At 56.8% G+C, this 235,265-nt stretch overlaps 8 protein-coding genes and 2 long non-coding RNA genes across 50 annotated transcripts; 7 read left to right on the top strand and 3 right to left on the bottom strand.

The window, feature by feature from the left end:
* The first annotated feature begins 2,434 nt into the window (after positions 1-2,434).
* DPH7 (diphthamide biosynthesis 7) lies at positions 2,435-22,005 on the top strand. 2 transcript variants are annotated; one of them, XM_027557012.1, is made up of 9 exons: positions 2,435-2,762; positions 3,306-3,439; positions 3,841-3,928; positions 5,211-5,305; positions 5,677-5,849; positions 10,061-10,130; positions 10,322-10,387; positions 10,586-10,758; positions 21,392-22,005. In XM_027557012.1, the coding sequence occupies exons 2-9, from the start codon at positions 3,432-3,434 to the stop codon at positions 21,820-21,822; spliced, it is 1,104 nt and encodes a 367-aa protein (XP_027412813.1). In that variant the 5' UTR covers positions 2,435-2,762; positions 3,306-3,431; the 3' UTR covers positions 21,823-22,005. The 2 variants fall into 2 exon arrangements, with proteins under 2 accessions (XP_027412813.1, XP_027412814.1); XM_027557013.1 differs by having other exon boundaries at positions 2,439-2,762; positions 5,214-5,305.
* A 1,072-nt stretch (positions 22,006-23,077) lies between these two features.
* MRPL41 (mitochondrial ribosomal protein L41) lies at positions 23,078-23,725 on the bottom strand. Its single transcript, XM_027557014.1, has one exon. The coding sequence runs from the start codon at positions 23,616-23,618 to the stop codon at positions 23,211-23,213; it is 408 nt and encodes a 135-aa protein (XP_027412815.1). The 5' UTR covers positions 23,619-23,725; the 3' UTR covers positions 23,078-23,210.
* A 206-nt stretch (positions 23,726-23,931) lies between these two features.
* PNPLA7 (patatin like phospholipase domain containing 7) lies at positions 23,932-101,155 on the top strand. Of its 5 annotated transcripts, XM_027557002.1 has the most exons (37): positions 23,933-24,038; positions 24,403-24,485; positions 25,310-25,341; positions 26,834-26,905; positions 27,061-27,148; positions 27,518-27,597; positions 28,880-28,971; positions 29,309-29,449; positions 30,947-31,106; positions 35,833-35,919; positions 48,804-48,932; positions 49,412-49,492; positions 50,368-50,485; positions 50,982-51,122; positions 55,283-55,383; positions 55,504-55,650; positions 69,333-69,410; positions 71,058-71,263; positions 72,254-72,385; positions 73,168-73,291; positions 73,872-73,985; positions 75,096-75,165; positions 78,072-78,221; positions 85,701-85,764; positions 85,868-86,036; positions 89,052-89,234; positions 89,755-89,873; positions 95,604-95,760; positions 97,615-97,731; positions 97,875-97,944; positions 98,511-98,627; positions 99,098-99,246; positions 99,585-99,737; positions 99,815-99,925; positions 100,249-100,333; positions 100,544-100,647; positions 100,783-101,155. In XM_027557002.1, exons 3-37 carry the CDS (start codon positions 25,312-25,314, stop codon positions 100,813-100,815), a joined length of 3,972 nt encoding a protein of 1,323 aa, XP_027412803.1. In that variant the 5' UTR covers positions 23,933-24,038; positions 24,403-24,485; positions 25,310-25,311; the 3' UTR covers positions 100,816-101,155. The 5 variants fall into 5 exon arrangements, 4 of the variants coding, with proteins under 4 accessions (XP_027412803.1, XP_027412805.1, XP_027412806.1 ...); XR_003513597.1 differs by lacking the exon at positions 99,098-99,246 and having other exon boundaries at positions 23,932-24,038; XM_027557004.1 differs by lacking the exon at positions 35,833-35,919.
* Positions 101,156-101,248: 93 nt separating this feature from the next.
* NSMF (NMDA receptor synaptonuclear signaling and neuronal migration factor) lies at positions 101,249-110,813 on the top strand. 6 transcript variants are annotated; one of them, XM_027557006.1, is made up of 16 exons: positions 101,249-102,017; positions 102,423-102,484; positions 103,081-103,581; positions 104,726-104,801; positions 105,592-105,597; positions 105,906-105,974; positions 106,820-106,872; positions 107,209-107,298; positions 107,828-107,952; positions 108,043-108,126; positions 108,658-108,691; positions 108,802-108,872; positions 109,024-109,103; positions 109,222-109,324; positions 109,487-109,562; positions 109,679-110,813. In XM_027557006.1, exons 1-16 carry the CDS (start codon positions 101,947-101,949, stop codon positions 109,774-109,776), a joined length of 1,599 nt encoding a protein of 532 aa, XP_027412807.1. In that variant the 5' UTR covers positions 101,249-101,946; the 3' UTR covers positions 109,777-110,813. The 6 variants fall into 6 exon arrangements, with proteins under 6 accessions (XP_027412807.1, XP_027412808.1, XP_027412809.1 ...); XM_027557007.1 differs by lacking the exon at positions 105,592-105,597; XM_027557008.1 differs by lacking the exon at positions 105,906-105,974.
* A 3,598-nt stretch (positions 110,814-114,411) lies between these two features.
* On the bottom strand, positions 114,412-127,405 carry LOC113901925. Of its 6 annotated transcripts, XR_003513592.1 has the most exons (8): positions 127,318-127,402; positions 123,830-123,985; positions 122,586-122,698; positions 121,974-122,071; positions 120,413-120,452; positions 118,958-119,010; positions 117,404-117,533; positions 114,412-114,768 (listed from the first exon to the last, which is right to left on the bottom strand). It is a non-coding gene; the product is annotated as an uncharacterized LOC113901925 (long non-coding RNA). The 6 variants fall into 6 exon arrangements; XR_003513595.1 differs by lacking the exon at positions 122,586-122,698 and having other exon boundaries at positions 118,958-119,035; XR_003513591.1 differs by lacking the exon at positions 122,586-122,698.
* On the top strand, positions 125,483-130,502 carry ENTPD8 (ectonucleoside triphosphate diphosphohydrolase 8). 8 transcript variants are annotated; one of them, XM_027556977.1, is made up of 11 exons: positions 125,941-126,051; positions 126,451-126,599; positions 127,177-127,432; positions 127,514-127,631; positions 128,130-128,280; positions 128,385-128,544; positions 128,637-128,867; positions 128,940-129,200; positions 129,378-129,488; positions 129,599-129,736; positions 129,834-130,502. In XM_027556977.1, the coding sequence occupies exons 3-11, from the start codon at positions 127,307-127,309 to the stop codon at positions 130,023-130,025; spliced, it is 1,488 nt and encodes a 495-aa protein (XP_027412778.1). In that variant the 5' UTR covers positions 125,941-126,051; positions 126,451-126,599; positions 127,177-127,306; the 3' UTR covers positions 130,026-130,502. The 8 variants fall into 8 exon arrangements, with proteins under 8 accessions (XP_027412776.1, XP_027412778.1, XP_027412779.1 ...); XM_027556975.1 differs by lacking the exon at positions 126,451-126,599 and having other exon boundaries at positions 125,483-126,051; XM_027556978.1 differs by lacking the exon at positions 126,451-126,599 and having other exon boundaries at positions 127,206-127,432; positions 129,834-130,363.
* On the bottom strand, positions 130,455-139,435 carry NOXA1 (NADPH oxidase activator 1). Of its 17 annotated transcripts, none has more exons than XM_027556992.1 (14): positions 138,994-139,074; positions 137,057-137,530; positions 136,121-136,229; positions 134,959-135,093; positions 134,592-134,699; positions 133,753-133,809; positions 133,490-133,533; positions 132,925-133,129; positions 131,790-131,829; positions 131,499-131,557; positions 131,154-131,308; positions 130,879-130,990; positions 130,687-130,801; positions 130,458-130,607 (listed from the first exon to the last, which is right to left on the bottom strand). In XM_027556992.1, the coding sequence occupies exons 2-14, from the start codon at positions 137,182-137,184 to the stop codon at positions 130,519-130,521; spliced, it is 1,356 nt and encodes a 451-aa protein (XP_027412793.1). In that variant the 5' UTR covers positions 137,185-137,530; positions 138,994-139,074; the 3' UTR covers positions 130,458-130,518. The 17 variants fall into 17 exon arrangements, with proteins under 17 accessions (XP_027412787.1, XP_027412793.1, XP_027412798.1 ...); XM_027556997.1 differs by lacking the exon at positions 138,994-139,074 and having other exon boundaries at positions 137,057-137,139; positions 137,253-138,987; XM_027556982.1 differs by having other exon boundaries at positions 130,459-130,607; positions 134,592-134,696; positions 137,057-137,139; positions 138,994-139,427.
* A 138-nt stretch (positions 139,436-139,573) lies between these two features.
* EXD3 (exonuclease 3'-5' domain containing 3) lies at positions 139,574-217,059 on the top strand. Of its 3 annotated transcripts, none has more exons than XM_027556970.1 (23): positions 139,574-139,663; positions 143,447-143,733; positions 156,824-156,895; positions 161,336-161,400; positions 165,943-166,116; positions 166,437-166,604; positions 171,538-171,591; positions 172,893-173,032; positions 178,905-179,002; positions 182,689-182,762; positions 182,864-182,902; positions 186,016-186,182; positions 186,584-186,707; positions 186,876-187,086; positions 187,189-187,298; positions 187,766-187,928; positions 188,004-188,167; positions 188,652-188,807; positions 198,913-198,966; positions 199,097-199,228; positions 211,248-211,341; positions 212,777-212,815; positions 213,082-217,059. In XM_027556970.1, the coding sequence occupies exons 3-23, from the start codon at positions 156,844-156,846 to the stop codon at positions 213,366-213,368; spliced, it is 2,565 nt and encodes an 854-aa protein (XP_027412771.1). In that variant the 5' UTR covers positions 139,574-139,663; positions 143,447-143,733; positions 156,824-156,843; the 3' UTR covers positions 213,369-217,059. The 3 variants fall into 3 exon arrangements, with proteins under 3 accessions (XP_027412771.1, XP_027412772.1, XP_027412773.1); XM_027556971.1 differs by having other exon boundaries at positions 156,821-156,895; XM_027556972.1 differs by lacking the exons at positions 139,574-139,663; positions 143,447-143,733; positions 161,336-161,400.
* An 808-nt stretch (positions 217,060-217,867) lies between these two features.
* NRARP (NOTCH regulated ankyrin repeat protein) lies at positions 217,868-220,319 on the top strand. Its single transcript, XM_027557000.1, has one exon. The coding sequence runs from the start codon at positions 218,197-218,199 to the stop codon at positions 218,539-218,541; it is 345 nt and encodes a 114-aa protein (XP_027412801.1). The 5' UTR covers positions 217,868-218,196; the 3' UTR covers positions 218,542-220,319.
* Positions 220,320-221,867: 1,548 nt separating this feature from the next.
* On the top strand, positions 221,868-225,655 carry LOC113901919. Its single transcript, XR_003513589.1, has 2 exons — positions 221,868-222,087; positions 224,056-225,655. It is a non-coding gene; the product is annotated as an uncharacterized LOC113901919 (long non-coding RNA).
* The last annotated feature ends 9,610 nt before the right edge of the window (positions 225,656-235,265 follow it).

Raw genomic sequence — 235,265 nt, 5'->3', positions numbered from 1 at the left:
GAAGCAGGCGGGCACCTCATTCCCAACACCGAGGGAGGGCTTTCCTTCAGGGGAAGGGACCCCAAGTGCCCACGGGTTTTTGCTGAGAAGACCTGGCTGCCGTGGAGGTTGGCCGTGGTGCCTCTTCCAAGTTCAAGTCTTTGCTGCAAGGGGGTCTGCTCCAGGTGCCCCCAGACTGCAAGGGGGCTTAGCAAACGGTCGGGGAAGAGGATATATGTGATTCTGAGAGGCAGTCCTGCAGACCACAGCTGGCCTGAGGTCAGCTCTGGCCAGGGCGCAGGGTTGGGGAGTGCTGTGCAGCCAGCGTCCTGGGGTCTGGGGCCGCTTGTGCTTGATTCACCTTCAGAAACAGGCTCCTGGGATGAGCGCCAGCCTACAGGCTGTGTGTCCCGCCTGTGTGCTTGGGGGAGTGGCCAGGTTGGCCCTCCAGCCCGTCTCTGTTCCCCGACCAGCACTTAACTCCCCTGTGGTTAGCTGTTGCTGCTGCTAAGTTGCTTCAGTCATATCCGACTCTGTGCGACCCCATAGACAGCAGCCCACCAGGCTCCCCCGTCCCTGGGATTCTCCAGGCAAGAACATTGGAGTGGGTTGCCATTTCCTTCTCCAGTGCGTGAAAGTGAAGCCGCTCAGTCGTGTCTGACCCTCAGCGACCCAATGGACTGCAGTCTTCCAGGCTCCTCAGTCCATGGGATTTTCCAGGCAAGAGTACTGGAGTGGGGTGCCATTGGCTTCTCCGTGTGGTTAGCTAGTCCTCAGAAAATTCCATTGGAATGGAAGTGCCAGAGTCTCCACTGACCTGGAGGACGTCACGCTGGGTGCTGACCTTGGGTGCTCCTTGCTGTGACTCCTGGCTCACCTGGAACAGCCGTGCCCTGGGACTCACTGTCAACTGTGGCTGCGGGGGAGGGGGGTTGGGTGGGCATAGCTAGTGGCTGTGGCCTCCTGGTGGTGCTGCTTGTCAGACTCTGAGTCTGGGCTGGTGCAGGGCCCTGGGTGGAGCTGAAAGGGTGGCTGAGGGCTTGCTCTCACTGCCAAGGCCCCTGGAGTGGCCACCCAAGGGCCCACAGCCTGGCTGTATCCCCTTGCTTCCCCTGTCTTTTATTGGATATCTGGCCGCTGGCTCTGCTCTTCCGACCTCTTGACTTCTGTAGCCACACATCCGAGAGCGACTGAAAGTTCAACATTCATGGCTGTTACCTGTTAGGAGTGAGGCAGGGGGCTGCTTGCCCTGAGTGCCTTTTGCACCAGACTAGATCAAGGTGTGTGGCTCAGCCACTTCAGGGTACCCTCCAGTTTCCTGACCAACCTTTCTACTCTGCTTCAGCTGCCATCTGAACAGCTGACTTTTTCTAGCCATAGAAACCACCTCAGAAACCACAGGCTAACCACCCAGGTCTCCATGTGGATTTTGGTCTTGTCCCATTTCCTGCAGCTGCTGTAACAAAGGAACACAAGCTGGGTGGCTTAAAACGTAGGGTCTGGGTCCTGCACACCAGTCTCTCAGGTCAAGGTATGGGCAGGGCTGTGCTCCCTCTGAAGGCTCCAGGCTCTTCCAGTGGCTTCAGGCAGTCCTTGCCTTGTAGAGGCTTCATACCTCCCAGGCTTCTCCTGTGGGTGTCTGTAATAGACCACATCTCCTCTTAAGGATGCCAGTGATCCTGGATTAGGGGTACACTAATGACCTTAACTGGATGGCGTCTGTGAAGACCCTGTTTCTGAAGGTCACATTCTGTGATGTTGCAGATAAGACTTCAGCATATCTTTGGGGGAGGACACAATTCTGTCTGGGAGATAGTGAGGGACAGGGAAGCCTGGCGGGCTGCAGTCTGTGGGGTCGCAGAGACACAATTTTGCCACTGAGCAATAATAACAGCAGTTCATAACAATATCTAACACTTGGCTTCCCCAAACTTGTTCTGTAGAGTTCACTGGCTTTGTTGAATGGTGCCAGCACATAACTCAGTTTTCCAAGTCAGAGAGAGAGTGTGCTGGGTCCCTTCCCCTATATCCTATATCTAATGGGCACAGACCCCACCTGCCCCTGGAGCTCAGACACTGTCTTTTCTCCATGTCCTCTGTTCACCTTCCTGCTCATCGTTGGGCCCTGGGGCCCACCCTGTCTCCATTCTCTGCTGTCCTGGCAGGATTCTGCGTCCACAGATGCGCTGCACTTACTGCGCACAGGCAGCTAGCTCCCTGCGGTGGACGTGACCAGGGAGAGGGAGGAGAGCCTGTGCCCAGGCTCTTTGGGTCAGACCCTGGACTCTGCTCCCCTTTCAGAGTCCAGCCCTCAGGTGACTCCGTGCCGGACGCTCAGGTGCCCAGTCCCAGGCCGGCCTCGCCGCCGCACGGGGAACGTGGGGCGGGTTGAGATCTGCCGGCCAGCAGGGGTCGCGGCCTCGCGGGGATGTCAGTGGGGCAGGAAGTCCCTCCCCGGAAGAGGCCTGGCGTAGACGGCGGAAGTGGAAGCAGTGCCGTCCACCCGGCTGGGCGGCTCCTGTCGCAAAGCGCCCGCGCTCCGCGCTGTCAACGTGGGTACCTTACTCCGCCTCTGCCGCGCGCTACCCGCCACCACGGCCGCCGCCGCGTCCTCCGGGTGTGCGGGGGCCGACGGCCGAGTCCAGCTGTTGCAGGCTGTGGACACGGAGCACACCGTGGACTCGGTAGAGTGGTGCCCGCTGGCCGGCTGCAGGCACTTGCTGGCGTGCGGCACCTACCAGCTGTGGAAGCCGGAGGACTGGCCCGCCGACGGGGAGTGCCAGGTGCGCGGGCCTCCTGGCCTCGGGCCTCGGGCGGTCTGCGGCCCCAGGTGGCCGTTCCCAAGCGGCTAGAGTCCCCGACACGACCTCCTCTGGAGAAGGGCAAGTGAGAGGCAGAGCCGACCGCAAGCATCGAGACCCCTCTGGTCTGCAGCGGTGAGGCTGGCCAGGTTATGGGTGAAGTCTAGAGCAAAGAGAAAAGGGGATGTCATAGGAGCTCTACCTAAAGCCTTGAAGGCATCCACTTATGCGGATCCAAACCTAAACATTTTTAAGAGTGAAAGCTGGCACTGGGACCGTCCTAGGCAGGCAAACTGTGTCCCAGGGGAATCCGAACCACAGCTCCTTCCTGTTGGCCCCTTTAGAAGAAACATTGTATCCTAATCCAACTACTCGTTAATCACCTACAAGAGAAAAGACTCCAGCTCAGAAAATCAGAGTTCCCGGGTCTTGGCAAACCTGTTCTTTCTCTGTCCCTTTTCCCATCCTTTGGGTTCCTCAGTGTGTGTTAAGGTATTCAGAGAACATATCTGCATTTTTTTGTAGAGTGAACTGGATGTTGACGAGCCTCCAATTCGTTTGGGTCGTCTCTACCTGTATAGTTGGAATGAGGACAGGTCTCCTTGCCCCCTGGTTGAGGTCCAAAGAAGAGATACTTCTGCGATCCTGGACATGAAATGGTACACGTTTGGTAACAGTTCCCCTTGGTTGGAATTTGTCATGAAAACCTGATTGTTTAGTCAGAGGAGCCTGATGCCTGGCGGCCTTAAACAAGACAGGGAGGCATCTGCATTAAGTTGGGGTTCATTTCTCTCCTGTCCTGTCTTTCCTGCCTGTGGAGGCTGCTGTAACTTGGGGCTCATTTCCTCTTTCAGTTTCCAAGCTGTACAGGTACTGTTGGTCTGTCTGGGAAGCAGTGCTGATTTTCTGCTTCATAAACTGGAGGATCTTGTAGGAACAGAACTGTAGGCTCCAAACTGGCTTTGGAGCTGAAATCTATAGCAGTGAGTCACGGGGGTGCCTGTCGTTCTGTACCCCAGGCACATCCTGTGTTCTGAGCGGCACGTGCATTCTCTCCTAGGTGTCACGTTCCAGTGGCTGGTCATCCCCTCTTGGGTGTGGCAGATGCTTCTGGGTCCATAGAGCTCCTCCGCTTGTTGCCATCTGAGGTCAGTGACTGGGCCAGGCTTCATGAGGGGTGCAAGGAACATGGAGGGAGGCTGTGCTGAGATGATCTGTTCAGTGGTGACCTTTATCGTGAAATGTTCTAAAGTAGCACACAGTCTCTTAAGTTCATGGGTTCTACATCTAACTCCAGGAGGAAGACACTTTGTGTGTCACCAGCAGAGAAGCTGAAGCAACAGGCAGGTCCTTTAACCTGACAAGGGACGTGAACACCCTGTTAGGAAAGCCTGGGCCAGCATTCTTGGGCTGACGGTGCTGGGGCAGGAAGAGCAGTGTTTCCTGGGTCAAAGTGGTGTTTATCATCTGTAATTAAGAGAGCATAGGATTTCTCTGGGCTTCCCCAAACACGGCTCAGTGGGTAAGGAATCCGCCTGCAGTTCAGGAGATGTGGGTTTGATTCCTGGGTCAGGAAGATCCCCTGGAGGAGGGCATGGCAACCCACTTCAATTTTCTTGCCTGGACGAGCCCATGGACAGGACCCTGGCAGACGACTCCGTGGAGTCACAAAGAGGCGGACACGGCTGAGCAGCTTAGTGATGTGTTGTCCCCCAGGCATCTGACAGCAATCCCACATCACACATTTGTAAAATGCCCACATGTTGGGGGACGGGAACAGGTGAAAGGAAGACCCCTGACCATGTCTTGACTCAGGGGGCGAGGGGAGTGGAGGGGGAGGCGCTGATGCAGGCGCTGCGAGTGGGCCTTGGAGCAGGTCCAGCTGTCCACGGTGCTGAGCGCTGGTGAGGGCGGCCTTGCTTCAGACCTGCTGAGAGCGGTGGCCCTGTCTCAGGAAAGATGGCAGGAATGCCTAAGGAGGACTGGGCTCAGAACCAGAGCTGGAGGCAAGAATAGGAAAACCCAGGAGACAGCACAGCTTCTGGGACCCTGCAGATAGAGTCAAGCCCAGGGAAATGGCATTTCCATGGCTGGCTGTGTCCGGGCGAAGCGAGTCCGGGGAAAGTTCCCTTTGTCTTGTCCCTGGAGGCCCTGGGCGATGGGAACCCACAGCAGCAGTGCTTCCAAGAGGCTGCGTGGGTGCTGCGCTAGTCTCCAGGAGGGCTTGGGCAGCAGAGAGACCCGCTTCCCCTGAGGTCTTGTGTGTGGGCAGGCCCTCCTTCAGCGATGAGGACTCCTGGAGCTGGTTGGGCAGTGTTCTCAGGCTCTGCTCCGCAGGGTGCCTGAAGACACACGTCCCCTGGAGTAGACAGTGGCCTCCTCCGTGTGCCGGGGCCGCTCGTTCCCCTGTGATGGCTTCCTTCTCTCTAGCAGGACACTTGGACACTACAGCCCTGCTCCCGCTTGGCCCTGGAAAAGCAGTGTCTGGCCTTGTCCTTGGACTGGTCCACTGGGAAAGCTGGAAGGTGAGGGCCAGTGGTGGTGGGCCGGAGTCTTGGCTATTTCGTGTGAGAGACCGAAGGAAAGCCACCTTGCTGGCTGTGACTGTGGCTCTCACGCCTGGGAGTGTCACTGCCAGTCCTTATCTTGAAAGAAAAAGGGAGCATGTTTTCACCAGGGGAAGCTGACCCTAGTTTATTTTGACAAGCTCATGGCAGCTTTGGTTTCTGCCCAGGCAAGCCTCTTAGGAAGCTTGTTCACATACCAGGGCCTGGAGAGCCTCTCTCTGCTGTGTCTTGGAGGCATAAAGTGTCCCTGCTTGGGAACCACAAGAGGTGAGGAGTTTAGGGCAGTGAATCGATTTCAGCCAGATTCTCCATTGGTTCCCTGTGTCCAGGGCCAGTGACCAGCCCTTGAAAATCATTAGCAGCGACTCCAAAGGGCAGCTCCACCTCCTGAAGATCCTCGAGGCGGGGCCCGGATTGCAGGCCGTGGTCACCTGGCGGGCCCATCAGTTCGAGGCCTGGGTTGCTGCTTTCAATTACTGGCAGACGGAAGTCGTGTACTCAGGTATCCTCCGCTGAGCGCCCCCCTGAAGACTTGCTGAGGGTGAGGGACGGGAGGGAGCAGAGGCGATGCAGGTCACGGGGCAGAGGCTGAGCTGGTGCTCACGGAGCTGTCCTTGGAGAGCGAAGCGCAGTTTGCCCAGGTACCGCGGGCTCTCGGGTGGCGCTGCTCCCCTGTGGGAGCTCCCCCGACGCTCATTCCCTGGGAGGGGTCCTCGCTCTCCTTCAGAAGTCCTGTTGGAGAACCTTGCTGCCCGGTCGTCTGGGTCAGTGCTGAGCTGTCATGTTGGGTCTTAGGCTTGCCTGTCCCCTTTTGGAACGGCTTCCCTCCCAGGTCAGGCCGGCGGCAGGGAAGACGGGCTTCCTGGTGCTGTGCGTGGTGCGTGTGGACGGGGTGGTGACGTGGGCACCGGGAGCCCCTTCCACCCTGATGACCGCGGAGGGCACAGGGCTCTGAGGGAAGACGGCTGAGGGCTGCGGAACCCGCAGAGGCCGGAGAGCAGCCGAGGCCTTGTCTCCTGTCTGGGTGCCGGTGGCATGCCACGCTCACCATGAGCGGTGCGGCCCCGGAGCCTCGTGTGGAGGAACAGCGCGCTGCCAAGCCCAGGGAGCAGGTCCACGGGCCTGCCTGGTCGTACCCCGCATCCCTCCCGGGCGTCGAGGCTGCGCAGTCCAGGCGCCGCTTCTCCCTGCAGCCACGCACCCTCCGCCCCGTGGGCTCGGCCCGCGCCAGCATGCCCTCCGCCCCGCGGGCTCATCCTGCGCCAGCCCCGCCTTGGCTCCGTGCTTGTCCCGCGCCAGCCTGCCCTCTGCTCCGCGGGCTCGTCCCGCGCCAGTGCGCCCTCTGCTCCGCGGGCTCGTCCCCGCGCCAGCACGCCCTCCGCCCTGCGGGCTCGTCCTGCGCCAGCCCCGCCTTGGCTCCGTGCTTGTCCCGCGCCAGCCTGCCCTCTGCTCCGCGGGCTCGTCCCGCGCCAGCGCGCTCGTGGTCCCGCCTGCGTCCTCTTCTCGCTCTGCGTTGTGGCTCTCCTGACTCCGTTACCGTGTCTCCACAGACACTACGCTTCCCTGGTGGGAGCAGACCTTTCTTCTGAGCTCTGGCTGCGTTGTCTTGCCAGCTCCCCGCGCTCATGCTGGGGTGCTCGCCCGCGCTTCCCTCCGCGGGCTCCGGCCATGCCTGTGCTCCCGTGTGGCCCTGCCACGCCCTGCGCCCCGGGACAGGGTCTGGGCGCCCAAATCAGATGTCTCTGTCCACTCACCCCTTCTGAGAGTCTCTGTCTTGGTTTTGTCTTCTGAGCATTTCTCAGAATTTGCTGTATCTCTCTTACTCTCTTTCTGCTTGTCAGGACTACGGTCCCATGCTGTGGTCACGGCAGAGCACCGAGCAGTGGCCTGTGTTCATGCTCAACCTCTCCTGCCCAGCCTCCCATTCAAGGATAGAGCAGGTGGTTGAACACATGAGTTTCTTGCTCGCGCGGTCCTGAGCCTTCTGCAGCTTCCACCCAGGGTACCCAGCAGGGCCCCGGGTCTTATGTGACTGGGTTTCTGCCTACCTGGCTGGCCCTGTTTTGAGTGATTCTTCCTTGCTCTTAGTTTTCTTTTCCTCAACTCTTCTATGTTTTCTCTAATCTTAGTTTAATTTTTCACAGGTTAATTCTACTTTTCTGGCAGGGCCCAGCTTAAAATCTTGTCTTTAGAAACACTGTATGTTCAGTCCCTCGCCATTGGTCTCATGGCACCCTGTCCTCATCCTATTTATTAATTTTTTGTCACATCACAAGGCACATGGGATCTTAATTCCCTGACAGTGATCGAACCTGCATCCCCTGCATTGCAAGGCAGATTCTTAACCACTGGACAGTCAGGGATGTCCTCAGACCACTTATGATTTTGTGTTTAATGCTTATTTTCCCCTGAAAGGAGATCTTTTCTGGAGTTTTTGCTGTTGCACCCTTGAACAGACTCAGGGAGAACAGTAAAGACTTGATTTTTTGAGCTCTTGTTCATGGATTAATTCTTCTGCCTTGAGGCTTAGTTAATTCAAGCCACAGTGGAGTGAGACAATGTTTTAACAATTCGGGATCAATTCATTCATCCAACAAGTGTCTGTTGAGCACCTGCCACATGCCGAGCACTGTCCCAGGGGCTTGGGACTGTGATTTCTGTGAGGAAAACCAAGTCCCTGCTTTCACTGAGCTTCCAGTGCTTGGTGGAGACAGACAGGGAATGCTGAGTATAACGTGCTTGGTGGTGAATACACTTTGGAAGGAGGAAGGTGGGACAGGCACGGGTATCAGGTGCCGCGGGTGGCACAGACTGTCCTGCTGTGGAGCCTGTGAGTCTCACGTAGTTAGTATGGAACAGGAGGCAAGGGGTCACGGAGACAGGGCGCTGGCTGAGGCCCCGGGAGCACGCCGGCATTTGCTCAGAGTGGAAGGGAGCCATTGTGGGGTGTCGGACAGAGGAATGTTTCCTGACGTAACATTTTAAAATTTAAGAGGATCCTTATCATTCTAATGAAGGAAAATGAAGAGGAACTAAAGAGGCTGTTGATGAAGGTGAAAGAGAAGAGTGAAAAAGCTGGCATAAAACTCAGCATTCAAAAAGCAAAGATCATGGCCTCTGGGCCCATCACTTCCTGGCAAATAGATGGGGGACAAAAGGGGAAGCAGTGACAGACTTTCTTTTCTTGGGCTTCAGAATTGTTGCAGACAGTGGCTGCGGCCACGGAACTAAGACACCTGCTCCTTGGAAGGACAGCGTACTGAAAAGCAGGGGTGTCACTTTGCCAGCGGAGGTCGTATAGTCGAAGCTGTGGTTTTTCCAGTGGTCAAGTGTGCATGTGGACGTGAAAGTCGGACCATGAAGGCTGAGCACCAACAATCTGGTGCTTTTGAACTGTGGTGTTGGAGAAGACTCTTGAGAGTCCCTTGGACAGTAAGGAGATCCAACCAGTCCATCGTAAAGGAAATCAGTCCTGAATATTCATTGGAAGGACTGATGTTGAAGTTGAAACTCCAATACTTTGGCCACCTGATGCGAAGAGCTGACTCACTGGAAAACACCTTGATGCTGGGAAAGACTGAAGGCAGAAGGAGGAGGTGGCGGCAGAGGATGAGATGGTTGCACAGCATCACTGACTCTGGGCATAAATCTGAGCAAACTCCAGGGGATAGTGGAGGACAGAGGAGCCTGGCATGCTGCAGTCCATGGGGTCACAGAGAGTCGGACACGACTTAGTGATTGGACAACAGCCTTAGCTACTGTGTTGAGTGTAGACTGCAGGGGGGTGAGGGTGTGGGTTAGAGACCTACTGTATGCAGGGGAGGGATGAGGTGGGGGCAGTGGAGAGGAGGAAGGGTGGGAAACTGCTGCGTGAAGGTCGATCAGTAGGAGCTCCTGGTGGAGCACGTGGAGTGTGAGAGAAGGGAGCCCAGAGTGTAAAGAAACCAGAGCCAGTTCTCTTTACGGATCTGCCATGGAATGGCAGCTTGTATTTGAGGCTCACCCACAGCTCAGTGCCGGGATGGTGGCTTCTGCTGGTCCAAGGACACAGGTCACGTTCACCGCCGTCCCCATCTGTGGTGCGCCCAGAAAGTGCTGGTGGACGGGTGGTGGGCGGTGGGTGGAAGACGGTGGAGGAGCGCTGCGTTCAGCGCGGTTGGCTATGTGGTTGGTTTGCACCTTTCCATCCTCTCTGCCCGTCTTCCTTCAGGACGCTGTGCCCTTCTCTCTCGGTGTTGCTTTTCTTCAAAGACTGGCTGTGCGTCAGGGCACCGACTCCCCTCTTGTTTCTGTCGCTTCAGTTTCCTCAAAAGAAGCCCTTTTCCTGCGAGGTTACCAGGGACCTTTCTCTTTAAAACACACGGAGATGTGTCGCCAGTTGCAGGCATCTGCGGAGCCTCCTGCAGACACGTCTGTTCCGAGCGCTCGGATGTGGCCACGCTGGCTCCAGGCGGCAGGAGCCGGAAGGGTTGAGTCCGTGTGGCTGGTCGCTCTGCCCCTGTGCCTTTGTGTGCCCTTCTGCGGGTGTGGCCCCCGTCTTCCCCTTCTTCCCCACAGCGTGTGAAGGCATGGTGGTGGCACAGCTGGCTGCCTCTGGGGCTCGCGTGCCTGTGTGGGAACACCCTCACAGACGTGATTGCGCCCTGAGAAGCGGCCGGTGCCCGTCCTCAGCGTGCCTCCTGGCCAGCGGGGGCGGTTTCCATTTCCCTGCAGGTGGGGACGATGGCCTCCTGAAGGGCTGGGACACCAGGATGCCCGACACTGCTGCCTTCAGCAGCCGCAGGCAAGTCCTCGTGGGGCCAGCCCCCCCTGCCCCGCCCAGCCCCGCCCCGCTTCTGCCTGCTCAGCCCCCCACCCCGGGCTTCTGTTGGGGAGCTGCGGGGCACTTGCTCAGCCCCTACCCCGCCGCGCCCACCCCGGGCTTCTGTTGGGGAGCTGCAGGGCACCTGCTCACCACCCCCCCACCCCCTGCAGACACTCCATGGGCGTGTGCAGCATCCAGAGCAGCCCCCACCGTGAGAACGTCTTGGCCACAGGAAGGTGAGTCCCGGCTGTGGCACCGATTCCCCCTGTGGCTGCTGTGGTGTCTGACCAGCCCGCTCTTTGAACCAGAGTGTGGGCATCGGGGGCTCAGGGAGGGACTGTGTCCTGGAGGGGTGGGGCCGGGTCTCCTTCGAGGCGTGTCCTGCCCGCGGATCCCCGCTTCGCCGCACGCTGGTTGAGATCTGTGGGTTTCAGCTACGACGAGCATGTTCTCCTCTGGGACACGCGGAGCCTGCGGCAGCCACTGGCGGATGTGCCCGTGCAGGGAGGGGTGTGGAGGCTCAAGTGGCACCCGTTCCAGCGCGACCTGCTCCTGGCGGCCTGCATGCACGGCGGCTTTACGATCATCAACTACCAGATGGCAGCAGGTGAGCGGTTCCATGCCCCTGCCCACCAGGCTCCTCCTCTGTCCTGACACGTTCCCCGGCCTTGCCATGAGGGTGACTCCAGAGCCTCAGCTTTGGCCACTGCTCTCTAACTGCGGTCCTCGCCTGACCGGCTCCGTTACCTGGGTGCCTCTGCACCCAGCGACGCCCAGCCCCAGCGGGGCCTACGGGGTGGTCACCACTGCTGACAGTTCGGGCTCTGCGGCCTGCGTTCCAGACCGCTTCAGCTGCTGCCCGGTTCCTTCTCCTGCTCCAGGCAGAACCCAGCAGGGCCCCGACCGGCAGGCGGACTGGCCTTCCTCTCACCAGGGGTCCCTCACGTTTTCTTCTCTCGAAACCCCACCCCGCTCTTGCCCCGCATCCCCGCCGGGGTCGTGTCCCCTCCTCCGTAGGAGCCCGCGCCCCTGCACGTTCCCGACCATGTCTGCCGGCGGTGGCCTCCAGGCTTTCTCGTCTGAGCCCTCGGCTCTGCTCCTGCGTGTTGCTGCCCTTTGTCCCGTGGATGCTGTGGCAGTTCTCTGCCCTCTCTTTCTCTCAGTGTAGGAGTTACAGTGATGGATTGCCTTCTAAACACTGCTTTCACTGTGTCCCATGAGTTTGGTATGTTGTATTTTTATTTTCGTTCATCTCAAAAAGTATTTTCCAACTTTGCGATTTCTTCTTTGACTCAATGGTTACCTTGTAGTGTGCTGTTAAATTTGCACGTTTTTGAGAGCATCCTGAATCTCTGTCACTGATTGGAGTTTTAGGGTCCCTGGGACTCACTGTGGCCTGTCTGTGGTCCGTCCGGGGAGGGCCGTGTGCTCTGTCCCGGCGGGGGAGGGCCCACTGTCTGCTCTTGTTGCTGTGTCCGGTCGTTCATTTCTCAAAGTGGGCAGTCAGTGTCTGCAGTCCTGCTCCTCTGGTAACTGGACCACAGTTGCTTGAGCGGTCGTTGCTGATTTAAGTCTGTTCCTCCCTCGTTTCTGTCAGTTTTTGTTTCAGAGACTTGGGGGCTTGTTAGCTGTGTATATGTATGGTCGTGCTTGTGTGTTTTCCTGACTTGTTGACTCTTCTCATTACAGGATGTCCCTGTTTATCTCTAATAACATTTGTTTTAAAGCCTCCGTCGTCTGACCCTGGGAGAGGTGCTCACGCTTCCTCAGGGGTGCCGTTTGCTGTCAGCCTGCCCACGGCTGTGTGTCCGCAGCGTGTGCACTGCGGGTTATGCGCTGGTGTTGGGGCTCCCGGAAGAGGCGCTCTGCCCTCCGAGTGAGGGGTCAGCAGCCACGAGATGCCACTGTGTCCTTTTATTGCTGATGTTTCTTTTGGGCATGTGGTTGAGTGGCGCCGGGCTGGTCACTCTGGGCTCATTTTGGGCTCTCCCTCTCCACACCCTGGACAAGCTGCTTTTCCAGGAAGTCCTGGATCCTCTTAATAGCGAGTGTGTGTACACATATGTGTATGTGCGTCTGCATGCCTGCACAGACACGTGCATGTACACGTTTGTATATACACGTGTGCTCATGCTTCTGTAGCTGTGTGTGTGGATTTATGTGTGTACACGCGTGTGTGTCAGAACCTGAGTTCATGCTGACACCTCTCACTCATTGCAGCAGCACGGCTTTCTCTCTGCTGCCCTGTTCTGCACCTCCCTGGCTCCCAGCAAGTCTGGACTCGTGTGCCCGACCTTGTGGAGCGCTGTTGGTGCCACACCTCAAGCAAACCTGCACATTCAGTGGGTCCGACGCTCCTGCCATTCTGTGTGTTCCATTAGTTTGATTTAGTCACTGTGCTGTGTTCACAGTTTACTTGGATTAGAGTTGTTTTGTCCTTCTGTATGGCAGTTATATTGCAGTACAGTTAGGTTCGTTTCTTTTTTAAAGAATGTTTTTATTCCTTCTCATTGATTTAATTTTGGTTTTGAATGTGTAAAGACATTCACAGTGTTCTGAAAAGAAAATTACACTAGGAACTTCCCGGGTGGTCCGCTGCTTAAGACCCCATGCTTCCACTGCAGGAGGCGTAGGTTCAATCCCTGACTGGGAAGCAAAGATCCTGCATGCCAAGGTGCAGCCAAAAAAAGAAAAACAAATGTGTTAAAAGGCATGCTCAGATTCCGGGAGGTAGTGAAGGGCAGTGAGGCCTGGGGCACTGCAGTCCGTGGGGTCAGAGTCAGACACGACTGAGCAGCTGAACAGCTACACGCAGGCCAGACCTCTTCTCACACAGCTGCCATCACCTCTGGCAGGCAGCCTGTCCGTCAGCCTAGGGTTACAAATCTGTGTCTTTTTGCAAAAATTAGTGTGTATGTTTATATATCCATACTTCTCCTTTGGTACGGAAAAGATATTCTGTATAAATTCATGTTTTGTTTACTTCACTTTTAAAGCACATCCTGGAAATCACTCCTTATTGGTTCATAGAGTTTGTTTGTTTTTTTTAAGTTATATAGCACTCCATTTAGTGGGTATACTCTAGTTTTTTCTTCCAGTTTTCTATATGATTATTTGGGTTATTTCTAATGTATTATAATTACAAGGAATGCTTCAATATGTTGTTTTTTGTATGTGTTTCTGCTTGTTGGAGGTGTATCTTTAGGGTTACTGCCTAGATGTGGGATTGCAGGGTTCATAGACTGCTATCTGCCTGACTTCACCATCTCACCAGCCGCGGATGAGAAGCCTGCTTCCCCGCAGCCTTGCCAGCATAATGTGTCGTCAGTTTTGGAATTCTGCATCTGACGGGTGTGAAATAACATCGCACAGTAGTTGAAATTTGCATGTCCCTAATTAGGAGTGAAACTGAATATATTTTCGCTTGCCTGAAGGGCTGGTTTTGTATTCCTGTTTTTCTTAATTGTGTTTTGCTTGTCTTTCTCTCTGACTTCTGGTCTTTTCTCCCTTGGTTTAAAGAGCTCCTGTGTATCAGCCCGCTGTATTAGTGGCATCAGCCCTTAGTCTTTGGTTTACGTTGGAAATAATTTTTCTGTTTCTTACCTTGATTTTGCGTATAGTGCTTTTCTCCCATACAAAAGTTGGGTTTTTTTTTAAGTGTAATTAAATTTATAGGTTTTTTCATTGAGTCTAGATTTTTGAATCTTAGTTAAAAAGACAGCCAGGTTCTAAAGGAACTCATCAGTGTTTTCTCATACATGTCGGATGTCATCTTTCTACAATTAGGATTTTGATCCAAGTCCTCCTGTGTGGTGTTTGGGACTGTCCCGACACTGTTGCCGGAACCCCGTCCTCCCCCCGCCCCTACCCCCACTGACTCGAGACACCAGCTCTCGTGTGCAGGCACTTCCCGAATGGACCCTGCACTTCTTGTCTTCTCTTCTGCCCCCCGGCCGTCTCAGTGTGTTCACACCTGCTCTTCAACCATGGAAACATTCAGTGCATTTGTTAGAGTGGGCTGCCTGCCTCCTCTAGGTCTTTCTCAAGGGCTTCCTGACTATTCTTACATTTGAACTTAGTATCAACTTAGCTTGTCCCAGAAAAAAATGTTTATTGGTTTTTTTATAGGGATTGCGTTAAATACAAATTAACTTCCCAACTGACTTATTTGTCATCTAGGATCTTATTCAAGAAAAGGGCTACCTTTCCATTTGTTCAGATCTGTTCTTGTATCTTTTTGTAGTTGTTCATTCGCTAAGTCATGTCTGATTCTCTGTAATCCCATGGACTGCAGCACGCCAGGCTCCTCTGTCCTTCACTATCTCCCGGAGTTTGCTCAAACTTGTTCATTGAGTTGGTGATGCCATCCAACCATCTCATCCTCTGTCATCCCCTTCCCCTCCTGCCCTCAATCTTTCCCAGCATCAGGGTCTTTTCCAGTGAGTCAGCTCTTGGCATCAGGTGGCCAAAGTATGGGAGCTTCAGCTTCAGCAGCAGTCCTTCCAATGAACATTTAGGGTTGATTTCCTTTAGGATTGACTGGTTTGATCTCCTTGCAGTCCAAAGGACTCTCAAGAGTCTTTTCCAGCACCACAATTCAAAAGCATCAATTTTTGATGCTCAGCCTTCTTCATGATCCAGTGTGACTACTGGAAAAACAATAGCTTTGACTATATGGACCTTTGTTGGCAAAGTGATGTCTCATCCTTTTAATACACTGTTTAGGTTTGTCATAGCTTTTCTTCCAAGGAGCAAGTGTCTTTTAATTTCATGGCTACAGTCACCATCAGCAGTGATTTTGGAGTCCAAGAAAATAAAATCTCTCACTGTTTCCATTGTTTCCCCATCTATTTGCCATGAAGTGATGGTACCAGATGTCATGATGTTAGTTTTTCGAATGTTGAGTTTTAAGCCAGCTTTTTCACTCAACTCTTTCACCTTCATCTAGAGGCTCTTGAGTTTCTCTTCACTTTCTGCCTTCACGGTGGTGTCATGTGCATCCCTGGGGTTGTTGATATTTCTCCTGGCATTCTTGATTCCAGCTTGTGATTCATGCAATCCAGCATTTCACATGATGTACTCTGCATATAAGTTAAATAAGCAGGGTGACAATATATAGCCTGTTGTATTCCTTTTCCAGTTTTGAACCAGTCCACAAGAACTGACTTTTCTTCTGTGTGCATTCATTGCACATTTCTTGTTAACTCTATTTCTCAGTGATCTAACGTTTTTGTTGCTCTTGTAGGTGGGCATTCTTTTCATTGTATCTTCTAACTAAATTATTGTCTATTTGAACGTTGTTGGTCTTTTTGTTGGTAGTTTCATATTCTGCCAATATAAACGTGTGTTTCCATTAGTTTTGCTATTGATTCCTTGGGTTTTGCAAGTAAACATTGTGTCATCTGCAAAAAGTAAGAGTTTTATTCTTTATTTTCCAAATTGAATGCCTTTAGTTATTTTCTCATTTAACTTCATTTACTGGTGTCTCCAGTACAATTTTAAAGAAGAGTGGAGGACATCTTGCCTTATTCCTGACCTTGAAGAGGGGCCCTGCTAGTTCCCATGATGGCACCCCACTCCAGTACTCTTGCCTGGAGAATCCCATGGACGGAGGAGCCTGGGAGGCTGCAGTCCATGGGGTCGCTAAGAGTCGGACACGACTGAGCGACCTCACTCTCACTTTTCACTTTCCTGCATTGGAGAAGGAAATGGCAACCCACTCCAGTGTTCTTGCCTGGAGAATCCCAGGGACGAGGGAGCCTGGTGGGCTGCCATCTATGGGGTCGCACAGAGTCGGACACGACTGAAGCGACTCAGCAGCAAAGTGTGTCCTTGAAAGAAAAGTGAAAGTGTTAGTCATTCAGTCATGTCTGAATCTTTGCAGCCCCCTGGGCTGCAGTCTGCCAGGCTCCTCTGTCCATGGGGTTCTCCAGGCAAGAGCACTGGAGTGGGGAGCCATTCCCATCCCCAGGGCATCTATCCAACACAGCGATCGGACCTGGGTCTCTTAATCGCATGCAGACTCTTCACGTCTGAGCCGCCTGTCCTTAGTATTCATCAATTTCTGTTTTCTTGAGTATTTTTAAAATCAGGAATTGTTGATTTTTTTTTTTGTCAAATGCTTTTATACTATCTGTTGAACTGTATTATTTTTCTCCTTGAATATATTTATATAGTAAATTTGGTTTATGGATTTTCTAATATGGAATATATATTCCTGGAATAAATCACACTTGGTTATGGTTTTGTTTTGTTTCAGTTGTCAAAGTAGTTTTTTTTTTTTTTAATTAAAAAAATTTTCTTTTATTGAGGTATGGTTAACTTACAATATTATGTTTCAGATATATAATATAGTGATTTACAATTTTTAAAGAGTGATACTCTGTTTATAGTTACTATAAAATTTTGGCTGTACTCTCTGTGCTGCACAGTTCACTTCAGTCGCTCAGTCGTGTCTGACTCTCTGCGACCCCATGGACTGCAGCACGCCAGGCCTCTCTGTCCATCACCAACTCATGCTCAAACTCATGTCCATCGAGTCGGTGATGCTGTCCAACCATGTCATCCTCTGTCTTCCTCTTTTCCTGCCCTCAATCTTTCCTAGCATCAGGGTCTTTTCCAGTGAGTCAGTTCTTTGCATCAGGTGGCCAAAATATTGGAATTTCAGCTTCAGCATCAGTCCTTCCAATGAATACTCAGGACTGATTGCTTTTAGGATGGACTGGTTTGATCTCCTTGCAGTCCAAGGGACTCTGAAGAGTCTTCTCCAACACCAGAGTTCAAAAGCATCAGTTCTTGGCTCTTAGCTTTCTTTATGGTCCAACTCTCACATCCATACATGACTACTGGAAAAACCATAGCTTTTACTATACGGACTTTTGTCAGCAAAATAATGTCTCTGGTTTTTAATATGCTGTTTAGGTCTGTCATAACTTTTCTTCCAAGGAGCAAGCATCTTGTAATTTCATGGCTGCATTTGCCAACTGCAGTGATTTTGGAGCCCAAGAAAGTAAAGTCTGTCACTGTTTCCACTGTTTCCCCATCTATTTGCCATGAAGTGATGGGACCAGATGCCATGATCTTAGTTTTTTGAGTGTTGAGTTTTAAGCCAGCTTTTTCACTCTCCTCTTTCCCTTTCATCAAGAGGCTCTTTAGTTCCTCTTTGCTCTCTGCCATAAGGGTGGTGTCATCTGCATATCTGAGGTTATTGATATGTCTCTTGGCAATCTAGATTCCAGCTTGTGCTTCATCCAGCCCAGTATTTCACATGTATATACTGAATATATCTATTTCAAATATATATATTTTGATAATCCTTTTTTGGGGTGGGTTTGTTGCACGTCATGCAGGAACTCAGTTCCCCTACTAGGGATCGGACCTGCACGCCGTGCAGTGGAAGCACAGCGTCCTAACCACTGGACCACCGGGGAAGTCCCTGTGCAATATATCCTTGTGGCATATTTATTTTATATATGATAGTTTAGTTTGTAACTTGGCTTACCAGATCTCATAGCGGTAAAGAATCTGCCTGCCAGTGCAAAAGACAAAAGAGACGTGGGTTCAGTCCCTGGGTCAGGAAGATCCCCTGAAACAGGAAATGGCAACCCACTCTGGTATGCTTGCCTGTAAAATTCCCCTGCACAGAGGAGCCTGGTGGGCTACAGTCCAGGGGTCACGGAAAGTTGGACACAGTGAGCGACTGAGCACATACACATCGTTTGTATCTTCAACCCCCTGTCTCTATGTTGCCCTCCTGCCTCCCCTCTCCTCACTGGTAACCGCTAGCTCTCTGTGCTGTGCTTGGCGGCTTAGTCATGTCTGACTTTGCGACTGTGAATAATGCTGCTGTGAACATTAGAGGGCTTCCTTGGTGGCCCAGATGGTAAAGAATCTGCCTGGAATGCGGGATATCCAGGTTCAGTCCCTGGGTCAGGAAGATTCCCCTGAAGAAAGGAATGGCAACCCACTCCAGTATTCTTGCCTGGAAAATTCTATGGACAGAGGAGCCTGGCAGGCTACAGTTTGTGGGGTTGCAAAGAGTTGGACACGACTGAATGAATCTCTGCCTTCTGTCTGTATGAACATTAGAGGGGTTCCCAGGTGGTGCGGTGGTAAAGAATCTACCCACCAATGCAGGAGACGCAAGTGGTGTGGGTTCCATACCTGGTTCGGGAAGATCCCGTGGAGGAGGAAATGGTCACCCACTCCAGTATGCTTGCCTGGAAAACTCCATGGACAGAGCAGCCTGGTGGGCTACAGTCCGTAGGGCCTCAGAGTCGGGCATACGCACATATGAACACTGGGGTGCCTGTCCTTGAATTTTTTCACTTTCTTTGGACATGTATGTAGGAACAGAATTGCTAGATCGTGTGGTTGGTAGGCCTATGCCCAGTTCCTTGAGGAACCTCCATGCCATTCTTCAGTGTCTGTGCCAGTTACGTTTCCACTGACGGTGTGGGAGAGTCCTCTCTCCTCCGCAGTCCCCCTAACGTGGTGTTTGTGGTCTTTTGGATGATGGCCATTTTGACAGGTGTCAAGTTATATCTCATTGTGATTTTTACTGCATTTCTCTGATGATTTTCAGGTGCCTTTTGACCACGTGTGTGTCTCCTTTGGAAGACAGGTTGTCTTCTTCAGTGTAGTGCTGCATCCTGGTGCATACTTTATTTGGGGTTTTCAATAATGTTCAAAGATGACGTGAAATTTTTTTATGCTATTTATCAGCATTATGTTTCGTTCATGTGAAAATCAAAACAAAAAATGTGAAAAAATTTTTATCATTTTATCATGTCTTGAATAATGTATATGTCATTTGGGTTATCTTTATATTCAAGATGCAGTGAAAATTCTCCTATCTGGGCCTGATTAATTTTTGAATGATGATTCTGTGTGAACTTTATATTTTTCTGTTAAAGTTGCTTTGTTTATGCTTTATGTCTCTACTGGGGTCAAAGTTTCCTGATAGTTACTCCCTTTATTATGTTTTACTTTGTATAGTTATACAAATACACAAACATGTGTGTCTCTCTCCTTAATTCGATTAGGTAGTAGTGTGTACACTTTAAGAAGGAGGCTTTGACTTCTCGTTATCACCGCGTTGTTGCTCCTCTCCACCTCGTCGACGTCTTTTACCTTTGTCGTTTCTCTCCTTCTCCCTCCTTAGTTCTTTTGAGTTGGGACTACGATTCACTTATGTTTGTTACTTTGCTTTGTATTAAGTGTTTTTATGTCTGAATTATTCTCTGATTTAAGCACAGTTTTAGGTTCTGATATGTGGTGATTCTGCTTTCATTTTTATGAAGAAATTCTGTGATTCAAGTTTGTGTTTCCCCTTTTATCCAAGTGTGGTTTAGTAGAAGGTTTTAAACTTCCCAGGTGGAAACACTGTTTTTGTCTTTTGACCACGATTGATTTTGTTTCGTGAGCTGTGGTCAGTGTTGCCTGTACTCCTTCTCCTTCATGGAGCCTTTTGACCGCCTGCTGCGCAGCGTGCTTGCTTAGCTCTTGCTGTGGTGGGCCTGAGCAGCAGGCATGCCGCGTTACCGTGCGGTGCTGCCCTGCAGCAGGAGGGTTCTGTGTCTGCCTGGAGCACGCGTGGGCGCTGCCTGTGGTTGTGGCACGTGAAAGTGTCGTGGGCCTTGGCTGTGCCAGCGACCCTGCCTCCCAGGCCCTCAGATGTTCACAGCGAGGGGCAGGGCGGCCTCCTGGGAGCTCCCTTCTGTGCTGCTGTCAGGCGCCTCTCTGCTCTCCGGGAGAGCTCGGCACCGGGCTTCTCTCTGGAGCCCCCTGTGCTCAGGCAAAGCCCTGGCTTGGGGAGGGCCTCTGGTGAGTTGGTTGTATCCTTGGTCTGTTTCCTGATGCCAGCTTCGGCCTCTCCTCTTCACTGCTCACTCTGGTCATGGTTCAGAGTCTGATCACAATTCTGAGTGTTGTGGCCTTGATCCCTACACCGGGGACGCGGCTGGTGACAATTTTCACATCCCCAGCTCACTGGCCACAAGTTTTCTGCAGCTGCTTTTACCAGCCTCAGCCTTGACCTGGACCCTTGACCAGCTCACGTTTGGAGACACCGCATCATGTTTATTTTTCAAATTTCTATTTGTTTATTTTTGGCTAGGTCTTCATTACAGTGCAGGCTTTTCTCTGGTTGCAGAGAGCAGGGCCCCTCTCTAGCTCTGTGTGGCGCTTCTGACTGTGGGGCTTCTCTTTCTGCGGGGCACCGGCTCTAGGGCACGCGGGCTCAGTGGTTGCGACGCACAGGCTTAGCTGCTCCACGGCACTTGGGGTCCCCCAGACCCGGGGCTGAACCAGTTTACCCCGAACTGGCAGGCAGGTTCTTTACCACAGACCACCAGGGGGCCCTCATCATGTCTTCCCTGGTCACGTGTCACTTCTCATCCTTTCTCGGCAATGTTCTGTCCAGAACGAGGTCTAACATTTTCCAGTCTTGCCCTTCATCTTCAGAGTTGCCATAGCAACTCACCACAAGGACAACTGCTCAGGCAGTGAATGACTCCTTTCCCAGTTCAAATCCAGACTCTCTAAGGGAGCTCTGTGTGCCGGGACACTTCTGACATGTTGCCAGTTCCAGATGACAACTCACCACATCCACACCTGTGTGGTTTCTCACACACACCAAGCTTTCCTTGTGGTGTGCTTCACGTGTGCTTGTTCCCTTCATTTCTGATACACCCCATTCCCTCTGTCTGGCTCAGAGTCCTCAGGCGCCCTGGATGGGAGCTCCGTGGTGCAGGATGCCTCCTCTCTCAGGCACACAGAGCGCATTCACTGCAGGATGAAGGCCTGCCCTTCTCTCCTTGTCTGTCTGTGTCTCAGCAGTGCTCTGCGTGACACACGGTGGTTGCTCTTGGAAGTTTCTCTTTGAGGGTGGGCAGGGTCTGTTGCGGAGAAGGCAATGGCACCCCACTCCAGTACTCTTGCCTGGAAAATCCCATGGGCTGAGGAGCCTGGTAGGCTGCAGTCCATGGGGTCGATAAGAGTCGGACACGACTGAGCGACTTCACTTTCACTTTCATGCACTGGAGAAGGAAATGGCACCCCACTCCAGTGTTCTTGCCTGGAGAATCCCAGGGATGGCGGGGCCTGGTGGGCTGCCGTCTATGGGGTCGCACAGAGTCGGACACGACTGAAGTGACTTAGTAGCAGCAGCAGGGTCTCTTGGGGGTGGGTGATGAGATTAACTCTGGCTAAGTTTCCTGTGTCCTCCCATCTCGCTCCAGAGGGAGAACAGGAAGCCATCTCTCTGTCCTGCCCCTTGCCCAACTCGCTGGTATATGGAATCGACTGGTCCTGGCTCTACTTCTGCCGTCTGCCACAGACCCAGCCGTCCTTCCCTGGCAGTGACCCAGAAGCCAGAACAGCAGACCAGGACCCTACCCTGAAGGTTGCAGACCCGTCACCAGCACCCTCTTCAGAGTGTTTAGCTGACAGTGATGGAGTGGGTGGCACCACACCCCAGAATGGAAGCAAGCTAGAGGCTCCTCTGCAGCCATCTGCAGAGGACAAGAAGGATGGCCGGCTGCCTACTACAGGGATCAAGATCTGTGACTGCGACCAGGATCTGGAGGCAGCAGACTTTGACATCAACCTTCTGGCCACTTGCTCTTTTTATAATCGTGTTCTTCACCTCTGGAAGTGCGAGAACATCTGAGCTGGGGAAGACCTTGCTTGGTTTGACATGGTAAAGACAATTTCCACAAATAAAACTTGAGTACATCTTTATCTTCTTTAAGAATGAAGTGACCCCAGACTGTCTCACTGATATTTTGGTTACATGTTTTCTGTATGGGGCTCAGTGCATCTGTGGAATTTTCTCAGTAAATAGAAAAGCTGTTGGCCTCTCAGATAAACCTTATCTACTGGGCCCTTCAAAATTGCAGCTCTGTGGCAGCAGGGGGTAGGGTGGAGGAGGGGTTTGGTTCCCAGCTAGCAAACTTGTCAGTTTCCTGTGTTTTGACTTTCAGTTCTTAGGACTTATATAAGCAACTATTTACGTTAACTAAAATTTTTAAAGCTACTTTATAATACCAAAGTAGTTTTATATGAACATTAAAAAAGATCATGGCACCAGAAGTGCTTGTATAGCTTCCTGTGCAAATAACCAAAAAGAAGGGTGTATTGCTTTAGCATACCATAAACTTGAAATATGTTAAGTCCTATGGTGGATTAGTCACGCTTCCTCACTGTGGCTTCAGTTAAACCTGGACACAGCTTAACTCCATAGTACTGGGCTTGTGACTGGTCTGACTCCAGTAGGTGAGTCCCTCCTCCTCTGGAGGAGCAGATGTACAACTGCAGGTGTAGATGTAGATGCCACTGTGGCATCTGTCAGCCCCTCAGCATCCACTAATAGGACAGGCAAGTGTTCTGAGTCAGAAAACACAAGCTTCTATTCTTTATTTCCTGATACAACTGCCAGCACAGGTTAGAAGGTATTAATGTTGAACCCTCTTCCAGGGTTTAGTTTAGGGTATTTCGCTTAAGGATCAATTAAACAGAATTAGGATCTGAGGAATTATGCACTGAAACAGAACATAAAGAGGAAAGAGACCATAAATTATTAGGGACATAGCAGTTTGGCAGCAACTTCCCATGTGGCCTTATCTTTAGGTTTGCCCCAAGGCCGGGAGTTTCACCAAAATAAACTGCTTTGGGACCCATAAATGTGCTCATTGGTTGTTCCCTGGGGTGAGCTCGGGATGAATTACCCAGTGCTGTCACGTGGCTGGATCTGCCTTCTGAACTATCTCCCTCCTGCAAGCTGAGCCACATGTTCTTGCCTACTTCCCTCTCGGTAGGGGTTCTGGTTTGGCTGCAACCTGAGAACGTCGCCTAGGTCTCTACGCCTTAACCTAACACGTGGCGTGCTTCCTTTACACAGTGGCCAGATGCCCAAAACAACACCGTACGGTAGCCAAGGTCTTTAATAGAAACGAAAACGAGGGAACCGCCTCTCCACCCGCCACCCCGGAACTAGGCTGGGCGAGGAGGGTCCAAGTCCTCGGTCGCAGGCACATCCGGCGCGGCCGCCGACCACTCCTAGCGCGGGAAGTTCTTGGGATACAGCTGGAAGAGCTTGCCTTCCTGCGTGGGCTCAAACCCGTACCGTTCCAGGTGCTCGGGGTCGAAAGTCCCGGCCTTAAAGTCCTTCTCGATAGCCGGCGCCGCCGTCTCCAGAAAGAGCTGCTTGGCCGTCAGGGGAACGTCTGTGCCCTCCGGGGCGCGGTAGTTCACGTAGGGCTTGAGCTTGAAGCCGGCCAGGTCGGGCACCACCAGCTCCGGGACCCTTTCCTTGACCAGCACGAACTTGCCGCCGCGACCGTGGAAGCCGACGCCCTTGGCACCGCGGCTCTTGTGGAAGGTGCGCGGGCCCCGCTTGCTGGTCCACTTGCTCATACGGTCGGCGCCCCGCACCAGGGCGCGAGCCGCCCCGCTCAGGAGGCCCATGGCGAGGCCTGCGCACAGCCACCACGCCAATGCCCGCTCCAGCCGCCTCCGATTCCGGCCCCGCCGCGCTGCGCTTCCGGCGCCTTCGGTAGCTTCCGGCCCCACCGGCCCCCGCGCCGCAGGAAGAGCGGCTCCGATTGGCTGCGCCGTGTCGAATGTGCAGCCTCGGCCCCGGGAGGGGGCGGGACCGGAGGTAGCCTGGCCAATCCGCGGGGAGAGCCCTCGTCCCGGGGGGACGCCAGGAGCGCCGCCGTCGGGGGCGGGGCTTCGAGGCGGCGCCGGACGACGGGAGGTGGATATCGGGAGCGCGGACGTTGGGGGCGGGGCTTCGGGGAGGCGGGACGGGAGCGCGCAGTGCCGGTGAGTCGCCGTCTAGCGCCGCGAAGTGGCCAGCTTAGAGGTCTGAGTCTGTGAGGAGAGGTAGCCATCATCTCCCCCAGCCCGCGCACACTGCCCCCCAGGGCCGCCGGCGCCCCCAGCCAGACTGCTTCCAACCCGACGTCCGTCATCTCGACCCCCGCTTAACTCGACGCCTCCCAACCTCGACGCTCCCCCGCAACCCCGACACCCCTCAGCTCGACGCCCCTAAACCCGATGCCCACAACCCGGGTGCTCCTCAACCCGACACCCCTAAACCGAGTGCCCCCTACACCAGACGCCCCCCCAACCTGAGAGCCTTCAACCGGACGGCCCCTTAACCCCTACCCTCCAACCCTACGCCCTCCCTTAACCACGCCCTCCCTAAGCTCCAAGCCTTCAGCCCTTCTGCCCCCGGCTCCTCCAGGTCTCCTGGACTTGACCACCTTTCCTCTGGCCCCACGCTGTGGAGCAAGCGGAGCAGCTGACGGCGCTTCCGTCGTGTGGCAGGTGCTGGGGGCTTGAGCTTTTGTCCCTCTTGAGCCTAGTGGGCATCGGGAGATGGGACTGGGCAGGGCTGGGCGGTAGAGCTGGGGTCAAGGAACTGCTGGTCCTTGAAAAGACGTCTGAGAAGGAAGTTTCCCACAGGGCACAGACCAGAGAGCAAATGCAGGTGACTCTGCACCTGCGTTCTGCTCCCTGACTTGTCTGGGTGGGATTTTGGAAGAGATAAACCCTTCCTTACTGTGGCCCTTCTAAGAGACGTGGGAGCCACAGGGTAAAGGCCCTAGACATGGCTCCTCCTCCTGGCAGAGAGGTCAGGTGCGCGGGGCTGCTCCTCAAGTTCACCACAGCCGGGACCAGCACACCCACCTCCAGGGCTCCACCACACTGGTGGAAAATCCTGTGCCCAGCCCACTAGGCAGGGTCTGGCGCACAGCCTGCGGTGGCCACACACCCCTACCCCTACCCAGCTTCAGCCTCCTTGCCATGGTCCTGGAACTCCCAGCTGCACTAGGCCTTTGCCCAGATGCCCACACTTGTCTTTGACTGACTGGGAGAGGAGCCCGGGGCTTGGCTGCAGTTCCCGGTTCCTTGGGCAGCCACACAAGGGCTGTTTACAGAGAGGCAAGTGGCTCCCTTTGCTTGCTCCCTTTGTTTTCTCCATGGAGAGCACAGTGTTTCATCAGAGTTTTCCTGTCAATAGACATGTAACTTAACGTGGACAGGAATTTAGGGAAGGGCTGGGAGGCACTGCTTTGCACGTGAGCCTGAGGTGGTACAACCTGTGCCCTCCTCAGAACATGTCTTTCTTCTTTTGTTTCACTTTTTAGCCATGGAGCAAGAGGAGGACACTGGCCCAGAGGTACAGAACCTGAGGAGTCCAGTGAAGAATCAGCCTGAAAATTCCCAGTGTGGCCGCTTCTGGACAAGGAGAAAGCTGCCATGCAGCAGCTCCTTGAAGTTGGCTGCCTGTGGGAGTGGTGTGCGGGCCTCTCTTCCCCTGTCAGGACTGAACCCCTCCCTTCTGTTCCTCAAGGTCACACTTGTCAGTTCCTGCTTCCCTTTAGGAAGCCTGCTTGCTTTGAGGTAGGGCCTTTTTCCCGTGGAACATCTGTAGCCACATCACAAAGACTTTTATTCCTAAAACAGAAAATTAGATGCATTAAAACAGCAGTGAAAAGCTGAAAAGTCGGGGATGTCAACCACTAGAGACTGTATGAATAGGTCTGGGTCACTCTTATAACTGTTCCCCTGGCTCCTCCCCTCCCCCCACCCCGGGGGCGGCTGAGCTCAGCGGACCCACTTATGAGGAGGGTGCTTGTCTGCCACCCCGTGGAGGTGGTCTCTAGCCAAGCACACAGCCTAGGCCAGGAGGGCCTGGGCACCTCACTCTGAGGCAGCAGCTCCCACTGCTTCCTCTGCTTTCTGAGCCAAGTTCAGAGGGTTGAGTCTTTGGATCACTTCCTTGTTCTGTCTTGATGTAACATTCTGCTTTTGAAACGCTTTTCTGAGTGCACTGAACTCCTCGGGTTTTCTGGCATCAGCACTGTGTGTGATCCTGGCTCTGAAGGATCAGGCAAGCTGCGTTAGTCCTTGGCACTCATGTAAAAGCTTGACAGAACTCACACACACACACCGCCCCCTCCCTCAATCCATCCTGTTCCTGACTGCTGGAAGGATGTGAGGACCAGGAGGAGTGGAGCGTAGTTACTTGTTTGACTGGTTTCTTGTCTTTGCAGGGAACCTGCCAGCATCCCTTGTATAGGAGGTCCAGGCCATCTGCCCACTCACCGTTCCACACTCACTGTTTTCTCTTACCTTCCTGTCTTTCTCCCTGGGGTCTGGGATTCTGAAGCTCCTTGTTAACTCCCTCCCTGGGAGCCCTTTGCTGCTATGTGCTGGATTCAATGTTCTCAAAATGCAGTTGGCTCGTTAGGGTTTCTCAGCGCTGCTGCTGTGTGGGCGTGCGTCCGCCCTTGGGCCAGCAGCATATGGTCCTGCTTGTGATGAGAGGGCACTGGAGAAGAGGCCTTTGCATGCCCCCGCTAGCCAGGTTTGCTCCCTCTTGACTTGCACCCCGAGGAACAGGGAGGCTGAGAATGGAGGGCTCAGATGCCCAGAGCATTTGCTGTCAGTGCAGCGCAGCTGCTGGCCCTGCCCAGCCATCCTATGGGTGGGTAGCCCTTCTCCAGAGCAGACTGGGACTCAGGCCGTCTGCCTCCTGAAAGCCCGCTTCATTTTGGAGGTCTCCAGGGCTGCCAACTTTTTCCCTGACCCACAGCTCTGTTCTTGCTCCCTGAGAAGCTGGGGCTGTGCCCATCCTGGCCCTTCCTGACTGCAGGCTTCTCCCCTAGGTGGGCTTCTATCTGGCCACCCTATGGTCCTGGGGTCTGGAGCTGATGGAGCAGCATTCCCAGTCCACCATGGTAACCACCTCACTGCTCCCAGGTGATGGGCAGGCCCCAGAATCAGTGGCCCCCTTCACCCTTGGCCGCCCGGGGCCCTTTGTGTCCAGCCTGTGTTTGGGGTTGGGGGGTCTTGGTGCCTTGCTGATGGGTGCTCTGTCTATGACCTTGCCCAGCTGCTGGGGATTGTGATTGGAGTCCTCCTGGCCCTGGCCCTCATTGGCACCACCATCTTTTTTGTGTACAGAAGGGTTAGCCAATTCCGTGAGTATCTTGCTTGAGGCTGTGGCTCCAGTAGGGGAGGGAAAAGAGGGCTTGAGCGGGTGGGAGATTCGGGTGATTTCTCCCCATATTTTAAGCTCCCATAAATAGCTCTCAAGGCATAGTGGCTTTTGTTGAAAACTGCTGGCCTGTCGACAGCTCATCAGATCCATGGAATATAACTGTATCCTGAACTTTCTTGGCTCTCATTTCCAAGAAGAGATGAAGTACCGCTTCCTCTGCTTGGGTGTGTCACAGCCCAGGATCAAGATGCTGTGTGACACAGGGTGGGCAGGACAAGCTCAGTGTGCACACACAGATGGCCCACCTGTGCTCAGGCAGCCCCTTGGCGCCCCTTGGCCCCCCTTGCAGGACAGGTGCAGCCCAGTCCTCAGTACAGGTTCCGGAAGAGAGACAAGGTGATGTTCTACGGCAGGAAGATCATGAGGAAGGTAACTCACGCTGCGGGTCCCCTCCTCCCTCAGAGGGGTCGGCTTCAGACTGTGCCTAGGGTTGAGCAGGGCCCCGGGGTTTGGGGAAGGTCTGACCTAGAGAGGAAATGAGCCATGAAGGAGGGCAGAAGCCCCTCCCAGGAGCATCCCCGAGTGGGTCAAGCAGAAGGTCCTGGCTGCGGTGTAGATTGGTGGGCCTCCCATGATTTGGGGCCGGGCCCTGCAAGGTGGAAACTCCCAGGCCTTACTTCCTAGTGTCACAACCATCTTGGGGATGAGCAGCCTTTGCTGGTGGGCCCCATGCCCTCCCACCCACTGAGGACAAAGGGCTCAGCAGACTCCCAGAGGCTTACTGTGCCACAGAAGCATGCTTGAAACATTTGCTGACGTGTAAAAATATTTTGTTTGTTACTTTTCTCTAGATACACAGTTAGTTTGTGTTCTTTGTAGAAGAACTTGAACTGTCAGACACATGGGTGTCCCTGGGTGGCTCCTTCTCCTCTTCAGGGTCAAGTGCTCTGAGAGGGAGGTTGGTTTGGGCTGCCGTGTCTGGCGGGGGCCGCCCTGGGACGTGGTGTGCGGGCTGCTGCAGTCTCGTGTGGGGCCACATGGGATGACCTGCGAGCAGGTCTCAAGGCGCTCGTGTGTGGCTGGACCTGGGGCTGTCCACGGATGACCCCACTGAGGACTGTGTGGTGGCAAGCTGGATTTGGTCTAAGGAAGACAGGAACATGGTCTGGTGGGGCCAGAACCCTTTGGGGGCAAGGAGGAGTCATGGTGACAACACCAACATCCACAGCCAGCACCATGGGGCAGACGCAGCTGGGGAGCTGCCCAAGGGGGCCGGCTGACGCCTGGGTAGGAGCCAGGCCCTTTGTCTTCCTCGGCAGCGCTGTTTGCAGCAGTCTAGTGGGCCTGGACTGTGAGGGGGACAAAGAGCTGTCCAGGCCGGGAGGGTGTGCAGGCACTGGGGTTGCGTGTACCAGCGTGACAGGTGTGAGGAGGAGGGCGCCGGCCAGCCTTCCAGGAGAAGGACGTAGGGCCGAGGACGTCGGAGCTCTCGGGGCACGGGCTGTCTGGGGATGTGGCCCTGTGTCCTCGCTGTCAGCAGCGCCAAGGAGGTTCCCTGTGTCCTGGGCAGGCGAGCAGGTGGGGCCAGGCCGGAATGCTGGTGTCAGGCCCGCAGGGGCCACGTCCTGAGGGCTGGAACCGACCCTGAGACTGGGAACTGGATCTCACAGGTCTCAGAGTCCAGACTTAGCCTCCCCCTCTCATTCTGCAGGTGACCACGCTTCCCCACACACTTGTGGGGAACACAGCTGCTCCCCGACAGCGGGTGAGGAAGAGGACCAAAGTGCTATCTTTGGCCAAGAGGTACTGGGAATGCCCTTCAGACCAGTCAGGTCCCAGCTGCCCTCCCCAGTGGGCTATCCGTGGCTTCCCTGCTATGGGTCTCACAGCCTAAATGCTCTTTTTTTTTAATTTTTAAAATATTTAATTGATTAATTTGGGTGCATCAGATCTTAGTCATGGCACTCAGGCTTTGTTGCTCTGTGGCATGTGGGATCTTAGTTCCCCAGCCAGGGATCAAACCCACGTCCCCTGCATTGCAAGGTAGATTCCTACCCACTGGACCGCCAGGGAAGCTCCTTGCTGTCTGCTTTTGAGCCCCTTTGGGCCTCTGCTCCAGGTGTGTGCCTCTGCTTTGTAGGATCCTGCGGTTCAAGAAGGAATACCCTACCTTGCAGCCAAAGGAGCCCCCTCCCTCCCTGCTGGAGGCTGACCTCACAGAGTTTGATGTGAAGAATTCTCACCTGCCATCAGAAGTTCTGTACATGCTGAAAAACGTCCGGTAAGAGAGAGGTGGGCCTGGAGGCTTTCTGTGTGCTCACCTGGCCTCCGAGGTGTCCTTTCCCTGTGGGCACTGATGGTTGTGTCGACAAAAAAAATCAGTAAACAGTGTGTAACAGGAATAGAAAAGAGTTTTATTGGAGCCAAACTGAGGACTGTAACCCAGAAGACAGCCTCTCAGACAGCTCTGAGGAGCTTCTCCAGAGAAGCGTGGTTTTCAGCACAGTTTTATATCTTGTCTGATGAAGAATATTAAACTAGTCACGGATACATTCCTTCAGGGTATCAGAAAGAAATCAAAACCAAATCAGCACGTACACGGCGAGTCAGTATGGCACTGACAGCTGGGAAGGGAGTCTTATCGTGGAAGGAGCACCAGGACTGATGGCCCAGGACAGGAGGCACTGAGCCCTTATCTTTAATGTGGGTGTTCTTCTGCTGAGTGTTCAGTTCAGATCAGTCGCTCAGTCGCATCCCCATGGACTACAGCATGCCTGTCCATCACCAACTCCCGGAGCTTGCTCAAACTCAGGTCCATTGAGTCAGTGATGCCATCCAACCATCTCATCCTCTGTCGTCCCCTTCTTCTCTTGCCCTCAATCTTTCCCAGCATCAGGGTCTTTTCCAATGAGTCAGTTCTTCACATCAGGTAGCCAAAGTGTTGGAGTTTCAGCTTCAGCATCAGTAAGTGTGAAGTGAAGTCATTCAGTTGTGTCTGACTCTTTGCGACCCCGTGGACTGTAGCCTACCAGGCTCCTCTGTCCATGGGATTCTCCAGGCAAGAATACTGGAGTGGGTTGCCATTTCCTTCTCCAGGGGATCTTCCCGACCCAGGAATTGAACCCAGGTCTCCTGCATTGCAGGCAGACGCTTTAACCTCTGAGCCACCAGGGAAGCCTCAGTAAGTGTGCCCTTTAATAATTAAAGCAGATGTACAGTGTGTGTTTGATCAGCCACAAATAGGATATTCTGTCTATTGAGCATAAAGTGGGTGTTCGCACATGTAGCAGCCAGAATGACCTCTCTGGATCTCAACCAGTGATCATTTCTTTTATCACTGGCAAAGCTTCTCTCCTCTGGCTGTCACTGCCCTCCTGGCGGTGAGCAGAGCCTCCTCGCTGGTTCTTTCCCATGTGTGTCTGCTTCTCAGGACGATGCAGAGCGAGTGTGGGAAGTGAGTGGCTGGATGGAAGATTGAAAGTCTGGCTCCCCGTCTCTCCCTGGAAGCCCCAACCCCTCTTTCCAGCACTTCACTAACTGCCCTTGGTTACAGACCTGGCTCAAACGCACAGGCACAGCCTGAGAGTTCTCTGAGCTCCTGGAATAGCAGCTGATGAGGATTCCTAAACCTCAGGCTCCTGTCCTGCTGGTGACCAGGCGCTAGTGCTGCAGGCTCTGCGGCCCTTGGAAGCTCTCCCTGTGGTCTGGCCAGCAGGGACAGTGGCCTCTGCCCCTCCCCTCCTTCCTGAAGGTGTCCCACGTGTTCTGTTTTCTGTAGGGTCCTGGGTCACTTTGAGAAGCCGCTATTCCTGGAACTTTGCAAACACATGGTCTTTGTGCAGCTTCTGGAAGGGGAGTACATCTTCCGGCCGGGGGAGCTGGACAACAGCATCTATGTGGTGCAGGACGGGCGGCTGGAGGTCCGCGTCCAGGACTCGGTGAGAGCCCTCGGGCGGGGCGGGGCGGGGGTGCTGTTGTGTTGGCACTTAGTGGTCTGCCCTCTTGAACATTTCTCAAGTTTTCCATTGAAAAGTTAGTGCAAAACGTATTTTATTTTATGTAGATAGGAGATTCATATTTTACTTCTCCAGCAACATATATACAGTTGAATATAAGTTAAAGGCTAGCTTGCACACCAAAACCAGGTCCTTTAGGTGGTTCAGTCAAAGAGGTAAGGCCTTCAGCTGGCTCACATGAGAAGTGTCCACTCCTTGGCCCACCTTTTGGGATTTTGCCAGTCCTGAGTTCATCAAAAATTTCTTCCATATTCTGAGGTGGCAGATCCTGTAGTAGTTGTCATGAATTGAACCATTGGTTCATTTATACAGATCCCTAAACACTCCATTCATGGTCAACAAAAGAGTCCGAAATGCACTACTTGGATGCAATCTCAAAAACAACAGAATGATCTCTGTTCGTTTCCAAGGCAAACCATTCAGTATCACAGTAATCCAAGTCTATGCCCCAACCAGTAACGCTGAAGAAGCTGAAGTTGAATGGTTCTATGAAGACCTACAAGACCTTTTAGAACTAACACCCAAAAAAGATGTCCTTTTCATTATAGGTGACTGGAATGCAAAAGTAGGAAGTCAAGAAACACTTGGAGTAACAGGCAAATTTGGCCTTGGAATACGGAATGAAGCAGGGCAAAGACTAATAGAGTTTCGCCAAGAAAATGCACTGGTCATAACAAACACCCTCTTCCAACAACACAAGAGAAGACTCTATACATGGACATCACCAGATGGTCAACACCGAAATCAGATTGATTATATTCTTTGCAGCCAAAGATGGAGAAGCTCTATACAGTCAGCAAAAACAAGACCAGGAGCTGACTGTGGCTCAGATCATGAACTCCTTATTGCCAAATTCACACTTAAATTGAAGAAAGTAGGGAAAACCACTAGACCATTCAGGTATGACCTAAATCAAATCCCTTATGATTATACAGTGGAAGTGAGAAATAGATTTAAGGATCTAGATCTGATAGATTGAGTGCCTGATGAGCTATGGAATGAGGTTCATGACATTGTACAGGAGACAGGGATCAAGACCATCCCCATGGAAAAGAAATGCAAAAAAGCAAAATGGCTGTCTTAAGAGGCCTTACAAATAGCTGTGAAAAGAAGAGAAGCGAAAAGCAAAGGAGAAAAGGAAAGATTTAAACATCTGAACGCAGAGTTCCAAAGAATAGCAAGAAGAGATAAGAAAGCCTTCTTCAGTGATCAATGCAAAGAAATAGAGGAAAACAACAGAATGAGAAAGACTAGAGATCTCTTCAAGAAAATCAGAGATACCAAGGGAACATTTCATGCAAAGATGGGCTCGATAAAGGACAGAAATGGTATGGACCTAACAGAAGCAGAAGATATTAAGAAGAGATGGCAAGAATACACAGAAGAACTGTACAAAAAAGATCTTCATGACCCAGATAATCATGATGGTGTGATCACTGACCTAGAGCCAGACATCCTGGAATGTGAAGTCAAGTGAGCCTTAGAAAGCATCACTACGAACAAGGCTAGTGGAGGTGATGGAATTCCAGTTGAGCTATTTCAAATCCTGAAAGATGATGCTGTGAAAGTGCTGCACTCAATATGCCAGCACATTTGGAAAACTCAGCAGTGGCCACAGGACTGGAAAAGGTCAGTTTTCATTCCAATCCCAAAGAAAGGCAATGCCAAAGAATGCTCAAACTACTGCACAATTGCACTCATCTCACACTCTAGTAAAGTAATGCTTAAAATTCTCTACGCCAGGCTTCAGCAATATGTGAACCATGAACTAACTTCCTGATGTTCAAGCTGGTTTTAGAAAAAGCAGAGGAACCAGAGATCAAATTGCCAACATCTGCTGGATCATGGAAAAAGCAAGAGAATTCCAGAAAAACATCTATTTCTGCTTTATTGACTATGCCAAAGCCTTTGACTGTGTGGATCACAATAAACTGTGGAATATTCTGAAAGAGATGGAGATACCAGACCACCTGATCTGCCTCTTGAGAAATATGTATGCAGGTCAGGAAGCAACAGTTAGAACTGGACATGGAACAACAGACTGGTTCCAAATAGGAAAAGGAGTACGTCAAAGGTGTATATTGTCACCCTGTTTATTTAACTTATATGCAGAGTTCATCATGAGAAATGCTGGACTGGAAGAAAAACAAGCTGGAATCAAGATAGCCAGGAGAAATATCAATAACCTCAGATATGCAGATGACACCACCCTTATGGCAGAAAGTGAAGAGGAACTAAAAAGCCTCTTGATGAAGGTGAAAGTGGAGAGTGAAAAAGTTGGCTTAAAGCTCAACATTCAGAAAATGAAGATCATGGCATCCGGTCCCATCACTGCATGGGAAATAGATGGGGAAACAGTGGAAACAGTGTCAGACTTTATTTTTCCAGGCTCCAAAATCACTGCAGATGGTGACTGCAGCCATGAAATTAAAAGACGCTTACTCCTTGGAAGGAAAGTTATGACCAACCTAAATAGCATATTCAAAAGCAGAGACATTCCTTTGCCAACAAAGGTTCGTGTAGTCAAGGCTATGGTTTTTCCTGTGGTCATGTATGGATGTGAGAGTTGGACTGTGAAGAAGGCTGAGCGCCGAAGAATTGATGCTTTTGAACTGTGGTGTTGGAGAAGACTCTTGAGAGTCCCTTGGACCGCAAGGAGATCCAACCAGTCCATTCTGAAGGAGATCAGCCCTGGGATTTCTTTGGAAGGAATGATGCTAAAGCTGAAACTCCAGTCCTTTGGCCACCTCATGCAAAGAGTTGACTCATTGGAAAAGACTGTGATGCTGGGAGGGATTGGGGGCAGGAGGAGAAGGGGACGACAGAGGACGAGATGGCTGGATGGCATCACTGACTCGATGGACGTGAGTCTGAGTGAACTCCGGGAGTTGGTGATGGACAGGGAGGCCTGGCGTGCTGTGGTTCATGGGGTCGCAAAGAGTCAGACACGACTGAGCAACTGATCTGATCTAATCTGATCTGATCTGAAACACTCCATGGGGCCACAAAGAATCGGACACGACTGAGCGACTAAACTGAACTGAAACACTCCAGCTAAGCGTGAAAAGTTTGCCATGAAGTTGCCCCCCTGCCTTTCTGCTGAGCATTCCTGAGTGATCGTCAGGATGTTGGTAGAGTTTGGAAGTGTGCGAGGTGGAGTAGTGCAGCCATGAATATGAGACTTCCAGTTGGCTTGCGATTATACGTTGTATGAGAAGTTGCCGATTCACATGCTCTCCCTGGAGGCACTTGTGAAACCTCTACGCCTGGTCGTAGTGGAGCTGAGCAGCCACCCCTTCTGTCTTCAGGCTGGAAGCAGAGCTGCTGCTCTTTGCCCCTCTGGGTAGTTTTCTATAGTTGCTTCTGTCCTTTGCTAGTTTTATGGTGTGAAACACAGTGGAGCATCTGGGTTATTCTCAGGAGTGCCTCTGGGCAGACTGAAGGCCCCTCCAGCTCCATTCTGCACAGCTGTCTTATGCAAATTCCTTCATGCCTTCCCCACTGGGTGGTGAGGCTGGCTTTGTGGGCCAAAGCACCTTGGAGAGAAATGCGGAGGGCCAAGCTGAGGGGCTTTGGAGTGCAAAATCTCAAGTTTGAGCTCTTTGGAGGAAAAGACACACTGGAGCACGGCTGCCCTTGACACGGCCTGTCCGCCTCCGCGACACGGGCTGCGCGGGGGCTCACATCACTCCTACTGCCATGGGGCCCCTCAGAGGGTGGGCACTGACCTGTAGTGGTCAGCTGCACGCGTGTCTTATTTTCAGGTTTCAGGCTATAAGTAGTTTTAACTGTAAGAAAATAATTAAGGTATTCAGCTGGAAGCTAACTCCTTGCTGCCTGCCTCTGTTGAATTATGTGCTTAAATCACAGTTGCTGGCTGAGGGGTGATCTCTAGACCAAGCCTCCTGGGTCCTTGGTTTGTTTGCCTGGTGGTAGGTGACCAGGCTTCCCACCATAGACACTCAGTGAGCCCTGGGCTGCACAAGGTTGCCCCGTCCCCAGCCACGTGAACTTCCCACCTGTTGGGCCCTGGGTGGACCTGACCCAGGACGGCTCCTGCATGTCCTTCCAGCTTTTAGATCACAGTGTTGTCGGGGCACAGGTCTCATGTGTAGCTTTGTCTGAGTGACCTGAGGAGATAATCAGAAAGGACATGCTTTCATCCAGCCTCCTCCGGGGGGCCTCCATGTCATCGGCCTGGCAGGCCTTCCCAAGACGGGAAGCCTTTGGCCCAGATGGGAGGGCTTCTGGACTGTGACCTGTGCCAGGTTTGAACAGGTTCAAAGGTATTTTTCTGGGTCACCCTGAGATGAAGTTCCTATCCTAAATCACCAGCATTGCATGCTTTCCTTTCTCCTTTAATCCAGTGGGAAAAAATAGGTCAAAATGCTGTCATTTATACTGAGAAGAACTGCGTTTGGTTCCCATAGCCTTTTCGTTAGGCCCACCAGCTCTCTCAGGCAGATCCTCCTGGTGCTGACAAGACACAAGGCTGAAGGCCAGGCTGGGCCTCCCTGTTCCTCTTAGTCACCCTTGTCTTCCTGCTCTCGTTCTGCGTGTCGACAGGGTGCAGCCTCTGCCCCGCGTGACCAGTGGTGGGTGGCGGTTTGCCTGGCCCCACCATGGGTGGCTCTCCTCTGCTTCCCAGGCGCAGGACGGCACTGAGGTGACGGTCAAAGAGGTTCTGGCTGGAGACAGCGTCCACAGCCTCCTCAGCATTCTGGACGTCATCACCGTGAGTATCTCTTCTCCCCCAGTCTGCCCGCACTCACTAGACGGCAGGTCCCTCGGCGCCCCGGCCAGCTCTCCAGTGACAGGAGGGTCACCCTAGTGGGTGGGGGGTGTGCCTGGAGTGGCCTGGGAGCGCCTCTGACTAAGTGTCTGAGGGGAGCTCGGTGTTGGCTTATGGGTTTTGGTGTCTCTTAAATGATCGGTTTTTGGACTGAGGAGCATGTGCATGGGCTCCACGCGTCACGTGCATATAACGTCACAGGATGAAGGCCACTTCTCCTGTCCTCAGGCCCTAAGGCCCCTTCCCAGGAGAGGCCCTTTCTGGATCTTCTGTGCTAACGTGTGTCCTTCAGTGATTTCTTCAGCTTTTGTGCTGTTCATCAATGCAGTGAATGGTCTTGTGTGGACACTGTTGCCTGTGTTTGAAGGCCAGTCTGTAGGGCAAATCCTTAGGAGACTCACTGGATCCAAGGGACCTGCCTCCCACCACAGAGACTGAACCGCCAGACCTATGAGGGCACCTCACCCGCTGGTGAGCTGTCTCGTAGCTGATGTTCGCTAGTTGTCTCACTGTATCTCACTGTTCGCTGAACCCGAGGTAGGCAAGGTGCAAGCGGGGAAGCTGAAAGAAGATGTTTTGATTTTCTTTTTAGCTGTGTACTGAGGCAACTTGTACTTCGGTTTCTCCAGACCCTGCACAGAGGGGTCTCTGGGGCAGGTCAGCAGAACCGTGGCAGGGGTGCCTCTGTGCGGGCCCAGGAGTCTAGGAGCCTGTGTGATGCTGACCGTGGATGGATCCCTGGCGGGTGTCCTCCAAGCCAGCCCTAAGTTGTTCTGCATGACGAGGGGGGACAGGCTCCAAATGGAGACCTCAGGGGTGTCCACTGTGCTCAGCATGCCCCTGTCAGACCAGTACACTTGCTTCGAGCTGTTTGGGGGCCGGGGGTGGAGATACGCATGGGGCTCCGGGTCTCTGTCTGCCCCCAGGACCTGACCTGCCTTTAGCACATGCTTGGCCAGGGCTGAGAGGGACACCACCCACTCTGAGCAAACCTACCTGCTTCCTGCCTGGGGGCAGCTCCTGCCTGGAACCTTGTGCTGGGAGAGGGCACTGGGTGTGCCCGTTGGGCCATAGGAGGGTGCTTCTGTAGTGTTCTGGCTTGAGTGTCTGAGTCTGTGAGGTGTGCTGTAGGCCTGCGAGGTCTAGACAGGCTATCCGTCGTATGGAGGCTCCTGGATAAGAATGAGAGAGGGGCGGGGAGGCTCCTGTCTTACCTCTTGGTCTGCTACTGATCCCGATCCTGTTGTGATTTCGGGGCTGAGCACCCTCTGTGGCAGCTCCGTGGGCTGTGTGCTGAGAGCAGGGCCGGCTGCGGCTGTCTCCCAGCCGCTGCGGCCCCCTCGGCCCGGGTCCCCGCGGGCTGCTGTCGTGTCCACACAGTGCCCCCGGGGCAGAGAGCCGGGAGGCGGGTGTTTGGAAAAAACAAGTGTGTACTGGGTTAAATGGTCATTTGGAAGGACATCATTTTTGCCTCACCAAATGTGTATTTGTGATTTAAAATTCTTTTTATTTGTTCTTATCAAAATAACCTGAACAAATTCCAGAAATGGTTTTGATGTTTTGTGAAGCGCAGTTGTCTGTCCCACCACCTCCCCCAAGAAAGGCCACTTCTAGCTCTTTCGGTCTGCTGGCTACAGCTGCGGCTCTTGCTGTTTTATGATTCTCCTGTCTCGATTTTGTTTTGACTTGCCGCTGTAGAAAATGCCCTGCTTGCCTCACCATCCTGCTCCTCTCATCCCACCTTGTGGGCGTCGTTGGCAGCTGAGCCTGTGGAGCCTGGGTTAACAGTTGCCTCACTTTTGTCGCTTAGTTTTCTGTGCGTGGCATGCACCGCTGCCCTTGTCCAGGGCTCCGTGAGTCGGGCAGCGACCTCCAGGTCCGCAGGCTCTGTCCCCCTGTGAACTTCCGGGCCACTCGGTCCAGCCCCTGCCCCGGGCAGGGCTTCTTCCTTCCTGGGCAGGGCTCCCACCTCCTCTCCTGATCTGCCTGTTCAGGTGAAGCAGATCTGCTGTTGCTTCCTGAGAAGTGTGCAGGGAGGTTGGGTTTTGAAACCTTACAGACCTAGAATTGTCTTTATTCTGCACTCCCTTTCTCTTTCTATTGTGCTTTTAAGGAGATTTTGTTAACTTTATTTTCTAGATCTTCCATTGAAATTTTAATTTCTGTCATCATTTTTTTTAATAGAAGTCTAGTTGACTTAAGTGTTGTTTTACTTCCACACATACAGCAAACTGATTCAGCAATATGTATATTATGTATATACTTTTTCAGATTCTTTTCCATAATGGTTTATTACAGGGTATTGAATGTACTTTTCTGTGCTATAGAGCAGGTCCTTGTTGGTTACCTATTTTAAATATGCTGTTGTTCAGTTGCTAAGTCACATCCAACTCTTTGTGACCCCATGGGCTGCAGCATGCCAGGATCCTCTGCCCTCCGCTATCTCCAGAAATTTGCTCAAATTCATGTCCATTGAGTCAGTGATGACATCCAACCATCTCATCCTCTGCCTCCCCCTTCTCCTCTTGCCCTCAATCATTCCCAGCATCAGGGTCTTTTCCAGTGAGTTGGCTCTTCACATCAGGTGACCCAAATATTGGAGCTTCAGTTTCAGCATCAGTTCTTCCAATGAATATTCAGGGTTGATTTTCTTTAGGATTGACTGGTTTGATCTCCCTGGAGTCCAAGGGACTCTCAAGAGTCTTCTCCAGCACGACAGTTCAAAAGCATCAATTTTTTGGTGCCCAGCCATCTTTATGGTTTAACTCTCACATCCATACCTGACTGCTGGAAAACCATAGCTTTGACTATATGAGCCTTTGTTGACAAAGTGATGTCTCTCTGCTTTTCTTTCAAGGAGCAAGCATCTTTTAATTTCATGGCTGTAGTCACTGTCCACAGTGATTTTGGAGCCCAAGAAAATAAAATCTGCCACTGCTTCCGCTTTTTCACCCATCTATTCACCATGAAGTGATGGAACCAAATGCCATGATCTTAGGTTTTTGAGTGTTGAGTTTTAAGCCAGCTTTTTCACTCTCCTCTTTCACTCCCATCAAGAGGCTCTTTAGTATCTCTTCACTTTCTGTTGTTAAGTGTGCTATCATCTGCATATCTGAGGTTATTGATATTTCTCCCAGAAATCCTGAATCCAGCTTTTGGTTCTTGCAGTCCAGCATTTTGAATGATGTACTCTACATATAAGTTAAATAAGCAGGGTGACAATATATAGCCTTGAGATACTCCTGTCCCAATTAGGAACCAGTCCATTGTTCCATATCTGGTTCTAACTGTTGCTTTTTGACCTGCATACAGGTTTCTCAGGGGACAGATACGGTGGTCTGGTATTACCATCTCTCTAAAAATTTTCCACAGTTTGTTGTGATCCACACAGTCGAAGGCTTTAGCATAGTCCGTGAAGCAGAAGTAGATGTTTTTCTGGAACTTTCTTGCTTTCTCCATTTTCCAACGAATGTTGACAATTTAATTTCTGGTTCCTCTGCCTTCAAAACCCAGCTTGAACGTCTAGGAGTTCTCAGTTCATATACTGCTGAAGCCTGGCTTGAAGAATTTTGAGCATAATTTTGTTAGCATGTGAAATGAGCCCAATTGCAAGGTAGTTTGAACATTTTTTGACATTGCCCTTCTTTGGGATTGAAATGAAAACTGACCTTTTCCAGTCCTGTGGTCACTATTGAGTTTTCCAAACTTGCTGGCATATTGAGTGCAGCACTTTCACAGTACCATCTTTTAGAACTTGAAATAGCTCAACTGGAATTCCATCACCTCCACCAGCTTTGTTCATAGTGGTGCTGCCGAAGGCCCACTTGACCTCACACTCTATGATGTCCAGCTCTAGGTGAGTGACCACACCACTGTTTATCTGGGTCATTAAGACTTTTTTTTATATAGTTCTTCTGTGTATTCTTGCCACCTTTTCTTAATCTTTTCTGCTTCTTTTAGGTCTTTACTGTTTCTGTCCTTCATTGTGGCCTTCTTTGCATGAAACGTTCTCTTGGTATCTCTAATTTTCATGAAGAGATCTCTAGTCTTTCCTATTCTATTATTTTCCTCTATTTCTTTGCACTGATCACTGAGGAAGGCTTTCTTATCTCTCCTTGCTGTTCTTTGGAACTCTGCATTCAGACGGGTATATCTTTCCCTTTCTCCCTTGCCTTTCGATTCTTTTCTTAGCTATTTGTATACTCTCCTCAGACAACCACTTTGCCTTCTTGCATTTCTTTTTATTTGGAATGGGTTTGGTCCCTGCCTCCTGTTGAGTTCAGTTCAGTCGCTCAGTTGTGTCTGACTCTTTGTGACCCCATGGACTGCAGCACGCCAGGCCTCCCTGTCTTATTATCACCAACTCCTGGAGCTTGCTCAAACTCATGTCCATTGAGTTGGTGTTGCCATCCAACCATCTCACCCTCTGTCGTCCTCTTCTCCTGCCCTCAATTTTTCTCAGCATCAGGGTCTTTTCAAATGAGTCAGCTCTTTGCATCAGGTGGCCAAAGTATTGGAGTTTCAGCTTCAACGTAAGTCCTTCCAGTGAACACCAGGACTGATCTCCTTTAGGATGGACAATGTCACGAACCTCCCTATAGTTCTTCAGGCACTCTGTCTACCAGATCTAACTCCTTGAATCTATCCGTCACCTCCGCTGTACAGTCATAAGGGATTTGATTTAGATCATACCTGAATGGTAGTGATTTTCCCTAAGGAGCTCATGATCTGAGCCACAGTCATCTCCCTGTCTTGTTTTTGCTGACTGACTCTATACAGCTTCTCCATCTTCAGCTGCAGAGAATGTAATCAATCTGATTTCAGTATTGCCCATCTGGTGGTGTCCATGTGTAGAGTCATCTCTTAGGTTGTTGGGAAAGGATTTGTTATGACCAGTGTGTTCTCCTGATCAAACTTGTTAACCTTTGCCCTGCTTCATTTTGTACTCCAAGACCAAACTTGCCTGTTATTCCAGGTATCTCTTGACTTCCTACTTTTGCATTCCAGTCCTCTATGACGAAAAGGAAATCTTTTTTTTTTTTTGGTGTTAGTTCTAGACGGTCTTGTAGGCCTTCATGGAACTGGTCAATTGCAGCTTCTTTGGCTTCAGTGGTTGGGATATACCCAACCACTGAAGTTGGATTTGTATTTGTGGTATTTACAAATACCACAGTTGGATTACTGTGATGTTGAATGGTTTGCTTTGAAAACGAACAATCATTCTGTGGTATTTTAAATATAGTAGTATGTATATGTTACTCCCAAACTCCTAACCCCTCCGCCTTTTCCCTTTTCCATGTCTGTGCATCTGTTTCTGTTTGTAAATAAGCCCATTGGTGTCATTTTTTTGATTTCACATGTAAGTGATGCCATACGATATTTGTCTTTCCCCCTCTGAGTTCCTTCACTTAGCATGGTCTTCTCTAGGTTCATCTGTGTTGCTGCTAATGGCATTGTTTTGCCCTTTCTTATGACTGAGTAATACTCTGTCTGTGTGTGTGTGTGAATACCGCACACTCCACATCTTCTGTAGCCGTTCATCTGCTGATGGACATTTAGGCTTCCCATGTCTTGGCTGCTGTGAACACTGGGGTGTGTATGTCTTTGCTAACCAGAGTTATCTCCAGATCTTTGGCCAAGAGTGGGATTACTGGATCATATGGTAGCTCTATTTTAGTTTTTAAGGAACCTCCATATGGTTCTCCATGGCAGCTGCACACTCGCATCCCCACCGACAGTGTGGGAGCGCCTGCACACTCGCATCCCCACCGACAGTGATACGGTTCCCCATGGCGCCTGCACAGTCGCCTCCCCACCAAAAGTGTGGGGCTCCCTTTCTCCTGTCGTCATGTTTTTTATTTCGAGAGCTTTTTTTTTCCTCTCAATATTTTTTTTACCGATGAAGTAAGACGAGATTTTCTTTGCTCCCTGTGTCACCACTGGCTATTCTGAGTTTCTTGACTCTGCTTGTTTGCTTCCCTCTCTCAGATCTGGGCCTGTCGTGTTACCAACAGTCCAGTTATGTGAGAGGGAAATCCACCTCTGACCTGGCTACACAGCCAGTGCGTGTGAACTGTGGAAATGTGTGGTGCTCGTTTATCTTGTACGTGGAGTCTTGCACCTTTTGAACACTTTCCTCCAGTCCCACTGCCCCATTGTTTTAATTTTTACAAATGTGTTATGAAACATTTCAGATATATACAAAAGCACAATGCAGGAAGCGGGTGTGTCAGCTGTCAGCAGGTGAGACAGTGATGGCCCTGTAGCTCAGGGTGGCTGTAAGCTCTCAGTACCTTTCCGCTTCTCTCCACCCTTTCCTAGGAGGCAGCTGCTTTTCTGACTTGCCCTGATATTCTACAGAGTGTGGTGTAACTGCCGTGACCAGCTCTCCGGCGGGGTCGTGCTCTGCACAGTTCTGCAGCGCCCTGGTCTGTGGGGGTTACCATCCCTCCATGGAGACGTGTTGTTCCAGTTCCGTTGTCTGCTCGCTACCCTTTGATCTGCTCGTTGTTCGCTGACGAGCTTTTGTGACTATTTCCCATGGTGGCCAGTGCCACAGGAGACATTTGTAGACATGTGTAGGTGTGTGCCACGCCTGTGCACACTCCTGCAGCTGTCTCACCTGTGCTTTTAAGGTTTCTTGGTGAGGTTGAGGGCAGTATTTTCCTAAGTAAACAAGTCCGTTTGAGTTGCTTTTAGTGTCAGCTGTTGAGTTGTCATTTTCTCTTCCCACCCTGCCCTTAAACACACAGACATACTCACAGATACAGACACACATACGCTTTTCTCCCTGATTCTGGAACTGATGAGAGTTGCTGTCTGTTAGCGTTTGTGGGGGTGGGGTTGTGGGGATGTCCGCCCCTGTTTCCCCCGGGGTCTCCTGGCTGCTTGGCTCCCTGGTGAGTGCGAGACATGCCGCCAGCACGGGTCTTGTAGAGCTGGCCTGGAGACGGAGTGAGGTCGCGTCTGAGTGCGACCCTCACCCCTGTCAGCCCACGCGGAGCGCGCCTGCTCCCCACAGAGCAGCCAGTGCTGCGTGCGCATCGAGGGCCGAGCCGTGACCTGGCTTGGCCTCTGCCGCTGCCTCCCGGGGCCTCTGGAGCTGGCCCCAAGGTCCTGTGTTGGACGCCTGGCAGGTGGCTGCTCTGTGTTGCTTACGGCTCCTGCTTCTTGTGGTGTGGTCATGGATCTTTTATGGATCAACCTCCTCTCTTTTTCTTATTGTTTTGAACTCAAAACTTTTTGGTTTTTATGGGTTTTTAAAAATTGAATTATAGTTAGTTGATTTACAACGTTGCGTTAGTTTTAGCTGTGCAACAAAGTGACCCAGTTATACGTGTGTGTCCCTTTTTCTAGATGCCTTTTCCTCGTAGGTTATTGCAGCCTTTTGAGTATTGCTCCCTGGGCCGCAGAGTAGGACATTGCTTTATCTGTTTTGTACATAGGAGTGTGTCCGTGTTAACCCCAAGCCCCTGCTGTCCCCCTCCCCCATTTCCCCTTCTGCAATCGTAAGTTTGTTTTCTATGTCTATCTGTTTTCTGTGAGTCTGTTTCTGTTTTGTAAACAAGTTCATTCGTATCATTAAAAAAGAAATCCCACATATGTGTGGGATTCATCCACATGATAAAGTCCGTGATATTTGTCTCTGACTGACTTTACCTAGTAATCCCTGGTCCGTCCATGTTGCCGCAAGGCATTGCTTCACTCCTGTTTTGTGGCTGAGCAGATTCCACTGTGGGCTTCCCGGGGGGCTCGGTGGTAAAGAATCAGCCTGCCAAGCAGGAGACACAGGTTCGCTCCCTGGTCTGGGAAAGTCCTCTGGACAAGGAAATGGCAACTCACTCTGGTATTCTTGCCTGGGAAATCCCATGGGCAGAGGAGCCTGGCAGACTGCACTCCTGGGGTTTCAAAGAGCTGGGCATGACCTGGTGACTAGGCAACAACAGCAGTGCCCGCTGTGCGTGTGTACCCACAGCCTCATCCACTCGCTTGTTGATGGCTGCTGAGGCTGCGTCTGTGGCCTAACTATTGTGAAGAGTGATGCTGTCAACATTGGGGTGCATGTATCTTTTTGAGTTTTGGCTTCTCTGGATTCGTACAGGGACAGCCTTCTCTGTATAAAGGATCTGAAGCAGGCAGAAAGGACTTCAAGGCAGAAGTGATATAACTAAGCCCAGAACACACCGAGGACCCCTTGAGCCAGAGCCCAGTGTTCCCGACCAGCAGGGCTGTCTGGAGGAAGGGGCATTTTCCATGTTCACTCATGGACAGTCACGTCAGGAGACTGGACATTCACTCGGTTTTATCTGTGTGAGTTCTTGTTTGCAGGGCCTTGCATACGAGTAAAGCAGGGCTGTCCAACAGCAGCAACAGTGAGCCTGACCACACGGGTGTGCTGCTCTCTGTGGCAGTTCATCAGGCTTCTTCATTCTGGCTTCCAAAGAAGAGAGACATTGAGATTTTATTTTTAATAAGAATGAAATAGAATTCCAGTTCTGCTGTGGCAGAATGATGCTACCATAGCCTCTCGCTCCTGCTGATTACAACAGGAACTCTGGGTAGAATGCAAAGCAGGTACCCAGGAAGCTAAAAATAAAAGTGGGTAGATCGCAGGTGGGAATTGAAAACAGGAAAAGCAGCCCAAGAATGGTCAGTTCCCTGGGTTTCCTCCTCTGTCTCAGTACTCTGCCTCAGAGCAGCCCAGTCTTGGGCTCTCTCAGTATGGGAGAGAGTGTGCATGGGTCTTGAGAGTCTCAGGGCAGACAGAGAGCAGCATGGCACAGGCCAGGCACGGCCATGAGAACCAGGCTAAGATGAGCCTCAGCCTCAGCCCAGGTTTCAGACTGAGGGGCGTTGGTGCCAGTGGAGCCAAGCACTTGAGGCATCACCCAAAAATCAGAGATGCTGGCACCCAGCCCCACACAGCAGTGGGATGAGGCAGGAAGTAAGACAGAACTTGTGGTTTGAACCCAGTCAGCTTGCTAAAAATGTCAACATTCCCCAGAAAATTGGAGCCTAACCCTAGATCAGATCAGATCAGATCAGTCGCTCAGTCGTGTCCGACTCTTTGTGACCCCATGAATCGCAGCACGCCAGGCCTCCCTGTCCATCACCAACTCCCAGAGTTCACTGAGACGTCCATTGAGTCAGTGATGCCATCCAGCCATCTCATCCTCTGTCGTCCCCTTCTCCTCCTGCCCCCAATCCCTCCCAGCATCAGAGTCTTTTCCAATGAGTCAACTCTTCGCATGAGGTGGCCAAAGTACTGGAGTTTCAGCTTTAGCATCATTCCTTCCAAAGAAATCCCAGGGCTGATCTCCTTCAGAATGGACTGGTTGGATCTCCTTGCAGTCCAAGGGACTCTCAAGAGTCTTTTCCAACACCACAGTTCAAAAGCATCAATTCTTCGGCGCTCAGCCTTCTTCACAGTCCAACTCTCACATCCATACATGACCACAGGAAAAACCCTAGATACATCAGTAATAATGTTGTCATCAATTAATCATCAATTAAATGGTGATCAGTGTAGATAGAAATACCAATATCCAGCACATGCTGGTTTTATAAAACTACTATAGCTATAAAAACTTAAGTAGATTAAAAAGAAAACAATATGATAGACTATATCATGAAAACTCAAAACCGAAAGGCTGCATTAATGTTAGACAAAGTAGACTTCAGACCACAGAATGTTTCTGGGGTGAGGTACACCACTCACCAAGAAGATAGAGCAACCCCAAATGTGTGTTCTCCTAAGAATGGAATTTCAAAAGTGGAGCAGAAACTTATAGATGTGAAAGGAGAAATGGATCCCTAGTTATAGCTGATGACTTCACTCTTTCAGTAATCAGTAGGATAGGTAGACAGAAAGTCTACAGAGATGTAGAAAATCTAAACAGCACCATCAGCCTCCTTGCTTAATTAAGTGAACATTTATTGAACACTCATCCCAACACTAGCAAGTACATTCCTTTCATGTGGACATGGGGCACCCGTAATACATACTGTTAATATATTGAGTCTTAAAGCAAATGGTAGTAAATGTCAGCAAATTTGGAAAACAGTAGTGACCGAAGGACTGGAAAAGGTCAGTTTTCATTCCAGTCCCAAAGAAAGGCAACGCCAAAGAATGTTCAAACTACCCTACAATTGTGCTTATTTCACACACTAGGAAGGTAATGCTCAAAATCCTTCGAGCTAGGCTTCAACAGTACATGAATCGAGAACTTCCAGATGTGCAAGCTTTATTTAGAAAAGGCAGAGGAACCAGAGATTAAATTGCCAACATCCGTTGGATCATAGAAAAAGGGAATTCCAGAAAAACATCTCCTTCTCCCTCATTGGCTGTGCTAAAGCTTTGACTGTGTGGATCACAACAAACTGTGGAAAAATTCTTAGATAGGAATACCAGACTACCTTTCCTGCCTTCTGAGAAACCTGTGTGCAGGTCAAAAAGCAACAGTTAGAACCAGACATGGAACAGCAGACTGGTTCCAAATTGGGAAAGGAGTACATCAAGGCTGTATGTTGTTACCCTGCTTATTTAACTTATATGGAGAGTACATCATGTGAAATCCTGGGCTGGATGAATCACAACCTGGAATCAAGATTGCTGGGAGAAGTACTAACAGTGTCAGATATGCAGATGACACCACTCAAATGGCAGAAAGTGAGGAGGAACTAAAGAGCCTCTTGATAAAAGTGAAAGAGGAGAGTGAAAAAGCTGGCTTAAAACTCAGCATTCAAAAAACTAAGATCATGGCATCCAGTCTCACCACATCATGGCAAATAGAAGGGGAAAAGTGGAATCAGTGACATATTTTCTTTTCCTGGGCTCCAAAATCACTGTGGATGATGACTGCAGCCATGAAGACATGCAGACACTTGCTCCTTGGAAGAAAAGCTATGACAAATCTAGACAGCGTATTAAAAAGCACAGACATCACTTTGCCAACAAAGGTCCGTGTAACCAAAACTCTGGTTTCTCCAGTGGTCATGTACCAATCTGGGCTTCCCTGGTAGCTCAGCTGGTAAAGGATCTGTCTGCGATGTAGGAGACCCCTGTTCAATTCCTGGGTCGGAAAGATTCCCTGGAGAAGGGAACAGCTATCCACTCCAGTATTCTGACGTGGAGAATTCCATGGACTGCATAGTCCCTGGGGTCGCAAAGAGCTGGACACGACTGAGCAACTTTCACTTTCATGTACCAATACGGGAATTGGTCCATAAAGAAGGCTGAGTGCCAAAGAACCAATGCATTTGAACTGTGGTACTGGAGAAGACTTTTGAGAGCAAGTGTCTTGGATAGCAAGGAGCTCAAACTAGTCAATCCTAAAGGGAATCAACCTTGAGTATTCATTGGAAGGACTGTTGCTGAAACTGAAGCTCGAATACTTTGGCCACCTGATGCAAAGAGCTGACTCATTGGAAAAGACCCTGATGCTGGGAAAGACTGAGTGTGGGAGGAGAAGGGGCGACAGAGGACGAGGTGGCTGGATGTCATCAGTGGACTTGACTGGCTCAGTGGACTGGAGTGAGCAGACGCCAGGAGGTAGTGAAGGGCGGGGACCAGGCAGGCTGCCGTCCACGGGGTCGAGAAGTGTCGGAGCTTCAGCATCAGTCCTTCCAGTGAATACTCAGGGTTGATTTCCTTTAAGATTGACTGGTTTGATCTCCTTGCAGTCCGAGGGACTCTCAAGAGTCTTTTACAGTTGGAAAGCATCAGTTCTTCCATGCTCAGCCTTATGGCCGGAGGACAGGTAGAGGCAAATTCCCAGCCAAGATGCAGGCAGAGGCCTCTTCGTCTCTCGGGTAACTGACTTGGGTGGTAACTGACATGGTGGTAGGTGTGAGCGCCCCCCTTACAGGTCAGCCCCCACTCCAACTCCAACTTTAGCTGCGGTTTTGGTAAATAATTCCACAGTATTTAGCAAGGAAAATGAAAACTTTGTTCACACAAAATCCGGTATGGAAATATTCATATTAGTTTTATCTGTAATTGCCAATACTGGGAACGATCCAAATGTCCTTCACCTGCTGGATGCATAGGGCTTCCCAGGTGGCTCAATGGGTAAACAATATGCCTGTAAGGTAAGAGACACAGGCAGTTGTGAGTTTGATTTCCAGTTCAGGAAGATCCCCTGTAGCAGGACATGGCAGTCCACTCCAGTATTCTTGCCTGAGAACCCTGTGGACAGAGAATCTGGCGGGCTACAGTCCATGAGGCTGCAGAGTCAGATGTGACTGAAGCGACTGAGCATGCAAGCATGCATATGCTAGGTGCGTGAGGAAACTGATGCAGCCGTAGAACAGGCTGGTTCTCATCAGCAAACAGCACAGACTCCTGGTATACCAACAGCATGATGACCCTCAAGTGTGTTGTCTCAGTGGAAGGAGCCTGGCCCTGTGTGATTCCGCTTATGTGATACTTTGACAAAGGAAAACATCAGTTCAGAAAAAATCTAGTGGTTGCCTGGAAGCGGCACTCAGAGGAGAGGTGGTGGCAGGACTCAGAACTGCAAGCCAGAAAGGGCCAAGGTCACTGCCCAGGAATGATAACAGACCGAAAAAGTCAGCTTTGCTGTCGAGCACCCGCCAGTTCCCAAGTGGCGCCCAGTCGGTCCTTGGCCACCTGCAGCTGCGCTGGTGGCCAGGCAGGGCTCCGCAGGCTCGTTGGGTGGGTGATCCTGGCTCCAAGTGGCCTTGCCAGAGGCCTAGGAGAGCGGGGAGCTGAGAGCTGTGATGCTTGAGGCTGCATGAGGTCTAGGGGGACCAGGCTCTGCGTCTTGGGGCCGGCCGGCGCGGGCTGACTGGGGCTGTCGTTGCAGGGCCACGCCGCGCCGTACAAAACTGTGTCCGCCCGCGCTGCCGTCCCCTCCACCATCCTCCGGCTCCCGGCTACAGCTTTTCAAGGAGTGTTTGAGAGATACCCTGAAACGCTGGTGAGGGTGGTGCAGGTGAGCCACTTTTCCAGGCAGTCTGTCTGGTGCCCTGGCCGTCTCAGGGAGGGGCCCAGGGTCGAGGCCCTGAGTATCTCATCATCGGTTTACTGAGTCCCGGGGCCACAAGACAGGTCCACAGTAGTGGAAGTGACTTCACTGGCAGGACTGAGTGCTGGCGACATGGGGTTCAGGGTGAGTGTCGGAAGAACTAAGATTTTTTTAAAAAAACTTGTAATACATATTTTGCTGTAAAAATTAATATTGATAGCTTCAATGAGGTCTTCAGATTGCCTACCATGTCCCAAAAGAACTCTTGTTATTATTAAATGTCTTGAAGTATTTTAGAAACTTGCAGAAGCAATGCAGGTTCCTTCTGGCCCGTGCCCACACCTTGCGTGCGGGTTGGGTTGTCTCCACCAGGGGCTCTCCGGCCCGCGAGGTCGGCTCAGCCCTTGGGGAGGCCCATCCCGCTCAGCTGGCCCGTCTCTCTGCAGATCATCATGGTGCGGCTGCAGAGGGTCACCTTTCTGGCTCTGCACAACTACCTGGGCCTGACCACGGAGCTCTTCAATCCCGTGAGTGTGCCGCCACCCACCACGGGTCCGCGGGACAGCCGCTTCTGCCTCAAGGGGCGGGCCAGCACGCAGGCCGGGGTGGGGTCTCCTGGGGCCCAGTGCTGAGCCTGTCCCGCCCGTTGGGTCTTGGGGGCTTCCTGGGGACGCACTGCCTGTCTGTGGGCCCCGTGCCCACACGGTTGCCCTCCAGGAGGGCCTGTGGTTTGGCCGAACTCCGCTTCTCTGCTCCCCCTGCTCTGTGCACGTGGCTGCCCTTCCAGCTCCTCACCCGACCTGCACCTAGACGACCCCCACCAGCGGAGTTGTGCCCCCTGCCTGCCCCTTGCCCTGGGCCCCTCCTGAGGGCCCCTGGGGCAGCGTGCCCTGCCCTCGACCCTGCCTCAGTTGAGGCCAATGGATTGAGCTGATGGCTTTGGGGTGGGAGAAGCTGCTTCGCCCCCTCAGTTCTGGTGAGCGGTAAGCATGACGTGGGGGCCAGGGGGTCCCAGAGCCTCGTGAGCCACACTCCGGCGGGCCCGTGGGCCTGCAGGCTGAGCGGGTGTTCACTTGGCCTCCACACCGCACTTGGGAACGCTCCCGGTTCTCACATCTCCCTTTGCTGATACGTCAGGGCGTAGCCTATGTTTCCCGCGTTATGTCTCATCTTAATGAAGTGTATTAAGGTTCTGACAGTTTTGACCACTGTTTAAACATGATGGAGTTGGCAGGACAACAGCAAGCTGGGCCTTTCTTGCCTTAAACCCTCCTCTTTCTGCGTCGCCGGTGCCCTGGTTGGTTACTGCCTCCCTTCCAGTTGCCGAAGCCTGGTGTCTCCCCGCTCACAGGATGCTGCCCCAGGAGCGCTCCTGAGGCAGCCCTGCCTTTCCCCATCTCAGGAGAGCCAGGCCATCCCGCTCGTGTCTGTGGCCAGCGTGACTGCCGGGAAGGCCAAGAAGCCGACGTGCTGCAATCTGGAGGAGAGGCCGCCTCGGCCCCAGGAGCCCTGCGGCCCAGGTCCTGCCCGCCCCGGGGCCAGCCTCCTGCCCTCGGGTCACCACCTGTCCCCCCCAACACACATCCTGCCCACCCACTCCTCCTAGGAGGAAACCAGCGGGCCCCCAGCTGTGCCCTCTGAGCGCTCAGGGAGTGTGGGTTTGAGTAAGGAAACTGTTGGCTGGCCTCGTCTCCTGGGAGGCCCCTCTGGGATGATGGTGCCGTACAGGCACACTGACTGCTCTGGGCCCTACCCGTTTATGAATGAGGAGCGGGGGCTGGGGGGGCAGACTGGCCAGGCTCTTCGGGGGTGCTCAGAGCTGGGCGGCAGACCTGGGAGGGCAGCCGGGGCTGGCGCTCACTTGCCACTTGCCTGAGCAGGTGGGCACGGGTGATGGGCCAGACAGGTGCGGGGGCAGGTGGCAGGGTCCACCGGGGGCTGTCCCCAGGCCTCCAGGCGTGTGGTCTGTGCGCTCTGGGAACAGAGACCTTGCCTCATGCTGGCTCCTCCCAGCAGATCGTGGGGGCAGCCGCGCCACAGTCTGTGGCCCTCTGCCCAAGAGGAGCCACTCCGTCCTGCTACCTTCTGTCTACGAAGAGGTGGCGGCTGAGCTCAGCCAGGCCCAGGCTGGCATCCAGGCCTCTTCGGCTCCTGCAGGTAAAGGACCCTCTGACCCACCCAGATGGCCAGCGTGCTCTGGGTCCAGGGGCCCCTGCACCTGCGTCCTGGCCTCCGTGGGAAGCCTCAGTGGCCCTGCATCCCTCCCTCAGCCTCGTGTCCAGGGTGTTTCCCCGGCTGGGCCCTGCACAGCCCTGCTGTAATCGCTGACTGCTGCCCTCCCTTTGCCCCTGAGCCGGGCTGTGCTAGCAGGCTGCTGCCTCCACTGTCACCTTGGTGCCCCAGCCATCGCTCAGCTTCCCTCCCCACGAGGTGCCCGCACCGGCCCTCTCTGCTGTCTGCTTTGTCTTCGTGTCGGGTCTCGGTTGCAGAGAGGGTTCATTGCGACCTCTGGTGAGCAGTGAGCTCTCTCCCCTCTCCCGGGCACCTCCCTGCTGGGGACCTCGCTGCGACCTCAGCTGGCCGATGAGGCCTGCAGCGCGTGATTGCCCTCTGTGTGTCCCGGCCGTGGGACGCTGATGGTGCCCCCGAGGATGGCTCTGTCCTGTCTTCCCTTGTGTTTCCTGGGTTGCTGGCAGCTTTACTCGCCTCCTGGTGTGTTGGAGAGCTGTTTGGGTTCCTCTTTAAGAACTGTCTGTTTATACTCTTTGCCCATTTTCTGCGGGTTTCCTGAATTTGTTTTGTTGGTTTGCATAAATTTTTCGTATGCTCCAGATAGAGATCTCCCATCAGTTTTAACGTCCACATGCCTTCTCCCGGCCTCTGTTTTTGGGACAGAGACCCTCGGTGTCCGTATCTGGAAACCAGCTGTTGCCCTGTGGCTGTGTTCTGGGCCTCACTTGCTTCTCCTTCTTATTGGATATAAACACACTTTTCTGGATTCTTGTCTGGTGGCTTTTCAGTTTCACTTCCCATGTGGAAGTCTTTCTTTCCTCATGGTTCCCTCTTACGTTATATTCAGGGTAGGAAATTTAGCTTTTTTTACCCAGCCCCATTCACAAAACAATCTTTCACTTTTCTGATGCGTTTTCCTAGGGCTATCTTCATTCGGTATCACCCTTCCTTTCTGTATCTACATAGAATTTTTTTTGGTCAACTGTCTTGAGGTAAAATTAACTTATCATAAAATTCACCCTTTTAATTATTTATTTTGGCCACGCCACATGGCTTGCAGGATCTTAGTTCCGAACCAGGGGGTCTGAACCTGTACCCTCTGCAGTGGAAGCGTGGAGTCCTAACCACTGGAATCCCTTTTAAAGTATACAATTTTAGTGGTTTTCAGTATTTTCACAAAGTTGAACATCAGCCTCCACTACCTAATTCCAACACATTTTCGTCACCTGGTAGAGAAACCCCCCACCCGTCAGCCATCACTTCCCGGCTCCTGGCTGCTCGCTACCCACCTGCTTTTGTCTGGGGATATGCTTGTCCTGGATGCTTCATTACTTGGAGCTACTGTTGAGGAATCTCTACGTTCTGTTTGTGTATTTATCTGTTTCTTCACAATTAGCAAATTATTCTTTATTTTCATAAACTGTTTATGGTTGTGTAAAGTGCATACAGAATGTGCAAGCCCTCGGGGACCCTGGATGAATTTGCTTAAACCGAGCTCCCCTGTGAGGCCAGCAGCCAGAAGGGACCCCGGTTGGGGACCCCACAGTTCCTTTCAGCAAAGTGCAGTTGTCATCCTGTGCCCTCGCATTCCCCTGACCTCTGAACCCTGAGACTGGCTTTGAGTCTGGCTTCTGCTCAGCCTGGTGTTTGTGGCCTCAAAGTGCCGTGTGGCAACACACCATTCTCAGTGTGAAGCGTTGTCTCACTGTGAACACACACGGTACCCGTGTGTCCGTGGGACATGTGTTATCTGTTTGTTTGGAACTGCCGAGTGACGAGGGCAGGTGTGCTGTGTTTAGCTTGGGAGGCGCTGCTGGGGGTTCCTAGTGCTCGCCTGTGACACAAGACAAAGACACCTCACCAGTGTCACAACACTGTCTGGTTGCTCCAGTCTGCACGGTCCAGGACGTGGCCACCTGCCACATGTGGTTGTTTGTATTTAAATTCCAGCAGTTTGGTTCTCAGCCCCACTCAGGTGCTCATTGGCCTCGTTTGCCGGAGAGTCAGCACACAGGCCACGCCGCTGGGGACCGTGCAGCTCAGAGGCCCCCGCGCTCCCAGGAAGCCTTCCTCTCTCACTCGGCGCCTGTGCGCGGCAGCCAGGCCTTGCTGTGGCTGCCGCCCCATCTTCCTGACGACCTGTGAATCTGAGGGTCTTCCATCTCCTTGGGGATAGGGTTTTTATTGCCTTTTGGCCTTTTTCACTTAGTTTACCTTTCATTTTCCTACTGATTTATAAGAGTTCTTTAGCTATTCTCTGTATGAGCTCTTTGTTGCATGTATGTATTAAAAATATTTTCTGCTCACTTTTCACTCTCTTAATAGTATTTTTTGATGAATAGAAATCTTTTAAGAATCCCATTGATCAAATTTTTTCTTCTGTGGTTAATATATTTTGTGTCCTGTCTAGGAAATCTGCCTGTAAGATTTGACATTTTATCTTTCATGTGAAAGTGAAAGTTGCTCGTGTCCGACTCTTTGCGACCCCATGGGATTCTCCAGGCCACAATACTGGAGTGGGTAGCCTTTCCCTTCTCCTGGGGAATCTTCCCAACCCTGGGATCAAACCCAGGTCTCCCACATTGCAGGTGGATTCTTTACCAGCTGAGCCACAAGGAAAGCCTTTTGAATACTGGAGTGGGTAGCCTATCCCTTCTCCAGCCAGTCTTCCCAACCCAGGAATCAAACCGGGGTCTCCTGCATTGCAGGCGGATTCTTTACCAACTGAGCTATGAGGGAAGCCTTTATCTTTCATACTCACCTAGAATTGAATCCTTTGTCTGAAGTGGGTAGGGTTGGGATATATTTCTTCTATGTGTTATCCATTTGCTCCACCATATAAAAAACATGTTTAGTGATTTTTTTTTTCAGATAAAATAAATAACAGATAACTAAAAATAATAGCAATCCATATATAACAAAACCTGAGTGTGAAGTATCTAGTTCCATGAATATATCTAGTTAACATCCACGTAGGGACAGACTTACCTTTCCTGTGGTCTGTACAGATAATGCTCTCTTAGAGGACATGATTCTGGCAAAAATCTGAGATATACTCAGTCATCCCTTGGCTTCCACAGGGGATTGGTTAAAGAACCTGCAGTGGGTGCCAGGCCCAAGTCCCTCGTTTGAAGGGTGCAGTGCAGTCAGATGGCCTCAGGTGGGCCCTCAGGCTCCACATCCACAGACTTAACCAACTGCAGATCCAATTCCATAAACTGGCAAGCTATACTCAACATTTTAAAGTTTTATAGATTGTATGAGCAGAACAGCAGGTCAATGTAGAAATGTATGACTTTGCATATATGCATGTGTTTATCACGGGGAGCGTGGTTGGGTTTTATTTTTCAAATAGATACTGGTATCATAATGCTTTGACTTATTAATAATAAATAATAGTACAGCATATTGGTATGTATATAATGTTATTATAATAAAATACTATGAGTGCACAGTTTCTTAGGATGGACAAAAGTAGTTATTAACTGCTGTGTCTGTTTTAAACATTTCAGAACCTTATTAATATAAGAAAATCTCTGTACAGATTTAAATATTTTCCTATGAAACATAATATTTAAAAAATTAGTGGATATTGGTCTTTGTAGGGGGCTTCCCTGGTGGCTCAGATGGTAAAGAATCTGCCTGCAATACAGGAGACTCGGGTTCGATCCCTGGCTCAGGAAGATTCCCTGGAGAAGGGAATAGCTGGTTCCTGTTAATAATCCATTTTTTACTTTTTCATACAAGTACAAACTGCATTCATTTGCCCCGTGAAGGGTGGTACTGAGGCAAAGTGCTCTCAAACCGTAGGCAGACCCGCAGCTGCTCCTTCCCGCCTCCCGGGTCCCCCCAGCCCAGTGGGAGCGGACCGCCGTGCTCCTCCCGCTCTGCCTGGGGCTGGGCCTGGCCGTCCTTCGCGTGCCGTGCGGTTGTGACCGCAGCTTTCTGTGAGGGCCTGAGGCTGCTCTTTCTCTAGCGTCACCTACGGGTCTGTGCACTCAGCCAGCCCTGCCCTGGGTGGGTGCCCAGGACCCGGTGTGTACAGGGCACCAGCGTGGCATCCTGAGTCTCCCCTCCATTTGCAGGGGCCACAGCAGGTGCCGCCTCAGATCTGAGGGTGGTGTGTGACCGAGCCCGGGTCCTGCCACACACAGAGGAGCACCCCAGGGGCGCTGTGGCCAGCAAGGTAGGCAGCTCCCCGCCCCGCCCCCTGCGCTGGAGCTCCCTGCTGGCCCGTTTTGGGTCAGGTCCCAGGCTGGCCGGCCACCTGCACCCTTCTGATCACGCTGCCTGTGTTCTTCTCCAGCCCAAGAAGAGTGTGGTTGTTGCAGAGACCCCATCGGCTGTCCTCCCCAACTCGGACGGTACCTTGGACGAGTCTGTCACCAGCAAGAAGACAGACTCCATCCTCAGAGCCGCCACACAGGACCTGCTCACCCTGATGAAGCTGGATGTGCGTGACCCCGCTGCCTCCTCTGGCTGGGGTTGGTGGGGGGGCGTCTGCCTATCCTGGAGACCCTGTCCTCAGAAGTCCCGCTTCTTCAGTCAGCTGTTCCAGGGTAGGAGTGGCCATGGCTACCCCTTCCCCCTGGCAGGGCTCAGGACGGCGTCCTGATGGTCCTGATGCTGGTGTTCCACAGACCCCCTCCCAGGGCAGTCTGGGGTCCTTGCCCTCCGGGTGCTCACAGGGAACAGGGCACCACTCACGATGCTAACAAAAGGTTAAAAACGTGCGTTCATCACTTACATGTTTTTTATTTATCTTTTCCCTTCACATAAAGAGCTGTGCATGCCTTCTAAACACAAAAGCATGAAACCACCTTGTCCTAGACTAGACTGTTAGTGCTCCCTGGGGGACGGCTGCCCAGCACCCACATGTGTGCTGGGTAAGAGGGACGCGTCCTGTGTGTCTTCCGAGTCTGCGTCCACGCTGCTGCCTGGGCCAGAGACTCCGTCCACGCCAGTGCTGAGCTCAGTCACACGTGGTCTGTGTCCTGTCCAAGCTAGTGGATGAGGGCTCTGTGCCAGCAGTCAGAATTCGGGGGCTTTTCCATTTTAGATAAAAGTGGGGATGTGGGCTTGGCTTTTAGCGTTAATTCGATCTCCTTGGTTGCTAGTGGGACTGAGTCTCTCACATCTTACTGTCTTTGCCTCTGGTGGGGGAGGCATGTGGAGCCTTCTGCCCATTTCTCTGTCATTTACTTTTAGGCTTCTGGGGTTTCCTTCCAGTTTCTGAACTAGAGTCCTGTGCTGCGTAGGTCTCGCACATGGTCGTCTCCTCTGGGATTTGCCTTTTTTTGCCTTCTGAATGGTCTTTTTGGTGGATGGAAGTTTGTAACCATAATGCAGTCAGCATCACTTTTTTCTCTTACGGTTAGTGCTTTTTGTGCCTAAGAAACATTTCCTTACTTGGGGTTCATAAATATTTTTATATATTGTTGTCAAAAAGCTTTACTGCTGCACCTTTCTTAGGTTTTAAAACAGATGGGATTAATTTTTGTGCGGGATGCAGGGGAGGACTGGATTGATGTATTTTTGCTCACGACTACCTGGCTGGCTCAGAATCATGCTCTGTCTCCAGTGTCTCTGTTGGGATCTGGCCTGACTCCTCTGCGGTTTGTCTCTTACTTCTGGTGCCGCACAGGGCAGCGCAGCTCTGCAGCCGGACTGCCCTCCTTGAGCCCCAGAAAACAGGGATGGACGGGGCCTCCCACAGCCCTCAGCTCACGGGGCCTCCTTTCCTGGCCCCCCTGGGCGGGAACTGGGGGATTCCACCAAGGTTTTGCCGCCTGCACCCGCGCACAGCACAGCCCCCTGAGTGGGGCAGCTTTCGGGCCAGCGTTGGGCACACGGGCGCCTCCGCTGGCTGGTTCAGATGCTGACGCGTGCCGGTTCTCGGGCGCGGGGAGCTACCTTGCGTGCAGAGGGAGGCTGCGGCTGGCGCGCGACTCCTTCCTCCTGTGGGACTCAGCCTCCTGAGGGACAGCTCACGGCTCCTGGGCTGGGTCCCTGGTGGCAAGTCAGCGGCAGCACTCTGCCTCTGGCCCGAGCGTCTGCGGAGGAGAGCGTGCTCGTCTTCTCCCTGTTGCTGCCAAGACAGGCTCTCTGGGATCAGGCGGTGTCGCTTTGACAGCACTGAGCACAGGTTTCTTGTTACTCATTGTGCCCGAGACTCTGTGGGCCTCTTCAGTCTGTCTCTCAGTCATTGTTGACCAATTGTCAGCATTCTCTCTCCAAGAATTGCCTCTGTCCATTTCCTCTCTTCTCCCTCAGAGACTCGAATGAATGTATGTTCTCATTTATCCATTATGAATCTTACCCTTTCTTCTACCACTGCTGCTGCTAAGTCGCTTCAGTCGTGTCCGACTCTGTGCGATCCCATAGACAGCAGCCCACCAGGCTCCTCCGTCCCTGGGATTCTCCAGACAAGAATATTGGAGTGGGTTCCATTTCCTTCTCCAATGCGTGAAAGTGAAAAGTGAAAGTGAAGTCTCTCAGTCATGTCTGACTCCTAGCGACCCCATGGACTGCAGCCCACCAGGCTCCTCTGTCCATGGGATTTTCCAGGCTAGAGTACTGGAGTGGGGTGCCATTGCCTTTTCCGCTTTCTTCTGCATTTTCCTTATAAAAGTCTTTGAAAGAAATAGAAATGTTGATGTTTTTATTTAAGTTCACTAATTCTTCTGACGGAAGCAGGTCTGCTGGTAAAGCTGGGATTGAATTCTTGCGTCTGGCTCTCCGTTGCCATGCTGGCAGCCGCTTCTTGGCTCTGCTGCCTCGAGCCCAGCTGCCGTGTGCTTCAGCCACGTGCGTGCGTGCTGCTGTGGAGGCCCTCCCTTGGAGTCGCTCTGCCTCCTGTGTCCCCTCTGGCCCTGGCTTGTGGAGTCTCACCTCTGACTGGACCTGGGTTTCCTTGGCAACTGTGCTATACATGGTGTTTATTTGTAGAAATTATATGAGACCAAAGGTGACATTGTTTCCTTCAGAAAGGCATTCTCTTTACTTTTGCCAGAAGTCTTGGCCAACCAGATGCCCCAAAGCTGGACTTCAGAATTCCTCAGTTATGCTTAAAATTTTATTTATCTAATCCATCAATAACATTTTCAGATTATTTTAGTTGATATTTTCTCAGTCTCATTTTAATAATTTTAAACAAACTTATTTGTATTATTTTATTTTTCACATTCAATAATTGGTACATCCAGAATTTATTTTTTATGTTCTTATTCATTATATAAAGCTTTAGACATGTAAAAAGATAGTGGAAATAACCTTATGCACCCCCAGGTATCTGTCACCCAACCGATAATCCTCTGCTCACAGCTGGTCTTTTTACTACTTTGCTCCTAACCCCTCCTCCAGTTGTCTTCTGCCTGGAAAATTTCAGACACTGTATCGTTCCACATCATCCCTCTCTAAAGGTTAAGGACCCTGTTTCAAAACAGAGCCATAATATCATTCTCACAATTCAAGTGTTGAAAAGGCCTCAAAACATAATCCACTCAACCAGTTTTCATGTTTCCTCAACTATCATCATGAAATGTTTTTTTTCCACTATTAAAATTTTTTTAAAGCAGATTTTATTTTTTAGAGAAGAGCAGTTGTAGGTTTACAACAAAATGAAGCAGGTGCAGAGGTTTCCCATGTCCCTGCTGCCCCCCGGAGAGCGCGCACCCCCCCTCTGTAGTCAGCGGCCGGGACACTCGTCACAGTTGGGGCACCTGCCTGGAGACGTCATCCCCCAGAGCCCACAGCTCCCCGTGGGGCTCGCTGCGGCCGTGCCGTCTGTGGGCTTGGACAGGGTGGGCTGACACATGCCCACTGTTGCTGTTTCACGCGGAGCGGTGTTGCTGCCCCAAGGTCCCCCGTGCTTTCCTGCTCACCCCTCCCCAGCCTCCAGCAAGCCCTGACCTTTTACTGGTGCCGTAGTCCCGCCTTTTCCAGAACGCCGTGGAGCTGGAGTCATGCGATGCACAGAGCATGCAGAGTAGGCCACCTTTTCAGACAGGCTTCTCTGACTTAGCGGTTTGCGTCCAAGTTTCTTCCATGTCTTTTTTTGTGCTTAATAATATTCCACTGTCTGGAGGGGCCAGAGGTTATTTGTCCATTCATCAACTGGAGAACATCTTGCTTCCTTCTAACTTTAGGCAATTACGAATAAAGCTGCGCTATGCGCCTGTGTAGACCTAAGTTTTAAACTCATTTGGGTAAATACTAAGGGGATGTGGTGGCAGGATCATATGGTAAGAGTGTATCAAACGCTTATTTTGTAAGAAACTGCCGCAGCACCTTCCAGACTGGCTGTGCCGTCCCCACGTCCCCGCCGGCAGTGAACGAGCGCCCCAGCCGTCCCCGTCCTCGCCGGCTCTCGGTGTCGTCGCTGCCGCAGACCTTGGCCGAGTCTGCTAACCATGTAGCGATATCTCACTGCTGTCGTTCGCATCTCTCTGATGACACGATGGGGAGAATCTTTCCACGTGCTCACTTGCCATTTGTGATTCTTCTTTGGTGAGAGGTCTGTTAAGGTCTTTGGCCCCTTTTTAAAAAAACATAGTGTTTTCTTATTGTTGAGTTTTAAGTATTCTTTATATTTTTAGATAAAAGTCCTTTATCAGCTGTGTCTTTTGCAAGTGTTTTCTCCCAGTCTCTGGTTTGTCTTTTCCTTCTCTTGACAGTGTCTTTCACCAAGCAGAAGCTTTTAATTTTAATAAAGTCCATCTTATGAATTCTTTCTTTCATGGATCGTGGCTTTGGTGTCACATATGTGTTGCCCATCACCCAATCCCAGGTCATTTAGATTTTCTCCTTTGGTCATCTTTCTAGCATTTTTATAGCTTTACATTTTATATTTAGGTCTGTGATCCATTTTGAGTTAATTTTTTTTAAAGAGTAAAAGGTCTGTGTCTGGATTAATTTTTTGCACATGGATGTCCAGTTGTCCCAGTACCATCTGTTAACAAGGCTTTCTTTTCTCCATTTAACTACTGCCTTTGTTCCTGCATCAAAGACCACTTGACTGCACTTCCTGGGGGTCTGTTTTGTAGTTCTTTGTTTTGTTGCATTGACCTCTTTGTCAGTACTTCTCCAGTGCCCGCCCCGCCCGCCCCCCGTCTTGGTAACTGCAGCTCTACAGTAAGTCTTGTAGGTGGATACTGTCAGCCCTCCGACTTTGCTCTCCTTCAATACTGTGTGGGCTGCCTGGGTCTTTTGCCTCTCCATGTAGACCTTACAATCAGTTTGTCAATATCCACAGTATAACTTTCCCAATGAGTTGGCTCTTTGCATCAAGTGGTCTAAGTATTGGGACTTCAGCTTCAGCATCAGTCCTTCCAGTGAATATTCACAGTTGATTTCCTTTAGGATGGACTGCTTTGATCTCCTTGCTGTCCATGGGCAGGAGGAGAAGAGGGTGACAGAGGATGAGATGGTCGGATGGCATCACGGACTCAATGGACATGAGTTTGAGCAAGCTCTGGGAGATAGTGAAGAACAGGGAAGCCTGGCATGCTGCAGTCCATGGGGTCTCAGAGTCGGACACGACTCAGCAGCTGAACGACAACAACAGAATAACTGGCAGTGGTCGTGACTGAGATGCACTGATCCGTAGGTCCAGTCGGGAGAGCTGACATCATGACAATATTGAGTCTTCTTTTCCATAAACATAAAATAGTTTTCTTCATAGAGATCTTGTACATATTTTGTTAGATTTATACTTAACTATTTCATTTTGAGGCGTGCTAATATAAATGTTATTGTGTTTTTAATCTCAAATCCCACTTATCCATTGCTAGTATTTAGGGAAACAATTGACTTTTGTGTGTTAACTTTGCATCCTATAACCTTGCTAAAATTGCTTATTAGTTATAAGAATTTTTTGTTGTTGTTGATTCTTTTTAAAATTTTTTCCTGTAGACAATCACGTTATCCATGAGCAAAAACAGTTTTATGTCTTCCTTACCAATCCTTATGCCTTTTATTTCCTTTTCTTGTGTTACAAGAAATGTTGTATAATGTTGAAAAGGAAAGATGAGAGAGGACATCCTTGCCTTATACCTGATTTTAGTGGGAAGGCTTTGCTTTTCTCACCAGTGAGTATGATGTTAGCTGTAGTTTTTTTGGTAGATATTCTTTATCAGGTTGAGGAAATTCTCCTCCGTTATAGTTTACTTGTCATGAATGCGCATTGCGTGTGTGCTTGCTCAGTCGCTTCAGTCGTGTCTGGCCGTGTGCGACCCTATGGACTGTAACCTGCCAGGCTCCTCTGTCCGTGGGGTTCTCCAGGCAAGAATGCTGAAGTGGGTTGCCGTGCTCTCCTCCAGGGGCTCTTCCCGATGCAGAGGTTGCACCCGAGTGTCTCTCGTCTCCTGCACCGGCGGGGCGTTCTTCACGCCTGCTGCCACCGTTCTGTCAGATGCTTCTCCTGCGTTTATTGGTCGGATCGTGCGACTCTCCTCCTTTAGCCTGTTGGTGTGGACGTTGGACCAGCCTTGTGCACCTGGGATAAATCCTGCTTGCTTGTTGTGTATAATCCTTTCGGTATGTCGTTAGATTCAATGTGCTAAATGCTTTGCTGAGGATTTTTTGAATCTGTGTTCACGAGAGATATTGATCTGTGGTTTTCTTTTCTTGGAATGTCTTTGTCTGGTGTTTGTGTGAGGAAAATGCTGGCCTCATAGAGTAAGTTAAGTGGTATCCCTTCTGCTGCTGTTTTCTGACAGAGTTTGCAGAGAACTGGTACACTTTCTCCCTTGAATGTTTGGTAGAAGCTGCCAGTGGTCCTTCTGGGCCTGGTGCTTTCTGGTTTTGAGGGTTATTAATTGTTGACTTAATTCCCTAATAAATATAGGCCTATTCAGGTGGTCTCTCTCTTCTTGTGTGAATTTTGGCAGATTGTGTCTTTCAGAGAATTGGCTGATTTAATCTAGGTGGTCAACTTTGTGGGCACAGAGCTGCTATAGTATTCCTTGACTACCCTTTTAATTTCCATGGCATCTGTAGTGATGGCACCTCTTTTGGTTATGATGTTAATAATTTGTTACCAATCTCTTTTTTTCTTGGTTAGCTGAGACAGAGGTTTGTCCATTTTTTTTGGTCGCCCCACTTGGCATGTGGGATCTTAATTCCCCAGCCAGGGGTCAAACCCACACTGCCTGTATTGCAAGTGCAGAGGCTTAGTCACTAGAAGTTTGAGGCTTATCAATTTTATTGATCTTTTCAAAGAACTAGCTTTCAGTTTTGCTGATCTTTCTCTATTGATTTCCTGTTTGCAGTTTCATTGATTTCTGCTCTCATTTTTATTATTTCTTTTTTCCTACTTACTTTGGATTTAATTTGCTTTTCTTTCTTTAGTTTCCTAAGGCAGAAGCTTATATTACTGAGTTCAACTACACTCTTACAGATTCTCTGTCTGCTGGGTCTGTCTGTCTCTGAGAGAAGGGTGTTGACGTTCCCAGCTGTGTAGTGGATCCAGCTGCTTTTCCTCACAGTTCTGTCAGTTTTCGTCTCGTGTGCTTTGATGGTCTGTGATTAAGCATTCATGCATTATGTGTTGGATTGTTACACAATGGAGAGAGTGGCAGACTTTGTTTTCTTGGGCTCCAAAATCACTGCAGATGGTGACTACTGCCATGAAATTATAAGATGCCTGCTCCTTGGAAGAAAACCTATGACAAACCTAGACAGCATATTAAAAAGCAGAGACATTACTTTGTCAACAGACGTCCACGTAGTCAAAGCTATGGTTTTTCCAATGGTCATGTATGGATGTGAGAGGTGGACCATAAAGAAGACTGAGTGCTGAAGGATTGATGCTTTTGAACTGTGGTGTTAGAGGAGACTTGAGAGTCCCGTGGACTGCAAGGAGATCAAACCAGTCAATCCTAAAGGAAATAAGTCCTGAATATTCATTGGAAGGACTGATGCTGAAGCTGAAGCTCCAATACTTGGGCCACCTGATGTGAAGAGCTGACTCATTAGAAAAGACCCTTATGCTGAGAAAGACTGAAGGCAGGAGGAGAAGGGGACAACAGAGGATGGGATGGTTGGATGGCATCACTGACTCAATGGACATGAGTTTGAGCAAAATCTGGGAGAGAGTGAAGGACAGGGAAGCCTGGCGTGCTGCAGTCCATGGGGTCAGAAAGAGTTGGACATGACTGAGTGACTGAACAACAACAACAACATTGGATTATTATGTCTTCTTGGAGAATTGCCTCCTTTATCATTATATGCATACCATACCCTTCTTTATCCCCCAGAATATCCCTTTTCTGAAGTCTGAAGTTCCTGTCGCTCCTCCTGCTTTCTTTTGATCAGTGTTAGTATGGTGGGCTTTCCCTGCCCATCTGCTTTTTCTGTTTTGAATCTGTTTACGTGTTTGGCTGTGTCAGGTCTTGGTTGTGGCAAGGCCATCGATCTTTGTTGTGGCTCTTGGCGTCTGTGGTTGCGGCCTGTGGGATCTAGTCCCCTTACCAGGGGATGGAGCCGAGCCCCCTGCACTGGGAGCAGAGTCTTAGCCACTGGTCCACCAGATAACTGTCCCCCATCCATTTCAGTCCAGTTCAGTCGCTCAGCCGTGTCCAACTCTTTGTAGCCCCATCGACTGCAACACGACAGGCCTCCCTGTCCATCACCAACACCTGGAGTTCACTCAAACTCATGTCCATTGAGTCGGTGATGCCATCCAACCATCCCATCCTCTGTCATCCCCTTCTCCTCCTGCCCTCAGTCTTTCCCAGCATCAGGGCCTTTTCCAGTGAGTCAGCTTTTTGCATCAGGTGGCCAAAGTATTGGAGTTTCAGCTTCAACATCAGTCCTTCCAATGAACACTCAGGACTGATTTCCATTAGCATGGACTGGTTGGATCTCCTTGCAGTCCAAGGGACTCTCAAGAGTCTTCTCCAACACCACAGTTCAAAGACATCAGTTCTTTGGTGCTCAGCTTTCTTTATAAAGTCTCACATCCATACATGACCACTGGAAAAACCACAGCTTTGACTAGACGGACCTTTGTTGACAAAGTAGTGTCTTTGCTTTTTAATATGCTGTCCAGGTTGGTCATAGCTTTTCTTCCAAGGAGCAAGTGTCTTTTAATTTCATGGCTGCAATCACCATCTGCAGTGATTTTAGAGCCTCAAAAAATAAAGTCTGCTACTGTTTCCCCATCAATTTGCCATGAAGTGATGGGACCAGATGCCATGATCTTAGTTTTCTGAATGTTGAGTTTTAAGCCAACTTTTTCACTCTCCTCTTTCACTTTCAACAAGAGGCTCTTTAGTTCTTCTTCACTTTCTGCCATAAGGGTGGTGTCATCTGCATATCTGAGGTGATTGATATTTCTCCCAGCAGTCTTGATTCCAGCTTGTGCTTCCTCCAGCCCAGCATTTCTCATGATGTACTCTGCATATAAATTAAATAAGCAGGGTGACAATACACAGCCTTGACGTACCCCTTTTCCTATTTGGAACCAGTCTGTTGTTCCATGTCCAGTTCTAACTGTTGCTTCCTGACCTGTATACAGATTTCTTAAGAGGCAGGTCAAGTGGTCTGGTATTCCCATCTCTTTAAGAATGTTCCACAATTTGTTGTGACCCACACAAAAGCTTTGGCTTTGTGTCAAAGGCTTTGCCATAGTCAATAAAGCAGAAATAGATGTTTTTCTGGAACTCTCTTGCATTTTCGATGATCCAGCAGATGTTGGCAATTTGATCTCTGGTTCCTCTGCCTTTTCTAAAACCAGCTTGAACATCTGGAAGTTCACGGTTCACATATTGCTGAAGCCTGGCTTGGAGAATTTTGAGCATGACTTTACTAGCGTGTGAGATGAGTGCAAGTGTGCGGTAGTTTGAGCATTCTTTGGCATTGCCTTTCTTTGGGATTGGAATGAAAACTGACCTTTTCCAGTCCTGTGGCCACTGCTGAGTTTTCCAAATTTGCTGGCATATTGAGTGCCCCACTTTGACAGCATCATTTTTTAGGATTTGAAATATTTAGTTTTTCTTAAAGTTTTTTGTTTTTTGGATGTGGACCATTTTTTAAAGTATTGAATTTGTTACAATATTTCTTGTTTTATGTTTTGGTTTTTTGACTGTGAGGCATGTGGGATCTTAGCTAAGAACATGCAATGGAGTTGCATATAAGAACATGTAAGGGCCATGGGGCAACTATTAAAGGTACAACATGCATAATGGGAATGCCAGAAAAGCGACTTTCACTTTCTCTGTGTACACAGTATTCAACCAACCACAGATCATGTAGTATTATATGTATTTATTGAGAAAAATCCACATTTAAGTGGACCTATGCTTTCAAAGCCATGTTGTTCAAGGGTCAACTGTATAATGAACTAGTAAACATCAGTGTTTTCCTGAGTTATGTGAGCCATTCTGGCCAATTACAGTTGTGGGAACTCCTGATGTGTTGCCAGGTTAGACAGAAGCGTGGGCAGCCTGAGGACCCTCTTCTTGCAGTTGGTGTCTGACAAGGGGCAGTCTTGCGGGACTGAGCCCTTGACCTGTGGGTCTGGTGACAAAGCCAGGTAGTTAGTGTCAGAACTGAGTCTGGGACACGTGGCGCCTGAGGAGTTGGAGGAGGATGTGGTGTCAGAGGTATTCAGTGTGCAGCCAGAAAGAGAGTTTCCCTTTTAAACACTGTCTGCTTTGTGGGTAGTGTGAGTGCCTATAATAACAAAATAGTCCCGCTCTCCCTCCCATCCCTGTACGTATCACTGATGGCCTTCATTTCACGCTCATATAAGCCACATGATCTAAAGCATTGTTGCTAGTGTTATTTTAAACAAACTTCCCTGTGAGATTAAGAACAATTCAAGCTTTTATTTTATCTTCACTTTTCCTCTCCCAGCGTTCTCCCTTCTGTATTATGTAGATCTAAGGCTCTGACCTACAGCATTAGCTTCTCTCTAAGGAGCTTCCTCCAGCATATCTAGGTCTACAGGTGGCACGCTCCCTCAGTCTCTGTTCCTCTGAGAGCACCTGTTTTTCCTTCACTTCTGAAGAATAGCTTCACAGGGCATAGACTTCTACGTTGATGGGTTTTTCTCTCAAACACTCTGCTGCTCTCCTCCTGCCTGCATGGTTTCGGAGAAGTCTGAAGTAAGTCTTATCTTTGTTCCTCTGCAAATCAAGTGCTACCTCTGGCTTCCTCCAGGGCTGTCTTCATCTTTGGTTTTCTGTAGTTTGCGTATGGGCTGCCCAGTGTCGTTTTTTGACATTTATCCTGGTCGGTGTCCTCTGAGCTTCCTGGATCTGTGCCCTGGCCTGACACTAACCTCATTCATTATTGCTTCAGGCATTGCTTCTGTCCCTTTCTTTTCCTTCTGGATTCCCATTATGCACGTTGTACCTTTATAGTTGCTCCCTGGCCTCGCACTTCTGCTCTCGTTTTTATCAGTCGTTTTCCTGTTTCCTTTTCTGTTTGGAGCTTTCTGTTGATGTATCTTCGAGCTCAGCTTCTTCCCTCAGCTGTGTCAAGGCTCCTGATAAGCTCATCAGAAGCGCTCTTTGTTTCTATTAAGCGGTTTTGGCCTCCAGCATTTCCTTTTGTTCTTCCTTAGAGTTTTCATCTCTCTGTTTACAGTGCCCATCTGTTTTTACATGCTGTCTCCTTTCCCTTTAGAGCCTTAGCATATTCATTTCAGTTCAGTTCAGTCGCTCAGTCGTGTCCAACTCTTTGCAACCCCATGAATCGCAGCTCGCCAGGCCTCCCTGTCCATCACCAGCTCCCAGAGTTCACTGAGACTCACGTCCATCGAGTCAGTGATGCCATCCAGCCATCTCATCCTCTGTCATCCCCTTCTCCTCCCGCCCCCAATCCCTCCCAGCATCAGGGTCTTTTCCATGGAGTCAACTCTTTGCATGAGGTGCCCAAAGTACTGGAGTTTCAGCTTTAGCATCATTCCCTCCAAAGAACACCCAGGGCTGATCTCCTTCAGAATGGACTGGTTGGATCTCCTTGCAGTCCAAGGGACTCTCAAGAGTCTTAGCATATTAACCATAATTATTTTAAATTCCAGTCGGATAATTCCAACATCCTTGCCATGTCTGACCCTGGTGCTTGTTCTGTCTCTTCACATTATTTTTTTTTTTGCCTTTTAGTATGCCATGTAATTTTTTCTTGATGGAAGACATGCTGCACCAGTTCTTTGGTGATGAGGTGGTGAGGCGTGTGGGCCGAGAGGTCTCCGTCTTTAGTGTGTCTGTGCTTCTGGACTGTGACCTTCCCTGGTCTCACCCCTGACCTCTCAAGGAGACAGGACGGTGGGAGAGGCTGGAGCTGGCGTTCTCTGCCCCCACCACTGGCAGTTAGGCTCAGATGGACTCTAGCATGTGGGGCTCTGGTCAACTAGTTTCCCCTGAGGGCAGGCCTTGTTGACCAGTTCACAGAGGTTCCTTTCCTCTCCCCTCCTGGAGGCCCGAGGCGATTTTTCTCTGCTGTTTCTGCGGAACCTGGTAGAGCGCCTGGAGGAGAACCTCACAAGGCTGAGGGCCTGTGACCTGTCCCTGGAGTTTTCATCTCTCAGACTTGTTCCTTGAGCCTCCACACTTGGGGCCCGTGGAGGTTTCCCTCTGTGGGGTTCGTTACTGCACCCCACCTCTCCACGGGGGTAGGCGAGCACGTCTCTCGTGGGTCTGAGAGCTGTTGACCTTTCAGGGTTTTCAGCGTCCCTTATTAGGACTAGTGGAGTCTTCCCGGCTCCCTCCTTGCTGGCGCAGAGGCGGCGAGTCTCCGTGTTGTCTGCAGCCTCCTGTTCCCGGCTGTGAGTCAGGGCCACCCGTTCCCGCCTGCGAGTCAGGGTCTGAGTGAGTCCACGCGCTGTGGGTGGCGCTCTATCTCTTCAGTCTCTCTTGAAAGACAAAAAACAACCAACTTGTATTATGAGACCATACAAGACGGGCAGAGGAGAGGAGGGTGGGCCCCGCCATCCTGCAGAGCCGATGAGCTCATGCAGCCCGTCTGCCCCCACGGCGTCCTGCGCAGCGCCCAGCGTCCCGTTTTAGCAACCGCTTCAGTATTCCTCCCGAAAAGACGCAGGCTGCTTAAACACAACGCAGGCTCCTGTCCCCCCAAAGGCAACAACAGTCCTTCAGTCTTTTCCTGTCCAGGTTGCTCCTGAAGGTGCTGAGTGGTGGGGGCTGGTGGGCTCTCCGGCCTCTTCTCTAAAGCCCCTGTCGTCCTTTATCCAGAGACTGCATCATCCTCATGTCTGGGAGCTGGGCTGGCCCCCGCCCCCCGTGGTGGGGGCACCGGGCGCAGGTCTCGCTCTTGGTCAGGAGGCAGTGGCGTCCATCTTCCTCTGTGGGTGTCGGCTGGCAGCCCCAAAGCCCGGGCTTAGACTCCTGCCACCTTGGCTCTGCAGGGCTGGCACTGGTGATTTGGGCACCGTGCGCGTCCTCTCCCCAGGCAGCGCTAGTGGTAAAGAGCCCGCCTGCGCTTCAGGGGGCACGAGAGGCGCAGGTTCGGTCCCAGGTCGGGAACGCCCCGGAGGAGGGCACGGCAGCCCACTCCAGTACTCTTCCTGGAGACTCCACGGGAAGAGGAGCCTGGCGGGCTGTGGTCCACAGGGTTGCAAAGAGCGGACACAGCTGCAGTGGCTTTGTACGCACAAACGCCTCTCCAGAGGCGACTAGTGCGTTTCCTCAATGTTTCTGTTCTACTGTCACCATGAGCTGTGAGCACAGCTGGCGTTTCCACACCCTCAGTGCTCACTTGGCGGGTTTCTCTCCTCACAAGACCCTGGGTGTGCTCCTGAGTATGCTGTGAAGGGCTCCTAGCGCAGCTGGTAGGGACAGGGCGCCCGACCAGGACGCTTGCCCGCCAGGCCTGCGCCTCACAGCCAGCCGGCCGCCCTCTCGCGGCAGCGGCGGCCTCTCTCCATCGCGTGGCTGCACGCAGTGGTGGCGCGCGTGTCTGTTTGCAGCTGTCGCACTGATGTCCGTCTGTCCTGCGCCAACAGTACCAGCTTGTCGCCGACGGCACCCTCCACGCCTGTCTCCACGGGTGGTCCTCCGAGGGCTGGCGACACCCTGTGGCCATGCGTCCACCTGGGGGCCATGTGCAGCCTCCACATGAGCCTGTCTCTCTGTGCTCCCTGTCCTGACCCTGTGTTTCCGTTTCTAGGACCCTTCGCTGTTAGATGGCCGGGTGGCGCTTCTCCACGTCCCAGGGGGCACGGTGGTGTTGAGGCAGGGAGACCAGGTGAGGGAAGGCGGAGTCTGTGAGAGTGGCCCACCCGGAACCCAGACCTCCCGGACCCCAGCACTGGCACTGGGCGGAGCTCAGAGCAGACAGCCTCCCCGTGGCCCTCTGGTCCCAGTGGACACACGGCGTGCGGTCCGCTGGCACTCAGCGCGGACGGGCTCTTGCCCTCAGGCCTGTGCAGCCGTCTGCAGGCCTATTGACGGTCAGTGAGCCCGCCCTCTTCCTGGGGTGGCTTTGTCCAGCCCAGCATGGGCGTGTCCGTCTGCACATCCACGTTGCTGTTACCAGTCTCACTCAGGAAGTCAGGTACAGGAGGAAGCACTGTGTTTGCTCAGTCCTCAAACCTAATATAGATGAAACATAATTTTGTTTCTCATAAATGCACGCGGGACTTCCCAGCTGAGGCTAGTAGCAGAGAATCTGCCTGCCAGCGCAGCAGATGCAAGAGGCCTGGGCTCAGTCCCTGGGTCGGAAAGATCCCCAGAGCAGGAGGTGGCAACCATTCCAGAACTCTTGCCTGGGAAACCCTGTGGACAGAGGAGCTTGGTGGGCTACAGTCCATGGGGCTGCAGAGTGTCGGACACGACTGAGTGAGCACAAATGCGTGTAGTTCCTGCTCCCTAGAACCCTGCTTTGCCGGGCGGCAGAGGCTGTCTCTTCGGCCTCCTGTGGTGAGGCCGCCCCCCAGCCCTGTGCCAGCTGGGGGCAGGAGTCCTTCATCTGCCGGGCGAGCAGCAGTGCTGAGGAGGCCTTCCTTGGTGAGCGAGCAGGCTGACCTGGGTCCCCTTTCTGTGTGGTTCCCCGGAGCACGGCCACTGGGGCCAGTGCTGAGGAGGCAGACCACCTAGCATCCCTGGGGGGCTGGGTGGGGGGCACGGAGAGCCAGCCTGGTGGGGACCCTCCCGGGCCTCTTCCCCTCCCCTCTGTCCTTTCTCTTGTTCTCTGGGGACAAGACAGGGGAAAGGCCTGTCCTTTTCCTGAGGGAGGCGGGCTGCTGGCTGGCCCCCGGCCATCGGGCCCTGTGGGAAAGCCTGTCCTGGGTCTTCCACAGCACCCAGTACCCTCAAGAGGCCACGCTGGAGCAGGGGCCGCCTCCGCCTGCCCCCAGCCCCTAGAGCCCTGCGGGGCCTGGCACAGCTGCTTTGCATTTTTTCCATTTCTGACACACCCTTTTCTGCTCAGACCAGTGAGAGGGGTCCCACGGGGTGGGGTGAGCACATGAGGAAGGGTCCTGACAGGGGTTGCTTCAGACTGGTTTCACAGGCACATCTGCGAACGCTGGGCCCTGAGAATATGTGCTGTGTGCCGGGGCGGGGGCGGCGGGGGAGGGGGGGTGTTGTACCGCAGGCTTTAGCCGCTTTCAGGGGCGAGCTCGTGTCTCCGCCTTGCACAGTGCTGAGCTGCTGGCATGTTTGTGGGGAGCAACTCGATGTGTAGGTGCCTCCGGCGTGGGCGGCTGCCGTGGACCGGAGGCGCAGAGCGGGCTCGTGCCCTACAGCTGGTGATAAGTGACCAACATTCCCAGCAAGTCTGGGCCTGGGGCCGGTTGCCGGAGCCGTGCAGTGAAGGCAGCGTGGCGGCCTGCCCACTGCTGGCCCGGGCTCGGGGGCGCTGCCAGCTCCGCCCGTGTCTGTGTTTCGTCAGGACACGAGCATCCTCTTCGTGGTCTCGGGGCTGCTGCATGTGTACCAGCGGAAGATTGACAGCGAGGAGGACACGTTCCTGTTCATGGCACGGCCCGGTGAGATGGTGGGCCAGCTGGCGGTGCTCACGGGTGAGCCCCTCATCTTCACCATCAGGGCCAACCGGGACTGCAGCTTCCTGTCCATCTCCAAGGCGCACTTCTACGAGTGAGTGCCCTGCTGGCCACCGCTCCGCGCGGCTCCCTGGTGGCCGCCTGCGCTTGTCTGCAGTGCGTGTGCGTGCCTCCACGTGGGCCCGGGGCCTGCTTGTGATTGTATCTGTGCCATGTGCATGCGTGTGCGTGTACTTGTGTGTCTCCGTGTGTCCGTGTGAGCGTCCGCGTGTGTGCGCTCACAGCGGTGCCTTGGCTGACGTCCCAAGGGACCCTGTGCACTAGTCCCTTCCCTCTGGAGGTGAGGCTCGTGTCAGCTGCTGTCCTGACATCCCCTGGGGTCCTCAGGGGCTCCCACATGTCACCCAAAGCAGAACTTTACGTTTCCCTGACCTGCCCCTGCTCCCGCCTTAGTCGTCTCAGAGACTGGTGACTTCATCTGCCCATTGCTTGGTGGAGTCCCGAGCCCCCCAGGCCCCGCATTCTCTGTGGCCCAGTGCAGCCAGGAGCTGAGCACACCCCTGGAGCTGCCCTCCAGAGGCCTCCACACCATAGCAGGGACCTGCTTGGCTCCACAGCCCCAGCCTGGTTCACAGTGGCATCAGGGGACAGCAGCTGACGCTTCTGCTGGGCCCAGTGGCTTTCCGGGTGCCAAGCCTCCACAGTCTCTGCCATTGACCCCTCAGCCACACCTTCCCATGCACCCCCACTGCTCTAGTCTTCTGGCACATCCTGGGGGGCTGGGGTTTGACCCACTGCGAGCACTGGGCCCTTACACATGGCATGTGCTCCCAGGACACTGTGGGTGGTGATGACTACTGTGGAGGGGCTCCGACAGCCCTCCCAGGGTCGCTGGCCACTGGGCATACCCAGGGGGCCGGGGAACAGGTAGCTGACCAGAGTCTGTGCTCTGGTCTCACCCTTGGCTCAGTGGGCATTGTGATAAGTGGGGACGGGGGGCACCTGCTGCCTGGAGTGAAGGGGTGGAGGCTGGCGGGACCGGCCAGGGAGCTGGGGCAGGGAATGACTCCAGGATGCCCTGCAGCATCATGCGGAGGCAGCCAGCCGTGGTCCTGAGCGTGGCGCACACCGTGGTGAGGCGGGTGTCCTCCTTCGTGCGGCAGATCGACTTCGCCCTGGACTGGATGGAGGTGGAGGCCGGCCGCGCCATATACAGGTGAGGCCCGCCTTCCGGCCGCACCACGTCCGGGCAAGGCCCGCCTTTTGGCCGCGGGCACAGAGGAGGGCCGCTTTGCTCTGCCTCGGGGGTGGCACAGGCAGAGGCCTCACAGCGGCCTCCTAGCTTCCATGCGCACACTGCCCTCAGGCGCGCTGCCTCCTCACCTGCACAGTCTCCACGGGGCCCAGCGGAGCCGCGTGGAGGCCGCGTCCAGGAAGCTGTTCGTGTGCCAGGTGCGGGCTCAGATGGGCGGCCTCAGGCCCGTGTCCTAGCGGCTGAATTCAGGCGTCCACGCTCGCTGGGTCAGACCCAGCTTCAGTTCAGTTCAGTCGCTCAGTCGTGTCCGACTCTGCGACCCCATGAATCGCAGCACGCCAGGCCTCCCTGTCCATCACCAACTCCCGGAGTTCACTGAGACTCACGTCCATCGAGTCAGTGATGCCATCCAGCCATCTCATCCTCTGTCGTCCCCTTCTCCTCCTGCCCCCAATCCCTCCCAGCATCAGGGTCTTTTCCAATGAGTCAACTCAGACCCGGCTTAGAGCTACCAGTTTTCATGGTTTTAAAAATGAAAACTAAGATCATTATTGACCGTTTATTTAAAAATCACAATAAACCCTTTATGTGTTAGTATACATGTTTTTTAATAGAAAATAACGATTTTCTAAAACAAAAACATGTAGTGAGAAGAATAGATTCCTTTTTCTGTTTCGCTGACTCTGGTAGCCAAGGGCTTCCAGCCAGGTGCCCCGCCCACCCCCACAGCCTCTGTCCCGCAGGCAGGGGGACAAGTCCGACTGCACCTACATCGTGCTCAGCGGCCGCCTGCGCGCTGTGATCCAGAAGGACGACGGCAAGAAGCGCCTGGCGGGCGAGTACGGCCGCGGAGACCTCGTGGGCGTGGTAGGGCCGCCACGCCCTCCCCTCCCCTCCCATGGCGCCCACACCATGCCCCCATCCTCCCCACCCCACCCCTCCTCTCCCCTCTCCCTTGCCTTTCCCGCCCCGCCCCTCCCCTTCCCGCCCCACCTCTACCCCCTCCTCCCTTCCGGCCCACACGCCGCCCCTCCCCGCCCACTCCCTTTCTTGCTCCTCCCCCTACTCCCCGTGCCCATCCCCTCACACCTTTTCTCTTCCCACCTTGGGCGCCCACGTGGGCAGAGGCACAGGCAGTAGAATATCCCAGGAGTTGCTTCCCACAGGCCGCCTCCCAGGAGAGCAGGCCTAGGGTGGGTTCGGCAGCCACCTTTGGGACGGTGGTTCCTCCGAGACCCCGAGGCCCTCGGTGGGGAGGATGAGGCCCTGGCCTATCTGGGCTGCTGGTGGCAGGCCCACAGCTCTCGCTGATGCTTCCTTCCTCAGCGCAGGGTGCTGGGTGAGCCCCGTTTCCTCCTGCTCTGGAGGGGCCCTGGGACCCTGCTCTCAGGCCTGCCTCCGGGCCCTGGGGTCAGCCTGTGGCCATAGCACCAGCTCCCGTCCCCAGGTGGAGACACTCACCCACCAGGCCAGGGCAACCACAGTGCATGCTATTCGGGACTCAGAGCTGGCCAAGCTTCCCGAAGGAGCCCTGAACTCCATCAAGCGCCAGTACCCACAGGTGAGAGCTGTGAAATTGTGAAGTCAGAATGCCAGAACCGGGTCAAGACCAAGACTGCTCCCATCAGGCAGGCTGCAGGAGGAGGGCCGGCCCCCGCTTCCCCAGACAGCAGTCTCCGCCGGCTTCAGGGCAGGACTGCAGTGCCTGGCAGTCAGCCGGGAGGCAGAATGAGGGCAGCCTGCCCTGCTTCTGGTTTTCTGATGTCACTTCCCTGCTTCTGAGTCTTGAGAGTGCAGACAGGGAAATGGAGAGCCTGCACCTTAGCACTTTGGAGGAAGAGGCAGGGCTGCTACTGGAGAGTCACAGGAGTGGCCCCTCTGAAGGCTTAGGCCTGATCCGTCCCTGTGAGCCCGTGTGTGAACAAGTGAAGCAGCCCCCAAGTTATTTATGAAGTTAATGTGACTTTAATACCAAAACTTGATAAAAATAACAGAAAATGGATCATTTCTTTTAGTACCATAGTTATAGCAGGTCAACTATTAATGCAATAAATATGTGTGATTGGAGTAAGCTGACAACGGCTTCTCTTTTCAAAACTGATTCTGTACAGCATGCAAGAGCCACAAAAGCAGGTTTCCTGTTTCCTTCTCTGCCATCTTGCAAACTGTAGCAATTAAAAGACTTTTCAACTGAGTTTATCCTCATGCAAAAGCGCTTAGAAGTAAATTATACATACTTTGACATTTCAACTTTATTTACTTGAGTCTGCAACTCAAAAAAATTAGAATTAATATAACCAAACTAGCATTATTATATTTAAAAGGTAGTTCTTCGTGGATGTCATGTAGTACCAGCCCATGTCTGGCCAGAGCTGGCACTCAGCAGCCCACAATGACCCTTGGCTCTGGGGACGTCCCTTGTGGTCTGCCTTTGGGGGTTGTGGCTTCCCCATTTGTCCGTTTCCTGCCTGGAGAAGACAGGGGCCCTCAGCCAGGGCAAGATCGCAGGCCACGTGCCTGCCCACCCGTCTGTGACCAGACAGCGGCCGTGTTACCATCCACTGCCCGGAGCAGTGTACAGCCGAGGCAGTTTTGAAACCATGGATCTAAGGTGCTTGGCTTTATGGTTTACAGTGTGTGGTTGAGGTCTCTGTTCTTTCTCTGCCCCCAGGTTGTGACTCGACTGATTCGCCTCTTGGGCGAGAAGATCCTGGGCAGCCTCCAGCAGGGAGCTGCGGCAGGTGTGTGCCCAGGCCTGGCACCTGGGAGCCCCACCCACCCCGCCTGGAGCCCCTGCTTACTTTGAAGCCCCCCCTCACACAGCGTTGGTTTTGTTTTCAACTGTCAGACCCGGTGTTTGAAACTATTCCCTCATCCTGGTGTTCCAGGCTTCCTCCTGGTGTCCTCTCCTTTCTGTGTAAAGAGTTGCTTTAATAATGGTTCTTAAATTCTCTGAGTTTTCCTATATTGAAGGATGTCTTTGCCTTTTTTCTGAAGGCTACATGTTGCTGGATGTACCATTCTGTCTTAACAGCCCTTTCATTTCAGCACTTGAAACATTGGCCACTTCCCTCTGGCCTCCATTGTGTCTAATGAGAAATCCGGACTTCGAATTGCTCTCAAGTAGGCGTGCATTGTTTCTGACTGTGTTCAAGATTTCCCGTCATCTTCAGTGTTTAGAAATTTGATTCTGGAATGTTTGGGCATGAATTCCTTTGAGTTTATCTTGTTTGGGGTTTTCTCATCTTCTTGAATCTGCAGGTTTATTTTACATATATGTCCGTATGTATGTTTTTACCACGTTTGGGAAGGTCTCAGCCTTTATTTCTTCAAATACTCTCTTGGCCCTGTATTCTTTCTTCTTTTGTGGAAACTCACAGACGCAGGTGTTAGACCTCTTATTATCATCCCCAAAGTCTCTGGGACATCGCTTGTGTTTTAACCGTTTTTCTCCTCTGATGCTCAGATCAAGTAGCTTCTTTTGATCTGTCTTCAAGGTCTTTGGCTCTTTCCTCTGTCTTCTTGACTCTGCTCCTAACCCCACCCAGAGAGGTTTTTGTTTTAGTTATTTTATTTCTACATTTCCTTCAAGACTACCCGTGATGGCTGCTTCTGGCCGGCTGTGGACCCCTGTTTTGGTACCTTCCTGTGATGGCTGCTTCTGGCTGGCTGTGAACCGCTGCTTTGATACCTTGTCAAGGGCTTGCAGCGTCTGTGCCCTGGTGTCGTTTCTGTCTTCTCCTGTCCCAGTTGAGGCCTCCTGGCCTTTGGTGCGCCTGGTCGTTTTGGACTGTGTCCCATATTTCGGGATTTACGATGATCTGGTTCCCATTTACATCTCTTACTTTTGCAGGCTCAGTGTGCTGGTATTCAGAGCACGTCCTGGCCCTCTTCCCGGCTGCGTCTGAGTGCTAACCTAGTTCTCGAGGCCTCTGCCTCACTGCACTGGTCTGCTGCACTTGGGTGCTCCCCCGAGCCAGTGTGAAGGCTGGCGGGTGCACCACCACCTTCTGTTCTCAGAGCCTCTGCTTGTGCTTCTGGCCAGTCTCCCACAGGGGCTCCTTGGGGGTGAGCCCAGCACTTCGCCCAGGGTTTAGGGGGCTCTGTTCTCCACATCCCCCTCTCTGGACAGGCTGCTGCTTCCGCTTGCTAGTGCTGGTTGGAGAGCTGGGGCTCCACTCTCTGTGTCTAGAGCCCAGGCAGGGCTTGCTTAGGGCAGGGGGCCCTGGAAAGTCTCCTAGGAGGCAGCAGCACTGGGGAGGGGAAGGAAGGGCTTACGTGGCGGTAGCTGGGTCAGGGTGTGACACTGCCGCTCTGCTGCAAGTGGAATGGTCTTCCCGTGCGCTGAGGCCCCTGGCCAGTTTGCCCTCCTCTCAGTGCCCCTCTGGCCTCCTAAGAGCTGTGTCCAGGGGCTTCTTGTAGCTGGTGGCTGCGGGTAGGTGGGATGTGCCAGCTCCATCTCCTTGGCCAGAACCAGAGCATCTCACAGCTTTTCCTAAAAGCTAAACGAAAGCTATCAGGAGCTGGCGATAAATTCCCCCTCTGGGCCTACCGCAGATGGAGGGTTCTGATGTCACAGGTCACTGGGAAAGAGAGAGAGGAAGGGACTCCTCACAGAGAAGCTTCAGGAAAGCCAGGGACGGGCCCTCTGCTGCCTTGAGTGCAGCTAGCAGTGGGATCACAGCCCTCCCTCCTCTTTCCCTGTCCCACATTAGCTCTTGGGAGCCCTGTCTCTGCCTCCTGAGCCCCCACACTGACTTCTGGGTCATGCCTTGTGGGGGAACCCACCCTCCTCCACAGGGACAAGAGCAGCAGTCAGAAATGGACAGAACTGGGCCTTCCTGCATGGCCAGGGCCTGCACCTGTGAGGTCTGTGTGAGGTCTGTGTGGGAGCTGGGCTATGACAGCGGCCAGCCAGGGAAGCTGGGAAGAGAGCCCTCAGCGTGTCCGGGCCCCAGAAGACTGGAGCCTGGCTGGGATGTGGCCAGCAGGAAGGGTGAGGCCGCCCCCTCAGCCACCTCCATGAAAGCAGGAGATTCCACCCACCAAGAAGGAACTTTGTGATTGGAAATAAGCTTCAGCTAGGGACGCGCTGGTGGAGGGTAATGACCTCGTGGACACAAGTGCCTGCAGATCCATTGCTGCTGCCGTGGGGCGTCCTGGCCTCACAACTAGAGAATGGGGAGCCTGTGGTCCTGAGGACCCAGCCCTGACCTCCGGCGGGTGGTTCTGCGCCTCACCCCTGGGTCTGGAAACCTATGCAGATGAGACAGAAGAAAGGTGTCATCATCTAAGACTCAGGCTGTTCCCCGTCTCTGGAGGAGGCGCGGTCAGAGGACGGGTCCTCCCCGGCTGGCCCTTCATCTCTCTGCATTTTCTCTGGGCCCCACGGTCTTCTCTGAGTCTGTGCCCGTGTCCCCTTCAGTGGGGCCGGTCCTGCTGTGTATGAGACGCAAGGGCGCCGCGGTGCGGTTCGCTTTCAGCAGGAAGGCCGGGAATCTAGTTGTGGAGACCAGGGCAGACCGGGTGCCCGTTCCCCCAGCCAGGCTGCTGGGGCCACGCAATCACCTGGAAACACTCAGGGACACTGAGCCTGTCCTGGCGGCAGCCGGCTCCTCAGGCTAGCACACACCCCTGTGCTCTGCAGGTCACCAGTTTGGGTTCCATACTGTGGGCAGCAAGTGGGACTCGGGGAACGCCGCCAGCAACCTCTCCACAGTGGCCGTCATGCCAGTGTCGGAGGACGTGCCCCTCACCGCCTTCACCCTGGAGCTCAAGCACGCCCTCAGCGCTATTGGTAAGCCCTGCCCAAGGCCACCTGAGGTCCCCTGGGCCCCCTCCTCCCCCTGCCTCTCAGTCCTTCCAGGTTCTCCTGAAAGAGCGCTCAGCGTTGCCCGCAAGGCTGGTAACCCTGGGTGGGGGTGGGGGTGGGGGTGCGGCGCTGGGGAGGGGACCACCGCAGTGCGACGGAGCCTCCGGACAGTCTTGATGGGGACCCGACGCCACAGGAGCTGGTGTGAGTCACACTGCACTCCTCCCAGCTGAACCCACAGAGGCCCCTGCGCCCCCTGCAGAAGCCGTCTTGGGGTGGGCGCCTCCAGCTGCCCCACCACTTGGAGAGCACGCTGCAGTGGCCAGGGAGCTGGCTGACCACGTGGGAACACCCTCAGTGAGGGTCCGTCAGCTTAGGTCTTGCTGCCAAGATCCTGACAGCTGGGAAGTTTGGGGCTCAAGAACAAGAAACTGAAATTCTGGAGAATTCTTAGGAATTCTCCAAATCATAAAGCATTCCATATTCTTAACACTTTACTCATATGGTTTTATATAATTGTAAGTGATCATAGTAATAGACAACAAGTCAATTTTCTGAGACAGGGCTATTTTACTGGCTTCAAGGGGTAATAGAAGGCATTGAATAGATGCCAAACAAAAATGATTTACAAAATTGAGCTACTATTATAAATATTCAATATTTAAAAGTTATTCTCCAAGTGAAAATTTAAATCACAGAAAGCATTAATTTCCATTAGTCTTGGTCTCTGTTTCATAACAAACGTTCTGGATCTGGAAGCCTCCACTTGTTTTCAGTGAGGTTGGTCAGCCTGTCCAGGGCGCACCAAGAGACCTGCAGTTGTACAGTGCAGACGTACGGACTCATAATAGTGGCTTGTTCCCTTTGAAAAAACGACTTGTATTTTGAAATAATTATAGATTCATAGCAAGTTATAAAAATAGTAAAGAGAGAGCCATATGCCAGCCCCCACCCCTGGTTATGTAACCACAGCACAGCATCCAGACCAGGAAATCGGTGTCCGTACGGTGCACTCATGCGACTGCATGTGTGTCCGTGTGAATTTCTGTTTCTGCAAGAAACGGGGGTCACGACAGGGACGGTACTGGACTGTCGGTGGCGTTGGGTGGCAGTGACGTCCAAGCGATGTGAGGACGAAGCAGCCTCCTGCCTCATTCCTGGTCTTGGGGAAAAGCTTTCAGTCTTTTGTCTTTGAGTAGGGTGTTAGCTGTCAGTCTCTCACGGATGGCCTCTAACTTAGGAAGGTTTCTTTCTATTCATATTTTGTTGAGGGTTTATATCATAAAAAGATGTTAAATTTTGTCAGTGCTTTCTTTTCCTGCAGCAATTGAGATGATCATATTTCCCCCCTTTGTTCTGTTGATGTGATTTATCACACTGATTGATACTCACGAATTGAGTCATTCTTGCACTCCAGGAGTAGCTCCCACTTGGTGGGGTGTGTAGGCCTTTTACTGCCCCTGGGTTTGGTCAGCTCCTCTCTCATTCATGAATTGAGTCATTCTTGCACTCCAGGAGTAGCTCCCACTTGGTGGGGTGTGTAGCCCTTTTACTGCCCCTGGGTTTGGTCAGCTCCTCTCTCATGGAGGGTTTCGCACTGTCAGGGTTGCCTGTCTGTAGTTTCTTGTGGTGTCCTGGTCCCACCGTGACTCTGGTGAGGGGGTACTGGTGCTAGCCCCATGGAATGAGTCAGGAAGTGTTCCCTCAGAGTCAATATTTTGGAAGACTTTGAGGAGGACTGGTATTAATTTTTCTTTTAACGTTTGGTAGAGGATTTTCCCTGGTGGTTCAGTAGTTAAGAATTGGCCTGCCAGTGCAGGGGTGACAGGTTCCTCCCTGGTCCTGGAAGACTGCACGTGCCGCAAGGCAGCTCAGTCCATGCGCCACAGCTACCGAGCTCAAGCTCGGGCCTCAGTGCTGCAGCTCTCCAGCCTGCATCCCGTGGGGCCCACGCTGCACAACGAGGGAAGCCCGGGCCCCACAGCCGGAGAGCGGCCCCGCCCGCCGCAGCTGGAGGAAGCCTGTGCCCGGGAGCACAGCCCCAGCTCGGCTCTGGCTCTGTGTTTAGTGTGAGATTCTTCTGTTACTTAAGGTACAAAGCCAGCTGTTGGTCAGAGATCTCTCTTCTTCCTCAGAGGAGGCATTCATAGCCATCAGCGTCCCTCCTCGCAGGGCTCTCGCTGTGTCCTCTACATTCTGGAATGTTGTGCTTTTGTTTTCATTTGCTTCAAGTATTTCCTCGTTTCTTTGTGATTTCTTTGACTCATTGGTTGTTTAAACATTTAATTTCCATATACTTGTGAATTTTCCATTTTCATACCATTGTGATCAGAAAAGATACTTTATGTAAGTCCAGTCTTTACCTGCCTCCTGAGGAACTTGTATGCAGATCAAGAAGCAACAGTTAGAAGAACTGGATGTGGAACAACTGACTGGTTCAAAATTGAGAAGGAGTGCGTCAAGGCTGTGTATTCTTACCCTGCTTATTTAACTTATATGCAGAGTACATCATGCTAAATGCCAGGCTGGATGAACCACAAGCTGAAATCAAGATTGCCAGGAGAAATATCAACAAACTCAGATATGCAGATGACACAACTCTAATGGCAGAAAGTGAAGAGAAACTAAAGAGCCTCTTGATGAGGGTGAAAGAGGACAGTGAAAAAGCTGGCTTAAAAGTCAGTATTCAAAAAACTAAGATCATGGCATCTGATTCCATCACTTCATGGCAAATACATGGGGAAAAAGTGGAAACAGTGACAGACTTTAATTTCCTGGGCTCCAAAATCACTGCAGATGGTGACTGCAGCCATGAAATTGAAAGACACTTGCTCCGTGGAAGAAAAGTTATGACAAACATAGACAGCATGTTAAAAAGCAGAGACATCACTTTTCTGACAAAGATTCGTCTAGTCAGAGCTATGGTTTTTCCAGTAGTCATGTATGGATGTGAGAGTTGGACCATAACGAAGGCTGAACGCCCAGGAATTGATGCTTTCAAATTGTGATGCTGGAGAAGACCCTTGAGAGTCCCTTGGACTGCAAGGAGATCAAACCAGTCAAACCTAAAGGATATGAACCCTGAATATTCATTGGAAGGACTGATGTTGAAGCTCTAATAATTTGGCCACCTGATGGGAAGAGCCAACTCACCAGAAAAGACCCTGATGCTGGGAAAGATTGAAGGCGGGAAGAGAAGGGGGCAACAGAGGATGAGATGGTTGAATGGAATCACCGACTCAATGGGCATGAGTTTGAGCAAACTCCAGGAGATAGTGAAAGATGGGGAAGCCTGCCTGACATGCTGCAATCCATGGAGCTGCAAAGAACTGGACCCAACTTAGCGACTGAACAACAGCAACGGAAGACTTGTGGCCCAGCATCCAGCCTCTTCTGGGGGAAAGGGAGAGTGTGTGGTGTGCTGGGCTGCTGGGCACTTGTGACTGTGAGGCAGTGTCCCATCTAGCTTGGATCTGCATTTCCCAGTAGCTGAAAAGTCTGTCTCGCAGCCACTGGGATCCCTTCTTCTGAGTGCCTGTCAAGTTTCCCACTGTTTTGTGGGGCTGTTATCTTTTCCTTGTCAATGGGCAGTGTGGATGCAGTTGCTTTTTTTCGGATGAAAATGCAGATATCTTTACCTCTGTGGCTTGCTTTTTTATTCTTTTAATGATGTCTTTCGACAAATGCTTCCTAGGTGGCACCAGTGGTAAAGAATCCACCTGCAGTGCAGGAGACACAAGAGACACAGATTTCACCCAGGTCAGGAAGATACTGGAGAAGGAAATGGCAACCCACTCCAGTATTCTTGCCTGGAGAATCCCATGGACTGGTGGGCTGTAGTCCATGGGGTTGCAAAGAGCTGGACATGACAGCATGCATCTAGTTCACTGACTTTGACAAATGCAAGTTGTTAATTCTAATATGGACCAATTTATTTATCATTTTTTCCCTATATTGTTACTGAATTTTGCATTTTATTGAAGAAATTTCATCCTATCCCCAAGTCATGAAGAGGTTCTTTTAAAAACATTATTGTATTACCTGTCAAGTTTACAATCCATTGGGGATGGTTTTGATTATGAAATAAATAGAGTCAGGATGCATTTTTCTGTAGGCTCCTCAGCTGACCCAGAGCCCTCACTCAGAACCAATGGACCCTGCCCTGAGGGTTCCTTTGCTGAAAGGTGATCACATCTGTGAAGGGTGTTTGTAGAGAGAGGATCTAGGCCGATGGCCTTGTCTTCCAGCTTCAGGGTTTCAGCCACTTCCTCTGGCTTCCACAGTTTGGAGGAGAGGCTGTGTAACAGCCAGGCTGACAGTGACTCTCCAGGCCTGAGCAGCCCCCACAGAGCCGACTCGGAGTAACTGGGAGTCACCCTGTATCCATGCACTACCCTGGCCCTGTCCATGGCTGGGCCTTAGGCAGACCCCTCCCAGGGACAGGCTAGTCACCACATTCCTAACTGGCCAGGACTGTAGCCAGCGCCTTGAGAGCCCAGGGCACTCCTAGGGGCTCCACACTTTCCCAAGGGCCTCCTCAGGACCCTCGAGTCCAGGCAGAGGCCTAGAGCAGATGTGCACCGAGGGTCAGAGAGAGCAGCCACCGTCTCCAGGGCCTCAGGCAGGGCTTCTCAGTGTTCCCGCAGCAGACATGGCCTGCCTGTCCCGTCTCGTCCTAGACTTCCAAGAGGTGAACGGAACTAGTCACTGCAGTGCCCAGGAGTGCCCGCCCTTGCAGGCTGAGAGCCCCTCAAGCCCCGAGAGGGGTCCCTCTCTGTCAGGCCCTTGTGGGTGCCCGACCCCCAAGGCAGGAGTGCGGCCTTAGTGGGACCAGCGCCCTCTGTCCCGACCCCCAGAGGAGTTGCTCCCCCACTTCCACAGGCTTCTGCCTTTGAGTCAGAGCTGCTCCCCTGCAGGTCAGACCAGCGGCCACCTCACAGGCACCACCCTGTGGTTCAATTCAGTCACTCATTCATGTCCGACTCTTTGCGACCCTGTGGACTACAGCATGCCAGGCCTCCCTGTCCATCACCAACTCCCAGAGCTTGCTCAAACTCATGTCCATCAAGTTGGTGATGCCATCCAGATATCTCATCCTCTGTCATTCCCTTCTCCTCCCGCCTTCAATCTTTCCCAGCATCAGGGTCTTTTCCATTGAGTCAGTTCTTCGTATCAGGTGGCCAAAGTATTAGAGCTTCAGCTTCAGCATCAGTCCCGCCAATGAATAGTCAGGACTGATTTCCTTTAGGATTGACTGGTTGCATCTCCTTGCTGTCCAAGGGACTCAAGAGTTTTCTCTAGCACCACAGTTAAAAAGCATCAATTCTTCAGCACTCAGCTTTCTTTATGGTCCAATTCTCAGATCCATACATGACTACTGGAAAAACCGTAGCTTTGACTAGACGAATCTTTGTCAGAAAAGTGATGTCTCTGCTTTTTATGGTCGTAACTTTTCTTCCAAGGAGCAAGTGTCTTTTAATTTCATGGCAGCGGTTACCATCTCCAGTGATTTGGAGCCCAAGAAAATAAAATCTGTCACTGATTCCACTATTTCGCCATCTGTTGGCCATGAAGTGATGGAACCGGATGCCATGATCTTAGTTTTTTGAATATTGACTTTTAAGCCAGCTTTTTCATTCTCCTCTTTCACTTTCATCAAGAGGCTCTTTAGTTCTTCCTTGTTTTCTGCCATAAGGGTGGTGTCATCTGCATATCTGAGGTTATTGATATTTCTCCCAACAATCTTGAGTCCAGCTTGTGTTTCATCCAGCCCAGTGTTTCTCATGATGTACTTTGCATGTGAGTTAAATAAGCAAGAGACAATATACAGCCTTGATGTACTCCTTCCCCAATTTGTAACCAGTCCATCGTTCCATGTCCAGTTCTAACTGTTGCTTCTTGACCTGCATGCAGATTTCTCAGGAGGCAGGTAAGTTGGTCTGCTATTCCCATCTCTTTCAGAATGTTCCACAGTTTGTTGTGATCCACACAGTCAAAGGCTTTGGCATAGTCAATAAAGCAGAAGTAGATGTTTTTCTGGAATTCTCTTGCTTTTTCTACATTCCAACGGATGATGGCAATTTGATCTCTGGTTCCTCTCCCTTTTCTAAATCCAGCTTAAACATCTGGAAGTTCTCAGTTCATGTACTGGCTTGGAGAATTTTGAGCATTGCTTTGCTATTGTGTTGTGAGATGAATGCAATTGTGTGGTAGTTTAAGCAGTCTTTGGCATTACTTTTCTTTGGGATTGAAATGAAAACTGACCCTTTCCAGTCCTGCGGCCACTACTGAGTTTTCCAAATTTACTGGCATATTGAGTGCAACACTTTCACAGCATCACCTTTTAGGACTTGAAATAGCTCAGCTGGAATTCCATCACCTCTACTAGCTTTGTTTGTAGTGATGCTTCCTAAGGCCCACTTGAATTCCTGCTCCAGGATGTCTGGCTTTAGGTGAGCACTCCACTGTGTGGAACACGCTCTTATTCTGTGTGCTGTCAAGAAAGCAGACACCTCCAGTAAAACACAGGCAGTGATTTCCTGTCTCTCCCCTTCTAATCGTGAGCCCTCAGGGAAGTTCAGATGCCAGTGCAGGGGGAGCCTGGGCTTCTCTTGCTGCAGCAGGACTTCTTCATCCTCAGGGTAGTCCAGCAGCCTTCCTGACCCTGAGGGCCACTGTCTCAGCTTTTGTCCCCACCCCTGGCAGCCCTCCTGGTTGAGCAGATGTGTCTGTCCGAACAGCAGCTCCCTTCTCCAACAGATCTTCCTGACCCAGGAATCGAACTGGGGTGTCCTTCATTGCATGCAGATTCTTTACCAGCTGAGCTATCAGGGAAGCCCAAAGGAAAGTGAAAGTCACTCAGTTGGGTCCAACTCTTTGCAACTCCGTGGACTCAGTCCATGGAATTCTCCAGGCCAGAATACTGGAGTGCGTAGCCTTTCCCTTCTCCAGGGGATCCTCCCAACCCAGGGACTGAACCCAGGTCTCCTACATTGCAGGTGGATTATTTACCATCTGAGCCACCCTGTAGATGGAAGAACAAGCTGACCCCAGAGACAGCATGTGAAAGCATGCGTCTCCATCCTGGTAAACCACATCTGCTGGAATCCAGCCAGCCACTGACTTGGGTTGGGGAAGTTGTCTGATCTTGCATTTTACAAGCTTGTGTTTCCCCTGCCCCCAGCACACACACAGTTTCAGAGCTGCAGAAATTCAAGCCCAGTGTGTACAGAGGAGGAGACTGAGGTTCAGAGAGGCTGCCCGTCCCTGTGCCTGGCGCAGCCCTTCCCTTGGCACACCGCAGGTTCACCTGCCCGGAGGGTCTCCTTCAGGGCCACAGGCACTTTCCCGAGAGCTGTGAGAGGTTTCTGCTTTGCCGACAAGCAGATTCCAGGAGAAGGAAGGGCCTCACGGCTCCTCCGAGGTGGGCTGTGGCAGTTTTCTGCATCTGGTGGTGGTTTTTAGGCCCTGCCCTGCTGCTGACCAGTGACAGCGTAAAACAGCGCCTTGGCTCTGCTGCTCTGGACAGGTATGAGGCCTCCACGTGGGAACAGCCTGGCCAAGCCCGGCTTCCTGCTCTCAGGGGGCCCCTGCCCAGCCATGAAATACACCAGGGTGTCTGTGCCTTCCAGTATCCACGAGTACCGGCTGTCCAGCTGGCTGGGGCAGCAGGAGGACATCCACCGGATCGTGCTCTACCAGGCGGACAGCACACTCACGCCCTGGACCCAGCGCTGCATCCGGCAGGCAGACTGCATCCTCATCGTGGGCCTGGGCGAGCAGGAGCCCACGGTTGGCGAGGTGAGCTGGCTGCGGAAGCGCGGCAGTGGGCGGGGCTTCGGCAGGTGGGGCCGAGTAGTGGGCGTGGTCTCTCGGCAGAAGGCTGGGCAGGTCCTGGCTAGCGTGGCCCTTTTTTCTCAGACCCGGTTTGTCTTTTTTCCTTTGAATGAAGTATTTCAAGGACTCAGGAAGGGATGAATAGTAAAAGCAAACACCCAGACATTTGCTCTCCACATTTTGAAAACATTTTGCTGTGTTTACCTCTGGCGTTGTTCTGGCAGGAGCAGGCAGATACCTATGGTTTTTCCAGTATCACGTATAGATGTGAGACTTGGACTATAAAGAAATCTGAGTACCAAAGAATTGTTGCCTTTGAACTGTGGTGTTGGAGAAGACTCTTGAGAGTGGACTTCAAGGAGATCCAACCAGTCTATCCTAAAGGAAATCAGTCCTGACTATTCATTGGAAGGACTGATGCTGAAGCTGAACCTCCAGTACTTTGGCCACCTGATGTGAAGAACTGACTCATTGGAAAAGACCCTGATGCTGGGAAAGATTGAAGGCGGGAGGAGAAGGAAAGGACAGGATGAGATGGCTGGATGGGATCACTGACCAATGGACATGAGTTTGAGTGAGCTCCGGGAATTGCTGATGGACAGGGAAGCCTGGAGTGCTGCAGTTCACGGGGTCACAAAGAGTCGGACACGACTGAGCGACTGAACTGAGCTGAGACAGATACCGTGCGGTAGCCGGTAGCCCACCCCAGGTGGTGTCTTGTGAAGCCAGAGCCTCATTTTACTGTGTGTGTGTCTCTGTTTTTTATGTAGATAGTGTTCTACTTTATTCCATCTTTGTTGGTTTATTGTTCAGTCACTAAGTTTTTTGCTCAATCACTAAATTGAGTCAGACCCTTTGCAACCCTGTGGAGTGCAGCATGCCAGGCTTCCGTGTCCTTCAGTGTCTACTGGAGTTTGCTCAAATTCATGTCCATTGAGTTGGTGATGCTATCTAACTATCTCACCATCTACCACCTCCTCCTTTTGCCGTTAATCTTTCCCAGCATCAGAGTCTTTTCCAGTGAGTTGGCTCTTCCCATCAGATGGCCAAAGTATTGGAGCTTCAACATCAGCAACAGTCCTTCCAATGAATATTTAGGGTTGATTTCCTCTATGATTGATTAGTTTGATCTCCTTGCAGTTCAAAGGACTCTCAAGAGTCTTCTCCAGCACCACAATGTGACAGCATCAATTATTCAGCACCCAGCCTTCTTTATGGTCCAGCTCTCACATCTGTATGTGACTACTGGAAAAACCATAACTTTGACGAGACGGACCTTTGTTGGCAAAGTGATCTCTCTGCTTTTTAATACATTGCCTAGGTTTGTCATAGCTTTCTTTCCAAGGAGCAAGTGTCTTTTAATTTCACTGTCTGCAGTGATTTTGGAGCCCAAGAAAATAAGATCTGCCACTGCTTCTAGTTTTTCCCTTTCTGTTTGCCATGAACGGATGGGACTGGATGCCGTGATCTTAGTTTTTTTGAATATTGAGTTTCAAGCCAACTTTTTCACTCTCCTCTTTCACCCTCATCAAGAGGCTCTTTAGTTCCTCTTCACTTTCTGCCATTAGAGTGGTATCATCTGCATATCTGAGGCTGTTGATATTTCTCCTGGAAATCTTGATTCCAGCTTGTGATTCATCCAGTCCAGCATTTTGCATGGTGAACTCTGCATATGGGCTTCCTGGGTGGCTCAGAGGTAAAGAATTCGCCTGCAATGCAGGAGCTACAGATTTGATCCCTAGGTCAGGAAGATCCCCTGGAGAAGGGCATTGCAACCCACTCCACTGTTCCTGCCTGGAGAATCCCATCGACAGAGGAGCTGCATGGGCTATAGTTCTTGGGATCACAAAGGATCGTACGTGACTAAAGGGACTTAGCAAGCACGCACGACTCTGCATGTAAACTGAATAAGCAGGATGGCAGTACACAGCTTTGTGTTCCTTTCCCCATGTGGAAGGTCAGTTGTTCTGTATAAGGTTCTAACTGTTGTTTTTTGAACTGCATACTGGTTTCTCAGGGTGCAAGTAAAGTGGTCTGGTGTTCCCGTATCTTTTAAGAATTTTCCACAGCTTGTTGTGATCCACACCGTTAAAGGCTTTCGTGTAGTCTATGAAGCAGAAATAGATGGTTCTCTGGAGTTTCCTTGCTTTTTCTATGATCCAACGGATGTTGGCAATTTGATCTCTAGTTCCTCTGCCTTTTCTAAATCCAGCTTATACATCTGGAAGTTCTCCGTTCACATACTGCTGAAGCCTGTACCATCTTGAGATTTCCTTTTTCCCTCGGTGCTTACACTTCTGAGTTTTATCCATATTGTTTTACTCGTCTTATGGCTGTTTAGTTTCTATTTGTGAACGCCCTGCCATCTGTCTGTTCTGTCAGTGGACTGTGAAATTTCCTTACTACACGCGTGTGCAAGGGTGTCTTCAGGGCACCACCTAGAAAAGCTGCCGAGCCGGAGCCTGTGTATTCAGGTTCCCAGAGCTGCCAGACCCCACTCCAGTCAGCTGTGCTGCCGGGCAAGGCCTGGGGCTCCGTGCTCGTCGCCCTGCACCCGAAGCCCCATGTCTCCAGCTTCGGGTGTCAGGTGGAGTCGTCATCTCTTTGTTTTCTGTCCGTCCTCTTCTCACCTCACGTTCTGCCCCGTCCTGGGTCAGCTACAAACTCGTCATCTCTGCTGCGGGTTCCAGTTCTGCCAGGAGCGGTGCCCCTTTGCCGAAGATGGTTGCAGCATGTATTCACGAGGCCATGTTAGAGAAGCAGAGGGCGGTGCGCTCCCTGCCTGCAGGCCCGCAGAGCTTGGCGGGCACGCAGCCGCAACCCCTGGGGCCCGGCTTCACAGAGGAAGGGCCCAGCACACTACAGCCAGGCCAGTGCCGCAACCCATGTGGGCTGATGGGCGAGGTGGCGTCCAGCCTGGGGCCGCCGTAAGCCGGGGCTCTGCTGCGCTGGCTGACTCGCGGCTCCACTCTCCCTCAGCTGGAGCGGATGCTGGAGACTTCGGCCGTGCGTGCCCAGAAGCAGCTGGTGCTGCTGCACCGTCAGGACGGGCCCGCGCCGGCCCGCACCGCGGAGTGGCTTAACATGCGGGGCTGGTGTTCTGGCCACCTGCACCTCTGCTGCCCTCGCCGCGTCTTCTCCAGGAGGAGCCTGCCCAAGCTGGTGAGGTGGGGCCCTGGGGCCTGCTTCCTGCCCTCCCTCCACTTCTGACCTCAGCCCACAGCGCTGATGCGGCTCTCACTGCTGCTCGAGCCTGATTGTTGTGTGGCGGCACCTCTGATGGAGGAGCCCCGCTTGGTGCCAGAGCCGAGCCCAGGGGCCTCACGTTGGCCCTGCCTCCTCCTTTGGACAGAAAAAGCCGCAAATCCTGAGGCACCTCTTCCTCGGGGTCCTCAGCCCTGGAGACTGGGCAGGGGCCGCAGTGGGAGCAGGGGCCCCGCAGCACGGTGGACTCAAACTGACCGTGGTGTCGATGCCCAGACATCCAGGCCCCGCACGCCCTCCACTTGGAGTGGCAGGTGTCGGCTAGGCCCAGGGCCGTGGCGCCCTCCCAGGCGAGCCCAGGCACTGAGGTGCTGACGGCGCAGCTCAGAACCACCGGCGTGTCCTGGAGACAGCTTTGGGTCAGGAGTCGGGGAGAGCAGCGGGTCAGGTCGGCCCTGTCTGCTGGCCTCTCTTGTAGGTGGAGCTGTACGAGCGGGTTTGCCAGAGGCCCCCGGACCGGCACTCGGACTTCTCCCGCCTGGCAAGAGTGCTGACCGGCAATGCCATCGCCTTGGTCCTTGGGGGAGGGGGAGCAAGGTGAGTACCTCTGCTTCCCATGCCCTTCCCTGCATGTGGGTGTGTGGGTGTGTGTAGGAGCGTGGGCAAGAGTGTGTGTACGTGGCTGTGTGGGTGGGCGTGTGTGTGCGTGGCTGTGTGTGTGTAGGTGCAAGGGGCGTGGGTGTGTGTGCATGGGCGTGTGCGTGTGCACATGGCCATGTATGTGTGTGCAAGGGCGTGGGTGTGTGCGTGGCTGTTTGTGCATGCATGGCTGTGGGTGTGTGTGCATGGGTGTGGCTGTGTGTGTGAAGGTGCAAGGGCATGGGCGTGTGTGCGTGGCTGTGTGTGTGTGTGCGTGGCTGTGTGTGTGTGCGTGGCTGTGTGTGTGTAGGTGCAAGGGGCGTGGGTGTGTGTGCATGGGCGTGTGCGTGTGCACATGGCCATGTATGTGTGTGCAAGGGCGTGGGTGTGTGCATGGCTGTTTGTGCATGCATGGGTGTGGGTGTGTGTGCATGGCTGTGTGTGTGTGTGCATGGCTGTGTGTGTGTGTGCATGGGTGTGGCTGTGTGTGTGAAGGTGCAAGGGCATGGGTGTGTGTGTGTGGCTGTGTGTGTGTGTGTGTGTGTGTGCGTGGCTGTGTGTGTGTGCGTGGCTGTGTGTGTGTGTGCATGGGTGTGGCTGTGTGTGTGTAGGTGCGTGGGCGTAGGTGTGTGTGCATGGCTCTGTGTATGTGTGCATGGGCGTGTGTGTGTGGCTGTGTGTGTGTGTGCGTGGCTGTGTGTGTGTGCGCGTGGCTGTGTGTGTGTAGGTGCGTGGGCGTGGGTGTGCGTGCATGGCTCTGTGTGTGTGTGCATGGGCGTGGGCATGGGTCCCTGTGCGCTGCCCATGCACAGCTGTGGCCCCTCCACAAGGCTTCAGGAGAGCGTGTCTCTTCCTGGCTGTTCCCTCTTTCCTCTGGCCTGCAGGTGAGCTTCTCTCCGCTTTATGAAACAGGGGTCTGCTCTGCTCACGACCCTCTGAAGCAGCCTTTAGCTCCTTGGGCTGGTGGGTGGGTTTCTTTAAGGATGTTGAGCCCAAACAACTTGAACCCAGGTTGTCCTGACACTTGCCGCCCTTCTCCTGACGTGTGTTAGAGAGAAATTTACACGCGGGGCAGAAATGGAGCGCGGGTGTGCGGTGAGCGTGCGACAGGCCCAGGCCACCGGGTGAAGCGGCGATGCGCGGAGGGGCAGGGCAGCACCTGTGCTGGATCCCTGCCTGCCGAGCGTGGGTCCCAGGGCCGGGGCACCCTGCAGGCTGGAGCCCAGGCCCCTGGCCGCAGTGGGCATCAGGGCACTCCCTGGGCTGGCCGCCTGTCCCTGGGGCCTGCTGGAGGGACCTGGCTCACCACCTCCCTTGGCCGTAGGACACTCCTTCTGGAGTGAGCTGAGGACAGAGGGTCCCAGAGGGTGGATGCCCTGCTCAGCTCCTGCACTCCTCGGCTAATCATAGCTGGATGAGGTCTGAGAGAGAATGCAGATGAGCCTCAGAACTGCTTGTCTGACTGGACTCACGCTCATTGCTTCCCTAGGACTGGAGATACTGGGGCTCGAAGCTCTGGCCCAAGACCCCTAGGGAAGGATGGAGCCTTCTTAGGGAAGGGAAAGTAGGGCGAAGCTGGTCCACTGCTCTTCCCGGGGACCCTGCCCCTCACTCCAGCTTCCTCCCTGGTTTCATCTTCCTCACAGCCGTGTTGCTGCCTGTTGCCGCCTCGCTCTGAGGGCTGGGCTGGGACCAGAGCCTCAGGCTGCCGGGAGGGACCCCTCGTGGTGACACTGGCGCCCTGAGTGTGGCCTGGCCAGGGGTGGGGGCTAGTGAGTACTGTGTCTGTTCATCTCGGGTAGTTCAGAGGCATCGTCAGCACCACGTTCTCACTTGAAAGCTGAACTAATGGGCCTGGAAACCGGGCAGTTTGCTCAGAGTTGCCAGGTGAGGGGCACTCAGGCACTTTCTGTGGGCTGGGACAGTGAGGTGCTGGAGCAGCTGGTCTGCTACAGCATTTTTAGTGAAATTCGCTCAAAGTGGCGTTTAGTAAGGCCCTGCAGTGTTCGTGGGACACACGGTGCCTGTCCGCAGGTCCAGAGCTGTCCCCAGACAGTGTCCTGCGGACGGTCATTTCAGCCGCTCCACAGCTGGTCCCCATTTACACTCCGTGTCTCACGCCAGAGCATAGCTGGTGTACAACACTGCACTGGGGTCGGGTGTACGGGGAGTGACTCAGCCACACACACGCACACGCCCCTTCCCTCTGTGGGTTCTTACAGGACAGTGAGCGTGGCTGCTTGTGCTGCAGTGGGACTCTGTTGTTTGCTTTTGTCTGCTTCATTCTTTTCGGTTCTAAATTGATGAGCTCTAAGGCCAAACGCACAGTCAGACTCTGTCCACCCCCTGTCACCCATCCTCTGCCTCCTCCTCAGCTCAGGGTCCCAGGCGGCCCCTCCCCGGGGGCGGAGCCTGTCTCCTCTGGAGTGATGCAGCCCCACTGCTGTGGGCGCACAGTTCGCCCGCGCCCGCCGAGCTCCGCTGGGCCGGGCAGCGGCTTCCTCCCAGGCACAGGGCTGAGGCGCTGCCTTCAAGTTTCTGTCCCTGTGATCTGGGAGCGGCCCCATGTCTCCTGTTTGCAGCTCCATTTCTGGGTACTGTGTCTTCCTCTCTCTCGCTATATTCCTGATTCTGTTAGAGTTCATACTCTAGAAATTTCCTTGAGAGCAGTGCCGGGAGAATGCTTGGCAGAGTGTGCCGGTTCTGTGCGCGCTTGCAGGACAGTCTGGCTGTGGGATTCTGGGTGGAAGTGGTTTCCCTGGGAGTTCTTTCTATTGTCCATGTAGCTTCTAGGATTGCTGTGAAGTCCAGTGCCATTTTGTTCCCAAGGTCTGTTCCCTCTGGGTCTTGCAGGCGAGTCTCTTCATTCTCGTGTTTCTCAAAGAACTTGGTGAAGTGCCTGGGTCTCGCAGTTTGAGTTTCTCTGAGAATATCGGTGCTCGCCTGCTGAGCTTTCCGCTCCGTGCTGGCCTGTGTCTGCTCGGTCCGTGAGCTCTGTGCGCGCAGCATTGTCTGTGCCCCGGCTGCAGCTGTAGCAGCGCTGCCTGGACTCCGGGCTCCACACTGCGCTGGTCCTCCTCCTGTCAGTGACGTCCGGGTTGTGTTCTAGGTTTGGTTACTACGCACAGAGTGGCTGTCAGCATTTGCACACGAGTCTCCCTTGTGGGATAACACGTAGGAGCAGACCCCCTCTGCCTGGAGCGGTTGAATGTGCCCGACCCCAGGGCTGCAAGGGCCGCCTGCGCTTCTGCCACCCTTGACCCTGTCAGGGCGAGCGTGGCCGCTCCCGGTGCCACTGGGACCTGGTCTGCATCCCCGAACTCGGGCTCCAGGGCCTCCTTTCCCGGTGGCGTGTCCTCTGCTGTTTGGTTGGAGGAGTTGTGGGTAGTCTGGATACAAGTCTTCTGCCAGATGTGTTCATTACTGATACTGTTTCCAGTCTTTGACTTTTGTTTCCTAGTGGCTTTTTTTGATGAGCTCATTTTAGCCTGGTGAAGTGGGATTTCCCTGGTTCTTACAGTTTAACTTCTGGGGCTCAGGGGGCTCTTGCCGGGGTCTCATCTTCTCGAAGCTTGTGCTTCTGGGCCTGCGATCCGCCCACAGCTGCCACCTCTGAGTGGCGGAGCTCTCGGTGGGTGAGGGTCTTCTCCCTCACATCGCTCACTCCCTGCTAAGCTGCCACGGCATCCAGCTCAGATGCCAGCACCTGCCCAGGTGTGGGCTGCGCTGGGGCCTGCTGTGCTGACCGCACTGCACGCCATCTCCCTTGCCCTGGCTTTGCAGGGAGCCTCTGTAGGAAATCATCAGGCAGTGTGATTCCTTCACCCTCCCTCTCCTTGAAATTATTTTGATCATCCTCATTCCTCTGCATCTCTGTGTAAATTTTAGAATCATCCAAGTATTTTATGGGTTTTTGCTATTGTAAATGGTCTGCTTTAAATTTCATTTTAAATTGTCTGTCGCCAGTATGTAGAAATACAAACGATATTTGTAAATATGTCGTTTTACAGCCTTGGTAAACTCACTTCTTCTATTTCCTTTTTTGTAGTTCTTTTTCATTTTTTATGTATACACTTAAGTCTTCCCAGAATAAAGATAGTATTTCCTCTTTCTTTTCCGTGACTTTGCTTCTCTTCCTCGTCTGTTGCGCTGGTTAGAGCTTCCCGCGGGTCTGAGCAGGTGTCGAGCGAGCCCTTGCCATGCCCGCAGCATCAGGACTGCACCCCCTCTAATGGCTGAGTGCCGCGCAGCTGCTGGTCTCTGAGACGCTCTGTACCAGACTGAGGGCGTGCCTTCTGTTCTTAGCCAACCGAGTTTTTATCACGGGGGCTTGTTTTTCTGGGTCTGTGGGATTCTGTGATTTACTCCTTTATTCTGTTGATATGATGGATCACACTGAGTGATTCTAGCGTCACCTCCTTGGGACAGACTCGTTGGCCTGTGGCCCTATCGTGTCTGCCCGGCCCTCGGGTCTGCGGGAGGCGGGCTGTGCTTGTCCTCGCCTGAAACGCAGGCAGGTTTGTTTGCCGCTGCTTCTGTTGTCTGGAAGGTCTTACGTGGCTTGTGCTGTTCTTCTTTATGTTTAGTACAATTAACTAGTAAAACCATCTGGACATGAAATTTTGTAAGGATTCAAGAATTAAAAACTCACTTGTTTTGATGGTTATAGGACTATCCAGGTTTTCTACTTCTAGTGTCGGGTCTGGTAAGCTGTGTTATTCGTAACTTGTGTTATGAATGTGTCCATTTTATCTGATTTTTCCTACTTAAGGCACAAAGTTACTATTAACTTCTTAACTGGAGCATCTGTGATGTTCCCTTTTTCAGTCCTGAGGTTAGTTATGACAACCGCCTGTCTCCCTCCTCCTCCTCCCTCCTTCTCTGTCCCACCCCCGCGTCTCTCTCCCCCTCTTTTTACTTTTCTGGATCAGTCTTACCAGGAACTATCAACTGAATTCATCTTTTCAAAGCACCTACTTGTAGCTTTCAGGGTCCTGTCTATTATGTTTGTTTTCTGGTTCGTTAATTTCCTGTCTTTATTATTTCCTTTATTTTGCCCTCTTTGATTTAAGCTGTTGTTTCTTTCCTGACTTACGGGCCAGCAGACGCTGTCTGAGAAGGGCCGGTGGCGAGGCCACAGCCTCCCAGCCAGCGTGGCAGGCCGCGGCTCTGGGTGCTGCCCCTTGGAGGTAACGTGCCTTTTTGTTCTCAGTTTGGTCTGAAGTTTTCTTCACTTGGGTTTTCAACAGTGCAGGAATGGTTTGCTCTTTGAATTCACGCTCTGCATTTAGAATTGAACCCAAGGCTCGATGTCAGTCGCCGGTTCTAGACCTTCCCGACCTCCCTGTCTCTCGGGTGTCGCTCTGTCTGCTCCTGCCGTCTGTCCCTATTCCTGCTGCAGTCCTGGGGTCTCTGCTCCTCCCAAGTGGTGTTTCTGGTTGTGTGGTGGACGCCCCGCAGAAGAGAGAGACAAGCCTTTGCCTGGCCCGGAGCCAGCCCCAGCGCCCCCACAGGAGGCTGAGCGCCGGCTGCCACTCAGGAGCGCCGCTGCCCCGTCCGAATGCCACCGTTGCCCCGTCTCCCGTGACGGGTGCGGGGGGTGGGCGCTGGGGGGTGGGCAGGACAGGACGGCGGACCTGGGTTCTGGCGGGCAGAGTGGGTGCTGACTTCCTGCTCCTGTCGGTGTAGAGGCTGCGCGCAGGTGGGCATCATCCGGGCTCTGACGGAGTACGGCATCCCCGTGGACATGGTTGGAGGGACGTCCATCGGGGCCTTCATGGGCGCCCTGTACTCGGAGGAACGCAGCTACAGCCAGATCCGCATCCGGGCCAAGCAGTGGGCGGAGGTGAGGCCCTGTAGGCGCAGGCCGGCAGGGGCCTGGGGACAGGCGGCCCTGCAGGCAGCCTGCAGCGTGGCTGGGGAGCAGGGAGGGCGCAGCGAGGACTTCGCTGCCAGGGGTGGGGGCTCCGGTGCCTGGTCTTGTGAAGGTGACTGAGGACAGGTTAATGCACCCGCAGTGCGCCCACCAGGGCACCAGTGCTGGGAGGCGGGCGGGGGAGGCCTGGGCCTGGGGGTCTGTGTGGCACAGGCAGGGCAAGGCAGGGCACACAGCTTGAGACCTGCCCGTTCCAATAATTCCTGCAGATTTGGGGCTTCGGGGCTGTCCACTGTTGTCTGGCATCTGGCCCTGAGATATGCAGGGTTGGCGTGTGGGGTAGATAGAGGGGGTTGGGTGTGGACTCTGGAAGGGCTGGGTGGGCCCTGGGCTGTCTCTCTCCCTGGGTGTGTGAGACCCCAAATGTCAGTAAGAAGTACACATTGTGGACACAGTGGGTCCTGTAGTGAACGGGTGCCAGAGGACAGCCCAGAACCTGGGCCCGGGCGGGGCAGAGGGACGGCAGGGGAGGGGCACATCACCCGCCCTCCTAAGGGCTCTGTCCAGGGGACGGGTGCTTCCCCCGCCCTCCTAAGGGCTCTGTCTGGGGAGGGGCACCTCCTCTGCCCTCCTGAGGGCTCTGTCTGTCTGGGGGAGCAGGACAGAGCCCTGGCTGAGGCTGTGAGAGGGCTCGGAAGCGCATCTCATTTTTAAAAGAAAAGGAGCCGGTCGCACTCTGTGCAGAAGCTGTCAGCGCGGGCCATCTGCCCAGTGCACATGTCCCCGAGGCTCCTGTCACTGAGGACAGCCTGTGAGGGCAGTGGCCCCAGGGGACAGTGAGGGTCCATCCTCAGTGAGGGACCAGAGACAACCGGGCAGGTCCCTGTCTTCTTCACCCTGCTGGTGTGGAGGTGTGGGAACAGCCATGGAGCTTTGGGCCTGATGGCCTGCCATCCTGAGTGTGTGCTGGGCCACGCGAGCCTGCTGGGCAGCCCCTGCGAGGGGGCATGGGGCTGGAACCTGCCGGCCGCCCTGCGGCCCTTGCCTGTGGGCCTGTGGAGGGGCGTGGGGGGCGGTGCTGAGCAGGGGCTTCCTCGGGAGGCAGGGGCTTGTTGGCCACAGAGGAGCCCTGGAATGCTGGGCCACCTGGGTCCCTGTCTCTAAGAGCACGTGTGCTCCTGCTTGTCCTGGTCCCCATGTGAATGCCTGGGCACGTGCCTCCCTCCACCTGCAGCCCCTGCCTGAGCTTTCCCCTCTCGGGTCTGTCTGGGGAGGGAGGAGGCCCCTTCCTCCTCACCCCGAGCCCTGAGGGGTCAGGCGCTCCTGGTCCTGTGCTCACAGGCGGAGCTGTCCAGCCTCAGTGAGGAGGGCGGACCTCTGTTCCACGGTATCCTGGGGCTTCGGCAGTCAGGCCCTCGGTAGGGCCCTGCTTCTGTCGGGGAGATGGAGTGCCTGCCCTGGCACCTGGGCATGGGCAGCAGTGGGCATGCAGCCAGCCCTGGGCCTAGATGGCCTCGTCCCAGCATGCCCAGAGCTGGCCCTTCTGAGCGGGTAGCAAGGGCCCAGTGAGTCAAGCCTGCCAGGGGCCAGCGGCTGCTCCAGGCCCTGCCACTCAGGCTGTGGTGTTTGCTCCCCCCAGGCCCTGGGTGCTTCCAGGAGGCCCCCGTTCTGCTTGCAGGAAGCAGGTGTGCCCGTGTGCCCACTCCCTTCTCCTGACGCAGGCTCTTGGTGGTCCCGCGGGGGGGTTGCTGCCTGTGCCCATAGGCAGGGGTGTGCGCCCCTTTTCCTCTGCAGGGGCTCATGTGTGCCCTGTGTGCCCCCCAGGACATGATGTCGATGGTGAAGACCATGCTGGACCTGACCTACCCCATCACTTCCATGTTCTCGGGGGCTGGCTTCAACAGCAGCATCTCTAGCGTCTTCAAGGACAGGCAGATCGAGGTGCCCCCCCTACCCCGCAGGGACTAACCTGGGAGCCCCAGCAGAGTCCGTGGTCTCCGCCTGCCTGGGTCTAGACGCCCTGGGCCCTGAGAATCGAGGGCTGGCAGCCTGGGTTGGTCCGCCTGAGTCCTGTCCCCTCACAGGACCTGTGGATCCCATACTTCGCCATCACCACGGACATCTCCGCATCTGCCATGCGGGTCCACACGGACGGTGAGTGCCTCCTCCCAGGGCGCACGTTCCCAGCGGGGGCAGAGTGGCTCCAGGGAAGGGGTGCCCCCCAGAGGAGGCAAGGGACTCGGGGAGGTCTGAGCAAGATGACTCTGCTGCGGGCTTGAAGGCTGCGGGGTCAGTGGAGACGGGGGGCAGAGTGGAGCATGAGGGTCATGGCAGTGTACAGATCGCACTCAGGGTCTGGCACTGCTCGATGGGGATCCTGGGGACCCGGGGAAAACCGACCCATGGGTGGGCAGCTGAGGGCCCTTTTCCAGGCCAGGGTGTTGGGGAGCCTCTTGAAATGAGTCTGGTTGGAAGTGAGTAGGGTGGCAGAGCCTGCAGAAGGGCGTGGCCAGGGGAGATGTGGGGCGCCCCGGAGCAAGTCCGGCCCCACCAGCTCCCTCCAAGGAGGAGGGTGCCCAGGAGGGGTGTCATCTGCCCGGCCTGGCACCCTCTGCCAGGCCAGGTGTGCAGGGGCCTCAGGACCTGTCTGGGCGAGGCTCTGAGCTCATGGCAGTGGAAGTCTGCTTCCCTCTCCCGGACTCCTCTGCACACCCTTCCAGGATCACTGTGGAGGTACGTGCGTGCCAGCATGTCCCTGTCGGGCTACATGCCCCCACTCTGCGACCCCAAAGATGGGCACCTGCTGATGGATGGGGGCTACATCAACAACCTCCCAGGTACTGGGTGGGTGGGGAGGGGCACCCACCTGCCTTGACCCCATGGCTCCGTGTGCCCGATGGCGGGGCAGTGCAGGAGGCATGCAGACACACTCCCAGCAGATGGCTCCGTTGGCGGCTCCGCAGTGCTCAGAGCTCAGAGCAAGGCCAAGTGGCGGTCGGTGCAATTAGGGCCCATCTGTGCCCACAGCGAGAACTAACAGCCTGCAGGTGTCAGGGCTGCTGTGGGCACAGCCCCTCCTGGGGCACGCCAGCCACCTGTTGGACAGCTCTACACTTGCCAGGGCCTGCACAGGCCCCGGTGTGACAGTGGAGAGGAGACCCGCCCTGCAGGCCCACGTGCTCCCCCAGCGCCTCTCAGGCAGGCTCTGCCCCCACCCCTAGCTCTACCCCAGCCTCCCCTCAGCTGTGCTCCCACCCAGGGCTCTGCACACCTGTCCCCATTGGTCACCAGGCCACCTCCTCCCCAGCGGATGTGGCCAGGTCAATGGGGGCAAAGGTGGTGATCGCCATTGACGTGGGCAGCCGGGATGAGACAGACCTCACCAACTACGGGGATGCGCTCTCGGGATGGTGGCTCCTGTGGAAGCGCTGGAATCCCTTGGCCACGAAGGTCAAGGTGGGCCCAGCCTTGCCTGCTCTGGCCGCTCCTCCCCACGCCCTGGTGCCCACGTCCCTGAAACGGGCAGGGAGGGAGTAGTGTCTTCCAGGCTCTGGGTCCAGCCTGGGGGATGGTCCCTGCCTGCCCAGGACCAGCTCTGGGGAGGGGGACATGTGTAAAGACTCCAGACCCCCTGGTGGATGCCCAGCCCCCTCCCCCAGGTCCAGCAGAAATAGTCTCCCCATGGGGGAGGGGAGGGCCTGGAGGGGCCAGGGAGGAAACAGGGGCTGTGCCCAGACGGAGGCCAGGAGCCGCGTGGGGCCAGGACAGCCACACTCAGTGCTGCGGCCCGGCAGGTGCTGAACATGGCTGAGATCCAGACACGCCTGGCCTACGTGTGCTGTGTCCGGCAGCTGGAGATGGTGAAGAGCAGCGACTACTGCGAGTACCTGCGCCCTCCGATTGACAGCTATGGCACCCTGGAGTTCAGCAAGTTTGATGAGATTTGTGTGAGTGTCCAGGCCGGCTGCACCCCCGGGCCTCCCTGCGCTCCCATTCCCATCATGGGGTTCCCGTGTGTGTGCAGGAGGTGGGGTCCCAGCATGGCCGGACAGTGTTTGACATCTGGGGTCGAGGCGGTGTGCTGGAGAAGATGCTGCAGGACCGGCAGGGGACAAGCAAGATGAAGGCGTGCGACGTGAGTGCCCGAGCAGGTGGCCGCTCCCCTGCTGAGACCCGTCCTCTGGTGCTGGGTCCTCACCCTGTGGCACCTGGCACCCCCACTCAGCCACTCAGGAGGGCAGGTGCCCCCTGTCCCTCCCAGGGGCCAGAAGGCACGGGCCTCTTCTGACTCTCCACCTGGGAAGTGCTCATGGTGGGAGGAAGGTACTGGGGTGGGGCTGCTCAGGACTCTACCCATCACCCACGCCCCCCTCTGACTCAGAGGCTGGGACCACAGGGTCACAGAGAGGGCGGGTGCAGTCAGGAGAGGTCAGATGTCTTCTTCACCTCCGCCCCCAGGTCCTCACCTGCCCCAACGCCTCCTTCACGGACCTTGCTGAGATTGTATCACGTATTGAGCCTGCCAAGGTGGCTGCAGGGGACGGTGAGTTGGATCCCGAGACATACATGCCCAACAGCTGGGAGCGGTGGTGGCAATGTCCCCTGCTGACCCTCACTCTCAATAAGCTGCCCTGGGCACCAGGCTGGCTCTGGCAGCCCCTAGACCTGGTTGGCTGCACAGCGGGACCCCTGCCTGTGTATGGCCCCTGCCCCTGCTCAGGAGGTGACCCACATGGCCCTGCTCTCTGCCCAGATGAATCTGACTACCAGACTGAGTATGAGGAGGTGCTGCTGGGAGGCCCCAAGGACGCGTACGTTGACTTCCAAAGCGCCCCAGCCGACCGGGGCTCCGACTCGGTGAGCTGCCTGGACACCCTGTGCCCCTTGGCTGAGCCACGCGCGCTGAGGGCTCCAAAGCAGGCCACTGCTCCCTCCCTGCTGCCCTCCAGGGTTGCCCCACCTTGACCTTGACCATGTGCTGTTTACTAACAGGAGAATGAGCCCTCGCTTCGGCATCAACACTGAGGTCTGGCTTCCCCCAAAACAGCCGAGGACTCCTCAGCACCCCAGCTCTCTGACTAAGATGGGTAGAAGTTTCCACCCTGAAGCCAGCACCTCCGTGGCTCCATCTCAGAGTGCCTAGCTCCTGCAGCTCTTCCAGCCTGCCAGGGGGACCCACTGGGGCCCTGTGTGGAGTGTCACTCTGGGGCCACTCTGCCCTGGCCTCTCCTGGAGGGCCACTGGCCCTGACATCCTCTGCACACGCAGCAGTCATCGGGGCTGTGTCAGCCCTTGGGGCCTCTCCTGCTGGAGCCCTCGTGTTTCTGCTTTGCCTGTCAATAAAGGTAGATCTGATTATGTGGGACATGTGGTCCCTGTGCCGAGGTCCCTGGGGCCGGGGGCCCCACCAAGATGGGCAGCTCACAGTCCTGACCCTGCAGGGTATAGGGTTGCCTGCCTGCCTGTGAGGTCACCGCGTGAGACCCTGGGACCCCAAGCCAGGCAGGCAGGGCACCCAAGGTCGGGATGGTGCTTGTATCCGCCCAACCAAGCATGAAGCCCCCGAGAGCTCTCAGGCGTTTTTCCTACTTTGTACACACAAAATTTTTCCCTAAGATGACGCGGGCACTTTGCTTTTCAGATCATTAAATAGCGCCAGGGAGTCCTTTTGTACAAAAAAATAGATCTGTCAGGCCTTTGACTTTGGGGTCCACGGTCCCTGCAGGTTTCCGAGGCGGGCACGTGGGTCTGCGAGACCAGGGAGCCCCTTGACCAAAGGGCCTGGGACCCTGTATCCAGGGGACCGCAGGCCTCGGTTTCCGGGTTCCGGGGGCAGCGCCGAGAGGGCAGAGCCGTGGTTGGTCCCGCCCATTGCCGGTGGGGCAGGCGGGGCTTCGCTGGGCCCCGCCCCTCTGACGCAAGGTGGGCGGGGTTTCCACCTCCCTGACGTCGCGGTGGGCGGAGCGCCACCCCCGGGCCTGGCAGTTCAGTCCGGTGCGGCGGGGCGCGTGGAGGGCCCCGGAGCTGCCATGCGGGTCCCGAGCCCGAACCCGAGCCCGAGCCTGATCCCAGTCCTCGGCGCGGCGCGGCACCCTCGACGGAGGCGGCGGGCGCGGGGCGCGCTCTGAGGCCTGGGGATGCGCCGCCGCCTCGATCATGGGCGCCGTCGCCTCCCGGAGGAGGGCGCTAAGAAGCGAGGCCATGTCTTCGGTGGCGGCCAAAGTGCGGTGAGTGCGGCGGGCCGCCCGCCGGGGCCAGCGCCGCCCCAGCCCCGTCCCGGTCCCTGCAGCATGCGCGTAGCCGGCGCCCGCCCCCACCTCCGTTCGGCTCCCCTCCCTGAGGTTGCGGTGGGCGAGGTGCCCGACCTCACGACCCCCACACGCACTGGGCGGCCGGGGCTGGAGGGAAAGCAGACCCGGGCCCCACCTGCAGGTCCGGCCAAGATGCGCGGGGCGCCAAGGGTCCCCGGAACTGCGACCTGTCAGCCCTGGGCGGTCTGAGGTGGGATGGGAGTGCTTGCTGGGGATGACCCCTGAGCCCTCCCTTGCGGGTGCAGAAGGCGTGGGTGGGGGGTGGGGGCGCCAGAGCGGGTGGTGTGCCCTGACGGCGCACCTCGCTGTCCACCCCCTCAGAGCAGCCCGAGCGTTTGGCGAGTACCTGTCCCAGAGTCACCCCGAAAACCGGAATGGTGCAGGTAGGGGCACGCGAGGCAGGGCCAGGACCTGGTCCACCCGTAGCTGCTAGTCTAGGGGAGGGCGTGCTGCTTGCTGCCCCGCAGACACGGCCCTTGCTTACTGTGTGCTGTGAGCGGGCAGCTACCGCCCTGCTGGGCTGGCTTCCTCACGCCCCCTGCCCTCCCTGGCCCAGAGCCCCAGGAGGAACTGCGAGTCACTCATCACCATGGCACCCACCCAGCCTGGGCCGTTGGCATGGCAACAGGCCTCCTGGCACCCCCCAGGGCTGGCACCACTGTCTCTGGGGGCCAGCTGGTGGGGGGGAGGGGAGAAGTTGGCACTGGGCACACGGGCGCGGTGGCAGGCTGGGAGGTGGCCTGCCTGTTCCTGCCCCCCATCACCCATAGGTAGCACAGTCTGTCACCCACACGGTGGAAGTGAAGTATGAACCTCTGGGGCATGGCACAGCTCAGAAAGCGCTTTTGTGAAGTTGTTCAGGCCCAGGGTTTGGTCAGTGGGCCAGGCACCCGCTGGGTGTCCATGCCCTGCCTCCAGAGCACCAGGAGACGGGAGGCAGGGCCAGCAGGCTGCGAGCTCACCTGGAGCCTCTCCCCAGACCACCTGCTGGCTGACGCCTGCTCTGGCCACGACGGGTCCCCCGAGATGCAGCCGGCCCCTCAGAACAAGCGCCGCCTTTCCCTCATCTCCAACGGGCGATATGAGGGCAGCCTTCCGGAGGAGGCTGCCAGCGGGAAGCCGGCTGGTGAGGGCCCCCAGCCCCGCGTGTACACCATCTCAGGGGAGCCGGCCCTGCTGCCCGGCCCGGAGGCCGAGGCCATCGAGCTGGCTGTGGTGAAGGGGCGGCGGCAACGGGAGCAGCACCCCCACCACCACAGCCAGCCCCTGCGCGCCAGCCCGGGCGGCAGTCACGAGGACGTCAGCAGGCCCTGCCAGAGCTGGGCGGGCAGCCGCCAGGGCTCCAAGGAGTGCCCCGGATGCGCCCAGCTCGCCCCCAGCCCCTCCCCTCAGGCCTTTGGGGTGGACCAGCCGCCTCTGCCTGAGGCTCCCGGCCGCCGCAAGAAGCTGGAGAGGATGTACAGCGTTGACCGAGTGTCTGGTGAGGGGCTGGGCGGGGGCCCGGGCAGCCCCCTCTGCAGCAGCAAGCGCCAGGAGGCCTGGACAGTGCGGGTGCCCCGGTCACCGCCCGCAGGTGGCGTCCTGCCACCACACCCCACGCCCAGCCAGGCTTCATGGTTGGCTTCAGGCTTGCCAGCACCAAGTCATGGCAGGCTTGCTTCCCCAGCACGGGGCTGGGAGGGTCTTAAGGGTGGAATGGGCAGCAAGCCTGGTTGAGTGGAAAGGTGGGGCTGCCTTCTGGGAGTGCTGGGGGACAGTCCCTCCCCTGGCACCCACCCAGTGGGACTCCTGCTCACCAAGGGGGCCTGGCCAGCTAGTGGGGCCCCCCACCAGAATTGTCGAGCAATGCGCATGGCTGAGGAGCCCTGGAGGCCTGCTGTCAGGAAGAAGCTGCCTGGGACATTCAGGTGGTCCCCATGCTTCTGGGCTCCGAGCCCATCACTTCCGGAAGAGCAGAATTCTACCTGGCAGACCCGCCGTGTGCTCTCCGGGCACCTCTTGAGCCTCCAAATCCGCAGTCCAGCGGGGCATCAGGGCACAGGCCAGGGGTGCAGACATCGCCAGGTCCTCGTGCTCCTCTGAGGAACACAGGCCAGGTTCTGGAATGCAGTCAGGGAAGAGAATAGAGTGGCACCCTGTCTGGTGGCTATAAGGCCTCTGGGAAGGGTCAATCTCCCTGCCTGGTGAGGGCCTCCACCAGGAAGGTCTGAGAGAGGGAAGGGCCGACCATGTGGACTCCAGAGTGTCTGGGCGGCAGAGAAAGCCCTGGAGCCCCAGGAGAGGCAGCCACGGTCCCTGCCCCGCCCCTCCGGCTTGAAGGCGACGAGTCAGTGCTTTTCCTGGGTGCCCTGGAGGCCGGCTGTGCTTTCCGGGGAACACGTGTCCGCTGTGGGCAGCAGGGGGAGAGCCAAGTGAAGACGAGCGTCACGAAGCCGCTGAGCTGTCGCGGCTTGAACAGCTGAGCAGGCCTCAGAGCCTGCTGGCCCGGTGCCAGGCCCCGCCCCCCTACCCCGGGATAGGTCTAGGGAATCCTGTGCTCAGGAACACCCCCAGCCCTGGGCAGGTGGGAAAGGGCTCAGGAACCCCTAAGCCACCCTAGTCACTGCCTCCTTGGCCTCTTCCAGATGACGTCCCCATCCGTACCTGGTTCCCCAAGGAAAACCTCTTCAGTTTCCAGACAGCAACCACAACTATGCAAGCGTGAGTTGTGTCTGCTGTGCGCGGGGCCCAGGCCAGGGGCCTCTTCCTGCTGTTCAGGAGCTACTGCCCGGAGCCCACTTGGGCGGCCGCTCCCGAGCGCCCCCATTCCACCCGCTCTGCCTGAGTGTCAGCCTGCAGGAAGGCGGGCCTGGCTGCTCGCACCCCACCCCCACCCCCACCCTGTCCTGTCCCCACTGCCCTGCCCCGCGCGGTGCCGTCTCCTGGGGAGCGGGCGGGGGGCTGCGGCTGATGTAGTCACCAGCAGGGGTGCTTCTCCCGGGCTGCTGCCCAGCTCTGCCCTGCGCACGCTCCAAACAGCAGCCTCCTTGCGTTGCCACGCACCGCGAGCCATCACAGCTTAGTCCCCTGGGGGGCGTGCTCTTGCCCGTCACCCAGCTGGGTGAACGTTCTGTTGAGGAGTTCCCTCCAGGGCGGCACTCTGCTGCAGTGTCCCCTGCTCTGAAGACGCTCCCTGCAAGCTACCTTGGGGCGTGCACTGCCGCCCTCAGGCTGAACAGGGGCCACTCTGCTGCGGGTCCCAGCAGGGCCAAGGCACACAGTCAGGCCTCTGAGCAGCCTGAGCAGCATCGGGTGGCCTGGGCCACCGTAACCTCAGCATCTGCTGCCCTTTCAAGGACTGGCCCGTGGCATAGCGGGCACCCTGGGGTGCCTGTGCGGGACCCTTCGAGTCAGGGACAAGAAGGAAACTAGCCCCGTGGGGTCAGAGGTCTGAGGGTCTCTGCTCACTGTGTCTTCTCCCTCACGCTGCCATTTCCCGCTGGGACTCCAGCATCTCGTAAGTACCAGGAGGACCTTGAGCCTGAGGGCGTGGTGGTGGTCCCTGGGGAACTCGCCCACCCCCACGTAGGTCGGGGCAGGCCAGGGACCTGGGCCCTGACCAGGAGGGCGTGCTGGGTCCTGGCGAGCAGTGAGCTGCACCAGGGCCTGTGGGGAGCTGGGCTGAGGACACGGCGAGGCAGGCTGGGACCCTCTGTCTGGCCCAGGGCCCTGGGTGCCTGCGGGCCCCATTCTCGAGCCTCCGTCCCCACGTCTGTCCCTCCCGCCTGCGGCCAAGGGCAGTGCTGACTCGTGGCGGTTTCCCAGGGTGTTCAGGGGCTACGCGGAGAGGAAGCGCCGGAAACGGGAGAATGATTCCGCGTCTGTAATCCAGAGGTAGGGCCTGCCAGCCACTCGCCACCAGGGTCTGTCTCTTGTCTGTTCTGGTCTAGCCTGGGCCCCCCCAGTCCAGTGGACCTGATGGGGAAGGGCGGTGGCGACCACTGGCCTGGCCCTGCTCTGGGGACGCGTGCAGGCAGGAGGGGTCGTGTGGCCTGAGCTCCCAGGCCTGTGTGTTGGGGACACACTGAGCTGAACCGCAGCCAGTAGGCCCACGCATGCCTTTCTTGGGCCCTTGAAGCCCAGAGCTGTGGGATCAGCAGGCAGGCTTATCCTCCCAAACCCCACCTCAGATGTGTCCAGGAAGCTTGACTGTCTGTCTTGCAAATGGGGCCTTGGCAGGACACAAAGTTTGGAGTTCAAGAGACCTGCCTCTGAGGCGGCCTAGGGAGACAACATCAGGAGTGGGGGCATCTGCTGGCCCCAGGCCCACCTCGCGGTGCGGCCCGCTGTGCTGCCTTGGCCATCGTGCGCGGGAAGCAGGAACTCTTGACTCCTTGAGAAGGGGGTTGGGGGTGGTCAGAGTGTGCCTGGGTGCACGGAGGGAAGGGAAGGGTGGGCAGCAGGGATGGGAGACCAAGTGCACAGGTCACCAAGGGAGCTGTCCTGGGAGGAGGGTGGGGGCAACAGGAGGCTTGATAACCCTGCTTGTGTCCCAGCGGCCAATGGGCTGGGAGGCTCGAGGAAGAGAGGACCGGGTGGGATTGGCCTGTGGAAGAGCTGGGGGCGCCGGGAGGGCACCCCTCACGGAAAGGGACGAAGTCGGGGAGGGGAGCACGGAGGAGGAGCACGCCCACCGCTCCTGGTGGCCCTCACCAGCACCCCTGTGCTTCCACTCCTAGGAACTTCCGCAAACACCTGCGCATGGTCGGCAGCCGGCGGGTGAAGGCCCAGAGTAAGGCCCAGAGTGAGGCGGACGGGTGGGCGGTGCTGCTCTTGGCCGACTGGGGCTTGGCGTGCTGCTCTCTGCTCCCCCAAGGCGGGTGTCGCCACCGGGCACCTTCCCACACCCAGGCTCCGCCCAAAGGACAGGGCCCCGCCCCTTCACGCAGACTCCGCCCGTGTCCCCCGACCCTGCCCGGTCCGCCTTTTGCCCCTCTCCTACCCGTCCCATTGCAGCGGCATCCTGCACCCTCCAGACCCCGCCGGCCCGCGTCCTGCCCAGCCGCCGATCCCAGCCACCTCCCGTGGCTGCAGGCCACGTCCCTAACGGGCTCTGCTCTCACTGCAGCGTTCGCCGAGCGGCGCGAGCGGAGCTTCAGCCGGTCCTGGAGCGACCCCACCCCCATGAAAGCCGACACCTCTCACGACTCCCGAGACAGTAGGTGCCCGGCACCGCAGGCCGGCCCACCTTCCCCAGAGGCTCCCCTAGGCCCCCAGCCCCACGCTTCCAGCACCCAGACGGCTAGGCTTCTGCGCTTCCGCTGGACCTCGGTTTATTGGGCTGAGGGGGGCACTCTGACACCTCCAGTCTTCTGGGTAGGGGTTACTAAGGGCCAGGGTTCACTGGCTACCCTGCCTGGTGCCCCTAACGCCGGAAACCTGCAGTACCTGATTTCTCCTTGGCCCAGACGCCAGGCACACCGGGCTGGAGCTGACACTTGCACCTCGGCTTCCACTGGCCTTGCCCTAGGGCCCACAGCCTTCCCTGCCAGGCAGCCTCCAGCTGGTGGCAGCAGCCCGGCTTGCCCTCAGCTTGGCTCTCTTACCTGCCCTGGGTTTCTCACTGGCCTGGAGGGCCCTCTGGGACACGGCTTGCTGGCTCTGTCCCCTGCCCATCTCTGGGGTTGCAGCCAGGGCGGGTGGTACTCCAGATGGTCCTCAGCCTGGTGGCACGTCCTGCCCTCCAGGTAGTGACCTGCAGAGCTCCCATTGCACCTTGGGCGAGGCTTTCGAGGACCTGGACTGGGAGACTGAGAAGGGCCTGGAGGCTGTAGCCTGTGACACTGAGGGCTTCGTGCCACCCAAGGTCATGGTGAGGCCCGGTGCAGCTACTGCTCAGTGGTGGGGGCGGGGTGGGGGGCTCCAGGACGGCCAAGGCCCTGAGTGCCTCCCCTGTCCACAGCTCATTTCCTCCAAAGTGCCCAAAGCCGAGTACATCCCCACAATCATCCGCAGGGACGACCCCGCCATCATCCCCATCCTCTACGTGAGTGCTTCTGTCTCGGGGTTGGGTGGGGGAGCACTGTCCCGATCCTTTATGTGAGTGCTCCCAGCCCTATCTTGGGTCGCGTGGGGCACTATCCTTATCCTCTGTGTAAGTGCTCCCAGCCCCGTCTCAGGGTTGGGTGGGGGCACTATCCCCATCCTCTATGTGAGTGCTCCCAGCCCCGTCTTGGGGTCTGGTGGGGGCACTATCCCCATCCTCTACGTGAGTGCTCCCAGCCCCGTCTTGGGGTTGGGTGGGGCACTATCCTCATCCTCTGTGGGAGTGCTCCCAGCCCCGTCTCAGGGTCGGGTGGGGTGCTATCCCCCTCCTCTATGTGAGTGCTCCCAGCCCCGTTTAGGGTTGGGTGGGGGGGCGCTATCCCCATCCTCTACGTGAGTGCTCCCAGCCCCGTCTCGGGGTCTGGTGGGGGCGCTATCCCCATCCTCTACCTGAGTACCCCCAGCCCCATCTCGGGTTGAGTGGGTAGCACTGCCCGAGAGGGGCTCTAACCTGGGATCTTGTCTTCCCTAGGACCATGAGCATGCAACCTTCGAGGACATCCTGGGTATGTGCCCTCTGACCCCTCTGCCTTCTGATCTCCGAGGGGCTGGGGGGGGGGGGGAGGGGAGGCGCAGACGGACGGTGGGGGCAGCATTCATACCCCTCCCTCCCCAGAGGAGATAGAGAAGAAGCTGAATATCTACCACAAGGGGGCCAAAATCTGGAAGATGCTGATTTTCTGCCAGGTAGGGCTCAGCCCTTCCTGCCCGGGAGTGGGGCCGGGGTGGAGGATGCCACCTCCAGAGATATGCACGTTTGCATCTGCACGTGTTGAGGGAACAGTGGTTGGACACCCCCAGCGTGCAGTCCCATCCCACTAACCGCAGACTCTCACAGGGTGGGCCAGGACACTTGTACCTGCTCAAGAACAAGGTGGCCACCTTTGCCAAAGTGGAGAAGGAAGAGGACATGATCCAGTGAGCAGGGGGTGCCCGGGGGGCTGGGGGGCAGGGGCCAGTGTCTGCTGGGGTACCATGTCCCCTCTCACTTGGCGGTCGGGCTGGAGGCTGCCTGTGACCACCCCTTCCCCACCAGCTTCTGGAAGCGGTTGAGCCGCTTAATGAGCAAAGTGAACCCTGAGCCGAACGTCATCCATGTCATGGGCTGCTACGTCCTGGGGAACCCCAATGGGGAGAAGGTACAGCACCCTGCTTCTCTGCAGACTCCCTTTCCGTCTCAGCCCTCCCATAGAGATCCCCGTGCCTGGCCTCACCAGCTGGGGCTTCTTGCTCCCCATCCCCGCTTCTCCCCGCCGCTGTCTTGCTCTGCCCTGCACTCAGAGTCCACTCCCTCCTTTCAGCTCTTCCAGAACCTCAGGACCCTCATGACTCCTTACAGGGTCATCTTCGAGTCGCCCCTGGAGCTGTCGGCTCAAGGTGAGCGCTGGGCTGGCCGGCCGGGGCGTGGTGTCCCCGCGGGCGAGGCGGGGCGGGGGGCGGGGCGGGGTGTCCCGGAGGCGGGGCTGAGCCCGCCCTCGCCCCTCCCGCCTCAGGGAAGCAGATGATCGAGACCTACTTTGACTTCCGGCTGTACCGCCTGTGGAAGAGCCGCCAGCACTCGAAGCTGCTGGACTTTGAGGACGTTCTGTGAGGGGCGGGACCGCCGCCCGGCCGCTCCCTCAGACCGGCGCCAGGCTGGGCCGCTGCGAGCTGCCCGGTGCCGCGTGGGTCCCGGTCTTCACGGCCACTTCAGGGCATCTCAGACGTCGCTCAGGTTCCCTCCCAGGGCTCCGGTCCTCACGGCACCACGGGTCTCAGCGGCCATCGCCCCCGCGCCCCGGAGGAGCCCCCGCGGCTGGCGGATGCTGCCCGGGCCTCGCCTGGAGGCTCAGCGCTGGGGCGGCGCCTCTGCAGGTTCATAGAAATAAGTGCAATTTTCTACAACCCCTGAGACAATTCAAAGGGAAGCAGCGTTACTAGTTAACTAGTTAAGTGCTGAGTTACTAGTCATGGCATAGATCACCCGGCTCAACGTGTGTCCAGGATCCTTTGCCTCAGCTCCCCAGCCCTGCCGTATCCGATCACCAGCACCAGGGCGGCCCGTCTGCCCGGCCTGGCTCCGTCCCGGCCGAGTCCCTGATGGTCTGTGCTTGCGCTGCCCTCGCCCCTGCTTCCCTGACCGCGGCACCGGCTCGCGGGGGTGCCCAAGGGCAGCGGGGACACGCCTTCCTTTCACTCGGAGGGCGCCCTGGGTCGAGCCAGGCCCTGCCTGCTCCCCGGCCCCCTGTACCCAACCGGCTCCCCGCTGCTGTTCGGCTCAGCTTTTGGCAGCCGAGCTCTGAAGGCCTCTCCCGGTGCAGGGGCTTGGGTCTTGGCGGGGCCTGCCGGGGCTGGGTCCTGGCGGGTGAAACTCCTGCCGCCTGCTGCATGGGGGCCTGGACCCCACGCAGCCTGGCCCGAGGGAGGGCGGGGCAGCCGCTGGGCTGTGCGCACGCAGCCTGCCGGTGGCCCAGTGGGCGGGCCCTTGTACATAGCTGGCGCTCGGGGGCTGGCCCCCCTGTGCAGAGTGTGGTCTGAGAAACCCGGCTGTGCCCCCCGTCGAGGGGAGAGGGGGGGCTCGTGCCGGGCTATGAACAATGTACGACACCCCGTAGAGTGACCATTAAATCTGACCCTCTGCTGCGGCCACTGCGTGGGTCTCCTCTCTCAGCGCCGTGCACTGCCTCTCTGGACCCAGAAGATTCTGGGCCTGCTGATCTGAGCTTGTTGCTGTGGTGGCCGCCTGTGCACCCTGGCCCGGACTGAGGGGCACGGGCGGGTGGTCTGCAGATGAGGGCAGAGACGCCGCGCCCGCAGCCTCTGCCCCACCCCTGCACACAGAGCTGAGGGCCCCGTGGTCAGCAGTGTGGCCACAAGGGGAGCCCAGGAAGTGATCACAGGGCCGGCTGGCCACCCCCACGTGTGCCATGCCCCCTGTACCCAGTGACCAGGATGTTGTTGGGTCCAGCTGGGCCTGGCTTCCCCGGAGGTTTCTGGTCCAGTTGCCGGTGGGCAGATCAACAGGTGGCTGGTGGGTTCATCTGGGCTACCAAGGGCTGGGGAGGGTGGGAGGCTGCCCATGGTGGCCTGAGTGAGGGCTGGGAGGCCGGGGGTCCCGGGGACTTGGAGGCTGGTGGCCTGGAAGGGGGTGATGTTGCCAGGAGAACTCACATCTAGATGAAAGTCTGGGCGAGGAGCCAGGCGGATAGCCCCCCAGTGCGACCCACCCACCTCACCCTGGGCTTAGGCGGCACGACGGCCGTGTCACCTGCCAACCTGACCCGGGGCTGCCAGAAGCTTTGTCACGTGCCCCCGCCCCTCTCCCGACCTCCCACGGGGATGCTGGAGTCCATCTGGGCTGCTTCAGCAAGTAGATTTGCCCCACAGTCTTCAGGGTCAGCCTGGTGGATCAGGGCTGGCAGGGTCTGCCCTCGGAAGACTTGAGGTCTTGCATTTGGTCCACCAGCTTCCCTCCCTCACGCACAGAACCACCAGAAGCATGATGAGGGGGCGTCAAATCCAGAAGGCACCCAGGAGCAAAGCGGTGTAAACACAGAAAGCATTGTGGGAAAAGAACAGAGGGAGGGGGTGGCAAACGTGGAGGCAGGCTGGGTGGGGGTGCCGAAGCAACCTCAGGTCTGCAGCCTCTGCACACCCACCTCAGCTGGGAGCAGCAGCCACCAGGGGGCGCTGAGGAGAAGTGCTGGCACCTAGTGGGAGAGGTAAGGGCTCCCCTGGGGGCTCAGTGGGTAACAGTCTGTCTGCCAAGAGACGTGGGTTCGATCCCTAGGTTGGGAAGATCCCCTGGAGTAGGAAATGGCAACCCACTCCAGCCTTCTTGTCTGGAAAATTCCATGGACAGAGGAGCCTGACAGGCTACCGTCCGTGGATTGCAAAGACTTGAACACAGGTGAGCAAATGAGCAAGCATGCACATGAGGGATTAAGGTCCTTCCCATACGAAGGCTTATATTAACAAGAAAGAGACAGAGCCAACAGGGAGAGTGAGTGGAGGGCTGAATCGACACCTCACAGAGAAAGAAATCAAGCGGCCTATAAAAAGCCAGTGAAGGGAAAGAGATGTGTCCTGCCTGTTGGTTTTGCAAACATTTTAAAGGATCTGAGTCACCCTGTGCTGGTGACTGTGTGGGGAGGAGATCATGTTAATTGCTGTAGACTTCTTGGAAAGCAATCTGACAATAGCTCTTAAAACGTAATTCGTAAACATGGAGCCAGCACCTCCCTGGGGCCTCCTGCATGGGTGTCCATGTGCCACAGCTCATGCCATTAATGGGGGCCAGCCAGGTCATGGGGACGGCCGTCCCAGAAGCAGCACATCATTCCCAAGTGGGGTTTTGAGGGAGAAGGATGGTTGGGCTCGCAAGAGGCCTGCACGTTCTCCGTTTAAACTGAAGAGGTCACACAGATGGGTGTGTTCCTCTCACCTCCCGTGACACGTGAACCCTTTTAATTACCCGGGCAGGCCTGCTGTCCAGCCCTCACCTCCTGGGACAGCATGGGCAGAGGTGGCCCCGGCCTGCCCTCTCTACCTTCCTGCTCTCTCCAAGCCTTGCAGCGTGCACACCCCAGCCTACATGGCCACGCTCACCCCCACAACCCCACACAGTGTCCCCCGCGCGCCTGATGCCCTGCTCTGGATGTGTGCCCCAGGGGACAGAGCCACAGCACATCTGCCTTGTTTAGAACCTTCCATCACCGTCAGGATGAAACTCAGACCCACCATCTGCCCTGCTTCCAGAAAGGACACGCTGTACCAACAACTCCTTTAATAGGTTTGTGTCCAGAGTCTCATGTGAGTTCCCAGGGAGGAGTCAGAGATCAGGATTAGGAAGGCAATCATCAAAGCCACGGTGGGAGGCACCCTCCATTGGTTCCAGCCCTTGCAGTGGTCACTAGACTGGGCCAGGTCTGTCTGAGAACCGGGAAGACAGTCACGTGGACTAGACATGCTGTGTATATCAGATAGGCTCAAGGGCTGGGAAGGGAACTGTCGGTGGGGGTGGGAACCAGGATCTGTAAAGTACAGGAAAACCACCTGCAAAGGTACTTATGAGTCCTTGGCCTTGCTCCCAGGGCTGTGTGGGCTGAATCCAACCAGCACCTGCAGCAGCGGCCCAGCCCACTCCTAGACCCACCCTTAGAGTGTGGCTGAATCCCCAGCACTCTCCACAGGCCACAGACAAGACCTCAGTCTCATACAGGGTACTCGAAACATTACAGACCGGAAGAGCCATAGAGATCTTGACCAGCAGACACAGGCTGCCAGCAGGTGCCAAGGATGAGAAGCCGCGGTGTTGAAATTATCTGACGAAGACTTGGAAGAGCTGTTGTAAAGATGCTCAAATAATAAAACAGCCAGTTATTACCAGCAATGTGGGTTTATTTGGGAACAGGAAATAATTGGAATGCAAGACGAGAAAACTAAGGTGAACCATAAGCAAGTACAGAGAACAAAAGAAAGAAAGCTCTACCATAGAGAAAGGGGGTTGGAAGGGCTGTTCTAAACAGAGAGCCCATTGGAGGAAGCCGGGAGCCGGAAGTGTGGCGGCTTTCCCTGGGTCGCACGGCGACAGCCTCTCATTGGCTGAGCTGTTGCCGGGCGGGGAGAAAATCTCCCGCCTGGGGCGCAGGTCTGCACCTTCCCGTGGGGTCTGCGACCGAGGCTGCGCCGCAGGCCCTCGGGGCTTCCCGGGCGGCGCTGGTGGTAGAGAGTCGCCTTCCGGTATAGGAGACCTGGGTTTGCTCCCTGGACGGGAAGACCAAGGTCCCCACCCCAGTTCTGCCTGGAGAGTCCACGGACCGAGGAGCGGGCGCCGGTCCGGGGTCGCCAAGGGTCGGGCGTGACTGAGACCGACCCTCGGTAGGGCTGAGAGCGCCCCCTTCTGGCCTCGCGTTAAACAAGGTTTCTGCTTACTAATTTTCACATTTCCCCTCTTTGATGAAGATTTTCCTCTAAAAGTGTTGCTTATCAACACATTTTTTAAATGGATTCAGTGACTTTTTGTCAGTGCCAGGGAGGACCTTTCCTGGATATCATGTCCCTCTTGGAAGAGAGGTTGGAAAACTCTGGAGGGCACATTCAAGTAACAGAGGGGTAGGCCAGAGGTCTCAGGGATTTCCCTTCTGAAGTGTGTCTTAGAACCGTGACTGCAGCAAGGGCACACGCGACTCGGAGAGAAACAAGCACTCGGAGAAGGCGCCGTACAGGAATGACATGAAGCAATAGCTGATGAGCTTTCCCCCAAACAGGGAAACCGCAGGGACTTCTTGTTTATTTAAATTGAAGTATAGTTGATTTCCAATACTGGGTTATCAGAGACTTTCTCATTTGGGAAAGACTGTCAGTCACACAGCCTGCAGGTCACACATCCAGCCCGTGAATTTTGGTAAGATTGCAGAGTTAGTTAGTAGTCCAGATGAGAGAGGTGTGTGAGTTTCAGACCATCTAACAAGCCTGATCCTGGCGTCGGCTCAGATGTGGTCTGCTTCAGTTCCAGGAAATCTTCACTTTCAGGTCTCCAGTGGGTGTGCAGGGGTGGGCACTCTCGGCGTGTCACCTGGATCCAGAGTCTCTTCCCTGGAGCCTGTAATAGCCCAATTGGGAAAAGAATTTGAAAAAGAACGACACGTGTGTAGGTATACCTGAATCACCTTGCTGTACCCTGAAACTAACACAACATTGTCAATCAACTATGTTTCAATAGAAAACAAAACTTAAATACAGGGGCAGATTCTGAGAGGTTCAGAGCAGGAGGAAGTGGGGAGAGCTGCACGTACAAAGGCAGCTCAGTGAGAGAATTAGAAAGCGGCCGCCGAGGGCAAGGAGGAGGTGAAAGCTGAACAGAAGGGCCCGAAGAAGGTGGGGGCGCGGAGAGGCCACTGAGCACACGGGGCTGAGCACACGGGGCTGCTGAGCACATGGGGTGCTGAGTACACGGGGCTGAGCACACAGTGCTGCTGAGCACACGGGGCTGAGCACACAGGGCTGAGCACACGGGGTGCTGAGCACACGGGGCTGAGCATACGGGACTGCTGAGCACACGGGGCTGCTGAGCACATGGGGCTGAGCACACGGGGCTGCTCAGCACACGGGACTGAGCACACGGGGCTGCTCAGCACACGGGGTGCTGAGCACACGGGGCCGAGCATACGGGACTGCTGAGCACACGGGGCTGCTGAGCACATGGGGTTGAGCACACGGGGCTGCTCAGCACACGGGACTGAGCACACGGGGCTGAGCACACAGGGTGCTGAGCGCACAGGGCTGAGCGCACGAGGCTGAGCACACGGGGCTGCTGAGCACACGGCGCTGAGCACACAGGGCTCCTGAGCACACGGGGTGCTGAGCACACGGGACTGCTGAGCACACGGGGCTGAGCACATGGGGCTGAGTACACGGGGTGCTGAGCGCACGGGGCTGAGCACATGGGGCTGAGCACACAGGGCTGCTCAGCACACGGGGCTGCTGAGCACACGGGGTGCTGAGCGCACGGGGCTGAGCACACAGGGCTGAGCACACGGGGTGCTGAGCACACGGGGCTGCTCAGCACACGGGGCTGAGCACACGGGGCTGCTCAGCACACGGGGCTGAGCACACAGGGCTCCTGAGCACACAGGGTGCTGAGCACACGGGGCTGAGCACACGGGGCTGAGCACATGGGGCTGAGTACACGGGGTGCTGAGTGCACGGGGCTGAGCACACAGGGCTGCTGAGCACACGGGGTGCTGAGCACACGGGACTGCTGAGCATACGGGGTGGCTGAGCACACGGGGCTGAGCACACAGGGCTGCTGCGCGCACGGGGTGCTGAGCGCACGGGGTGCTGAGCACACGGGGCTGAGCACACAGGGCTGCTGAGCACACGGAGTGCTGAGCGCACGGGGTGCTGAGCACACGGGGCTGAGCACACAGGGCTGCTCAGCACATGGGACTGAGTGCACGGGGCTGAGCACATGGGGCTGAGCACACGGGACTGCTGAGCACACGGGGTGCTGAGCGCATGGGGCTGAGCACACGGGGCTGAGCACACAGGACTGCTGAGCACACGGGGCTGCTGAGCACACAGGGTGCTGAGCGCATGGGGCTGAGCACACAGGGCTGCTGAGCACACGGGGTGCTGAGCACACGGGACTGCTGAGCATACAGGGTGGCTGAGCACACGGGGCTGAGCACACGGGGCTGCTGAGCACACGGGGCTGCTGAGCACACGGGGTGCTGAGCGCACGGGGCTGAGCACACGGGGCTGAGCACATGGGGCTGCTGAGCACACGGGGTGCTGAGCGCACAGGGCTGAGCACACAGGGCTGCTGAGCACACGGGACTGCTGAGCATACGGGGTGGCTGAGCACACGGGGCTGAGCACACGGGGCTGCTGAGCACATGGGATGCTGAGCACACGGGGCAGCTGAATACATGGGGCTGAGCACATGGGGCGGCTGAGCACACGGGGCGGCTGAGCACACGGGACTGCTGAGCACACGAGACTGTTGAGCACACGAGGCTGAGCACATGGGGCTGCCGAGCACACAGGCTGCTTTGTCCAGAGGCAGAGGAGGCAGGAGGGGAGAGGCCTCTGGATCCATTTTGCATATCTCAATTATCTGTTTGCCTCAGTTAATTTAAAAATTGTATTTTGCTAATAGGCAATTTTATAATCTTGATAACACTTAGAAACCTCAAAGTACCAATAATAATAGGAATTCCATATAGTTTTGAAAATTTTTAGAGCATGGCTGTCCAATTTATCTTTAAGAAAAGTAAACTTGGGAAATTTAAGAGTTCCCCCTAATGACTGTTAGTGTTCTAAATTACTTTTGGTAAAGTTAGTCCATTTAATTAGAAGTGTGCCTGAGGAGGGACCACAATTTTTAAACATAAAGCTGTCTGAAGGGGGTAGAGGGGACACCATCAAAACATTTAAATGACTAGAATCCCTTATCCTAGAGATTTTTCTCTACAGCAAAGGAAACATTTTCTAAATAGCGCAGTTCCAGTAGGAATAGCTCAGTTCCAAAGGAGTTGGACAAAAGATTTAGCAGCACGGTTTCAGTAGGAACACCCTGGTTTCAAGAGATGTGCCACAGCACCAGACAAATGCTCTAAGAAAAGATGAACCTTTTAAATACAGGATGAAAGCTTCAAAAATGGTGTATCTCCAATAACACCTGGAGAGCCTCAAAACACAGAAAGAGTGGAACTTGAGTCCAGGAGAAAACTTACCTTAAACTCTAGGGTCAGCAAGAAAGCAGTGAGCTCCCTGGGCTCTGTGAGTTCACACTGGTTTGCTCACTACATTGGAGTTATCAGGGGTCCTTTCTGGATCCCACTTCTGACACCAAGTAATGTTGACCTAAAACAGTCAAACAGCCAGTTATTTTACCAGCAAAAATGGTTTATTTGGGACTAGCAAAGAGTTACAATTCAGGGTGTACATTCTGTGGTGAGCCATCGGTCAGCCCAGAGAACAGGAGAGGAACTGTCTTTTACAGAGAAGGGAAGTTGGGAGGGGCTGTTTAAAGCAAAGAATCCGTTGCAGGAAGCTGGGAGTTGAACGTGTGGAGATGGTGAAGTAAAGATAGTCTCAGATGAAGGAAAACTAAGAGGCTTTGAAGGCAGCAGATGCGGACTAAAAAGACAATACAGGGAGATTCTTCAGACATAAATCAATCAGTTCAGTCTCTCAGTCGTGTCCGACTCTGTGAACCCATGGACTGAGGCATGCCAAACTTCGCTGTCCGTCCCTATCTCCTGGACTTTGCTCAAACTCATGTCCATGGAGTTGGTGATGCCATCCAACCATCTCGTCCTCTGTCATCCCCTTCTCCTTCTGCCTGCAATCTTTCCCAGTATCAGGGTCTTTTCCTATGAGTCAGTTCTTTGCATCAGGTGGCCAAAGTATTGCAGTTTGAGCTTCAGCATCAGTCCTTCCAATGAATATTCAGGACTGATTTCCTTTAGTATGGACTGGTTTGATTTCCTTGCAGTCCAAGGACTCTCAAGAGTCTTCTCCGACACCACAGTTTGAAAGCATCAATTCTTTGTCACTCAGCTTTCTTTATGGTCCAACTCTCACATCCATACATGACCACTGGAAGAACCAGTGTCCCAAGAAGGAAATCTGGAACACTGGGATTAAGGAAGAGCAACAGACGTGATGATGTTTTCTCCTCTCAGGTTCTTTCAAATATGCTGGACAATAAAAGCAAAAGCTGCGGCATTGTTCAGGGGAATTTCAGTGTCAGTCAGCGTGTCACGCGAGACAGCTGCGGCACAAAAGGCGGAGGGAAGGCGGCTAAAGTGTCGCAGGAGACGGGTGCAGCCAGAGTCACAGCAGAAAGACCTAAGGCCACTCAGAAACGTTCCTGACGACCCAGACGAAGGCCACTCAGAAACGTTCCTGACGACCCAGACGAAGGCACACTCAGAAACGTTCCTGACGACCCAGACGAAGGCCACTCAGAACTGCTCCTGACGACCCAGACGAAGGCAAGAAAGGTGAAAGGGAGAGATGAGACAGAACCCACCAAAATAATAAAATGCTAGAATAAATTCAAGTTACCATCTTGAATTGAATTCCCAATGTCAGTTGACTTACGTGATAGCTCAGCTGGTAAGGAATCCCCCTGCAATGCAGGAGACCCCAGTTCAATACCAGGGTTGGGAAGATCCCCTGGAGAAGGGAAAGCTACCCACTCCAGTATTCTAGCTTAGAGAATTCTATGGACTATATAGTCCCTGGGGTCACAAAGAGTCGGATATTTTCAGGTGACTTACCAAATTAAAATTATCCATAATTACAGCAGGTGTAAATGGATTTCTCTCATAGCCTAGGAAAATGCAGGGTTTTAGGAACTGAGAATCAGAAACAGATGAAGACCAAATATTCATTTCTCATTATAAATTACAATTTCTAAACCTTACTTCAAATATAATGATACATAGATTAAAGTAGAAGGATGAAAGATGATATACTTGCAAAACTAATCGGAAGAAGACAGGAGTGAGCGGTTTTGTTAATGCCACACAACAGAAGCTTTGGAACAAAGAGAATTACGGAGGATAAAGAGGATAATATATTGATAAAACTGACAATTCTTCAAGAAGCCATAACAATTCTAAAAGTATGCACCTAAAAAGAGAGCTTTAATAGAAAAAACTTTTTGAAGCACAAATGGACAGAACTAAAAGTAGAAATAGGGACTCCCTGGTGTCCCTGGCTAAGGCTCTGAGCTCCCAATGCAGAGGGCCTGAGGTTGATTCCTGGTCAGGGAACTGGATCCCACACGCTGCAAGTCAGAGCTTGTGTGCCACACTAAAGATCCCACGCGCTGCAAGGAAGACCTGGTGCAGCCAGAGGAGTAAAGGTTAACAAAGAAAGTAGAAGCAGACAACTCTGAGACTCCCCTCGTGGCCCAGCAGTTGCGACTCTGAGCTTCTCCTCCAAGAGGTGTGGGTTTGATGCCTGTTCAGGGAAATAAGATTCCACATGCTGTGTGGTGTGGCCAAAAAGTGAAAAAGAAAAGGAAATAGATAAACTCTCAATTATAGTTGGAGTCAGCAGTTCTTTGGGCTTCCTCAGTGACTCAACGGTAAAGAATCTGCTTGCAATGCAGGAGACTCAAGACACATGGGTTCAATCCCTGGGTCGGGAAGATCCCTTGGAGGAAGGCTTAGCAACCCACTCCAGTATTCTTGCCTGGAGAATCCCATGGGCAGAGGAGCCTGGCGGGCTACAGTCCAGGGGGTCCCATACACACAGCAGTGCTTCTCCCTCAGTAATAGATAAAGCTTATAGACAGAAGAACAGCAAGGATATAAAATAAGTGAACAATACTATCAACCAACTGGACATAGTGTCACGCACAGCACGACCCACACAGCAGCAGCAGGGTGTGCGTCCTTCTCAAGCGCCCAAGGAACATCCAAATAAAGCACGTCCTGATTAAAAAAAAAACCCGAGCAAATTTAAGATGATCAAAAACATACAAAGCATGTCCTCTGACTATAACAGAATTAGAACAGAAATCAGTAAGAGAAGGATGTCAGAAAACTGTTTAATTAGTTAGGAATTAAACACCAAAATCCTAAATAATCCATGGATCAAAGAGGAAATCGAAAGAGGAACTTAAAATATTTTTAACTGAATGCAATTAAAATGGAGCATGTAAGAAAATTAAGAGATGCAGCTGAAACAGTGCTTAGAGGGAAATTTCTAGTACAAATACTTACATTAGAAAAGAAGTCTCAAATCAGTCATCTAAGCTTCCACCTTAAATTAGAAAAGAAAAAGCAATGTAAACCCAAATCATGCAGAAAAGAGGAAAGACATGTAGTGTTTATCGTTCAGTCGCTAAGTTGTGTCGTACTCTTTGCAAAACCATGGAGCGCAGCACACCAGGCTCCTCTGGCTTCCGTCGTCTCCTGGAGTTTGCGCACGTTCCTGTCCATTGAGCTGGTGGTGCTGTTACTATTCCCCCTCTGCCACTCCCTTCTCCTCCTGCCCTCAATCTTTCCCAGCATCAAGGTCCTTTCTCCGGGTGGCCAGAGTATTGGAGCTTCAGCTTCTGTCAACAACTCCAGTGAATATTCAGGGTTAATTTCTTTCAGGATTGACTGGTTTGGTCTCCTTGTAGTCCAAAGGACTCTTACGGGTCTTCTCCAGCATCACAATTCGAAAAGCATCCATTCTTCTGCACTGAGCCTCCTTTAGGGTCCAGCTCTCGCATCTGTACACGACAACTGGAAAAACCGTATCTGACTATACGGGCCTTTGTGGGCAAAGTGATGTCTTGTTTTTTACACACTGTCTAACTTTCCTTCCGAGGAGTGGCTGCTGTCACTGCACACAGTGGTTTTGGAGCCCCCCCCACCAAAACAAAATCTTCCGGTTTCTACTTTTTCCCCATCTATTTGCCATGAATGATGGGACCAGGTGTTATGATCTTAGTTTTTTGAATGTTGAATTTCAAGCTGGCTTTTTCACTCCCTCATCAAGAGGCTTTTCGGGTCGTCTGCACTTTCCGCCATTATAGTGGTGTGTCTGCATACCTGAGGTTGTTGACATTTCTCTTGGCAATCTTGATTCCAGCCTGTGATTCATCCAGCCCAGCATTTTGCGTGAGGTACTCTACACACAAGTTAGATAAGCAGGGTGACAGTCATACAGCCTTGAAGTACTCCTTCCCCAATTTCGAACCAGTCTGTCGTTCCACGTCTAGTTCTGTTGCTTTTTGACCTGCATACAGGTTTCTCAGGAGACAAGTAAGATGGCCTGGCACTCCAGTCTTTTAAAGAACTTTCCACAGTTTGTTGTGATGCACACAGTCAAAGGCTTTAGCGTAGTTAATGAAGCAGAAGTAGATGGTTTTCTGGAACTCCCTTGCTTTCTCCATGATCTAAAGAATGTTGGTAATTTGATCTCTGGTTCTTCTGCCTTTTCTAAACCCAGGTTGTACGTCTGGAAGTTCTCATTTCACATACTGCTGAAGCCTAGCTTGAAGGATTTTGAGCATAATCTTACTAGCATGTGTAAGAGCAGAAATCAAAAGAATTTGGAAACCAAAAAAAAGAAAAAATTGTGAAACAAAAAAAATTGGTAGACCTCTAGCAACAGAACAGCAAAAAAAAAAATTGCAGGCCCAAAGACAGTGTCAGGAATGAGAGAGGTCTGTCAGTGCAAACATGGCAAGCAGGTAGGGAAGGAAGGCTCTGGGTAATTCTGTTGACAGCAAGTCAATAACTGGAGTGACGCGGACCGAGTCCCCAAAAGCCACAAACCACCAAAACTCACGTGTCGTGAACCGGATAGGTCCATTAGCCTTATCACCATGGAAGAAATTGACTCTGCAATTAAATATCTTCTGAAAAAGCAAGTCTCAGATGGTTTCCCTGGAAATTACACAAAACATTTAAAGAAGGAGACTAGAAATCCCTTCCAGGAGATGAAGGGGGAAGGAAGCTTCCCCACCCATTCAGCATCAGCCCAGCACTGTGAACACAGCTGCAGAAATCCTCCAGATACACTTCTTCTTCTGTTCTGTAGAGTCACTGCAAGCCCCAAGTCAGCCGACACTGAACCACTGCTCCCGGGGGAAATACAGGCTCAGATTCCCGAAAGCTCACAAGTACAAACAGATGGCTCGAAACTGACCGTGAAAGGGACACTTGTTCACAGTGGGAGCTGAAACAGGAAGGCAGTGTTGCCTCGTTGAACCTCGGCTGAGGACGGGCGGGCCAAGTCACTCGTGTTGGCTGCTCCGCTCGTGCCCACAAATGCCCACCAAGGGGATTACAAAAGCAGTTTGAGGTTGGTAGGCAACATTGCAAGTACAAAATCCACGAATAATGAGACCCGACTGTGTTAGTAAACAAAATCCAGTAATATAAAAAGAAAATAGCGCACCACAAACCGTGAAGTTTATCCCGGTTCAGTAGTCAAGAAAATCAACGCAACGCACCACACCGTGTTCAAAGGAAAACCACACGAATGTACGGATGGATGCAGACAAGCACGTGCTGAAATACAGAACTCATTCGTGATGGGAACTGGCAAAGGAGGCCCCTGCAGCGACGCCGTGCCTCAGGGCGCTTCAGGCCGGACGAGGCTCCCGCCTCCACGCGGCGGCGTCTTGGCTCACAGTCTGCGAGCAAGGGCAGGAAGAGCCACCACGCGGGGAGGCGGCGCCGCTGCCCCGGGTCCGTGACTGCCGCGCCCCAGGGAGCTACAGACTCCTAAACCCTAAATAGAGAGAAGATACACTGTGCTCGAGGATTGAGAGGCTCAAAATTGTAAAGACACCAATTTTCCACAAAGTGATCGTAGATTTTTGGCATAACACCAACGAAACTTCCAGATTGTTCTGTACTTAGTGAGGGGCCGACTGTAAGTTTACCTGGAAGGGCATAGGAACTACATGTTTCTTCTTTCAAGCATGGAGAATGTCTATTTCCATCCTGCTACCTCCAAAAGAGGGGCTTTCCTGACGGCTCAGCGGTAAAGTATCCCCCGGGAATGCAGGAAGCCCAGGAGATGAGGGTGCGATCCCTGGGTTGGGAAGATCCCTTGGAGGAGGAAATGGCAAGCCACTCCAGTATTCCTGCCTGAAAAATCCCGTGGACAGAGGATCTTGGTGGGCTACAGTCCCTAGGGTTTCACAGAGTCGTACACAGCTGAGGAGTAAGCATGCGGGAACTAGAACAGCTAAAACCATTTTGAAAAAGAAGATTGCAGTTGGAGGCTCATATTGCACAGTATTAACTGTGAGGCTGCGTAATCGAGACAGCCTCAGGGACGAGAGACGCAGCGGAGAAACGGGCCCTCCGCGCAGGGCCGTTTATACGGAGGTGCAGAGGCCTTCACAGAGAAAGGGTGGTTTTCTTAAATTTTATTGAAGTATTGTTGTTTGTGATGTTTCATTGTTTTTGATGCTGAGTACGACTCTATGTTATGTTTACCCTGATAGCTCAGTTGGTAAAGAATCCACCTGCAACGCAGGAGACCCTGGTTCGATTCCGGGGTCAGGAAGATCCCCTGGAGAAAGGAAAGGCTACCCGCTCCAGTATTCTGGCCTGGAGAATTCGACGGACTGTGCAGCCCATGGGGTCGCAGAGAGTCAGGCACAACTGAGCGACTTTCACTTCACTCACCGTTGTTTCCATTTTGTGTTACTTTCTCCTGCACAGCAGCGTGCCTCAGTTACACACACGGACAATCTTGGTCACACTCTTTTCCATTCTGGCTTATCACAGGATACTGAATACAGCTCCCTGGGGTGCGCAGCGGGACCTTGTTGTTTCTCTGTCCTGTAGGTGAGAGTTTCATCCACTGACCCCAAGCGCCCAGCCCTTCCCTCCCCGCTTGGCAACCACAGTTCGTTTGTGTTTCACAGGTTGACTCGTATTTCAGATCCCACATGAAGTGCTAGCGTGTGATACTTGTCTTTGCGTCTCTGACTCACTTCACTTAGTCTGATAATCTCCAGATCCATCCCTGTTGCTGCAAATGGCATCATTTCATTCTTTTTGATGCTGGGTACTACGCTACTGGATATATAAATATATGTGGGCACCACATCTTCTTTGGAAAGGATGGTGCCAGTGCCTCTGCCATCCACACGCAGAAGAGGTGGATGTGATGAAGTCACACCTCTTAGAATAATTCAGAATGGCTCATTGATCAAACCACATCATGAGACTAGGAGACTTAAGGAGAAAGAAATCTTCATGACCGGGGTTAGGCGAAGAGTTCTTGGTAACAACACAAAAAGACCATCCACAAAAGAACACGCTGATAAATTTGATTGCATCAAGAAGTTAGGAATTGCTCTGTGAAATACACAGCTGAGACAAGCTACAGACTGAGAAGGTGTTTGCAAACCTCATACAGGAGAAGGAGCTGCACGTAGAATATATACCTGCTGCTGCTGCTGAGTCGCTTCAGCGTGGCCGACTCTGTGCGACCCCACAGATGGCAGCCCACCAGGCCCCGCCGTCCCTGGGATTCTCCAGGCAAGAACACTGGAGTGGGGTGCCATTTCCTCCTCCAACGCGTGTAAGTGAAAAGTGAAAGTGAAGTTGCTCAGTCGTATCTGACCCTCAGCGACCCCATGGACTGCAGCCTTCCAGGCTCCTCCATCCATAGGACTTTCCAGGCAAGAGTACTGGACTGGGGTGTCATTGCCTTCTCCAAATATATAAAGAACTCTCTAAACTCAACAGGAAGCAATCAAATGGTCCAATTAAAAGACATGAGACTGCGCCCGAGAGGGTCACGGGTGCAGATGCAGATGTAGGGAGGCACTCGGTCCCCAGCCCCGTGTGAACGGAATCCGCAGGAGGCCTGACTACACGTCAGATCGGCTGAGAGGAAGAGCTGTGACAGGGACGCCCGAAGGACACAGAGAAGCTGCAGAGGAGCGAGCTCTCGCGTGGGAGAGCCTCTGGGCTTTTAAACCTGTTTTATTCGTCTGTTTGCTGCGTCGGGTCTCCGTTGCCACGTGTGGGAACTTTAGTTTCAGCGCACAGACTCTACTTGTGGCTCGTGGCCTTAGCTGCCCGGTGGCATGTGGAACCTTAGTTCCCTGACCAGGGATCAAACCCCCGTGCCCTGGGGTCCGTGGGCAGTTCTGAGGTGAACCCAGTGGTCAGTCCCCAGGCGGGCAGTGAAGCACAGGTGCCGTGAAGCCTGCGTGTGCTCGTCCGTGGCCGCGCCTCGCAGCTGGGGAGCGGGATCCCGCGGCCTCCAGCGCGGGGGGCTCAGCTCCCTGGGGCAGCCCGGCTCCTCGCAGGCCCCGGGAGCTGCCGGGTCTCCCTCGAGCTGAGGGAAGAAGCCAGGCTCGGTCGTTTCTGACTCCCTCACAAGGACAAATCATCAGCAAGGGGAGCCGAGAGCTGGGGGCTGGGCCGGGCCGTAGGGAGCGCTGGAGAACCTCGCCGGGCCGCTGTGGTCACACGAATGGACACGTGTGCACAGAAAAGCAGCAACTTCACTGCACGGGGGGAACAGCCTGACCCTCCCCCTCCTGCCTTCCGGCCTTTGCGCGGGTTGAGTCCTGGGCCTCAGGCCTTTGCAGTCACCTGACTCTGACCTGCCCTTTGCCCAGTCCTGGCGCCATCCTCTGCTGGGGAAGGGTGGGGTCAGAGGCAAAGTCCGAGCAGCTCCCAGGAGGGACCCCTCTGTGCGGGGGCCAGGTGGTGACCCTGGGTGGGGGCAGGCAGCAGGGGCCGTCACCTGCCGGGTGGTGACCAGGCTGGGGGGGCGGTGACGGGGGTGGGGTGGCAGCAGGTGGACAGCGCCGGGCAGGCGCCCGAGAGCCAGCAGCCGGTCCAGCTCCCTCCTCACGGCCTCCCACTGCTCATCGACAGCCCAGGTGAGGGGCGCTCGGGCTGTGGGGGCATCCACCCAGCTCCTGCCCACCCCCGGGGGCTCAGGGCACTGTGTGCCCTGGAGGTGGGTGTGGGGTGGGGTCCTGGTGTCCCTGGTTCCTGCCCGTCTCTGACGTGGCCTGCGGCTCGGGGACAGAGGCTGGGTCCCGTGGGGACAGCGACTCAGGCAGGTCACCCGCCCTCTCTGATCCTTGGTCTTCGCCCCTTAAAACGGGAACATGACCTCGCTCGGAGGCCCCACTCCCGTGCTGGCCGGGGGCCCGGGGCCCGGCGATCGGCCAGGAGGAGGAAGCCTCCGGGAGCATCTGCGTTCCTGCAGACATGGACGCGGCACAAAGTCCGCGACCTCAGGGTCCTGGTGACCTGATCACTTCCTCTGGCAGCACGGCCGCCGGCCCAAGGCTCCTGGTGACTCCTGTGCCCTGGCCCTGCTCAGGGACGTGGGGTAGGGCTGGCGAGGCCTCGGACGCTGAGCTGGTGTTCAGCCACCGGTGAACCTCTCTGCTGGGTCGGCCTGGGCCCACTGCCGAGGGTCAGTTGTGGGCCCACTGCCGAGGGTCAGTCGTGGGGCCGGGAAAAATGTCAGAATCAGATCAGAGAGGCGCAAGGTCGGGCTTTTAAACAGAAACCAGATGCCTCTGTTCAGAGCTCCTCGGCCCTTGGGAGAGACAACGCACTTCCCGGGACCCTCCTGACCTCGTTCACCAGGCTCCAAGCGGGCAGCTTGGCAACAGTGGGGTGGCCAGGCAGTTTCCTGTCCCAATCTGGTTCAGGCCTGACCTCAGGGCTCTTAGAAAACACCCTGGGAGAGGCCTGGGGTGGGGGCCTCAGGGAGGAGCCTGGTAGGTGGGAGAGGTGGGGTCCTGGGTCCCTGAGGTCAGTGTGGAGCTGGCAGTCCTGCCCGGTGGGGGATAGGAGGGGAGCAGGGTCCTAGGGGTGGGGGAGAGGGGCTCCCAAACAACACGGGGGTGGCTCTCTGGCCCCTGGTGTGACCCCAGCGCCCCCTCTGCGCTGTATGTGGCCGGCTAGCTTGCCAGACCGGGCATCCTGGCGCCTGGCCCCTGCAGCCGTCTGATGCCATGCACGGGGCGGGCACCCCGGCTCTACAGCGCGGTCCTTGGCCCTGCCCGTCGACCAGCAGGAGTGGGCTGCCTGAGCCCCGGGGAGGACGAGGGGCGCTGCAGCCAGTGGAGTCGGGGTGCCCCCGCGGCCCCACGGGTGCCAGTCCTGCCCCCCAGCATGGGGCTGACCTGGAAGCAGCGGGTCTTCACGGCTCTGCTGGGCGCCGCAGCGGTCTCAGGCCTCACCGCGCTGCTTCTCGTCCTGGTGGGGACCATGAACGTCCTCCTGCCTCCAGACACCAAGGTGTGCCCCTGGGCCCTCCCGGAGAGGCTGGGCTGGGCCGCGCCTGCCCCCACGCCCTCCTGACCCCGGTGTCACCCCCAGTTTGGGATCGTGTTCGACGCTGGGTCCTCCCACACGTCCCTCTTTGTGTATCAGTGGCCGGCCAACAAGGAGAACGACACCGGCATAGTCAGCCAGGCCCTGGCCTGCCAGGCGGAAGGTCAGTGGACAGTCTGCCGGTGGTGGGCGGGGCTGGGAGCTGCCAGCCACTGCCCGACTGGGCTCTCAGCCGGACGGGGCTTTGGGAAGCGGTGGTGCAGGCTGGAGCCGGGCAGTAGGGAATCAACCTGACGGAAAAGGGCTCAGAGAGCTCTGTGAGTCTCCCAAGGGGCCCAGCTGGTCAGTGGGTGCTGGGCCGAGGCTCTGGCATGGGCTCTCCTGAGCCTCTCCCCGTGTGCCTCCAACCCCCTCCTCCATCTCTTGTAAGGACACTGGTCGTCGGGTTTAGGGCCCACCCAGGGAAGCCAGGTCATCTCGTCTTCAGACCCCTAACTTAATTACACCTGCAGGGACCTTTTTGCAAACACAGTCCCCTTTGCAGGCTCCGAGGGTGAGGACGGGGACTCGTCTTTGCAGGGCGACCTTTGCACCTCCCTCGGGCCTGCTCAGCTCCGCCAGCCTCGGGGCCTGGGGCCTCACCTTGGGTGCTGTGTTCCAGGGCCTGGAATCTCGTCTTACGCCTCCGACCCTGCGCGGGTTGGCGAGAGCCTGCAGGGCTGCCTGGAGGAGGCGCTAGCACTGATCCCAAAGGCCAAGCATCATGAGACACCCATGTTCCTGGGGGCCACTGCAGGCATGCGGCTGCTCAGGTGAGGGGCTGGCGTGGGGTCCACGTGCCCCTGGGGCTGAGGCACCACCCAGGTCGGTGAACAGGGGCAGCTCCCGCCAACTCTGCCCCACCCTCCCTGTGCAGCCGCAAGAATCGCTCCCAGGCGGAGGACGTGTTCGCCGCGGTCAGCCGGGCCCTGGGCCAGTCACCGGTGGACTTCCGGGGCGCAGAGCTCCTGACGGGGCAGGACGAAGGCGCCTTTGGTTGGATCACCATCAACTACATCCTTGGCCTGCTGGTGAAGGTGCCACAGGCGGCCCCAGGGCGGGAGGCCATGGGGGCGGGGCTGTGGCCCACGCGGCCGGGCAGGGACTCAGTGCCCCCGTCCGTGCCCAGTACTCCTTCTCTGGAGAGTGGATCCGGCCCCTGGAGGAGACGCTGGTGGGCGCCCTGGACATGGGTGGGGCCTCCACCCAGATTACCTTTGTACCTGGAGGCCCCATCCTGGACAAGACCGCCCAGGCCACCTTCCGCCTCTACGGTGCCGACCACACCGTCTACACCCACAGCTACCTCTGCTTCGGGCGCGACCAGGCGCTGAGCAGGGTGCTGGCCGAGCTGGTGCAGGTGGGCTTGCGTCCTGGGGCAGGGCGGGGGGCCGGCCCGGCCGGGGCTCTGAGCGGACCCGTCCTCCCGCAGGCCAGCACGGGCCTCCTGATCCGCCACCCCTGCTACCACAGCGGCTACCGGGGCACGCTGGCCCTGGCGTCCCTGTATGAGTCGCCCTGCGCCCCGGCAGCGCCCCCCGACCTCAGCCAGAACCTCACCGTGGAGGGCACGGGGAACCCCGGGGCCTGCGTCGAGGCCCTCCGGAAGCTCTTCAATTTCTCCAGCTGTGACGGCCGAGAAGACTGTGCCTTCGCCGGGGTCTACCAGCCCCCCGTGCAGGGCCAGTTCTACGTGAGCCCCCCAGCCTGCCCTTGGGACCCAGCTTCCTCCCGGAGGCTGAGGGTCCCAACCCCTGGCGCCCTTGGGGAGCCTGGGACCCCGGGTGGGGAGGGTTAGGGCTGCATCCGGCTCGTCCTGGGCCCCTGCCCCTGGGCACCACCCACAAGGGCACATCGCCCTTCCCCACAGGCTTTCTCCAACTTCTACTACACCTTCAACTTCCTGAACCTCACCTCCAAGCCGTCACTGAGTGGGGCCAAAGCCACCATCTGGGAGTTCTGCCTGCGGCCCTGGAAGCTGGTGGGTGGGCCCCGGGCTGCAGACTCACCAAGGGGGGCGGGGGTGCCTCCGAGCGGGACCTTCCCTGGGCGGGGGTCAGGAGAGGGGTTCACTGGGCTCCCAGCCCACAGGTGGAGGCGAGCGCGCCCCCGGGCCAGGACCGCTGGCTGCGGGACTACTGTGCCTCGGGCCTATACATCCTCACGCTCCTGGTCGAGGGCTACGGGTTCAGTGAGGAGACCTGGGGAGGCATCGAGTTCCGCCAGCAGGTGACAGCTGGGGGCCTGGGGGGCTGGGGAAGGGTGGGCCTCCAGGGCCGAAGCCCCGCGGCCCTGACCTGAGCCCCGGCTGGGGTGTGGCCCGCAGGCCGGCGGCGCTGACATCGGCTGGACGCTGGGCTACATGCTGAACCTGACCAACCTGATCCCGGCCGAGGCGCCCGCCCAGGGTTGGGCACAGAGCTTCGGCGTCTGGGTGGCCGGGGTCGTCTTCGTGGTGCTGACGCTCGCGGCCACCCTGGGTGCCGTGGCAGTGCAGGTCTTCTGGCTCCAGGACTAGGCCTGCGGCCCCTGCTGCCGCCACCCAGGCCCAGCGCCCTCCCCATCAGGAGCCTTGGCCTTCGTCCTGGGGGCTCCGGCCAGCCACCAGACGGCCCCCTTCTGCCCCCGGGGTCGCCCTGGCTGTGGAGGCTGTGGAGCCCCGACCACCGCCCCTGGCTCCCAGCACCCCAGCCTGTTTCCCGGGACCCTCTGCACAGAAACCAGGCTGTCGGGACCTGAGCGGCACCTGGATTGGTGGCGGCAGACTGACGGGTGTAGGGCCAGCTCTGGCCTGGGGTGGGGGTGCCTGCTGGAGCCAGAGCGGCTGGCTCTTTGGGAGGGGTTGGCCGTGGGCCATGGGGTCTCTGGCAGAGCCGGTGTCCAGCTCCGTGGGGTTCTCCTGAGCAGCCCACCTGCACCCCTGGAAGCCCAGTCAGGCCGAGACAGGTCACGCGTGGGACGCAAATGCCTTTATTAAACCCTCCCCGCCACAGCCTCTTCCGCCGAGCTTCTCAGGCGCGCCGCGCAGCTGGGACAGTGAAACTCTTGGGGAAGATGCCAATGTGGCCGTCACAGTGGCCCTCCAGCCACGCCTGGTCCACTGTGGGCGTTGGGTCGTTACTGCGTCTGTGTGCAGACCCTGGTCGGGCACCCCCCGGCCCGGGCAGCGCAGGCTCTACCTTCACACAGGACATCCACGGTGTCTCCTGGCTGCAAGGCCAGATCCTCGGGCCTCTGGGCAGAATAGACGTGCTGGGCCACCACCTGGTAGAGGACCGGCCGGCCGCCCACTCCCTGTGGCAGGATGAGGGCTGGAGGGTGAGCTCAGCCCCGGGAGAAGGGCCAGCCGTCCCTGCGCCCACCCTGCTCACCCGGCACTGCAGCTGCAGACCCCCAGGGCCGGCCGCGTCCCGCCAGGCTCTCTGCAGTGCCTCCTCCCCAGAGAGGGGCACCCAGCGCCCATCCTCGCTGGGGTCTTGGTAACTGCAAAGAGATGCCTCAGAGGGGGCCGCGCAGGCGAGGGGCTTCAGAGGGTGCTGAGCTCTGACCTCGAAAACCTCTGACGGGCCGGGCCCTCCTGCAGGGCAAGGCCAAGAGGTGGCCAGCCCGGAGCCCCCTTCCCGCCCTGCACATCGTCCCAGCCCACCTGAGCTGGGCACGCTGGGCGTGGGGGGGCAGGGCCTGGCTCATCAGGGCCCGCAGACTGGACAGGTCAGCTCCTCTCGGGGCCGTCAGGCTCAGGGTGAGGGCACACTGCACGGTGACGGTCGCCAAGGACTCAGAGCGCCCCGGAGCCGCTCCCTGGGTGCAGGCAGAACGGTGTCTGGGCCCCAAGGCCCCAGGTCCGGCTGGGGTGGGCTTCCAGCCCAGGGGCAGGGCAGGGGCGGAGAGGTGGCAGGGCGGGGCCACGACTTGGGAGGCTTCCTCGGCTGGATAGGAGAGGGGCCTGGCCTCGGGGAGTGAGGGTGACGTGAGAGCTGCTGGCTCTTACCCCTGTGCTGGCGGCCTCGGAGGAGGAGCCAGGGCTGGGCCCCCCGGCTGCCAGCAGCCCTGCAGGGAGAAAGGAGGGGGCAGCCAGGGAGTCAGGTGACTGCTGTCCCCTGAGGGGAGCAAGTCAGAGTGGGGGCTGCTGGCACCCCGCCCCGGGAACCACAAGGCCACCAGCTTCCTCTGTGGAGGACACAGCAGCTGCTCCCAGCACTCCCCCTAGACGCCTGCCTGGGCCCTGAGAGCACCCCGCCCCCCAGGGGGCCCTCACACCCGGCCCTGCACGGGGCCTCACCTGAAGGAAGCTGCTGGCCAGCGTGTTCCCCGTGGGCACTCTGCAAGGAAAGCCACAAGCTGGGGCTCTGCTGGGCCTCAGGTCGGGGCAGAGGGCGGGGGCGGGGGCTCTGCTGGGCCCAGCAGACCCGGGAGGGTGAGGGGCACGGCCTGCAAGATGGCCCAGCCGGGCAGGAGGCCACCAGCTCAGCCCTGTCATGGGTCAGTCTGGAGCGTGAACCAGATCCCTATGGACAGGAGATGACAGACAGGCCGCCGTGCCTGTGGGTGCGGACCTGTCTTCCCCTGGCCAGCCAGGAGGTGGCGGCTGCAGCTGAGGGGTCCCAGCCAGCCCGGGAGGCTAGGGCTGAAGTCAGGGACCCGCTGGACATCACTCTGTGCCGGGACTGCAAGCCGCGGGCGTGCTGCGGGCGGGACGACACAGAGTCCCCAGCCCAGGCCGCCTGACCCGCGGACGGAGACCCCGACTTCAGGGTGGGCCGAGAGGGCTGAGTTTGCACACGAAGCGTTTGGATTTCTATCAGATTTGCCGGCTGCTAAAAGCAGTCAGGGAGCTGCTGTCGTTCTGTCTGGAAGGCTAGCGCTGAGCACAGCGGTCATGAACCAACGGCTTTCAAGAACACCAATCAGCCCAGCGAGTGACCCGGCCGCTTTCTCTGTGGTTAACTCTAACTCCCTCATGGCGGCCTCACCGCTCCTGGCGCCCCACCCCTCAAGGCACACCTGCCCTGAGGAGCCCCGGCCAACCCCTCCTCAGCTGCACGCAGCCCCTGGGGCATCTCGGGGAGTCCTGCGCCCAGCAAGGAAGGCCGGGCGCCCCAGCTGAGGGGCGGAAGCCTCACAGCTCTGATGCATGCACTGCAGCCTCTCCCAGGTCTGGGCTGGGGAGCACCCCCCTCTCCCTTCTGAGCACCTGTGAACGTCTGTGTGTCCCCGACCCCTGGCATCTGGTTGCTGCGGCTGGCTCCCACCCGGCCCCTGGCCTGCCTAAGGAAGCCAAAGCCCTGTCCCCAGCAGGCGATGAGGCAAGCTGCCTGGCCTGAGACGCCCTGCTGGGGCTGGTCCCCCAAGCCCAGCCTGGGGTGGGGGTCTTGCAAATGCTGTGGCCCCTGCCTGCCCCACCGGGGCTCACCCACCTTGTGGGTGACCAGCGTGCCACGGTCGTGCTGCCTAGCCTGGCCGGAGCTGACCTCCATCTCCGTGTCAGTAGGTGTCCTGGGGCTGCAGGGGGTGTCAGCTCTGCCGGGGGCAGTGTCACGGGCCCTGGAGGGGAGGGGCCCTCGTTCCCAGGCCTCACCCACGGGCAAGGCCTCCTGAAAGGTGGGCCTGCAGAGCCCCGAGCTGGAGAGGAGCACCCCACTCAGAGGGCCACCTGCAAAGCTGCGTCTGGTGGGCTTTTCCTGCAGCCTGTGGCCAGCTGCACCCCACCGGTGCCTCTGGTGCCCCCTGGCCTGAGCAGGGGTGGGCTCTCCCCCTGGGGGCAGGATGGGCTCGGGACAGATGGGAAGGCTGAGCGAGGCAGGACGCCCCCCACCACACTGGGACCCTGGACAGTCTGGAAAGGGGACAGGCCATGCTGGCCCCCGGTCCCTGGCCCTGAGTGGCCACAGCAGGTCTGCCCAGGAGCTCCAGCGTCAGGCCGCGAGGCAGGCCTCGCAGGGCCCCTGCTGATAGGAGAAGTGGGTGCCGACCCCTTCCTACCGTGCAGCAGCCCGAGGCCTGGCTTCACCACGCACGTCCAGAGCCTGTGGGCACAGATGACCCCTCCTCAGGACGCAGACCCCCCAGGAACCCCGGGGGCCAGGGGGCAAGGTCTCACCAGGATGGGCTGCCCCCTGAGTCTAGATCGGAGGGACACAGGGAGCCCCGGGGAGGCTTCAGGCACCCTTAAGGGTAGAGAATTCAGGAGGCCCCGACCTGCAAATGCCAGAGGAGACGCGGGGGGCGGGAGGCGGCTCGCCTACCTGTGGCTGCGGCGGGGCGACCCCGTGGGAGTCGGTGGGGAGGGCGGAGGCCAGCACCTGTGAGCGTCAGCAGGGGCAGCCGCCTCAGCGGTGCCCGGCCCGCTGCCCACCTGCACCCCAAGTCCCCACCTGCCTGGTAGGCCTGCCGGAGCCTTGCTCATCTATGTGACTTATTTCCAGTACCACTTTTAAAATGTTCTTATTTCATAGAAACAGTCACCTCCTGTGGTAAGGGCTCCAAGTGGGTGGATTAATGCAGCTCAGAAGCGCCTCCTCCAGGCAGCCCTCCAGCTAAGACACCCAGTGCCTGGCCCTGGGTGACTGGGGCGTCAGGGGCCCAGGCCACAGCTGGAGACCAGAGTGAGCCTTCCTTTGTGCACAGGGAGCCCTCTTTCCCCGCACACCAGCCCACCCTGGGGTGAGCTGCACCCCATCAGCCAGCAATTTTGCTGGTGCTGCTTGCCCGGACCCCGGGCTGGGCAGAGGTGGCCGTGCCAGACCACCCTGTTCCTCCAGGGTCCTGCCCCCTGAGGCCGAAACGCAGGGCGAGGTTGAAGCCAGGGGGAGCGAGGCTGGGGCTGAGGCAGGCAGGGCCATGCTGGCTGGGGATCTGCAGCGGCTTCCGTGGCTCCGCCTCCAGGTCCCAGGACCCATCCGTGAGCCCGTCTAGAGGCACTGCTGACCCGGGAGCCTTGTGCCCCGCTCCCACCCCAAGGCCTCGATGGCTCCAGCGCTCGGGACAGTGTGAGCTCAACAGGGCCTGGCCGCCCGCCCTGCGGCCTGCTGGCGCCGCTGGCCCTGAGCCCCGGGCCCAAGCGGCGAGAAGCCGCCCCCCTTACCTTGGCCTTGCCCAGGAAATCCACAGGCTCCAGGTGCTCCACGTGCCGCCTACGGGGCCGGAAGACCTCACCCCTGGGGACCTGCCGAGGCTGCAGGGGGACCTGCTTCTGGAGGGGGCCAGGGCAGCCCTGAGCGCCGGGAGCCACCCGGGGCCTCAGAGCAGGACGGCCCACTCCCCAGCTCCCATGGCCTGTGGGAGGCCAACCCCCTGCAAGGCACATGGGTCCCCTACCTCCAGACGTTTCTTTATCTCATATAGTTGGTCTTGGGGGGCCAGATGAATGTGAGCCCCAAACCTGCAGGCTGTGGGCCTGGCAAGCCCCCCGAGTCAGCTCAGGAGCCTGGCTCCCCTTGCCCGTCCCTTACCTGCACTTGGCCCAGGGCGACGTCCAGGCCGTTGCGGGCCCCTTCCGGCCCCTTGGAGATGGCGTCCCCCAGGCTGCAGGCAGCCTCTGCCCAGAGCCCCAGCTGGCTCTGCACCGCAGCCATGTTGAACAGCACCTGAGGGGGTGGGGAGGCGGGGCGGGGTGACGACAGGCCCAGCACTCCCCTCCCCCACAGGGCCACCACCTGGCCCCACCCAACCCTGCACTGGTCCAGCCCCTGAGCTGCCCAGACACAGTGGCCCAGGGCTCTTCCAGGTGCCCCCTGGCTCCCGCCCTGGGGTGGGCTCTGCCTGCCTGGTTTCTCTCTGGACCCCCCCAGCCAGAGCCGACCAGCCCTCCCTTCTTTTCTTCTGCTCTGAACGTCAGGCCATGTCCCATCTCTGGAAGCATCTGCTCAGCCTTCACGCCTGTCCTGCGTTTAGCCTGACCCCTTCCTGCCTGTGCTGCCCTGTTCCCTGAAACCGCAAGAGTCTGGGGCGCTATCTGAGGGTCACCTCTTGTCCGGCCCTCCCCTCCCACGCTGGGCAATAGCAGTCAAGTCGTCCAGTGCTGCCGGGAGGACGGAGCACTGCCCGGGGCAGCCTCTGCCCCCGCGCTCTGCAGGGACTGTGCGCTCCTAGAGCCGCTGCCACGGGGCTGCCCGGGCCACAGACGCCAAGCCCAAACCCCGCCCTGCAAGCCAGGGCTGGGGCCTGGCCCACCCTGCTGGGACTCCCCCACGGCTGACCTACTGGACACTGTGGCTCCCAGAGGCTGCAAGGCGGCGTGTTTCTGGGAGCGGTGGGAGCACCTCCCAAGCCTTTCTGTCAGTGCCAGCCACTTCCCAGGAGGCCAGGAACTGAGCCAAGCACCAAGCCCAGGGCAGGAACGCCAGGGCCCACTGCCAGGCCAGCTCCTGCCCTGCCCACCCTGCCACCTCTCACTGACTTCTGACACTGCCCTCTCCTGCTGGGATTTTGGGGCCCCTCTGGCCAGAGGGAGCACCTCACTTAACTCGGGCCCACCTGCCTCGGTGACAAAACAACAGGGCCCAGAGGGCGGGGCCTGCAGCCCTGGAAGGACCTCCCCAGGCTGCCCACCCACAGGCAGCCCCCAGGGCCCAGCCACACGGCCTCCTGGTGGCCCGCTCCCCGCACGCTCACCTCCCAGGCTTGCAGCTTGAACCGCAGGCCCAGCTGGGTGTAGTCGATGGCGGTGTTGTCCCTCAGCTGGGCCAGGGTGCGCTGAAAGTCGGACAGGGCCTCCATGAACCTGTGGGCAGTAGGGGAGCCTGGCATGGGGGCCCCGGGTGGCCCCAGGGCGAGGGCTCCACCTTGGCCCGGACTCGCCCCCCGCCCCAGCCCCTCCTGCAGCGCGGAGGCAGCGATGGTCGGCAGGCCTCAGCACACAGGGTCCACACAGACGGGCTGTGCAGCCCGTGGGCTCCTCCGCCTGCACCCCAGGCCCTCTCCCGAACCTCAGGGTGCAGAGTGCCCTAGGCGTGTCCTGCCTGCTTCCGGGGTCTCTGTCTCGCAGGCCTCCCCACCCAGACCCTGGCTGGAAGCCCCAGCCCCGACCAGGATTCTCATCGCCCCTGGGGAGGCTTCCGGGCTGATGAGAAGGAGGTCACCCTGGAGCCCAGCCACCCTGTGTAGGGCCTTCTATGGGCGCCAGGCCTGCCCTGCAGCTCTGATTCCTTCTCTGGGAAGGGCCTGGCGCAGAGAGCCGGGTGGGCAGAGGACCCTCCCCCAACACCGCCGAGTCCTGGGATGCGCCATTCCTCCATCCCTTTCCTGGGTTTCCCGAAGGCAGAATGGGCAGAATCATGCCGTCCCTGCAGTCCAGGGTGTAGGAACAGAGGAGGGGAGCCAGCAGAAGTGCTCTGTGACCCTCTTCCGCACAGAGCCCAGGGTCACTGTGCAGCCGGGTGTGGGGACAGAGAGACACGCCCCCACGTGACACAATCCTGTCCCCGGGCTCCAGGGAACAGCCCAGGGGGAGCTGGCCAGAGGAGGTGACCATAGGCAGAGAGGAGCACAGGAAGGACTCTGCAGAGACAAAGGGCCGTCAGAAAAGGAAGAGGGGACGTCTGTGTTCACCTCTCCAGCTGGAAGTTGGCCACTCCGCGCTGGAGGAAGCCGACAGCCAAGCAGGCATCCTTGGTCACCGCCTGGTCAAATGCCTGCGGACAGAAATGTCTGTGGACTGCTCGGGCCTGTAATCCCATCACCCCCGTGTCACAGACGGGGATGCCCAGCAGTGGTCAAGGAAGCCCTCGGGCCACATGATGGTCACCTGCAAGAGAAAGTCTCCCTCGCCTGCCCAGGGGCCTCTGAGTCCAAGGGGCGCAGGTGTCACGGCCTCAGTGCAAGCCTGCCTGGACTCCCCAGGTGTTTTCTGGTGACCGCTCAGGGGTAGTTAGGTGGCAGCACAGACCAACATGTTAACCACGAGGACAAGGAAACGCCCAGCACGTTGACAATAGTTGCCTCCACGGGAGGGAGTCATGCTAAGACTGTTGTGTCCTTCAAGCCCTAGTTTTGGTAGTTCACACAAAAAGACACACGTCTCACCTGTTAGAATCAGAAAAGAACAGCACGAAAGTCTTAATATGTGCGTGAAGCCCAGCTCTTCCTGAAACTGAACTCAGAAATGATGTCGTCTATAAGGACAGCAGCCATCAGTTAAACACAAGCAAAAGGAGTGCATCCAGCAGCCATCAAGTTAACTACAGGCAACTGGAGGGTGTCATGGTCCCACTCTAACAAACCTGGCTGAGTGGGGGCTTGTTGAGCTGAGTCTGACCAAGGTTGAGGGTCAGCACTCGGGCACTGATGTGGCCGCTCAGCACAAGGGAAACCCTTTTATCCTGCCACATAGAGCGGCCAGATAGGAGCTTCTGGGGGGCTCCTGCCAGAGACGGAGCCCCAGCTCCCCTCACCCTGTCCAAATCAGCTTTATTGATTGTAGCTGTTCCATCTGCTTTTTAAAAATTTCCAACAAATATGCCTCTGCTACTCCATCTCCAATTAGGGTGGAGGAGAATTTAACATGCACACCCTTGGCCGGGAACCTCTGTTCCCTCTCTGATTAAATCGAGGTTTAGAGGAGGGAGTGGCTGGACTGGCCTCATTCCACTGACCCCGTGGCGTCCAGTGATGGCATCCCCATTGCTGGATAACATTTTAACACTGACATTGCTGCTGAGATAACTGTAGATTCGAACACATGTGAGGAATGACAGGGCAGGCCCCTTGGACCTGTTTTCGGTAGTCGTCGCCGTTGGCCTGAACGATGCGGGAACCTGGCTTTTTCTGGGGGCCCTCGGGGACACAAGCAGTGTGCAGGGTGCTACTGCTTTCTGTCATCGCCCATGGGATATGCACCACCGTGATGAACCTGGAGGCTTGAAGGGCAGGCATGGCCCTGCCAGGCCCTCAGCAGAGGCAGGTGTGTGCGTGCCCGTGCATACATCTGGCTCTCGGTTCTGCTTTGGGGAGTGGGTGGGGGACAGGTGAGCACACAGATCTGGGGTTTAGGCACCAACCAGAGACTGTCTCCTGGCTGTCGCCACAGGTGTCTGCTGAAGATCTGACCCAAAGCCTGCACCTCAGCAACCCTCCCAGCCCCATCCAGCCTCGAGCCTCTGCAGGTACATTAGCACCTCCATCAAGAGCACCCGAGCCAGTGCGCATTTGGCCTTTCTGCAGGACAGCAGAGTGGGGCAAACGGTCCCCACAAGTGGAGGCTGTGCTGGAGCCTTGCGACCCCATCCTGGCCCTGACGCAGCTCAACAGGGTCCCCCCTGGACACACACAGGTCCCACTTGCATGGGTGTTCGCTGAAGCAGAACGCTGGGGTGGGGGGAGTGCCCAGGTCGCCATCAGGGAAGAAGGGTGGGAGCCCTGGGCTCACCCCTGCAGCTATGGCACCACGCATTGCCACCCCACCCCTCCAGCCCTGGCCACCAGGAGCAGAGAGCTGCATCCCCTGAGGTGGAGTCTCTGCGACCAAGCCTGGGGGCCCCCTGGCTCACCCGCAGCGCGGCCTCCGGGTCCCCGGCCAGCAGGTGCACGCAGCCCACGTTGAAGCTCACCCTGGCGGGCGGCTCCGAGATGCTCGAGAAGAGGCGAAGGGCGCAGTCCCAGTCCCCGCGCGCCACGGCCTGCGCGCCCTGGTGCCAGTCGCGCAGCAGGTCCCCGAGCGAGGCCATGGTGGAGTGGACCCCGCCTGGCCCCACGCGGAAGTCGGCGCTTCCCGGCCGGATCGCGGGAGGCGCAGGGGGCGGTCGTGAGGGTCCTGCCTCGGCCCGGGGGTGCTGGGGGCAGAGCACCGCGGGGCCGCGGCTCTGGAATCCGGAGACCAGCGCGGGCCGAGGGGGCCCTTCGAGGCGGACAGAAGGGGCGAGGGCACGCTCCTGCGCCAGGTACTTGGTGCGGGCGGGGCGGAGCGCCAGGTGCGTCAGGGGCGCCAGGTAGGCCCGCAAGCCCCGCCCCTCCTGACCACGCCCCCACTGGAGGCCCGTCCCCGTCCCCGAGTCGGCCCCGCCCTCCTGGACTTTAGCCCAGAGCTCCCGCGCCGGCGCTTTCCCGCCGCCGCTGACAGCTCGGAGTCGGCCTCGGTGCGCTGGGGAAAACCATCCGGGGCCGCCTCTGGCGCCGCTGCCGCGGCCGCGCTAAGGTTCCGGGCGGACCCTGCCGTGTCAGGTAAGAGGCCCGGGGCCGAGCCGTGAAGCGATCCTGGGGCCTCGCGGGCCGGCGCTGGACGCGGGCGCCGCTGGGAGGGGCCGGGGGCGGGTCACCCGTGGGCCCCGGGTCGGCGCCGGAGGGGCGGCTGGGGGCTCGGCGCGGAAGCTGGCCGAGGCCCGGGGCCGACGACCCTGTGCGGGCGTCTGTCAGGCCCTCAGCCCGCCGGGCTCGGCCCGCCGGCGGGGACGCGTGAGGGCCCCGAGCCTGCCCTGTGTCGGTGCCACACCGTGAACACCGGAAGCCCCCTTCTCCACAGGGAAAGCGGAAGCCCCCAGGGCTGTGCGCCCGCCCTCGGGTGACGGGGGCCGCCCTCGGGGCGCTGGGGCTCTGTCCCGGCGGAGGCGGGGCCCTGCGGGTGCCCGGCCGCCCGGCGCCGCTCGCGTCCCGCGGGGCTCCCTCTGCGTCTCACGCGGCTCTCTCAGCCCCACGGTGCCCCAGGGCCTTCACAGAGGGTGGCCGGCGGGGAGGACGCGCTCCGGCAGCTGTGGGGGCTGCATCTGTCTGAGGCGCCCACAGGCTGGGAGAGCCGCAGCGTCCCTCCTCAGGGGCCTGTCTTCGCCCTTTCACCCCTGCCACGGAGGGTCTGCTTCCTATCGCTTTGTCTACTGTTTTAAATGTTAATCTCATCTGAAAAATGCTTTCACTGCAACATGTGACTCTTTGACCAAACACCTGGGCACCGCGGCCTTTCGATGCTGGCGCAGAAACGTTCCCATCACTGCACGAACCCTGGAAACTCTGCCGGACACAGGCTCTGCCCTTATGCCTGAGCATCCTCCAGGGTCCGGGGAGGTGTGTGTCCTGGGCGGCTGGCAGAGAGCCACCTGCCTCCGACTTTGGCCACCCTCCCTGCTCAGTTGGGGCTGTGACTCTGCTTCCTTCCCTGAGGACCAAAGTCACTGAGGACAAGCCAACAGGGCTGCGAGACGATGCTTGTCGACTGGGAAGCCCTCCTGGGCCGTGCGCCCCTGAGGAGGCTGCCCTCTCACCAGTGGGGCACTGAGGTTCCCAAACTGTTGGTGTGGATCTGGGCAGAGCCCCCACTTCTCACGTGCTTCTCTCCTCCCCGAATTCCCGTGTGGACACTCCCTTCCTCAGACCAGACCTCCCAGCCCCAGGCCTCCCACCGCCCTGCCTGGTACAGCCTCAGGACCCTTGCAGCCCTGAGGGTCCCTGAGCTCAGCTGCACCCTCCCACCCGCCCACTTGGGCCTCCTCCTTCCTGCAGCCCCCCACCCACACCTGTCCTTGCAGCTCATGCCCTCTACCCACCAAGCCCCCACCGACCAGTTCAGTTCACTTCAGTTGCTAAATTGTGTCCGACTCTCTGCAACCCCATGGACTGCAGCATGCCAGGCTTCCCTGTCCATCACCAACTCCCGGAGCTTGCTCAAACTCATGTCCATCGAGTCGGTGATGCCATCCAACCATCTCTTCCTCTTCCCCTTCTCCTCCTGCCCTCAATCTTTCCCAGAATCAGGGTATTTTCCAATGAGTCAGTTCTTCACATCAGGTGGCCAAAGTATTAGAGTTTCAGCTTCAGCATCAGTCCTTTCAATGAATATTCAGGACTGATTTCCTTTAGGATTGAGTGGTTTGCTCTCCTTGCCGTCCAAGGGGCTCTCAAGAGTCTTCTCCAACACCACAGTTCAAAAGCATCAGTTCTTCGGTGCTCACCTTTCTTTATAGTCCAACTCTCACATCCATACATGACCACTGGAAAAACCATAGCTTTGACTAGACAGACCTTTGTTGGCAAAGTAATGTCTCTGTTGGCAAAGTAATATGCTGTCTAGGTTGGTCATAACTTTTCTTCCAAGGAGCGCCCCCCAAACTCTTGTCCAGGTCCTGGTCCCTCTGTCTCAGCAGGAGAAGCCTGGCCCCACTGGCCTGTCTCTGTCCACAGTAACCTCAAGCCTCAGGTGGGTCACGTGGCTCATGCCCTGGGAGCTCGCCCCTCCCCGGCCCAGTTTCTTCCCTTCCCTCCTTGGCCTCACCTCCACCCATCCTGCCTCCCAGCTGGAAGGGATCCCCGGTGCCTGCACCCCAGATCTGCCTCCTCCCTGAGAACGTGCCTGCTCCCTCGGAGCACTACCCCGTCCCCAGTGTGTCCCCGGGGGCGCTCCCCCCAGGTGTCATTTCCCCTCTATACGGATGTCCTGTGTTTCTTCCCACCTTGAACAGAAAGCCCCCGCCCTCAGCCCACGTGTCTCCTTGCTCCTTTACAGCCAGACTCCTTTTAAGAATCGGCAGGATTTAGCATCTCCGTTTCCTTTGCCGGGTGATTTTTAGATACTGAGATGTGCTTCACAAATCATACAGCTCATTTTAAAATGTACAATTCTGTGTTTTTGTCAGATTCACAGAGCTGTGCCACCATCGCCCCTAATGCATCCCCCACTGCAGCACCACCACACCCCCCCCCCCCCCCCCCGCCGTCATCCCTGCCTGAGGCAACCAGTCATCCAGTGTCTGGATTCACCTCTTCTGGACTATTCATATAAACACAATCACAAAGCATGTAGATTTCTATCTGGCATCTCCCCCTCAGCATCATGTGCTTGAGGTCTGCACACAGTGCAGGAGGGTCAGTGCTTCGTTCCTTTTCAGGCTGAGTCATTTCCATTGTGTGGACGGACCCATTTTGTTGATCAAACGGACCCCCGCTGGGGCGCTCCAAGGGGCCCCGCTGTCTGGCTCTTGTGAGTCACACACTGTGGGTGTTTCTGTGGCCTTGTGTTCTCTGTGCTCTTGGGTGCACCCTCAGGAGTGGCTTTGCTGGGTCAGGCGGTCATTCGGCGTAGCTCTTTGACTGTCTTTCCATAATGCTTTTTATTCTTGATCCTGCCGGGGTGCTGCCCAAACTCCTGTCGGGGTTTCTGGCGGCCTCCTTTGACTCATCCCTCCTCGGTGCTTGGCCTCTGGGACACATGTCCTTTGAGTCTCCTGTGTTCCCTGCCCCTTCCACCTCCTCTGGGCACCTGCTCCCCCAGGTCCCTTGAATTACCGTCTGGCTGTCCTCTGTGCCCACTAATCTTGTGTTTTTCTATTTTCACAATAAAAGAATGAAAAAAGGGACTTCCCTGGCAGGCCAGTGGTTAAGACTCCACACGTCCAATGCAGGGAGCACAGGTTCAATGCCTGGTCCAGGAACTGAAAAACCACATGCTCTGAGGCATGGCCCCCAAAAAATGAAGATGAAAGAAGTGACATCGCGGTGCCTGCCCCTGTGGTGCTGCAGCTCTGCCTCCTCATGACCCAGAGCTGGAAGCAGACTAGATGCCCTTGGGGGTGCTAGCCAAGCAGCCCCTGCGTCCACACCACAGGAGCCCACTCTGCAAAAGGGTTGGGCCCTGGGCGCACACAGCGACTCGTGTGTGTCTTAGGGGAGTGTGCCAAGTGAGCGCAGATGCACAGAGGCCAGACTGTGTGGTTCCATCCGTGCAACTTTCCTGAAATGACAGACGGTGTGAACGGAGATGCGACCAGCGTTGCCAGGGCCGCTCGCAGATCAGGGCCTTGGGGCGACTGCAGAGGGCAGCGAGGGCTCCGTGGCACTGCCATGCTCTGGCTCTCCTCTAATCCACACAACGCCCTGCTTGTGATTTGGGGTGAAAGGTACATGGGACGTCTCTTTATTATTTCTTACAAGTACATGCATATCTATAGTCATCTCAAAATGAAATGTTTAATTAAAAAAATCCTTAAGAAGGTTTCAATTACAAGTTTTTCTGTTTTACAGATACTCGGAAAGTTGGAGTGATTCAGTGACTGCTAAGGTTCTTCCAGCTCTGAAGAAGGTGGTTCAGAAACACTTGATTGTGTCTGAGAGCTAAAATCTACTTCCCAGCAGCACTGGAGGCGTTGGGAGCAGCTTCCGTCAGGACACTGTTCCACCTCTGGCCGTGAGAGCTCCCGGCCGCTCACGTCACCAGCACTGCTGAGACCGTTTGGAGCACACAGCTCACACGTGAGTGTGTGAGGGAACACACGCCGGAGGGAGCCCGGGAGAGGGAACCGGTTCCTGAGGTAAGGACTCAGCTCAGAGGCCAGCTTAGCGCTGGAACTTGCTTCCCAAGAAACTTAATAGCTGGTTAATTCCGGAGCTCAGGGGTCAATCAAATGGGCAGGAGTTTTGGATATTTGGGAATTGATTTTAGCCCAATACAAGTGGTTGGGTTTTTTTTTGTTTGTTTGTTTTTGTTTGTTTTTCCCCTTTTTAAACAATGGGCATGTCCAAGAAAAAAGCTAAATGCCAGATAAGATTTTTCTCTCAGAAAATAAATGTAGGCTCACACATGACAGAGGCACTTGGTGTCCACGGTCCCCGCGCGGAGCCTGGGTTCCTCAGGCTGTGCCCGTCACACGAGCCCGTGGAGAGCCCCTTGACCCAGTGCTGGGTGACCACAGTTCCTGGGGGCTCAGCACACCCGCCGCTTCCGCTGCTCAGGGACCGCCGACAGAGAACCTGGGTACTGAGGGCCAGTCCCTCCCCCCAGGAAGCCCTATGGAAGGAAAGGCAGCATGCCGGGAGGGGCGCGTTCAGACGCGAGCAGGGCTTCCCACCCGGGGCAGTCTGCACACCAGGGCAGCCATGCACGCACGTGGCTCAGGATTCGTCTCCTGGAGGTTCGGAGCTGAAAGGAGACTATAAACAGGGGAACTTGTAGTTCTGTCCTGCAGGACGCTGTGGGGAAGGGCTGCGTCTCCAGGGAGCCGGGCGTCGGGTGCCCTGGACCTGCAGGCGGCTCCTCACCTGTCTCTGCTCTCACAGACGGAGCCCCTCATGCAGTTTCAGAGCAGAGGCCACGCTGCTGCTGCTCCCCGAGCCAGTTCCCACTCGCAGGCCCCCTGCACAGCCATGTGGCATCCTGCCCACGACAGCTCTGCGGCCAGGGCCCACCCCCAGGTTGTGCCCCATCTCCAGGAGAAGCCAGAGTGTGAGGAAGGGGGAGGAAACATGATGCGAACCGGCAGCGACAAACCTGGAGCCAGAAACAGCCTGAAAAGAAGAAGTGTGCGTCACGTGGAGCCAACAGAGCAGCCAGTGAGTGCTGCCCCAGACGGACAGTGCCCCAGAACCACTCCAGTGGCTTCTGGAGTCCAGAGGGAAGGGCCGGCCTGGGGGCCTCCAGGGAGGAGGGCCAGCCAGAGGGAAGAGGACCATCAGGGCTGTTACAACAAAAGGCAAATCCAAGAAGCCTGCATTTAACCAGAAAGCATTCATCTCTGGTGGAGAGCAAACCAGCCCCCCCCTCACCAAAGTAAAAAATAAACAGAAGAAACGGAAGGAAGCAGGGGGAATTAATATAGAGGAAAACTTAGAATGAAATGATGCTGTTTGCAGCAGCATGGATGGACCTAGACATTATCATACTAAGTAAAGTAGGTCAACGGAGAAGGCGGTGGCACCCGCTCCAGTGCTCTTGCCTGGAGAATCCCGGATGGAGGAGCCTGGTGGGCTGCAGTCCATGGGGTCGCTGAAGGTCGGACACGACTGAGGGACTTCACTTTCACTTTTCACTTTCCTGCATTGGAGAAAGAAATGGCAACCCACTCCAGTGTTCTTGCCTGGAGAATCCCAGGGACGGGGGAGCCTGGTGGGCTGCCGTCTATGGGGTCGCAGAGAGTCGGACACGACTGAAGTGACTTAGCAGCAGCAGCAAAGTAGGTCAAAGACAACAGCACACGATGTCTCTTACATGTGGAATCTAAAATATGACGTGAATGAACTTACCAGTGAAACAGAAACAGACGCAGATGTAGACGACAGACCTGTGACGACCCAAGGGGAAAGGGGGTATAGGTTAGGGTTCTGAATTGACGGGTACACACAACTCTATGTAAAACAGATAAACACCAAGCATCTATTTACTGTACAGCACAGAGAACTATATTCAATATCTTTTCATAATCTATATTGGAAAAGAATCTGAAAATATATATATATCTGAAGAAAAAAAAGAGAAAAGTTAATTAAATACTTAAATCAGGAGACATAAAATTAGTAAAACCAGAAGCTAGTTCTTTTTTAATTTTTGGCCATGTCGTGCAACTTGAGTCCCAAAGAAAGGCAATGCCAGAGAATGTTCAAACTACCGCACAATTGCACTCATCTCACATGCCAGCAAAGTAATGCTCAAAATTCTCCAAGCTAGGCTTCAAGAGTACATGGATGGAGAACTTCCAGATGTTCAAGCTGGATTCGAAAAAGGCAGAGGAACCAGAGATCAAATTGCCAACATCTGCTGGATCATAGAAAAAGCAAGAGAATTCCAGAAAAACATCTACTTCTGCTTCTTTGACTACGCTAAAGCCTTTGACTGTGTGGATCAGAACAAACTGTGGGAAAATTCTTAAAAGAGATGGGAATACCAGACCACTTTACCTGCCTCCTGAGAAACCTGTATCCAGGTCAAGAAGCAACAGTTAGAACAGGATATGGAATAGCAGACTGGTTCCAAATTGAGAAAGGAGTATGTCAGGCGGTATATTGTCGTCCTGCTTATTTAACTTCTATGAAGAGTACATCATGTGAAATGCCAGGCAGGATGAATCACAAGCTGGAATCAAGATTGCCAGGAGAAATATCAATAACCTCAGATATGCAGATGACACCACCCTTATGGCAGAAAGTGAAGAAGAACTAAAGAGCCTTTTGATAAAAGTGAAAGAAGAGAGTGAAAAAGTTGGCTTAAAACTCAACATTCAGAAAACTAAGATCATGGCATCCGGGCCCATCAGTTCATGGCAAATAGATGGGGAAACAATGGAAATAATGACAGACTTTATTTTTGGGGGGCTCCAAAATCACTGCAGATAGTGACTGCAGCAGTGAAATTAAAAGACGCTTGTTCCTTGGAAGAAAAGCTGTGACCAACCTGGACAGCATATTAAAAAGCAGAGACATTACTTTGCTGACAAAGGTCCATCTAGTCAAAGCTATGGTTTTTCCAGTAGTCATGTATGGATGTGAGAGTTGGACTATAAGGAAAGCTGAACTCCAAAGAATTGATGCTTTTGAACTGCCGTGTAGGAGAAGACTCTTGAGAATCTGTTGGACTGCAAGGAGATCAAACCAGTCCATCCTAAATGAAATCAGTCCTGAATATTCATTGGAAGGACTGATGCTGAAGCTGAAGCTCCAATACTTTGGCCACCTGATGCAAAGAACTGACTCATTGGAAAAGACCCTGATGCTAGAAAAATTGAAGGCAGGAGAAGAAGGGGACGACAGAGGATGAGATGGTTGGATGGCATCACCGACTCGATGGATGTGAGTTTGAGTAAACTCCGGGAGTTGGTGATGGACAGGGGAGTCTGGCGTGCTGTAGTCCATGGGGTCACAAAGAGTCAGACATGACTGAGTGACTGAACTGAACTGGTAGAGCTTGAGAGATCTTAGTTTCCCAACCAGGGATCGAACCCAGGCCACGGCAGTGACAGCACCAAGTCCTAATCACTGGGCCACCAGGGAAGTCCCCCAAAACTAGTTCTTTGAAAAGACCAATGGTACAACCTTTTGCTAAGAGTAATTAAGGGAAAATGAAAGTGAAAAAAATTTTGAACACTCACGAAAGGTGAGAGCCACACACGTAAACGGCATATACACCGAACCCTGACGTTACAGTAATAAACATGGGAACCTCCTCAGAAATCAGGGCCTCCTGTCAGAACAGGCCTGGGGGAGGGGGGTTGGAGTAGGCGGTGGGCGAAGACCAGCCGGGCTCAGAAATGCTCGCTGTCTGGGCCTGGGGTCCCAGCCCCCAGCCCTGGCTGCAGCCTGGGTCACCCCGAGGCAGGACCACCAGCCGCCCCTCGAGACGGCAGGTGTGCCTGGCAGCGTGGAGAGGCGGCGACAGGAGAGGCCCGCCTTGCAGCTCATAATCCTGGGCACCCAGGTGGGTGCCCAACTCCTCTCTAGAGCTAAGAGTCCATCGTAGTTTAACTTTCAAAAATAACTTTGTGGTTTGATTACTTTTTCATGAATACGAGGTGGAGTGTGTTCATCGTGTAATATCTAGAAGATTCAGAGAGTGAAAGAGAAGACCCAGAGGGCCGGTGGGTGGCCCCAGTGCTGAGTGGGCCGGGGCCCGAGGCCCTCTATTCCCAGCAGCTGCTTTGGTGACAGCTTCGTGCCACATGGGGAGGCTTTGTCCCCGTGACATTAAATAGTCAATGTAAAATCCAATTTTTAAGGTGCTTCCCAGGTGGCTCAGTGGCAAAGAATCAGCCTGCAATGCAGGAGACTGGGGTTTGCTTGCTCCTTGGAAGAAAAGCTGTGACCAGCCTCAGTCAGAACAGGCAGGGAGCAGGAACCTCCACCCAGATGGTGGGGCTGCTGACCGCTGACCTCTGCCCCTGCTCCTGCCGCCGCCTGGCACCCAGTGAGAAAGGGTACTGAAGAGCTTTGTGGCCGAGACTCCCAGGGCTGGTTCCTGTGTGCTGCAGGGGAAGCGCTGCGCCGTGGGAGGCCAGGGCGGTGATCCAGGGGGCCAGAGACCACCACCGCGGTGTCCCTGAAAGTCACTGTCTGTGTTTAGAGTTGATGAGTCTGATTTTTAAAGAAAGGAACAATCCTGAAGTCAAATCAAGAAGTTAAGAATCAAGCCCCTGGGAAAGAGGGAGTGAGAAAGACGGACTGCCCAGTATCGCCCAGTGTTGGCGAGGACGCTACGTGAAGACCCGCCTACGAGGGGAGTCTCCCGCAGCTGCTGCCCTGGAGGCGCCCACAGGTTCCCCAGAGTCGAATGCCAGCCGCGTCTGGCCTGGCACATTGCAGAGAGGCCGACAGGCATCCACACGGGCCACGGCTGGGTCCACAGCAGATGCCCCGCGGTGTGGACAAGCCCTGTGCTGAGTGTACGGAGCTGGATGAGAAAGGATGGCTCTGTTTTCACAAGGTGTCCTGACCAGGTGGAGCTGCCAGGCCTGGGGCGGGGGCAGTGATCTTCGGGTAACGGTGGCTCTGGGTCAGGGGTGACGGTTGCCCATGCCTGAATATATTAGAGACGCTGAGTTGTCCACTTTAAGAAGTCAGTTCCACGGTCTGTGGATTACATCTCCATGAAGCTTTAAAAGCGTCACTGAGATGAACGCACACACGCTGAATTGTGTTTTAGGGGCGCCCCCGTCAGTGCTGTTGCTTCACTGAAGAGGCCTGAGCGGCCCCATCCGCAGGGGCCTGGCCTTCCGCCCCTGTGTCTCGGGGGTCCGGGGCGGCTCTGGCATGGTGACCGCGTCCTGCAGTGGGGACAGCAGGGTGACTCCTGCGGCCGTTACGCAGAGCAGTGGCTGAGGAGCCGGGCATCCGCCCGTCCTGCCGAGGCCCCGGTATCGCGGTGGGGAGGCAGCCGGGCCGCCAGGGCCACCCTCCTCCCTGGTCAGCGGCGTTTCTCCAGAGCAGTGTGTCCAGCAGAATTACCTGAGCCACAGGTGTGCCTTTAAATTTTCTGTGAAAGAGGCAAGCTAGTTTTCATGACACACTTTATGTACGCCTAGTGCGCCCTGCGCTCCTATTCCCGAGCGCAGCCGGCGTAGAGAAGCCGGCAGTTTCCTGCACTGGGCGGCCTGCCGGGTTGCGGGCGAGGAGGGGCCTCGGGCCGCCCGGATCCCGCGCTGAGCCCCGCCCCGCCGAGCTCCTGCTCGGGTCCTCCCGGGGAGCCGGAGCCTGGGCCCGGCAGCCCCCTTGCCACGCCCGCGTGCCCCCTGGCCGCTGTGGAGGCGCAGGGAATGCCTGCGGGGACACGCAGCCAGCGCCCCGTGTTTGTGGGAAACAACGGAGAAGTAGCGACGGGAGCGGGACTGGGCCTCCCAGCCAGAGTGCGGCGCTGACCCCCGTCACTCCCCGTGGTGCGGAGAGGCCTCCTGCTGCGCTCTCCTGGGCCGGCGGATGGAGGGATGGACAGAGGCCTGGACCTGGGCAGCAGCGTGACTCCTGCGGGGCCCTAAAGCCCTGCTGTCTGGCTGCTTGAAAGGCAGCTTGGGATCAGAAACTTGGGCCCTCCACTCCTCGCTGTGCCCCCCGAGCCAGGACTCGTCCTCTGGGCTCCCATGGGGTCTCAGGCTTCGAGGCTGGGGCACAACCCGTTCACAAAGCCGCTTTGAGGGGGACGACAGGCCCGAAGGACGCACCCCAACCTGGCCTCCTTTGGATGTGAGGGGTTGAAGGGCGGGGCGGGGGGGAAGGCGGGGCCAGGAAGGGACACGCCCACGAGCACCTGCTCTGAGCCCCCTTCTGCCTCACACGGGGCTGGGGGCTCCGCTGGAGGCGGCAGCTTCCCCGAGGGTTAGGGCCTGCTGGTGTCCTCTTCCTCCTCTGGGTCTCCTCGGGCCTGACTGAGGGCAGAGTTCAGGACGCGTCTGCCTGGGGGGCCAGCCTTGTCAGCGTGCCAAGCAGGAGGATGGAGGCACAGCTGGGGGCCCTGATCGCCTGGAATTTGTGGCAGCACGGGCTGGCTCCCGGGAGGCTCCCAGGTAGATAATCCAGCCACCTCTCAGGAGGAAGCAGTCTGGCCGGGCTTCTTTCTGGAACCCCCCTGCCCCCTCCTCTCGTTTGAGTCCGTTTCGGTGGGTTTGGTGTCTGACAGGGGTTCCCCGCCCAGGTGTGGGGCGGAGCTGAGAAGCAGGAGCCTTTGGGGCGAGCAGGGATCTTTGAGGCGGACCTCCGGTCACATGCCAGGCCTCCCTGCAGGGATGTGGCTCAGCCTAGCCCCTTTCAGCAGAATCACAACCCTGAATGAGTTGTATTTTGTGACTGATTTAGAGAAAGTTCAAAAACTAGAGGAGGTGCGCGCCCAGGGCTCCCGTCCCGGGACGGCCTGTTTGCCTGGTGTGCGCTGCAAGCCCAGCACCACCACTGCAGCCTGCTTCATTTTCAAATGAGGTCAGTTTATAAGGGCTGCAGTGGGCTGAACTTGAACTTGGTAGCTGCCAGCTGTTTTCAATCTCAGAAGCACGTAGTTGCTGATTTCAGATTCTGGGGCTCGGGAACAGACCAGAGCTGAGCTCTGCTGGCCAAGGAAGGTCTGGGTCTGTCCACCTGACCTGGGGCTGGCCTGAGAGCAGAGACCATCGCCTGCCTCACGTGGCCAGGCGGCACCATGCCCTGAAAGAAAGTGGGAAAGCGGCCCCGCAGAGGGAGGTGGAAATATACCCACAGAAAAACCTTGGAATTGTAGAGGTTAGCCCTAGTTGAGAAGATTGGAAAACACACCCTCCCACAGCAGAGCCGTTGGGTCATCTGCCCCCTTCCTGGTTGTTGATATTCAGACATTCAGTCATGTCTGACTCTTTGTGACCCCATGGACTGCAGCATGCCACACTTCCCTGTCCTTCACTATCTCCCAGGGTTTGCTCAGACTCACGTCCATTGAGTCGATGATGCCATCCAACCATCTCATCCTGTAGCCACCTTCCGCTCTCAGTCTTTCCCAGCGTTAGAGTCTAATGAGGTGCCTCTTCGCATCAGGTGGCCAAAGTATTGGAGCTTCAGCATCAGTGCTTCCGACGAATATTCAGGGTTGATTTCCTTTAGGGTTTATCGGTTTCATCTCCTTGCAGTCCAGTGGGACTCTCAAGGGTCTTCTCTAGCACCACAATTTGAAAACATTCAGTTCTTCATTGCTCAGCCTTCTTTAGGTCCAACTCTCATGTCTGTACGTGGCTACTGGAAAAACCATAGCTTTGACTAGATGGACCTTTGTCGGCAAAGTAAAGTCTCTGCTTTTTAATACGCTGTCTAGGTTGGTCATAGCTTCTCTTCCAAAGAGCAAGCATCTTTTAATTCCATGGCTGCAGCCACCATCCGCAGTGATTTTGGAGCCCAAGAAAATAAAGTCTCTCACTGTTTTCATTTTTTCCCCACCTATTTGCCAAGAAGTGATGGAACTGGATGCCGTAATTTTAGTTTTTTGAGTGTTGAGTTTTAAGCCAGGTTTTTCACTCTCCTCTTTCACTTTCATCAAGGCTCTTTAGTTCCTCTTCACCTTCTGCCGTTACAGTGGTATCATCTGCATATCTGACCAGCAAAGTGGATGCCTGCAGTGGAAAGAAGGCCATCGAGGCCTTGTGCTTGGACAAACCCTGACTGGCTCACATGGAAAGAGCATGAGGCGTGGGGCCCTGCTGGGCCCAGGTTCCCCTGGAGGGCAGGGGTTGGGCAGACGGGCCTTCGCTGCTGCTCGTCTTTACACGTGGTTCCCTCCATGTGCGTGTTCACTTGTGTCCGACTGTAACCCTTTGGACTGTAGCTTGCCAGGCTCCTCTATCAGATTTTTTCATGCTGGTGGTCTTTACTACTAAAATAAAGCCTCCATCTTTTCACAGAGGAAATGTCCCTGGGGTCACACAAGGGTGGAGTGGCCTGAGGGCTGGACTGTGCTGGGACGGAGGGAGCTATGGGCTGGAGACCCTCTCAGAAGCCCCCACGGCAACCATGGGCCCTGCCTGCAGCGGACTGGAGGCCAGGAGAGGAGGCCTGTTTGGAGTTTCCTAAAAGCAGCTGATTGCTCTCAGCCGCGCATGGGTCCCAACCCCAGCCCCACCAGGAGTTCGCTGCCTCAGGGCTCATTGGCTGGGTCGGTGGGTGGCCGTGGCTGTGTGCTGTGCAGGGTTAGGGGCTCCAGGAACAGCCAGCGACAGTGTTGACCACATGGAGCCTGCCTGGCCAGACGCGCACTCAGCCCAGGGCCCTGGGTGGGGCCTGGCCGATGGGGGTGACGTGAGGAGGAGCCAGGCTGGGCTCCTAGGGAGGGGCCCTGCACCGTCTCCAGCCCCTCCTGTTCGGGACCCTCTGGCTGGCCCCAGGGTCACCCCCCACCCCAGGCCAGACAGGTCGCAGAGTTGGTGGGGTCACAGTGGGGTCACAGAGGCACAGCGGGCCATGGAGCTGGACCAGCCTTTGTGCCCAGCGCTGCCCCGGGGCCCCAGGGGACGGACAGACAGTGGACATGCCAGACAGGAGGGCGAGGGGTATGAGCGGCACTTGCCCACGCACAGGACGCGCTCGTCCTGTTGCGCCCTGGCCGGGCCCCAGTGTGGGCAGGACCCCAGGACGGCACTGCCTGCAGAGGGGCCCAGAGCCCGGCTCTGGCCTTGCCTGGCCACGCAGCACTGCCCTCCCACTCCTGGTGCAAACACCTGCCTGCACCCACTCCATGGGTGCCCTGAGGGTGTGGCAGGTGGGAGAACCGGCCCCCCAGAGAGAGGGTGCTGTATCAGAGACCCCAGCCGCCGGGAGTGGCAGTCCTCCCAGGGTTGGGCCAGACTTGGGGTGGGAGGTGGGCAGAAGGCATCTGGGATTAGGTCCCAGCAAGGGGTAGGCAGGGGCGGGCAGCTGGGTTTTTCCCAGTGGTTCCTGGGCAAACAGGCTGGATTGCCTGCCTCACTCCAGGTCCATTCAGGTGACCGTAGACAGGAGGAAAGCAAACGCTGAGGACAGGGGGAGAGGCCTGTCACGAGTGAGGGCTGGCCCAGCCACTGCAGAGCCCGGGAGGCTGGAGCTGGAGACAGGGCCTGGGGACATCTGCATGGGCTGGGCACCCAAGACCCCAGGTGGGGAGGGAGGGTTCCTTCCCGACAGACCGCTCCTCCAGGCACCGGTGCCCCCAGGGAGGCTCTTCCCAGGAGTGCCTTCCCCCCCGGCCCAGCAGCTGTCCAGGGCCTGCAGGGTAGGCCGCAGCCCTCAGACCTGAGGAAAGGGGCCGTGAAGGGAGGGAGGCGTCCATACCGACCAACAAAGCACGCGGAAGCCACCGGGTCCTTGGGGGTGAAGGGAGACAGAACTCGTGGATGTTATTAAAATTCTGGTAGTAGGAATGAGTAATTAACGAAAGAGTGGCAAAATAAAAGTCAAGAAATCTCCCCCAAAGGCAGAGAAGAGGAGACATAAGAAAATTAGAGGTTCTTCCAGGAAGCCCAGCGTCCGAGTCAGAGTAACCCCAAGAGCAGAGAGTCCAGGGGTGCCTAGCAGACCTTGCCCCGTCCGTCCCTCCTGGCACCTGCAGGCTGGCAGGGGAGGTGCCCCAGGAGGGGAGCAGAGTCCCAGCTGCAGTCAGGAGGCAGGTGGTTCAGAGCTCGCAGCACCACGGGAAGGACCATCACCATCACTCTTGGGGATGGCTCCTCACCCACAGCCAGGCCCAGCCAGGCTTCTAGCCAGGCCAGGGGCCTGTGAAGACACTTGCAGATAGCCGAGAGCAGTGGCACATCCCCCCCTTGCAGTTATTCTCAGGAAGCTTGTGGAGAATGTGCTCCTCTGGAGTCAGGAGGAGACAGAAGATGGAGGCTTCGAGGTCAGGGATGCAGGACGCACTGGGCAGAAGCGGGGCGGGAGGCGCCAGGCTGGAGAGCAGCCGTCCAGACCAAGACGGGCGGCAGAGGCTCGGCAGAAGCTCGGGAGGGGCTGCCCCTGGGAGCAGGCGGCCCTCCTCCAGCTTGTCTGAACTTCCTGGGGAGGGTTGTGGTGCTCAGTCCCCTTAGTGAAGGCTTTGCAAGGAATCCAACAGGGAAGAAGTGGTGTCGCTTTTTTTTTCTTTACTCTTCCGCCCTCTTTAGATACAATTTTGACTGCGTGCTTAGTTACTAAGTCGTGTCTGACTCTTTGCAACCCCATAAACGGTAGCCCACCAGGCTCCTCTGTCCATGGGAATCTCCAGGAAAGAATACTGGAGTGGGTTGCCATTCCCTTCTGCAGGGGATCTTCCTGACCAGGGATCAAACCCAGGTCTCCTGCATTGCAGGCGGATTCTTTACCGTCTGAGCCACCAGGGAGGCCCTAATTTCCATTGATCTGTCTTCAAATTCACTGACTCTTTAATCTGCCATCTCCAGTCTACTGTCAAGCCCAGTCAGTGGATTTTCCGTTTGAGTCGTACTTGTATGTGTTTTATTGGAGAACTGCCATCTAGTTCTTTATTGTTGTCGTGGTTCAGTCCAGCTCACTTGCAGCCCCGTGGACCGTAGCCCGCTCCGCTCCTCTGTCCATGGGATTTCCCAGGCAAGAATGCTAGAGTGGGTTGCCGTTTTCTTTTCTAGGGATCTTCCTGATCCAGGGACGGAACTCACATCTCCTGCATTGGCAGGTGGATTCTTTACTGCTGAGCCGTCAGGGGCTCCCATTCTTCTGTGTAGGTTCATGTGATTTCCATTTCTGCCTCTCTGTTTCATGAAGATCGTATTATCCTGTAACTTTCTGAGCGTGATTTTCATTCGTCTTTTTAACACACTTATGATAGTTGTGTTACAGTCTTTGCTAAATCCAACCTCTGAGCCGCCTTCAGCTTGCTTTCTGTCAAGTGCTTTTCTGTATTCTTCCCCCTTACCTACAGGTCGCACTTTCCTTTGTGATTTTTATATTACCTCTGAACATCGTGAATGATATGCTGCAGGGACTCTATTCTGTTACCTTCATCTGAAGAATGCTGAGTGTTGTTCCAGTGAGCAGGCAGTTTCTGATTACCTTGAGCTGGTGAGGGGGGCATAACTTGGCATTGCATTCAGTCAGTTCAGTTCACTCACTCAGCCATGTTTGACTCTGTGACCCCATGGACTGCAGCACACCAGGGCTCTCTCTCCATCACCAACTCCTGCACCTTGCTCAAACTCTTGTCCATCGAGTCAGTGATGCCATCCGACCATCTCATCCTCTGTCGTCCCCTTCTCCTCCTGCCTTCAATCTTTCCCAGCATCAGGGTCTTTTCCAATGAGTCACTTCTTTGCATCAGGTGGCCAAAGTATTGGAGTTTCAGCTTCAGCATCAGTCCTTCCAATGAATAGTCAGGACTGATCTCCTTTAGGATGGACTGGTAGAATCTCCTTGCAGTCGAAGAGACTCTCAAGAGTCTTCTCCAAAGCCACGGTTCAAAAGCATCAATTCTTCGGTGCTCAGCTTTCTTTATGGTCCAACTCACATCTGTGCATGACTACTGGAAAAACCATAGCTTTGACTAGATGGACCTGTGTTCGGGTAGATCTTTATCTTGGAGAGGTTCAGCCTACAAAGTGTCCCGTGGACTTGCTGGGGCTTAGGGGCCTGGTTACACGGTTGGGTTGGCAGCACGGATCTACAGTGGGTCTCACTCGCTGTGGTCACTGGGATGGGTCCCTGAGTGAGCAGCATCGCTTGACCACTCGTGTCTCTGATGAACTCTCGGCCCAGGGACAGCTGCCTCTGGGAGCTCTGGGGGTCCTGCATTCTCACCTGCACTTCTGGCCCCAACAGCCCCTCCAGCTGGTGCCTGGGCTGCAGACTCCTCTACTCAGTGGGAGGCTCTGCTCGCCAGGCTCCAGGTCAGTGGTCTTAGCTGGGCTACTGCCACTAGCTGGGAACTGGCCCATCCCTCCCCAACCCTGGGCATCGCTCGATGGCAGGAAGCACATTTGTACATGGCCTCTCGTCCAGAAGCTGGCCTAAAACGTGTCCAGTGGACACTGTTTGCAGCAGGAGTTGCTCCGGCCTGACACAAGTCTGGAGCAAATGGACAAGGCAGAGAAGCACCTGGAGTTCACGCCAGCTCAGCCGGGCTCTGCCTGTGGCTCCCATGAAGACTCAGTGGAAACCCTCAGAGAGCTGTTTCCAGGCTCGTGGGCTGGGGGTGGGTTCTCACCTTGAGCTTGGTCGGTCAGTGTAAGACTGGAGAGTCAGCAAACAGCTGTATCAGCCTGTTAGAGAGAAGTTTGCCAGTAAACGTACAAAGCTTGTGGGAGTGGTGGCCTGCGGGGCGGCGGAGTGGGTTGGGGAGCAGACGACACGGGGGCAGATGGGGGACCCCTTGATCCAGGCCTGTGTCAGGACCCGGGTCTAAACAGAGGCGCTGCGACAGTCTCGTGATACAGACCACACCGCAAATGAGGACAAACTGGCCCGTTTCCCTAAATGTGGAAAAGCAAAATGCATGTTGTCAGGAGCCTGTTGGCCACCTGGGAACGGCAGTGCTTTGCTGTCAGCCTGGATGACCCAGAGCTGGCTGCGCCCGTGGGGCAGACTCCAGTAGGGAAGCTGCGGCCGCCCGAGACCTTGCCTCCCAACCACAGAAGTGGGCCCTGCGTGGCTGCCCTTCAGGGTCTCTCCCTTGTGTGTGGAGCCTGCAGCCTGACTGTCTCCACTGGTCTCCAGCAGCTCCTGCATCTTCCCTGAGAATGGACCCTGGAGACCCAGAAGAAAAGCCTGCTGCCGGTGACCCCGCTGGTGGTGAGTCCCGTGGGTCAGCGTGTGCCCCTCACGGCCCCAGGTCCAGCTGGGAAGTGCAGGGTGGGCCGGGGGTGGGTGTGTGGGGTCCGTGCACAGGGCAGGGACACCAGGTGGGAGGCATTGGGGTGGTGCGGGCCTGGGGCACGGAGAGTGGCCTCGGGTATGGGCGGGGGCAGGCCACTGGCTGCTGCCATGGCCTCCTGCCCTGGGGGCCGTGGGCTCACCTCCCGTTGCCTGGGAAACGTGAGCCCGTCGTCCCATGGAGGCCTGCCTGCTGGCCGCTTGCCTGATGACTAACACTGAAGGTCAGCCGTGACTGGACATAAACTTCTGGGAGGAGGACGGAGCCCACGTGTGGGTGGAGCTGGGTGCGCAGGGGCAGGTGGATTTCTCTGGAGCCTTCACTGTGCCCCACACCAAATATGGACACAAGGCATCTCATCCGTCCGGCGGAGAAGGCAGAAGCAGGGGGACCGACAGGTGTCTGAAGAGCAGGAGCACCCACACTGGCCCCCACGTGGCCCCCAGCCCCAAGAGACCCCAGGCTCTCAGCCCTGGATTCTCCTCCAGAAACCCCGAACTCCTCTCGGGCAGTGTCTGCGGGCTCAGCAGGGCTTGCTTTCTGCGCGTCTGCTGTGTTTGGTGATGTGGTTGGGGCAGACGCAGGGCCATGTGAAGTCTGATATGAAGTCCCCCCCCAGAAAGACAGATGGTGACACGGAGAGGAGACCGAGGCTGGAAAAGCAGGGGCTCCTCCCAGGCCAAGACCCTGTGTCCAGTTGGAGAGTGGTCCCCTTCCTGCTACCCTGAGCATCCTGAGGGGCTGTCTCCATGCTGGGCTGGGTCCCTGAGTGGGCACACTATGGGAGGGGGAGCCTCCAACATGTGAGCAAAAGTGCAGCGCCTTCGGCAGGTGATGTGGACGGAGCTCTGGTCCAGCCTCTGTGCCCACACACCCAGGGCCCCGGGCATCTCCTTAGGGTCCTCTGAGGTATACATCCTGCTCCAACAGACTCTCCAAGGGGGCGACAGCAGGTGCCTAAACACTAAACCTAAAAAAAGGGCTGCCCTGCTGCCCAGGCGTCCTCAACACGAACACCACGCTTTTCCCAGAGGCCCCCATTATGTGAAGTCTTTGGGCCTTAAAGCCCACCCTACTGGAAAAAGGGGTAAGACACAGTCCCCCCCGTCAGACACAGTCCCCCCATCAGAAACAGTCGCCCCGTCAGACAGTCCCCTCATCACACACAGTCCCCCCGTCACACACAGTAACCCCGTCACACACAGTACCCCCGTCAGACACAGTACCCCCGTCAGACACAGTCCCCCCATCAGAAACAGTCCCCCCGTCAGACAGTCCCCCCATCACACACAGTCCCCCCGTCACACACAGTACCCCTGTCACACACAGTACCCCCGTCAGACACAGTACCCCCGTCAGACACAGTCCTCCCCATCACACACAGTCCCTCCATCACACACAGTACCCCCGTCAGACACAGTACCCCCGTCAGACACAGTCCTCCCCATCAGAAACAGTCCCCCCGTTAGACAGTCCCCCCATCACACACAGTACCCCCATCAGACACAGTCCTCCCCATCACACACAGTACCCCCATCAGACACAGTCCTCCCCATCACACACAGTCCCCCCATCACACACAGTCCCCCCGTCACACACAGTCCCCCCGTCACGCACAGTCCCCCCGTCAGACACAGTCCCCCCGTCAGACACAGTCCTCCCCATCAGAAACATTCCCATCAGAAACAGGCCCCCATCACACACAGTCCCCCATCACACACAGTCCCCCCATCACACACAGTCCCCCGATCACACACAGTACCCCCATCAGACACAGTCCTCCCCATCACACACAGTCCCCCCATCACACACAGTACCCCCGTCAGACACAGTACCCCCATCAGACACAGTCCTCCCCATCAGAAACAGTCCCCCCGTCAGACAGTCCCCCCATCACACACAGTCCCCCCATCACACACAGTCCCCCCGTCACACACAGTCCCCGTCACACACAGTACCCCCGTCAGACACAATACCCCCATCACACACAGTCCCCCCATCACACACAGTACCCCCATCAGACACAGTCCTCCCCATCACACACAGTCCCCCCATCACACACAGTACCCCCGTCAGACACAGTACCCCCATCAGACACAGTCCTCCCCATCAGAAACAGTCCCCCCGTCAGACAGTCCCCCCATCACACACAGTCCCCCCATCACACACAGTCCCCCCGTCACACACAGTCCCCCGTCACACACAGTACCCCCGTCAGACACAATACCCCCATCAGACACAGTCCTCCCCATCACACACAGTCCCCCCATCACACACAGTACCCCCATCAGACACAGTCCTCCCCATCACACACAGTCCCCCCATCACACACAGTACCCCCGTCAGACACAGTACCCCCGTCAGACACAGTCCTCCCCATCAGAAACAGTCCCCCCGTTAGACAGTCCCCCCATCACACACAGTCCCCCCATCACACACAGTCCCCCATCAGACACAGTCCCCCCATCAGACAGTCCCCCCATCACACACAGTCCCCCATCACACACAGTCCCCTCGTCAGACACTATCCACCCCCGTCACACACAGTCCCCCGTCACACACAGTCCACACACAGTCCCCCCTCACACACAGTCCCCCCATCAGGTGGAGCACCTCATAGAGTTAGGATCATCCTGTGTATAGAGGCGTCTCTCAGTAGCTTGTATGCAAGTTTCCTCCGTGTCTTCTCACAGCTTGATAGCTCATCCCTTCCTGCTTCAGACAGTCCATTGTCTGAAGGGAGCAGAGTGTATTTATCCGAGTGCCGATGTTTAATTTTCCTCTGAGTTCCTGGCCTTACACTTTCCTTCTGTCTGTCTGCACTGGCATCACCCCACACCGTGTCAAGCGGACAGCGGGCTCCTCCTAGTGTTTCCGTTTCAGGGGGACGTTTTCATCACTGAGGCCTCTGTCTGCTGAGGGTTTTTATAGACACCTTTAATCTGCATGAGGACGTTCCTTCTCTTCCTAGTTTGCTGGGTTGTATCTTCAATTGTAACTAGAACTAGTCCTCACAAGTTATCGCAGTTACACGGGACACTGTGCGTCCGGGGAGAGGGTCGGGTGGCTTTCTTCCTGTACTGCAGAGTGAGCAGGGCAGACGCGCCTTCCGTGATCAGCCGGCCTTGCCTTCTGGGACAGACCCTCCTGTGGCCTCTGGGGTTCCCCACGGCCCCCGTTTTCTTTGCGAGGCTGCGTCCTCGGGGCCTGTGGCTTGGGTCTCCTGTCTTTCCATCCGTCCGTCCAGCTCCCTGAAGAGCAGCTGCTGCCCTTTGCCCCTTGACTCTCGAGTGGCCTCGCAGGTGCGGCCACCTGGGCTCCTGCTTCCCCAGGTGTGGACCGACGGTCTGGAGTCCGACCCCGAGATCCTGGCTAAGGGCCAGATGGTCCTCCCACCTGGACTGGGGCGGGGGCACCCCAGGAGCACCGTCCCCGTTGGCGGGTCTCATGTCCACCCTCCCTGGGCTCTGGGCGATGGCCCCTGATGGGAAAGAACCAGGTCTGCAGCTTCTTGGGGGGCTGGCCAGGTGACAGCCCCACACCTGTGCAGCAGAACTTGCAACGCAAGATGCGCTGGGGCCGCAGGCTCAGGCTGGGGCAGGGGGGTGGAGGTGGGGTGGGTTGGCGGGTAGGTGCTGTGGAGGCTGGGGGGCTGCGGTGAGGGGGAGGGCATGGGGAGCAGGAGCCCTGCTGGCAGGGCAGAGGGTGAGGGAGAGGCCCAGCAGGCAGGCAGCCAGGGGGCGCTGGTGGCCACGGGCAGCTCAGAGCTGGTCCCCAGGCCCTGGCCTCAGAAGCGGCTTCCTTTCCCAAGCCCAGAGTAGGCAGCAGTGACCTTTCCCGGACAGCCGGCCCTTCTTGGCCCTAACCTGGGACCTGGCCTGAGGGCACTGACTCTTCCAGCTTGAGAGTGACCTGGACCCCCCGCCGCCCCGGGCCGCACTGGGCTGAGCAGGCGCCCACTCTGGGACCCCACGCCCCGCTCTGCAGCAGGGGGTGGAGAGGCTTTGGGGCTTGGGCCTGGGTGGGACTCGCCAGGGGCAGGACAGGGCAGAGGGAAGATGGGGAGGCAGAGGCCGGGACTGCGTTGGGCCTCAGCAGGGGTCAGAGGCCAGACAGTGGGCCATGGATGGGGGTCGCCCCCCAGCCGGGTCAGTACCGCAAGCCTCCCTGCTCACACAGACCAGGGGCCCACTGCAGTGGGAACGCGAGTCCGGGCTCCCTGAGCTGAGCTGGAAGCCCCCCAGCGGGCACTGTGGGAAGCCCCCCTGCCTGGGGAGCAGGCCAGCCCTAGGGAGAGGCCGCAGGGCCATGCTCCCCGCCACACGCAGCCTCTCCACAGCCCTTCCCTGTCCCCCCAGGCCAGGACCCGCGCCTGTTCCCGCAGACCCTGCAGACGCTGTGGTCTACTCGGGAGCTGCGACAGGTGAGCTGCTTCATCGAATGTTCTGGGGGTCGCATGGGGTTGGGGCCGGGAGACAAGGCCTGTTGGACGCACGGAGCAGGAGAAGGCAGTACCCACCACCAGCCTGCAGGTAGCAGGGGGCACCTGGCGGGCCTCGCGCTTTGCCTCCTCTGCCCGAAGGCTCAGAGGACAGCCGTGTGTGTGGTCTGGCCGGCAGGCAGCCAGGGCCTTCCGCGGCTCTGGGCCCCGCACACGGGTCCCATGGAGGCCCTGCAGGACGGCAGCTCTGCCTCAGCCCAGGTGGCGCCCGTACTGGCTCTCGGCCGCTCCTCCCTGCACCGAGCTCCCTCGAGGCCCGGAGGAGTGAGGCTGCCCTGGTCCCTGGGAGCGCGGGAGCCACGTGTGGCTGGGGGGTGCCCATCCTCTCGGGCCAGCCTGGCCTCCCTACCCCCACCGCCCCCGCCCCCATGACCCCAGGGCTGGTGAGCTCCAGGAAGGCCACGGGCCTTCAGGGGAGGCCTGTCTGTGAGCCTGAGAGGTTCACGGGGCTTCCCAGGGCACAGGGCAGCCTTCTGTCTGGACAAGCCCCTGTGGGCCAAGCTGCGTGGCCTCGGGCAGGTATCTGCCTGCCGCCTCCCCCGACCCGCACAGGCCTGTGAACAGCCGGCTCCGGTTGTTAGCTGGAGAAATACAGTGCTTCTGCAAAAGCCAGAAGTTTCTTGATTTCCCGGTTCCGTGCCTGTGGCTTTGAGGGCAACTCAGGAAGCTGGGCCGCGGGGCTGTGAGGCCTTCCTGCCTAGACGGGCCTGCCTGTTGTGGGGGGAGATTGCGTTTCCTGTGGGTGGAGCTGAAGCAGCTTGGGGGAGCCGCCTGTCTGTTCCCTGAGGCCGGGCGCTGAAGGGCTCCGCCTGGACTGGGCCAGGGGCTGGGAACGTGCGGTGAAACCCAGGTCTCCCTGGGGCGACTCCGGCAGAGTTTCCACTTCCAGACCTGTTTCCCAGGGGAGTGCCCGCTTCCTGTGCGTCAGCACGGCTTGGGCCCAGGCCCCTCCGGTTCTGCGACCCCGAGGGTGGCACGGCCCCTGCCGCCGCCCCTCTCCAGGACTGACCTCAAGCGGTGGGCCCAGGCGACTGTCGCCCATGCCGCCTCTCCCTCCCCACCTCCGCCTGAGCCTGTTGTCTTCGTTTGATGTCTGGGCTTCCGTCATCCTTCCTGCTGTCTGATTTTCACTGTGTCTCCTTGACCAGCGTGTTCTTCATTTCCAGAGAGACGCGGGGCCGTGTGTTGATATCCGTCAGCCCGCGTTCCTGGCTGGGAAGGCACCTGGTCTGTGCTCTGGCTTCTGTGGGGGCCGGGCTTGTTCTGTGGTCGTCTGTGTAACTGCTCCGAGTCCCCTGTTCATGACTGGTGTCCCACCAGGAGAGCACGCACGTCCTGGGCCCCTGCTCACGGCCAGCGCACACTGCCCAGTGTTGTGAGACATGTGTGAGGCCTGAGGCCCAGCAGCAAGGCGGGGGTGGGGTCCCTGCAGGGCCTCGAGGGATGGGACGGATGCCTGGGCTGGGCTGGGAGGGAGTGGGGGACGCTGAGCCCCAGGGGTTCAGACGAGCAGGGGGCCCTGGAGGCCAGCGCAGCCCAGGGCAGGGGCCTCAGGATGCGAGGGGGTCGCAGGGCTGACCCTGCAGGACTCCTGGGAGCTTTGCCCTGTGGGGAAAGAACTGGGACCCAGCAGGGTCTGTGGTCTAGCCTTTCAGAGGGGATCGGCCGGTGCTAGAGGAACAGGCAAAGGGCGGGAGGGGCCCAGGCGGGGGGCCTAAGAGCCCCCCAGGGGGGAACCGGGGTGGGGACAGGCAGGGGAGGGCGGCGCTCCCCACATGGGGCCAGGCCTGCACCCTGGAGACTACGGGGAACACTCACTCCTGGGCGCACCCCAGCCCCACGGGGAGGAACCCGACTGTGCTAACAGGCTCTCTGGGCTCTGGCCCAAGCCCACTGCAGTCGGGGGCCGTGCCTTCACTCCTGAATGTGGGTAGGAAGGAGGGGCTGTGCCCAGGTCCCAGCTGGGTGGGGGTCAGGAAGGGGAGGGGGGCCAGAAGGCGGGAGGGAGGGAGGGAGGGGTCAGCGGGAGCCTCAGCGCCGGGCCTGAAGGGCCGTCGGCGTGGACGCTGCGCCCAGCACGCCCGGGAGCAGGGCGAGGGGCCATTTGTGAGCCCGGGCCACGGGGCCACGTGGCTGGGGACGCCGGGCCCGGTGTGTGCGATCCCCCGAGGGCCGCAGCCTCAGGTTAGGGCCACTGTGTCTTATCCTTCACTTAGGGCTGATTGCTCTTCTCTCTCATAGTTTCAGACGTGTTTGTTTTCTGTCTTCATTCCCAAGCTGGTAGCTTGTCGTCCTTTGCTCTTGGAGCTTTGATCGCCCCGCGGTGGTCGTCTCGCCCCGTGGGTGCTCCTCGTGAGTCCAGCGGTTTTCACGGGAGCTCACCTCAGTGCAGCTCTCCTTTCTGGTGGCCGAGGGCCAGGCCCAGGGGCGTCCCCAAGTCGGACCCCCTGAGCACAGGCGCAAACACCCTGGGGGCCCCTGCCCTGTGTGTCGGTACCCAAGGCAGGCTGGGGTCTCCCCTGTGCTCACTGTGCCTGGTGCCCCGCAGACCTGTCCCTTCCTGGGGTCTTTACAGACAGAGCATTCACTTGATGCTCGAGGGAGAGTCCGTGTTTCGTTCTCGAGAGCCCTGCTGAGTGGCCAGAGAACAGTGGTTTAAAGTCACAAAGACGTGAGTGGATGTCGCTCCAGGAGCATCCTGGGAGCCCGCCTGGGGGCCACGGCCATGTCCCTGCTGAGACCTGCCACCCGACGGTGGGCCCTGAGCCCCGGGCTGAGCACAGCAGAGGTGTTTGTGAGGGAAAGGCTCACACAGACAGGAAGCGGGTGATGCCAGGGGCCTTGGGCTGAAAGAACGCTTTCCCAGGTCAGAGCGTCAGAGAGCAAAGGGGCCCAGGTGAGAGCGTCAGAGGGCAGCGGGGCCCAGGTGAGACTGTCAGAGGGCAGTGGGGCCCCTGGCCTCGCTGATGACCATGTCTCCGCTGCTCAGTCACGTGGTGGGGGAACTGAGATGCGGTCCTTTGTCAGCAGGGCCCTGGGGAGCTCAAGGGGCTTCAGGGAGGTCTGTGCTCTCTGGGCCACACCAGAGCAGATCCGGGCGTTCATGATTGCACCGCGGGAGCCGGACCTGCAGACCCCCCCAGGGCTCAGCTGGGCCTGCAGACCCCCAGGGCGCAGATCCTGTCTCGGCACCTGGCCGGGTGACAGCCATGTCCATGATGGTCTCAGGGAAGGTGGGGGGGACTGCCCACTCCTTGGGGGTCTTGGAGAAGGTGGGGGGGGACTGCCCGCTCCTTAGGGGTCTCAGGGAAGGTGTGGGGGTCTGCCCGGTCCTCAGGGGTCTTGGGGAAGGTGTGGGGGTCTGCCCGCTCCTCAGGGGTCTCGGAGAAGGTGCGGGGGGACTGCCTGCTCCTCCAGGGTCTCAGGGAAGGTGGGGGGACTGCCCACTCCTCAGGGGTCTCGGGGAAGTTTGGGGGGGACTGCCCGCTCCTTAGTGGTCTTGGGGAAGGTGCCCGGCCGTTTCCGCTTCGGGTGTGAAGCAGTGTCTCTTCCCAGACCCCTTCTCTGAGTGCTTTAGGTCGAGGCCCCATGTCTAGTAGCAGCAGGACGGGGGCCCTGGAAGCCGCTGCTCTGCAGGGCTTTTTGGGGGAGGGTGAGCGAGCTGACCCCAGCTGTCGAGGGCAGAGCCCCGGGCCGGCCAGGGAGCAGGGCCTGACCTCCGGAGGACACGCCACCTCCCGTGCCCTTCCCAGGCCTCTGTGAGTCGGCACGGGAGAGTCCGTCCAGGGGAGACCGGACACCTCAGAGGGAAGAGCTGGCCCTGTGCTCTGCCCGTGTCCGGGAGGGGGGCTCCGCGGGCTCACAGGGTCCTCGAGGCAGCCCTCCCCCTGGCAACGCTCCGCACTCAGCGCCATGACACCCCGGTCCCAGGACAGGGGCCTCCTGGGAAAAGCCTTTCTTCTTTGGGGCCTTGAGCGGGGATTCTCTTCCTCTAGCCCCTGCCCTGGCCCATGGCTGCCTGCACAGCCTCTGTGGGGCTGGAGGTGAGGGGCTGGCCGTGCCCTGGGCCCCGCTGGTCACATGAAGGACACCGTGACGCTCGCTGTCCCCTGGACGTGGTGGTGGAGACACACCTGCTCTTGTTCCGGTCGCTCAGCTCTCATGTGTCTCTAGAAAAGCAAACAAAAGGCACTTTTCAGTTTGGGTTTTTCTTCCTTTTTTCTGTTTCCTGTCGTTTGTTGGGCCCACTGCCACATCCCATGCATGCCACGCGGGCAGTCAGGGTGCAGAGGGCTGCCACCCAGCTTCTGGCCCGGGGATCAAGCCTGGCCTTTGCGGGACCATCCGCCTGGCCGGCCCCTGTGCCCAGTCCCGGGGCAGCTGGCAGGGAAGGCGGGGCAGCTCCGTTCTGGTGGGAGGGCTGGCGGTGAGGACTCACCACAGTGGGGCCTTGCGTCTCCACAGCTCCGGGAGGAAGCCTGGAAATGGTTCGCTGCCCTGGACAACCCGCTCACCACTCTCCTGGACATGCTGGATGCCAGTCGGGGCTGTGGGGGACGGGACCCCTCGCTGGAGGCCTGGGTGGCCCGCGAGCTGGAGCGCTGGCTACAGGCACAGCCACACCCGGGGCCCGCCCAGGTGAGCCCCACCCTCGGCCCATGGCCTGTTCCCAAGTCGCACCCCTTCTCACCCCGTCCAGCCCTCCACACGGGGCCCCACACCCACCTGACCCTGCTCCGGCAGCCCACCGGGGGTCACCAATGGTGGATGGGGCTCTGGGCCTCTGACAGGCATGTGCCAGGCAGCCTCGACTCCCTTGTCTGTGCCCCTGCCCACCCGCAACGTCCACCCACCAGCCTGAGGCTGCAGGCACTGGCTGCCCCGCACCAGGCCCACCCAGGCCTCAAGACCCCAGCCACAGCTGCCGCCTCCACTGAGGTTGGGTCTGGGGCTTCCAGGGCGGCCGAGCACTGAAGCCGCTGCAGGCCCGTGCGGTCCGGCTGCTCACCGAGGGCCCCCCCAGCCTTGTGGAGCCACTGGTCAGCATCTTCCAGCTGCAGGACGCAGACCGGAGCCCCGTGCTGGCTCACATTCACCGGCTGCACCAGGAGGGCAAGTTCAAAGAGGTGAGCGAGCCCTTCCCTGTGGCTCTGGGCCTCTCTTCCACGGGCCGGGCCTCCACGTGGGTCAGCGGGCGGGGTGAGAGCCAGGCTGGGTGCGAGACGCCTACTCTGAAAGTGTCCCCTCCACCATGGGGGCTGTGTAGGGGCTGCAGGTCTGGGGTGCGAGGGACCAGCCACCCCGGGATCAGCCCAGGTTCATGCCTGGCGTGAGGGTACTGGGCGCCCCTCACACTGACCATCTGAGAGGTCTGGGCACAGCCCCCCACATCCTGCCTGGTCTACAGTACCTGCCAGGGTCCTTCCTTCCCAGGTATGGGCAGGGGCAGGGGGCGGGGATGGGAGAAGCTCACCACAGCCTCTGCCCACCCAGGCCACCCCAGGGCCCAGGCCAGACCCTGGGCCTGCTCTCTCCTCCTGCCCCTGCCCAGACTTACTCCTGCTCACCCGGCCCCTGTTGGCACAGCCTGGAGGCAGGGAGCCCGCGGGCAGGAGCTGAGGCCTCTCTGCTTGAGGACAGGCCCTCCCTACAGCCACGGCCGCGGCCACGATGGGCTGGAGGACTGGCCACTTTGCTTCTGGGCCTCGGTGTGCAGGTGTCTATAGGGTGTCTGCCTTGGAGCTGGGGGCCTGCACTCTGGGTGGGGTCCACCCGTGCCTGTTTGCTGGGCCACTCTGGACTGGGTCGGGGGAGTGGTGGGGACCCTGTGAGGGACAGACTCCCTCGGGCCCTGCCAGATCCCCGCTGTTACCATCCTGCCAGCCCCAACCCCCCAACCCCGCCGGCGACCAGCCCTGGCACAACACGTGTCCTTTTCAGAGGATCGGGTGTGGGGTGTCATGCCAGTGTGGGCCCAGACTCTCAGCCGTGTCCATCGGGTCAGGAGCTCCCAGTGTGTGTGATGCACGTGGCTGGGGGACTGAGGGCGGGTGTTTTGCTCCCCTGTAGGAGGTAGGGCTGGCTGTGGGCGGGGATGGGGGGTTGGGGGCTTAGTAGCAGAGGCCTCTGGGAGGACTAGGGGGCGGCTTTTGGAAGCTCGGTGCTTTTGCTGATTCCTCTGTGAGCAGAGCTGGTTCTCACTTAACCCAGAAGGTTCCGAGATGAAGAGGGAGCCCTGAGGTGTGCTCTCGGTGTCCCGGGGCCCCGCGGGTGCTCTGGCGGTGACTCTCCGCGGGGTTGGTGGGCGGGGCGGCGGCGGGATGAGCGGCGCGGGGCGGGGGGCCGGGCGCCTGGCTGAGATCCAAGCGGCTGCTGCACCTGAGGTGCGGGCGCCGGCTCAGAGGGGCCGTCTCCCCGGGAGATGAGTCCAGCGTCCAGGAGTCCAGAGCCCGCCCAGGGCTCGCCTCCGCCGCTGCCTCGTGGGGCCCAGAGACGACCCCACACACCGGGGGACGGTGCTGCCGGCGCCCAGGCGGTCCCAGGCCCACCCCGCGCCCCCATCCCCGACGGGGAGGCTCCTTGGAATGGAGGCGCGCGGCGGGCGGAGGACGCGCGGGCACAACGCGGCGGTGCGGGGCCGGCCTGGCGGCCGGGCCGCGGGGGAAGAGGCAGGCTGGTGTGTCGCGTCTCCTGTTACACTCCGGCCTTTCAAAGAGCGTCTGGGCGGCTGAATGCGCCTCCCTCGCGCTCCGAGGCAGGGCTGGCACACAAAGAGCGCTCTTGTCCGGCGCAGGCCCCTCGTGCGGAGAAAGGCCATTGTCCCGAGCGGGCCGGCCCGGCAGGCGGTGCACGCTCCAGTGCCCGCGCCGCGCCGCCGAGGGGCCGCCTTCAGGCCTGTCCGCTCGGATTAGCGGGGACTCACGGCTTCATGTGCTGCGATATTTCATGTCGAGGGCGGCGGCGGGCTCTGGCCGCGTGAATGCCCTCTTTTGTCTGCTGAGTTATTTTATTTACGTTTTTTAAACAGCTTATCAAGGTAAAAAGATAGCTTTGCTTTAAAAAAAAGAAAAGAAAGAAAAAAGAAAAGGTCCCTTGGCGGAAAGCCCATGGCAAGCAGTGGAGGTGGGAGGCAGGTCGGTCCTGGGGTCTGGGACCCGGGTCTGGGCACCTCCCCCGGCCCCTGCTGGCCCATCAGGGTCCGGCATGCCTGCCCTTCCCGCTGTCACTGCCCCAGCCCCTCTGGTCTTAGTTACTTTTCAGCAAAGCTGCAGCTCTGGGGCCTGAGCTGGTTCCCACTGCCCCACCCTGACCCCGCCCAGGGCAGCCCTCTTCTCAGCAGCCAGCTCTTGGCTTCCTGGGCAGAGGTCAGCGATGCCAGCAAGGTGCCGGGTGGCCCAGCCCTGGTCTCGTCCCCTACCCTCCTCCCACTGTGGCTGCCCAGCCTGGTCTGGGGCAAGTCCCAGGCCCCTGGGTCAGCAGGCGATTCCCCCACCCTCAGGGCCTGTGTGACAGGTGAGCCATGAGCAGCCTGGGCCAACAGAACCAAGGTGGGGCTTCCTGGAGGAGATGGTTCTGCTGCCAGCCCTCCCCCAGTGACCATGGTGGCTGGGCAGTGCCATCAGGGCACTCTCCCGTGTCTGTATAAGGCCACACGGCCCCCTCTTCGTCCTGTGCCCCCCACAGCCTCCAGGCCACAGACCCCCCCCCAGGGCGGGGGGGGCAGAGAGGACCCTTCTCAGCCAGTCCCTGGGGGAGTCCATGGCCTTCCAGCCCCTGTGCTCCAGCCACACCCTCATGTCCACGCAGGCCGCCTGGCCGAAAGAGGGCAGCCTGGGTGCACAGAGAGCTCTGGCGGGCCTGGTCAGGGGCTGGCTGCCGTGGAGGAAGCAGGCAGAAGAGAAGGGCACCCAGACCCTCTGGGGGCATCATCCTGTGCCCAGGGGTGTGCACCCCTCACAGGCAGGCCTGACCACACACCTGGGTGGGTGCCACCAGACTCTGAGCACTGCCTGCCCCGCTCCATGGCCCCCACACTCTGCCCTGCCGGTGGGCACCTTGTACCAGGGCCCTGACTGCAGGCCAGTGTGTGAACCACCCAGGCCAGGTCGGCCCAGTGGGCCCCTGGGCCTTCCTGTCTCCTGGGAGGGGGAGGGAGGGGAGAAGGGTGGCAGGAGAGAAAAGAGGGAGGGAAAGGGGGTGCGGCCGACAGAGAAGGGCCTGGGGTGGGCGGGCTCTGCAGGTTGCCCTCCCGCTGCTCTGAGGGGCAGTGCCTGGCCTGCCCTTGCCCCCACCGGACCAAGACCCCGGCCACCACCCCAGGCTGCCCCTCCAGTCTGAGGCCGGCTCTGGGGCTCAGAGGAGTTCTTGGATGGGGGGTAGCCTGCTGAGGAGCCGGACCCTCGGGTGATGGAGGCCAGCCGCCCGGGAGAGTGGTGAGGAGTCAGGGGCTCCCTTTGCTGCCTCTGCTGTCCTCTCCCGGGCCACTGCCTGGGGCCTGGCCTGGAGCGCGGGAGGCTCCCAGGCCCCAGTCCTCCCACCCACGGCCCTTCTCCAACCGCCGCCTGGCCTGACTGAGCCCCGGTTCAGATGCTGGCCCTGCGGGAGCCTGGAAGCCGGGACGCTGGTGGCCGGGCTCTAACGGCCTGGGGTCTGAACGTGGGGTACCCAGCGTGTGCACTCCGGCCTTCCTGGGCGGGTTGCAGAGCCCCTTCAACTTCCTGAGGGTCTCCTCCCCAAAAGAGGTCAGAGCATCCGGTGAGGCTGCAGGGACGCCTGAGGAAGGAGCCCACCCGCAGGCACCTGGCCCCGCCCCCAGCCCCGCCCCCGCTCCCCCACCTGGGCCCGCCCCAGCCCCGCCCCCAGGCCTGCGTCCCCTTCCCTGGCCTCCCACCTCCCCCATTTCGCCTTTCCCCTCCCCCAAGCCCTGCACCCCTCTCCCCTGGCCCTGGGCCCCCCGGGGCCTGGCCCAGACTGAGTTCCTGGACTCCGGCCAGGCCGCGGGGCGCTGGGTCAGCGCCGCGCAGGGAGAGGCCCCCCAGCCCCGCGCCCCCGCCCCGTGATCCCTGCCTCCGCCGGAGCTGCCTTTCCCAGGCCGCTATTTTGGGCCTTTCTGTGAGTTGCGGGAGGCGGGGCCGGGCCGCCTGGCCAGTTATTTTTGCTCATAATGGGAGCGCGATGTATGGAAATTATTAATAGCAGCGCGGCCTGCGCTACGTGCGGGCGCTCAGGGCTGCCCAGTGTTTGCCGAGTCCGGGGAGGGTCGCGCGCCCAGGACAGGGCCGACCGTGCAGCGCGCACCCTGCCCCAACCGAGGGGCTGCCTGTGAGTCCGTGGCTTCAGTGCCTCTTGTTCTATGGATCCCAGGGCAGCTCTCTGCATGCCCCCGAGGCACCGACCGCCCTGCCTGCCGCCCTGGACCTGGGGTCAGCGCACTCCATCCAACAGACTCTGAGTCGCTTTGGGGCGCACGCTGTGGCTTGTGGAAAGCGCTCAGACTGGGTCCGGAGGAGCCCCGCAGGTCAGGGCTGCCATCCCTCAGGCGTCCAAAGCACACAGAGCCCCACCGGCCCTCCCCGGGGGTGCCCGGCACGCTCCTGGGCCTAGGGAGTTGGGAGAGCTCCCAGGAGCAGTGGGGAGAGCAGTCCACACCCCATCAGGCTCCATGGGTGGGTGATGGGGGCCCTGCTCCTCCCTCCATCCTCCACCCTCTCATCAGCAACCCCTGACCCAGGCCCCCTGCCCAGCAAGCACCTCGAGGCCCCATCTATGTTGAACCCTAGCTGGGTGAGGGGGGACACAGGGGTTGTTCCAGCCACCCCACAGCACACATGGAGCCTGGCTTGGCACAGGGGCTTGTGGATTGGGACGCTTCCTGGTGCCAGGCCCCTCCACCTGAGGCCACGTGGCTGGAACTGCACAGGCCCGGTGGCTGTCCCTCCAGTGACCGGAGGCGACTGGGGGCTGTGGGGAAGGGCGGGAGCCTCCTGTGCACACTCCTCTGCGCAGAAGCACTGCTTGTCCCCTGGGCCCCGTATAATCCAGGCCCTCTGTGTTTCCCAGGCCATCGTGCTAGGCACGAAGCTGCAGCTGCAGGCAGATCTCGACGTTGAGAAGGTGAGAGTCTTTCTCATGTAGATCAGATCGTGTCCAGGCCCCCAGAAGCATGGTTTAGGGAGGGTCCCCACCACTGAGCTGTGGGCTTTGTTCACACAGGTGGAGCTCAGGTGCTGGAGGGCAGGAGTCACATGTGACCACCTGATTATGTGAGGAAGGCAGGGAGGGGCCCATGAGTGCCTGTGAGCTGTCAGCAGGCGCTGGTATAGCATGCTCACAAAGTGGCCAGTCACTGGGGGCATACCACACCGTCTTCTGCTCTGGGGTGGCCTGAAGGGTTCTCAGGAGTGGGAGCTCCCATGAGGACCATGCACCTGGAGCCCTGGCCTGGCAGATGGGTCCACGTCCCGTCTGGTCTCCAGACAGCTTGGCCTATGTGACCACATGGGGGAGGGGAGGGCAGGTGAGGAGACTTCTGTGGGGCCACTGGGAGGGGACCTTTTGAGATCTGGTTCTTTCAACGGGAGTGGCCAGTATCTCCCAAGGTCCAATACCATGGCCAGGTGCTCCCTTGGGGCCTCCCAGGGGCTTGGGCAGCTTAGGGGGTCTTGCGAGCGTGCACCAGGCCATGTGCCGGTGCCATCTCAGCACGACAGGCATTTCTGGGCCACCAGGGCCGCGGTTGGTGGTTGATGTCCACCCTGCTCCTCCTCCCCAGCCCACAGCCCACCCACCGGCTCGGGGACAGCAGGGCCCCCCCAGGAGCCCCCAGGCCTGTTTGAGCCTCTAATCCTTCATGGTAGAGATGAGGGTGACCACAGAGCCCCCCAGGGATGGCCTAAGGAGCAGCAGGGCCTGTGTGTGCATATGTGTGTGAGCATGCGTGTGTGTGTACACACATGAATCTGTGTGTGTACATGGGTGTGTGTGTGCGCACATGGGTGTGCATGTGAGCATGGATGTCTGTGCATGGGTATCTATGCACATGGATGTCTGTGTGCGCACATGGATGGGGGTGTGTGCATGCGTACTGGGGAGGGTGTGTACACACATGGATGTATGTGTATGTGTGTGCGTGCACTGGGGTGTGTGAATACACATGGATGTGTGTGTACACACATGGATGTGTGTGTGTGTGTGTGCAGGGGCCCGGGCATGGGGCACAGCTAGGAGCAGGGGGTGGGCCTTCACGAGGCCTTGAAACACGCGGCTGGGCCCCTGAGCTCTCCCAGGGAGGCGAGTTGCACAGACTGGCCTCTGGGCCCTTTGGCACTGACGCCCTGGCCACTCCCTGTGCTGGGCTGGAAGTGAGTCTGGGTCCTGGCTGCAGAGCCGCGGCCTGAGGGGGTGTCTCCCCGCAGATGTGTGTGCCCCTGCTCCTGCAGGACAAGGTGGGCCTCGCAGAGCGCTACGTGGACAGCTTGCCCCACCTCCAGCAGAGGCTGCTTGCCCTCATGGACTCCTGGTGTCAGCCTGGCTTTGACATCAGGGTCGTTGCCAGGTGAGCTCCATGGGGCCCAGGGTGGGGGTGGGGCTCATCGGGCAGCAGGCCCATGGGGGATCCGCCACACACTCAGCCCGCCCTCACCCACCTGCATCCCAGCCAGTCAGCAAGGGGCCTGCTTCTGGAGCCAAGGGCCTGACTCTGGCAGCCATGGGCAGAGAGACTTAACTGCTCTGAATCAAACAGAAATTATTCTCCCCAGGGGCCCTTTGCTTACACAGTCCTGAGGTCACACCTCTTATCCAGGTGCTGGCTCCTTCATTCCTTCCTTCATCTAATTAATCTGTCTGGAGTGCCGGCAGTTACAGAGAAAAGGCTGCATGCCAACAGGGAGCCCACATGTGTGTGTGTATGTGTGTGCATATGTGTGTGTGCGTGTGCATGTGCCTGCGTGTGCATGTGTCTCTGTGTGTGTGCATGTGTGTATCAGAGACACAGGGTGTCACCTATGCATGGGCATCTGAAAGAGGGCTTCCTTCCACCTCCCTGGGAGTTGGTGAGGGGAAGCGGTGCTGAGGCTGCCCAGGCTCCCTGGGCATCTGTCCGTCAGCAGGCGGCAGCATTGGCCCCACGTCTGGGTGCCCTGTCCTGGCACCACACAGCCCTGACCATCTCACCTGAGAGTCAGGCCTTGGACTCTGGTGGCAGGTCTCCCCGGGCCCTCCCTCTCCTGGAGCCATGGGCAAGCACTCCCATTTATGGGTTTGTTTTCTCATCCATAAAATGGGGCTGATTCTGTCTCTAGGTGCTGCTATGACTTCAGCTCCTATGGGACGGACGAAGCAGCAGGCCAGACACACGGCACGTGGCTGCCATTGCTCTCATTATGTGTCAGAAAAGAGAGAGAAACAGGTGGAGCAATAAGTGTATGCAGATGGGGAGGGAGGGAGACAAGGCAGAAAGTGGGAGGATCCTCAGGGTTAGATTTAACTGGAGATATGGTGACTGCAGCCATGAAATTAAAAGATGCTTACTCCTTGGAAGGAAAGTTATGACCAACCTAGATAGCATATTCAAAAGCAGAGACGTTACTTTGCCAACAAAGGTTCGTCTAGTCAAGGCTATGGTTTTTCCTGTGGTCACGTATGGATGTGAGTTGGACTGTGAAGAAGGCTGAGCGCCGAAGAATGGATGCTTTTGAAGTGTGGTGTTGGAGAAGACTCTTGAGAGTCCCTTGGACTGCAAGGATCTCCAACCAGTCCATTGTGAAGGAGATCAGCCCTGGGATTTCTTTGGAAGGAATGATGCTAAAGCTGAAACTCCAGTACTTTGGCCACCTCATGCGAAGAGTTGACTCATTGGAAAAGACTCTGATGCTGGGAGGGATTGGGGGCAGGAGGAGAAGGGGATGACAGAGGATGAGATGGCTGGATGGCATCACTGACTCGATGGACATGAGTCTCAGTGAACTCCGGGAGTTGGTGATGGCCAGGGAGGCCTGGCGTGCTGCGATTCATGCGGTCGCAAAGAGTCGGACACGACTGAGCGACTGATCTGATCTGATCAGCTGAACTTAATGATTTTTTAAAAGATGTTCTCATTCTGTGCCCTGAAAGGGTTCAGGAGCAGTGACACCCTGTAGGAATGATCACATCCAGCAACGAAATCTTGGCTCCTAGAGACCATTCTCCACTGAAAGAAACAAGGGCTCTGTGGGGAATAGACTAAGAATGAAAACAGGAATAGAGTATAAAAGATGGTAACAGAGCACAATACCCTAGATTTGTAACATGCGTGAGTCTTTAGGCTCAGATGGCTTCACTAGTGAATTCCTTCAGACATTTAAGGAAGAGACCGTACCAGTCTTACAAAAATTCTTTCAGAGACTATAAAAAGAAAGAGCACATCCCACCGTGTTTTATGCAGAAAAATGGGGAGGAAAAGCTCTCCTTTACGCTGTTGTGCCAGCTAATACATGGAAAGGAATGATCAAGTTCGGAATAGCCATCTTGTAACTCCCAATAAGATAACTGATTTAGGCACAGATCATAACGAGATGCTCAGAAGTGAAAGTGAAGTTGCTCAGTCGTGTCCGACTCTTTGCAACCCCATGGACTGTAGCCTATCAGGCTCCTCCGTCTATGGGATTTTCCAGGCAAGAGTGCTGGAGTGGATTGCCATTTCCTTCTCCAGGGGATCCTCCTGAGCCAGGAATTGAACCCTGGTCTCCCGAATTGCAGGCAGATGCTTTACCATCTGAGCCACCAGGGAAGCCCATCCCAGATGCTAAGAAAGGAAGATACAAATACAGATCGCCCGTATTGGAAATGAAAAGGATAACATCACTACAGACTCTACAGACAGTAAATGATAATAAATGTTTACAACAATGCAAGTATATTTAACAGCTTAGATGTAATAGACCAAATTCTTGCAAAGCATAGTTGACAAAACCAAAAAACAGAAAATTTGAGGAGTCCTGTGTAGCTGTTCAGTCACTCAGTCGTGTCCAGCTCTTTGTAGCACCATGGACTGCAGCGCGCCAGGCTTCCATGTCCTTCACCATCCAATTAAATAAATTGGATCGGTGGTTTAAAACTTCACCACAAAAAAACTTTAGGCTAAGATGGCTTCACTAGTGAATTCCTCCAAACATTTAAGGAAGAGAGCATATCAATCTTACAAAAATTTTTTTCAGAGACTATAAAAAGAAAGAGCACATCCCAGCATGTTTTATCAGCTAGTTTAAGCCTTGGTACTAAAACTTGAAAAGGACATTAGGAGAAAGGAAAGTTACAGTCCAGTGCGTCTCATGAGCACAGATGCAAAAATACTAAAAAAAAATTATCAATCAAATCAGTTGACATGTTAAAGTGTTAATCAAGAAAAATGATTATACAAGCTCAGTGTGAGATAATATTAGCAAACTCATATCTGATAAAGGACTGTTATCCAAAAATACAGAAAGTTCTCTTAAAACTTAGCAGTAAGAAAACAAACAACCTGATTTAAAAGATGAACCAAATCCCAAATAGACACCTCACCAGAGAAGATACAGAGATGATGCATAAGCCCGTGAGGAGATGCCGTAGATCGTATGTCATCAGGGCAATGCAAATTGAATCATGAGCACGCACCCCTGCTAGCATGGACAGAAGCTGACACCACGCAGCCCTGTTAGAATGGACAGAAGCTGACACCACGCAGCCCTGTTAGAATGGACAGAAGCTGACACCACGCAGCCCTGCCTGCATGGACAGAAGCTGACGTCACCGAGGGTTGGTGAGGATGTGGAGCAACAGAAACTGTCATCATCGCAGGTGGGGATGCAGAACAGTGCGGCCACTTTGCAGGACAGTGTGGTGGTTTCTTACAAAAGTAAGCACATTCTCTGTTAGGACAAGCCATCGTGTTCCTTGGTATTTACCCAAACGCACTGAAAACCCCTGTCCACACAAAAACTGCACTTGAGTGCTCATAGCAACACTGTTCATAGTTGTCAAAGCCTAGAGGGAACCAAGATGTCCTCCAGTAGCTGACATGTGGGTGTGCTAAGTCACTTCAGTCGTGTCCGACTCTTTGCAACCTTATGCCCATCAGGTGTGCATAAGGTGTAGCCCACCAGACTCCTCTGTCCATGGGATTCTCCAGGCAGGAATACTGGAGTGCGTTGCCATGCCCTCCTCCAGGGGATCTATCCAGCCCTCCTCCAGGGGATCTATCCAACCCAGGGATCCAACCTGCATCTCTTACATCTCCTGCATCGGTAAGCGGTTCTTTACCACTAGTACCACCTAAGAAACCCCCAGTAACTGGAGGGATAGGTAAACTGTGCTCCATCAAGACAGCTGAATACTGTTCAGAGCTAGAAGGACATGTGCCATTAAGTCATGAAAGGATACAGGGGAAACAGATGAAGATTACAAAGTGAGAGGAGATACCTGCTGCATGACAATCTGGAAAAGGGGCCACACTGCGGAGACAATTAGAGGATTAGGGATTATGGCTTGTGGCTGGGGCTGGGGTCTCAGGTTTGCACATACACGTGGGTCTGTCAGGTGCGTACATGCGTGTGCCTCCGTCAGGTGTGCATGTGTGTGTGTGCCTCTGCCAGGTGTGCACGCGTGCATGGGCCCGTCATGTGTGCACGTGCGTGTGGGTCCGTCAGGTGTGCACATGCATGTGCCTCTGTCAGGTGTGCACGTGCTGTGGGTCTGTCAGGTGTGCACGCATGCATGGGCCTGTCATGTGCACGCGCGTGTGGTTCCGTCAGGTGTGCAAATGCGTGTGTGCTTCTGTCAGGTGTGCGCGTGCGTGGTCTGTCAGGTGTGTACATACGTGTGCCTCCGTCAGGTGTGCACGCGCGCCTGGGTCCGTCAGGTGTGGCCGCGCATGTGGGTCCGTCAGGTGTGTACATACGTGTGCCTCCATCAGGTGTGCATGTGCGTGTGCCTCTGTCAGGTGTGCACGTGTGCATGGGCCCATCAGGTGTGCATGCGTGCGTTGGTCCGTCAGGTGTGTCCGTTCGCGTGGGTCCGTCAGGTGTGTACATACGTGTGCCTCCATCGGGTGTGCACGTGTGTGTGCCTGTCAGGTGTGTCCGTGTGCGTGGGCCCGTCAGGTGTGCATGAGCACTGGGTCTCTGGCGTGCTCCACTGCTCTGTCTGTGTCACCTGTTTGACCGCCGTGGCCTTGTAGCAGCCCTGAGTCAGACAGGTGAGCCTCCCATGCTTTTCTTTTCTGTCAAAGTTGTTCTTGTATTATTCTGGACCCTCTGCATGTGTATATGGATTTCAGAATCAGTTTGTCAGTTTCTACCCCAAAAACCTGCCTGTGCAGAGGGACCCAGTCAGGGCTCGGGGATCTCTGGCCAGCCTGCCTGGAGCCCAGAGGAAGTAGAAGAGCACTTGATGAGTATGAAAGCTGTAATTGAGAACTTCAGAGCGATTCCGTGTCCAGAATAAACCCCACAACTGTGCAAAGAGTGCCTTCGGGACTCAGAACAGACTTGTCCATAAGAACGTGATGGCAGGATGGGGCTGGAACTCTCAGTAAAATGTTTGGAAGATAAACCTGAAGATTCTTCCTAGCCTTTGCAAAGAAGGAAAATCAGAGAGGAAAGGGGTTTAAAAGAAAAAAAGCCAACAGATTCTGTCAAGAACACCCAGCATCCAAATAATGGGGATTCCGAAAGAAACAGGGAAATGTGGAGGAATTCACTCCAGACACAGTCCTGAGAGGATGGAGAGAGACCCACACCAAGGACCAGGACCTTGAACCCTCAGAAAGAGCAGGAGTCAGGCCCTGGGTTCCTGGAGCAGCGGATTCCCAGTGCAAAGGGAGAGTTGCTTCAAACTACCAGCCCTCCAGTCTAGTGTGAGTTGAAGGGCACCATCCCCAGGCCCATTCCTGGCCCCTGGGAGCTGCGCACAGAGTCACTTTGCCGCAGCCTGGAGGCAGGAGAGGTGCAGTGCGACCTGGACAGGGAGGGGCCATCCGCTTTGCCGTGGGGAGGGGAGTGACTCCTCAGGACAGGTGGCCAAGGCAGCACTCAGACCCGCAAGCATTACCCACCACCAGTCATACTTGCATGGCTATAATTCTGTGAAAGCAGCTGGTGCCCAACAAACTGGACCAAGGATGCCGTTGTCTGGGGAGGGGAGCCTTCCACGGTGAGGCCTCCGTGCAGAATGCCTAGAGCCGAATCCTCCAGAGGCCACAGTGCAAGGTGGTTCTTGGAAACACAGGGCAGATCTGAGTCATCTCAGAATTATTGAGCAGGGGGCTGTGATGGGCTGCCTTCCTCTGAGCCTTGTAGGAAAACTTGGCTTCTGAACTGTGCACATGTATGATGCTGATGAAAATTAAGACCTTGAAATGCATCAGCTGAGAGAAAGCAGTGCCCATCAGAGCTGTGTGTCTCCCACAGGCAGTACCCGCAGGCGACCCTGCGGCTGGAGAGGCTGAGCCCCAGAGCCCTGGGCCGGCATGTGCTGCGGCTGCTGGAGCAGTACAGCCTGGACCCCGGTGAGTGAGCCCCGCACGTGCTGCTTGGGGGCAGGAGCTGGGTGGGCGCTGCTGGGGTTCCGGGGCCCACTGCCGCCCAGCATTTGGTCTGGTCGGCGTCTGTTCCGGTCTTCTTGCTGCCCTTAGCAGCCTCTCTGCCCTTCTGGGGTGCCCCCGGGGAGTCTGGGCCTCATGGGTGAGGACCACCGAGCCTGCACAGCACTTCCACCCCTCCCCCACAGCGAGCTCAGCACCCTCATCCTGCATCTCAGGGGGGCAGACTTACTGACAGTGTCTTTAGCTTCACTTCATGAGGTCATAGTTCTTCTCACTTCCGGTCTGAGTGTTCATCAGAAACGGAGGTGGCATTGTGTCAGATCCTCTTTGCACGTCTTGGGAAGAGGCCGTGCGTTTCCCCTTTGGTCTGCTAATGTGGTGCGTTGACTGACTGCATAACGGTCCTCGCGTGTCTGTCGTGGCCGAGTTTCGCCAGGTTGCATTGCCATCTACGCTGCTAGGTCTGGCTTGCCAACCTTGCTTTAACCTAAAGGACACTGCATCTGTGTCCGAAGCTGAAGCTGGACACAAACTTCATCTTCCTGACATGTCTGTTTCTGGCTTTGTGTACAAGGTGATGCTGGCCTCTGAAAACACAGTGGATGTCCTTTCTTTTCACAGAGGATGTTTGTAAAAGTTGGAATTCTTTCTTCCTGAGAAGTTTGGTGGAAATGACCTATGAATCTCGATTGCCTTTCCATATGGAAACAGGACTCTTGACTCAGCTGTGGTTTTTTCAAGGACTTTGTCCGTTTCACTTATGGTTCCAAATGTACTGCTGTAAGGTGTCCCTAATGCCCTTTGTTATGGCCGAGTAATATTCCCCTGTGTGTCCATAACGTGGCTGCTTTGCACACCCACCTGTGGATAGACACTCAGGTGGTTCCCGTGCCTCTGCTGTCGTGGGTGAAGCTGCAGTCAATGTAGGGGTGCAGATGTCTCTTTGAGGTTTTGGCTCCATAGCCTTTGAATAAACACCCATAAGTGGAATGGCTGGATCGTATGGTAGTTTGGAGAAGGCGATGGCTCCCCACTCCAGTACACCTGCCTGGAGAATCCCAGGGACGGGGGAGCCTGGTGGGCTGCAGTCCATGGGGTCGCTGAGGGTTGGACATGACTGAGCGACTTCGCTTTCACTTTTCACTTTCCTGCATTGGAGAAGGAGATGGCAGCCCACTCCAGTGTTCTTGCCTGGAGAATCCTGGGGACAGGGGAGCCTGGTGGGCTGCCGTCTACGGGGTCGCACAGAGTCGGACACGACTGAAGCGACACGGCAGCATGGTAGCTCCGTCTAGCTTCTTTGAGGAACCTCTGCAGTGTTTTCCATAGTGGCCGCGGTGATTTGCGTTCCCATCAACAGTGCCCAGCGGGCTTCCCTGGTTGTGTGGCAGTAAAGACTACACCTCCACCGCAGAAGGCACAGCTCTGATCCCTGGTAGAAGAACTATGATCCTGTAGGCCGAGCAGCCAAAAAAATCAATGCACCAGGACTCCCTTTCCCCACATCCTCACCAGCATTTGTTATTTGTTGGTTTTGATGCGGCGGTTCTGACAGGTGGGAGGTGGTGCCTCTTTGTATTTTGACTTGCGTTCCCCTGGAGATTAGGGATGTTGAACATATTTTCTTGGCCTGTTGACCGTCTCTGTATCTTCCTTGGGAAAATGTCTCTTTAGTTCCTCTGCTTGTTTTTTAAATTCAGATTATTTGGGCTTTTTTTCACTACTAAGTTCTATGAGTTCTTTATGTAGTTTGACTATTAATCTCCTATCGATACATAGTTTGCAAATATTTTCTCCCACTCCAGAGGTCTCCTTGCGTTTTGTTGCCCTGATTTTGGTGTTTTTGATCCTGTCAGTTGTATGCCCTGCTCAACCCACTAAACTGAATCTTAGGCCTTCTTTCTTCTTGAGTATATACCCCAAGTTCAGCATGTGTTATTGTTCAGCTCAAGATTTAATTCCCATTATAATTTTTTTCTTTTACCTATAGAGGAACTAGCAGTGTGTTTGTAATTTCCAAGCTGTGACATTTTTGGTTTTCCCTTCATCTCACTGTGATTAGAGGCCATGCTTGCTGTGGTGTCAGCCCTCTGATTGCGTTGAAATGTGTTTTTGAGAAGCAATCTAGCTTCTCACCTTTGGAAGCATCTCTCTTCCTCTGGCCACTTTTAGTATCTTCTCTTTGTCTTTGGTGTTCCGCAGTTTCACTGTGAGGAGACTCGTTAGAGGTTTCTCTTTATTGTTTTTACTTGGGATTTATGGGACTTTGGGATCTATGGATTGGTGTCTTCAATCCGTCCTGGGAGTTTTTGGTCATTATTTCTTTTGGATATCGCCTGTTCCCCCTTCCTTGCTCTGGTCTCTTCTCTGCATGTATGTTGAGTCCATGCTGTTTTTGCTGTGCGGCTGCCCTCCTGGTGTGGGCCTCTGAGTGGACAGACCCTGTGCCCTCCGTGGGAGGCCAGTCAGCCATGGTGCAGGGTGGGGACTGCTCGCCCCTCTGCCCTGCGTGCACCCAGCCCTCTCTTCCTGGGCCTGGATCCAGGTGGAGCCCCCAGGCATCTGGCAGAGTCAGCGGGACCCACCCAAGGGTGGGTGGCTGAGTCTGGCTCACCTGCAGCTTTTCCTGTAAAAGATCTGTTTCCCAGAGGAGCGTGTGGGTGTAGATGAACCAGGCGGTCCAGAGGAGGCCTGAGGCTGACGCTGTGTCCGTGGGCTTTTGACAGAGCATCTTGTTGGCAAAACGATGTGTAACATCCTAGAGACCAGCTTCAGGAAAGCTGGTTTCCATCTCCACTGGAGGGACACTGAATTCTGCGGCAGTTCTGGCTGCCTTTTTTCCCCTTCCTGACCATCCTCTCCTGCCTTGAGCACTTCATTCATCCATCCCTTCCTCCTGCAGTCTTGTCCCCAGCAGCCTGTGGGGCTCGGGTCTGGAGCCCTTGGCATCCTGCATTCCTGCCTCGGCTGGAAAGGGGCGAGAAGGCTGCCGGGTGGTGGGCAGGCCCTGGCCCCAGGCAGCCCTGACCTCTGCACTCTTGGACAGCGTCCCTGCAGTGAGGGTGCTCCCTGAGCTGGTTGCAGGGTGCTGGCTGGGGTGGCCACACCCCTCCAGAGCAGGGGGTCCTGGTCAGGGTCTGGTGGAGGCCTGCAGGTAGGCAGGCTCTGTGGTCAGCACCCGCCCCCAGACCACAAGGCTTCGAGGACAGCTGGCCCCAGGAGGGAGAAGCAGCAGCTGGTAGGAGGACAGGGGGTGAGTAGACAGTGGGCACCCTTCCCAGGCCCTCTTAGACTCTGAACAGAATGTGAAGGTGAAGCTGACAGGTCAGCATAGTTTGTAAACACAGAGCAAGACGGGCCCCTTTCTCAAGAAACTCATGTTGGGGCATGGGGAGAAACAAAAGCACCAGCTGCCTGGAAAAAATGCAGGAAAGCCCCAAGCAGTGGCAATCCAGGAGACCCCAAGGGAGGGCAGGCCAGGGTCTCCAGTGCCTGGCCCGGGGCGGGGCGCCCTCCTTTACAGCCAGAGTGAAGGCCTCTTGCGAGGAATGTGCCGGGTACGGTGGGGCAAGAAGACAGCGGGAGCCCCCCAGCCCCGGCCCGCACTCGCTTGTCCACCCAGCCCGGCCGGAGCCCACCCTGTCTTTCAGCCCTGTGTCCCAACGCGGTCACTCAGCAGCGCCTGGCTGCCCTGCGGTACCTGTGCTACAAGCGGCTGGTGGAGGTGCGTGGCCCGGGGCAGGGCGGAGGGAGCTCTGAGCGAGGCCTGCTCTCTGCTCCCGGAGCTGCTGATAGAAAAGCTCACACTGGTGTCCACTTTTGCAGAGAAGCATGTCCCAGGAGAGCTGGGCTGAGCTGGTGCAGGTGAGCTCGGAGGTCCTGGCACATGATGATCCCCTGTGGGGCAGGGTGGGACACAGTTGGAACGGCCAAGAGTCCAGGATCCTCCTTCCCCCACCGCCTGTGGACAGAGCTCCCAGGTGCTAGAGGGAGAGAAGTTCAGAGAAAATTCTAGACTGTCCTTGGGCACCCTGCTTGCCATGGCTCTGTGATCCGAGGCCTGGGGCGCCCACAGACCCTGAGAAGGAGACAGCTGCCCCTTGGGGTGATACAGGGACACAGAGGGCCGGACTGAAGGTCCAGTCTCAGGCTGCCATCCCCTCAGGACACTGGCCTGCAGCCTGTGTCCCCAGTCCTGAGCTGGAGGCGGGGGTTGTCATGGTGCAGAACCGTCCCCAGCTCTGGGCGAAGTGGCCTGGGAGGAAGGTGGGCTCTCGGGGGCTGCTGGGGGGCCATGTGCGGGGCAGTCTGCAGTGGTCAGGAACCAGGGCTCTCCCTGCTGAGCGCCTTGCGGGGTCTGCCAGTGGGGGGCGGTGCTGAGCCACCCCTCCCCTGCCCTCCCCCCAACCCGAGTGACCAGCCAGGGCTGGTGAGTCATCATAGAGGAACGCGGACCCCCGGGCAAGGCCCGGAAGGCCGGTCCCCCCTGGGTGCCAAGGCCGAGCCGGCCGGAAGGGCAGCGGACATCCTGAAGAATGTGGAGGGGTTTCCACATATTGTCGTCCACGTGGGAACCCACAGCCTGCGGGAAGCGGCCACCGAGGCTGCTGGGGACAGAGCCGTGTGGGGAAGTGGCCCCGCCTGCCGGCCGGCACAGACTCCTCAGAAGGGTGGGGTCCACAGCGGCCTGTGGCCTCGAGGAGCCCCCACCCCCACCAGGACCTCTATAGGCCATGTGGGCCTTCAGACAGATGGACAGAGACAGGAGACGTGGCTTCATGAGCCCCCACGGCCCCTGCCTCCCTGAGGACAAGTGGAGGCCCTGCAGCCTCCCCCTCCCCCAGCACAGCGCTGCCAAGGGAAGGGGTGAGCAGGTGTGCAGGGGAGATGCAGGCAGAGAGGAGGGCCAAGAAGAGGGTGCCCTGGGAGGCGGCACTGGTCCAAGCCAGCTCGGTCATGAGCCTCAGCCATGGGGACTGCTGGCCTCCAGAGGAAAGCCGCCTCCTTATGAAGAGCTTCGGGGCCTGACAGGGGAGGTTGGGACCAGGCGTGAGGGGGAGGCCGGAGCCAGGTGTGAGGGGGAGGCTGGACCCAGATGTGAGGGGAGGCCGGGACCAGGTGTGAGGGGGAGGTTGGGACCAGGTATGAGGGGGAGGCCAGAGCCAGGTGTGAGTGGGAGGCCGGAGCCAGGTGTGAGGGGAGGTCGGGACCAGGTGTGAGGGGGAGGCCGGAGCCAGGTGTGAGGGGGAGGCCAGAGCCAGGTGTGAGGGGAAATGGGGACCAGGTGTGAGGGGGAGGCAGGAGACAGGTGTGAGGGGGAGGTGGGGGCCAGGTGTGAGGGGAGATGGGGACCAGGTGTGAAGGGGAGGCAGGAGCCAGGTGTGAGGGGGAGGTGGGGGCCAGGTGTGAGGGGAGGTCGGGGCTGGGTGTGAGGGGGAGGTGGGGGCCAGGTGTGAGGGGGAGGCTGGAGCCAGGTGTGAGGGGAGGTCAGGACCAGGTGTGAGGGGAGATCGGGACCAGGTGTGAGGGGGAGGTCGGGGCCAGGTGTGAGGAGGAGGCTGGAGCCAGGTGTGAGGGGGATGCTGGAGCCAGGTGTGAGGAGAGGTCGGGACCAGGTGTGAGGGGGAGCCCGGGACCAGGTGTGAGGGGGAGCCCGGGGCCAGGTGTGAGGGGAGGTCGGGACCAGGTGTGAGGGGGAGGCCGGAGCCAGGTGTGAGGGGGAGGCCAGAGCCAGGTGTGAGGGGAAATGGGGACCAGGTATGAGGGGGAGGCAGGAGACAGGTGTGAGGGGGAGGTGGGGGCCTGGTGTGAGGGAAGATAGGGACCAGGTCTGAGGGGGAGGCAGGAGCCAGGTGTGAGAGGAGATGGGGACCAGGTGTGAGGGGAGGTCGGGGCTGGGTGTGAGGGGGAGGCGGGGGCCAGATGTGAGGGGGAGGCTGGAGCCAGATGTGAGGGGAGATGGGGACCAGGTGTGAGGGGGAGGCGGGAACCAGGTGTGAGGGGGAGGCGGGAGCCAGGTGTGAGGGGGAGGTGGGGGCCAGGTGTGAAGAGAGGTTGGGGCTGGGTGTGAGGGGGAGGCTGGAGCCAGGTGTGAGGGGAGGTCGGGACCAGGTGTGAGGGGGAGGCAGGAGCCAGGTGTGAGCGGGAGATCAAAGCCAGGTGTGAGGGAGAGGCTGGAGCTAGGTGTGAGGGGAGGTCAGGACCAGGTGTGAGGGGAAGTTGGGGCTGGGTGTGAGGGGAGATGGGGACTAGGTGTGAGGGGGAGGTAGGAGCCAGTTGTGAGGGGAGATGGGGCCAGGTGTGAGGGGGAGGCGGGAACCAGGTGTGAGGGGGAGGCGGGAGCCAGGTGTGAGGGGGAGGTGGGGGCCAGGTGTGAAGAGAGGTTGGGGCTGGGTGTGAGGGGGAGGCAGGGGCCGGGTGTGAGGGGGAGGCTGGAGCCAGGTGTGAGGGGAGGTCGGGACCAGGTGTGAGGGGGAGGCAGGAGCCAGGTGTGAGGGGGAGATCAAAGCCAGGTGTGAGGGAGAGGCTGGAGCTAGGTGTGAGGGGAGGTCGGGACCAGGTGTGAGGGGAAGTTGGGGCTGGGTGTGAGGGGAGATGGGGACTAGGTGTGAGGGGGAGGTAGGAGCCAGTTGTGAGGGGAGATGGGGCCAGGTGTGAGGGGGAGGCGGGGGCCGGGTGTGAGGGGAGATGGGGGCCGGGTGTGAGTGGGATGCCGAGGCTGGGTCAGGGGGAGGTCGTGGCCAGGTGTGAGGGGGAGATGGGAACTGGGTGTGAGGGGGAGGTCAGGGCCAGGTGTGAGGCGGGTGGTCTGGGCCAGGTGTGAGGGGGAATTCAGAGCCAGGTGTGAGGGGGAGGTTGGGGCCAGTCTGAGGGGAGGTCAGGGCCAATCTGAGGGGTGGTCTTGGTCTGGGGCCTGACAGGATGGGCCCACCCCCTTGGGGCCAACCCTGTGGAGCAGCCCACATCCCGTCCCCCAGGGCCTGGTGGGGCAGGACGAGTGCCTGCAGGAGCAGCTGTTACAGCTGCTGGCCTCTCTGGAAGACGTGGCCATGGTCGCCCAGTGTGCCCTGGATCTCTCGTTGCCTGTGGAGCGACTCCCAGCCACAGTAGTGGCAGAAATGAGCCAACTCAGGCTCCAGGAGAGGTGAGCATCCCCCAGGCTCCGGGGGAGGGAGACCAGAAGGAGGACACGCCCTTGGGTCCCTACCCTCGGAAAGTGACTGGGGGCTGGGAGTTAGAAGTAGGGAGGGCCGAGGAGGGGGTGCAGGGCGCGTGAGCGGTGTGCAGACACACAGGCAGGTCCTGCTCCTCCTCAGGTTCCAGCAAAGACCCAGCAGCCGGGTGCCTCAGCCGGGCCACATAGCCCCAGGAGAGGACCTGGGGGGGCCTGGGGACCTGGCTGTCCCCAGTGTGCAAGGGCAGATGCGTAGGGAGCAGACCCCGAAGGCCCCGGGCACGTAACAGCCTTGAGGGCTCCCCTGGCCCTGCAGCCAGCTGGGGATGTCAGGGGGGCAGCAGGGGCTCTGCAGCTCTGCTCCTCCCCAGGACAGCCAAGGCACCTTCAGAGGACAGGCGGGATGACTGCTACCAGCTGCCTATCTCCAGGGACGACATCTACTTCCTGGCCTCCTGGGAGGAGCTGGCCAGGCATGAGGACACGCTCCTGCAGGTGTGTGCCCAGCCCCCTTGGGCGGCCGGCGCCAGGGGCTGCTCACCACGGCCTCAGAGGGCTCCGGCCACACTGGCATGCACGGCTGGGCCAGCCCTTGCCACAGAGGCCGCCTCCCCTGGACTGCAGCACTTGCCTCGCTGCTCCAACCAGCCTCTCTGTCTGCAGCCGGGCCAGGTGGTCGGTGTGGACCTGGAGTGGAGACCATCTTTCGGCACAGGCGGCCGGCCCCGGGTGTCGCTCATGCAGGTGGCCGTGGAGGGCCGTGTGTTCCTACTGGACCTGCCCCGGCTCTCAAGTCCCGCGGGAGGGCAGGGACCCCGCGCCTTCTCCCAGCTGGTGTCCCAGCTGCTCTCAGACCCCTCCATCACCAAGCTGGGTGAGTAGCACCCGCCCTCGCCCCAGCCCTGAGGGACCTGGGGGAGGGTGTGAGACTGGCCTCTCCCTTGGCCCCCGTCACAGCAGCATCCCCCAACTGCAGGTTATGGGATGGCGGGGGACCTGCGGAGCCTGGGTACGTCCTACCCAGCCCTGGCACAGGCTGGGCAGAAGCTGCAGGGCGGCCTGGACCTGCTGCAGGTGCACAGACAGGTCAGCACTGGGCGTGGGCTGGGGGCTCCCTGCTCTGCAGAGCTACCCGCACAGCAGCTCCCGGCAGCGGTCTCACTGAGGACTTGTTCCTGCCTGGCCCCAGCCCTGATCCCTGGCCACAGGTCACCAGGGACCCAGAGTACAGGGTCCCTCAGGAGAGAGTGTTGCCACACATCCCCACACTCCCCAGGGTGAGCCAAGCTCTGTCCCTGCCTCCAGGATTCTCAGCACACCCCTGGGGGTTAAGATGTGGGCCACAGCGCTGACTGGTGGGCGGGTGACCCCAGCCCTGAGGCCCTGAGACCCCGAGACAGCCTGCCTGGGCCTCCAGCATCGCCTCTCAGGACACTGTCCATCATGGCGGGCACAGGGCCTGTCCAGGGCCCCACCGTGGGGCAGCCAGCCGTGTGCAGTGCTGTCTGCCCTCCAGGGCAAGCGCCTCACCCCCAGGGGGTGCTGTCTTGCAGATGCGGGTGGCGGACAGGCCAGCCCCAGCTGTGGACGGGGCCGCAGGGCCGCGGGGCCTCAGCCTTCTGGTACAGCAGGTGCTGGGCAAGCCGCTGGACAAGACACAGCAGCTCTCCAACTGGGACCGGCGGCCGCTGGGAGAGGGGCAACTGGTCTATGCAGGTGGGCGCCACCTCTCCTGTCCCGCGACCCCACACCCCCCACACTGGAGGCTGAGGCTGACCTTGCCCACCCTAGCTGCAGATGCCTACTGCCTGCTGGAGGTGTACTGGGCGCTGTGCAGAGAGCCTGCCCGCTTCCACCTGCCAGGGGCCCTGCCCTGGAGCCTGAGGCTGGGACGCAGCGAGAGACACGGGACTTGGGAGCCGCCCCTGCAGCAGGCCTCGGCCTCTCCCTGGCAAGTAGGTGAAGCCCCCTAGGCCCTTTATAAGGATTCTCATGGGAAGAACCATTCTCCTTAAGACTGGGACCTCACAGGGTTGGAGACCTGGAGTAGGGGTTGTGTCCATCCACACTGGACCCTCTGCCCCAAAGGAAAGCAGGCAGGGCAGGCGGTTAGTGTCCTACAAGAGGGGTCCCCAGCCTGGCATGCCCCCTCGCCAACATCCAGGGCAGCCTCTGGCTATGTCCCCCTGTGCCCCTGAGACCCTGGCCCACTCCAGTATGCACCCCACCCCCAGGAGACATGTGCCAGCCCCCTGAGGTCCTGGGTGGTCTGGGGTTGTGTTCCCTGCTTCCCTGCTGTTTTCTGTACTGAGTACACATGGCTCACAGGCGCTGAGCGCCTGGGAGCCCTCCCTCCCCGCCTGCCCCCTGCCCCCTGCCCCAGACCCTGCCCGCCCGCGTGGGCCAGACGCCCGGCTGCTGAGCCAGGCTGTGTTGCAGGTGCTCTCGCCTGAGGACGCGGCCCCTGAGGTCCCGGCCCGGGCCTTCCGCGTGGTGTGTGACAGCATGCTGGGGGGGCTGGGGCGGACCCTCCGCTGTCTGGGCGTCGACGTGCGGGTGCTGCACTCTGGGGAGGACCACCGGCAGGCCGCCGAGGTGAGCGGGCGCGGGCCCCCTGCGTCCCTGCGCGGCCCCGGGGGTGGGGGGGGGGTGTTCGTGGCGGCAGCAGCGCCCCAGCTACGTGACCCCCCATCCCGAGGTGGGGCAGGGCTCCCCTGGTTGCCGGGTTGGAGACGTTTGTAGCTGTCCAGCGCCTGTGGTCTGCAGGCTCCTTTGCAGGGTGGGCCTGGTGCGGGCAGACCCTGGGTGCTCCCGGCCCCGAAAACGCCGCAGCGTACCCTTGGGGCCCTTCTCTCCGAGAAGCTGGTGCTCACACCCGGGGAAGGGGCGAGGGGGAAACACAAGCCCCAGGGCCCTGCCGAACACAAGCAGAGGTCTCAGAATTCAGGAGTGAGGATGTGACCGGTAAACGTTCTTTACTGGGTTCACTGAGATGTGGTTCCCTCTCCCCACGATTCACGGTGTGCTTTGTGCAGCTATCTCCACTGGGGGTTCTAGACCGTTCATCCCCCCGCCCTCCCGTGAAGGGGCCCCCTCCAAGCCCCGCCCACTCCCGGCCAAGCTCCGCCCCCGACCAGGCTCCGCCCCTCCAGGCCCCGCCCCTGGCCCTGGCAGCCTGATTTCTGGCTGCTCTGGATATTGCATGCCAGCGGACTTGTGCTGATGGCCTCTTGGTCCTGGCTTCTTTCACGAGCGTGGTGTTTCCCGGGCTCGTCTGTGTTGTAGCATCTGTCAGTGCTTCAATCCTTTTTACAACCAAATAACATTCCATCGGATGGACCACAGTGGATCCATCCACCGGCCACTGATGGACACCCAGGCTGTTGTGACTTGTGCAGCCACAAGAGAGCACAGAGGTGGCCAGGTCGAAATTACGTAACTATGTGTGGTTTCTTCTATGCATTTGGACACCTTCTTCTGGGAAGGGTCCCCAGGCTCAGCAGGCGGGCGACTGGGGCATGGGGCGGGGAGGGGATGGTGGGAGGAGTGGGGTCTGAGCTTGGCAGGCAGCCCTTCCCTGAACACTGGACAGCCCGCTGGATGCTTCGGCAGCCTTCCCACCCTTGCTAACAAGGAAGCTGGGGCCAGAAGAACAGAGGGGCTTTCTGCCCAGGGATGCAGAGGTAGGGCTGAGCCAGGAGGAAGCATCTGCCTCCCGAACCAGCCCCCACGTCCACCTTCCTCAGCCCTGGCCCCTCACAGCCAGGTCTTCCGGAGGCCTGGTCCTGGCTCCCAGGGAAGGAGGCGTGATCGTGTCAAGAGTGGCTCTGGCCGCCGTCCCTGTTGGAAATCCCTCAGTCCTCCCGCTGGGGTTGTTTCTAGCTTACAGAGGCTGAGACAAGAAGGCCAGCCTGGTTTCCTGAGGATCCCAGACGAGGTGTCAGCAGTCACAGGGGCCAGGGAGCACAGGGTACCCCCAGAGCCTAGCCACTCCCACCCCCGCAGAACTCAGTTTGAGTTCACGCTTAAGTGGCTGCAGCCACAGAGGCAAACCAGTGGACACGGGAGCCAGGAATCGGTTTCTGTAACAGGCACCTCAGACGCAGCAGGGCCGCGGGAGGGGCAGAGTCTGGGGACCTGCTGGGGTCAGGATGGCCCAGACAGAGCAGGCGCTAAAGCCCAGCAGGACCTAGACTAGAGCCAGGGGGTTGGACCTCAGAACCTGGAACATCGCAGTCTTGAGGCCCCAGGCCCAGTGCCCTCCCGAGGGGTGTGGCAGATGAGGTGCTTCTTCCTGGGAACACGGCTGCAGCTCCAGCCCGTGGCTACAGACTGACTCTGCCCACTTTCCCCTCGGCCTTGTGCTCGGAGCTCCCAGGGCCTGTCCTCACGGCTGCCCTGCTGTGGCGGGGTGGGGGGAGGCAGTAGTGTCACTCACGAAGCGTCCTGGGCAGCGGGTGATGTGCCCGCCTCTCTCACACCTGTGATGCTCTCTGGTGCAGGGGGAGCCCTCTGGCATTTTCTGGAGAGACTGTCTCTAGCCAGGGGACCTACCACATCCTGTTGATGTCTTCTCTTCTGTGGCTCTTTCCCAACCATGTGGTCCCTGTGCAGACTCCTGAGGAGGTGACCTGGCTGTGTTGTTCAGCAGGGTTACCCTGTGGGTTTTGTTTGCTATGATGAGCTCCGTTAACACTTATCAACATGCTTTTAAAGAAGGCCAGCAGCGCTGGCGAGGGAAGGGAGGAGGCTCCCGCCCCCGCAGCAGAAGCTCAGGGGCTATGTCCGCGCTTGCAGGGAGCAGACCTTTCAAGGATGAGCCAGGGTACCAGCCAAGGATTGGCCAGGCTACACTAAGGTGCCTCCCAGTCTTCCTGCTGCTTGGGGTCAAGTGTGAGTGAGGCGGTAGAGTCCACCAAGCAAAGAGCCGTCCGTCTGGCAAAGAGGAACCGGGCGTGATGACGGGAGGTTCGCAGCCCATGCAGATGCAGCAAGAGGCCAAAGTTCAGTGATTGATGGCTCCCCGGGCACGGCAGGAGCTGAGGAACATGCGGGCTCCCCGGGCACGGCAGGAGCTGAGGAGCGCGGTCTTGCTGAGCAGCCACCCGCCTGGCAGGAGCCCGCTCCGCTCAGGGTCTGCCTGATGGCCCCCTCCCCCACCATCTGCGGCCAGTTCCTTGCAGCAAACCTCAGTGTGCCTCTGGCTGGCTCCACTGCCCCAGGGACCTGACGGACAGGGGCACCAGGACAGACACACATCCACGAGCGTCATCTGAACGGCTCCGGTGTTCTGCGCCTGGGCCACTAACCTGGTAGATTAGGGCACTAAGGACCTGTCTCCACGGGTAAAGGGGTCACCAGTGTCCCTGGGCTGTTGTGGCCTTGCTCCTCAGAACGTGGCCATGGGCTTCCCCGTGGAGGCCCTGCAGGAGAGCCGCAGGGCTGGCTGGTGGGCCGGGAACCATGCCCAGGGCTGCGTCCCGTGAGCGGCCGAGGTCGCCGCTTCACTGTCCTTCTCACCAGTCCTGTCAGCAGGCAGTCACGCCTCGCAGTACTCTTGCTCACCTTTCTCCAGGTATCGGTGAAGCCAGGCATCCTTTCTTGTGCTTGCTCGCTGCCTGTGCCCCTGTGAAGGGCCCCGGGCGGAAAGCCGCAGGCCTGACCCTGGCCTTGGAAGGCCCACTGGGCTGGCACAGTTGGTCTGCAACACATGATGCTGCCGTATTTTCTGCTGGTACACAGAACTGCACGGACCTTTAGCTCTCAGTTGCCTGAGAGTTGAGCTTACCTCCGGAAACCTCGCAGAAATCTCAGTTCTACTGAATTGGCTGTCAGTTCTTGGGGTCTCCTTTGCAGACAAACCATCTGTAGACAGGGATGGTTTCATTCCTTCCTCCCCAGGCTTTACGGGTCTCATTTCTGTCCCGTATCCTCTCACAGCAGTCAAGGCCTCCATGGTGGGGTTGAACAGATGGAACTGTGGCCGGCTGTCTCAGTTCTGACTTAACCGGGGCTGTTTCTCTATGACATGTGGTGCTTGCCAGGCCCCCACGCCAGGATGCAGGCTGCATGCCCGCTGCACATCTCGCCGTGAAAGCAGCTGAATTCTACCCGACACTGCCTCTGCAGCCACTGAGATCATCTGTGATCTGTGCACACGATGAGCCTTTTCAGTTTGGAGCCAGCCTTGCATGCCAGTTGTACCCAGCCTGCCAGCATGTCACGTGGCTGGACCTGTCTTCAGGACCATTCTGACACAGGACTTCTCCTGCTCACCATCTTCTCTTCTGCTTCATAAACAAGCTGGGGAGTTTTCCCTCCTCTCTGCCACTTTGAGTAATATTTGGATTTTTCTCTCAAACACTGGCTGAGTTCCTGCAAGGCCGCCTTAGCCTCGTGTTTTGGACGGAGGAATTTAGGAGTTTTGGATTCTTTTCACTAATGGTTTTAGGACTACTTAGTCGACTGCATCTTCTTGGGTCGCTCGGCAAGCCACGCCCTCCTCTGGAGCGCGCTCCCTCACTCGGTGCCTCGTGCACGCGGCCGGGTCTCGCTGCTCTGTGAAGCTCCGGCGTGCCTCGCGGCCATCAGTTTCCCTCTGATTGATGTTCACTTGGGCTTCACCTGTTTCCTGATCTTACAGAGTGTCTGTCACTTGAATAAGTCCCTTCAAATAACTGGTATTTGGCTTTGTTGATCCTTTCTGTTGCATTTTTGTGTTTTTTTAATTTCATTAATTTCTTTTTATCTTTATAGTTTCCTTCCTTTTGCTTACTTGGGGTTATTTCCAAGAGGAGGGCTTAGCTCTTTAATTTTCAGCCTCTTAAATCTTACGATGTAAACATTCAGGACAGTAACTTTTTCTTGAAGTAATATTTTCACTGCATTCCATCCATTTTGATATGTAGTATTTTCATTACTTTTCAGTGCTAATAATTTTTGAGTTTCGAATTTGAGTTCAAATTACTTATTTGAAAGGCTGTTTTTCAGTTTCAGAAAGCTTGGGGTTTGGGAGCTTTTTAGCATCTTTTACAAATCGATTTCTAACCTAAGTGAATTGTAGTCTATATACTGCCGATTTAGACATTTGTGAGGACTAGCTTTGTAGCCAAGCAGACCATGCTTTTTATAAACGTTCCACGTGGACTTAGAGAGGCCACAGCCTCTTCCGGTCACGTTCTCGTCCCTCTCTTGCTTTGGCACGCTCAGTAGGTCAAGCTTACTCAATATCTCCTCAAATCGTCTGTATCTTGTTTTGTTATTTTTCTGCCCGCTTCTATCAGTGACCAAGAGAGCTGTACTGAAGTCTCCAGTGGACACTGGGTTTTTCAGGTTCTCCTTGTAGTTACGTATTTGCTTTACCTGTTTTAAAGTTGTTGTTAGTCGCATATGCACACAGCTTTTAGAATTCTTGTATCTTCCTGTTGAGTGAAATGTTTATGAGATGAACCTCTGGCTCTACTAACACTCTTTGCCATAAGGTCTATTTGGACTGATATTAATACCGTTACTCCAGCACCCTTTGGTTAGTATTTGTATATCACTTTCTCATCCTTTTGCGTTCAACCTTTCTTTGCTCTTGTTATAGTTTCCAGCTGTTTTTTAAAAAATCTAGTCTGACAGTCTTTGTTTTTCAACCTGTCAGTTTCATCCATTTACATCTGTGGTAATCGCTCATTTGTGTTCAGTTGTGATGTGCTAATTGTTCTTTCTACCTCTCCTACTTTTTCTGTTCTTTTTTCTCCTTTGTTGCTTATATTCTTTTCTCTTTTTTACCCTTGTTTCTATTTTTCCCTCTATTAATTTGAAAGTTATAAATCCTATTTCTGTTCTTTTAGGGGTTAGCCTGGCAATTTTAGCATGTATATTTGAGTTAACAATGTCTAAAGTTAAAATTAATCAGATCAGATCATTTTAGCTTTCTCACCTGCTTTCCATCTTACTATTATTTTCCAGTATTTTCAGCACATTGTGGTTTTTCTTGGTTTTGCAAATTAGACATTACATTTCTTTTATATATTCAGTGACTCTTAGAATTTATGATGTATGGACATGCATAGGCACTCCGAGAAAAGGCAAACTTTTTTATCAAAGGGATTTCCTTTGCTCTGACCTTTCATTGGGGCCACTTTTCCTTGAAAATTGTGTTTCCTCTCTGTCCTGAAAGAGCGTGCTGGGTTTGTGACTGTGGCCTGACAGGACTCTGAGCAGAGTCCTCTGCTCTTCTCATTGCTGTTGCACAGCTGCCTTCTTGACTGCCCTCCTGCCTGGATCTTTCTTCATATTTACCTCAATTATGTGTGTTTGTTTTTGATTCTGTTTTTATCCATCACACAGATGTGTGTTTGTTTCCACTACAAAGTAACCACTTGCTTTATTGCTTTTATTCTTTTATTGTGGAAAATTGATCATCGTATCCGTATTTAAGTGTACAGCTCAGTGACGTTAAGTATGTTCACAGTGTGTGTAACCATTGCCACTATCTATTTCCAGAACTTTTCTTCATCTCAGACTAAACTTCTATATGCATTAAATAATCATTCCTCATTTACCCCTCCCCAGCCCCTGGTAGGTACTGTTTTACTTTCTTTCTCTATGAATTTAGGCCCTCTAGGGGCCTCACTTAAGCAGAGTCATATAGAGTCTATCCTTCTGCGTCTGGCTGATCTCACTGAGCGCCATGTCTTCCAAGTGCACCCACGCTGCAGCCTGGATCAGACTTTGCTTCCTTTTTAGGTCTGAGTAAGCTCCACCATGCACGTGTGTGCGTGTCATCTGCCGATGCACACTTGGGTTGCTTCCATTTGGCCGTTGTGACTAGTACTCCTGCGTTTACTGTGAGGTACACGCATCTGTTCACGTTTCTGCTCTCAGGTCCTTTGGACCTGTACCTGGCAGCGGAATCGCTCGATCATGCGCTAACTCTGTTTAATCTGAGGGACTGCAGCAGTCTTCCACAGGCAGCCGCACTTGACATTCCCGCCAGCAACGCGTAAAGCTTCCAGATTTCTGTATGTTCCTATCAACACTTATTTTCCTTTTTAAAAGTAAAGCCATCCTAAGAGATGTGAAGTGATTCCCAGTGTACCCCGTTTCCCTGATGACTCACGTTGAGCATCCTCACATGTGCATATTGGTCATTTGTGTGCCTTCTCTGGAGAAGTGTATTTTCTCCAGAGAAGAAGAAGGGCCAGGTCCCTTGCCCACATATTAACTGGTTTATCTGCTTTTCCTGCCATTGAGTTGTGGGAGTTATTTATATATTCTAGATGTTAATCCCTGATCAGATACATGATTTGCAAATATTCTTCCCCATTCTGTGGGTTGTTTTTTCACTTTCTTAGCAGTGTCCTGTGATGTACAAAAGTTTTTTAACTTTGACAAAGTCCAATTTATTTTTAATTGTGTTGTCTTTGCTTTCAGTGGCACAGCCAAGAAATTGTTGCCAAATACAACGTCATGACCATCCCTGGCGTTTCCTTCCCAGAGCTGCAGTGTTCAGCTCTCACGCTAGTCAGCTGGCCCCTCACACTCTCCAAAGATAACACACGAAAAGGAACCAAACTGGACATGTCACAGCTGTCACCTCATCAATGCGCACTGCGCCCCTCGTGGCACGTCGGCTGGCTCCTGAGCCCTTTTGACGTGATCCTTGTAAACTTTGATAACTTCTTCGCTGTCCCATCTAAAGAGACGCTCCAGCTCCTTAGATCTAGAATCAGCTATTCCTCCACAGCTCCCCGGTTCCTTCTAGCACGAACCCTGTCTAGAAATCAGCCTGCATGAGGGCGCTCACAGCTGCAGGGTTGGTTCTCATTTCTAGGCCTTTGCGGTGGGCGGAGGGATGAAGTACCTCTAAATATATATAACACCCATCAAGGGAGTCAAGAAGATCCCCCGGAGAGGGCAATGGCCACTCACTCCAGTATTCCTGCCTGGAGAATCCCATGGAGAGAGGACCCTGGAGGGCTGCAGTCCATGGGGTTGCAAAGAGTTGGACATGACTGAGCAACTAATAAAACATCCATCAAATATATATAACACCCATCCGAAGTTTTCCATTCAGGTCTAGGGTTTATTGGGTGATCTGCTTAATTTTCTCCCTAATCTCCTTTCTCTGAGCTGAAAAATCCTACCACCACACCAGCATTACCCGTCTGTTTTATGTCACAGTTCACACACAGACGTTTCAGAATAGCCATGTTGACGTGCCATCACCAGCGGTGGTGTTACTGCAGGGTGTATTCCAGTTTGGTCTGTAGCCCCAGGGTTACCTGGTCAGTTCACGGTGGCTTCGTGGCATTTGCAGTATTTCTCTATTTGTGGTTCATTTGTTTCATCTTTTTTGGGTTGATCAGATCAGATCAGATCAGTCGCTCAATCGTGTCCGACTCTTTGCGACCCCATGAATCGCAGCCCGCCAGGCCTCCCTGTCCATCACCAACTCCCGGAGTTCACTGAGACTCACATCCATCGAGTCAGTGATGCCATCCAGTCATCTCATCCTCTGCCGTCCCCTTCTCCTCCTGCCCCCAATCCCTCCCAGCATCAGAGTCTTTTCCAATGAGTCAACTCTTCGCGTGAGGTGGCCAAAGTACTGGAGTTTCAGCTTTAGCATCATTCCTTCCAAAGAACACCCAGGGCTGATCTCCTTCAGAATGGACTGGTTGGAGATCCTTGCAGTCCAAGGGACTCTCAAGAGTCTTCTCCAACACCACAGTTCAAAAGCATCAATTCTTCGGCGCTCAGCCTTCTTCACAGTCCAACTCTCACATCCATACATGACCACAGGAAAAACCATAGCCTTGACTAGATGAACCTTTGTTGGCAAAGTAATGTCTCTGCTTTTGAATATGCTGTCTAGGTCATAACTTTCCTTCCAAGGAGTAAGCGTCTTTTAATTTCATGGCTGCAGTCACCATCTGCAGTGATTTTGGAGCCCAGAAAAAGAAAATCTGACACTGTTTCCACTGTTTCCCCATCTATTTCCCATGAAGTGATGGGACCGAGCTTTAACCCAACTTTTTCACTCTCCACTTTCACTTTCATCAAGAGGCTTTTGAGTTCCTCTTCACTTTCTGCCATAAGGGTGGTGTCATCTGCATATCTGAGATTATTGATATTTCTCCCGGCAATCTTGATTCCAGCTTGTGTTTTTTCCAGTCCAGCGTTTCTCATGATGTACTCTGCATATACGTTAAATAAACAGAGTGACAATATACAGCCTTGATGAACTCCTTTTCCTATTTGGAACCAGTCTATTGTTCCATGTCCAGTTCTAACTGTTGCTTCCTGACCTGCATACACATTTCTCAAGAGGCAGATCAGGTGGTCTGGTATTCCCATCTCTTTCAGAATTTTCCACAGTTTATTGTGATCCACACAGTCAAAGGCTTTGGCATAGTCAATAAAGCAGAAATAGATATTTTTCTGGAACTCTCTTGCTTTTTCCATGATCCAGTGGATATTGGCAATTTGATCTCTGGTTCCTCTGCCTTTTCTAAAACCAACTTGAACATCAGGACGTTCACGGTTCACATATTGCTGAAGCCTGGATTGGAGAATTTTGAGCATTACTTTACTAGCGTGTGAGATAAGTGCAATTGTGTGGTAGTTTGAGCATTCTTTGGCATTACCTTTCTTTGGGATTGGAATGAAAACTGACCTTTCCCAGTCCTGTGGTCACTGCTGAGGTTTCCAAATTTGCTGGCATATTGAGTGCAGCACTTTCACAGCATCACCTTTCAGGATTTGAAATAGCTCCACTGGAATTCCATCACCTCCACTAGCTTTGCTCGTAGTGATGCTTCCTAAGGCCCACTTGACTTCACATTCCAGGATGTCTGGCTCTAGATCAGTGATCACAGCATCGTGATTATCTGGGTCGTGAAGATCTTTTTTGTACAGTTCTTCTGTGTATTCTTGCCATCTCTTCTTAATATCTTCTGCTTCTGTTAGGTCCATACCATTTTTGTCCTTTATCAAGCCAATCTTTGCATGAAATGTTCCTTTGGTATCTCTGATTTTCTTGAAGAGATCTCTAGTCTTTCCCATTCTGTTGTTTTCCTCTATTTCTTTGCATTGATCGCTGAAGAAGGCTTTCTTATCTCTTCTTGCTATTTTTTGGAACTCTGCATTCATATGCTTATATCTTTCCTTTTCTCCTTTGCTTTTCGCTTCTCTTCTTGTCACAGCTATTTGTAAGGCCTCCCCAGACAGCCATTTTGCTTTTTTGGGTTTATAGAGATGGCTTTTTAAATTTAATTTTGTTAGCGATTCTGTTTGCATGACTCTAAGGCCAAATCTATCGTGGCACGTGATGCCCAGGCTCAGGCTATAGGAACCTGGTGGCTCAGATGGTAAAGAACCTACCAGCAATGCAGGAGAACTGGATCCGATCCCCAGGTCAGGAAGATCCCCTGGAGAAGGAAATGGCTACCCACCCCAATATTCTTTCCTGGACCAGAACTCCACAGACAGAGGAGCCCGGTGGGCTGCAGTCCATGGGCTCACAAAGAGTCGATCACGATTGTGTCACTAACACTTTGACTTACTTTCAGATTCGGGGAGGCAGTGATGGAGGAGTGGGAGTGGGTGGGGGCGGTGGCGGGTGGGGGGTGGGTGGCGAAGGTTGGGGCAGAGGGGCCTGGCCCTGGGAGTGGGCCTGCAGCCTCACCTGCCAACTTTTCCTCCTGCGCAGGTTGCCAGGCAGGAGGGGAGGGTCATCCTGACCTCGGGGCTGCCATACCACAAGGTGAGGACCTGCCGGCCCAGGCTGCCCCCCGCCCTGCCCCTGCCCCGGGCAGACTGGAGGCTCCAGGCTCACCTCAGCTGGTGGGTGGGGCCTAGCTTCTGCCCCGAGCAAAGGCTGCTTCTGCCCACAGCTCCGGGCCCAGGTCGGGGCTGGGCGCTGCCTGGCAGTGGACTGCTCCCTCAAGGCCCAGCAGCAGGCGAAGGCCATCCTCAGGCACTTCAACGTGCGTGTCACCCCCGCGGACATCTTCAGCCGCTGCCAGGTGGGTGCCGCATGCCCCAGGCTGGGCGAGGAGCCAGTGTGTGGGGCCCAGGCTCTGTGACTGGTGAGACCCCGCCATGTGGCTGGGCCTTGGTTTTGTGCTCGCCGGAGCAGTAGCCCGATCTGTGCATTTCCTCCCAGCCCCTTCCGCGGGAGGAGGGAAGGTGCACGTGTGGTAAAGACCCCAGGGTGTCGGGGGAGCCTGCGGGCATTTTTACCAGCTTTTCAGAACCTCTGCTGGTGCGTCGTCTTGAGAAAACGGAGTTGGGGAGCTGGGAGGACACCCCGCTGGCACCCCAGGGAGCCATGGAGCCTTCAGATCCGAGAGGGTGGTCACTGCCCTTCGCAGGAAGAGTCCGGGCCGCATCCCGGCACCGCTTCCCTGCCCTAGCAGGGGCCCTGTGGAGGGACCAGGCTGCAGGACACCCCAGAGGTGGCATGAGGCCAGTTCAAAGGAAGGGGGCAGAGCTGCACCCTGGTGGGTGCAGTCCTGGGGGTAGCAGGGCCCAGGGAGGCGCTGGCTCTGACCCGGCTGCTGTGGGTCGGACAGAGTTGGAGCATCCTCACCCTGAATGGGGAGGCAGGAGACCTGCAGTCAGTGGTGTATCTGCCCAGGTGAGCGGTGGCGGCAGCTGGGGGGCGAAAGTGGGGTGCAGAAGGTCCAGGACACGCCTCAGGGTGGGACCAGGATCCCAGGTTTCCGGCTAAGATCCAGGCCGTCGGCACGGCAGGTCTTGGGTCTGGGCTCTCAGGAGGCGGGTCTAGAGGGTGGGCCGGGTGCACCGGGCTCTCCGGGTGGGCACTGGGGAAAGAGGCTTCCTGCCCAGCTGGGGTCCTGCCAGCAGCGTCCCTGTGTGGTAGATGCGCGTCCCACATGCGGTCAGCCGGGCAGTGAGGACAGAGGAAGGCGGCCATGGGGCTGCTGGGAGGGGACGGGCACCAGGCAGAGACCATGTGCCCGTTTGCAGCCGCGGTCCAGGAGGGAGGCGGGGTATCAGCACCCAGTGGGGCTTTGTTGGGAGGGGTCCCCTGCAGAGCCTCTGAGGCCCAGGGCTGTCCAGCGGCCTCCAGTGAGGCTCAGCTGCTGAGGAAGGTGGGCTGGGTGCACCCCAGGGCAGGCCCCCCCAGGTGGCAGACCGCTGTCCGGGGGCGCCCGCAGCTGTGCGCTGGGACCCCAGGAGGCAGGCATGGCCACATGCAAAGAGGGCTCCCTGAGAGCTAGGGTGCTTGAATCCGCGTGCAGCCTGTCAGCACGCGGGCATCGGGGGCCACGCTGGCGGCTCCCACCACCGTCCTCAGCGGCACCCGGTACCCGTGAGTGGAGAATGCTCCCAGGGCGGGGCGCCGCAGTCCACACACCCCACCTCCCCCGCCCAGAGCCCCTTAGCCACGACGCTCCTAGCCTCACCCAGGAGCTCAGCCCAGCGCAGTGGCTAGGAATGGCTTACCTTCCTGGCCCAGCTCAGCGGCCACCCCACTTCCTGTCTGAGCTCACTCCCAGTGCCTGAGCCAGCTGGCCTCAGGGCCTCCCACAAGTGGACAGGGAAGCCCAGGCTGCGTGGACACCCCCAGTTGATGGCCCGAGGCATGGTGACCAGTGGCTCCATGCGACTGTGGACCCTGCCCTGCCTGAGGCCACAGCCCTGGCCTGCATGGCCCCTGAGCCCATGTGGGCATCAGAGGGCACTGGCCACTGGCCAGCAGAGAGCTGCACGTATAGGACTGACCGAAGGAGCACCTCCGTGTGGTTCTTGGCCAGCAGGGTCCCATCCTGTGCCCCTGGGGCCCAAGCTCCCTGGACGCTGGCTCAGAGCCACCACCGCCCCTGCCCAGGCCAGAGCTTGGCCGCCTCCCTGGAGAGCTCCCGCCGCCAGGCTGAGTTTCCATTTTCTTTTCCTTCCTTCTGCTATTTTGGTGCTGTTCCCAGAGGGAAAACCCACTGGACACACGAAGCGTTCCCAGAGCCCGCCGCCGCTCTTGGGGCTGCACATCGGGGTGTGTGGCGGGAGCAAGTGAGGCTGGAGAGGGCGGTGGGCTTCGCCATGTGAAGGCGGCCCCTGGCAGTAGGGGGGCAGCCCACCCACCCCCAGTCCCAGAGGGCGAGGGGCACTGGATCCCTCCACCAGGGCAGGGTCGTGACCCCTGGAGCTGGTGACTGGGGCCTGGGACCGTCCATCGGGAACGTCCGCCAGGAGGACATTCCCAGTGCCGTCCACCCTGGGAAAGGATCTTATCAAAGAAATTTAAGCTTAAAAAAGTCCCAGAGCAGGAACCCAGGCAAGGTCGGGCATAACGTCTGTTTTACCATCCCTGCGGCCCCCTCTTCTGTGGTGGGGAGTGGGCTACGCCCCTATGAGGGGTGTCCTGGGGGTCAGTGACGTTGGCCCCTGGAAGTGGCCTCCAGGAAGACAGTCACCCCACCTCAGGGGGGTGCTCTCAGCAGGGGGTCCCCTCGACCCCGGTGCTGGGGGAGGAGCCTGCAGCCAGGGGCGGGGCCTCGGGGCAGGGCCTCAGGGGCGGGTTCACAGCCTAGGAGCCCTGAGCTGGGCAGAGGCCGTGGGAGGGAGGAGGGTGCTGCCCGGGCTGATGTCTGGTGGGGAGCCAGAGGAGCGAGGGCTCTCAGGGCCTGAGCATGCGAGGGGGCCCTGGGCCAGCGGCCCCCAGCGCCCGCACCACACCTGGGAGCCCCGCAGTGACGGGGGCCTGGAGTCTGGACGCAGGGGCCAGTGGGTCACCGGTGCCCAGCCTGTCCCCAGGCGTGGAGACCCTCCCTGTGTCCTGAGGGGCAGCAACAGACGTGGGGACAGACAGGAAGAGGCGGCAGCCCTGACCCCGCCCCTCCCCGGCCTTTGTGCTCTATGGCCCCCAGCCCCGTTCCCACACTCCGTGCCCCCGGGGTCACGCAGGCACAAAGGCTGCGGGAGGAGGGGCCCCACCCTGTTCAGGCAGGGACCTGGGGCCACTGGCTCCCGAGGCCGCAGGAGGGGCCTGTCACAGGCCTCCAGGGCGGGGGTGCCGACGGTGGCCCAGCGTGCCCCCAGACTCGGGATGCCAGCCAGGGTGCGGGGCCATTGGCAAGCTCAGCACAACCCCCCAGGGCGGCACTCGGGTGGGCCCCACAGATCGCCCCAGGCCTCCCCACAGCCCACAGGGCAACCCTCCCGACGCACTCCTCCGCTTCCGGGAATGCCCCGGGTCCACTGGAGCCCAGCCTGGGTCCCAGCACTTGGCTCTTGGGGGACCTGGGGACCTGGCCCCCCGTGGCCCGGGACCCTGGTCCTGGTGGCCCACTTCTTTAGGAAGGCCCCGTGGCTGGCATGACAGCGACGCCCACACCCTCGCACTGAAGCCGGCTGCCTCAGGTGCCGGCCGGCCAGCAGTCTGTCAGCGTACCCGCTCCATGTGGACCTCACATCCTCCCGCAGGGCTCCCAGGGGCCCGTGTTGTCCGAGACGTGTGAGGAGGCCCCTGAAGTGGCCAAGGCGGGGGGCCCGGCTCAGTGCCCAGGGAGGTCCCCGGCCCAGCTCACTGCAGATGCCCACCGAGCACCCACCTCCTAGCACCATTGTCCCAGGGCCACTCCTCTCTGGATCTCGGTCCTGACCATGTGCTCCTGAGAGGGGCTCCTACCCCTGTCTGGGGTCCCCCGGGATATACCTCCCGGACGTTGACAGATGTTCACTTTAAACAGAAATTTTGTTGTTGTTGCGCTGGGTCTCTGTTGCCGTGCATAGGGCCTGCTCTTAAGCTGCGGCCCTTGGACTTCCCTCTCGTTGGGGAGCACAGCATCTCGGCGTGCAGGCTTCAGTTGCTGTGCTGCGTGGGCTCCGCTGTCCCGAGGCCTGCAGGATCTCCCCAGACCAGGGACTGGACGGGTATGAGTCTGTGCCCTGGGAGTTCCGACTTTAAGCGGCTCGGCCCTTTTCGAAAGTGAACATCTGGTGCTTCCCTGGAGGCCCAGATGGTAAAGAATCCGCCTGCAGTGCAGGACACCCGGGTTCAATCCCTGGGTCAAGAAGTTTATCCCCTAGAAAAGGGAATGGCTGCCCACTCCAGTGTCTTGCCTTGAGAACTCCATGGACAGCGGAACCTGGCAGTCTGCAGTCCATGGGGTCACAAAGAATTGGACACGACTGAGCAACTAACACTTTCATTTCCCTTGCTTTGCAAGGCAGATTCTTAACCACTGGACCACCAGGGAAGGCCCCAGAGGGTCACTTTTTTAAAAGGGCTTACCCGCTTAAAATGGGAACTCCGAGGGCACAGACTCACCTGACAGAAGACAGGCATGTCGCCCAGACGGGCCCCAGGGCCTGGGATGCCCAGCTCCCGGTACACAGACCTGTGAGGTGGACATGGTCCTCAGCCATGACCAGGACTGGCCCCCGCCAGGCCAGCGTGACGTGGGCCTGAGGGGAGCTGGTGTGGGCGGGAGAGGACAGGCCTCTGGGGGCCGCCTGGTACCCTTGGCTCCATCCTCAGGCCCGGTCAGTAAGGCACCTGGGGCAGCAGGAGGGCACCCGAGAGTCTGGGGGCTCCTGTTCCTCTGCACCCTCCCCCCAGCCCACGTCATTGCCTGAGCCAGCCACGGAGCCAGCAGGAGCCACTGGCCGGACGTGTCAAAGTGTCAGTCCCTTAGTCATGACTGACTCTTTGTGACCCATGGACTGTAGCCCCCCAGGCTCCTCTGTCCATGGAAATCTCCAGGCAGGAATCCTGGAGTGGGTTGCCATACCTTTCCCCAGGGGATCTTCCCCACCCAGGGATCGAACCCAGGTCTCCTGCGTTTCAGGCAGATTCTTTAATGCCTGAGCCACCAGGGAAGCCCAGACATGTCAAAGGCCAGCTCTAAACCCACCGCTCAGTGAGCTCGAGAGGAACAGAAAGGGAGGGCAGGGCACTGAGGACCTGCCTTCCTCAGGGTGAGGAGCACGCGGGCCCAGTCAGAGCAGCAGGGTGGGTGGAAGAGGGCCCATCTCAGTATGAGGGTCCCCCGCGGCCAGGCTGGCTGCAGGGCGGGAGACACCCTCCCACAGAGGCCAAACTTCACAGCTGAGGAGCCAGAGCCCGTGAACACAGGCCTCGGGGTCTGCAGGGGGAGGCTCGTCGCCAGCAGCCCTGTGTGTCCAGTCGCTGCCCACAGATGCTTCTGCAGGGGACCCACCCCACCCCTGCTGCTGGGGCGAGGGCCAGACGGACCCAGGGGCCTGGCCACTGTCCCCTCAGCCCTGGATGGAGCAGGCAGGACAGGCTCGGGGCCTCGGGGTGGGCAGCCCTGGTTGGGTGCTGGAGGGTCCTCGGGGTGACAGAGTGGGGCCTGCCAGGCAGTGACAAGTCCGTCCATGTGCTAACAGGGCAGTGGCCTTTGGCTAGATGGCCCGTGCAGGGGGCGCCCGCGGGTGGGCAGGCGCCAGGAGAGGCACATGTCACCCCACCCTACCTGGCCACCTTTCCCTCCCTGGCCACACAGAGTAGTTGGGGGGAGGAGAGCCCCTTCCCGCCCCCTCCCAGGTAGCCCCTCCGCCCATCCACCGCCCTGAGCGGGCCAGTCGTTGGAGGCACATCTGGGGAAAGGGCGGACCCGAAGGGCTCCAAGGGGCCAGGACGGCTGGTGGGGTCTTGACCTGGGCAGGTGGGGGCCTTCGTGAGCCCACAGCCAGCCTGGAACAGGGCCAGGGGGGTGCCTCAGGAGAAGGTGGGCAGTGGGCGGGGGAAGGTGCACTGTTGGGGTCCCTCCGAGAAGTGCAGGAGCTGGGCTGGGCAGAGCAGTTAGTGGTGGAAAGGGGTCCTCTCCGGCTTGGCCTGACTCAGTAGCCCTGGGAGAGACAGGAAGGGAAGGGCTGGGTACCCCCAGCTACCCAGCTCCTGCCAGCCTTTGTTGACCTCACTGGATCCCACATGTCACCCCAGCTGTGGCAGCACCTGAGCAGGCTCTCTGTCCACCAGGCCTGTCAAGCCCCAGTTTAGATGCCACCTCCTCCAGGAAGTCTTCCAGGCCCCTAGCCCAGTTCCCGGAGTACCACCATCCTTTGGAGGAGGACTCTGGGGCATGCCCTCCTTGGTCTGTGGTTGACAGGACCCCCGCTGTCTGAGGGCCAGGCCCCTCCCCGACTTCCCCAGCCCGCACCCCTCTCCCGCCCGCTGGCGCCCGCCCGCTCCCACACGGCCCTGGGCGGCTGGGGTCCCCCGCCCCACCTTGGCCCCGCCGGCGCGGGAAGGCGGGCGGGCGGGCGGGCGGCCGTTTGCTTTTGAATCCGGGCCGGGCGCCCTGAGTGGCCCTTTCAAAGGCCGGCGGGGGCGGGGGCCGTTCCCAGGCGCGCCCCGCCCCCCGCGCCGCCCCTCCGCCCGCTTTCCCACGCGCCCGCCGCCGGCGGTTCTCACGGCCGCGCCCCTCCCCCGTCTGGGAACTGCCCGCGCCTGCCGCGCCGGGGGTGCCGGGGAGCCCCGGGAAAGGGGTGCCACCCGGGCTCCTGGGGACGGCGGAGGGGCACGGCCGCCCGGGGGGACCGCTGGGAGGGCTGGGTGCCGACTGGGGTGGGAGGTGCTGAGGGAGGGGTCTCCTGTGCTCCCAGTGGGGTCCCGGGGGGCCTAGGGGCGCATAGTGCCCGGTGGAGTAACCGGGAGCCGCGGGAGGGGCTGTGTGCCGCCTCGGGCGTTGCTCGGGTGGGGGCCCAGGGACCCGCCGCCCAGGGGAGACTGAGGGGGCCCCAGGGGTGGGGAACCGCCCCAGGGCCCGAGTCCCGCCGCATTCTCTGACCCAGATTCTATTGAGTGAACCTGGGACCTGTGGCTTGCCCACCCGCCCTGGCCTCAGAGACACTGGGGGTCCTGGCCATGCCTGCCTGTACCCTGGGAACAGTGAGCTCTGCGACACCCCCTCCCCGCGTTGGGGCCCCCGGCATGGGAGCAGGTCCGGGGCAGCCCTCACTGCCGCTGCTCCTCCACAGGGCCTGGGCGGCCTGTCGCTGGACTTGGCAAAGGCGAGGACAGAGCCTGTGGACGGGAGCAGCCAGCACACTCCCACCAGTGGTCTGAGACCCGTGTGTCGGCCCCTGTGCGCCCCCCACCCCCAGGGCTGCGACTGTCCACTGTGAGGGGCCAGGGTATGAGGGGCCAGGGGGACTTCTCCACCCGTCTGGGCCATGCTCACAGCCCTCCGCGGGCCTGGGTGGACACGTGCATCCAGGTGAGCGGACGTGGAGTCTTATCCTGGCGGCCTGAGCTGTCAGCCCGCTGTCCCCACACAGTGGGACTGCGGCTGGGAGAGGAGGGGACGGCTTGAGAGGATCAAGGCACTAGTGGGGCGAGGAGGGACCCCGACCGACAGAAGCACAGCCTGCAGCCCGGCGGAGCCTGAGGGCGGGGCTCAGACCCACCCCAGCCCGGGGTGGGCGGGGCGACGCTGGCTGGGCTGCCCCTACTCAGGCCCCTGTCGTGCAGGCTGCTTCTCGGACCCGTGCTTATCTTCCGCAGGACCAGACGTGCTTCCTCTCATTGTCCCCAGTGCCCGTCCCCTCCCCATCCGCCTGCGGAGGCAGTGCTCCCGTCACGGCTCCTCCCACCCCACAGTGGAGGCCCGGGACACACCTCTGCTCCCCGAGTGTGCGTGTGCGTGCACAGGAGGGCACCTCCACTCCTGCAGACTCGTGTCCTCACCTGACACATGGACACATGCACACACACACACACGTGCACACAGGGGCACACGCACACATGGACACACGTGCGTACACGGACACACACAGCCGCGCTGAGGCGGGTGCTCTTGCACCTGGAGGACCTGGGTGCTTCCAAGGCGCCCTCGTGCAGAGAGGGTCCACGCGCCGGCCCAGACCTGGCCCCGTCGGGGTCTCCGGGCCCCCAACCTGGCCCTGCCCCCTGGGGTGCCGACAGCGCCGGAGGCCCGTCCTCCGCCACCCGGTCTGGTCTGTGGCCCCACAAAGGGGCCGGGCCGTGGCCGTGTGGGGGAGGGGCCGGGCCTGTGGGAACTGACCTCCCTGGGCCGGGGGGCGGGGCAGGCACGGAGCGGCCCCGCGGGGCTGCCAGCCTGGGTCTCCAGCAACGGGGACAGAGGCGCCGGCGGGGGGCTGGAGCCTGCTTCACGGGTCAGGAGAGCCCTGGCTGGGGTTTCAGACCTCCCCAAGCAGGCCCTACCCCAACCCCACACCTCCTGGGAGGCCTGGTCTGGGCCCTGCCGCCCCAAAGTGTGCCGGTGGGGAGGGGGTCGCCCCCCACCCTCAGCGCCTGAGGGCTCAGCCGGGGCGGGGGAGGGGCAGCAGGGTTCCCAGCCCCCAGCCCTGGGCCGCGGCTGGTCTGGAAGGAGGCGCGCAGCCCTGCCTGGGCGCTCGGAGCCGACAGATGACCCGGGGCCCCTCCAGAGCCGACGGACAGCGTGGGAGAGCGAGGTGGAGGGCAGACCCAGGCAGCGCCTAATCGCTTCCTCCCTCACCGCCAGTCCGTGCACAGGGTGTCAGGCCCGCCCCGCCCCCAGGGGTCTTTCATACCAGCCCTTTGTCCCTGCGCCCAGCACCATTTGTTGGGGCAGCTCTGGGGGGTCATGGTGCACAAACCGGCCCGAGGGGCCTCTGGACCCAGCGGTCTCAGGACCTCAGGCGAGGATGGGGGGCGGGGGACGCTTGGCAGGGAGCAAGTGGGGCCCGGGGCCTGGGAACACGCTGGTGTCCTGCAGCTGAGGCCCGCTGCGCCCCCAGGCCTCTGACGCGAGGGAAGACACTTGCCAAGTGCAGAGTGTGCGGAGAGGCGTTGGCAACCCCCTGCCCCACGCGTGCTTTTCTCGCCGCGTGGTTGTGCGAAGATGATGTTTATTTTTTTCTGCTTTTTTACGCTTTGCTGTAAATTTGCTGTAAATGAGTATGTAACGGGCATTATTCTAGAGCATGTCACAGCTTCTCAGCCCAAGCCCTCATCTTCCCTGCCTGTGGGGTCTCCAGGGCCTGGATACCAGCCTGACCACATCTCCCACCCTGGAGGGCCTGGCTCTCACTGGGGGTGGGCAGCGGGGCTTGTGGGGGTCCCCAGGACGCCGGCCTACAGGGAGCGCAGTCCCAGCCTGCCGCTGGCAGGGCAGGGAGCCTTGCCCAGGTTCTCAGAAGTGGCTCCCTCCACTAGGCGCCCAGCCTGCGGTCCTGCCGCCTCAGGAGCGCTGGTTTTGTCTCACGCCCTGTGCCCTGGCGGCACCCCCTCCCCAGCCCCTGACTTGGCCCAGGACTGGTGGAGGCCTGAGGGTATTCACAGGCAGTTTGCACTGGGCTGTGCTCAGCCCGTGGGCAGGAGCATGGGTGAGGGTAAGGCCCCTGGCACCCACGCCTGGCCTTCCCGCTGGCTTCTGTGGCCCGGCCAGGCCTGCACTGGCAGCCCCCCTCCGCCCCTGACACCAGTGCACCAGCGGTCCCCAGCCGGCGGCGCAGCACGCACCGTGGGCCATGGCGTGTGTGCACCCAGGGCTGGTGGGAGCAGGCGTGCCTGGAGACACACGGCTTGGGACAGACCCGGGACCTCCTCTCGGCAGATGCTGCTGGGTGCAGTCACTGCCCCGCCAGTGCGGCCGGGATTCCTGGGCTCAGAGCTCAGAGCAGGCCTGCTCGCAGACAGGCTCCCAGCACCTCTTCAGCTGCCCCTCCCCAGCTCTGTCTCAGAAGCTCACAGACCCACCAGGCCCATCGAGGGCTCGGATGCCTCCCAGGGAAGTGGCTAGAGCAGCCCCTCGCCGCCCTCCTAGGGCTGTGGAGGGCGGGCTGCCCAGCGCACCTGCCTGGCTTTGGGTCCTGAGCCACCACCAGCCCCCTGGGCCGGTCCCTGCTGGCGGCCTCACCCCGGGGAGGCAGCCTCCCTGACGGTGGGCTCCAGACCCTGCCTAGGAGGGCCTCGGTCCTACTGGAGTTGGTCGGCTCAGTGGGCATGAGCTCGACAGCCTGGGCGCCGTGGGAACCAGGCCCAGGCGGACCCCGGGATGGGGGAGCCAGGAGCCTGCCCACTCCTCCTTCCCCCACTCACCCGCCTGACCAGGCTCTGGGGGTGGAGGCCCACCCTGCCCTCAGGCCCCCAGCCTGGATGGGGTCTCAGACACCTCAAGGGACCCAGGAGACCACTGTCCAGGGCATCCACAGCCCCCCGCTGGTGTCTGCCCAGATCTGCTGACATCTGAGCCTGGGGTCTGCACAGCCCCTGCAGGGAGTGGGCCCAGCTCAGATGTCACCTGCCTACGCCCGCACAGTGGGCTGAGGCCCTGCCAGGTGGGGGCGCCCGGCCACCGGATGGGTGACCGTGAGCAGGTTCCTCAGCCGCTGGGCAGCCCCTTCAGAACAGGGGGTTGGAGGAGCCGTCCTCCCCCATGGGGCAGGGGGACGGGCTGTCAGCCCCTGACTGGGTGGGTGCTCAGCCCCCGGCTCCGCTCTGAGTGCCAGGCAAGGGCAGCTGGACCCTGTGGTGGACAGGAGATGGACAGGGAGGCCCTGAGTACGGGCCCTCCTACAGACAGAGACCACAAGACGGGGCGGGCAGGCAGCTCAGAACCGGCTCTTCCAGCTGGGCGTGGCAGTGGGGGCAGGGGTGACCGCCAGGGCCGGCCGTGGGCAGCGGCCGTGGGAAAACCAGCACCAGCGCTTCCCGAGGGTGGGGCGGGCCTCGCGGGGCACCGGGCGTTTGTCTGCGCGTGACTCAGCGTGAGCTGGCGCCCCGCCCCAGGCGCATACCCCCGGGTGCTGGGAAGACCGCAGACCCCATCAGAGGACCCCGCCCCACTGGGCTCCCGTACCTGCTGGTGCTGACCCTCGGGGGGCCCCGGGCAGAAGCCCGGCCCAGAGACCAGTTGGCCGGCCTCTTTCCAGCTCCTTCCTGGCTGGGCCTGGAGTCCCCACGGGCCTGACGTGCAGCCGGGACCCTGCCCACGCTCCTGCCCTGCTGGCCCTGGTACCTGCAGCCAGACAGGAGAAGCACCCAGGTGTCTCCCTGTGCCAGAGTCTGGCCTGGGGAGGGGAGGCCCTTCGGGGGGCTCTGGGAAATCGGCCCTGCCCATCTGGCACCTGCCCACCCCTGGCTGTGATGCTGGAGGCCGAGCTCTGTGGTGAAAGGCTTGGGGGGAAAGAGGGCGTGTATGGGCGGGGCAGGAGCCCCCCACCATGGCTCCAGGGCCCCCCGCCGCTGCCCGCCCCAGGCACTCTACCTCCAGGGCACTGACAGGGCTCACCAGGTGAGGGGGGTGCCAGGAGCACCAAACAGGAGCCCTCCTCCCGTGGACCGGCTCACCCCATGGCTAACAGGGCGCCTTTGTGTGCCCGTCTGGGAGCCAGCTGGTCAGTCCCCTGCCCCCCCAACCCTGCTCTCCTGTTTGGCCCACCTTGCCTGCCACGGGAATCCTGTGTCTAGACCCCTGCCAGGAAGTGGCCGTCATGAAATGATGGGGTAGCCGCATCGGGAAGCCCATGCCACCCCTGGGATGGTGAGATCGGGGGGGCTGAGCCAAGGTCTTCACGGGAGCTCACTGCACATCCTAGACCAGGACCCTACGTGGCTGGGCTCCTACCCTGCACACACTCGGTGCCCAGCAGGCTCCAGATGGTGCCAGCCCCTGGGGGCAGGTGGGGCCAGGTGTCACAGAAGGATGGACACCGGAATGGCCCTGGCTTGCTCCAAAATGGGTTGAGGAGTCAGGGCAGCTGTAGGGCCGCCCCCCCTTGACTTTCTAATGCTGGGCCTCCGTCCCCCACTAGTGTTGAGCCATCAGGGGCCCAGGCTTGGCTCTGGGGTTGGGGAGGACCGCTGGGTGGTGGCAGAGTCCTGCAGGGGCTCAGGAGTTGGAAGAGGCCGCCCAGGGCTGGCTTGGAACCCACGCAGTGCAGGAGGGCTCCCGGGAGGTGGTGTGCCCCACGTCCTGCGGCGAGACGAAGGGAGATGTGTCTGTGAAACCCCCTGGGCCCGGCCAGAACCACAGGGAGCACAGGGCTAGGGGCAGAGGGGCTGTGAGAATGCCCCGCAGCCCCAGCGCCTCCTCTGCTCTCCAGGCCTGCAACTGTGACCAGTACCTGAAAGTCTCCAAGGACATGATGAAACAGCTGGTGCGGCTCAGCGTCCACCTGGGAGGCCCTGGTGGTGCCAGTGAGTGGGGCTCCATGGGGTCTGTGGGCCGTGGCCCTGCCACTGGGTGCTCCTGGGCTGACCCACTTGGGCCGCCAGGGCGGTGCCCGCGGGCGGGGGGGTGGCCAGTGCTCAGGGCCAGGAAGGGGACTGAGGCCTCTGGCCCACGGGACCTGCACGCGCAGGCCCTCTGGGCCCCTGGGCTCGTGGTCCCTACCTTCTCCCCAGTGGGCCCTGCTCAGTCACCCCGCCCCGCTCGTAGAGTGTACACGCACACATGCACCTTTCAGGCAAAGACACATGCTCAGTGGCACATGCACGCTCACACGCCTGCCTGTGCATGCTCAGCCATGTGCACACACATGTTCGCCTGCCGGCCCTTGCACCACGGGCCTCGCCAAGCAGCAGTCTGAACGTTGGGGAACCTGGGCGCCGGGAAGGCAGGCGAGCCCCGGGTGTCGGGATCAGGGGCCCAGCCTCACCTTCCCTGTGTGGAGGGCCGGCGGGAACGGAAGCAGGGCCTCTTGGGACAGCCCGAGGGGGGAGCCTGAGCACAGGGTGCCCCGGGCCCCTCTGCACAGTTGGTGCCCCTGGGTACCATCTTCTCTGCTGGTCGCACTTGCCCTGCCCGCATCCCTCAAAGGTTTTGGGCCACCCACACGGTGGGTGTGCACTGGTGATGGCCAGTGTCCAGCCCTGAGCAGCTCTCTGCCCTCTGCAGCGCGGTTGCAACTTGCTTGAGGCAGGGGGGAGGGGCAGGGCATGAGCAGTGGCCCCCATAGAGGGCCCCCAACACCCCGACCAGAGGTTCGCCCTGGCCCTGGGCAGCACCCCTCGGGCTGTCAGGTGAGGCCTGAGGTCATGGCCTTGCTGGGCCCCATGGAGGCAGCGGGACTGGGGCGGGGGGGGCCACCTCCATTCAGACTCTGGCTGTGGTTAATCTGGAGCCATCTGCAGGGTGATGTTTGCTGAGCAAATTACCAGGGTCAGTGGGCCTGGGGCCACTTCTCCCACCTGCTGGCTAGGGCCCTCTGCAGGGGTGGGGCCTCTTGCGGGGTCTCTCCTGCACCCCGAGCCTCCGCAGTCCCCTGGGCCTCTGCCCACCCCGCCCTGCCCCATGCTGGTTGATTGCGAAACGCGCTTCTTGGCAGTGGGCTTATCTGCTCATCGCCACGGATGGGCCGCCCCCGCCCCGCCCGGCCCGCGGTTCTCAGGCCCCCAAGTGCCCTAATCAGCCGATCTTGTGCCCAGAACTTGTTTCCCAAGGACCTTTGAGCCCCAAGAATGTCCCAAGGTGTGAGTTCCCATGGGAGGGAACTGGGCTGGCACAGAGCATCTTGGCCCCTGCTCTTTGCCCTCTCCCTGCAGGGTGGGGGCTGAGCACTCGGAGGTGCCTTGTGGGTGCTGGGGCCACCAGGCCTTCCCTGGGACTGACCCTGACGTCCTTGATTGACAGGCAGTGAGTCCTCCCACAGCGATGGTGAGCAGGAGACAGGTGAGCCCTGGGCCACGTGCCAGGGACATGAGGGGCCCCAGCATCTGGAACCCCAGGATGGGGGAGAGGGAATGGGCCTGTGCCCCAAGGGGAGGGCAGTGCCAGGGAGGGCCGGGAAGAAAGAGGCCAGTCCCCCGTGACCCAGAGGGTTCCTAATAGGAGAGGCAGGGGCGGGCGGCTGGGGGCTGAGGGAGGAGCCACCAAGCAGAGTGGGTGGGGGCTGCCTGCCTGAGGGCGGGGCTCAGGGTTACCGCTTCCACGTCCAGACTCAGCCCTGGAGGAGGCCCCCGGGCACTGCTCCTACGACCCACCTTGCCGTTGGCTGGAGGACGCAGACCTACAGACCCACGTGCCGGCCACGCTGGCCAATGGCACCCGGCTGCAGCTGGCGGGCGTCCCGGCGGGCGTGCTGCGGCGGCCCGGGCTGCGGCATTTCTACTGCTGCCCCGGCTGTGGCAAAGTCTTCTGGGAAGGTACCCACCTGGCCCGAGTCACCAGCAACTTCCAAGAGATCCTGGAGAGCGCCCCCCGCCCAGCCAGCGGCCCCTCCTAAGAGCGGGGCCTAGGCTGCCCGGACTAAAAGTGCAGAAGCTGCACAGGTGGTGGCCGTGGGCTCATTCCTCTGGTCTCCCCTCACGCCCCGCCCTGCGCTCGCCAGCCCCTCGCAGCCTGAGGGTTGGACCCAGGTGGCCCCCCAAACCTGCTGGAGCTCAGTAGGTGGGAGGTGGGGGTCCCCCCACTGTGCTGTGGCCGTTCCCGTCGCCCCCTCCACCATGCACCCCCCAGGATGAGGGCCAGGCCCCTAGGTCCCGGGACAGGGTCTTCCCTGGTTTCCCCCAGCGAAGCCGGCCGTGGGGCTCCCCCGGGACTTCAGACTCCAGCGAGCACAGGAGGGGGTCCTGGGGGACAGACAGGCCCCCGCCTAGCCAAGCCGTGACCCTGCGGGGCCTCTGCCGTCAGGCTGGGCGGCCCCCGCTCGGGTCTTTGCCGTGTAGAAGGCCCTGAACACATGTGCATTGGAGCCTTGTCGTCACAAGGCAGAAAGTATCTGCCCTCTCGCCCAGGGAGACACAGGCTCAGACCCCGCGCTGACCCCCTGGGGGCCTGGGGCGGCACTCGGGGCGGGGGGCTCCTGCGAGCAGCAGGCCTGGGCCCAGACCACCTCCTGCCCTTGCCTGCCTCCCCCTGGCTCAGCCCCAGGAATGTGCACCCACCCTGGCCCACATCCCTTTCCTGTCCTTCCGCTCCCAGAGCGGAAACCAGCGCAGATTTGGCTGCGGGGCCGGGCGTCTGCACCCTCTGTCCCGCCCCGTGTTCCTGACCACACCAGGGACGGCTGTGGCCTCTGAGGCCCCTGGGGTGTAGCCCCGGCCATGTGCCGGGCATGGACCCACTCAGCCCCCCAGCAACGCTGGGCCTCGCTGGGCCAGGGCACACTCCACAGATGGGACAGCCCGCCCAGGGACGAGGGCGGTGTGTGGGGCCAGTCTGCCCACCTGGCTCTTGTCTCCCCTGGGGTCACGAGGCCTGGGCTGAGCAGGCGTGCCAGGGTGAACGGGCCCCCGTGGGGGCAGGGACCCTCTGCAGCCGGGGTCCCGCTTCCAGGACCCAGACCTCCGGCCCCACGTCCTGTCCTGGGACAGCAGCCTCGACCACTCCTCCCCTGCAGGGTTAAGAGGAAGTGGGGTTGGGGGTGGGTCCCAGCCAGCTGCGTCCTGGGGACTCTGCCCTGACCCACGGCCCTGGCTAGGGCCACAGGCTCGGGGCCAGGCCGTGTCCTTCCAGGCCCCCAGGCGCGTCTGCCCCAGCCCCGCTCAGCACTCCACAGAGAGGAGAGGACAGCTGAGCAGGACCCGGTCCTCAGGCCGCACGGCCCCGCCGGGCCTGCCTCCCGCCTCCCGCCCTCTGCTGCCAGGCTGGCTGTGTCCGTTGGTCCGTCTGTCCGGGGACTCACAGGCTCACTGCTAGCCCGTCCAAGCCCCGGCCCTCGGCCTGCGGGAAGCACCCTCCAAGCCCTGTGACCGCCCGGGCCCACTTTGGGCTAGGGGTCAGACGCTGGGCCAGCAGGGTGGGCTGCGCCCGGGTGCCAGGCCACGGGGACTGTCTGCCGCAGTTCCTGCCCCGGGCTCCTTCCTCCGCGGCCGCTGGCCCGGGGCTGGTGTTTGTTATTTGATCTCTATCCTCGCGCCCTTCTACCAGGTGTCTGGGCTGCTGGGAAGAAACGCTCTCCTCTTTCCCACGCTCCCCGACACATTTTAATGAATTAGCTGGAGGCCCCGCCCCGTGGCCCGCGGCCGCTCAGCCTCCCTCCCCTGCCGAGCGCGTTAAGGTGGCCTCGGCCTCCTGGCTCCGGCCAGTGCCCCTTCTGCACGGTCCTCCCCGCTGCCCCACCCAGCCCTCCCCAGCCGGGGAGCTTCCCAGTGCCCACTGCTCTGAGCCTCTAAAGGAAAGGGGTCCCCTGGGGGAGGAGGCCGCCCTCTCCAACCCTGGACTCCTTCTGGGGTCGCACCCCTGGGCCAGCTCCCAGGAGGACGTCGGTCCAGCCTTATAGTCAGCGTTGGGCCTGTCACCCCAGATCCAAGGTTGAGGGCTTCTCCTTCCCAGCCAGTGAGCCCCTTGCCTATTTGTGGAAGTGACAACATCACCAAGGAATGCCACAGACGTTGGGGGCTTCTCTGAGCTCCAGGACAGGGCCTGGTGGGGTCCCCAACCCCCGCCTCCCCGCCCAGCACATCATTTGGAACAAATGTCCTCCTTTTGGACACGTCCTTCAGCAAACATCAGGAAGTGCTTCCGGGAGCCAGCGCTCCCCACGCCCCTCTCCGGTCCTGTCCTTGGACAGGGCAGCTCTGGGCACATGGTGTGTGGACCACAGCCACCCCGGGCACAGTTCCCCTCGGCCACAAAGGAGCAGGAGCCATGGGCTCCCCGCAGACAGGGTGACCACAAATGAGCAGAGGGCTGGGGGCCGGGTGATCGCAGGGCTACACCTGTCTGACCCACGCTGAGGCCAGGGGGGTCTGGCAGTGACCTCAGGCTGGGCTCCTGTGGCCTCTCTGGCCGCACCGTCCCTGCCCGGGGGCACCGAGCTGACAATTTCATGCCCTGAGGTGGGGGCCTCACGTTCCCACACTGAGCTCACAGGGCCCCTTTGTCTGCCGCCCGCTGCGGGTGTCAATGGGACTTTTCTCCCAGGCTCTGCTCCCGGGCCCAGCGGGGTCTCCAGACGCTCTTCTCCAGGCCAGGGGGGCCTGAGCCCCCCACCTGGGTGGGGCCTCGCTCTGTGAACCCACCACCTTCTGGGGATGGGCCTGGGCACAGCCGAGCCCAGCGGATACACAAGAAGCACAGGCAACCAGGAGGAGGTCCTGCCTGCAGATCCGCCCTCAGAGTAGCCGCCCCTCCGTGCTGCTCCGGGCAGCGGGTGCGGGGTGGCTGGGGTCCCCCACAGGCCTTGGCTCTACACAGGGTCACCCCTCCCCACTCCGGAAGCGAACACGGGCCTGAGTACACAGAGCCCAGGGCCTCCCTCCCAACCACAGCTTGTCTCGGGCTGGTGGGGAGGATGGCTGGAAGTGGACAGGGACCCCCACTCTCAAGGTGATCAGCTCAGCAGCCACTGACCCCAGGCCCCTTTAGTAGGCCCAGGGACGTGTCTCTGCAGGATAAGTGGGCAAAGGAGGGGCTCCCCAAAGCAGCAGCACCCCAGTCACGCCAGGGCCAGGCTGATCACAGGGCCTGGGCCGGGTCTGTGCTCAGCTCAGGGCATAACCACCTGCGTAGTGGGGAGCAGAGCTGAGCAGAGGGGCTGGACCACCAGCCTCAGGAAGACAGAGCATGGGGCCTGGGTGGCCTTGGACACCAGAAGGACCCCAAGCAGGGGCAGCCAGGGTCTGAGGTCTTGCCTAGTTTCTCCAGTGGTTTGGCTGTGACTCCTCCCAGGTAACGGAGCGGGGGCGGGCGCCTCACCCACGTGGGTCTCCAGGCCTAGGGACAGACACCCACCGAGTTCATCACCAAACGGGGCCTAACAGGGTGGTCTCCCCAGCTGCCTCCTGGGAATACCAAGTGGCCTCTGAAGGAATTCCAGTGGCTGCGGAAGCACCACTGCCCCAGGCCGACTCTGAGGCTCATTCCTCCTTAATTTCCAGCGACCACAGCAGAGCTATAAACTGTGAAATTCTAATGAGGAAATTTGGCCGCACTGTTAGTGTGTCAATAAAAAGCGGGTTTACTGCTTGGAAGTGAGTCATTTCAGAGTTCCCTTTCAGCGCAGCATTGGCACCTTACCTGGGACTGCTCACCTGCCCAGGCCTCACCCGGCCCAGTTCCTGCCGATGGGGTCGCCCCGGGAGAGGAGCCAGGCCTCTCCACAGCAGAGGAGCTGACTGCCAGACCGACCCCAGCCCCGGGCCGCAGACCCTCTTCTTCTGGGGCGGGGCTGAGAAAACCTCAGGGCCTGGCTCCTCTTGCCAGTCAAGTTAGGGAGCTAACGGGGTGATCGAGGCCCCCAGGGGAGCGATTCTCCAGCGGAAAGGCCCCGCGTGGTGTCCTGGAGTTGTCTCCCTCGGGGAAGTGTGTCCCACGGGCCGGGCTGGGCAGGCCTCGTCCCTGGAGCGCCTGTGGTGCTGGGGATGTGGAGGGTCCGCGGCTAGCACTCCAGGAGCGGGGAGCCAGACTGGGGGTCTCCACCCGAGCCCCGCCCCCGCGCCCACCCAACCAGAGGAGGCGGCCCTCGCGCCCCTCGGGGTCGCGCTCGGCCCCGGGCTGGGCCTGGTCTGTCCGCGCGCGGACCTTGGAATTCCCCGGGTGGCTAGAGGGAGCGTGGGAGGAGCGGCGGCGGAGACGCGGACCCCCGCCCACCCGCGGCCACCTGGCTCCCAGCCCCAAGCCACCGGCGGCCAGCGCCCCCTGCCGCGCGGCCGCCCCGCCGGACACGCCCCTCGCGGCCCCGCCCCGCGAGGGCGCTGCCCAATGGGCGGGCGGCGGGCGCGCGCGTCACGGGCGCCTATTGTCATGCAAATATAAAGGAGGTAAAAGGCGCCGGGGCGCGGCGGGCTGGCGAGTGCAGCGGCGCCTGGGGAGGCGCGTGGAGCCGCAGCTCGACAGCGCAGGGACCGGGAACGCGGCGCCGCTGCCCCGGCCGGGCCGGCCCCGCGAGCGCAGCGCCCGCCCCCGTTGCCCGCCCGCCGGGCGCGGCTGGATGTGGCGGGGGTCCCGAGTCGCCGGCCCCCGGCCCCCAGCGCCCGGAGCGCCCAGGGGTGGCGTGCGGGGCCCGGGGACGCCGCGCCTTCCATGCGCCGAGGCGCGCCCCGAGGCAGCCGGGGGCCCGCGCCGAAGCCGCCGCCCGCGCTGAGCCTCGGCCCGCGCCCGGCGGCAGCATGAGCCAAGCCGAGCTGTCCACCTGCTCGGCGCCGCAGACGCAGCGCATCTTCCAGGAGGCCGTGCGCAAGGGCAACACGCAGGAGCTGCAGTCGCTGCTGCAAAACATGACCAACTGCGAGTTCAACGTGAACTCGTTCGGGCCGGAGGGCCAGACTGCGTTGCACCAGTCGGTCATCGACGGCAACCTGGAGCTAGTGAAACTGCTGGTCAAGTTCGGCGCGGACATCCGCCTGGCAAACCGCGACGGCTGGAGCGCGCTGCACATCGCCGCGTTCGGCGGCCACCAGGACATCGTGCTCTATCTCATCACCAAGGCCAAGTACGCCGGCGGAGGCCGGTGATGCCGGTCCAGACCCCGGCCTGCACGCGGGCCCCGCGCGCGTCCTCCTTGCTGTACCTTCCCGCCAACTACCTCGGTGTGCGCCCGGCCCTCGGCGCCCGCGGCCACCACGAGTCCGGCGCGCACGTCCGTGCCCACGGTGGCCGCGCCCGCCCGCCCGCTCGCGGCCGGGGGCCGGGGCCGCCTCCCCCCCGCGGCCACCGGGGACCGGCCGGGGCCCTTCCCACGGCCCCGCCCGCCGCCGCGCGGGTGGGGGAGGAGCGCGGGCCCCAGCCCCTTTGAAATTTGAGTCTCGCCACCAGCAAGTTCGGAATCCCGAGACACCGGATCCTCCTGCTCGAAAAGTTTTCTCCTGAAGGTGGAAGGACCCGTGGCCGACGCGCGACGGAGGAGACGCTCTGCTGTTCCCGGGGCTCTAAACTATTTATCACGTGTGTGCATATTTGTGGGTGATGTTTGTGCGCCTGAATTTTGTGTTTGGAAAATATTGTGCGTGGTCAATGTGGTTAAGGGGGTGGGGGGTGGGCGGGGTGATGTACTTTTTTTTTTTAGTCTTAAAACTAAAAACTTGAGTCTTGTCATTTCTTGGTTGCACTGAAAATACCGCCCAGCCTGATGGTTCCCCGGCGCTGCTCCGTCCTCTCCGGCTTCTCCCCCTCAGCTCCCCTCCTCCGCCCGCCCCGCCTTCCCCTCTCTCACACACGATTCCGCGTGAGTTTTGGAAGCCCCGGGCCCCGCTCCGCCTTCTCCGGTGAGAGGCCGCCATCCGCCAAGCCTGCCGGTTTTCAGAGCTTCCGTGGGAGCCTGGGTGCTCGGGTGTGGCGGTGACGGAGGTGGGGATCAAGCCTTCCTAGTTAGTTCTATTATAGTTAACAGTCGATTGCACACTTTTTTAAAAAAAGTAAATGGATTTGCCACAATTAAATGTCATAACATTTATGACAATATAAAATATTAACATATTTTAAGCCAAGTTTTAGGTGTATTTTTTGAATCTTGGTTATAGACCCAATTTTAAAGGGCGTTGTATCCAGCGTTGTGAAGGCAACTGTACCCATATTTATATTTTTATAAAATGCCTATAAGACTGTGAATCTCTTGTGCTACTTGCCGAGTGAGCTGAAGGGCCGCTTTACCCCTCTTCAGCCTCCCAGAGCTTCCAGGACCCGATTCGAATCCGAAAGCCCTGCCAGGCGGGAGGGGCCGCGCGAGGACCCAGGCCGGAGGCCGTCCCTCTGCGTCACTCTTAGTCCCGAAAGGCGCCCTTCCTGGTCTCCGAGGTTCCAATTTTCTATGCAACCCCACACCCCGTGTTGTTTTGATCCTGAGAAATAAAAGGGAGGCTGAATTATTCAAATTTAAATGAGGCTTCCCCAGGGTAGAAGTGCTGCTGACCCTTCGTGCAAAAATGGGGAGCACTTGAGGACACAGGTGGGTGGAGGCCCTTTGTGCATGGCTGGTCAGATTTGGGCAGTCATCTGTGGCTTTTTATAAAACCTTGTGTGAGAAGAATATATTGATAATGTCAGTGAAAAGCAGACATTGAAACTGAGGCACAGATTACTCCAAAAGGAGTTTTTCTGTATATTTTTTCTAGATGCAAATACCTTAATTATGTTAATTAATGTTAAGACTTTCTAGGCTTACGTGGAAGCTGTGTATGGGTCTCGGTGTGATCACTTCTAACTGGATGAAGTCTGCAGCACATTCCTGAGTGTACGATATAGACTTGTAGCCCAGCATGAAAAATTTATAAATAAATTTTTCATTGATCTTTTTATATTAAAAAAAAGTCTGTTGGTTCTTGGGCTTGGCACGGGATGAGAGTCAGGCTGCAACGTGCTGTTTGCAGAGACGACCGCGCAGCACTTGGCTTGTCTCCACCGCAAGACAGAGCCTGGGAAGCTGGCTCTGGGCTGAGCTCAGAGGCACCGCAGTGGCCACGCACAGGGCTTGTGAGGACCCCGCCTGCCCACGTTCCAGCTGCAGGAGCACCCCAGGGTGCCTAGAGCCGCTTCCTCTGCTCCTGGCAAAGCAGCCAAGGCCTCCCCGTGGGAGTTCTACTTGAAACTCCCCCCCACCCACCCCAAAGCCAGCCTGCCAAAGACGCCTCTTGTCTCCATGCCCCCAGTTACTGTGGGTTTCTTCTGGACCACCTGCCGCACAGAAAGGGTACCCTTTAAATGTGGGGGAGCTTCTGATGACTGTAAGGTCCCTTCTTCCCCTCTGATCCCTGGTGCCTTCTGAGAGTTAAGGCCAGCATGCCCCAAGCAGCCACTACCCCAGGGCACAGACCCTGAAGGCGAAGGCGACTCTGGTCCACCCCTGGGGCTGGTATAGGAGGGGCTGCAGGGGATGGACAACCACCCCCTACTCCCCCAGCCCTCCTCCCCCTGCAAGAGCAGCCTGCCCAGAGGGGACTGAAAGCCAGGCCTCGAAGTTTTAACTTGACTGCGATGCAGGAGTTACAAGGTGACTCGTTCTTGTAAATCTTTCAGACACCCCTTCCAGAAGCCTGAGGGTGTCGGCTTCCCCTCAGGAGGGTTGTAGCTACATTTTGTTCCCAAGACACAAAGACCCATTGTCATTCCCCTGTTCCTGCTTTGCATCTCGAGCTCTGTTCTGCCCTGAGGATTTTCCAAGGGAATTTTCAGTTGGTTAAACAGACATTCCCGGACCCCGGCTGGTATTGGGCCGATGGTCTGGCTCCCTCCTAAGACACCACAGAGACGGACGGAATATTTGACGCAAATGAGCCCCCAGGGGAGGTGGTGTCTACCTGGCCACTCAGGCCAAGTGAGAAGATCTGCCCTGGGGGGAGGGGTGCCTGGCCCCAAAGGAAAAGGCGCTGCAGGAATTTGGACACTGTTGGGGCATCTGGCCTGGGTACTACCTGGCCACCCAAGTGGCTGGAACACGTCTCCACTTCCCACGCTGACACCGCAGGAGAAAGAGTCAAAGCTATCAACAAATGGAGAAGGGAGGGCGCAGGCTCCTGATGCAGGCCCCCAGCTGAGTGGTCAGGGCCGGGCGCTCACTGCAGGGGGTTGGCCAGCGCTTCACCTGGGGTCCCCACCACCCCGCCTCAGGCTTCGGATGTGGGAACAGCTCTTTAAGCCTCTTGGTGGCCCGGGTGACAAAGAGGTGCAGTGACCCCCGCAGCCCAGCCTCCAGGATCCCACGGTGCGTGTGAGGTGTGTGCGAGGAGGCCAGGCCTGCCGGCCAGGGCACCCCAGGGGGAGCGGTCTGGCAGGCAGCCCTTGGGCCTCTGGGAAGCCCCGGAGTGGCTGCCGTGGAGGAGGCAGACAGACCAGCGACCAAGGGCAGGGCCGGAGCCCTTCTCCCGGCCAGGACTGCTGGCAGCTCCTGGCCACTGTCAGGCTCTCTGACCTAAGCCCGGCGGAACTCAGGAAGTGTTTACTGTTGGAAGGGATGCCAGAGAGACCAGGAAATGCAGGCAAATGGTCAGCCAGAAAGAGTGATGTCCAAAGCCAGTGGGCGTGGGAGCCAGGACAGAGCCGGTCAGAGCTGAGAGCCCAGGCAGCCGGTGAGGAGGGCGAGGGGGCCGGGGGCCCTCCGGCTTTGCCCCGCAAAGGCCCTGCGGTCAGCACAGGGCGCTCAGCCGCGTGCACACGGGCAAGGGCCGCGGCCCGCAGCTCTGACCTGCCGGAGGCAAGTGCCTCCTCGGGCCGCATGGAGCCTGCCGGAGGAGGCCGGCCTACACCCGGCTTGCCAGGCTCTGGGGACAACTGGGAAACAAAGGCCGAGGCCAGAGTCTGCCCGCGCGGGCCGGGAGGTCTGGGAACCGCCGAGGGCTCCTCCGGAGGCCTCCCGGGCACCCCCTCCCGGGGCTCCTGGGTTTGGGGAGGCCCCTCCCCCACAGCCCCGCCGCGGCTGGCCCGGGCTCCCCTCCTCTCTGCCCGGCGCATTCTTCTGCTTGGCTGTACGTCGGGTCGTCGCGGCTCGCGTCCGTCTGTCGATCTTTCTTCTCGCGCCCCCTCCAAAGCCGCGGGCCCCATTCATTCCCGAGGCCTCTGCCCTTTCCTGCGCGCGGGTCCGCTCGGCGAGCAGCTGCTATGCTAATGAGGACGGGGCGGGGGGCGGCGGGGATCGGCGGGTGGGGGCGGCGAGGCTGCGGGGAGCGGGACGGGGGCACTCGCGGGGGGAGCCGGCGTGGCGAGGCAGTGGGGGGCGGCGGGGCAGTGGGGCCCGGCCGGGGCGGGGCGGGGGGCGGGCGCTCCCAGAGGCCCGATCTCTGCGTTCAGACCCCGCGGGGGCGCCTGCCCCGCGCACCCACTCGCGGGCCGAGGGGTGCGCGGGGTAGAGACCAGCTGTTATCTTGCTCTGGGGTCGCGGCCTGGGGAGGCCGGCTGGTTCTGGAGGCCCCCGACCCCGCGCCCACCGGTGTGCCCCTCGCAGGCGGGGGACTGGGCCGAGACGCGGAGCCGAACGGCCCCGCTGCCCCCCCGGCCCGGGTGGTTGGACGCGGCCCCCCCGGAGGCGGTGCCCCGGGGCCCGGGTCGCGGCGAAAGGGGACGGGGCGAGACGGCCGGAGAGGACGCGCGGCGTCCGAGGGGCGACGACGGCTGGAAGCGAGTGGCCTCTGAACCCGGCTCTCGGGGTCGGGGCGAAGCCGCCGGCGGCCGGGCGCCCACGAGCATGGACGGCGAGCAGCTCCGAAGGCCCGGCTCGGACCCGGGCGGGGAGGCCAGCGGCACGGGCTGTGCTGCCGCCCCGCGGCCGCCGCGGACACTGCGCCAGGGGCCGGGCTCCGGGGCCGCGCAACCTCCGCCTGCCGCGGACCCCGGGGGTCCTCTGCGCACCACCCTCGCGGGCCCGCAGCCCGCGACCTCGTCTTCTCCGAGGGGCCCGGGGCAGCTGAGGGCCGGGACTCGACGGTCAGGTTTCGAGCCGAAGGCGGTCGGGGTGGGCGCAGGCCTGGCTCGGGTGCCCGCGGCCGACAGCGCCCCGCAGCCCCCGGTCGGTCTCCGCTCCGGTGACAGCACCGGCCAGGCCGGGGGGCACCTTGTGGAGGGGAGGCCGCGGAGGGCCGCTGCCTGGCGGGTAGGGCGCTGGAGCAGGTCGGCGGTCCAAGGAAGGGGCAGCTGTGCTGACCCTATTGATGGACGTGAAAAATGTACAATTTTCAGTGTCCTGAGCTGAAGATTCGGGATCTTAGGGAGCACTGTAGCCCCGGAGACAGCTTCCCATAGCTCTGAGTGAGGGGCTGCTCCCTAACAGTGAGGGAGCAGCCACTATCCTTGTGACCTGGCGTGGGGGGTGGGGGGTGGGGGGAGCCCCCTGGGGGGGATGGTGAACACTCGTAGTGCTGCAGCCAAGCACACATTTCAGTAGAAGGTAGCTGGGAGCACTGATGGTTTTCTTGTTTTTCTATGTATGGAAAGACGCAAGAATGTGTCCACAAGTTTTCCTGAAATATATCTAACTCTCTAAGGGGCTCTTTTCCCAAAGCACAAAGGGCCTTATCCCGGCTTTCATCCTGAATTCCTTTCAGGGTGCACTGTAGGTCATGACTGCCGCGGCTGATGACTTGATCTTGGTACAGTCCATCACGGCTTCTACAGGCCCTGGAAAGAGACCCGGACCAGGCCCCGGGGAAGTGAGCCCATCACGGGCCTGGTGGAGTGACTGGCTGTAGTGTGCTGTTCTCCTATTTATGGTCAAAAGGGGAAGGAAGGACATTCCAGAGCCCCGGGCCACAAAGAGCGGACAGTCAGCAGGACACAGGATGAGCCCAAGCCCCGTGGACAGGGCCACCACGTGACTCACTTCAAGACACAGACTGCTGCCATCAGAACCATCAGGTCCAGCTGTGGGTGCTAGTCGAGCATCCACAGAGCCTGGAGCCCTAGCAGAGGGGGCCGGTGGTGGGCACGGCTCCGGCGGTCAGGGGAGGCTGGCCCTGGGACGGCAATCTCCCTGCCCTGCCCTCCATTCCACAGAAAGGGTCTGTGCTGGGCGTGACCGAGGAAAAGACTTCTCTCCCTGTCTGAACTCTCGCCTGGCTCAGAGGTGGGGCCTAGAGACCAGGTTTACCCCTGGTGGGTAAAATCTGCCTCTTCATGTCTGGGGGCCCCTCACTGGTACCCTGTGAACAAGAACACCCAAGGGAGCCAAGCCCAAACTGTCCTACAAACTTTCCAAAGGAATATAATATGTAAACAAGACAGAGTGTATTTCTCATCCTGAAGTTAGCGTAGCTGGTGTTGGGCTGGTATGTGGCATTAGGGTACAGACTGCTGTTCTGCTGGGTGGGCCTTTCATTCACATGGCTTAAAATGGCAGCCCTTATCCAGCCATCAAGACTACATTCCAGCCAACAGTCAGGGGCAGGGAGTGGGAGGGGAAGAGGCCTGGGCCTTCTCCTTCCAGGGCACTTTCTAGAAGCTGCTTTTGCTAAATCTCCTCACATCCCATTGGCTAGAACATAGTCACATGACCAACCTCACTGCAAGAGAGGCTGGGAAGGGTAGTCTTTATTTAGTGATGTGCCCGGCTTAAAGCAGGGCCAGAGGAGGAAGAGCTGCAGCCTTAGGGGCGCTCTGTCTCTGCCCGTGACTGCAGCGTCTAGGCCACGTCGTCAGGCAGGCTCGTCTGCGTCTTGTGCTCTGCCTTGTTCTTGCCCGACGGGAGGTTTGTGCTGAAGAACTTTCTAAGAATTAAAACTGTCCAACAGTGGCCTGAACAGATGAAAAGCGGAAGCACTCCTGGATGTGGGCGAGAGCCAGCCTCGTGGGCACTAGGAATTACACCTCCGGGGCCTGACAGATTACCCTTGCACCGCCCCTTGAGAACCCAGAAGCAGGGGCACCCGTCCCCTTCTCCAGCAGAGACCTGATGCTGCAGGGCAGGTGAGCAAGGTGCTGCTGTGTGGCCATCGGGAGGTGGGAGGCCGGGCCACGCTCGGGCACCCTGCTCCCCGAGTGCCCGGGGCAGGCCTGGGCACAGAGGAGGGTCAGCCTTTGCGCCCTGCTCCCTGTTCCCAGTTCGCCAGCCTCCCGCTCCCTTATCTCAGGGCAAAGTAATGAGTAACCCAGGACTTGGAGTTCTCAAGGCTATTTTGTCAATAAAGTTCTCCTTCTCAAGTGTCCCAAGACGTCTTTTGGGGCATGGCTTTTTTTCATTTTAATCAAGGTTGAAAGAAAATCGTTAAGTTTATCATTCACATTCCTAAAAATCAACTTTACTGTGGTGTAATCTACATACAATAAAATGCAGCCATTTAGAGTGTGATAAGTACGGACAGATGTGTGCACCCAGATAATCCACACAGCCCAAATACAGAGCATTCCCATCAGCCCCCACGTTTCTCGCAGCGGCTCCTCCTGCCCAGCCCCAGGTCACCGTAGCTCTCCCGGTGGGCTACAGGATCACCTACAACAGGCTGATGTGCACTTCCTGGATTTCTGAGCCCTCTACTGCACTCACCCAAGTTGCGGCAGTAACTTTGGAGAGGCGGGTAGGTCTTTTTATTTTTTATTTTTCCACTAGAAAAATCTGGCTGGTACCACACAAACACAGGATAGTTTTCATTGGTAGTATTTCTGTGAACAGAATTGTCCTAAATAAAAGTCCAGGCAGCACAGGGCCACCTCAGAGGGCCCAGGGAGGGTGGGCACGGACCCACCCCTTTCATTTTGAAAACACTCCATTCCTGTCTCTCGGGCACTGATCCTTAAGGACTGGGACTCTGACCCCAGGGTGCTTTTAGACAACCGTCTTATCAAGTTAACGTTTAGAAAATAAAACAGTACCCTGGGCATTTATCCAGAAAAGGTGAAAACTCTACTTCAAAAAGATGCACGCACCAGTGTCCTCAGCAGTGCCGTTATTTACACAACAGGGAAGGAGCCGCAGTGCTCACTGACGGTGGGGGGTTAAAGAGGGTGCGACACACACACACACCACACACGCGCGCGCACGCACACACATGCACGCACGCGTGCACACACACATGCATGCACGCGCACGCACACACATACACGCGCGCGCACGTGCACACGCATGCATGCACACACGTGCACGCACGCACACCCACACACATGCATGCAGGCACACACATGCACACACTGGAACAGTACTCAGCCCTAAAGAAGGATGAAACAGTGTTATTTGCAGCGATGTGGATGCACCTAGAGATGATCAGACAGGGAAAGACAAATATCATGCGATGTCACTTACATGTGGAATCTGAAATATGACACAGCTGAACTCATTGACAAAACAGAAAGACTCAGTGGAGACACTCGGTCGTGTCTGACTCTGTATGACCCTGGGGACTGCAGCACGCCAGGCTTCCCTGTCCATCACCAATTCCCGGAGCTTGCTCAGACTCATCTCCATTGAGTCGGTGATGCCATCCAATCTCATCCTCTGTCGTCCGCCTCTCCTTTCCTTCAATCTTTCCCATCTTCAGGGTCTTTTCCAATGAGTCAGTTCTTTGCATCAGGTGACCAAAGTATTGGAGCTTCAGCTTCAGCATCAATCCTTCCAATGAATATTCAGGACTGATTTCCTTTAGATAGACTGTTTGATCTCCATGCTGTCCAAGGGACATGTCTCAAGAGTCTCCTCCAACACCACAGTTCAAAGGCATCAGTTATTCAGTGCTCAGCTTTCTTTATGGTCCAACTCTCACATCCATACATGACTACTGGAAAAACCATAGCTTTGACTAGACAGACTTGTGTCAGCAAAGTAATATCTCTGCTTTTTAATACACTGTCCAAGGTTGTCATAGTTTTTCTTCCAAGGAGCAAGTGTCTTAATTTCATGGCTGCAGTCGCCATCTGCTGTGATTTTGGAGCTTCCTCCCCAAAATAAAGTCTGTTTCCATTGTTTCCCCATCTATTTGTGATGGGACCGAATGTGATGATCTTAGTTTTTTGAATATTGAGTTTTAAGCCAGCTTTTTTACTCTCCTCTTTCACCAGCATTAACAGGTTCTTCAGTTCCTCTTTGCATTCTGCCATAAGGGTGGTGTCATCTGCATATCTCAGGTTATTGATATTTCTCCTGGCAATCTTGATTCCAGCTTGGGCTTCATCCAGCCTGGCGTCTCTCATGATGTACTGTGCATATAAGTTAAATAAGCAGGGTGATGGTATACAGCCTGGATGTACCCCTTTCCCCATTAGGAACCAGTCTGCTGTTCCACGCCCAGTTCTAACTGTTGCTTCTTGACCTGCATACAGATTTCTCAGGAGGCAGGTCAGGTGGTCTGGTGTTCCCATCGCTTTAAGAATTGTCCAGTTTGTTGCGATCCACACGAAGGCTATAGCATAGCCAATGAAGCAGAAGTAGATGCTTTTCTGGAACTCTCTTGCTTTTTCTATGATCCAACAGATGTTGGCAATTTGATCTCTGGTTCCTCTGCCTTTTCTAAATCCAGCTTGAATATCTGGAAGTTCTCGGTTCAGGTACTGTTGAAGCCTGGCTTGGAGAATTTTGAGCATGACTTTACTAGTGTGTGAGATGAGTGCAATTGTGCGGTACTTTGAGCATTCTTTGGCATTGCCTTTCTTTGGGATTGGAATGAAAACTGACCTTTTCCAGTCCTGTGGCCACTGCTGAGTTTTCCAAATTTGCTGGCATATTGAGTGCAGCACTTTCACAGCAACATCTTTTAGGATTTGAAATAGCTCAGCTGGAATCCCATCACCTCCACTAGCTTTGTTTGCAGTGATGCTTCCTAAGGCCCACTGGGCTTCACGCTCCTGGATGTCTGGCTCTAGGGGAGTGATCACACCATCGTGATTATCTGAGTCATTAAGATCTTTTTTGTATAGTTCCTCTATGAGACTCACAGACAGAAATTGAACTTGGGACTTCCCTGGTGGCCCAATGACTAAGACTTTGGGCTCCCAATTCCGGAGGATGGGGTTCGATCCCTGAGCCAGGGAACTAAACCCCACATGCCACAAATAAGAGTTCCCATGCAGCAACTAAGATCTGACACAGCCAAATGCATCATCACTTAATTTAAAAAAACAGAAGATGATCAACCATACTTCAATAAAAAGTAATTATTTTAAAAATAAGACAAACCCCTACAAACTATGCATGAATCGGATAACTAATCAGAACCTGCTATACACAACAGGGAATCCTACTCAGTGCTCTGTAATAGCCTATTTGGGGAAAGAATCTAAAAACATCACACACGGTGCTGTTGATACACGCATGACTGACTCACCTCGCCAGACACCTGAGCCAACACACACGTAAATCAACTGCACTCCAATAAAAAAATGTACTAAAACTAAATAAAAAAGACAACCCCCCAACTTTTAAAATGGGTAGACCTGGAACAGACACTTCACACACACCCATGCATACGTGCTGCACACGTGCTACGTCACTTCAGTCGTGTCGCACTCTTGTGACCCTGTGGACCGTCACCCGCCAGGCTCCTCTGTCCATGAGATTCTCCAGGCAAGAATACTGGAGTGGGTTGCCATGCTGTCCTCCAGGGGATCTTCCTGATCCAGGGATGAAACCTGTGGCTCCTGCACTGCAGGCAGATTCTTTACCGTTGAGCCCCCTGGGAAGCCCTCATAAACACACATCAATACCAATGTTCAACAGGCATGTGAGGAAGTGCTCAGCGTGATCAGTCAGCAGGGTGACACACATCGAAACAGCAATCAAACGCCACCTGAGGCTAGACTGACCAATGGAAAGGCCCAGAACACCCAGCATGCGGGGGCTGAGTCCGCCGGATGCCCCACCCACGGCAGGAGGGTGTGCCAAACGGAGTGGTCACCACGGAAGTCCGTCCAGCAGTTCTCACAGAGGCAAGTATTCAGCTGCCCTTTGACCCCAAAGAAATAAAACATAAGAACACAAAATACATTCAAGAATCTTTGTAGAAGCTCTATTCCTTAGCACCCCAAACATCTGTCAAATTGTCATTTTAAAAATTGTGAGACTTTTCTAAAAAGGACCACAGTGGGAAGCTGGACATCGATGATGACTTCATATAATTCCGTTTCTACCAAGTTCTAGAGGTTTCATAACAGACAAAACCACCCTCTGGTGGAAAGTAGCTTCCCTGGTGTGGGGCGGGTGATGAGAAGGTGATGAGAATGTTCTCTAAGAGCGATGTGGGTCATAAACACACAGACTGTCACTGGTGTGTACACACTGGCATCTCAGTGTCTGTTCATTAGTCCTCGATTTAAATAAAAACAGCAGAATGCGGTGAACCCACATAATAAAGTGCTGTTATTGTCAGTTCAGTTCAGCCGCTCAGTCGTGTCCGACTCTTTGGGACCCCATGGACGGCAGCACACCAGGCTTCCCTGTCCATCACCAACTCCTGGAGCTCGCTCACACTCACATCCATCAAGTCGGTGATGCAATCCAACCACCTCATCCTCTGTCACCTCTTCCTCCCACCTTCAATCTTGCTCAATATCAGGGTCTTTACCAATGTCAGTTCTTCTCATCAGGTGGCCAAAATATCGGCGCTTCAGCTTCAGCATCAGTCCTTCCGATGAATGTCAGGACTGATTTCCTTTAGGATTGACTCGTTTGATCTCCTTGCAGTCCAAGGGACTCTCAAGAGCCTCCTCCAACACCACAGTTCAAAAGCATCAATTCTTCAGAGCTCAGCTTTCTTTATAGTCCAACTCTCACATTCATATATGACCACTGGAAAAACTATAGCTTTGACTAGACGGACCTTTGTTGGCAAAGTAACGTCTCTGCTTTTTAAGATGCTGTCTAGGTTGGTCATACCTTCTCTTTTAAGGAGCAAGCGCCTTTTAATTTCATTGCTTCAGTCACCATCTGAAGTGGTTTTGGAGCCCAAAAAATAAAGTCTCTCACTATTTCCATTACTTCCCCATCTATTTTCTGTGAACTGATGAAACCCCATGCCATGATCTTAGTTTTCTGAATGTTGAGCTTTAAGCCAACTTTTTCACTCTTCCCTTTCACTTTCATCAAGAGGCTCTTTAGTTTTTCTTCGATTTCTACCATAAGGGTGGTGTCATCTGCATATTTCAGGTTATTGATATTTCTCCTGGCAATCTTGATTCCAGCTTGGGCTTCATCCAGCCCAGCGTTTTTCATGATGTACTCTGCATATAAGTCAAATAAGCAGGGTGACAATATACATCCTTGACATACTCCTGTCCCAATTTGGAACCAGTCTGTTTTCCCATGTCCAGTTCTAACTGTTGCTTCTTGACCTGCATACAGATTTCTCAGGAGGCATTAAGGTGGTCTGGTATTCCCATCTTTTTAAGAATTGTCCACAGTTTGTTGTGATCCACACAGTCAAAGGCGGTGGGTAGTCAATAAACAAGAAGTAAATATTTTCTGGGAACTCTCTTGCTTTTTTGATGATCCCCGGATGTTGGCAACTTGATCTCTGGTTCCTCTGCCTTTTCTAAATCCAGCTTGAACATATGGAAGTTCTCAGTTCACATGCTGTTGAAGCCTAGCTTGGAGAATTTTGAGCATTACTTTGCTAGTGTATGAGATGAGTGCAATTGTGCAGTAGTTTGAACATTCTTTGGCATTGCCTTTCTTTGGGATTGGAATGAAAACTGACCTTTTCCAGTCCTGTGGCCACTGCTGAGTTTTCCAAGTTTGCTGGCATATTGAGTGCAGCACTTTCACAGCATCATCTTTCAGGATTTGAAATAGCTCAACTGGAATTCCATCACCTCCACTAGCTTTGTTCGTAGTGATGTTTCCTAAAGCCCACTTGACTTCGCATTCCAGGATATCTGGCTCTAGGTGAGTGATCACACCATCGTGGTTATCTGAGTCATTAAGATCTTTTTTTGTACAGTTCTCTGTATTCTTGCCACCTCTTCTTAATATCTTCTGCTTCTGTTAGATCCCATACCGCTTCTGTCCTTTATTGTGCTCATCTTTGCATGAAATATTCCCTTGGTATCTCTAATTTTCTTGAAGAGATCTCTAGTCTTTCCCATTCTATTATTTTCCTCTATTTCTTTGCATTGATCACTGAGGAAGGCTTTCTTACCTCCTTCTATTCTTTGGAACTCTGCATTCAGATGGATAGATCTTTCCTTTTCTCCTTTGCCTTTAGCTTCTCTTCTTTTCTCAGCTATTTGTAAGGTCTCTTCAGACAACCATTTTGCCTCTTTGCATGTCTTTTTCTTGGGGATGGTCTTGATCCCTGTCTCCTGTACAATGTCACGAACCTCCATCCATAGTTCTTAAGGCACTCTGTCTATCAATCCTAATCCCTTGAATCTATTTGTCACTCCCAGGGTATAACCATAAGGGATTGGAGTTAGGTCATACCTGAATGGTCTAGTGGTTTTCCCTACTTTCTTCAATTTAAGTCTGAATTTGACAATAAGGATTTCATGATCTGAGCCACAGTCAGCTCCCAGTCTTGTTTTTGTTTTTAAATTATTTTTAATGAAGGATAATTGCTTTATAGAATTTTGTTGTTTTCTGTCAAACCTCAACAGGAATCAGCCATAGGTATACATATATCCCCTTCCTTTTGCACCTCCTCCCATGTCCCACCCAATCCCACCCCTCTAGGTTGATACAGAGCCCCTCTTTGAATTTCCTGAGCCATACAGCAAATTCCTGTTGACTATCTATTTTACAGATGGTGATGTAAGTTTCCATGTTACTCTCCATACATCTCACCCCCTCCTCCCCTCTCCCCATCTCCATAAGTCTGTTCTCTATGTCTGTTTCTCCATTGCTGCCCTTTGCAAATCAATTCTTCAGTACCATTTTTCTAGATTCCTATATATGCGATAGTATACGATGTTTCTCTTTCTCTTTCTGACTTACTTCATTCTGGATAATAGGCTCTAGGTTCGTCCGCCTCATTAGAACTGTCTCAAATGCGTCCCTTTACGACTGGGTAGCATCCCAGCGTGTATATGTGCCACTGCTTCTCTAGCCATCCCTCTGTTGATGGGCATCTAGTTGCTTCCGTGTTCCGGCTATTGCAAAGAGAGCTGCAGTGAACCAGGGGATGCCTGCGTCTCTTCCAGCCTCAGGGTGCCTGCCTAGGAGTGGGACTGCTGGCTCCTGTGGTGGTTTTACTACTAGTTCTTAAGGACTCTCCTCACCGTCTTCCATAGTGGCTGCCTCAATTTACATTCCCACCGACCGTGCAAGAGCGTTCCCTTTTCTCCACCCTCTCTAGCATTTACTGTCTGTAGACTCTTTGATGATGGCCATTCTGATCAGTGTGAGGTGATATCTCATTGTAGTGTTGATTTGCATTTCTCTGACAATGAGCGATGCTGAACATCTTTTCATGGGTTTGTCAGCCACCTGAATGCCTTCTTTGGAGAAATGTCTGTGTAGGCCTTTCCCCACACTTTGATTGGGTTGTTTGTTTTTCTGGTATTGAGTTGTCTGAGCTGCTTGTATATTTTGGAAATTAATCCGTTGTCAGTTGTTTCCTTTGCTTTATGTCCTCCCGTTCTGAGGCTTGTCTTTTCACCTTGTTTGCAGTTTCCTTTGCTGTGCAAAAGCTCTTAAGTTTAATCAGGTCCCACTTGTTTGTTTTTTATTTTATTTTCATTACTCTAGGAGGTGGATCATAAAAGATATTGCTTTATGTCATCAAGTGTTCTGCCTATGTTCTCCTCTAAGGGTTTTATTGTTTCTGGTCTTACATTTAGGTCTTTAATGCATTTTGAGTTGATCTTGTGTAGGTGTTAGGAAGTGTTCTAATTTCATTCTTTTACATGTAGCTGTCCAGTTTTCCCAGCACCATTTACTGAGAGGCTGTCTTTGCCCCATTGTATATTCTTGCCTCCTTTGTCAAAAATAAGGTACCCATAGGTGCATGGGTTATTTCTGGGCTTCCCATCTGTTCTGTTGGTCTATATTTCTGTTTCTGTGCCAGTGCCATACTGTCTTGATGACTGTAGCTTTGTGGCATAATCTGAAGTCAGGAAGGTTGATTCCTCCAGCTCCATTCTTCCTTCTCAAGACTGCTTTGGCTATTTGGGGTCTTTTGTGTTTCCATATGAATTGTGAAATTTTTTGTTCTAGTTCTGTGAAAAATGCCATTGGTAATTTGGTAGGGATCACACTGAATCTGTAGATTGCATTTGGTAGTACAGTCATTTCCCCAGGAACGTGGACTCTCTCTCCATCTGTTTATGTCATCTTTGATTTCTTTCATCAGTGTCTTATAATTTTCTGTGTACAGTTCTTTTGTCTCCTTAGGTAAGTTCATTCCTAGACATTTTATTCTTTTTGTTGCAATGGTGAATAGGATTGATTCCTTAATTTCTCTTTCTGATTTTTTATTGTTAGTATATAGAAATGAAAGTGATTTGTGTGTATTGATTTTGTATCCTGTGACTTTGCTAAATTCACTGATTAGCTCTAGTAATTTTCTGATAGTATCTTTAGGGTTTTCTATGTACAGTATCATATCATCTGCAAGCAGGGATAGCTTTACTTCTTCTTTTCCAATATGGATTCCTTTAATTTCTTTTTATTCTCTGGTTGCTGTAGCTGGGACTTCCAAAACTATGCTGAATAATAGTGGTGAAGGTGGACACCCTTGTCTTGTTCCTGATCTTAGAGGGAATGCTTTCAGTTTTTCATCATTGAGAATAATGTTTGCTGTGGGCTTATCATATATGGCTTTTACTATGTTGAGGTAGGTTCCTTCTATGCCCATTTTTTGAAGAGTTTTAATCATAAATGGATGCTGAATTTTGTCAAAGGCTTTTTCTGCATCTATTGAGATTATCATATGGTTTTTACCTTTTAATTTGTTAATATGGTGTATCACATTGATTGATTTGCATATATTGAAGAATCCTTGCATCCCTGGAATAAACCTAACTTGATCATGGTTTATGAGCTTTTTAACATGCTGTTGAATTCCATTTTCTCAGGTTTTGCTGAGGGTTTTTGCACCTCTGCTCATCATTGATGTTGGCCAGTAGTTTTCTTTTTTGTGTTGTCTTCACCTGGTTTTGGTATCAGGGTGATGGTGGCCTCGCAGAATGAGTTTAGAAGTGTTCCATCCTCTGCAATTTTTTGGAAGAGTTTTAGAGGGATAGGCATTAGCTCTTCTCTAAATGTTTGACAGAATTCTCCTGTGAAGCCATCTGGTCCTGGGCTTTTGTTTTTTGGGAGATTTTTTATCACAGCTTCAATATCAGTGCTTGTAATTGGGTTGTTCATAATTTCTATTTCTTCCTGGTTCATTCTTGAAAGATTGAGCTTTTCTAAGAATCTGTCCATTTCTTCCAGGTTATCCATTTTATTGTGATATAGTTGTTCATAATGGTCTCTTATACACCTTGCTATTTCTGCAGTGTCTGTTGTAACATCTCCTTTTTCATTTCTAATTTTGTTGATTTGATTCTTCTCTCTTTTTTTCTTGATAAGTCTGGCTAAAGGTTTGTCAATTTTGGTTATCTTGTCAAAGAACCCACTTTTAGTTTTATTAATCTTTACTATTCTTTCATTTATTTTTCCATTTGTTTCTGCTCTTTTATGATTTCCTTCCTTCTGCTATGGGGGGGGGGGGGGTTGTTCTTCTTTTTTCAGTTGTTTTAGGTGTAAAGTTAGGTTGTCTATTCAACGTTGTTCTTGTTTTTTGACGTAGGATTGCATTGCTATCAACTTCCCTCTTAGAGCTGCTTTTGCTGCATCCCATAAGTTTTTGGTTGTCATGTTTTCATTACCATTTCTAGAAATTTATTTCCCTTTTTA

The sequence above is a fragment of the Bos indicus x Bos taurus genome, chromosome 11 (genome assembly GCF_003369695.1).
Source record: "Bos indicus x Bos taurus breed Angus x Brahman F1 hybrid chromosome 11, Bos_hybrid_MaternalHap_v2.0, whole genome shotgun sequence".
Classification (NCBI taxonomy): domain Eukaryota; kingdom Metazoa; phylum Chordata; class Mammalia; order Artiodactyla; family Bovidae; genus Bos; species Bos indicus x Bos taurus.
The sequence above is the reverse complement of the archived record's forward strand: the minus strand, read 5'-3'. Positions and strand labels throughout refer to the sequence as shown.

Excerpts from the sequence above, each read along its gene's own strand:
- PNPLA7 (XM_027557002.1), top strand. The coding sequence starts at position 25,312 with ATGGAGCAAGAGGAGGACACTGGCCCAGAG. Across the intron at positions 28,972-29,308 it reads GTGCTATCTTTGGCCAAGAG|GATCCTGCGGTTCAAGAAGG; the intron begins GTACTGGGAATG and ends TCTGCTTTGTAG. Across the intron at positions 85,765-85,867 it reads GGCTCTGCTGCTCTGGACAG|TATCCACGAGTACCGGCTGT; the intron begins GTATGAGGCCTC and ends TGTGCCTTCCAG.
- NRARP (XM_027557000.1), top strand. The coding sequence starts at position 218,197 with ATGAGCCAAGCCGAGCTGTCCACCTGCTCGGCGCCGCAGACGCAGCGC.
- MRPL41 (XM_027557014.1), bottom strand. The coding sequence starts at position 23,618 with ATGGGCCTCCTGAGCGGGGCGGCTCGCGCCCTGGTGCGGGGCGCCGAC.
- EXD3 (XM_027556970.1), top strand. The coding sequence starts at position 156,844 with ATGGACCCTGGAGACCCAGAAGAAAAGCCTGCTGCCGGTGACCCCGCT. Across the intron at positions 171,592-172,892 it reads CAGATCTCGACGTTGAGAAG|ATGTGTGTGCCCCTGCTCCT; the intron begins GTGAGAGTCTTT and ends GTCTCCCCGCAG. Across the intron at positions 211,342-212,776 it reads GGGAGGCCCTGGTGGTGCCA|GCAGTGAGTCCTCCCACAGC; the intron begins GTGAGTGGGGCT and ends CTTGATTGACAG.
- NSMF (XM_027557006.1), top strand. The coding sequence starts at position 101,947 with ATGGGCGCCGTCGCCTCCCGGAGGAGGGCGCTAAGAAGCGAGGCCATG. Across the intron at positions 107,953-108,042 it reads TCGTGCCACCCAAGGTCATG|CTCATTTCCTCCAAAGTGCC; the intron begins GTGAGGCCCGGT and ends CCCTGTCCACAG. Across the intron at positions 108,692-108,801 it reads AACCTTCGAGGACATCCTGG|AGGAGATAGAGAAGAAGCTG; the intron begins GTATGTGCCCTC and ends CTCCCTCCCCAG.
- NOXA1 (XM_027556981.1), bottom strand. The coding sequence starts at position 139,170 with ATGGCCTCGCTCGGGGACCTGCTGCGCGACTGGCACCAGGGCGCGCAG. Across the intron at positions 135,094-136,120 it reads TCAAGCTGCAAGCCTGGGAG|GTGCTGTTCAACATGGCTGC; the intron begins GTGAGCGTGCGG and ends CCACCCCCTCAG. Across the intron at positions 133,534-133,752 it reads TCGCCCCGCCGCAGCCACAG|GCTCTGGACGTGCGTGGTGA; the intron begins GTAGGCGAGCCG and ends CTGTGCCCACAG.
- DPH7 (XM_027557012.1), top strand. Across the intron at positions 3,929-5,210 it reads TCCGCTTGTTGCCATCTGAG|CAGGACACTTGGACACTACA; the intron begins GTCAGTGACTGG and ends CCTTCTCTCTAG. Across the intron at positions 10,131-10,321 it reads GCTGCCTTCAGCAGCCGCAG|ACACTCCATGGGCGTGTGCA; the intron begins GCAAGTCCTCGT and ends CACCCCCTGCAG.
- ENTPD8 (XM_027556973.1), top strand. The coding sequence starts at position 127,142 with ATGCCATGCACGGGGCGGGCACCCCGGCTCTACAGCGCGGTCCTTGGC. Across the intron at positions 128,281-128,384 it reads GCAGGCATGCGGCTGCTCAG|CCGCAAGAATCGCTCCCAGG; the intron begins GTGAGGGGCTGG and ends CTCCCTGTGCAG. Across the intron at positions 129,489-129,598 it reads GCCTGCGGCCCTGGAAGCTG|GTGGAGGCGAGCGCGCCCCC; the intron begins GTGGGTGGGCCC and ends CCCAGCCCACAG.